The sequence below is a fragment of the Urocampus carinirostris genome, chromosome 19 (genome assembly GCF_059441175.1).
Source record: "Urocampus carinirostris isolate Australia breed hairy pipefish chromosome 19, RoL_Ucar_1.0, whole genome shotgun sequence".
Lineage (NCBI taxonomy): Eukaryota > Metazoa > Chordata > Actinopteri > Syngnathiformes > Syngnathidae > Urocampus > Urocampus carinirostris.
This window is the reverse complement of record NC_142367.1, coordinates 8,225,758-8,502,640: the sequence shown is the minus strand read 5'-3', so window position 1 is coordinate 8,502,640 and position 276,883 is coordinate 8,225,758. Positions and strand designations below refer to the sequence as shown.

The window sequence follows — 276,883 nt, the reverse complement described above, 5'->3', positions numbered from 1 at the left end:
GGACAATCTGTGCATAAAATAACCATTATTCATACTTTGGATAAATCTGCCCCTTTATAATAATAATAATAATAATAATTTCCTTTGTATTGTCATTCTTTGTAACAATGTACACAGAACGAAATGTCGATACACCTGACCCGTTGTAGCGAGCCGATGCAGCCGCAGCCAACAGAGGGCGCCACCATTTTACCAATTAGGTATGACTCGGCCGAGGCGCGAACCAGCGACCTCCCAGTCTCAAAGCGGGCACACTACCATCTAGGCTACTGAGCTGGTTTATGGAAGAATGGCAAGAAGAAAGCCATGTGCAAAAGTTTGCCGATGACACTGCGATCGTGGGATGTATCAGAAACGGGCAGGAGGAGGAGTACAGGAAATTGATTCAGGACTTTGTCCGATGGAGCGACGCAAACCACCTGCACCTAAACACCACCAAGACCAGAGAGATGGTGGTGGACTTCAGGAGAACCAGAACTCACCCGGTTCCTGTAACCATCAAGGGAGAATGTGTAGAATTTGTCCAGACTTACAAATACCTGGGTGTGCAGCTGGACAACAAACTGGACTGGACTGCCAACACAGAAGCTCTATGTAGGAAAGGGCAAAGCCGACTTTACTTCCTCAGAAGGCTGGCCTCCTTCAACATCTGCAAAAAGCTCCTGAAAATATTCTATGAGACAGTAGTGGCAAGCGCCCTCTTCTATGCGGCAGCGTGTTGGGGAGGCAGCGTCAAGAAGAAGGATGCCTCTCGTCTCAATAAACTGGCTAGGAAAGCGAGCTCTGTTGTGGGCAAAGAGCTGGACAGCCTAACAACAGTAGCTGAGAGACAGGCACTGAAAAAGCTGAGGTCAATCATGGACAATCCATCGCATCCGCTTCACAGCATTATCTCCGGACAGAAGAGCAGTTTCAGTGACAGACTGCTGTCACTGTCTTGTACTACGGACAGACTGAAGAGATCTTTTCTTCCTCATGCCATGAGGCTCTTTAACTCCACCCGGCAGAGTAAAGGCCCACATTAAACCACACCACCTACATTGGATATTACCGAATCTTACTGCATTATGTATTCTGTGTAGCACTATTTAGTTACTCTATATAACATGCTAAAGTGGGCATTTGCACGTCACACTGGGTATTTGTATATTGTATTCTTTTGGCTTTATTATTGTATTGTTCTCAGCTCAGGGATGCTGCTGGAAATGTGAATTTCCCTTAGGGGATGAATAAAGTATCTATCTATCTATCTATCTATCTATCTTAAAAGGCCAGTTTGATGTTCGCAAGAAGCCACATGGGAGACACAAATAACATGTGAAACAAGGTGCTCTGGTCAGATGAGACAAAATTGAACTTTTGGGGCTCAATGCCCAGCGTTACGTTTGCCGTAAGCATATCACTACACAGCACCCTGAAACACCATCCCCAGTGTCAAACATGGTGGTTGCAGCATCATCCTCTGGGGTTGCATTTTTTCAGCAGGGACTGGGAAAATAGTTGACAGGAAGATGGATGGAGCCAAATACTAAGCGGTTCTGGCAAAACTGCCTGAGTCTGCCAGAGACCTGAAAATGGGGTGCAGCTTCACCTTCCAACAGGACAACTTCTCTAAACATAAAGCAAAATTTAACAATGGAATGGTTTAAAACTAACAATATAAATGAAGTAGAATGGCCATGCCAAGTACAGATCACAATTCTATAGAGCAGGGGTCTCCAACCTGGTGCCCGCGTACACCAGTTCAGAGAATAGTGTAATAAATAGTCTGTACAGCCCCTTTGAGACTTCTTGTGATTAGGGGTTATACAAATAAACATGACATGACTTGACCAGGGTGCCCCTAAGGACAGCTGAGGTGCTCACGGACCTGTTCTGAAAATACCTCACCAGTCCTGGATTATTGTGATTTTCTAGTAAAATTATTTTTTTAGTGGTTGATTGAGTCTATTTATCCCTCCTTCTAAGAATTTGCCATGTAGTAACATAGTAACAACACAGTAATAGAGTATTTGGGGAAGGATCTAAAAAATGCTGTGCAAAAATGATCACCATCAAACCTTAAGGAACTTGAGCTGTTTTGCAAGGAAGAATGGGCAAATATTTATGTTTCAAGATGTGCAAAACGTAAAGACATTACCAAAAAGATTTGTGTCTGTGATTGCAGCAAAACGACCTTGTTCAAAGTATTAAATCAAAGGGGGCAAATAATTTTGCAACCCCTACTTTTGCAACTTTTGTATTTATTTGTTACCACAATATAAAATGTTAAACATATTTGGTTTCTTTTCACGATTGTGCCTCACATGTTGTTGAATCTTGGAAAATATTTAGATTTTTTTTCAATCAATGTTTGAAGCCTGAAATAGGGCAATATATAAAAAGGTTCTTTAGGGCAAATACTTTCCAAAGCACTGTATATAGTACTTTAACGAGGAGCCTCTAAAACCTAGCATTTTAAATTTTGTTACTAACATGTCATTCTTTTGTCTAAATAGTAATATACAAGTAACATGTAAGTGAATCCGATCCCCTTCATTAAAGAAACACCGTATTTATATTTTGTGTACTACAGGGATGTCAAACTCAGTTTGGCTCTGAGGCCGGCTCCAGACTTTCTGTTCTGAGGCCGGATCAGTAAACGAATATCAACCTCCGGATGATAAAGGATCTTTTCTGAACACAGCAAATTTATTCACAAACAATGAGGGGAAAAACATGTTCATATTTGGTATGTGTTAACTGGTATATCCGAAAAGGTGAGTGAATGCAGTTATACACCTGTAGCAACTCACCACGCTATGCAAACTCAATACTGCCTCGTAGCAGCCGGAGAGAGCATTTTTGGTATTCATTTATTTAAAAAAAACTTTGATAGAAATGATCCAGAGACTACTTCTTCCTTTTGACATTCTCAAAAATTAATGGCGGGTCAGAATGAATATCCGACGGGCCAGATCCGGCCCGCAGGCTGTAGGTTTGACCAGCCTGGTGTACACTTTTGTCGTGCCTTAATATTGTGAAAATAGAAATAATGGTTGGCTTTGTATTAACCGTTCAGTTTATTCAGGTACACCGAGGTTAACTAAGTTTCCAAATACATTTCAGTCAAAATGCTTTATACTTATTATTCATATGCATTATCTTCTTGTAAACCATGGGTCTCAATCTTACGGCCCGCAAACCATCTGCAGCCCTCGAGACGATAGTTTTGGGCCCTGCCGTAATTTGAAAACTTAATCCGGCCCGCACAAGCTTGAAATTGACTAGTTAGGCACAGTTTAAAAGGCTCAACCTCTTTCTAACCTTAGTTCCTGTGCCCCCCTCATGGCCAAATTCAAGCACTTTTTATGGACTTTAAAACCCAAATTTAATATTTCTCCAGTACCATTAAAGAAGAAATCCGGTGTGAATCATGTATTTTGCGGAACCACAAATATATCTGCAATTTACATTTGCGATTTTTCATCTTGTGTGTGCATTTATCAAGACATGATTTTTAGAACTTGCGTAAGTTGCTAAGATATTTGTGGACAGAACAGTACACGTGTAAATTTTTTTGAGACATACCCCATATAGGTGTTGGGTAAAAAAATTGGTAGCTTACATGTTTAGTTACAGGAAGTTCTTGCCATTACAAATTACCAATGGGAAATGCTACCATTGTTTTCTGCATAGCCCATAACTTTAGTCCATAATTGAGATGTAATCCTTGCACGTGATATACACATTTCATAGTGCCCTGTTTATGTGCAAGTTATGTCCCAGTCCTCCTGGGCTTGACCCGTAGGGGGCGATGATGCTTTATAGGACAATGCCATAAAAACTGATACCAGCTATCGTTAATCACGAGGGAAGAAGAAAAGCAATGGCAAAGCGAAGGCACCAGAGAGCCGTGTTGACAGCCTTTAAAGCAGACTACTTGAGAAACATGGCAACAAATTCAAGCGTTTACAAGCACTTCACCCTAGAGTCAAGCACTTTTAAATCCTTGAAATAACATTAAAAGTCAAGCATTTTAAGGATTTCAAGTCCCCATACCAACTCTTAAAATGAGTTTAAGATCCCTGTTTTTTGTAGCTCTTGACAAAACCTCATTACCAACGTAATTTATTGTATTTTAAAAGGCCCTCTCAATTTGAAAACAAAGATGCATTAATAAAATACACATTGGAATAAATTCAGGAGATACGGAGAGTGCGAGCACCCTCGGAAGGCGTCGCAACATAGAACGTCGCCTTTCTGTTGTATCGCACCTGGAGAAACACAAAGTACACGCACACCATTAGCACCGAACAACCACTGCCATAGTTATACACTTGGGCACATTATTACAATTCAGGATTCGTACATTTTTTTCATGGCCAAGTTATAGCACTTTTTAAGGATTTTCAAAGCCAAATTTCCAACCGAGAGTCATGTATTTTGCAGAACCATAAATATATCTGCAATCTACATATGCAGTTTTTAATCTTGCGTGTGCATTTCTCAAGACATATGAATTTTTTTTAGATCTTAAATCGCCAATATATTCGTTTTTGAGACATATCTCTTCCTATAGATGTTGGGTAAAACTGACTTATATGTATGTAATACATGCATGTATACTTATGTGTACCTCACATTTTCAGTTGCTGCAGGTTTTTCCGATTACAATTTACTACTGGGAAATACTACCTTAATTTTGAACATGTCCCATAATAAAAGTCCATAGTTGAAATGTAATCCTTGCACTAATACACATGTAATCATTTCATAAAACCCTTTTTAAGTCTAGCAAGTAACAAACAGTTAGAAAAAAAAAACATTGTTAAGCTAGTCATGTCATGTTTATTTAGATAGTCATCTCTGAATTACCTTTCATATGACTAGAAAGAGCTCACTGCCCCTTTCGGAAGAGTTGGGTCGATTTTTTTCCATACTTTTTAGTATGCTGTGTGAGGATTCTAGCCATTGTGTGTATTTTCCGTTTTCTAGCCATTATTTATTAAAACGACAGTCTCCTGGCATCTTTTAACTCTTGGGCACAATCTGTAGAAACTTCACACGACAACGCCAAATACAAACAAATGCCTGCTGCCGATGATCACAAGGGGAGAAGAAATTCAATGGATGAGTGAAACCACCAGCGCAGGTGTTTGCACGTCATTTTGAAGCAGACTTGTATTATTTTCTATAATTAATGCATTGTCAGAGAAACATGGCAAAAATTTCAAGCATTTACAAGCATTTCACCCAAAATTCAAGGCACTTTTCAAACCTTGAAAACGTTACGTTAAAATTATAGCATTTCAAACATTTCTAGCACACGTACGAACACTGACAATTCCAAACCATTGAATGTTTTGCCTTCTTGAAGTTGTGCAAGTTCCATGCATTCATCCATTATCTGCACCGCTTATCCTCAGTAGGGAAGCGGGGGCGCTGGAGCCCATCGCAGCTATCTTCGGGCAGTGGGCAGGGGACAGCCCGAACTGGTTTCCAGCCAGTCGCAGGGCACACAGAGACAGACAATTCACTTGCTCATTCACACCTAGGGACAATTTGAACCGGCCAATTAACCTGACATGCATGTTTTTGGAATGTGAGAGTGCCCAAAGAAAACCTACGCAGGCACATGGAGAACATGCAAACTCCACACGGGGAGGTCGCGGTAGCTGGACTTGAACCCTGAACCTCTGCACTGTGGGGTTGCGCGCTCACCACACTTCCGCCGTGGTACCCGTTGTGCAAGTTGTTGTTTGCATTTACCTGAAGGTGTCGGACCGTCTCGTCCACGGCTCGAGCCTCCAGCAGAGTGACCGTGCAACCGCCGAAGCCTCCGCCTGTCATCCTGCTGCCAAACACTCCCTCCACCTCCAAGGCTGCCTTCACCAGATCATCCAGTTCCTGACAGCTCACTTCGAACAGATCTCTGACCAAAAAGGAAAAAACGTTGGATTAAAGACAGAAGCAAATGAAAGGCAGCCAAACCTGCCAGACCTAAACCCTTTTCTGAGGACACACTTGACAGGAAGCTTAAAAAACTGCATGTGAAAAAAGAGCACCTGAGAGAAGTGTGGCTTTCCACCATGACTTTGCCAAACTCTCGGTAGGCGCCGCGCTTCAAGAACTCTGCCCCTCGCGCCGTCCTCTCAATCTCCTCAATAACATGACTCGCTCGGCGATAGGTCACGTCATCCAGTTGATCCTTTGACGCTGAAAATTGCCAAACGGATGAGGATCCCGAAGCCAAATTGGCCGTCTCACGTGTCATGACTCTGATAAGAAAAATCAACACAGCCCAGAAAATCATTGGCTGCTCTCTGCCCAGTATGGAGGACATTGCTGGCTTGCGATGCGGAAGGAGCCAACAACATTTAAAAGGGTGATAGCTTGAGGCCCCCAGCTTAATAAGAAAGTAAAAGGGAGTTTTTATTCTTTGACCACGAGATGTTGTAGTTTTATGTCGTGCAAAAACGAGTGGTAAGAATCGCAACTAAGAACACAAACTACGAAGCGACCAAAAATACATAACTTTTCTACCCGTTTTTTGCTTAGACTTTCTCCAGTTTTTTTGTTTTTTTTTGGTACCCGTATGAGCAAGATGGCATACAACTATTTTATCTCCCATTGTTCCTACAATGGATGACATTTTTTACAACTAAGAGGCTCTGAATTATACACGCTGTCCCGTGAGCAAAGCAAGGGTGGTGATAATGGTTTCATATAGGAGTTTAGATATGACCACCATATTTCACAGGTAGTCAGGTACGTTATCCTAGGTGTGAAAAATGCCCCAAAAAGCTGACTCAGCACTTTATTTGGGGGGGGGCTCATCTTCGGGTTTTTTTTTCGCAATAAAGACAAAGAAAGAGGGTGACTGAACAGCTGCTTTTTAACTTCCAGTATCCTTTTTTCTTTTGTTTTCTCCTTAATTATTTGCACTCTAGGTTATTTTCTTCCAAACAATATATATATATGTAGACAATCTTTGGGATTTCTTCCTGTTTGACAACTACACCTTGGATTACCTTCTATCCTATGGACATGGGCTTTAGCGCACGAAAATGCGTTTATTCGAGGAATCAACTCCTTGCCCTTAAGAATTCTCGTGCCGGCGTGATGAGGGGACCTATCGTGGAAGAAGAGCCGGAGCTAGCTAAGCGGCTAGCGGCGTTATAAGTCTTCGGTACCGTCCGTAATCATGGTAAATGTGAACTCACTACCAAATAAGACCAACGAGCTGGCTGTACTGGTGAAAAACATCGAAGCGCACAGGGAGTGCAGTTGCTGTGTTTTACGGAAACGTAGCTCACGTTTAGCATCCCGGACGCTAACGTGTAGCCACTATACAGAGACACGAAAGCCTGCGGGAATCGGAGAGGAGGTGGACTCGCTAACACGAGGTGGTGTATCCCTGGACAAGAAGATTTCCATCTACCGCAGGGATGTCGAACTTTTGGACAAGCGTGTGACGTCATCCACTCCGCTACAAGCACCCCTAGAGCATCATGTTAATCTGTTAATAAACAACAGGGTAGACTGCTGGAAGTGTGAATTTCCCTACGGGGATGAATAAAGTATCTATCTATCTATCTTTTTATGGATTAATTTAAAACTGATTGATGTCTTTTTATATGAGTCCTTACTGGGTTTTTTTTTACTTTGTGTAGGAAATTAAAAAATATATAATTGAAAAACAGATGTATGTTTTTTTCAGAACTCGATTTGGCTAAACCTCACCCAGTCCCTAGCACCGGCGGCCCCCAGGTAACCTTGAGTTTGAGAACCTTGCTCAATGTAAACAATGTTCACTGACAGTTTGAATTTTAATGAGCAGCTGACGAAAGGTTGGGAAACCTTGCAGGTCCTCCATGGTGGCATCTCTCAGACTTTCTTTCCCTAAGACGGCGGCAGCCTTTTCACACTGCGCTCGTCGCTTGGCGTACTCGCCGCTCGCCAGAGAATGTTTGACGTTTGAGTTGGCGATGAGGAAGACCAGGCTCGGATCGCTCAGCGGGACGGGAACGGACTCCAGTGACCTGTCGAGAAGGTACAAGGATTGCACTGGACAGTGTCGGAATATAAACGTACCGTATTTTACGCACCTGATTATAAGGCGGACTCCCGAAAATGTCTTTGGTCATTTTTTTTTAAATGTACAAGGTGCAACAGACTTAAGAAAAAGGCACACAATTAAATAAGTACCATATTTGTGCATTAATAATTCGGTCAAAATATACCCCTCATCATAATTGCAAATATTGAAAGCAATGAAAATTGAACCTCGATCACTGTGGAGAGATCGCCAGATCCTATCCACTGGACTACTAGGGATACAGACTACACACAAAATGCAATAGGTTTTTTGTCATCATCACGTTATTTTTAGTCATGGGACCACGCAGTCGATGTGATTATTGGGCCAGGTCGCAAGAAAATTGTCAGACTTTTTACAGTTCCATGGCACAGAAACGGTTGAGGACCACTTAAATACTGGTTTTTTTTATTGTACGGATTTTGTACACATTTACATAATTTTGTGTGACTCGGTATTAGCCTGTGTTAGCCTTGCACAAAATATTTCTGTAAACAGTAGTTGGCAAGCTATTGGCATTTTTTTTACTTTTGTTACAGTTTTAAAACAACCTTATAGGGGTAGTGGTCGATGCCATTGCCTGAATAAACAGCAGTCAAAAGCAAAGTCTGGTTATTCGGAACGTCGTTCGCTAGCTGTCTAGTTCGGCCAAATCGGTGAAACTCGGGAAAGAGGACAGCATAACTGTCATAATTCAAGTATTCCAAATAAAACATGTGTATGACATGATGTCATCAGTATTTTCCCCCAAAAATAATTATCGACCCAAGAGTGTATGAACTAGTACGTCATGCATTGAAGGGGTAAGTACTCACAAAAAAAGAAAAAAAAAACCTCAAAAAAAGAATATACCGTAAATTCCGGACTATAAGCCGCTACTTTTTTCCCCCCAAACATTCAACCCTGCGGCTTATTCAGTGATGCGGCCAAATTATGTAATTTTTCTAACAGCCGCCAGCGGCGCTCGAGTACAAAAGGTAAGATTTAGACCGGTGGAATATATGCGCCGAGGAAGACTGCAACTTCTTAGCTTGTGCACAATTTAAATTAGCGTAGACATATCCTCACTATGTAAATTGCAATAAGAAATGCACATGAGGCAGATTTCAAGTCCGATAAAGAAGGAAACAGTTATTGCACGAGGGTGTTACTTGCGTGTTTTTGAATAAGGGAGCTAGCGTGTTTTTGAATAAGGGAGCGTGGAACGACGTCCATATGGCGATATCTCTTTCCGACACTGAGGAAGACGACTTTGGTGACATCAGTTGCAAGAAAGAAGATGAGGACGGTAAACCTTGATTTCTACAAGCACCGTATATTTTTTTAACAGTCTCGTTCACTGTGTTGCGAGCGTGTTCTTAGTAGCGTTTTGCTACCCTTCACAGGCACGGTTTGGGATGAAAGTTATAATATTATTATTAAAGCTTTGAAAACTCTCTCGGTGTACCGTCTTTCTTTGTAAATATGTGTAACCATATATAATATGTATTTACAACTGTATATTTTTGTAATGTATTTATTTTAGAGACTTATTCTGATATGTTTTCCCACGGGGGCTGATGGGAAGTGGAGTAAAGGTGAGACGTGTTTGTGGACGCAGCAGACAATAGTGAATATATATTTTTCCCACCCTTACCTATGGAAATATACCGTATTTTCCGCACTATAAGGCGCACCTAAAAGCCTTTATTTTTTTCAAAAGCTGACCATGCGCCTTATAATACAGTGCGCCTTATTTATGGATCAACATTAAGTCGCAAAGTCTTCCAACTAACTTGCAGCCACCGACTAGATTTTCCCCTGAACGCCAAGTAGTCCGCGGTGTATGCTGGGATTTATTTACCGGCGTTTCATTGACTAACCAATGTGTCAATCATCATTTGAATCGATCACTATTGGCTAAAGTTATTTGGAGGTCAAGGGGCGGATCCTTTTTATCATTTACAGGCTGGCATAGGCTTAAACGGCAAAACAAAGCCTGCAATTGGCAAAAAAAGATGAATGTGTATAGCACGTGGTTGGCGGCATACAGAAAGCATTTTTTACTACTCTGTATTTGTAAATATTTTATTCTGCTGGATTTACTACACTCACGGATATAAGAGGCTGCACATTATTATGAACACAACGACTTCGGTGAGCTACTCCGGCTATATATTATCCCTGTATCTTGTTTCAGACTGAACTCGATGTTTCTGTGATAAGCGGTGCAGATAATGGATGGAATGGAGTGTCTATTTTTAAATTAAACTCAATTCCAAGTGTTTATTGTCATATGCACAGTAAAGTTGCGAGCGAAAAAGAAAATAGAAAATAAGGAATGGTTGGCATTTCTTGAATCCCAAGACTTTAACCTTCCGAATGATATTTGGAACGCTGCATTTGAGAGACATCGTACGGACACCGCATCCGCACGTGTTCTCGACACGTATTTGCGTCTTTGCAAGCTTTCGGAATGTTAAGGTCAAGTCAAGTCAAGTCAAATTTATTTATATAGCCCTTAATCACAAAAATGTCTCAAAGGACTGCACAGGATTACAGTTACAAAATTACACAATTACCTGATCTTAAACTAGCAAACCAGCATGCGGGCAAGGAAAAACTCAAAAACCTCAGTGTGAGGAGAAAAGAGAAACCTTGAGAAAGGACCTCACATGTGGTAATCCCCCTTCCAGGATTGAACAGGGTGAATTACAATTAGCATTACTGTACACAGAATAGTAAACACTAAGGGGTAATAAGTTTGACTGAACTATATGACTGTTTTGTCGACGTTCCCATTGTAGCGCCTTATAATCTGGTGTGTCTTATGTATGTCAAAAATAGGACCAAAAACTATTTTTTCGGGGTGCGCCCTATAACCTGGTGCGCCTTATAGTGTGGAAAATACGGTACTTTTTTTCTTCCCCTTGGATTATTTTTAACGGGACCCGGACTCTGCAGGTTTGCATTGAATCATAACTCCCGGTATCAATTTCTGTTTATTTTGACCGGCTGTAGCTTTTGAACTGTCTCGGCCTCTTGGCTTTGTAGTGTAATATGATTTGACCGATAATGGATAATTGATAAAGAATATAGAACAATAAACCTCTAAAAATCCCCCACTCAGATACAATTGCGGGTCGGGTTTGGGTTAATTTTGTGATTGTGTTACATGTTTTAATGTGGGCGCATGCAGCTTATGTACAGGTGCGGCTTGTGTAAGTACAAAAGCGGTTATTCCCTTAAAATGGGGTGGGTGCGGCTTATAATCAGGTGCGCTCTATAGTCCGGATTTGACGGTACATTTTCTTTTCAAATTACTATAGTATTCCTTAACTTAACTAAATGTACCTGTTTTTTGATTACATATTTTGTTCTGTAACTGTAACGGGATACAAGTACAATTTTTTGTATCTCGATTATGTAACGACGTTACATGTGTTCCAATACTCCCCAACCCTGCATTCATTCATTCATCCATCCATTCATCCATTATCTGCACCGCTTGTCCTCAGTAGGGTCACGGGGGTGCTGGAGCCCATCCCAGCCATCTTCAGGCAGTGGGCAGGGGACACCCCGAACAGGTTGCCAGTCACTCGCAGGGCACACAGAGACAGACAATTCAATCGCTCATTCATTCCTAGGGACAATTTGAACCGGCCAATTAACCTGACATGCCTGTTTTTGGAATGTGGGAGGAAACCGGAGTGCCCAGAGGAAACCCACGCAAGCACGGGGAGAACATGCAAACTCCACACAGGAAGATTCGATCTCATGACCTCAGAACTGTGCCGCACACACGCTAACCATTGCACCACCGTGCTGCCCTTCATTCATCCATCCATCATCTGCACCGCTTATCCTCAGTAGGGTTGCGGGGGTTCTGGAGCCCATCCCAGCCATCTCCAGGCAGTGGGCAGGGGACACCCTGAACTGGTTGCCAGCCAGTCGTAGGGAACACAGGGACAGACAATTCGCTCGCTCATTCACACCTAGGGACAATTTGGACCGGGCAATTAACATGACATGCATGTTTTTGCAATGTGGGAGGGAACCGGAGTGCCCGGAGGAAACCCACGCAAGCACGGGGAGAACATGCAAACTCCGCACAGGAAGGTAGGTAGCTGGATTTGGACCCATGACCTCAGAACTGTGCCACAGACGCGCTAACCATTGCGCCTCCGTGCTGCCCTTCATTCAATAATATGCAATTTTGAACAACAAACCATGTTCCTCGCAGCCTGGGAGTTAAAATTTGGCGATCTAACCATTGTCAAGTCAAGTCAAGTCATTTTTATTTGTATAGCCCTTAATCACAAAGAGTCTCAAAGGGCTGCACAGGTTATTACACAGACTATTTTTCAGATTATTATTACACCATCCCCTGATCTGGAACCAACATGAGGGCAAGGAAAAACTCAAAAACCTCAACATGAAAAAAATGAAGAAACCTTGAGAAGGGAGATATATTGCATACTATAGTGTGGATGCCACATCTTTTTTTACAATAAAAAACATAGCTTACCTGCAGTCGATGAGCAAAGCGTGGCCCTCCGTGCCGAGGACGGCTACGAGCTGGTCCATGATACCGCACGGCACTCGGGCATGCGTGTGTTCCGCCTGCTGGCACGCCAATGCTTTAGCCATTTCGTCTCCATCGTCTGGTAACAACACCAAATGGTATGTTCTTATCCAAATTTTTTTGAGGAAAACCCGATTTGGCCCAACCTCACCCAGACCCAAGGACCGGCGCCCCCCCCAGGTAAATGGAGTTTGCTCAATGTAAACAATGTTCAATACATTGTTATATAAAAGAAAAGACTCTACTAATTCAATGCTTGCCTAAAAACACTTTAGGTCCGAACTTCAAAATATCTTTAAAGTCGAAAGGCATTTTTGTATATTTTGACCAGCCTTCAAAGGTCACAGATGCTTGACTAAATTGATGCATGGACCTAAAGGAACAGTGTGTATTATCAAATGCCTCCCAGTGGTAAATAACAAAATCAATTTTCTATGAAAACTGCGAAAATTCTCTCAAAATATCGAACAGTGCTCATTTTTGTATCGACAATGACTTGACAATATTGATTGTTCCTCGGTTAATTATGGTGCATTAGTGCCATCTGCTGGACACATGCAATACTAACAGGTTTGATTTGCTGTTTGAGCTTTTCTAGAGGAACGTTATTATTTTGTGCCCCCTAGTGATATAAAATACATTCGTTTGAAAAAAAACAATATTGACATGAATAATAAGCAAAAATCATGAACGATCGTATAAACATGCATTTTGAAATAGTAGGATGCGTTGTTTGAGGTGTCCTTAAAAAGGTTGAATGTGGAATATTTTCCCTTTTAAGTTTGTGTTAACAATCCCCAACTGAGTTCAAAGAGCCTTTCAGCATTTTTCCACCACCCATTTTATTTTAGCTTACTTTTTAGCAAACCTGGCCGAATACATCAGGTAGAATGAATGAGGGGTGGGAGCGGCTGAAGAGTGACGCCATCCTCGTCCCCACAATCCCGATTTTGTTTTAATATGTTAGTTAGTGTAGCATAAAAATTGTGTAATTGAGAAAGGTCCTGTTTCGAATAAAGTCCACATGCCAATCCAAACTCCAAGTCAGGTGAAAAAAGAGGAGTTTATTCGAGGACATCTCTTAGATGCATGTACTTGCACATGCATCAACAAGCTGACTAAGGCTCCAATGATGACACAAGCTGGGAGATGGCGCCAGCGAGAAACAAAGTCCTGAATCCATACAGCTTTTAAATACTTGTAGTCAAGTCATGTTGACTTGAATAGCCCTTAATCACAAGGAGTCTCAAAGGGCTGAACAGAATACAGACTATTGCAAACTACAGACTATTATTACACCATCCCCTGATCTAAAACCTACATGAGGGCAAGGAACAACTCAAAAACCTCAACATGAAGTAAATGAAGAAACCTTGAGAAGGGACCGCACATGAGGTCATCCCCCTTCTAGGATGACCAGGCTGCAACGGATGTTGCAATAACAAATATTACACAGATATCGTCAACGTGAAATATAAGTCATTCATAAGCTTTAGAATAGAAGTTTGTTTTAAGCCTAGATCTAAACAGTTTGGTCGGATGTTAGTCATGAAATTTGTGTTAATTTGACATTAATGAAGCTCACCAAGAGGGAGCGGACATTATTGTCCACCATCATGCTGTTAAGGGTACGCCTAAAACCCCCAAAATGGCTGGGCAAAAAAAATGAGAAGAATTTCGATGCCGGTGAAGCTTGGTCAATTTGAGCCTCCATAGTTTGTATTCTTCTTTGTGCTTTGAAGCACCCGTTTCCAGTTGCACAACACAATAAAATGACATCAGAGGTCAAATACTTAACAGTGTCCCTCTTTAGAGATTGTAGGTTAGCACATACGCCTAACACGCGAAAGGTCCCAGGTTTGAGACCGGGTGGAATGGCTGGGATGGGCTCCAGCACCCCCGTGACCCTACTGAGGACAAGCGGTGCAGATAATGGATGAATGAATGGATGGATGAATGAATGAATGCAGGGTTGGGGAGTATTGGAACACATGTAACGTCGTTACATAATCGAGATACAAAAAATTGTACTTGTATTCTGTTACAGTTACAGAACAAAATATGTAATCAAAAAACAGGTACATTTAGTTAAGATAAGGAATACTATAGTAATTTGAAAAGAAAATGTACCGTAAAATCCGGACTATAGAGCGCACCAGATTATAAACCGCACCCACCCCATTTTAAGGGAATAACCGCTTTTGTTTGCCTGGAGATGGATGAGTGCTACCAGGCTGTACTTGCCCAAGACACACACAACAGGAAATGGTGCCCCTACGGCCCTAGTGGTTAAGGAATCCAACCAACCGACCAACCAGAGAAGAAAAATGAGGGAAAAATAAACCAAAGCAGATGCTAGTCTTGTGCCAATGTCTGAATGCGGGCAAGCCTGACCTGACTTAAGTTGTTGCAGGAAGGTGTAAAAGGCGACTTCCAAGGAGGCCGAGCTGGAAAGGCCAGCACCCAGGGGCACGCTGGAGACCACCGCGGCTCTAAAGGCTGGCAGCGGATGGGCTGAAGGGCAGATGAAGGTCAAGAGTTGTGTAGCACTAAACACAAAGCCTCCCCCTTGATTTTGATTATAGAGTTATATATAAATGGTGACGTCACGTATTTTCGGGTACCTCTGTAATGACGTAAGACGCCTCTGACGTAGTTGGCCCAGTGCGGCGAGGCCACAGGGGCCAGCGAGCATCCCTCGTCTCCCGCATCCCCGGACAGGCGCAAGTCGATCCGGCGGGGTTCGTCGGCGTCCTCGCTGGCGGTGACGACGCTCGCCACGGAACCGGGTGGACGAGCGCACCCGACCACCACCGTCAGCAGGGGCAGCGCCTGCAAACGCAAGCATCACAACGCTGAAAGTGTTTGGAGCAGAACTTTCAGCCGTTCTGCCCCGTAGCTCTGGAACTCATTAATTACTAACTGACTTCCACAATTCTACTACCCTGTCCATCTTCAAATCCGAATTTCAACCCATCCGTTCCGACTTGTCTAACTATAATAAACTGCCTCACATGCCATCCCCCTTTTTTCAACCATACTTTGTTTTTATTTTTCTATTTATTGCTTGTCCGTTTTAGTTTCCCCTGACTAATATTAATATAATTTCCCTGTAAGTACTTCCATCTAAAATGATGTATTGAAATCAGGGGTTAAGTTTATATTCACATACATGTCAAAATTAGCTTGGTGTGTTAAACAGGCAGCCCGCGGGCCGGATCAGGCCCGCTAGGGGATTGGATCCGGCCCGCGAGACAACGCTCAGAGAAGCGCAAGAGAAAGAGAGCTGTAGGTTGAAATAGGTCCACTTGATGTTGCCAAAGCCAGGAGCCTCTCACAGACGCTGCACTTGTATTTCTCTCTCTTCCTCCATTTTTCTTTCACTCTATCTCTCTCTTTCACTCTCTCTGTCTCTTTTACTCTTTCTTTGTTCTTTTTTTGTCTCTTTATCTCAGTCTTTTATCCTTCTTTTGCTCTCCCTTCAGTTTTTCCTTTACTCTCTTTCTCTCTCTCTATTGCTTTCTCCTTCTGTCTGTCCCCTTTCTCTCCTCTTTTTCTCTTTGGATTTCATTCTTTTTCTTTCCCCCTCTCTCTCACTATTTCTGTTTTTATCTCCTGTTTCTCTCTCTCTCTGTCTCTCTTTCTTTTTTTGTCCCACCCTCTCTACCTTTCTCTCCCTATCTTTCTCTTATAAACCGGCCCCCAAGAGAATGTTTGTTCTATCGGGTGGCCCCCCAGTTTAAATAAGTTTGACACCCCTGGCTTAAGGTATGCAGTCTTGGGGAGGGAGTGTGGCTTGTGCAGGAACAAAATCAATGGAGCAAAAGTGAGCAGAGAATTTACGGTGAAAAAAGAGATATTATTTTTTCCTTTTCTTTTAAAAAAGGTATTTTTGCAATACACTATGCCTGTAGAAAGAGGAAAAAATCTTGGACATTACCCAGAAATGGAGAAGGAAAACATTTAGTGGTTCGAAGACTCAATGGAAACGGAGCTCTCAAGATTGCACAATATGAAGGGTTCAAGACATCCACTGGCTGGTCTAACACATTTCTTCTAATTATTTTACTAATGTGGGGGAAGGGAAGGGCCGGCCTGTCTAGGTCGCTTGGGACAATGACGACCAACAAGGTTGAAAGCCACGAACTTGTCTCACCAGCCAGGGAACATAGCGGAACCAAGCCAGGGGTTCTCCTTTTCCTTATTCCTCGGCTGAGGGATGCGACCAAAGGGATGGAGAGACTTTTCCAAGGAAAGGGTAGTTTTCGGCATGCCGCCAGTTTATAAATGACCTATATTTCATGTCGACAATGTTTGTGCATTTTTTGTTAATGCTACATCTATTGCATACTTGGTCATCCTTATTTATTTTATTTCTCATTATATTTGATATTTTATCGTTTGTTAATAAAAAAAATCCATTGCAACCTGGTCATCCTGGAAGGGGGATTACCTTATGTGTGGCCCCTTCTCAAGGTTTCTTATCTTACTCATGCTTAGGCTTTTGAGTTTTTCTTTGCCCTCATGTAGGTTTTACATCAGGGGATGGTGTCATAATAGTCTGTAGTTTGCAATTATCTGTGGTCTGTGCAGTTCTTTGAGACTCCTTGTGATTAAGGGCTATACAAATAAACACAACTTGACTTTCTCACCCTCTTTCTTTTTCCCTCTTACTCTCATCTATTTCTCGCTTTGCCTTCCTCCCTCTCTCACACACACTCTCCCTTTCCGTCTTTCTCTCTTACAGTCGTTTTTTCTCCCCATCTCTATTTTTCTCCCTCTTTCTCTCACTCGTAATCGCTTGATCTCTCTATTTTACCCTTTCTTTCGTTTTTCTCATTTTCTTTCTCTATTTCAATCTCCCTCACTCTTTCTAACTCTGCCCAATCTTTTATGCTTACTTTCTCTGTGTATCTTAGTTTCTCTATCCCTTTTTCTCACTTTCTCTTTGTTCTCTATTTCTTCTCTATTTCTCTTTCTCTCCCCCCTTTAACTCTCTATCTTTCTCCCTTTTCTTCTGTTTTTTCTACCTCTTTTTTTCCCCTCTAACTCTCTTTCTCTCACTTGTCCTTTGTTTTTCTCTACTTTGTCTCATTATTTTACCTTTCTCTCTATTCCTCTGTTAATTTCACTCTCTCTCTCTCACTCTTCCTCGCCCTCCTTTCTTGATTTATTTTATCATTTTCAATCTACTAGTCCGGTGGGTTTTTTTACCATTCGGCCCCAGTTTTACACCCCTGGGTTAAGGGGTCCTGGTACTGAAATTTGGGGCGTAAGGCAATTAATTTTTCAATTAAGTAATTAGGAAAAGTAATTGATGACTTTTTTTCAGTAACGCTCTCAACACTGGACGACCCCCGGCCGCCAACTATTCCTCACCATGGGGAGCACGTAGCCTCCGTTGTAGTCGGTGTGCTCCCCTATCAGATTGACTCGTCCGGGGGCGCAAACGGCGATATTGGCGGCATCTTCCCCGAACTCTCGCTCGAATAAACGCGTCGCTTCCTGCACGAGCTGGCCACAACTCGGAGCCGGAACAGGAGCGGTCATTGAGCGTAAATTTGACCGAAGCAGCAAAACAACAAAGCGGCTTTGCACTTATGGCGAGGTCCAAAACCTACTTGGCGAAACCAGGAAGTCCACTGACAAGTCGTTGCGAAGCGTGATTTGCTGGAAGGGGCGTGACGTCACAAGGCGCCAGAATAAGTAAATTAATCCATCAAAGCCTCCGGGCTTTTTTTTTTTTGTTTGAACAATTTTATTGACACTATTAACAGCAAATAAATGTGAGGTTTGAACATTTTTTTCTTGACAATCTTAACAGCAATTAAGCATATTCACAATTTCGTTATATCTGGCAATATGACGTTTTAACAATTTTTCCGACATTTTTAACAGCAATTAAACCCACAATTTCATTATATCATATCCCAACAATATACGTTTTTATCGACACTTTTAACAGCAATTAAAAACATTCACAATTTCATTATATCATATTCTAACAATATGAGATTACGAGGTTGGGACAATTTTTATCGACACTTTTAACAGCAGTTAACCAATGTGTAAAGGGCAATACTATTGTGCAAGGGCATAGCTCTGTCTTCTCAAGTGGGATAAAATCCCACCCTCCCAAGCAGCATCCTCCGGTCTTCTGCCCGGGATGCTCAGTCCTCCCACTTCTTGCTTCTACCTTCCACCACCACACGAATAACCGGGCCGTTGCTGCCGGGACCCCCGGTTCCCTCCTCTGGGTGGGTGCAGACGATTCTTCTTTATGGTATCTGCAGCCATTCGGAGCACAAACCGTTGTAGGCTCGTCAAACGCAAGCCCCCGCACAGGACTCACTGTTGCTCGCTCCTGCACAAAAGCAATAAGGGCCCTGTGATTTTGTAAAGTGTGACATTCTTGTGTTTCTAAATCAAATTTCTTTAAAAAGTCCCGAATAAAAAGATGTGTTGGTGGCAAGTTAAAGGACACTGGTATCAAGTGATTTTTTGGTACAAGCTTTAGCTTCCGCAAGTACGAGCCCATCCAGAACCGGATCATCGCTTGACTTTTCGGGTTGTTGGGTGGGCCCACAGCGTTTTGGAAGTGGAGGGAGACATATTTGGAGGAAGAGCTGGAGGTCAGGCACCCCTTTCCCCCCTTTTTCCTTTTTCTTTTTCATTGTGTCTCTTTTTATCCTTTCCCTCTTTGAGCCCCAGATAAAGTGAAAGATGGCTCGGTCCTTTTGGGCATAAAAACTAAACGGATTGATAAAAGCAGTAGGAGGATGATCGCTTTGATAATTAGGACCTTCCCCTTTAATGTCAGTTTTTTTAGTGTCCAAAAACCAAGTCTGTGCTTAACTTTCCTTGTCACATCGTCCCAGCTGGTCTCGCCTCCTCCATTCTCATTTAATTTTATCCCTGGAATTTTCTGGTCTGTCTTTAACACCGTCAGTGGGAGTCCTGTCTTTTCTGTCTCTGTCCACAGTCCATAAAACTTTGCTTGTGACTTTTCTCTATTGAGTCTTGACCCAGATGCCCTACCACACAGGTCAGTCAAATGAAATGAAAGTCAAGGGCTCTTCTAACAAATAAGAGGTCAGTACATAAAATGTTAAAATCATCACAAAACACACTTAGTAATTTGTCCCCCACTTCCTGGGATATTGATCCTTTCGACAAATCTATCTTTTCTTAAAATTTGTGCCAAAGGTTCAATGCAAAGAACATAGAGAAGGGGAGATAAAGGGCAACCCTGACGTAAACCGCAGTTGATCTCTACTGCTTCCGATAAATTCCCGTTAATCATGAATTTGCTGTAGATGTCTCGATACAGCAGTCCCACCCACTTGATGTATTTTTGGGGAAAACCACATTCTTGCAGTACCCTGAAGAGGTATTGTTGCGAAACCCGATCAAAGGCTTTCTCAAAGTCTAGGTTTAGGACCACTAGTCGCATGTTTCTGTCTCTCGCATTACAGATGGTGTCACGGATCAGCATGAGACTGTCGCTGATCTTCCTTCCCACGATGGCACAGGTTTGGTCCGGATCAACCAAGTCTCCCAAGACCACAGACATTCGTGTTGCTAAAAGCTTGCTGAAGATTTTACAGTCAACGTTTAAAAGCGTTTAGGGGTCGCCAGTTTTTAAGTCCGTTTTGTCGCCTTTTTTGTGCAATAATAATAACAATAATAATAATAATAATTTCCTTTGTATTGTCATTCTTTTGTAAGAACGAAATGTCGATACACCTGACCCGTTGTAGCGAGCCGATGCAGCAGCAGCCAACAGAGGGCGCCGCCATTTTACCAATGTTATAAGTCTTAGGTATGACTCGGCCGAGGCGCGAACCAGCGACCTCCCAGTCTCAATAGAGTAACTATCCCTATTCTGAAACTGTCTGGCATGTTGTCTCGACTGGAAAAATTGTTAAAAATAGTAATCAGATCCGATGCTAAAATATCCCAAAAAGTCCGATAAAATTTGAGGCTGAGCCCGTCCTCCCCGGGTGATTTGCCTTTTTTAAAAGTCTTTATGCAATCATTCAGTTGGTCTTGGGTAAAGTCCGATGCTAAAAAGGGGTCTTGACGCATTGATCTCGAGATATGATCTAATACATGTACCATTTCATTCTCATGTGTTTCTTTCCTTTCATATAATTTTTTTGTAGTAGTATTCGACTAATTTGGTTATTTCACTACTTTCCTTTGTTATTAGCCCGTTTTCCTTTTGGAGTTTAAAAAGCCCCTCACTTTTGCTCGTAATTAAAAAAAAAAAAATAGCGCGTACATTTTTCCCCTTCTTCTATTTCTCTTTCTTTGCTTCATATTATGATGCCTTTGCTCTTTATTTCCGCCAAAGCGTTTAGTTCTTGTTTGATCTCTCTGATTTCATCATTAAAGTCCATCCCTTTTTGTGTTAGGGTAAAATAGCGTTGGAGTCTTCTTTGTAGTCCCGACGTGCGTTTCATCTCTTTAAGTTTCTTGTTTTTCCCTGCATTTTTAAAAAAAAATCTGCGTTCATTTCTTTGTCATCTCCCACCATTGTGCTCATGAATCATACAAGTCTTGAAGGGTCTGCCAGTCCTTGTACCGCTCCCTGTATTGTGCAGCTAAGGCCTCATCCTCCAGTAGGGAGCAGTTCAACTTCCACAGACCCCTCCCAACAGTCATACCTGAAGGAAATGAGAGAGAGCAGGACAGTAGCAAGTGATCTGAAAAAAAGGCTGTTATCTGGTATCACTCAGTGTTAAACCCCTTGTAAATATGTAGTCTATTCGAGAGGCTCTGGCATTGTCACTACTGAACCAGTTGAAGCCCTCCTCTCCTGGATGTATGGATTTGAAACAGTCTTCCAGTTTAAATGTCCGGCACATGTCCTGTAATAAAATCGATGTTTTATCTACTTTAAACTCCTCATCGGTCCCCTTTCTATCCTTTCTACTTGGGATGCAATTAAAATCTCCTCCCACGATTAGTGGTTGATGGCCAAGCATATGTGACTGGATGTCTTCTAAGAGTTCGTACCTGAGTTGTCTGTTGGCATGGCCATATATGTTAATGAGGTTAAAATCATTCCCTATATAAGAAAGTTTTGCTAAGATTGCGCGTCCGTCCCTCATCACAGTACTCCCCTTTATGATGAGTTGATGGTTGTTTATTAAAATGGCCACCCCATCGTTACTGTTTTCATTTGAGCCACTCCATAATGAAAGATATGGCCAAATCTCTTCCCATTGTTTATGATTCTTTAAAAAGGGGATGCAGCATTCTTGTAGTAAAACACATCCGTTCTAATGGTTTTTAAAAACGATAAAACGCTGTGAGCTTTAACCTTTGATCTCACACTTCTCACATTGATAGTAGAGAAGGTAATGTTCATAAGTGTTGTTAAAGTATACAAACTACTTAGACGAAACCGGGGGATCCGAGTCCATTCTCCGGTGGTCATTGAGAGTGTCACCTGTGTCGGATTTCTGATTGGGGCACAAAGCACCACTAAAGAACGGTACCTCATTTGGAGACCCACCAGGGAAAACTCTGGAATCCTCTGACTCTCTGTCTGTGGTTCCAGGTCTTCCCCTTTTTTCTGGGTTAGGGGGTGGGCCAGAGGACCCATCGGAGGGTCTCTTAATTCCCTGCGCACAAGGGATCAGATTTTTTTCTTCCTCGACTTCCTCCGGCTCAACTTCATACAGTTCCCTTGTGGGCGTTTTTATCGGCAATCGGCTTTCCTCTATATCTCTTATCTTTGTTTCCGGTGTTTTCACCACCCCCAATTTTGTTCTATTTTTACCCCTCTTTCCAGTGGCCGTATGGGTTTTGGGAGAGTCATTTGCCTTTTCGATTTGTTTGTCCTCTTCAAATTCCGATAGTGGAGTAAAGAACAATTTTTATTTTTTGGACTCTCTTCCAGGCCCTTCCTGATTAATATGGGTTTTGGGAGGGGGAGGGACAGTTGCCTTTTCTATTTGTTTGTCTTGTCTAAATTCAGGTATTGTATGAAAATTCAAATTTGAATTTTTGGCCTCTCCTCCAGGTCCTTCCTGACTCAAATTTGATTCTTTGGCCTCTCCCCCAGGTCATGGTGAAATAACCAAATTAGTCGAAGACTACTACAAAAAATTATATGAAAGGAAAGAAACACATGAGAATGAAATGGGCCATGTATTAGATCATATCTCGAGATCAGTGCGTCAAGACCCCTTTTTAGCATCTGACTTTACCCAAGACCAACTAAATGATTGCATAAAGACTTTTAAAAAAGGCAAATCACCCGGGGAGGACGGGCTCAGCCTCGAATTTTATCGGACTTTTTGGGATATTTTAGCATCGGATCTGATTACTGTTTTTAACGAGTTTTCAGCTCTGTCTTCTCAAGTGGGATTCCATCCCACCCTCCCAAGCAGCATCCTCCAGTCCTCTGCCCGGGATGCCCAGGTGGGTCCTCTCCCTTCTTGTTCATTTTCATTGGGTATTTCCATAACTTTATTCATTTCATTGTCTTTGTTATCTTTATTCATTTCATTGTCTTTGTTACATTTATTCATTTCATTGTCTATGTTGTCTGTAATCATTTCATTGTCTTTATTGTCTTTGTTAACTGCCTTCCTAGCTTTCAACTTGTCAGCAAACAATTTCGGGCAGTTCCTATAGAGGTGGTTTGTTTCTCCACAGAGGTTGCATTTTCTGCTATTGGTACACTCCTCAAAAGAATGTCCAATTGTCCTGCACTTTCCACAAATAATTCAATCACATACCTCAGCCAGATGCCCATGCTCACCACATTTGCGGCAGAGTTTTGGTTGTCCTTGATAGTGGATAAAGCCACGGTTTCCCCCCAGGACTATCGACGGGAGGTGTTTCAGTCCCTGAAAGCCCTGAGGGTCTTGCCATTGTTGGATAGGTATCCTCCAGGTACAACTCCAAATGCCGTTCTCATCCTTCACCTTCATAGCCTGGCCTTTTATCGAGCAGTATCTGCTCAACCAATAACAGATGTCGTCTGCATTCACCACTTCATTAAACATCCTGACAATGACTATCTTGCTAGCATTATCAGTCAGCTTCTCCACCATGAATCCAGAAAACTGGGGCCTCACCCCCACAAAGCGATCCCAAAACTCTTGCAAAAGAGCCGCCGTTACGAAACTTACATAAGCGATCCCAAAACTCTTGCAAAAGAGCTGCCGTTACGAAACTTACATCAAAGCCCTTGCCAAAAGGCAAGGTTATAATGCAATATGAGAAATGAGTTTAAGGAAGACTACGGGAACCGAATGTGTCTAAAAAGCAGCCTCTGTTGTCCATTTTTTTCCCAGCCTTTCTCAAAGAAAGACAAGAAGTAGGGAGACATTTTTTGGAATGATTAGTAACTAGGGAAGAAGAAATAAGAAAAAAAGGCAAAAAAGCAAAACGACAATACAAATAAGTGTCATGTCCAGCATGGTCGCCGTGGCGACCGGTTGGCCCCGCCCCCTGGGCACCGGCTGTAGCAGATCGTCTAATTTGCGTGTGTGCTTCTTAAGGGTGGTTTGGGGTATTGCCGGGGGATGGTTCATTGCGTTTTCTGTTCTGCATTAATCTGTTCTGTTTGACCTGAGGAAACCTGTGTTTGCCCGTTCTGAGTAAAAGCCTGTTTTGTGAGTATTCCTAGTCTGAGTTCCTGTTTGCCTGTAAGCCTGTTTTTGTTTTGTTTTGTCCCTGAGTGTTGGACAACTTTTATTTTGCTAAATAAAAGTAACTGGTCGTTACGCGATTGAGTTCATCCTTCCTGCCTCCTGCCTCCGATCTGGTCCGGTCCCGTGACAAAAAGTAGGGGAACAGAGAGCAAAAAAGGAACATTTAGAAAAAAGGAAAGAAATACTAAAGAGGAAAAAAAAGACAAAAACGAAAAATGTGGAATTTTTCTTTTTTCCTTTCATTTTTTCTTCTTCTTGTCTTTTGTTTCTTTTTTCTTGAGTTCTACATTTTCTTATTTCTTATTATTTTCTCTTTACTTTTTCCCCCTTTTATTGTCTCTTTTTATTTTATTTTTTGTTTATTTTTTTCTTAAGTTCTAGATTTCCATTTTTCTTTACTTTTTCCCCTTTATTTATTTTCTCTTTTGTTTCTTTGTTTTTTTTTAATTTTCTATTCTTTTCCAAATTAATAAGGTGCGTTTTGGTCGGTTTGAGTTTCCGTTTTTTGTCTTGTTCTGTTGTGCTTTTAGCATGACAGAAAACAGCGACATCTGTGGGGAAATAATAAAATAATATCACACACCGTCCCTTTAACTTTCACATTAAGGCAGGGGCCTCAAACGATCACTCTAGGGGCCACAATCGGCCCCGGGGCCGCAAGTTTGAGACATATGTTATAAGGTATTTGAAAGCATCGGAACTATTTATAGTTCGACAAATATAATCTTTTCCTGTCATACTCAAGGAGGGGAAACTGCTCATCGGCGTATTCTATAGCAGTGATGTAATTGTATTTTTTTTTAAATGCTGTACCTTTAAGGAACTCACAACATGTATGATGGGAGAGAGATCCCAGGAGAAAAAAAGGAAAAACTGCAGATGCAACTGATCCGGTTGATTAATGAAAAGTTGCCCAAAAAGAAGCTGTATGTGATCCCTGCAAATGAACACTTAGCTGAGACACTCCATATCCATTTTGCCCCTGGGTTTCAAGCCAAGATTTCCTTCTCCATTTCTTGGCACTGTCTAAGACCTTTTCCATTCCTTCCTGGAATGGTGTATATCACATTTACGCTTAATTCTGTGCCCACCTTTCCCCCATTGATTTCGTTGTTTCCCTCCCCCACGCGGTGGCTACCATTCGCTACCCTAACTTTATTTAGTTTTGCTAGGTTTACCATTCGTAACTTTGCTAACAAAGTGAAGTTTGCTTGTTACATAGGGAGCAAAGGAGGAACACTTACCAATCAGAGGACATTGTAATTTATGACCTACTTTTTTGGTAGTAGCAATAAGAAAAGGAGACATTATAACACATGATTTGCTTTTAAAAATCAGCAGAGTAATGCAGCATGCTGTAACGACAGCTGAATTACAAAACTGTATCAATAACGCGTTACATGGAGAAAAGTATTTATGTTCAAGGTACGCATTGTCACGGTTGCCCATTGCCCTCACTTGGCCCCGCCCGTTTGGCACCAGCTGCAGCTCGTTACCTGATTGGCTTCCCTCCTATTTAAGCTCAGTGCTCTCACTCACCCCTTGTCAGTCCGTCAACCAACCTCTGCACCCGCAAGACGTTTGTTTAGACTCTGTCTGGTATCCTGCTTGTGTGTCCTGTCCGGTATTGATCCCGTCTATCTCGTCCTGTTTGATATCTTGCGCCAGTCTCCCGTATCCATCGTGTCTGTCTTGTCCTGTCTGATATCTGACTTCAGTCTCCGATATCCGGTATCGATCCTGTCTGTCTTGTCTTGTCTGATATGTGACTTCAGTCTCCAGTATCCGGTATTGATCCCGTCTGTCTGGTCCTGTCTGATATCTGACTCCAGTCTCCAGTATCGATCCTGTCTGTCTCGTCCTGTCTGATTTCTGACTCCAGTCTCCAGTATCGATCCTGTCTGTCCTTTCCTGTCCGATATCGATCCCGTCTGTCCGGTATCTGCTTGTGTATCTGGTATCGATCCCGTCTGTCCGGTATCAGCTCGTGTATCTGGTATCAATCCTGTCCGTTATCGACCCAGTCTGTCCCGTATCTGCTCGTGTACCTGATATTTATCTCGTTTGCCTCAGGCTTCTTGTTTTTCCATGCTGGACTTCTGTCTTACTTCTTCTGCCTAGCGATCACCGAATCACTGGCGTTTGTGTTCAAGCGCATGACTGCCTCATTCCCTTAAAATAAAGCTGGTGTGGAAACGTTACGCATTTGGGTCCTCCTCCTGTTCTGGTTCTGACACGCATTTCTTTATAACGCTATAGTCCCAACACTGTTCTTGAGTCAATAAATATCATTAATGGCTTCAGCATTCTGATAAAATGGAGGAAGGGGAGTCACACAAACAGGAAGAATGGAATCAATCATGTTTCCACGCTTGATTATAGATCCATATAAATATCTTCCGGTAATACTCTACAACATTTAGTATTTGAAAAACATGCAAAACATTTGGAGGACTCCCGGGCCTGAGAGCATTTTTTTACAAACGGCAACTCATAAACAAGAAATATAACACGTCATTCACAAAAAGTCAGAATAACTTAGAGATACATACGTTTGAAAAACGGTTCCAAAGAAAGTGAAAATTGCTTTTGGACATTAATTTACTGTCTTTGTGGATACGTATCAATAAATATGCATCGATAGGTGCGCGAGTGTTGGCATTTGTCATCCTTCCAAGCCAACGAAAATACAATAATTATATAGAAGTTCTCTGCTGGGCGTATCCAGTCAAATCGATATGGTCCACCACCATCCTCCAGAGGGCGTCAGCTGAGAAGTTGAATGGAGAATCACCACAGCGGGATCAAATCCCCCAAACCTGCGACTTATTAACAGCCCTGCATGTAATGACTGTGCCGACAGCAGAAGCTATTGGATCGTTGCTTTCCATGTTGATGTCCTGCCTGTATTTGTTTCCCTACCTTTTAGTGCCTGTTATTCCAGATTTTTGTGCCCTGCCAGTTCTGAGTTGTTCTGGACTGTGTTTTCTGTTTGTCGCCCCTCCTTCCCATATGCAGAACACTTTTTGTTAATTCCCTTTGCCCCCCAATGAACTTGTCAACTCAGCTCTGTAGCTGCGCCTGGGCCCGCCTTCGTAAAACAACCAATACAAAGTTTTGGGATTGGCCATTTTCATCCAAGGCAAAAAAAAAATCTAGTAGTTGACCATTTGCCTTCCTGAAACAAACGTTGCCGTGCATACGGACGTGTTGGTGTTCATGTTGTCCTTCTTGGGCAAAAGTGGACAATTTTCGCTGGCTTTGCCGTTCGCTTTGCCATCTTAGTGATCGGATATCTCCAGGTGGATGAAGAGCGAAGACGGCGAAAGGCTGGAGCCGTCCTGCTTGAGGAGTCGCACGTGGCGATAACCTGCCAAGACCACATTAGATCAAAATCTGGAAAGGTTCCCGTGCCAACGAGGGCTGTGGGCACATACCTGTACGCAGACTGACGAAGGGCAACGTGGATTGTCCCAGGACGCTGTTGCTAGACGTGTAGTCATGATCTTCCACCACAAAGCGAACTAACGCCAGGGCGGGAACGTGCACGCGGAAGTGGAAGGTGACATCCCACTGTGGGTTGAAACCTGTCGGCAGTGGGAACCCACGCTGAGCTCACTTCAGACCGTCCTACAGGTCAGCTGGGGTCTTTCCTACCGTTATTTTCAATGCGGTGCGTTTTCTTTCTGTCGTTATCGATGGGAACGCCATGCACCTCCACCCAAACGTGGGGGTCCACCACAGCTGTGGGCTTGGTCCCTTCTTGCTTAGGGAGCTGCTGCGCTGAAATCACCTGAAAGAGGTGTGGCCCCTGTCAATCAAACCCTACTGAATTCTCTCGTTGGGCCTTACCCTGACAGTGAGCAGGACAGGGGTGTGTCCAGGACCCCCGCCTACGTTCTCCGGATCGAAGGTGGATCCCGGCTGGCACATAAACGCCGGCTTGAGGACGTAGCCGCATTGGCCGTTTCGCAGGAACTTGCCACGGTTCAGGTCCATGGCTTCCCCGGGAGTTTGGAAATTCAGAGCCACTGGCAAAAACAATCAAAATAAGTCTGTGTTGCAACAAATCTTGGGACTGTTTTAGCTTTTGACCGAATTCAAAGACGAGCGAGCGGACAAAGATCAGGTTTGCGGCGGTTACCGAGTTGGCAGCCGGCGTTCCACATGGCCTGCGGGTTGTAGTTGGAGGACTGCAGCCGCTGCCCTGACGGGTAGACCCGGCTAAGATGGCGGCTGTTGTGGCGCACAAAAGACGGGCCTGTGGGCGACAATCATGAAGGCCACTTAATGCTCTGTTCCCGTCCCATGAAAATCTGCCCACACTGCATTCCGAGGCGGACAGTACCTGCGTCTTTGGCATAGGCGAGGGCTTCGCTTTCTGAGAAGGACGACATGTGGCTGGGTGGCGTTTGAACGGCCCGTTGAAAGCCTTCGAAAGGCACGCTACGGGTGTAGACTACCAGCTCTGACAGACCGCCGCCCGCCTGGGAACGGGACAAGATCTCAGTGGCCCCGTTTGAACGAGTTGTTTTGATGAAAACGCCGTTACCTGCTGGTGACCTTCCACCGGACTCTCCTTCTTGGCCTTCACCAGGATTTTGCCCGAAAGATCCTGCAAGGGGCAAACACAAGCACAGTTGAGCCGTGCTAACCAAGCCATCATTTTGCCCTCTGGTGGCAGTTCTGATAGTGTTCTGAGCTATCGCACCAGCAACTGATGCATGCCCTCATCTAGAACAGGGGTCTCTAACGTGGTGCCCGGGGCACCAGGGTGCCCACTAAGAACAGCTGAGGTGCCCGCAGACTAGTGGTGAAAATAGTTCGTCAGAGCTAAGTCATTGTGATTTTCAACCACTAAAATTAATAATTTTACTAGAATATCACAATGATCCAGCACTGTAAATGGTCTGCATTTCTATAGGGCATTCCAAGTCACTGAAGACCTCCCAAAGCGCTTTACAATGTGCCTCACACTTACCCATTCACACACACACTCGCAAACCGATAGCAGCGTCAGCCATGCAAAGAAACTACCTGCTTATCGAGGGCGTTAGAGATTCAATGTCTTGCCCAAGGACACTTAGACATATAACTAATAAGCTATTTTCTAAACAGGTCTGCGGGAACCTCAGCTGTCCTTAGGGGGCACTTGGGTGCTTGCGAGCACCAAGTTGAAGACCCTCGGTTACGATACACAATACTTTTATTGCACTACTATTATAACTTAGGCCGGTCTCTAAGCACTGAGTTGTGAATATTTTTCTGCATTTTCTCTTTAAGTTTTATTATGTGTTTACCGGGAGTGTCATGTCTAACGTTGTTGCATACAGGGTTTTCATGGCCAAATTCAAGCACTTTTTAAGGACTTTAGAATAAAATAGAATATACCTTTATTGTCATTGTTACAAAATGGGTTTACATATGGTGACAACGAAATTGGGCATGACACTCCAGTTTTACACATTCACAGTGAGGTATGAGCCAAGAAGATAGAGGAACAGAGAAGATAAGGTTATAAAACAAGGGGAATAAGGCTATAGTTATAATTTACATGGTATTTACACAAGAGATGTCGGCATGTGGGATGTTACATACAGTTGTTATCGTGAATTTCAAAGCCAATTCTGCAACTTCTCCAGTACCATTTAAAGAAGAAATTCAATGTAAGTCATTTCCACAGCCCTGTTGTTTGAATTTACTGAGTGACAAAAGAACTAGAAAAATATATAAATCCTAAGCCAAATATTAAGAAGCCTTCACTGAATAGGGTATAGAAAAAGACTGAGTTTCTGTGCCCGATTTCATTAGTCTTTGCTGCCCACTGTTTGGTCTATATTTGAATCAAACCTTCTTGTTCTTCTCCTCACTGACAACACTCAACAAAATGTCCAAAAAGAAACGTCAATTATTCTGAAGTTTAATCTATGTGTGAACTGAGGCGTGTCACTGTCATTTTTAAGCAGACTTGTTTCATTTTTCTTCATTTTCAATACGTGGTCTATCAAGCCAGTTTGCCGAGACACATGGTAACAATTGATTTACAAGCACTTCACCCACAATTCAACATTAAAATTAAATAATTTTCAAGGATTTTAAGCACCCATACGAACCCTGAACGTTTCACCACATTGTTATCGACGACAATAAAGACAATTCAATTAATTCGTGCAGGTTCTTGTGCAGGAACCTTTGTAGTCATGCGCCCGCGTTTGTTTTTGGGTGTGGAGCGACTCCACCGTCCTACCTCCGGTGACGGTAGGGCGTCAGGAGGGAGGTCGCGGAGAGGCCGGGTCAGCAGCCGATCGCCCAGAATGCCGCGCAGTTGTCGGGCCAGAGTCGCTTCTTGCTCTGGTGAGCAATGGTTCTCCAAGGAGAGGATCAGCGGGTACGGCGAGGCCTGAAGCACCGAGGACGTCAAGAATCGCCGTTTCGTGATGACAGGTGAGAGGCACCACCCACCTTGAAGGCGTATTCCTGGATGGTGTTCAGAACTTGGACCAGGGACACTTTGGTGGTGAGCGTGTAGCCGTGGTAGATGACGGGCTCGCCGTTGTCGCCGTCCCAGCAGTCCAACTCCACGCAGCGACAACCGGCGTTCAAGGCCCTCCGAGAAAAAAAAGGAGAAAAAAAACATTGTGACATTCCTACAGGCCCCTAGAACGATGACTAACTAAGACATGTTCCTCCCCAGGGCCATCACCACCCTAAACAAGCACACATGACTAGGAAAAATCCATAGCCCATGTATAAAAAGGAAAATGGGTATTCATTTATTTTTCATAAACTTTTACAATTTGGGCCAGTTTTCTTGTAAATAATAGATTTGTATCTTGTTTTTCTCTTTTAAAAGGGACAGTGGGTAATATCTAGCGCCTCCTGGTGGTAAAAAAACATATTGGTTTAAATGAGCAAAAGTAAATGAACCATCATAGAAAAATGATTTTATGAAATAACCGCGGGTCAAGGGATTTGCATGTATTTGACGTAACTGCTGACACAATCTTGCTGCTCGGAAAAAAAGATTTTGTTTTATTTATTTATTTTCCTTTTTCCCCTTTCCAGCTTTCTTCTTTTTATCTTATTTTCACGTTTTCTTGTTTTTTTTTCCTTTTTTCTTTCTTTTATTTATTTTATCACTATTTTCTTTTATTTCATTTATACAGTGGGACCTCGCTACTTCGCGGTTCGACGTTCGCGGCTTCAGAGCTTTGCTCTGTAATGGTTAAAAAAATATATTATTTTTTTTTGAAGGGGCGTCGCTACTTCACAGATTTTCACTTTTTGCGGGTGGTTTTCGTCCCCATTAACTGGGTCTAAAAAATAATAATAAAAAAAAAAAAATTAATCATTAAAAACTCCAAATGTTATTTGTTAAAAACGTTTGATTTCAAATTTTTTTAAATTTTTATTTTTTTGAAGGTGCGCCGCTACTTCGCGGATTTTCACTTATCGCGGGTGGTTTTGGTCCCCATTAACCTCGATAACCGAGGTCTTACTGTACTTCTTGTTTTTTTCTTTTTTTGAGTTTGTCCCTTGTTTTTCTTTCTTTCTTTTTTTCTTTTTTCCCTAGTATTTTTGAGGGTTTTTTTTCTGTCATTTCTTTCTAATTTTTCTTGGTTTTTCCAAATTTTTTATTTTCTATGCAAAAGGCTGGGGGGTAAATGTGAATGAAAATGGTGCTTTTTGGTCACCTTGAGTCTCCAAAATGATATTTGTTTCTGCTCTAATATTGCTCTTCAAACATTTTGAGTTGCCAACCCCTTGGTTAAACGTTCCCTCACCGGATGTAGGGCTCCACGCTGCTCTCGCCGGTAAGCTGATCCTTGCTGAGGTACGTGTTGTGCGAAGACGAGATGAAGTAGTGCGCCAGCGGCCGCGTCATGTCCTGGTAGATACGAGCGTGATCCGGATCCAAAGCGAAGTTCTCCTTAGACAGCATGTACATGGTGAAGCCGTTGGCCGTCATCAGATGGTTCTTCTGAGCTGCGGAGGTTTAGACAAACGTTCAGGATTTTGGCGCTGCCTCCAAACCAAGGCTGCAATGATTACTCGACGTTGCTGAGAAAACCGACGAAATTATTATTTTTTGTTGACTATTGTTGCCAGAATTGTTTTTCCTCAGAGAGAGGGGCATCTCTACATGGATGCAATCTCTGCTGAGAGTTACACATGCACAATAGCCAGTAACGTCTCTGGAGTGAAACATGAACCTATAGAAATGGCAGCATCAACGTGTACCAAATCTTTGGATACAGCCAATAAAAATACTCTAAGATAAGTTTACGAACCAGGTCTTGCGTATCATGGCGCTAGATCTGTGACAGATGAACATTTGAAAAGCACGTTGGACATTTAAACAAAACGGAGTCTGACACACCTCGGTAGTAACGTTCAAGCCAATACGGTTTGATGACATGTATTGTACATTTTATACATGTACATTTCGCTATAAAAGAGAGCTTAAGCTGTTATGCCAGACTGTGCCCGACAAACATATTAGAAATTAAATGCATGCAGTACAAGAGAACAAATACCAGTTGTTAAATCATTAAAAACTACAAATGTTATTTGTTATAAACGTTTGATTTCAAACTGTTGAGAATCGTTAAGTACTTTTGTTAGATTTTGCGGTTGACCACTGAATTTCTTAACAAATGCCAACAGTTGCGGTTTTATGCACGGGCGAGGCAGGGGGCGGCATTTTTACCATAACGCAAGGGGTGCGGCACGAGATCTACCCCAAAAAAATTAAAAAACATGACAGTAGGCGTTCGCCGAAAAACCATTTTGATTTATATAACAACATATGACTCTGCCTATTGTCAAACGGGCACCCTTTTGTTGCAGCTTTGACGCCTCTGCTTGCTGGGAAGGTTTACAAACAAAGCAGTACTTGTCATTTTCCCAAAATACCATGTGACTTGTTACTTTTATTAGGTCTCGGATGTGAATATGGAGCAGGTGTGTTCAATTTGTAGTACAGCTCTCACGGTCTGTCATACTGGCCACTGAAACTCCCAAAATGGCACACCATGGTAGGGAACTTCCTGTGCATCTTAAAAAACAATTATGGCACTACATAAGGCTGGCCAAGGCTACAAAAAGATTGCAAACACCTTGAAGTTGAGCTGCAGTACAGTGGCCAAGGTCCTTCAGAGTTTTAAAAAATCAGGATGTATTCACAACAGGGCTAGTGTTGGACACCCCAAGAAGCTGAATGAATGTGCACAGCGTCACATCGAAAAGAGATAGGCGCAGGAGTGCAGGAGTCATTTAGTGTCAGTTTGAATGCACCTGCTCTGTACTGGGTTCAGAGGTGAGTGAAAGGAGGCACTGGGAAACAGACAGCATTATAAAAGTCATAAAACACACCAGGCACGTCTACAATATAGTTATGGGAAGATTCAAATAGGATACAAGAAGATTTTGCAACATTTACACAACTCCTGGAGCACTGTACAAGCAACAATATCAAAGAGCATAAAACCATTACAAACCCACAAAGACCATGCTCTTCCTCTAAACTTTCAGCCCAAACAAGGAAAAAACTAATCAGAAGAGGAACCAAGAGGCCCATGAACACATGTAGGCATTCACAACAGAGCTGGGACAGTCTGTGCATAAGTCAGCTATTGGTCATACTCTGAATACATCTGACTTTTATGGATGAGCGGCAAGAAGAAAGCGCCTTCAGAAAGAATACTATTCAAAAATTGGCCTGTTTGGCATTTGCAAGAAGCCACAAAGGAAACAAAAATAACATGTGAAACAAGGTGCTCTGGTCAGACGAGACCAAGAGGGAACTTTTTGGGCTGCATGCAAGGATTTACGATTGGTGTAAGAGTAAGACTGCACAGCAGCTTGAAAACACCATCCCCCCTGTCAAACATGGTGCTGGTAGCATCATGCGCTGGGGGTTGCTTTTCTTCAGTAGGGACTGGAAAATTAGAGGTGGTGGGTATATGGATGGGGCTCAGGTCCACCTTCCAACAGGAAAACAACCCTAAACACAATGGAAGAATTTAAAACCAACAATATAAAGGTGTTACAATGGCCATGCCGAAGTCCAGACCTCAATTCTATTGAGCATTTATGAAAGATCTGAAAGATGCTGTGCAAAAACGATTGCCATCAAACTTTAAGGAAGCAGTTTTGAGTAAGGAAGAATGGGCAAATATTTTAAAACTCATCGAGACTTACCCAAAAAGACTAGTGGCTGTGATCGCAGCAAAAGGAGGTTGGTCAAAGTATTAAATCAAAGGGGGCCAATATTAATGCAACGTCTACTTTTCTTTTTTTGTTAGTACGTTGATTTTTATAAAATATTTTGAGTTTTTTATACAAAATGTCTGAAAGATGATATGAATTCTTGTGAGGCCAATACTTTTGCAAGGCACAGTATTAGTGGTTAGTTGCTCGCAGAGGCGGCTGCACGTACCCCAAGGGTTGAGTTCATAGGTGAGGACGAGGCTGCGGGCGTGCGAGAGCGAGGCGTCCTCTCCCTGCTCGGCCAGGAAAGCTCGGAGATCTTCGGCGGTGAGGACGGCCCCGTTGGCCGAGTAGCGGGCAAAGACGGCGTCGAGCTCGGGCCGGCGCAGAAGTTCCCTGCAGAAGGACTCGATTTCGCCGTGCTCCAGGCGCCCGTCTGCCGAACGGTCGCACTTCTGTTGCCGGGGAAACGGGTGCCGTCTTAGCCCGAATTTATATATGATGCTATGAAAAAGTATTTGCCCCCTTCCTGATTTCTGTCATTTTGGCATATAATCACTCACAAATGTTTCAGATCATCAAACCAATTTTAATTATCACAGAAGTTCTATCTATCTACTATCTACCTTGGTCATATCCCTCAAGAGGGGTGAACGACAGCAAGACAAACACATACGATAACAAAGAAAATAAAAAGGAAAAAAATAGCAAAAAACACACAAACATTTTTGAACCATGGCCAAGCCAAATGCCCAAACACCCAAACAAGTTAGGCACCTAAGTCGGTCATGCTTTCGTCCCTCTTGATGAAACGGGACACAAGAAAGCAGCCATGTCACTCGGGTCAGGGTGACACAACATACTCTTTTTTTCAGCAACAGGGCCCGACAGCTTTCGCTGGTTTACCCCAGCCGCATCATACAGGTGCCCTGGCCATCCCTTAGAACGCGCCCAAACATCCCACTATCCTTTTACAACACCTCTCCACTCATTCCTATCACCAACAAGAGCTCAAGCTTTCACTAGTAAACCAAGAAAATACAAAATGCAGTTTTTAAATGATGATTTCATCTATTAAGTCACAAAAAATTAAAGCCTATCTAGCCCTATGTGACAACGTAATTGCCCCTTGAACCTAATTGTAAGATAAATCCAGACTTTGACTGGGCCACTCTAGAACCTCCATTTCGTTTTGTTTTTTAGCCATTCGAGTCATGATTTCTGATTCAGGGCCCCTATGAATGCGCAATTGGCGCCAACAGCCCTGAGCACTGATTGGTCCATGGACTCTTTTTAAACCCCCGGCTTCCAAGAGGAAGCCGTCAGACGGTTTGCGAACCTATGCTCCCAGCTAGGCAAGCTCATACCTTCCGACATTTTCCTGCCCTGTTTTCTCCTCCCTGATACCTGCTGCCAACCTGTTTCTGGACCTGTTTCTGCCCTGATCGGGCATCCTGACCACCGACCTGTTTTGCCCTATTTCCTGCCTGATACCTGTTGCCGACCTCTTTTCTGAAATCGATACCGCCCTTGCTCTCCCGTCCCGGCTAGTAACCAGTATCCCTGCTGCCTACGATTATCCTTGCTTGACACAGAAGTGCCACTTCCGCCTTTCCAGCCACCTGCTACCCGTGTCCGTCAACCATCGGTTCGTGGAAGCAAGCCCTGCTCTCCCTCTTTATCAATAAAACTGAGTAAACGAACGCTACTGGGTCCTGTCTCCGTTTCTGGCCTGTGACAATTCGGGTGAACTTGCTGGTGTGTTTTGGATCATTCTCCTGCAGCATGATGCAAGAGAGTTTGAGGGCATGAACTGCTGGCCGGACGATCTTCTGGTAAACACCTGAATTCCGTCAACTACAGTAAGTTGTCCTGGTCCTGAGGCAGCAAAGCAGCCCCAGACCATCACACCACCATGCTTTACGGTTGGCATTATGTTTTTGTCAAATGCTGTGCCATTTTTCCATCAAATGTAACGTGCTGCACACCTTCCAAAAACTTCAATTTTTGACTCATCAGTCCACAGAATGTTTCTCCAAGAATCTTGAGGATAATCAAGATGCTTTTTGACAAATGTGAGACAACTTTTGGTGTTCTTTTGTGACAGCAGTGTTTTTCGCCTGGGAACTCTCCCGTGGATGTCATTTTTGGCCAGGGCCTTTCTTATAATGGAGTCGCGAACAGTAAATAGTATGGGGCAGCTTTTCGGCCTCGGGACCATCCCGACTTGCTGTGGTAATGAATTCTGGTGTTTACGAGAAGATTCTCAAGGAGAATGTCCAGCCATCCGTTCGTGCCTTCAAACTCAAACGCTCTTGGATCATGCAGCACAGCAACGATTCGAAACACACCAGCAAGTCCACCTCTGAATAGCTCCAAAAAATTTTTTGGAAGGTTCGGGAGTGGCCAAGGCAAAGTCCAGATTTAAAATCCTTTTGCAAATAAGAGTGGGCCAAAATTCCTCCATAGCATTATGAAAGACTCATTACCAAATATTGAATACGTTAGAGTACTGCAATCTCGCTATTAGGTTCAGTGGGCAATCCCTTTTTCACATAGGGCCAGATAGGTTTTTGTCACGGTTGCCATGGCGCCCAATTGGCCCCGCCCGTGTGGCGCCAGCTGCGGCTCGTTGACAGATTGGCTTCCCTTCTATTTAAGCTCAACGCGCTCACTCACCCTTTGTCAGTCCCTCAACGAACCTCTGCACCCGCAAGACGTGGGTTTTGACTCCGTCCGGTTCCTTGCTCGTGTTTCCGTCCGGTATCGTTCCCGTCTATTTTTGTCCTGTTCAATATTGTTCTTTAGTTTCGTTCCCGTCGTCCCGTTTGTCCTGTTTAATTTCGATATCTAGTTTTGATATTAATCCTGTCTGTCCCGTCCTGTATCAATCCCATCTGTCCGATATCTGCTCGTGCAATTGGTATCGATCTTGTCGGCCGCTGGCTTCCTGTCATTCCACGCCAGACTGCCACCATACGTCTTCCGCCCAACGATCGCGATTCACTGGCGTTTAGGTTATCGTGCATGACTGCCCCATTTCCCGTAAAATAAAAGCTTGTGTGAGAAACGTCACGCATTTGGGTTCTAATCCTGTTCCAGTTCATGACAGGTTTTGATTTTTTTTGTGTGTGTGTCTTAGTAAATGGAATCAAAATTTCAAAACTGCCATTTTGTATTTTTTTGCTTTACTTCTGTGTAATATTAAAATTGGTTTGATGATCTGAGACATTCGTGAGTGATAAAATGAAAGAAATCGCAGAAATTGGGAAAGGGGTAAATACTTTTTCACGGCACTGTACGTGTTAGCGTGTTAGCATGTTTAGCGTTGGCACCTGAAAGAGTTCTCGAGCGTATTGCTCGCTCATGTCGATGTTGATCATGTGGAGCAACGTCCTCACTTCGTCGTAACTCATCTTGTCGTCGTGGTTGCTGTCGGCGCGACTCAGGTAAGCCTGGATCCAGGTGAGGCGCGTCGTCAAGGGAACTCATGCGTGACTAAAAACCCTCCCTCAAAAGCGGATTTCAGAATGGATAGTAGATCATTTTCACATATGGATTTTTCTTTTCTGAGCAGCACTTGAAAGGGCCATTTTGAGCTTGACAGTGCTTCTTTAACAATGTTAGTGGAGGATGGGGGTAGAAAATGAAGGATAATAATAAAAAAAAGGATAAAAAGGCGGGAAAGTAAAAAAATGAAAAAGTGGAAAAATACAAAAGGAGATAAATAATATAAAAAAGGAAAACAAAAAACATTATAGAATACAAGGGGAAAAAGAAAACTAGAGTAAAAAATTGTAAAAGGGGAAACACAAAAGAGGAGGAAAAGGAAACCTAAGAAGTAAAACAGTTAAAAAGTTGAAAAAAAAACAGAACAACGAGTAACAAGGACAAAAGAACAAAGGAAAAAGAAAAAAGCAAAAGAATAAAGGAGAAAAAAAAGAAAATAATGAATATAGGGAAAAAAGAGGAAAAACAGGACATTGAGAAAAAAGAGACAAAGGGGGAAATAAATGGAGGAAGAAAAAGGGTAATATGTAAAAAAGGAAAACAACGGGAAAAAAATAAAACAAAAAAGAGAAATAGGAGAAAAAAGATAAAAATGGAATAAGGAGAATATGGAATACAAGGACAAAAACAGTAAAAAACGGGGGGAGATAAATTTAGTGGAAACAAAAGAAAAATATAGTGGAATTGGGAAAAGGCAGTACAGAGAAGGGAGAGAAAGAGGGAAAAAATACTAAAAGGGAGAAAATGGGAAAAGGCCAAAGGATGAGTGGAAAATGAAAGGGCAAAAGTAGAAAAAAAGAATTAAGGAATAAACTAAAAGAATGAAAAAGGGAAAAAAAATAAAAAAGGGAAAAGGCACAAAAGGGAAAACGGAGAAGACAGTTGGTACAGGTAAAGGGGAAAATGGAAAAAAAGACAAAGGTTTAAAAAAGGAAATAAGGAGAAAAACAAAAGGAGGGGGAGAAAAAGGTAAACGATAAAGGGAAAAATTGAGGCGTAAATGAAGAAATGGAAAGATGTGTTTTCGCATTTAAGAGCACTTTCATAGAAATGGGTTCTCGAACAATGTCAAATCACTCATTAAACCTGCTATTACTGTAATTGTCCAGCAGATGGTACTAATGCAATACAAACAACCAATGAAGAATCAGCATTTCATCAAAACAGTTTCCAATTTCCAAGGATATTGATCCAGCTTTTCCTTGTGGCTCATGTTCTGGACGGTCTCCTGTAGGGTTCGGATGCCTCGGCCCCAGCGAGCGGCCTCCTCGGAGGTGGAGCACAACAGGTCCAGGTTCTTGCGGGGCCCTCGGAAGACCAAAGTCAGGAAGCGACCTGCCGGCAGCTTCGCCAGCAGGGGGCGCAAACTCTCCGACGGGCAGCCCTCGCGCACGCACTCCACTTCCGCCACCAAGACTGCGAAATGACACACAAGAACAAAAAGTCAGCAAAAACGAAACAAAAGCAAGCTTCCTGACATTCCACTTCAATAACAACATTCCTCTTAGATTGGTTGTTAGGTACAAAAATCACTTTCATACCTGTCAAACTCAGCCTAATGCTCGCCTTATTAAAGGGACAGTGTGTTATATTAAGTGCTTCCCTATTGCACAAATGACAAGGGAACAGAAAGTGCTGCGGAAAAAACAGAGGAGAAAACAGAAAATAAATAGTGTAAAGAAGAAAATTGTAATGATGACATGTTTACTTCAACACAAGGGGCGACTCTTAAAGGGGCAGTATGTAAAATCTAGTGCCTCCCAGTCGTACCAATTTTCAAGGGAACAGAAAGTGTTGTAGAAAAACAAAGGAGAAAATAATAGAGTAAAAAAGAAAAATAATAATTATGACATGTTGAATGCAACACAAGGGGCAGATTCTTAAAGGGGCAGTGTGTAAAACCTAGTGCCTCCTAGTTGTAAAAATCTCAAGGGAACCAAAAGTGTTGTGGAAATACAGAGGAGAAAACAAAAAATAAATAAAGTAAAAACAGAAAAATAATGATTAAGACATGTTGGATTCAACACAAGGGGCAGATTCTTAAAGGGACAGTGTGAGATATTAGTGCCTTCTAGTTGTATCAATTTCAAGGGAACAGAAAGTGTTGTAGAAAAACAAATGAGAGAACAGAAAATAAATAGAGAAAAAAAGAAAAACAATAATTATGACATGTTGGATTCAACACAAGGGGTCGATTCTTAAAGGGACAGTGTGTAAAATCTAGTGCCTCCCAGTTGTAAAAAATTCAAGGGAACAGAAAGTGTTGTGGAAATACAGAGGAGAAAACAAAAAATAAATAAAGTAAAAAAAGAAAAATAATAATTAAGACATGTTGGATTCAACACAAGGGGCAGATTCTTAAAGGGACAGTGTATAATATTAGTGCCTTCTAGTTGTATCAATTTCAAGGGAACAGAAAGTGTTGTAGAAAAACAAAGGAGAAAACAGAAAATAAATAGAGTAAAAAAGAAAATTGTAATGATGACATGTTTACTTCAACACAAGGGGCGACTCTTAAAGGGGCAGTATGTAAAATCTAGTGCCTCCCAGTCGTACCAATTTTCAAGGGAACAGAAAGTGTTGTAGAAAAACAAAGGAGAAAATAATAGAGTAAAAAAGAAAAATAATAATTATGACATGTTGAATGCAACACAAGGGGTCGATTCTTAAAGGGACAGTGTGTAAAACCTAGTGCCTCCTAGTTGTAAAAATCTCAAGGGAACCGAAAGTGTTGTGGAAAAACAAAGGAGAAAACAGAAAATAAATAGAGTAAAAAAGAAAATAGTAATGATGACATGTTTACTTCAACACAAGAGGCAGATTCTTAAAGGGGCAGTGTGTAATAATTCGTTCCCCCCAGTTGTACTAATTTCAAGGGAATAGAAAGTGTTGCAGAAAACAGAGGAGAAAACAGAAAATAAAGTGAAAAAGAAAAATAACAATTGGGACAAGTTGGATTCAACACAAGTGGCAGATTCTTAAAGGGACAATGTGTAATAATTAGTGCCCCCCAGTCGTACTAGTTTCAAGGGAATAGAAAGTGTTGCAGAAAAACTGAGGAGAAAACAAAAAATAAATAAAGTAAAAAAGAAAAACAATAATTATGACATGTTGGATTCAACACAAGGGGCAGATTCTTAAAGGGACAGTGTGTAATATTTAACGGTACAAAAAAAAATACTAGGCAAAAATACATCAACTATCATACGAACGTTATTTTTGATAGAAAATCATAGGTGGGCACAACATTCAGTTAGAAGGGTCGACTGCATTTTTGGTCTCGCTCCTTTTGCTCTCCCAAAATAGTTCGCCCACCCCAGTGATAGCGGACGGACACGAGGAATGATGGCGGCAAGAGAAAAAACAAAAAGGAGATCTGTGTTTTTCACGTGACGGCAACAATATTATGAAAGGCCAGTGAGCACCAAAGGCCGGCTGCTTTCCCGAATTTGCCGCCTGCCCTCTAATCATAATGTTTGAAGATTTTTCATGCGGGGCAACAGGGAGCAGCTGCAGGCTTCCATTCAACATTTTAAGTACAAGTTAGAGAGCTGAGGAGAAGGCCTCCGCCCGACCGAGAGCAAGGAGGAAAGCGGCAATTACAAGGCGGGCCCCCGAAAAAAAAAAACACAACCCTTTTAAGAGCCGGAAGCAGACACGTGGCAGGACTTGCGTTTCCAATCCGGCTGCGAGACAACGCCGAGAGAAGCGCACGAGAAAAATGAGCTGCAGTTTTAAATAGGGTCCACCAGGTGTCACCAGAAACAATCATCACTCCCAAAGCGATCTTAGATGCGTTTCTTTCTCTGTCATTTTCTCTTTTTCACTCTGTCTTTCTTTCGTTTTCCTCTTTTTCTCCCTTCTGCTTTTCTCTCTCTCCTTTTTCCCCTCTCTTTTATCCTCTCTGACACTTCTCAATTTATATTTATTTATTTCTATCAGGTCTCTCTTTATGTCACACCTTTCATCCCTATTTTTCTTTTCTTTCACACTTTTCATCCCTATTTTTCTTTTCTTTTTCTCTCCCTCTCTCTCTTTTTCTCTTGTTCTCTTTCACTCTATTTCTTTTATCCCTTTTATTTTTCTTTCTTTCTCTATTTTTCACTCTTTTTGTCTCTCTCTTTCTCTCTCTCTTTATCTCTGTCTCCATTTAATATCCCCCTCCTTTCTCTCTCTCTTTTCTAGTTTTCTCTCTCTGTCTTCTCTCTCTCTTTATGTCTCTTTAATTTTTCTCCCCTTCTCTCCTGTTTTTCTCCCTTTCTCTCTCTCTCATTGTCTTTCTTTTTCTCTCTCTCTCTCTCTCTATATATATATACTTTCTCCATTGCCCTTTCTTTCTCTCTTTCTGTCTCTCTCTTTCATACACTTTTTATTTCTCACTCTTTCTCTACTCTCTTCATCGCTCTCTTTCTCTCTTTATTTCTCTGTTTCCTTCTCCCTTTCTCCCTTTTGTTCTACACCTATCCATCTCTCTCACACCCTTTTATCCCTCTTGCTTTTTCTTTTTTCCTTTCTTTCTTTCTTTCTTTATTTATTTCTTTGTCTATAATTCAATCGTCTGGCCCCTGCGAGTGTGCTTTTTCTATGACGTGGGGCCCCCCAGCTAAAATGAGCTTGACACCCCTGCTTTAGAGTCTGGTCTGTAAGCCCAGCAAAAATCTGGACGAAGTGGCTGGGGAAGAGACGGGGACTCGGGCATTCGGTTCCAAGACCTCCCTGACATCATGTTTCAGGCACATCCTCCTGAAGGGAGGCTTGGGACGACCCAGAATATGTTTTTTCGTCTGTTTGTGAGCCCAGCAAAGATCTGGACGGAGTGGCTCGGCCGTTTGGTTCCAAGACCTCCTTGGTGACATATTTCAGGGAATTCATCAAAGTAGATCACACTAACAGCCATTAAACTTGGCTGCACAAAGAAATACAGAATACTGTGTTGCTTTAATGGCAAAAGGTTGGAGAATTTCGAAGCGTGCAAGTCCTGAGCCCAAGTCGGAACCGAATTTTGAGCTGGGTCGGTACAATGGGATCAGGCCGGGCTTCTCTGCAACTTCTTTTTCCACCAGTCATTGTTCATCGTCTTGGTTTGTACTGTATAGTCTTGTTTACCGTAGATTTCCTTACAAAAGACAGGCTCTATGTGTCGTGGGTCTCTTCCCCCTCTCTCACAGTCTGTGTTGCCAGCCCCATGACCACTGTCAGATCCAGAAAACCGGCAAGCGGCAAAGGCTGAGGTGGGCCAAAACCACCCCCCCTACCCCAGGTCCTTGAAAATGAAATAGGAAATGTCACCTCCATTTTCGACCCAAGCTCAAGCCCTGGCTTTTGATCAAACCCAGGGTGGCTTTTGACCCAAACCGGGTGACGCTTTTGACCTAAAGCAGGGTCACTTCTGACCACAACCGAGGTGGCTTTTAACCCAAAATGCGGTGGATTTTGACCCAAACTGTGCTGGCTTTTGAACCAAACTATGGTGGCTTTTAACCCAAAATGGTGTGACTTTTGACCCAAACTGGGGTCACTCTAGATGCAAACTTTAGTCGTTTTTTGACCTTAACTCAGGTTGTTTTTGGCGCAAACTCAAATTGATTTAACGCAAAATTGGGTTGTTTTTAACACAAAGTCAGACTGTTTTTGACCCAAACTCGGTATGTTTTTGACGCAAACTCTGTCGTGATTACCTAACTGGAGCCACCTGAGGTAATCAGCTGGTGTGCTGGAACGCGATTTCCTGATTGGTGGAAGCTTTCTACATAAGCTGTTAGCGTCCAGAGATGGACGTTCGAGTGTACTCCTCGTTTCCCTGAGTGAGCCTCCAACATTCAAGGTACCACGATCCCTTTGTGTATTCCAAGTCTGATTCTCGTTGCCTGACCCTTGTCTGTTAAAAGTTTACGATCTACTCTTCCGTCCCGGCCACCGACTTACCTGCTACGTTACTCGTCACGCGTTTTCACCACGGAGTTGCCATATCGTCCAAAGAGGCTGTCTGCTACCAAGAGACGACGTCCCAAGCCTGCTCCACCGAACCTTGTCCAAATAAATCCTTTAACTGACGCTATTGGATCCGAGTGCTTGTTCTGGTCCATGACAGAGTAAAGTTAAAGCGGGTGAAAAACAGGGCCCAACGTGACTGGCGAGGATTGAGCCGCTTGGCCGATCTAATATATTCTAAGTTCTTGTGGTCAGTCCAAACTATGAACGGCACCGTTACCCCCTCCAACCAATGCCGCCATTCCTCCAGGGCTAGCTTGACGGCCAACAACTCACGATCCCCCACGTCGTAGTTGCGGTGGGCCGGGGACAACCGCCGGGAAAAGAAGGCGCACGGGTGCATTTTCTGGTCCTTGTCCGACCGCTGGGACAGGACAGCACCCACTCCCACATCTGAGGCGTCCACCTCCACCACCAGTTGGCGCGCAGGGTCAGGCACCTGGAGTATGGGGGCCGTAGAAAAATGAGTTTTTAGACGGTTGAAAGCTGCATTAGCCTCGGAAGACCACCGAAATGGCTCTTTAGGGCTGGTAAGAAGCGTGAGAGGAGCTGCCACCGAACTGTAGTTCCTGATGAACCTCCGGTAGAAATTGGCAAAACCAAGGAATTGTTGGAGTTTTTTCCGAGACTCAGGAACAGGCCAAGAGGTGACTGCTGATACCTTCGCAGGATCCATCTGAAGGGTCCCCTCCGCCACGATGTAGCCCAGGAACGAGACTGTCTTGGCGTGAAACTCGCACTTCTCTGCTTTGACAAATAAAGAGTTCTCTAGGAGACGACGGAGAACCAGCTGGACATGTTTTCGGTGTTCATCGAGGGACTTTGAGAAAATTAAGATATCGTCCAGATACACAAAAACAAAACGATTAAGCACATCTCGTAAAATGTCATTTATCAAGGATTGGAAAACGGCTGGAGCATTGGTTAATCCGAACGGCATTACCAGGTACTCGTAGTGACCGGTGGGTGTGTTGAATGCTGTCTTCCACTCATCACCCTCCCGGATACGGACTAAGTGGTAGGCGTTGCGCAGATCAAGTTTAGTGAAGATCGTGGCCCCCTGTAGAAGCTCAAATGCAGAGGCAAGCAGAGGCAAGGGATAGCGATTTTTAACTGTGATTTCATTAAGGCCCCTATAATCTATACAGGGCCGGAGTGACCCGTCCTTCTTTCCCACAAAAAAGAACCCCGCCCCTGCAGGAGAAGAGGAGGGTCGAATGATACCAGCCGCCAAGGCATCGGAAATGTACTCCTCCATGGCCTTTCTCTCGGGAATGGACAGGGAGTAGAGGCGGCCCCGAGGAGGAGCAGACCCAGGCAGGAGATCAATCGCGCAGTCATAAGGTCTATGAGGGGGCAAGGAAGAGGCCTTAGCTTTACTGAAGACCTCCCGTAGGTGGTGGTAACAGGCTGGGACTTTGGACAAATTGGGTGGGGCCCTCGTGGAAACAGGATGATTTGGGTAAGGAGCGGCTCGCAGACAGGTTTGGTGACAGTCCATGCCCCATTCAAGTATCGACCCAGTGCGCCAGTCGAAATGGGGGTTGTGTTGCACCAACCAAGGATGACCCAGAACAAGGGGTTGGTTAGGGGAGTGAAGTAAATGAAATCGGATCTTCTCTCTGTGATTTCCAGACAACTGTAGTTCTATGGGTTCAGTTATTTGGGATACGGTGCCTAATAGGTGACCATCCAAAGCCCGAGCTGATACCGGGTTAGGAAGGTTTTTAACAGGTATCCCCATCTTGTGTGCGAGTGACAAATCCAGGATATTTGTTTCGGCGCCAGAATCGATCAGGGCATGGAAGGGCTGAGATGAACCGGAAATAATGAGATTTGCCCGGAGAACAGGTCTATCAGTCTTGGGGGACGATACTAAAGCAGAGCTCAATCGGACGTCCCCTATATCCGACGAGCGTTGGCTTTTAACGGGCAATTGACCACCCTATGTCCCTGGCCGCCGCAGTAAAAACATAACCGTTCGGAACGCCTTCGCTGGCGCTCTTCGACGGAGAGAAAGGTGCGGTCCACCTCCATCATCTCATGAGGTGCGGTAGAAGTGGTTGGGGGGTTCGGTATCCTACTCATGTCTTGACTTTGCCTGGTGATGGATTGGCTGGGATTTTCTCTCTCTCGGCGTCTTGCCTGGACCCTACGGTCGATCCGGGCGGTCAGTTCGATAGCGTTGTCAAGAGTTACCGGAGGAGCGTGGGATACCAATTCGTCTTTGAGATAACCGGACAAGCTATGGAGGTAGGCGTCGACCAGCGCCTCTTCGTTTCAGTGACTCTGGGCTGCTAGAGTGCGGAAGTCAATGGCATAGTCGGCAATGGAGCGTCTCCCCTGGCGGATGTTCAAGATGGAACGAGCAGCATCGACTGATGAGGAACCAGAATCAAATACTTTAATCATTTCCTGGCTTAGCAAACTAAAAGAGGTGCATGCTGTCGCCCCTCGTTCGTATTCTGCTGTTCCCCAAAGGCGGGCTCTGCCAGTCAAATGATTTATTACATAGGCCACCTTCGTCTTTTCGTTCACAAAGGCTCGCGGTTGTAGATCAAAAATTAATCGGCAATTTATGAGAAAGGGGCGGATCTGGGCGGGCTCTCCATTGAATCTCTCTGGCGAACCTACTCGTGGTTCAACACTGCCGACCTGATCAGAAAGAGGCGGAACCGGATCTTGTGGTCGTGTTGCCGGGGAAGCTTCGCACTGTTGCTCAAAAAATTGTTGGTGACGTTGTACTTGCCGGACCAGTGTGGATACGTCATGGGCGATCTGTTGTACCGCGCCTTCGGTATGTAGTAGGCGCTGTAGCGCGGATTCCTGCTCGGCATCTCCGCATTTCTCGGAGGTGGGAAAAAATGACGCTGGATCCATTTTTTGGTTCGAGTGTTCTGTCATGGACCAGAACAAGCACTCGGATCCAATAGCGTCAGTTAAAGGATTTATTTGGACAAGGTTCGGTGGAGCAGGCTTGGGACGTCGTCTCTTGGTAGCAGACAGCCTCTTTGGACGATATGGCAACTCCGTGGTGAAAACGCGTGACGAGTAACGTAGCAGGTAAGTCGGTGGCCGGGACGGAAGAGTAGATCGTAAACTTTTAACAGACAAGGGTCAGGCAACGAGAATCAGACTTGGAATACACAAAGGGATCGTGGTACCTTGAATGTTGGAGGCTCACTCAGGGAAACGAGGAGTACACTCGAACGTCCATCTCTGGACGCTAACAGCTTATGTAGAAAGCTTCCACCAATCAGGAAATCGCGTTCCAGCACACCAGCTGATTACCTCAGGTGGCTCCAGTTAGGTAATCACGACAAACTCGATTTGTTTATGACACAAATTTGGGTTGTTATCAACACGAACTTGGACTGTTTTTGATGCAAACTGAGATTGTTTATAACGCAAACTTGAGTTGTTTTTAATACAAACTCGGACTGTTTTTGACGCAAAATCGTTTTGTTTTTAACGCAAACTCAGTTTTTTTTGGACACAAACTTGGGTTGTTATCAACACAAACTTGGGCTGTTATTGACGCAAACTCAGATTGTTTATAACGCAAACCTGGGTTGTTTTTAACACAAACCCGAACTGTTTTTCACACAAAATCGGTTTGTTTTTGATGCAAACTCGTTTTTTTTTGTCCCAAACTTGGGTTGTTATAAACACGAACTTGGGCTGTTTTCGATGCAAACTCGGTTTGTTTTTGACGCAAACTCGGTTTGTTTTTGACGCAAACTCGGGTTGTTATTAACACAAACTTGGGTTGTTATTAACACAAACTTGGGTCGTTTTTGAGACCGACTTGGCTTGTTTTTAAAACAAACTCGGACTATCTTAACTGCAAACTTGGGTCGTTTTTAACACAAACTCGGACTGTTTTCGACGCAAACTCGTTTGTTTGTTTTTACACAAACTTGGGTTGTTATCAACACAAACTTCGGCTGTTATTGACGCAAACTCAGATTGTTTATAACGCAAACCTGGGTTGTTTTTAACACAAACCCGAACTGTTTTTCACACAAAATCGGTTTGTTTTTGATGCAAACTCGTTTTTTTTTGTCCCAAACTTGGGTTGTTATAAACACGAACTTGGGCTGTTTTCGATGCAAACTCGGTTTGTTTTTGACGCAAACTCGGTTTGTTTTTGACGCAAACTCGGGTTGTTATTAACACAAACTTGGGTTGTTATTAACACAAACTTGGGTCGTTTTTGAGACCGACTTGGCTTGTTTTTAAAACAAACTCGGACTATCTTAACTGCAAACTTGGGTCGTTTTTAACACAAACTCGGACTGTTTTCGACGCAAACTCGTTTGTTTGTTTTTACACAAACTTGGGTTGTTATCAACACAAACTTCGGCTGTTATTGACGCAAACTCAGATTGTTTATAACGCAAACCTGGGTTGTTTTTAACACAAACCCGAACTGTTTTTCACACAAAATCGGTTTGTTTTTGATGCAAACTCGTTTTTTTTTGTCCCAAACTTGGGTTGTTATAAACACGAACTTGGGCTGTTTTCGATGCAAACTCGGTTTGTTTTTGACGCAAACTCGGTTTGTTTTTGACGCAAACTCGGGTTGTTATTAACACAAACTTGGGTTGTTATTAACACAAACTTGGGTCGTTTTTGAGACCGACTTGGCTTGTTTTTAAAACAAACTCGGACTATCTTAACTGCAAACTTGGGTCGTTTTTAACACAAACTCGGACTGTTTTCGACGCAAACTCGTTTGTTTGTTTTTACACAAACTTGGGTTGTTATCAACACAAACTTCGGCTGTTATTGACGCAAACTCAGATTGTTTATAACGCAAACCTGGGTTGTTTTTAACACAAACCCGAACTGTTTTTCACACAAAATCGGTTTGTTTTTGATGCAAACTCGTTTTTTTTTGTCCCAAACTTGGGTTGTTATAAACACGAACTTGGGCTGTTTTCGATGCAAACTCGGTTTGTTTTTGACGCAAACTCGGTTTGTTTTTGACGCAAACTCGGGTTGTTATTAACACAAACTTGGGTTGTTATTAACACAAACTTGGGTCGTTTTTGAGACCGACTTGGCTTGTTTTTAAAACAAACTCGGACTATCTTAACTGCAAACTTGGGTCGTTTTTAACACAAACTCGGACTGTTTTCGACGCAAACTCGTTTGTTTGTTTTTACACAAACTTGGGTTGTTATCAACACAAACTTCGGCTGTTATTGACGCAAACTCAGATTGTTTATAACGCAAACCTGGGTTGTTTTTAACACAAACCCGAACTGTTTTTCACACAAAATCGGTTTGTTTTTGATGCAAACTCGTTTTTTTTTGTCCCAAACTTGGGTTGTTATAAACACGAACTTGGGCTGTTTTCGATGCAAACTCGGTTTGTTTTTGACGCAAACTCGGTTTGTTTTTGACGCAAACTCGGGTTGTTATTAACACAAACTTGGGTTGTTATTAACACAAACTTGGGTCGTTTTTGAGACCGACTTGGCTTGTTTTTAAAACAAACTCGGACTATCTTAACTGCAAACTTGGGTCGTTTTTAACACAAACTCGGACTGTTTTCGACGCAAACTCGTTTGTTTGTTTTTACACAAACTTGGGTTGTTATCAACACAAACTTCGGCTGTTATTGACGCAAACTCAGATTGTTTATAACGCAAACCTGGGTTGTTTTTAACACAAACCCGAACTGTTTTTCACACAAAATCGGTTTGTTTTTGATGCAAACTCGTTTTTTTTTGTCCCAAACTTGGGTTGTTATAAACACGAACTTGGGCTGTTTTCGATGCAAACTCGGTTTGTTTTTGACGCAAACTCGGTTTGTTTTTGACGCAAACTCGGGTTGTTATTAACACAAACTTGGGTTGTTATTAACACAAACTTGGGTCGTTTTTGAGACCGACTTGGCTTGTTTTTAAAACAAACTCGGACTATCTTAACTGCAAACTTGGGTCGTTTTTAACACAAACTCGGACTGTTTTCGACGCAAACTCGTTTGTTTGTTTTTACACAAACTTGGGTTGTTATCAACACAAACTTCGGCAGTTTTTGACACAAACTCAGTTTGTTTTTGACACAAACTTGGGTTGTTTTTGAGACAGACTCGGCTTGTGTTTAACACAAACTCGCTTTGTTTTTGACACAAAATTGGGTTGTTTTTGAGCCACCTGAGTAGACAAGAAGCCAAATGAGGTGCAACTCACAGGATTGCTGCTCCTTAGCCCGCCGGAACGTTTTGCGGGACTGGCACCAAACCGTGACACCGTCCTCCAGCAACTTGAGAGAGCGTCGCTTTTGCCAGCGAGGCGATCGCACCTGAACACAAAATAACAGGCAGCCATAACTGTTTTTTTACTTATTATCCATGAATTAATTATTATTAATGAAACTCTTCCATATGAAAAGTCAGTCCAGGAAGTCCTACCGACCTTCACCATGTTGGAGCCCTTCATCATCCATTGGATGTCTTCATTATCCTGCAAACCTTCAAGAAAAAAAGAAGAAACGTTAGCAAGAACAGAAATGGGCTAACTTTTTGAGTCACCGGCCAAATTTGGTTTAAAAATTTGGCAGAAGGGCTCAGCGAGGGGTACAAAAAAAATGATTGACTGGTTGATTTTTTTCTAAAACTTCAGAAATACATAGGTGGAGGGAAATGTAGACCTATCCAATTTTTCTGATTTGCGTTTCTGAACAAATATACATGCAGACATTTACATGTCATTATTAATTTCTGTCACGTTTGCCATGGCGCCCAATTGGCCCCGCCCGTGTGGCGCCAGCTGCAGCTCATTAACAGATTGGCTTTCCGTATTTTTAAGCTCAGTGCGCTCTCTCTTACTTTGTCAGTCCGTCAACGAACCTCTGCCCCGTCCTCGGTCCTGTTATCCTGTTGGTATTTTCAGTCCGATATTGTTCCTGTTTATTTTTGTGCTGGTTAATATCGGTTTCCAGTTTCGTTCCCATCTATTTTTGTCCTGTTTATTATTCTCTCCTGTTTTCGTTCCCGTCTAGTTTGTCCTGCTTTATTTCGATATCCTGTTTCTTTATCAATCTTATTTGTCCCGTCCTGTCCGGTATCGACACCATCTGTCCGATATCAACTCGAGTAATTGGAATCAATCTCGTCTGTCTCTGGCTTCCTGCCTTTTCACACCAGACCGCTGTCTACCGTGCATGACTCACCATTTCCCGTAAAATAAAAGGCTTGTGTGAGAACGTCACGCTTTTGGGTCCTGATGCTGTTCTGGTTCCTGACAATTTCATGGCTTAACTCCATCAAGTTTGTTTAGATCACTCAGAATAAAAGCCGTTAATTAGGCCCCAGATTTTTAGCACTAAATGTGATAATATGCATGGAAAAATTGAAATAGGGCTAGCTCAGAAAGGGCTTTTTTTTAACGGCGTGATTTTAAAATAATTTACAAGATTTTAAAAATCGCAAATACAAGGTTTTGCACAAAAGATCCAGCAGGGGGCAAACACAGGCACAATTTAGTTGCACCAGCCCAGACATCGTTTGACACTCTGGAGCTTGGGTCTCCAACGTTGTGGCCGCGGGCACCAGCGTTCCCCCTAAGGACAGCGGATCTGTTCTGAAAATAGCTCACCAGTGCTGGGTCATTGTAATTTTCTAGTAAAGTAAGTCTTTTAGTGGTTGACCGAGTCTATTCAACCCTGGTTTCGGTAATGAACCTGGCAATAAGACAGTAATAACATAGTAATAACATTGTAAGTTGTTATTTTAGAAACGCATATAAACATGGGTGCCCTTTAAACTAAAAAGTGACGCAAAGTAGCTCTCAGCTTGAAAAAGGTTTGAGATCCCTGCTCTGGAGGCTTTCAGTTCTGGTGGGTTTCTGAGCCATCGGCCCGGCACCTGATGCACATACTCATCTAAATCCTGCTGCATCAGTCGAGATTTTGATACAGGAAGCTTGCTGTCAATCGGACTTTGTGCACAATTTCTGGTACTTTGGTTTATTGCTGATGTTGAGTGTAGGATGTCGCAAAGGGGCACTACTCTTCACCATGGAGAATTTGTGATTAAGGGCTATACCAATTAACCTTACTTGATTCGACCTTCAGTTGGCCTGTTTTACGCCTTTCCCAAGGTTAATGGAATCTTTAAGTTTGCAGGGGTGAAAGCCAACCTTTACTGTTTAGCAGCACTTCCAGCATCATGTTCATTTAGTCACGTGTCAGATTTTTGTACAGAAAACTTTGAAGGCCACGCCTGCATTTGTTTCCAGGTGGGAAGCGGATTTCCCAGCACACAATAATGTAGCCATTTATTTGAATGTTGGTCTTGAATGCAGGTTACAATAATGCTTAAAAAAATGGATGGGGGGGGAGAAGACACACGAAGGGACACTGGAATCAAAACAACAATCCTTTTTAAGTGGAACTGTACTGGTTTTAAAAAACATTTTGGTAACGCCAGCCTGAAAAAAAAGATCTCATATTTTCTGTACTATAAGGTGCACCTAAAAAAACCTAAATTGGGCCAACATATAATCCGGAGCACCTTATATCACCGAAAGTACTGTGGATAATATTCGAATAGTTGCATACAATACAACAGTGCATAGTTACAATCAAACTTGCATACGGTAACTGTTCTGCCTTTGAGAAGCAGTGGTCTTGGAGTGCTCTTTTGTGGTTTATATATATATATATATATATATATGTCATGATGACTGATTAGTTTCACCTGTGCCCGCTCGTTTGGCGCCAGCTGCTGCAGGCTTCCTGATTGGTTCCCCGTCCTATTTAAGCTCAGTCCTTTCACTCGCCTGTTGTCAGTCCGTCAGTGAACCTCTGTTTCTACAAGGCAAGCACTTTGACTCTGATTCCCCTCAGTCAGGTTTTTTGCACCCGTTTTCCACCCGTCTGTTCCTAATTTCCACGTTTATCTCCGGCTACGACCTGTTTTTTGACCCCGACCACGTTTTGCTCTCCCGTCCCAGCTTACGACTCGTTTTTGATCCCCACCACGTTTTGCTCTCCTGTCCCGGCTATCGACCTGTTTTTCCCGTCTTCGACACCCAGTCTCCCGCTCCGGAAGATCCCCTTCCGCATTCGGAACCCTGTTCAGATTCTGTGAGCGGCCTGCTTCCTGCGTCCAGCGACCACCAGATCGCGGGCGCTGCCTTTTCCTTTTTATCTCAATAAACTTGTGGTTAACGTTACGCGATTGGGTCCAACCTTTGTTCTGGTTGTGAAAATATATAAATATATATATACATACATACAGGAGCCATTGAGTCAAGAACACATTCACATTTTTCACTCCCTCAGGGAAATTTATACAGAGGAAAGAATTCCCAGCCCCCTTGTTCAACCCAACCGATGTGTTGCAACATCTCATTGGGAGTCAGTAGGTGGTTTGTTGATAATAACAAAAAAGAAGCACATCACCTGGATGGCAGCTTAAATTCCAACTCGAACGCTCATTTCAAATGTTTTTTTGTTGTTGTAAGTATGAAACATATTGTGATTACTCGAATGAAAATGTATGTATATAGTAATAATTTGTACAAAATACGTACTCTTGTTTAAATTGTTTTAAATCATGCTACATACGGTAACTGTTCTGTTTTTTAGAAACATATACAGTGGTTTTTGTAGTGCTCTATTGTGGATAACTGCTGTTTGTTGCTAAAAAATAATTTCAGACTCCAAACCAGATGTCATTATGTTAATTTTTGTTCTATAGAAATAAGTTATTTTCATTTAAACGTGTTTATTATTCATGCGATCCTCACTCTTACTGTAAAGTTTAGCTCTGTGCACCTTATAGTCTGGTGTGCCTTATTTATGAAAAATAGATCACAAAAGACTAGTTTGGGGGTGTGTCTTAAAGTTACGGTAATTTGAAGGAAACGTGCCATTGAAAACGACATAAGCAGCAATTTGGAAGCGTGGACATGTGTTGGAAATAAACTCAGAGACCACAAACGAGGACTGCGCCCTACTTGATTACCCCTTGACCAAATAAATGACAAGGAGACGTCTTCACGAGAAACACAGAGAGTAGGAGAAATATATTTTTTAATTTTTAATTTGAGAGCCTGACTCCGATTTCCCGAAGACTTTAGCTGACTTGAATGCAGTTTTTGTCTGTTTGCACGTAATTCCACTTTGCTGGTATTGGACATTTTAAGACTCTATTAGTCTGATTAAAAAGCGGGTGACCTGAATCCGGACGGTAATTACATGAACGCATCATTTCTGATGATTGCTTTTCTTCTCTTCGGCTCCAATCAATGGCGATTAGAGTGCATCGATCACGTCAGTTTTGGGTCATTTTTCATTTACAATAAGATGTCAACATTTTTGGATCTTACCGAGACTGGTCAGCGGGTGGATGGCCTTAGACCTGGACTCGGACGTCCCGCCGTCTCCATGACGCCGGGGGTTTGCTTTCCGTCTACTCGCCAACATCCTTTTAGGGATGAATTCGATTTTATGTGCACTGCAATCTCAGCTTCTTTCCTTCCCTCCACTTGAGGCTTGCAATGTGTGCAAGATTTGTCTTTATGGGGGGGACCTTGCGCGCGTCGTCCCAGACGTCCCTTCGCTGACGTCACAAAAACCGTTTCAGTAACAGTGATGTGTCGTTCGCGAGCGAAACGGCTTTTTAAGCAGACTCTTGGAAGTGATCGACGGGAGCCGATGTCAAGCCGAAAAATATCGACCCTGCGGAAATCCGAAGTTTTTGTACGCTTGTTTACATTTCCAACTAAATGCGACTTGTTTGCGGTCTTCTGGGACTTCTATATGCCCCTGTGTGAACAAGACAAGTGACGTCAGACACAAGACACAAATTGTTTGCAAAAGTACTCATGGATGCTGACGCCGTCACATATCTGGCCATTTCAAAGTTATAGTGCTACTAGAGGCTGAACATAGACCTCCCCCAAATATTCAATAAACCCAAAACCTCTCTTTCCCGCCTTTCAGTATTTTTGTCCACCATGGTGTGTTGAGTTCTGTGCTACACAGAAGAATATGTAAGTATCCCACTTGGTGCTACATCACTTTAAATACAGTGGCTTGCGAAACTATTTGGCCCCCTTGAGCTTTGTGACCTTTTGCCACATTTAAGACTTCAAACATAAAGATAAAAAACTATAATTTCTTGTGAGGCATCAACAATAGGTGGGACACAATCATGAAGTGGAACACAATTTATTGGATATTTTAAACTTTTTTAACATATACAAAAAAAAACAACGAAAAAGTGGGTGTGCCAAATTATTTAGCACAGCCCCATTGAGTTAATACTTTGTAGCGCCTTTTGCTGCGATTACAGCTGCAAGTCGCTTGGGGTATCTCTCTATCGGTTTTGCACATAGAGAAGTTGATATTTTTGCCCATTCCTCCTTGCAAAACAGCTCGAGCTCAGTGAGGTTGGATGGAAAGAGTTTGTAAACAGCAGTTTTCAGTTCTTTCCACAGATTCTCAATTGGATTGAGGTCTGGACTTTGACTTGGCCATTCTAACACCTTGATATGTTTTTAGTGAAGCATTCCATTGTAGCTTTTGCTTTATGTTTTGGAACATTGTCTTGTTCGAAGACAAATCTCCGTCCCAGTCTAAGGGCTTTTGCGGACTCCGTCAGGTTTTCTTCCAGAATGGTTCTGTATTTGGCTCCATACATCTTCCCATCAATTCTAACCATCTTCCCTGTCCCTGGTGAAGAAAAGCAGGCCCAAACAATGATGCTGCCACCACCATGTTTGACTGTGGGGATGGTGTGTTGAGGGTGACGGGCTGTGCTGCTTTTACGCCAAACATAACGTCTTGCATTACCAAAAAGCACCTTCTTCCACATGTTTGGTGTGTCTCCCAGGTGGCTTGTAGCAAACTTTAAACGACACTTTTTATGGATATCTTTAAGAAATGGCTTCCTTCTTGCCACTCTTCCATAAAGGACAGATTTGTGCAGTATACGACTGATTGTTGTCCTATGGACAGATTTTCCCACCTCAGCTGTAGACCTCTGCAGTTCATCCAGAGTGATCATCGCTTCTTGGCTGCATCTCTGATCAGTTTTCTCCTTGTATGAGCTGAAAGTTTAGGGGGACGGCCCGATCTTGGGAGATTTGCAGTGGTCTGATACTCCTTCCGTTTCAATATTATTGCTTGCACGTGCTCCTTGGCATGTTTAAAGCTTGGGAAATCTATTTGTATCCAAATCCAGCTTTAAACTTCTCCACAACAGTATCCCGGACCAGCCCGGTGTGTTCCTCATCCTCATGATGCTCTGCGCTTTAAACAGACCTCTGAGACTATCACAGAGCAGGTGCATTTATACAGACTCTTGATTACACAGAGGTGGATTCCATTTATCATCGTTAGTCATTTAGATAAACATTGAATCATTCGGAGATTCTCACTGAACTTCTGGACAGTTTGCTGCACTGAAAGTAAAGGGGCTGAATCATTTTGCACACCCACTTTTTCGTTTTTTATTTGTTGAAAAAGTTTGAAATATCCAATAGAGTCTCTTCCACTTCATGATTGTGTCCCAATTATTGTTGATGCTTCACAAGAAATTACAGTTTTATGTCTTTATGTTTGAAGTCTGAAATGTGGCAAAAGGTCACAAAGTTCAAGGGGGGCAAATAGTTTTGCAAGCCACTGTATTTAGTGAAAATCAACTACAGGCTGCTCTTGTAGTTGAATTTTGTATCGTTTGGATAATAAACCCTAAGTAAAACTTGCCTGGCTTCCCTTTGAGGTTTTATGTATTGATTCCTGTATGGCCAGACATATAAGTTGCTCACTTTGCCAAATATTAACTTTAAATAATGTTTTTTAAGCAAATTTGCAAATCTGTTGTCGACTTTTGTGGCTTTATTCGCTGTGGATTAAAATCTAACTATAAAAGAAACATCTCACATCTGGTATTTTAAGGGTATTCGTAATGACAGAATAGAACATGGAATGAGATATAGCAGATATGCAAATGATCAAGTAATGGGAGGGGCCACAAATCAAATTTTGCTTAGAGCCCCATGATGGATTGTGGATCAAATTTAATTTGGGGTCACACGTGTTAAAAACATAGTTGATTTCTGCGTAAAAACGCAGAGCACACTACAGTTTTCTAAATGTGTGAAATTCAGAAACTGAATTTTTGAATAGCTGGTTGAAAAATGCGGTGTCATCATTTCAACAAAGTAAATATTTCCCACCGGCTCAAAAATGATTTTTATACAAGGAGCAAATGCTCTTGTGTTCGAAAAAGTAATTTTGTGCATTGGGTTACGAAAGAATCAATAATATATGGATTTAAGAAACAAAAACAATCCTAAGAGCCGTTAGGGAACTGAAAGAGTCGGCTCTTTTTATTGGGCGAAGCCGAAAAAGCCGGTTCTCAAAATCAGAGACGGAGTTTCTATATGGAAACGCACGAACCAAACCGAGCGCCCCGAAAGCAACTGAATGTACCGATGCTATATTTGGCAAAAGTCAAGCTAACGTCAGTAAGGCCCCTCAGACAACCTTTCAAAACAAAATCATAATAAAACTACTAAAAGAGCGAATGTGCAAACTCTTCTAACCTTACCATCAGGAAGAATAAATGATGAAAACTGAAAAAAATCATGGCTCATCTTGACTGCAACAGCAAAAAGCCGACAACGTTTATGAAATGAAACAAATTTTACCCAGTTTCCGCTTTAGCCCGATACAACTACTCTAACTTGACCATACACGCAAACCCGCTAATCAGATTACTAAATATAGACGAGCGGCTGGGCAGTGGTAGTTCATAAAAGGAAACCAACACCTATTCTTTCGAATAGCTTTTGTTTTTTTTCCACCATCTACAAAAGTTTGTTCTTGAAAATTTGCTAATGGGGGGGGGGGGCGGCAGGGGGGGGTATTGGTGTCGACAACCATGTGTTTTTCTCCTACATTTTTTGCCAAACGATTAATTTGGGCGAATTTAAAGGAAAAGTGTGCGTTATTTGACCACTAGATGTCGCTGTATTGCGTAGTACAATTGAGGGTTTGAAAGCTACAGAGACTCAAAGTGAGCAAACCACAACATTTTTTCTACTCAATTTCTTCCCCAGTCGTTTACAAGGCTTTTACCCTCGGATTCAAGAAGGCTCCCTGTAGGTGAACATCATGTCATGTTAAAGGGACAGTGTGTATTATTCACACCCCCCGGTGGTTTAAAACTCCACTTGAAAAAGCAAACATATTATTTTAACGAATAGGCAAAAATTACATGAACTATCGTGTAAACATGATTTTTTTTAATACATGGCGGTTGAGAAATTAGCATTTATTTTACACAAAAGGATCCTCACCTAGAGGGAGCTGACATGATGGGCCGCCATCTTGCTGCCAAGGCTACTCCTAAAACCTGTTTTTTTTCTTTTTTTAAATTTTTGCGAATAACTGAGATTTTTCTAAAAAAAACTTGAAAAAATAGAACACAGTGTTCAACTATAAGATAATTTTTGATCATTTTAGATCTATTTTTTACTTGTTTCTTTTTTCACGTTTACTTATTTTTCTTATTTTTATTTGTTTCCCTTTTTTCTTCACCTTTTCTCTTTCTTTTTTTCTTTTTTCCCCATTTTTTCCTTTTTTCTCTTTTACATTTTATTTTTTTCATATTTTTCTTTTTTCCCACCCTTTTCGTATTTCCCTCTCTATTTTCTTTCCTTTTTAGTATTATTTTTTTCAGATTTTTCTCCCTTTTCCTATTTTTCTTTTTTTTCCTTTTTTAAATTTTTTTATTGTTTTTCGTTTTTTTTTTTTGCAAAAAGCTAGGCAAAGGAAAAATAATATTGTGTTTTGGTCACTTAGAGTCTCCATTGTTTGTATTCTTCCTTGTGCTTTATAGCTCTCGTTTTCAGTGGGACAACACCGTACGTGGTCAAATATTACAGACTGTACCTTCAACTAAATTAATATTTTTCCACCTACAAGTATTTTAAAAACTGTACGTTTACATGATAGTTCATGTGTTTTGTCTGATTATACAAAAAAAAATTTTTTGTATGTATGAAGTTATTTTCATCTGTAGGAGGGACTAAATAAAACTACTCACTGTCCCTTTAAAGAAGCTGGGTGCCAATCGGTGCGCTGTGGGCGGTACCGGAAGTGGCCGCCGAAGCCCTCCTTGCAGTAAGTGGACCTTACTTTAACACGCTAGCTTCCCCTTTTTGATCGCTCGAGACAAATGGGTCACGAAATGGGTCAACACTTGTCGCTTCCGTGGAAAGATTTGCATGATCTCATCAATTTTTGTATTTATTGACATCAAATCTTTTGTCCAAAGTCCAAAGTCAGCCGGACTCGGTCGATCGGAGGCTTGTGGAAAAAAGTAAGAATGGTAAACAAAACAACTATCAAAACTTTGATCGCTTTCATGATATTTGGGGAGGTATTTTTACTTCAGATAGCCGACCGTTATAGCTTAATCTACCCAAAAAGGTCATATTTAAGTGCGTGCATAAACTAACCACCGGATAGTGCTGTAACGGCAATCTAACGGTTCCTTTTCCGACTCCAACTCCTTTAAAGGGACAGTGTGTACTATTTAGCGCCTACCCGTGGTAAAAAACAAAATCATCCCTTAGAATAAACACAGTATTGATCTGAATGATAAGCAAAACTACATATATAAACGTATATTTCTAACAATACCTGTAGGTTGAGAAATTTGCATTTATTTTACATGACATAAGCCTCACCTGAAGGGAGTGATATATTTCTTTGCCGTCTTGCTGCTACGGGTACCCCCAAAAACTCAAAATATGTATGTAAAAAAAAAAAAAAAAAAAAAGGAAATGCATACCTGTCAACTTGTACGGTTTTGTCATACAAAGTACGTTTTTTATGCGTTTTAAGACGAGTACGACGTACAAGGAAATCTGTACGAAAAACACAAATTTGTCAATAATGGGTACCATTCGGGGCAGCACGGCGGCGCAGTGGTTAGCGCTTGTGCGGCACAGTTCATGTCATGGGAACCTCCTGCGTGTGTTCAAATCCAGCTCCAGACTTCCTGTGCGGAGTTTGTATGTTCTCCCCGTGCTCGCGTGGGTTTCCTCCGGGCACTCTGGTTTCCTCCCACATTCCAAAAACATACATTTCAAGTGAATTGTCCGTAGGTGTGAATGAGCGAGTGAGTTGTCTGTCCCCGTGTGCCCTGCGATTGGCTGGCAACCAGTTTAGGGTGTCCCCTGCCCACTGCCCGGGGATGGCTGGGATGGGCTCCAGCCCCCCCGCGACTCTAATGAGGATAAGCGGTACGGCTAATGAGATGGGAGAGATGAGATGGGTACCATTTGGTAAACACCGACTATCACGAAACGGCAAATCAATAAAGTCTAACGAGTTCGCCGCGGAAGCCTCTATCTCAGTATTGTTTTTTTCGTTGCAAACGAAGCTAGCGGTTTGATGCCAATGTGCGCATGCGTCTGCCGCCTGGGGATTTCCCATCATGCATCATTCCGAAAAAAAAAAAAATATATGGTGTACGATTATTTTGTAGTTTGTACGGAAAAATACGACAGTTTGTACGGGCATGGAGCCGTGGAGGTTGACAGGTATGAAAATGGTGCGTTTTGGTCACTGCGTTTGTATTCTTCCTGGTGCTTTTTAGCTGTCGTTTTTGGTTGCACTCCATCAGGAGTCTCCGATTGATACCCGCGGGCACCAGGGTGCCACCTAAGGACAGCTGAGGTGCCCGAGCATAGCTCGCCATTCTGATTTTCTTGCAAAATGAATGTTTTAGTAGTCTAGTTAACACTTCTGTACTTTTTAATCATTAACCTGATAATAACATAATAATAACATGATAAGTTATTTCTGATTGTATAACAAACTGGGTGCCCCTAGTGCTGATTAGTATCAAAAAGTAGATATCAGCTTGAAAAAGGTGGGAGAACCCTGCAGTACACCATACAATTGAAGATAGATAGATACTTTATTATAGGGAAATTCACACTTCCAGCAGTATCCTTTTGTTGTTTATTAACAGGATGGCCTCGGGGTGCTGTGTTGTAGTTTAACAACAGCAGAGTGGATGACGTCACACGCTAGGCCAAAAGTTCGACGTCCCTGCAGCAGATGGAAATCTTTGTGCCCAGTGTTACACCACCTCGTGTTCACGTAGATAGCGAGTGCACCTCCTCTCCGCTTCCCGCAGGCGTGTGTCTCTGTCTGCCCTAACAGCGCTGAAGCCGGGTAGCTCCACGTTAGCGTCAGGGATGCTAGACATGAGCCGTGTTTCCGTAAAGCACAGCAAACTGCACTCCTTGTACGCCTTGATGTTTTTCACCAGCACAGCCAGTTCGTCGGTCTTATTTGGTAGAGAGTTCACATTTACCATGATTACGGACAGTACTGAAGACTTATAACGCCGCTAGCCACTTAGCCTTAGCTCCGGCACTGCATCCACGATAGGGCCCCCTCATCACGCCGGCACGAGAATTCTTCAGGGCAAGTAGTTGATTCCTCGAATAAACGCATTTTTGTGCGTTAAAACCCATAACATTAGGATAGAAAGTAATCCAAAGGGTAGTTGTCAAACGGGACGAAAAACACCGAAGATAGAAGCAGACACTTAAAACAATAAATCACAAAAAGAGCAAAATAACATGGAGCTGCTGGAAAGGCTTCCGCTCGCGGCGGCGCCTATGATGTTATAATAATAATAATAATTTCCTTTGTATTGTCATTCTTTGTAACAATGTACACAGAACGAAATGTCGATACACCTGACCCGTTGTAGCGAGTCGATGCAGCCGCAGCCAGAGGGCGCCGCCATTATAGCAATTAGGTATGTCTCGGCCGAGGCGCGAACCAGCGACCTCCCAGTCTCAAAGCGGGCACACTACCATCTAGGCTACTGAGCTGGTATGTTGAAGTAATTGAAGTAAGATTGCGCTCGATAGCTAAACCCAACTCAGGCCCGAGCTGGACCCAATAACTTGATTTGGGGGACAGAGCCCGAAGCAAACCTGAAATTTGATATCTTATTTGGGAGAACTCGGAAAAGGATGGTTGCTTTTAGCCGACTACACGAATTTCGGCTAAGGCTTGGGCCGGTCTCAGGTTCATGCACTGAAATCTAGTGTTCAAATAATACACACTGTCCCTTTAAGATGATGGCTCTGTTCGCAGGCATCCTGACCCCCTCTGCCCCCCAACCCGATTCAAAGAATCATGAGTGTCCCGGCAAAGTCGGAGGGCGACCACCAGAAACGTTTTCAGGTCGCTGTCGATGTCATCCGGAATCTCCCCAAAGAAGGTCAGTTCACAAAACCTGGGACTCCAAAGTGGGGCCCGGGGGCCCCTTTTGGCCTGACGCATACACTTGAAGGGACGGTTGCCCGCAAAGTGTGTTTGTTTGCTTTGTGAAAAGTGAGGCGTGGGTGCTTTTGGTGTGAGCAGGCCCCTACCAGCCGTCCTACCAGCACATGCTGCGCTTCTACGGGCTCTACAAGCAGGCCGTTTCGGGCCCGTGTGCGGTGCCACAACCTGGCTTCTGGGACCCACTGGGGCGCTACAAATGGTGCGTATGGTGTCGGCAACACAAAGCCAAAGCGTTTTTTTGTCCGAATGTATTCTTGGAAGACAGTGGTCGTCAACCTTCGAGCCGTGGACCGGTACCGGGCTGTGGGTTGATTGGTACCAGGGCGCACAAAAAAATTATATTTTACCTATTGTTGTTTTACTGACACTGCTACGTTTTAGAATGAGCCTGAAACGGAGCTTTGAGGAGGTATGTTTGAATTATAAGGTGAGGAGCTCAGTCATCCGGGAGGGACTCTGTGTAGAGCCACTGCTCCTCCGCATTGAGAGGAGCCAGTTGAGGTGGCTCGGGCACCTGATAAGAATGCCCCCCGGACGCCTCCCCCGGGAGGTGTTCCGTGCATGTCCCACCGGCAGGAGGCCCCGGGGGCGACCCAGGACACGCTGGAGGGACCATGTCTCTCAGCTGGCTTGGGAACGCCTCGCGATCCCGTCGGATGAGCTGGAGGAGGTGGCTGGGGATAGGGACGCCTGGGCTTCCCTTTTAAGGCTGCTGCCCCCGCGACCCGACCCTGGATAAGTGGAAGATGATGGATGGATGGACGTTTGAATTAAAATGAGTGTGGTCTGCACCGGCGGGCGCAGTTGCCTGTCAGGCGGTGCAGCTGTAAAGTTGGAAATAAGGATTCCCGCCAGTCCCAGATACAGTGAAAGATGAATCCAACCAACTTTTTGCGTATATAGCTAATCATCTCAGAAAATTGTGTTTTTCGACCAGCGTGTCGTGGCACACTAGTTATTGTCAGGTGTGCTGTGGGAAATTATCCAATTTTGTACCTGTTCGGTCTAGCACCTGGCAGACTAATCAAGTAGCACTCTTTACTCTTCCATACCATAAGCAGAAGTAGCAGGTAGCTAAAGGTCTCGTGCTTAAAGACGAGCGAGTTAGTGACACACGGATGCAGCGACAGTTGGATAGCAGAACAACTGTGAAAGTAAGGAATCTGTTTTTGAAGAGGAAAAATGCTGATCCAGAACAGCGGGACAAAATCCGGACCCAGATGAGTCGAAGTCGAAAGAAAGCAAATATGTCCAACAAAGTTTCATTTTGATTTACTCTTACCAGATGTGCAATGACACCAACTCCAATATGCTTGGTAAAATACTTTATTCTTTGTGTTTGATTCCTGTTCAAGACGTTATAATATAATTTCAATTTCAATGTTGCGAAACGCTTATATTGGTAATATAAGCCTTTGTTTCACATTTTCAGCTGGTGGTGCTCCGCAGGACTTTTTCATTGAAAGAAATGTGCTTGGCTCAAAAAAGGTTGAAAACAGTGAACTATGTCATACTAGAACGATTGTAAACAAACCTGCTGCTATGGGAAAAACCTTTGGCAACAGAGTTGAAGGATGCATGGATCCCTAATTTAGGAAACAACACAAAGTCCATATAACACTAACAAGCTTTTCGCGTGGTTGGTTCATTCGATGAGTTTGTACTTGTAATGACTTGGCACACGGATCGACGTGAAATTTTGCGTCGATTGTTATTAACGACCACTGTGTGATGCGGTTTCCACGCTGTTCGGAGGTCCCTGGTTCAATTCCAGATTCTGGCCTCCTTGTGTGGAGTTTGCATGTACTCCCCTTACTCTCTGGCTCTCCATTTTCCTCCCACATTCTCAAATCATGGCTGGGATGGGCACAGCACTCTTGCGACCCTCGTTAGGATAGGCGGTTCGGAAAATGAATGAATGTGATTTCGGTGTGATGTTCCGAGGAGATCTAAGTGTTCTACAAGGCTTAATGTTGTTATTATTATAAATATTATAAGTGTTATTATTATTATCGGTATTATTGTAGAAAAGAAACAAACATATTTAATGCCGCTCTTGGGCCAGACCGTAAAAATATTGTCAGACAATAACCCGGTCCGTGGTACTGAAAAGGTTGCCGACCACTGCGGTAAGATATTCACAAAATATAAATCTCTGAATCGTGTCCGCCAGGGAGGCTTGGAGTCGGCTAAGAGACATGAGCAGCAGCGCCGCCATGGCAGCCTACGTGGAGCAGATGAAGCAAGTGGCGCAAGAGGTAAGCCGCGAGAGAATGGGAGCCCGGGCCTCGCTGATGGATGCCTGGTTGGCCATCCTTGCAGGTCATTGACACGGTGCCGATGGACGAGCACACAGCCTCCCTCTTCCGCCTCTTTGAACCGCTCTACACCGTCATCCACGACATGCCGCGGCCTCCGCGCACACTGACCTTGCTGGCGCCAGGTAAGCCGATCGCTTTCAAGTTTGAAGAGCATTTCAATGGGGCTGATTCCATTTTTGTTGTTCTAGAAGGCTTGGGAGCGCCTGAAGATCCACCAGCGGCTAATGAACGGGATGTTGAGGTAAGATTGGGTCCAAAAAAATCAAGGCCAACCTGACCGGGCCCGCGGTATTAAAGTCTGAACCAGCCTGCGCCCGACCAATGAACATGATTTGAAGGACCAAACCCGAATCAAACTGGATAATAAATTAAAGCCTATATGCAATGAAATCTAAGTTAAACAACACTGGATAAACATTGATATTTTTTACATTTCTGTGTCCATAAAGGTTACATTAATCGTCAGTTTTCCATCAATGGCGGATTTGTTTATGAGTTGACAAGATCATTTTCTGTCTGTTATTTTGATGAGTTGAAAATTCGGGCAGCAGTCTGTCCTTAAGAATCTAGCACAGCATTTTGAGAGAGTGAGAGAGGCAGATTGACAAAGAAGAACAATGAAGGGTGGATAATAGACAGAGAAGAGAAGTTCTTTTAAGGCAAGTTCTGTTTTTTGTGGACCACGGTCTCTCGTGGCCAAAACTATTCAGGGCCTCTAAACGCCTCAGCTGTTATGTTAGCGTAGCAAAATCACAGTGAGTTGGGACTGGATACTGATTTAATCAGTGTGTCTTGCACATCATGGCCAATCCAAGACTTTCCTTTTTTAGAATCTACACATCGTTTCAGTATACGTTTTCATAAATATATATTTATTTTTTTAAAAGTCAGCAAGAGAAGAGCTTGGCCTGACCCAAACATATTGATTGACACCTTTGACCAAACCCAGGCTGAAACTCAGTTTAAGAGCTTGCCTCTAACGAGAGGGCGAGAGCTTTGCCGATGGCGCAGAGGTCTGTTACTGACTCCACGTACGTCCTACCAGTCCGAAAGACGCTGCAAAAGGCCGCATATTAAACGTTGAATATGCAACCTCAGTGGAAATGTTTAAATCTAAGCTTAAAACTCACTTCTACTCTATAGCATACGAATAACCTAAACTTCTTATATCTTATATGTAGTAACTTGTGAAGCCCTTTGAGACTGATTGTGATTAAGGGCTATACAAATAAAAATGACTTGACTTGAATATATTTGTCTCCCAGAGTGCGGTGGCAGCGGCAGCCTCGAGTATTCTGGCGGACGACGCAGGAGAAGGTCCAGAGCGAGTTGGGGGTCTGAGTCTGCCAGGCAGGGAGCACCAAAGTCGGCAAGCGCACACCAACTCTGCTATTTCAGTCTCGTCAGCTGTGGTCAAACCGCGACGCAACGTGAAGAGTGAGGCCAAACAGCGCCGGCTGGAGCACCTCGTCCTAGCCGCCCTGATCCGCTTGCGAGACGACCTGAGGAACGTGACGGGAAGGCTGCGGGTCCTTGAGGGCACGTGTGCAGCGCTCGCCGCTCCATCGCAGCCAGTAAGCGGGGTAAGTTAGCACTTTGCCGATTGCCAGCGACACGCAGACCAGCGACTTCTTTGATTTCCAGGAAAGGCGGGCATGGTTGTTGGACCCATCGTCTTTGACCTTCCTCCTCTTGCTGCTGTGGCCATTAGCAGCGCAGGGTTTCCTTCACCTGTTGCGAAAGATCAAGAAGAGTCGGCGCCTGCTCACCTGAAGACGCGTCAAACTCGCCAGCAGAATCTCATAGGTCGTACCCCGACAATATCAAGGACTGGAAATTCCTGCCACAAAAGATGCGTTTGGAAGTGGACTCAGATTGGAGATCGATAAGACTCCGGCCTTGCTCCTGTGCCTTTTTTTGACTCCTTTGCAAAATAAATCAACTTTCCTGTCTTTCAAAAAAATTCAAACACCTTTCTCTGGTAACATTGTCATGAAATCATTTTATTCATTGCTGCCACAAACATGCTTTTTGGCAGCTGGCCCACGTGCCACAACTGGCACTCATCTTTGCGAACCGCTGACAGGTCAACAGTGGAAACAGAAAAATCAAGATTGCACTTTTGGATTGTCACTCGTTTTAAAAACCACATCAAGTGTGTTTTGGCATCCTGAAAACAGACAGCTGCCTTTGAAAAGACCAACTTGAAAATATTCTGAACAGAGGGTTGAATATTGAGGTTGTGTTGTAAAACTTTTGTCCTTTAAACCAGTAATGTGTGTCGACGGCAGGATCTGCTCCTGGGCCAGGCATCATCAACAGCTGCAGGAGACACCAACGGGTGTTGCTCCATTAGCCACCACGAAGAGCCTCTTTGCCAGACAGGACCAGGGAGGGGGCCTGTTTCCCAAGGATGCTGAGCAGCGCTTCTAAGCAGGTGCTCCCTTTCAGTTACTCCTACGTCAAAGTTCACAGAATAAAATGCCTCGCTCCGTCTGCCCACGGCTTTCTTGTTGACTAGGGCGGACGGGCGTCGGGAAGACTGGCAGAGGACCGGGAGTCCGGTTGGGAAAATCCACAAGGGCACTTGAGGCACGTTTCTCATAGAACGCAGGGGGCAGGTCATGCTGATAGTGCTGGGGTCCCTGTCCCGATGCCCTTGTTGGACAATTTGGCGCTCTTCACACGTGCGACGTTGTGCCGCTGGCAAAGGCTTGAGCAGAGTTTGTGCTGGCCTGCTTTTTCTGTTGCCAGTTTGCGAAAGAAGCGAAGACTGTTCTTCTGCAAGTGGCGGTACCTCGTCCACTTGTGGCGTGTTGTCCGGGGCCGTCCCACCGAGAATTGTTTTACGCTTTCGAGTCACCGTGGAGACGCCGGCGATGCTGGCCTCTTTCAGCAAGCTCCAAGAAAGCTGAAATCAGTGAAACGTCATAATTCGAATGGCGCCTGTACGCAAGCAGACACGTCTGTAGACTTACCTTGTGCTTAGCAGAGTCGCTGGTAGTGGAATCTGCAGATGGGCAAAAGCAAAAAGAATGAGATGCCACTTGGACGACATTTTGTATTTTACATTCAACTTTGAGAGACGTGGGAATGCCGCATGGGAGTTGAGGGACGGGGTTACGTAAATGCTGCAGCTACTAGCTAGCCCACCGCAACTGGCAAGTTTTGTGCTGTTGCCTTTGACAGAAGTAAATCCTAACCCCCTCTCCATCTACCTTCCTTTTAAAGACCTATACCAAAGCCTGGGGGCATTTCTGGTTGCATAAAAAAGACGAATGGAAAGCAAACACAGCAAACACAAACAAAAGGAAGGAAGGAAGCAAGGCCTGGTCCTACCCAAGAAGCGGATCCGCTGTTTCAGCTATGGGGTAGGGAGGGAAGCAGCAAAAGGAAAGCAGAATTTGGACACAAGTTTAGTTCCAACTGCAGCATTTCCCTCTCAGACTTTCCAACTTAATTCGTTGGTTCAAAAGGAGCAAACGTTCCTAGCAAGCCTCAAATGTTAGAATTTCTCCTTGTTAAAGAAAACTATTTGGACTGTATCAGGTCTACTTTCGTTTGGCCTTTCAAGTCGAATCATTGTGATGGATTTGATCAAACATGGACGGTCGTGTTTGTGGTCTGCAGCACTGTCTTCTGCTGGTACCCGAAGCGGAGGTCAAAGACTCTCACTCACCTGGGCTTTGTCCCGGCATCCCCGGCCTGCCGATGTTGCCTAGCAAGTGCCGTATGTCTGGCAGGCCCGGCGCTCCATTCTCTGGCGCTCGGTCCTGTTTGTCCAGCTCCCCACCAGAGAAGAACCAGTCGCACTAGGGCAAACCAAGACGAGAAGTGGGTTGGCGATTGAACACTGTACTGTACAAGAAAGTTTAACAACTTTAGCATATATTCATGTTTTTGTGAAAACTGCAAGAGCGCCTCATGTCAATACATCCAACCTGCAAAAGACCACAAGGGCTCCGAGGCGAGCTGTCAAAATGGCTGAAAGCAGGATATTGATAAACGACTAAAATCAATCCAGAACAGCTGTGATTTTGCAACATCTCAGGAAAAAAGTATAAAAGGTTTGCTTCAGATGTCACTTTCACACTCTTGTTAGAATGTAGCCTTTCTCTACATCACAATGGGATCCGATTTAAACTTCTTGAGAAAAAGTGGATCTCCAACATTTTCATCACCCGAAATTCAACAAACACGTGAAGGAAAAGAGGGAAAACTGTCTTCCAACATGACTTTCAAGCTGCTGTTTTCAAGCTTTTCTTTCTTACATGCAGGATGAGCGTCTCAACGATTTTGTATCGGTCAGGCATGTGGGTGACCATGTCCGCCATGCTGTCTTCAGACGTCCTCACCAGCGTGGGGCCAAAGACCAGCGCCAGGTTCCTGGCCTCCATCTGGATAGACACAAGGCGGCCAAATGCTCGACTTTACGTCTTCCAGATGCGACTCCATGGCTAAGCACACCTTGTTCTTTTCTGAGTGGTCGGCGACCCGTTTCAGGTGGCGCATCAAGTATTTGAGCGTGTGGTAGTAGTGATCCGGAAGCTCGTCAATCTGCAGGCAGATCAGGATATGACCAGTGCTGGCAACTAGACGGCACTTATACAAGTAGCTACCAGTTTTTTCATTGTCCTCAGACGCTCCTTGGCGTCCTCCAAGCGGTTGGCATCGATAAAGCGAAGGTACTTGTCTGCCAAAAAAAGAAGACAAGGTCAGGAAAGGCATTTATGACGGAGAGGACAATGAAGCGCTCCTACACACCGTCAGTGAAGAGCGGCTCAGGTAGTTTTCTGAAAAAGGCCTTCAACAGGCTGCTGATGACGTTCAGATCCCGCCAGCGCTGTGGGAGACAACGGGGAGAGAATTTTTCCCCCTTTGCAAAACCAGTGTCCTTCCAAAAACGCCACCGGCTTTACCTCCTCTGCCGTATGGAACTCCAAACCCTTGTTGAGATGCTCCTGCATGTTGGCCACCATCGCGTTGTTACCCGGAACACGGTAGATGCCTGTGTAGTCCAGACCACTAGCCTCTACCACGCTGCAGCACATCTCCACAATCTGGGGGACAAACTGGACACGGGCACCAAAGAGATGTCAGGCTGAGGGACTGGGACTGGGCATGATACGGATACCACTTACTTTGTGGTTGAGTGCAGGCTGGCACTTCTCTAAGCGCACGCCGAAAGCCTTGGGCTCCTCTGTTTTCTTGGACCTTTTTATCAAATGGAGGCCCCACGCCGTCTTTTTCTCAAGTGGAAACCTCAGCTGTGTTCTTCGGGTGGCGCTTTTGGAGTTATCCGATTCGGATCTGCGTTTTGTGTCTTCATCCAACTTGTCGTTGATCGCAGCTTGCCTGGAGTACGTCGTCTCCTATGTTGCAGGTGAAAAATCCACAAAAGGACTACAGCTTACCCATCCCCCCCTTGTGATTTAACCTGCTGGTGGATCTGGCCGTTTTGCTGGATGAGCCGGATCCAGGCCAGCATGTCTTCAGCGTTTTGGGCTTGCAGCAGGAACTCGCACAGGTCGCGCGTCATCAGCCGGAGGGTGTGCTTGCGCTTGGTGTGGCCTGTGGCCACGCCCACCAGGCATCCGCCCAGGCTGATTGGGGGGTGCTCGTCCAACCCGCCCAGGACTGCCTCTCGCTTGTCTTTGTAAAGGAAGAGGGCGTGGCCGCCCAACACTGCAAAGACGCGCTTCCAAGTCCGAAGACTGCTTCCCGCTTTCTAAAGGTACCAGCCAAAAATGAAAAAATAATTGTTGTCATTCAGGTCCTGGATTTTACCTTCCCCTCGTCGACGACAATGCGCTTGCAGTGCAGCCAGCCCTCCTTGCACACATCGCTGACAGTGCTGCTGCCCAGCTCCCAGGCTGAGTGGCGCTTGGACCGGGCCTCCTCTCGTCCTCGGAGATTCTCCACCGACTAGAACCCAAAAAAAGAATCCATCTTTTGGCAGACCAGAATTTAATAATGCAAACTCACCCCTTCAAGGAAAAAACTCTTTACTCTTTTTGGAAGTTTCCTGTGGGACACAAAGGACACAATCTCGGTCTTGTGCTTTGACCCATTTTCAAGACCAGAAATTAAACAACCAGACCAAGCAAAATTCCCCAAAAATATGGGCGCGACCTTACGTGAAAAGGTGGCCCTCCTCTCGGAAGTTGTTGAGACCTTCGTCGCATGACTTTGAGCGCTCGGTGGAAATGGCTAGCAGGTATGAAGAGCGCCGGACTTTGATATTTCCTGCTCACAACACAAACAAGGACAACACCGGTACAGGTGAAAAGTGAGTTCTCGCATCACATGCCAGGGTTAGTCAAAGCTTTCATCAGTGTCAGACTTAATGCGATTAGTGCAAGGAAGACCGACCTATGAAAGGGATGGAGGCCAGTGAGTTGTAGGCTTGCCGAGCCAGGCTGCTGTCGGCACTGCCAACAGACCTGGGAGAGGGTCTTGCAGTTGAGGACCCGGGCGATCCAGGGCTCATTCCAGTGGGAGAGGGACTTTTGTCGGGCTGTTTTCTAGAGATGGGGGTGATAAGTGCGCGGGCAGCAAAGCCCGTCTGGGTAACCACGTCTGACGCAGACAGGCCAATAGGCCGCGGCGTTAGGATCGGTGGTTCTTGACCAGCAGCAGAAGTGGGGGTTGGCGTAGGAGGCAGGAGCTGGCGCCTCTGTAAAGATGCAGGCGGGCTGTTGTTATCGTAAGACTGGGTGGCGGTGGGCTTGGTTTGGTGCTCGGCCAGCTGTTGAACCGTAGGAGGCGCTGCAAAGTCTAATTGGGTGTCATGATCTTGCGCTGCTTTGGGATGCTTTGGTGGACTACAGTGGGAAGACCCCTCAGAGCAGGGCGGCACCATGGCGGAGGCCTTTTCTAAAGTTTCAACAGAGCGGCCAAAGTTGTACTCGTACTTTGCGTACGCCGCCAGCAAACTCTTGGAGCGCCATGGGTCCCGCCCACATCGGCCCAGCAGATGCGAATGGTGTTGTTCTGAGGCCGTTTGATGATGACGCCAGAGGGTCTCCGATGGGACGGCAAAGCTCTGCCCCAAGCCTCGGTCGGACGAAGCCTGGCCCTGCAGGGGATCAGAGACTGTGGGTAGGTCGCTGAGGTGGGCTGGGGCAGCTGAGGCCACGGCGGCGTTGTGGTTGGCAAAGTGAAAGTCGAGGGCGCTGGCAGCCGAGGTGGGGCGGAAACGGCGAGACGGAACAAAATCGGCGTCCACTTCCTCGCAGGCTCGTCTCCAAGAGGGTGTTGGAGACAACTGGTGGCGGATGTCGGTCGGGCCGGGCCTGCACTGACAGTCGTCCAAAACGCTGACGGGTCGGTGACCTGCCCGAGACGCCAGTGAGATGGGATTGCCAGATGAACAGTAACGGAGGGGGGGCTCGACGAGGCCTCGTTCCTTCGCCCAAACGTCTTCTGACAAGTGGACCTCCTGGGAGGACGCCTGTCAGACACAGACAGAAGACATTCACACTTTGTACGGCACCTGACCAGGGTGCCGCAAGAACCTGTTTGAAAATTCAAACCGGTAAAATGGAAAGAAATGTGAAAACTCACACTTATCAACTGGAGCAAGTCTTGATCTTTGGCCATCACCGACAGCTCTAAATACCTTTCACTAGTAAAATAGCATACTTCACACAAAAGAACATTTTGACGTTTTTACGAATGCTGTCCTTTACCTGTTTTGGATGAGTCCAATCACCTGAGAGTAGCTCATTCCTAAAACGTTCTCACCATTCACTTGAACCAGACGGTCCCCTGACACACACAAACAACAAAAAAATTGCCCTCGATCATAGACCAAAGATATACTATATAAGGCGCACATAAGTCTCTGATTTCATTCAAAATGTAAGACGCACCCTATCGGGGAGTGCGAATCGGTGTGTGGCAACCAGATAGGTGATAGGGTTGGGAGCTCGCCCCAGAGAATGTCAGGTTACAGGTTCGAGCCCAAGCTGATTCATTCATTTTTGGGTAAAAACCCTATGATTTTTGAGATCAGTCACATTTCCAACTAATTGTGACTTTTATGTATCTTCTGTGACCTTCAATCTTCTCTTGTTATATTGCCATCACATCCGGCTTGCGGCAGACAACACGTGACGTCATACGCAATGCAACGTTAGCGGAAGTGCTCATGAATGCTAACACCATACGTTATCTAGCAATTTGAAAGTTATTGTGCTACCAGAGGCTAAAGAGAGTTGTCCCACCAAACATGAAAAAAACCTCCCTTTACCTCCATTGAATGCTCTCTGTGTTTTCGTCTGCCCTGGTGTGTTAATGTCTACGCGGAAGATCATGGAAATTGAGCAGCCGCAAGAGAATTTAATATGTTGTTGATAAATACAGCAATAGCTACGGAGAGTGCGCCTTTTAACACATGGGCATGAAAATACAAAACTTTTGGTTCCCATCAAGAAACCGAGATATTTTTTTTCATGAATATTCACCAATTACCACGTTTGGCCAGAAAAACAACCAGCCCCATTAAATAGAATTGTAGCGGATTACCGGTGCGCAGGCCAGCTTGATGGGCGGGGCTATTTTCTTTGACACTCTTGACAAAAATGGTGTCCACAGCCTCCAGATGAGCACCTGCGGCAAACAAACACACAGGTGAAGATCTACTTGGAAAGCATCCACGTGAACCAACTTTAACTAAAAAAGGGTTTTTAAAATGGCCTCACATTTTTGGACAGCATTTCCATTTTCTTCATCCTTTGAGAAGAACAGAACATGTTAGAGGGATTTTAAATCGTGGGGAAACATTGAAAGACTCAGCATATTTCCACTTGCTGTATGAATTGAAACCAACCGAGTTCATTCGAGGGAAAACAGGGCCATCAGGGAGTGGGGCAATGGGGGGGGGCGAAAGGACAGGGGTGAAAAAGTGCAAGCGGCTTACCTTGATGTCAGGCAGACAGGACACGGGAGGGTAAACGATAAAGTGGCGCAGGGTAAAACCGAAGCCTTGCGAGTTCTTCTGGAGAAAGACGGTTCGAAAGCCGCGCCGCCGCTCACCCTTCGCTTTGGTCCAGCGGCTGCTGTGGTGGGATCGCACCATGCTTGCGTTTGGTCCTTGAGCCTGTCAGGAGCAAATCGAGGGATCGTAAATCGATCAGGAATGCTGAGGTCCGAGATCGACCCCAAAGAACCGGTTTCAAATCGTCTGTTGTGATGGGTGGGACATGGCAACGGCATGACCCACGAATGACTCAGTACGCCATCGCTTAGTTGTGTTTGTGCTCAGCCATCTTACCAGAGAGGCAAGGGGGTGGCACCCGGGCGATATTGGCGCAGAAAGAACCTTAAGCGAGGCCAACCAAATGCAACGAGGCTCGGCGTGGCTGCAGTCCACCCCTAGCGAGCACAAGAAGCGCCAGATGTGTCCCGAGGGGGCCGGGGCCACGCCTGGCACCCTTGGCATTCCCGGGGAACAGCGGCAATGCCGAACCAAAACCGTCCACGAGGAGTGCGTCGAGTCGTGGCAGTGCTCGACGCTCGCCCTCTTGGAAGGCGCCAGTGCCACCGGACCGTGAATCAGGCGCTATATTTAGTCTTGCTCTCCGACCAGCCGCAAGCGCTCCTCGGTTTCGGTGTTTGGGGTGACGGCAACTGGAGGAGTCCTGGGTACCGATCGATCCACGTGACGTCGGTTATCATCGAAGCAACTGAGACGAAAATCTGAAGAAGAAACTCCACAAGAATATCTTGAAGATGAAGAGCATCCTGGCTTTTTGTCCTCCCTCTCTGGCACTTTCTCTCTCTGGCTTTGATTTTCCCTGTCACATTCCTTCACATTCCCGGCTCGCCTCCTTGGGCCGAGCGACTAGTCATCCTGAGAGTCGAATTTTTCTTGCCATCTCAATTTCCTGACAGGCCAGCACTCTTTTTTCTGCTCCTTTGACTTTGCAAATTGGGTTGCATCATTGCTGGTCACGTGACGTCCTAACCAAATTCATCTTGAGGCTATCTTAGAGCATTTCCTTGCTCTTTATTCGCAATCAAGATGAGGAAATCAGGACGGCGTCTTGTGAGTCACGTTTGGCCTCCGCCAGAGGCCGGCGGAGAACGTCACATGAGTGCTGCCCCCCCGAGCTTCAAAATGCTGCGGCACAACTTATACGACGCAAACAAGAACATCGTTCTCGTTTTTGCTAAATGCGGAGAAGGTGTGTATACAAATACATACACACACATGTCACTGATCATCGAGCATAATTGCAAACCTGTCAACGTATAAGTTTTCCCCAAATTTTATTGCTCATTTTTTGATCATTTCAAATTGTGTACACCGTATAACCATTTTGTATGGGAAATAAATACAATAAAATACACTGCTATATATAATAAGTGACACTGAATTTACTGCAAGTGGGGAAAAAACTAAGAAGGTTGGTGAAAGAATTGTCTCATCTCATCTCATTAGCTGTACCGCTTATCCTTATTAGGGTCGCGGGGGGCTGGAGCTAATCCCAGCCATCTCCGGGCAGTGGGCAGGGGACACCCTGAACTGGTTGCCAGCCAATCGCAGTGAAAGAATTGTGTTTTTTTGTTGATAAAACAAACTTGTTTATACAAAATGTCTTTGTTCTTCTCAATATAGTCTGTCTTGCTGTGAGTAAATAGATGTGATTTGTGTTTGTGAGATTTATTGTTCCCTTAAGAAGGGGAATTGCAATCATTGATAAGATGAGCAATCGGCAGAGGTCGACAGGTATGTAATTGCAAGCGTCAAACACGATTCCCGGATGGACAAAATAGAAGTGATGGGATGCACGTTGGCAAGCCTGGCCACGCCCATCTGTCGTTTTGCAGAAGCGCAAGGGGATTTGCTTTTAATCTGATCATCTAATCCTCGTCCGTGAGGCTGCAACCAAACAGAGCTACGAGCTCACATTGTTGCAGAACGCTCTTATTGACTCCCAAGGCTGAAGATTTTCCCAGTGTTCTAAATACATTTTGGATTCAGAAGCAAACGAAATATTGCCTCAATCAATAAAACCTCAAAGGGTTGTGTATAGCCACTCGAGAACCAGAAAACTTACAATGCGTTTGAACCATGAAAGCAGCAAAGAAATGCCGGCGCAGGAAGAGTAACTCCCCAGACCAATCCAGGTCAACAACTGGCGGCGTGACTCGGAGCCACGGTACACGTGTGCACCTTCATCACCTCCCAACCACCCCAAAGACCTGCAGGCCTTTACCCCGGGTTTGCAACATGGTTGGACGTCTCTTTTGGTCCAACACAAGGCCGTTCGTGTTGAAGAACTGACATTTGGACTGGGATTTCAGAGAGAGGCTATTGGGCGTGGTTAAGATCATGGAGAGTCTGCCAAAGGAACAGAATCCAATAACTCATCACCATAGCCTGTCTCCTACAGAAACAGATGTTCCTCAGAATAATCTAGGGCAACCATTGGACCCACAATACACGTGTGCACCTTCATCACCTTCCGACCACCCCACGTACCTGCAAGCATTCATTGACTTTTTCAGTCCGGGGTTTTTTTGCACAGTGGGGATTTCTATGGGTGCAAAACAAGATTGCTCGTGAAATTCTCAGAATGAGGCTGTCGGGGGCGGCCAAGATAGCCCAAGGATAGAAGTCCAAGAAAAGTCAAGGCCAATGACCAATCACTGAAGTCCGTTTTGTATTGCGACAGGTGTCCCTGCAGACGGTGATCTCAATGAGACGTTGAGACTTTGACAACCAAGAATCCGGGCCAGTTGATGTCAACGGAAAGTCAACAATCTGTCGCAGGGACTCGGCTTTTGCCGCAGGCTCCTTCAGGGCCAGAATCTACATCTTCCACTCGTTTGTCGGATTGCTTGATTGATTGATGCAATCGTGGTCAGCGTGAGTCGACTCGACCACGTCTGGATAATAGCCAGATGACGAAAAGACCACAGAGAGCCCTTGAGGGAGCGCTCAAAAGAAAACCTTTTGTCAGGTCGGGATGAAATGGCCTTGCACAAACACGTGAGCGCACACACACGGCCAGCTTTCATAATTCTATTTTAAGCGCGAATGAAGTTAAGTGAACTGGAGCGGAGGAAACAAATCCACGTTGGCACAAGCGCCCTAGCCCCGCCTCTCCACGCCGACCAGCAGTGAGCCCGACAGGGTAACACTACCGAATTGCTCCGCATCAAGCTTGCTTTCTATCTGACGTCCTCAATTTGCCGAATTTAAAAAAAAGCTTGGAGCGACTTAGCTGCCTTTTGCAAGATGATGATTGCTTCCTTTCGGTTTTTGTTTTTGTTGAGTTTACCTTTCAGCTGCGTTTCAACAATAAGTTTTCAGATCACCCTTTGTGATGTTTCCTCATTATGTAAAAGATTTACAAAATAAGTTTTCATTGGGTGCAAAAAAGCAGATTTTGCATGGATGGAGGTGACATGTCCTTACCCATATCGAGCAATCATTATTTTGTCATTAACAACGTTATGTAATCACTCAACATTTAAAAAAGATCGATCAATTAACATATTGTTCACTGGGCAGCGTACAAAGGGTTAAACCACGTTCTCTGCCGAAGTCCTGAGTCATAAAACTACAGGTATTGGCTGTGCCTTTCGATTATTCCACATGAGACTTAAATATGGTCCTGACAAACACCGATACCAAACCTACATCTTTGATTGTGTGCATATCCTAGAAAATCGCGCTCATTAGTGCTGAGCTATTTTTGTATTTGATCTGACAGAGGGAGGGATGGGTAAGGGGGGTGTTGCACCTGGGGCATGTGGGTTCCACCTTAAAGGCACCATCTCGTGCACAAGTTTATGAGATCTTTTTGAGAAGTTTATGCTCGGACTCAAACTTGTTGGTCCACTTGTGAAAAGAAAAATGTGAAAAGATTTGAATCGAGTGTGTAGAAGCAATGCTGAAGAACTTCGAGTGCAGTCCGAGGTTTTTCAATCACAGGCCACTAATTGTTGTTTTGGGGAGGCAGCTAAGCTAGTTGACAAAAGTGGCCGAAATTCTCATGGAAAGCGAAAGACATTTCCACAAAGTTGTTCAGCAGCATGCATTTGATGTCCCAGTGGTGCTTGAAAGCATCTTCTGGTCATTAAAACAACAATGACTTTGAACAATAAGCAATAAATACGTGAATTATCATATAAATGGGCATTATTAAAGTACTTGTAGGTGGAGAAATGTGTATTTATTTGACATTACATGAAGTTCCCACAGAGGCAACTGACATAACTGTCCGACATCTTGCTGCTAAGGGTACTCGTTAAAAATGTTTTCATTTTTCTCTCCTTTTTTTTTCTTGCTTTTTTTTCCCTATATATATATATATCTATTTATTTTTTTGCTTATTTTCCCTTTATGTCTTTTTGCTTGCTTTTTCTCATTCTTCTTTTATCTCGTTTTTCCCCTTTAGATTATTTTATGTTCCTCTTACTTTAATCTTTCTTAATCCTTTTTTTCTTATTTGTTTGCGAACAGAGCAGCCAAATAATAAGAAGAAAATGTTGCGTTTCTGGCTCAGGATTCAAGTCCAGATACCGCAGCCTCTCCGTGTGGAGTTTGCATGTTCTCTCCGTGCCTGTGACATTCCCAAAAACATGCATGTCAGGGTAATTGGTCTGTCCAAATTGTCCCTCAGTGTGAATGAGCGAGTGAGTTGTCTGTCCCTGTGTGCCCTGTGCCTGTCTGGCAACCGGTTCAGGGTGTCCCCTGCCTACTGCCCGAAGATGACTGGGATGGGCTCCAGCACCCTGCGACCCTACTGAGGATAAGCGGTGCAGGTAATGGATGGATAGATGTTGCGGTTCACTGGCCCCCTATCCAGCATGTAGGATATTGCCAGCTCTCGCTACCTTAGCAGAACCTAAACCTAGAGGACGCCTTAAACCTGCTTTTTGGAACTGTTACCATCAGGCCAATGGTTAAGATCCCACAAGGCCAGAACTAACAGACTAAGGGATAGCTTCTTCCCCAGAGCTATCAACACACTAAAGCACAGTTTTCGAATAGTGTTTTAAGTGTAATATCCCGGTTCTAAGTGCAATGTCCTGGTCTTAAGTGCAATATCCCAGTTGTGTTTAGTTTTTATTTTAGATCGGAACACAATATACTAGACGTGGTCATGTCCTATTTTCTATTTAGAATATTTTTATTATTTCATTTGTATTATTTTGCCAACTTGAGTGCAATCCTAATTTCGATGTAGCAAACGTAACATGGGCGTAACCAGTATGTGCTTGAGCACCCCCAAATTCAAGCTAAGCACCCCCAGAAATGATACTATGAAAAACGCTAGATAATATTTTTTTTCTTTAAAAAGTAAAAGAAAACAAAAATGTGAACAACGCATTGTCAGATACACTCCACTACCTTGAAATGGTACAGTCCATTTGATTCCTAGGACCGCTTTCGCCCCCTCCCTGCGGCATAGCGGCGCAGTTTGTGGAGGCTCCCACGTAAGTGTTGGGTGGAATTAGAAAGTGTTGAATAGAATGCATCATTGTCTAATAAGTTCCATGCTTCTTCTGTCTCTGTATTCTTTTAGAAATAAATAAGAAAAAATGTACATGGCATAGTAAGTGTTTCTGCTAACAACATAGTGAAATGTGATGTTCACAAAAGGGAAGTGACACTCCTAAAGAGTGTTGAATGAGACTAAATCACTTGAGAGAAATGAACCAGCCCGACATGCACTCCCAAACCTCTGAACCTAAAATCGCCCCTGCATTAAACCACATTTTGGAACACAGTTTTAAAAGCATTATCCCGGTTGTGTATAGTAGTTATTTTAGATCTGGGTACTTTGTATAAGAGGTGAATACTTTAATTTTTTTTCATTTGTTATATTTTTATTGTATATTTTACCAACTGGAATGTAACACAAATTTCTTTGTAGCAACACAATGATAATAAACATGATTGTCGCGGAAACGCGCATGCGTGGGTGAGGGCTCACCTGGTCCATGGTTCCAAAGTGTCCGATGTGTTTCAAACAGGACGAGGACCCAGAGGTCTTCAGCCACACGCACGCGCCTCAGGGCGAGGAAACAAACGAGATGTAAAGCGCGCCCATCACCTTTCTATCTCCTCACTTTTAGCACTTTTATGCTGTCCCAAATGTAAAGTCCGTCGTAGTAATTGCGCCAAAGCCGTCCATGTCTTCAGGTGGTCCAGTCCGGTCCGGCGTTGCTGGCTGGATGGCTGTCTCTTTGTGTGCGCGTACTGGAAGTTGTCCCCACGTCAAAATCCCTCCCCGAGCTCGTCCTTGTTGTTGTTTCTCGCCCCCCTTCCTCGCTGTGGAGCGCATTAACGAGAGGACGGGATGAGGGAGGGATCGAGAGGGAGGGCATGCGTGCGTGCGCGTCCCATGTGACTGCGTGCGGGCTCGCGCGCTCCGATGGGGGCTTCTTCCCAGCTGTCACCTCAAAGACAATAACAATGATATTAAAAGAAAAGTTGAAAAATCTTGATATTGTTTACTCTAGATTTATAGCTGCACAAATATATGTTGACAATATCTGTGTATTATTTGTTATTGCAACATCCATTGCAGCCTGGTCATCCTGGAAGGGGGATTACCACATGTGCAGTCCATTTTTCCTCATGTTGAGGTTTTTTTTTAAGTTTTTCCTTGCCCTCATGTAGGTTTTAGACTAGGGGATGGTGTAATAATAGTCTGTGGTTTGCAATAACCTGTGCAGCCCTTTGTGATTAAGTGCTATACCAGGGGTCGGGAACCTTTTTGACTCAAAGAGCCATAAAAGCAAAAAATATTAATTTTATTTTGGGAAAGAGCCACACCATATATTATGAGACAAATTTACTAAATTGCTAAACCGGCGCCCCAGACAAAAGCTTAGTCTTCAGCACATTTATTTTTGATGATTTGATAAAAATTATGAAAAGAGAATAATGCCAGAGCCCCTGTCCCAAATTCAACAAACAGACCACTTTAAAATTGTCTCTTTCTTGCAATTACTCAAGATCGGTTAAACTCCTTTTGACCTTTTTTTTCATACATATTGGTTTCAAAACCAGATGCAAGCAGTTATTGTGTAAAAACGTCACAACATTCTGAGAATAGGGAGCCTTATGTGCTTACCTTTGGCGAGAGATGGGAGGGAATGCTTGTACTTTTTGCATAGCTCCACACATCCCTCCCACTCACCCAATCAAATGACTAAGTTCACTTCCGGTGTTCTGGCGTATTTACAGTTCTGTGGATTCATCATAAAGTATCTGAACACTGAACACAGATTATATAGTGAACTTTTAAATAAAGGATTCTTTAGCGTTGTACAGCCAAAACGAGTTTTTTCCCCCCTTTTTTTGTGTGACACCTTGACTGTAAATTGTAGTGCAAAACGTGCCCTATATATACTGCGAAGTGTTTCCCCAAAATTAACTTTGGTTTGGCATTACGTGTATCTGAATAGGATAGACAATTCCGGTTTTGAACAAGATGGAGAAATTTTGCATGCAATCAAATTGGTCTCTGAGCCACAGATATTCATAGAAAGAGCTATACAGTATATGGCTCGCGAGCCATAGGTTCCCGACCCCTGTGCTATACAAATAAAAATGACTTGACTTGACTTGACAAATATAAATGGCCTTTATTTTGTTTCCAACTAGTGTTGGCAGTGACGCGGTTATACCTGTCAACCTGTACGTTTTTGCCGTACAAAGTAAGTTTATTATGCATTTTAAGGCGTGTGCGACGTACAAGAAAATCTGTACGGAAAAACACAAATTTGTCAATTATGAGTACCATCCTATCTATCACGAAACGGCAAATCAATCAAGTCAAACGAGTTCGCCACGGTAGCCTCTATCTCGGTATCGTTTTTTCGTTGCAAACGAAGCGAGGGGTTTGATGCTACTGTGAGCATGCGTCTGCCACCTGGGGATTTCCCATCATGCATCATTCCGATCACACGTGAACAAAGTGAAATCAGAGCAGTAGGCCTACATTACAACATAGTTTTTAATTTTCTTTGGATACAATCATCAGGTCGCAATGGCCGAACCTAAATAAAAATGCCGTAAGTCATTCTGATCTAAAAACAGCAGGCAGGGTTGATTGAGTAAACGGGAAATACATGTGGTATTAAAAAGATCGGATTTCATGTGGTAATTATGTAGTGAAAGGAAGTACGTCTCTTTTTCGGCTCAACTCATTAAAGAGAGCCGGCTCTCAAACGGCTCACTTGCTTTGATGCATTATATTACGAATTATTATGTTGTATAAAAAAGTTAAGAAAAAAAAGAAGTATAAAAGGAGAAAATGAAAAAAGACAGGTTTGTGGTTATCCCTTTAATCAGTATATTACCAACAATAATTTAATGCAGAAAATGAATTCATAATTTGAATAAGAAAATGTATTATTCTACTTAACTATATTTGCTTGTATTTTTTCCTTTTACAGTGAACGTCCAAGCTACTTCATTTTTGAACTTTTTTTATAATAAACCTCATTCATGTCGAGCAACTCAGGATCTCACAACAAAATGTTAATTAACAATATATATGATATAGCAAAACATATGCACAATATAACATATTAAACTACATAAATAAACACGTTTGGAAAAAAAATATGGTGTAAGATTATTTTGTATTTTGTAAGGGAAAATACGACAGTTTGTAGGGGCATGGAGCCGTGGAGGTTGACAGGTATGCATTTAATGCCAGACGTTTCTATCAAATGCGTCTGCCAGTCATTTTTGCCATTTTGGTTCATTCGGAAAATTACGTTCCGCAGCTATATAGGCATGGGCATGGGCATGGGCGTAACCAGCCTGTTTTGGGGGGTGCTCGAGCACCCCCAAATTTGACCTAGGCTCCTCCAAGAAGTATTTTTAAACTCTTTTCCATTATAAAGAACAGAGTAGGCTTATATATGATTATAAAAACGAGAAAATATTTTTAAAATTAAAGCAAAACAAAAATATGAACATGTGAAGAGTCGGAAATACTTAACTGCCTTGAAAATGGTTCAGTCCAATAGATTCCTAGCACCGCTACCGCCCCCCTTCCTCCCCTCGGTTAGAGTAACTTGCTTCATAGCGGCGGAGTCTGTGGACTCACGTGGAGGCTCCGGTTCAATGCCGGCATAAGCAAGCTAAGTGGCTGCTAAGGGCCCCACAACCACTAAGGGGCCCTCACGAGTGGTTAACTTTTTGGGTGCCAACATTGCCCCCTTGTCAATTTGTGTGCCCACACGAAAATACTTCTACAGAAATACAACAATAATACCACACAATAACTGCAAAACTAAATATCAAATATAGTGCTTAAAAAGAGGGACCCCAAATATTATCTTGCTTTCATTCTGAAAATAAAAAATAGTATAGAATGACTACAAAAATACTACTACAGTAATTCTACATTACAAAATAATACTACTGAATTACTCAAAAAAAAAAACTACAAAAAGACAACTAGAGAAAAAATACCAAAATGCTAGAGAAATATGACAAAAAAATACTACTATGGAAATACGACAATAAAATCTACAAAAGTACTGCTTTGGAAATACTGCAATTATACTTCTACTAAAATACTAAAAAATACCAATACATAATACTATGATATAAAAAAGTACTGAAGAAATATTACTACAAAAATACTACTACAAGAAGTTTATAACAGAAATACTGCAAATTACACCTATAGCGATACTACAAAAAATCCCCAATGGAAATATCTCAAAAATACTACAAAAGTAAAACTACAGTAACACTGCACTACAAAAACACTACAGAAATACTGCAGATATACAACAACCATTCTAATATGGAAATACTACAGAAAATGTACCAAAATACAAAACAAATAATACTACGGTAATACTAGAAAACACTAAAATCACAAAACTACTGCAATAATACAAAAATACTATGAAAACACTACAGATATACAACAATCTACTTTTGAAATACAACAAACGTACTACAGATATACTAAAAAATACTCCGATGGAAATACTACAGAAAAATTACTTCCATCATGCTTTAAGATTGCCACCATCATCCCAGTGCCAAAGAAACCCCAGATCTTATCATTCAACGATTACCGGCCCGTTGCACTGACTCCCATCATAATGAAGTGCTTTGAGAGACTGGTTAAAGAGCACATCACCTCCAGTCTCCCCTCCTCACTCGACCCCTTTCAGTTTGCCTACCGGACAAACCGCTCCACCGGGGATGCCATCTCCTCTGCGCTTCACCTGAGCCTGACACACCTAGAGGAGAAGAACACCCATGTGCGGATGCTGTTCCTGGACTTCAGTTCAGCATTCAACACCATCATCCCACAACACCTGGTAGACAAAATGAGACTCCTGGGTTTCAACACCCCCCTGCGGAACTGGCTGCTGGACTTCCTCACTGACAGACCCCAGTCAGTGCGGATTGGTCAGAACATCTCCGATGTCATCACCCTCAGCACGGGCTCCCCCCAAGGCTGTGTCCTGAGCCCCTTGCTGTTCACCCTGATGACACACGACTGCGTCCCTAGGTCCGCCACAAACCACATCGTGAAGTTTGCGGACGACACAACAGTGGTGGGCCTCATCAGGGATGACAACGACCTGGCCTACAGAGAGGAGGTGGAGCAGTTGGTGGGCTGGTGCAGGGACAACAGCCTGGTCCTGAATGTTGACAAAACTAAAGAGATCATTGTCGACTTCAGGAAACACCAGCCCAACCATGCCCCACTTTTCATCAACAAAAAGGCTGTGGAGGTTGTCAGCAGCATCAAGTTCCTAGGTATGCACATCACAAACAAACTCACCTGGTCCGTGAACACTGCATCACTGGTTAAGAGGGCACAGCAGCGCCTGTACTTCCTGCGGAGGATGAGGAGAGCCCACCTGCCCCCACCCTCCCTCATCACATTCTACAGGGGCACCATAGAGAGTATCCTGACCAGCTGTATCTCTGTGTGGTGTGGAGGCTGCAGCGCTTCCGACTGGGGTAGTGTGAGGAGGGTGACGAGGACAGCAGATAAAATCATCGGAACTTCTCTCCCCTCCATTCAGGACATTGGCCAGAAGCGCTGCCTATCCCAAGCTAAGAACATTATCAGGGACCCCTCTCACCCCCATCATGGACTGTTCACTCTGCTAGCCTCTGGGAAGAGGTACTGCAGTGTCCGGTGCAGGACCACCAGGTTCCACAATAGTCTTGTCCCCCTGGCCATTAGACTGTTAAACGGTCAATCAAACACATAGTAAATCTAAACTGCTGCTAATCTGTACATCTGTTGGGTTTGTTTGACTTTTTGCACTACTGGCAGTTCTTTATAGCTAGCCACTCCTTGCACATCTGTTTCTCTGCACTATTGTACTTACAGCGTTATTGTTACAGTGTTATTGTTACTGTTTACCTGGCTTGTTTACCTGACTGCCCATTTTGCACATCTGGTTAGCTGCTCCTCTTGCACTATTTGCGCGACTGTAAAATACTATACATAGCCATAATTACTTAGTATATTATTAGTACTCAATACTCCAACTCAATACAACATTTTATTTATATATGTACATTCAAGGAAACTGTGCGGGTCAGATGTATCGACATTTCGTTCTGTATACACGTGTACTAGAATGACAATAAAGTAGATCTGAATCTGAATCTGAATCTAAGCCGTATTCAGTTTATATGCGCATATTTGATTGTGTGTCTGTCACCAGTAGAGTAAGGTAGGCCACAAGTGGGGAGGGGCGTGGCTTATGCAGGAAGAACGATTTCAACGAGGGAAATGTCAGCACAGAATTTGAGAAAAAAGAGACTGCTGCCTAACGTGCCTGACTCCCCATTTCCCGTAAAACAAAAGGCTTGTGTGAGAAACGTCACGCATTTGGGTCCTAATCCGGTTCCGGTTCTTGGCAATCATTCCTGGAGGAAAAAGAGAATGACCTGGACAGTACCCAGAAATGGAGAGGGAAAACTCTTGAGGGCTTTGAGGACATAAGACAAAATGGATATAGAGTGTTTGTCTCTCAAGTTTGCAAAAAAATCCAATATGGAGGGTTCTTTTTTTATAATGTGATTTTTTTAAAGGAGTTTTGGGGGGTTGGGTTTAATATGAGTATAATTTGTAACGGATATTTACTTTCCTAGTAACGTGTTACTTTTGAGTGTCAGTAATCTGGAGGGGGTAGTGAAATAACTAGACACTGTAGTTAATTACTTTTTTTGGTAACACATCTTCAATTTGAAGGCCCTTCAATTTTAATGCTTCGTTTGCAGGAAAGTCCTGGCTATAATGCAGAGTTTGCAGGGCCTAAACAAAGTGAATTTAGTTCCAGTAGGAATGTGGAGGAAATCGGAAATCCTGTGGTGCTTCCCTTGAGCTGGGGAGCTGGGAAGTTCCCCCCCCCCCCCCAAAATTTTTTTTTTTTAAAATCGTCCCTCATCCAGGCCAAGAGCGGCAGGAAAAGACAGCAAGAGAAATGCTGCTATCTAGCGGTTGATAGAAAAAGCGCTGCTCGAAGTTTGAGACAAATGAGATTAATCCTCATGCTGCTTTGTCTAGTTTTTAATTTTTTTAAAATACTTTATCTTTAAATCAAAGGCAAAACATATTTTTTTAAGAAAAAGAAACACCAGAACGCTGTCCAAAAAACAAACAAAAAACCTGCTGACCATTCTAAGATATTGCAATGACAGTAGCATAGGCACCTATTACAATTCTTATGCACAGATTGTCCCGCATCAGCTGTATAAGCCTGCAGGCCATGCCATGTGATAATGGACCTCTTGGTTGGTTTCCTGATTAGTTTTCTACTTGTTTGACCTGAACGTTGAGAGGGACGACCAGGTCCTAGTGGGTTTGCAGTGGATTTATGCTTTCTTCATTCTGATATTATTGCTCGCATACAGGGATATGTGTAACTGTTGCAAAATCTCCTTATATCCCATTCCTGCTTTGGAATTTGCTACAATTTTCTCCCGGACCTGCCTGGTGTGGTCTTTGGTTTTCATATGCGGTCTGTTTTATTGTCTTTCCTGAGCCCATCCCAGAGCAGGTGCATTTCATCTCATCTCATTAGCTGCACCGCTTATCCTCAGTAGGGTCGCGGGGGTGCTGGAGCCAATCCCAGCAATCATCGGGCAGTGGGCAGGGGACACCCTGAACTGGTTGCCAGCCAATCGCAGGGCACACAGGGACAGACAACTCACTCGCTCATTCACACCTAGGGACAATTTGGACCGGCCAATTCACCTGAAATGCATGTTTTTTGGAATGTGGGAGGAAACCGGAGTGCCTGGAGGAAACCCACGCAAGCACGGGGACAACATACAAACTCCGCACAGGAAGTCTGGAGCTGGATTAGAACCCACGCAGGAGGTTCCCATGACTTGAACTGTGCCGCACCTGCGCTAACCACTGCGCCGTCGTGCTGCCAGGTGCATTTCAATTGAGACCTAATAACACATGAGTACACTCTGTTTTCCATTGTTAACCATCTAGGTCAACATTGGATTATTCAGAAGTCATCAAGAACTTCTGGTGTCAGTTGGCCGAGTTGAGAAAACAGGGGGGCAATATTTTTGCAACCTCTACTTCAGTTTTTTAAATGCAATGGAAAAACGTTTAAAATTGCTTGTATCCACTTCCCGCATTTACAACATCAAGTGGTTTATTTACGCTTGTACAGAGTGAACGCATGCCAAATTTTAGTGTTGAGAGCATTTACACCTTTTTAGTGTTAGGTAAAGCCAGTTGGCTCCAAAGTGATGCATAGTCGTCCAGAACAATTTTATTTGGGTATAGAAGGGCTTGGTGAAGACCTCCAGATTAAGTGATTAAGTTTTTAAAAATGTTTTATTTTGAAATAAAGTCTTATCTTTTGCTGTTTGTACATCTATGCATTTTGTGCAATAAGTATTTTTGTCACCATCTTTATTTCTTAGAGATTGGCTCAGAGTTATTTTTTTTAATCTCATCTGCTAAAAATTGCCATTGTTAAAAAAATCCTGTCGCTATAACTCTTTGACTTTTTCAAGGCTCTATGTGTGATTTCATTTTCCCATATCATTTTGTTTTACAAATATACAAATATATCAAACATAGTTTTGGTGGTGAGAAGGCCCTTCGGCCGCAACCTGGTTCCCTGTCCTAGCGGCATGAGAATGCCCCTCGGCCGCTCCCAGTTCTCTGTCTCGGCGGTGAGGGGCAAGGACTTTCAGCCAATGTTCTGTGCTGCAACCTCCAGTTTTTGCTTCCCCCACATGGGTCCATCACGCAAAAAAACCTTAACACAATGACCCAACGAAGAATGGTGTCCAAACTGTCATATGTAAAGGGCTAGGATGATTAGGGACAGGTGTGTAAATATTTGACACAGCTGTGCCCAGCTCCAAACCTGATTGGGGCCCTCTAGTGGAAGGAGGCTTACTCGATCTCTACAAAATGTCCACAATTGATTTGTTATCCTTCTACTAATACACATTTCATAGTGCCTTGTTTAGGTGTAGCATGCACAAGTCCTCTTGGGCGCGAACTGTAGGGGGTGATGACGCTTCATGGTACAATACCATACAAACTCATGCCAGCTGCTGTTAATCACAAGGAACGAAGAAATGTAACTGAAGAGCAATGGCGGTGTTATTTTTAAGCAGACTTATCTAGAATTTAAGCACTTTTCAATACTTGAAATCACAAAAATTAAATTCAAGCGTTTTCAAGGATTTACAGCACCTGTACGAACGCAGTATATTCTTCCTAGTCCTTTGCAACACACGTTCTCCAGTGCACCACACAACACGCCAATATCTAGTGGTTAAATAGCACACATTGTGTCTTTAACTTTCACAATAAAAGAAGGGCCTCAAAGTGTAATCCTAGGGGCCGTAAGCGTAATAAAATCCTTGATTTGGACAAGAAATGTCAAGGCTTTCTTTGGCATTTGCTTGGTGGCGCAACTGTCAACTGAGGTCATCATCATCCTCCTCCTCGCTGTGACGTCACAGGCTGCATCACGTCACGCCATCTCCACTGACCTGAATTCAGCCCAAGTCCAGAACCTCCACTTGCTGTTGTTTGTTTTCGTTTATTTTATTTTAAAGAGAATTTTCCTGCAAGTGCGTCGCTCGACTTCGGTGCGCCTCAACGCACGCATTTCTCGGTTCGGCCCACGGGCTGACGTCACACGGGACCGCTGAGTCCAGCTGAGACCGCTCGGATGGAGGAACCCGAAACTGCTCCTCAGAAGCGGTTCCGAAGAGGACATCTATGCCGACCACGCACAAAAACGGATTAAAGTGTGAAAAGTCCGATTGAAGGCGTCTCTTCTATTGTTTTTTTGCGTGGAGCCCAAAGTGGAAGTGGGGATCGGAGATTGAAGCAAATGGTGAGGCCTTCAACGACACTCATTCCTCATTTGCATGCTCGATTCAACTCCAAATAGATAAATCTTAAAAAAATACTTGCAAAAATGGTCTTGATGATGATGCAGCCCATGCGTGAAGTAGTGCACATTCAACTTTAAGAAGCGAGAAGAAATATTTTTCTTATTTACTGAACAGGCGTGAAAATTGGTCAGGGTTTGAAAACGGGAGAAGGGTTTCGAGGAAACCTTATATTTATAGTTGGGGTAGTTTTTTTTCAATTGAAAATCGGTATGAAATTGTGTTTGACTATTTTCATCTCAAACTAAACATTTAAAGTGACAAAGTTGATTGAATACATGCATCTACTTGATTCAAATCATTTATTGACATAAAATGTACAATGTCCTTCAAAGTCTGAAACATCATTAGATACATCAAAGAATTGTTACCTTCTTCATACTTGTTGTGTTTATTCACATGTTTCAAGACAACTTTCTGTTTTCTTCAATCTCTAACATTTGTATTAAAAAATAAAGCATATTGTCATAATGAGATCAAATCGAAAGCGCGTTACAGACGAATAAATACAGTACTCCTGCCTGTGTGAACTACACTGATTGTAATTCAAACACACCACCTTAAATGCCTAATTCACTCAGGGAAATCTCACAAAAACTCCCTCGACACCTCATCGGATCCATACAATTTATATACGTCACCCTTTTTGACTTCAAAATGGTGAATTTCACCTATCAATATGCATTTCTCGTTGCGGCCAAAAATACCAAATACATGAAACTAATAATGGCTTCTTTCTGCAGAACATTAAAAAAATGTTAATATATAAATTTGTCGCTAGCAGTACTACTGTCATATCAAAATATATTTCACGCAAGTCAGGAAGATGTTTTTATGTGAGGGCTCAATATTTCCTGAAGATGTGAACAGCAAGTGACAGAAGCTCACTGATACAGTTATTGTTTAGTAGACACTCAAAATAATGAGAGAAGACATTAATCAATTTCAAAGTTGTAAGAATAGGAGAGGGCCGTACAAAACTCTAAGGAATTTTTCAGTTTGTAGTTTAACAAACACTCAAAAATAGGAAGAGAAGACATCAATGTATTTTGAGCTTGCAAGGAGAACAAGAGAGGAGTGGCAAAATCAAGAACCTCAAACGCAAATATTCCGAATTGTTTTAAGAGTTCTTTATTTTTATTAAAATATTCTAGGTTACAAAAGGTAGACCAGTCCTAGAATTCAAAGAACAGCAACATGATTGGCCAATAGTGACAATGATGTAAACGGTGCCTCAATCTCCTTTGCAGGTGTTTGATGGTAAAAACCGATTTTAAAAAATCCCAATAAACATTGACTCATCAGCCCCGCTCCATTACGTCATAGAAACAAAAAAAATCCAAGCAGTCTTCATTGTCAGCAAGCAAAAAAAAACCCCATGCAAACATTAAATTATTTACACATCACTCACTCTTGCTTAATAAAAAGCATGCAGCAGAGCATCCATTTTTATTATTTTTGCTTCGACAAGAGCAGTTGCAAGAATAACTTTCATCTTATCGTATGATGAATTTTCTTGACTATTGCCAGGAGGTTCCTGTCCTTGGACGTTGGCTTCTCCCATGTTTTTTATTCATTTTTGTTGAAAATAGCGCCACGCTCATGTACATGGCTTTGTCTTTATTGTGCGCTGTGCAAAAGCTCCGAATCAGTCACGCTTTGTTTGGTCGGGGGCTCGCTCGCTGGAGCGTTATGAGGGCACGCGTGTTGCACACACAACCCCAAGGAGCGTGAAAACACGCCACTGGCAACCCAAAATAAAATTAAAATAAAAAACACTGAACGAGTCCTCAAAGCTCAATAGAGTCGGCCGCTCTGAAAGTTCAAAAGGTTTACTCTATTTTCCAGACAATAAGTCGCAGAATTTTTTTCATAGTTTGACCGGGTTGCTACTTATACTCCGATGAGACATATCTGTGAAATCATTGACACATAATTAGCGGGTATATAATTTCATGTTACTTTCACATTAAACTACAAGAGGGCGCTCTAGGCCTGTGTTGATCATTTCAAACACACCCCCTCACCCCCAGCAGTGTTTTTCAACCGCATCTGAGCTAAGGCACACATTTTTCATTAAAAAATCTCGATGCACACTGTCTGTAGATTTTTTTTTTAATTTGATTTTTTTAAGCTTAAACTGATTATAAAGTTTTTCTCATCGATTGTGGTCACCGTGGCTCAGGAAGTAACACAGGTTAGCCATTTTGCTGTAACAGATTTTTAACATTTTTTCTAAGTTTTATTGTAATTTTATTTAGGTTTTTTTTTCCAGGAAAATAACCCACCCATCCATCCATCCATCCATTATCTGCATTGCTTATCATCAGTAGGGTCACGGGGGGGCTGGAGCACATCCCAGCTATCTTCGGGCAGTGGCCAGCCGCAGGGCACAAAAAGACGGTCAACTCACTCGCTAATTCACACCTAGGGACGATTTGAAGCGGCCAATTCACCTGACATGCATGTTTTTAGAATGTGGGAGGAAAAAGGAGTGCCCTGAGGAAACCCAGGCAAGCACGGGGAGAACATGCAAACTCTGTACAGAAATACTGGTTACTGGATTTAATCCCATGACCTCCGAACTGTGCCGCAGACACGCTAACCACTCAGCCGCCATGCCACCCTTAACTTTATTCCATTTATTTTTCAGTGTTTTTTCCCTGGCAATCTCAAACAGAAACCATTATTGAATATGTGTCCCTGTACTACCCCCTTTAGCAGATAACTAGTATATAAAAGAAAAAAATGAGTTGCCACCTACTGATACGGATGAAAGTTTAAGTTACTTAGTTGATCACTAGAAAAAAAAGTTTTTTGTTTGTGAAGATAAAATTGGGCAATTTCCAGCAGCATACCAGAAAAGTTCTCCCGGCACATTTTGTTGGTAAACACTGCCCTAGCATATGTCACTCGCGCAAAAATCACGAATATGATTTATTATCTGTTTTTAGGGGGATATGTAATAGAAGAGTAAAGAACATAGCCAGTGTCTGAAATAACATCTGCCCGGACGCCCGGGATGTGCATTTTTGTACGTCGGGCATACAACTTACAAAACGTCTCCGGATGGGTGGCCGACAACTTTTTCAAGAAAAAAATATCATTAGACACACAGAGAACACAATACAAATGGATTAGTGGTAAGGAATAAAGCCAAAACCTCAGCCCCAGAAGAAATATTCAAAAGAAGCAAACAAAATTTATGACACTACAAAACGTAAACTTACATTAAAAGCATTGTGGAAAGAGGAGTTCATGTGGCTTGTGCAGACGACGCAATGCAAACATTGCATGAATGAAGATGAGTCAATACAGGTACATACGGATGGCAGATGGAAAACAGCGATGTCATACTGTATACATACAATGAATGTTATAAGTAGATTTATAATAAACTTAATTTTAAAGTGTTGTTCTGTTATATATTCTGATTATCAATCCTTAATACCTTGCAACAATGTTTTTTTTTGCGATGAGTCGTCTTATTGTGTTCCAAGTTGTGAAAAATGGGGCAGGCAACTTTATGGCTGGGCAGGCAACTTTTCAGAGTTGTCTGCCCTGGTATCCGCTAACTTTTTGTCATAAGTTTCAGACACTGACATAGCATTTGAACCTTGTATAGAAATATAGAAAATATTTACGTTGGCGAAATAACACCGCCTCCTTTTACTAATCTGGACATGAATGTTCAGAAGATAAGGCGTCATTTCACCAAAGTAAATATTTTCAACTTGCTCAAAAGGGATTTCTAATAGATAAAAACAAACTAAACAAAAATGGCACTGAAAAAAAATCACATTCTGCAGATTGCAAGCGGAAAATAGTCAAATATGCAGACAAAAAGCAGTCAGCGTAGGTGACAATGCGTCTAGTGTAAGCAACGTAGAAGCGGGAGACAATATATGGTTTGATCGTTTAGGTTGACAGTTACACAGAGGATGTAAATTTTATTGGATTTAGTGACTGTGAGCAAAAAATTGTTTTTGGTAAACATGTTATTCCTGCAAGAGTTATCGGAATAACTTTTAATGTGTTACGTCTTTACTGGAATTAACAGGCTTGTCAATCATGTAACCTGTATACCGTTTAAATTTATATGGCCTGTTGGTCTCTTTTTTTAAATTGCCTTTCAAGGTGACATGTATGTTTTTGGTGTTAAATTCCCCCCAAAATGTCACTTATATATGTTTTTTCCTTAATAATTATGCATGTTTTTGCATGGTGGAACTCATACTCCGGAGCGCCTTATAGTCTGGGAAAAAAAGCATAATTTCCTGCGGTGTGCAAAGGAAAAACTCGCTTCACCGTGGTTCCACCAAGGCTGAGAGGGAAGAAGCACAAGTTAGATAAGTTAAGGGAAGATCTAAAGTGGTGGTCGGCATTTTTCTTTGCGTCAACGGGTAAAAATTTGCTGTTGAACTGGGCTGTGTGCCGGTCCACAGGACCTGAAGAGAGTCCTGTCCTTCCCCCCCTACCCTGGGGACTACCTGCATCCAGTGGTCTACGCCTGCACGGCAGTCATGCTGCTATGCCTGCTGGTGTCCATTGGGACCTACCTGATCCATCACAGGTGATTCTTCAAGCACACACAATGTCTCTTCTGGTTTTGCTTCTACCTTTGGCATCTGCATTTTTTTTACCCCTCTCCAGCGTCATCCGTATCAGCAGGAACGGCTGGCACACGCTTCTCAACTTTTTGTTTCACACGGGCGTGACCTTTGGCGCCTTTGCGGGAGGGGTCAATCAAATTGACTCTCCTTTGGCCTGTCCAATTGTAAGTAGCTCTCCTTTCTCCTTCCAACACTAACATGCGTTGCTCAGTATTTGGCTGTAAACGGCAAAACTGCCGAATGAAATAAATATGATGAGTCATCAAATTTCGGTCGGATAAAGTGATCAATTTATAGTTTAGTAGACTCTAAAAATAGGGAAGACATTAATGTATTTCAAGGTCGCGCTAACAGGAAAAGACCATACAAAACCCACAAGATGTCTAGTATCCAGATTAAAGGACTAAATGATAAGTACATAGTTCAGTAGACACTCAATATGAGGAGAGAAGAATCAATGATTTTGAGCTTGTAAGGAGAACAGGAGAGGACTGTAGATCTCATTATCTCCAAGCTGTTTCTTTTTATTAAATCTAAGTTAAAAAAAAAAGTCCTAGTGTGTAATATATTTTGACACTAAATAATATAATATTGTCTATTGCGATGGAAAAACGGTGCTACGGAACACAGCGTAGCCAAACATGGTGGCTACCTTACATAGGGATTCCACTATGCAAAACTTTCTTGACCTATGATTTTCTATAAAAACTAACATTGGTATGACAGTTCAGGTATTTATGCTTAGTGTTCAAATCTGTTTTTTTTTTCAACTGGATGAAAGTTGTTTTTACCAGTACAAGGCACTAAATATTACACACTGTGCCTTTAAGAGCGTACAAATCCCAGAGCAGCAACATCATAGGCCAATATTGGCAATGATGTAAAACAGTGCATAATAGTCATAACAGCAATAAAACCCTGGTATCCTAAGCAATCTCCTTTGCAGGTGTCTAATAGTAAAAACAGAACAAAAACAAATCAGAAAAGTCAAATCAATGAACAACAGTGAGTCAAAATAATGAAAGACCCTGGCCTCCTAAGCAATCTATTTTGTATGCGTCCATCAGTAAAAAGAGAATTACCTTCATTATTGTAAGCAAGCAGAGTAACAACAAATCTGAAAAAAAAATGACATGATTTATTTATCATAAAGCCTTAAGTTGAGTCATCTTGGTCACTTGAAGCTCTCATTAAGTAGACAGTTCAGAATAGACAAAATAATGAGTTTTGTTATTGTAAATGTGTAGCACTGAAGACCATTCATCTGAATGCTTGACGAGGACGTGATTGCCAAGATTAGTCAGCCGCAGCGTGAGGGATGGTGCTGCTTATTACTTTAATGTCCAAGCAGCCATCTCATCTGCCTGCTTCTCCACTCTTAGAGACACAAGGACTTTTAAGCGAGTTGTTCCACAGAAAAAGCAAGGAACACGTTCATTAATCTTACCCCAGCTTACGTATCACAGAAAATACAGAGCTCATTTTAGAAATGACCAAACCTTGCCCAGAAAACGTTGACGGATTTAGGAGAAGTCATTGTCGTGTTGTCACGCTCTTCTCCATCAGGTCGGCATGGTGCTCCAGTATGCTTCTTTGAGCAGCATGCTGTGGCTGACGTTGATGGCCCGAAATATCTGTCATGATGTGTCCAAAGACCCACTCAAAGCATCAGATGTCCTGGTTGAAAGCAAAAGCGGCGTTCTCAGGTAAACTTCAAACAGTTCTCAACAGAGAGCAGCCCAATTTTTCTGGTCTTCCCTTGTAGATTCTATCTGGCGTGCAACGGAATTCCCCTCCTTATTGTGGGAACCACCGCAGCCTTCGGAACGGAAAACTTTGGCAGCAGGGACGGCGCACCCTAGTAAGTCGTCATTGTAAGCAAGCTAACTGACAAAAGCATCCTGATGTTTTTGCATGTCTGTTGCAGTTGCTGGATGGCATGGGAGGCCAGCTTGGGAGGCTTCTACACCCCGGTGTGTCTCCTGGTCTTGGTGATGTGTGTGTACTTCTTGTGCACTTACGTGCAGCTCAGGCGCCACCCGGAGAGGAAGTACGAGCTCCGAATGCTGAGCGAGGAGCAGCAGCAGTTGTCGTCTGCGGAGCAGCCTAACCAAGCGGACCTCGGGGGGGCTCCGGGATCGACTGGCGATCGCGCTGTGTCTGAGCTCTCAAACGAGCACTCTTTTCAGTCACAGTTGTGCACAGGGCTTTTCACCCTGTTTTTATTTGTGTCCACATGGGCCTTGGGAGCGCTGGCAGTATCTCTGGGCCGCTTTCTGGATATGATATTCAGTTGTCTGTATGGCGCGTTCTGCGTCACTCTTGGGCTTTTTCTTCTCATCCAGCACTGTGCCAAGCGTGATGACGTGTGGCACCGCTGGTGGGCTTGTTGCCCCAGCACAGCTAAACTGGCTGACGAAGATGGTCACAGACAAAACCAGAAACAGGAGGATCTCCATCAAGCGCACTGTCAACTCAACTCCTTCTGCTTGGGCAGGAAGCCGCTACTGTCGCCACAAATGGCTCCAAGTGTGTACCACCAAAATGCAGCCACTTCCCCAAATCTGGCCGCTAGTCACACCGCTTCTTGCTGCGTGGCAGCCATGAACCCCACGGCAGCTGCTGCCACCTCCCCTTTTGCAGAGCCTGCACTATCAGTGTGTCCGCCCGCCCTTTCAGACGAGCTTCCTCCTCCTCCAGTACCACTTCAGAGTTGCCTCATTGACAGAACCAAGTCCCGTTCTTTCAACCATCCACGTCCCTGTCTCCGCAACTACCGCACCCACGTGACCTCAAACAGTATGGATGGGAGTTCATGCAGCTCCCAGCCAGAAGTCCCTAACAATATGCACTACCTGGAAGGCTCACCTGTGCCAAATAGTCTACACCCGGACCTGCAAATTTCCCGCCCCAGCCCTCTCTTAGACCAGCACCAGAGCTCTTGTCACAACCTGCAGGACTCTTCTAGCCACAGCGTCCTTCTGCCTTCCCAAAGGCTCAATGCCTGCCAGTGGCACTCGTACAGTTCAGCAACCGCAAGCTGCTCTGAAACGTCAGATAGCAACACTTTGCTCTATCCGCAAGACCCTGAAACGTCCTGCTACACCTTGAAGATCCCAAAGAAGGACTGGGAAAGACAGTTGGAGTCAGAGAACGGCTACTGCCCGAGGAATACTTTGCCTCGACGACATGCCACGATCAACCGGCGAGTAACCATAGGCAGAAACCACAGCCTGCAGGAAGATAGCCTGTTTGTGACGGATGCGTCAGGGAGTATACGGACTGGACCTTGGAAGAATGAAACCACTGTCTAGTGAAAACGCCCAAACTCTTAGGTGGAATTTATGAATCAAGAGATTGAATTAATGCTATTTTTCTTTACGTTGCACTGTGATTTATGATCAACTGCAAATATTTTTTGTCTTTATCAAGTACAGATCCTCCTGAACTCCCAGTGCACTTTGCTATTATTGTCGTCTACTTCATGTAGCATAAAATATAGGGGAAAAAAATGTTTTTAATGACTCCTTCGAAATAATAAAAACATGGCAAATACGATCAACCGTTTTTAACTTTCCTCTAAATTCAAGCTTCATATTACATGATGAACAGTTTGTTGGGGGGCACTTTTGTGTGTGGCCAAGAATTGCTCTGCAAAGTTTGTCCTCTCAGATGTTAAAGTTATTGTGGTTTGAAAAAACAATTCATGAATCATTTTGTCTACGTCTTTTCTGGTTCGTTGAGGATGAAATGATTTTCTTTCGCAAAAAAAGATATTGGGGTGCCTGCATCACAATTTTAAAATGGTGTTGTGTATACCTGGGTGATTGTTGTGTCCCTACCTTGCCATATGCCAAAATACTCCATGTCTGCACTTCTAAATATGGACCGGAAGACGTCCTTTTTGAAACTGCATGACTTAACGGCCATGCATTTTGACTTGAAGATCTTTCAGAATTGTTCACAAAGAAATCAACTTGTTTGCGTAGGTCAGAGCACTTGAGATTTATTTTGGAGCTCCGTCAGAACTGTCAAGCAAGCTGGCTGGATCCACAAGGACTGGGAAGCTTGGCGCCAACAACACCGTGGTACAACAAAGGAAGCGTCACAAACGTTTACAGTGCGCAACTTTTGTGGATTGAACAAGAACCGTTGGGTCGACTGTTGGTAGATTAGGCTCTTTCTTGAAAGTCTTAACTTTTTGGACGATCTGAACTATGACGCGACACATTATCGTCCTCTTATTTTGTCTGCAAACAAAATAAAATGTCTTGTAATACACGGTCTTGCTTTTGCTTCTTTTTTATAAAAACAACATTAACAATGGTTAACCTTCTCATTAGCTATTAACACTGGGGAACAATACATAGGAGAAAGAGAACAACCAGTACCCACTGGGATGAGTTCCAGCACCCTCGGGACCCGGAGCGCTAGGAAAATCAATCAATCGGGAAAGCAATCAAGAAAAAAACAAAACATCTCTGCCAATGGTGATTAGCATTAATCCTCCCCCACACGGTCAGGCAGCGCTCTCCTCCAGCCACGGGCCACTGGCTCAAACCACTTCAGCAGCAGAGTCAGAAAAATTCATGCCGCCGTGCCTGATGTGAACGTGACCTATTTCAAAGCTTGCCGCCATGGCTTCCACTTTCAAAGATAAACTGGACCAGGCCAAGTGCCACACCCTAAACGGAGTTAACACCAAATGTTTGATCCATCTAAGTGGGCGGCACATTTCTCACCTTTACCGTGCACAAAGTGGGAATATTTTTTCCTCCTATTAACCAATTTTGAGAAATAAATGCCTTTTGTAGTGCCATGCAGCTGCCTAGAAAAATTTTAGCCCACCGAGAACTTCAGCACAAAAGGGTACATGTTACTTTTTGACTTGCATTGTGCCCAAAAACGTTTTGATTGTTCGCCTGCCTTCTAGAGACCCAGCCCAGCCATCCCTTACTGCTTTCAATTATTGATTAGTGTGTTGTGTGTGGCTGAAAGCACTCTCAAGATTCAGTAAAAACACCCTCTGCCGTTGATTTCATTTATAGTTACTAACATTATCCTTATACTTTTGTTGACCTCACTTGTCCCGTCAGTTGTACAAATCTATACACACAAAAATGGACATTGAGAATTGGATGAAACAGAAGCCTAACAGAACTAACTCGATGGACAGGTAGCGCCCCCTATTGACCAGGCATGGAAAGGAAGGGAAAATCTGTTGAAAATATGAAATGGAAGCCTCCTTTTGATTGTCTGGCTTCACTTGAATTCCAAGAGAACCCACACTAGGCCCTACAGTGAAAACATTGTTTATACCAGACAGACAAAATGCAGACCTGAGAAAAGAGTTAACTGTTGATACATTTTGCACATCCTCATACTTTTATTACAGTGTCACGTATTCACAGTTCGGAGACCAGCGCATGACTGAAATCACATCACATCCATTTCCAGACAGAAGCACCAACAAAATAGCTGTTAAAAATACATTTTTTTTGAAAAAGTGTTCCAGGGAATAAAAACCGCAAAGAGTTCCTTTCATAATAAAAAACTTGCCTAAAGTTGATTCCAGCCTCTAGTGGCCTCCATGAGATGTCGCTGGCCGTGGCTGATCCAAGGTTCCTGGCTGTTAAATGTACGACCACAGAACCAGCAGCGAAAGACAGTGGACTCCTGCCGGCTGCTGAGAGTTGGCCCCACTATCTCATACTTTTTGGTAGCCTTTTTTCTCAGCTTGAGTTTGAGAAGAAAACGCTCCCGGACCGAACTGTGAAGCGATCTCGGGCCAGGCCGCTGGCTCGACAACGGGACACAATGGGTCTTCTGTCCCGGGAAGCTGAGCTGAGCAAGTGCTCGGACGGTTGTCTGTGAGAGCGTGACATTGGCGACCGCGCCCCGATGCCGATAGATGACCTTCATGATGTTGGCCACTTCGGGAATATCGACGTCTGGATGATTGAGTACCACGACGGGTTGGTACCTACGGGGACATTTAATAGTCTGTAGACGGGTGTGTGGTGAAAGTCTCAAGGTTCTTTCCACCTCTTTTGCTACGGGACTCCAAAAGACAGTAGAGGCTTTTTCAGTCTGAACTTTGTTGCTGAGCTTTCTTGCTTTATGCGTCGTAACAGGAAGTTCATCAAACATTGCTTTCCTGCGCACTTTCCTTCCACTGGGAGGTCGAATGGGCCTGGGGGCCAGTTGAGGTTTGGCCGCGTCACTGGCTTTCATCTTTGGTGTGGATTCCCTGACAGTGACCATCTTCATATTGTTGCGAGTGTTGGCATCGGTTTTCTTAGAAGGCATGAGCAAACACTGGGATGGAGGAAAGCTGGCCAGAAGAGGTGCTTCACAACTTGGGGAAGGCGAGCCGCTTTGAAGCCGACTGGCGGCGGGGCTGACAATTTTCAAGACAACTTTGTTTCCTCGTTTGTCTTTGGTGTGGCAAGACTGAGCAGCGTTTTTTGTTTGGAGATGGTTGAGAAGCACATCGGACTTGGGTGGAGAAACGTACCGCAGCAAAAATCTCTGGCGACCAGTTGGTAGAGCGCTAGATTTGTCAGCAGAGCTGGCAGGCATTGCCAGAACAGTTCTTGAGTTCAGTTGGTGTTTTGCACTAGCTAGCTTGAGGCCTGAGCCGCTCCTGGAATGAACTGATCGCTTCAGCAAGTAGCAAGTTGGTTGGGTCTTAGTAATTTTGTCCGTACAGGTACTCTGAGACGCACTTGAAAGGAGCACATGACCTTTACCATTTGAGCTATTGATGAGAAAATGGCGCGTAGAGGCTCCGGTACCGCTTTGGAGGAGTGTCGGCACGTTATCGTGACCTTGATTGGCCAAATTGACGACTTTTTGAGGGCCTGAATCGGCAGCCGGATTGACTGAGGTTTCAAAGCCTTTTTTCATGTATGAGACATTAATTTGAGGATTTGTGCAATTTGTGATAAGCCGAAATCTTGGAGCAGGCTTGACCTGCGATGGAATGGCGCAATGATTCTCATTTATGTTTACGACAACTTGCTGCTGCTCATCGAGCGCTTCAAGTTGTTGATTTATCTTTGTTTGTCTACAAGAATTGGTGTTTTGCAAATATTCATTTTGTTCCTTATGGAGCTGCTGCAAAATGATTTCATTCGAGTGTTGTTCTACAAAACTGCCCAATTCAGAGAGATTTAGTTTATGTAAGACGTTTTCAGATACTGGAAGGAGCTCCTCCTCGATTTTGATTACGTTAAAATCTTTCAGCACAGACTCTGGGTTCTCGTCATCACTATCCTGGAAAGTTTTTGCAGACTCCGCCAATGGTGGCCTGGCCTCGACTTCTCGGTGATCAGACACCAGGTGTCCTTCTTGACACCCTCCAGGTGAAATGGCAAATGCTTCTTTGGAATAATTGTGGAAAGAAAACACTTCATGGTTGACACAAGTTTGCAATGTTGTGGCATTTTCTTGGAATGAAGTCACCTCTGTTGGAGGAGCAAAACGTGTCCATTTTTTTGAACAATTTTGGAAATCTATCAAGTTTGCTCCCGTGCTTGCTTGACTTTCGGGTTGGCTGATAGAAATAAATCCGCCATTTTCAGTAGGGTTACAAGAATTTTCTTTGTGCCCATCAACAAGCTTTCTTTTAGTGTTAAAAATTATGTTACTTTCATCCATCGAGCCACAACTCCCAACTTTGTCTTTACAGGATATTTTTTTAGGCCTTGTTTCATGGGAAAGATTTAATGTCATTTCAGATTCGTTTTCAGAATGTTCAAAGCCCGATCTGTTATCAAACAGGTTTATTTCTGAGCAGGCCATTTGACGAGGGCTATTTTGTCCCCTGACTACAATCGAATGGAGGGAATTTGTTGCAGCAGTTGATGGCCCATTTGTAGGACTATATAGAGCAGACTCTAGGGGGAAAATCGATGTTTCTTCCTCTTCAATCTTCACCTTCACCGCCATGATCTCTTCTGTTTCATTGCCAGATCCACTTTCCGGTGGAGTAGCAAAGTAATGTGGCGAGGCACTTTTCCTTACAGACGTGGCCCCGTTTTCAAGAGGCTTTTGAGACCTGGTGGCCAAAACATCTAAATCTTCTTGAGGCTTGGCTACAGGTATGACTTTGAGAACCAAATGTTTTTTCCCATCAACGGTCTTGAATCCCATCATTTTGGTTGTGCAGTTGGGTGGAAGCGAGATGTTATTTTTGACCATCAAAACCGTCAGCGCATTGGGATTGGTCTGTGAGCCGGAACCGTCGTTGTCCAGCAACATTTCCGATATTGATTGTTCCGCATTTAAGAAGTTGTTTTTTACCAGAGAACTGTCAGGAGTTTGGTGGCCTGCCTCCAAATATTTCTCAGACGTGATCCCACCGTTTTGGTTTGGTAAAGTCCCTGAAATACTTAGACCATTGGGTAAGGTAAGCGTTTCTTGCAGCTCAGAGATATCATCAAGAATATTTTGGCCTGGAGTATCTCCATCTGCTAAAACTTTTTCTTTTAGACGGACTTTTTTCTTGCATGGACATCCGCCCGCTTTGCTGGTGGCGAGAGCGTGTCTTCGGAGTTGCCTTGTGTTTTTTGCACAATAGCCACACGATTGACAAGTTAGGGAAACGGCGTGAGCTTTGAGATGTTTGTGGTGATCGGCTTTGTTCAAGCTGACGTGTTGACATTTGGAACATTTCCAAAGACTCTCGTTGTGATGATGAATGTGTTGAACGAATGTTCCCGCGTCCACTGTTGTGAAGTCACACCGGTCACAGTGAAACTTTCCGTTCTGACTGTGAAACATGATGTAATGTCTGGTCAGCAGAAGCAGAGAATATTTGATTCCGTCCGAGCACAGCTCGCACGTGACCAGAGTATTTTTGTGCCCGATCCGATGACACTGAAGGGCCGCAAATTCGTTTGTGACGAATGCGCACAAATCACAAGGGTAAGTAGGCAACGCTCCTTTGTGGGAGCATTGAAAATGTTTCAGGAGATCGTTGGGACTGTACGTGGAAGTGTCCTTGCAGACGGAGCAGCCGAAGCTCAGGATATTTCCGGAAAAATAAGCCCCTTGCCGAATTTTGCAATTGACTCTCTTGGTGGAAATGTTTCGCTTGACCGGCAATCCGTCTGGATCGCGGCGACTGCGTAAAGTTCTTTGGGGGCGACGCCGAGAGCCTTTGTCATCCTCTACAGCTAACGTGCTGTACTTCAAGGCAGGAGTGGGAGCTACTTGAAGGTCCTCTTCCATTTTTACAGACCTACAAGCGAGAAGAAAACAACTGTTGTAAGTCATGGAAACACAGAACCATCATCGGGTTATTTTTCTTATTTTTTTACTTATTTAGTTAATATATTTAAAATTGCCTTTTGTATTATTATTTAGGACCATTTGATACATTTTCTGGTTTTGTTCACATCACTTTTGTTTTAACTGTAACATTCCTGAACAATTCGCCGAAAATCCCAATCCAAGACATACATACCCAAAGTAGATTGAATGCTGTTCTTGAAATATTTGGAGAATATACAAGAATTGGTCTCTTTTGTAAGGCAAGACTCTGAAGTTTTGCCCCAAACTGAACGATCCCTGCAAGTGATACTAACATTGAGTAATCAGAGTCGGACCACACATGAATAGAAGGTTTTTATTCTCGCCTGATTTTGTATTTCTTTTTTGCAATCACATGCAAGATGAGTGTAACAGGGGCGACTTAGCTGTAAAACAGGTGACGCAATAACGTGAAACCTTACCTGGTATCCTGTCAAATTTGATCACAATCTGAAGAAGAAAACAATGTATTCTATGATTTTTCTAAGGCTGGCCATTTGGAGACTAATTTACTACACTAAAATGTTTGTAAATTTGTATTTTACTTTGGCCATTGTTTTGCCATTGTGAAAGATTTGTAAATGTTTGACTTATCTTAACGGAAATCAAATCAATGATTGTGCACACTTGCGTGTAATGATGTTGCGTAAAAATGAATCACGGATTGCCTTGCACACATAATTTTCTGCTGTTTTGAATACACCCCTGGAAAATGGCATAAAATTATGTTTGAAATTTAATTGGCTAACCAATGAGTCAATCATCATTATTCGATTTGGTTACTACTGGCTGAACATATTTGGACCTATTGGAGTCGATAACAGTTTTATTAAACAGGCCCATGTAGGCTAACGTGGGTTGTGGGTCGTGAAAAAAAGTCTTATATTTGCCGAGAAAAGATTGATTTAAAGTGGCGGGCAAACTACCATTTTTCGGAATAATTTTACGAGTCTGTTTATTTTCAAAGGGAGTTTTAGAGTGAAACGAACAAATTTCAAGAAGCGACGCCCAACAAAGCAAAAATGTTTTCAGGCCGATCTCCATTTAGCTGTAGGCATTATTGTGTGTTTTGGAGTACATATTTTACACAGTTAGAGTCGACGGACAGCCCTTGATGTGACGAAGCCATTTGCGCGGACATTCAAAGAATTTGAAAAAAGCCAGGAGAGTTAATGGTGAGTTACATCGGCTTTATAGTTTTTGGGTATCTCCTTTCAGACTGATCGTGATGTTTCTTTGATGAGTGCATTTTGAAATGGTTATAATATCTTGAATCTCAATAATTTTAAGCTTTCCGATGATATGTGACACGTTTTTTTTTATCAGAAGTCCGGTGGCCCACCAGTGGGGGGCAAGGGTTAAGGTACCGTATATTATTAAAACTCTTTCTGTGTACCGTCTTTCTTTGTAAATATCAAATCTTATGTTTCAATGTGGGCAGGAGGGGCTTGTATTCAGGTGCGGCTAATGTATGTATTTTCTTAAAATAGCACTTTGTTTTGAAACCATTTTTTATGAAAGAAATGAAGGTCAAAATGAGCCTCAACAATCTTAAGTAAATGTGTAAGGGAGACACATTTAAAGAGGTATATTTGTTGATATGGGACAAAGGCTCTGGCATTATTATTATTTCATAAATTTTAGCAACTTATCCAACGTCCCACAGAGAAATAAAATGCGCCGAAAAATTAGCTTTTGTCTGGAGAGCGGTTTTGCTGAATTTTGTCTTATAATATACGGTATTGCTCTCACAACATCAACAAAAATGCTAGTATGGCTCTTTGAGTCGAAAGGTTTAGCGACCCCCGACGTACTGCAACGACAAAGAACAAGATTTTGATAACCAATTACCAAGAGGTATATTTACTATTTTCTATGAGTTGGCATCAATGTGTTTTACACCATTACATACCCCACATCTTTTACCTATGAAATTAACTTTTAAATGGAAGAAAGTAAAAGTGTTTACCTTAAAAAGAATCCTTGCAGCTAAAGTTTCATTCGTGGTGGTTGAAAGAGCCGTTTAGATCCTTGATGGTGGGCAAGGCCAAAGTTAGTTGTCATGTCTCCTGGTGCTTCTTTTTTTCTGCTGGTGCTTTTCAAAAGAACAAAGAATTATTTCCCTGTACGTAAAATTATTTGCAAAGCAGATTAAAAAACCTTTGGTAACAAGCATTGTAGTTCGTTATATAACAAACTTTAAGACAGTTATGGGCAATTTTGGTTGTGTCAATTGCTGTTAGGGGCTTGCACTGGGCTAACTTATAAGGAAAGGGCCCATTTCAAAAGAAATGGAGCCATGCCCATGATAACGGAACAAAGTAATGAATGGCAGTCGGCACAAACTACTGAAAGTAATTATTTTCCCTCCGCAAATTAGTAAACATACAATGCTTTACTGAGACTCTTGCATTAGAAGAAGCCCCAGGCTTTATAAGAAAACGTTAGAAGAGAAAAATACAAAAGTAGACCAGGTGCATGCCACAATGTTGGAGAGACATTTGGATTGTGCATGTAATACTTCTGCTACTTTGTTGAGGCTTTTTTATTTCATTCAAATAAAGACAATTGTCGATACAGAATGGCAGAAATGCACGTCAAAATCTAATTAATTCAAGTTTCACTTACCCAATTTGAGGTAAGACAGGCACTCCCGGAGGTCAACTATTTGGAAATGGGAAAAATAAAAACTGAAATAAGTCTTAAGTGTTTTTTATTGTACATACTTCTTCGTCTCCAACATAACTTTAGCAAGTTTCATTTCAAAAGATTAGCTTGATTTGATGTTTACCGGTAAAACTAAACCCGTCAGTCAAGTCACATTTATTTGTACAACCCTTTATCAAGGCTACAATTACAACTTACCCTGATCTGAAACTTGCATGCAAGCGAGGAAAAAGTCAAAATGTTCAGCATGAAGAAATAAACCTTGAGATGGGCCACGCATGAGTTATATCCCCTACCTGTTATTTTTAATGACACTACTAGAAAATCTAACCAGTTACTAATAGAAGGAAGTAGCCTAAGCCAGATTGTGTGTTTATAATCACAGAAAACAAGAATATAGCACAAGCCTAATATTTTCATAGCACCGTATTACAATTTCTAATGGGGAAAACATTCTCATAACTGTCAACCTATACGTTTTCTCTTTATTTTAGACGTTATTTGATAATTTCAAATTGTGTACGCCAATTTTATCCTGCCTTTTCCTCTTATTCAAATTGCTGGTAAAAAATGATGTCAACGTAGATTGCTCATGAGGATGAAGTCAGCAAAATCCTGCAATGTGTAAAGAGCAACACTACATGTACTGCAATTTGGAAAGAACTAAGAAGGATGCTGAAGTAATTGTGTCGTTTATTTGGTAAATAAAATTAACTCGTTTATACAGATTATCTTTTTTTTTAAATAAACAAAGTCCATCTTGCTGTGAATAAATGGGTGCTGCATTTTAATTAATAAGGGAAGCTATTGACTGAGGTATGCTATCTGAATCAAATCTGATTCACTGATGAATCAGTTATATTTCAATTTCATCATTTTCATCTTTGTGACACAAGAGTTGGGACTAACATGTTTAAAAAGGAACTACATGGATCATTACTCTGCTACTCGTTAAAAACAGAATACGAAATGCAGTCTCCTTTGAATATTGAGTGCTCCTGCTCGCTTTAAGACGTCACACACAACCCTAGATCTGCTAAAAGCGAATTTAGTGGTGGTATTTGTATGTATCGACATTTCGTTCTGTATACACGTGTACTAGAATGACAATAAAGTAGATCTGAATCTGAATCTGAATTAAACTAAGTACAGTTATGGTGGTGCCATCTCAAGCATAGAGTAGAGGGCAACTTATTTCTCCCTACTGTTTATAGTTGCATCCAAGCCAAATTTAAAACTATAAAATAAAATACTGAAATCAGGGGTGGCAGCTTATTTGGTTGTGTATCACCGGTAGCGAACGGTAGGCAACACGTGGGTAAAAGGCGTGGCTTATACGGGAACAAACAAAACCTTTGGGGCAAATGTTAGCACAGAATTTATGGTAAAAATTTGAGTTTTCCTATATTTCTTTTATTATATGGTTACTTTAAAGCGGTTCCAGGGGCTCAATTTCTCTGCGAGTATATACACCGCAATTTGTAACTAGATAGTTACTTTGAGAGTCACGTGCTACTTTTGGGTGTCAGTAATCTGGAGAAATAATGAAATTACTAGTTACTTCATTTAAAAAGTAACTGTCACTATTCTTTTTCAGTAATGCGCCCAACACTGCAAATAACATCAATATCAAGGTTGCAACTATTTACCAAGTATGCTGAGTTACAAAGGCCGAATACCCTCAATGATAGATCTGATGAGGGAGATTCAAAAGTTAGCCAAAATACTTTATTACTGCTAATTCATTGAGTGCCATAACGTTTAAAAAAATTTTCAGAAGCATTGACCCAGAGTGCTAAAACATAATAGTTGTTGTTGTTTGGATTTCTAAAAGTGATTCTAAATGCTTTGGCGCCATTGATCAGTAAGTGTTGGAGGTATGATCTTGGGCCTGGAGCCTAAGGCCGACCAACCCGAAATTCGGGTCGGGCCTAAAATGTTGATCATTAAGTTCGGTTTTGGCCAGGTTTCTCTCTCAATGACTTATTCTTTAAAAGCATCCTTCCTGTGGTGTGATTAAATGTAAGTATTGTAACCGCCCCTAAATGCTTAAGGAATGAGCTGATTGTCTTTGGCAGTAACAAAGTGTTTTTGAAATCCAGTTGTATGAGATTAAATGTTGGCTGTTCTGTAAGTTCCAAAATAAACCATTGTTCATCTTCCATTAATCAGTGAATTCATAACACGCTTCTCATAGTTTTTTGTTTTCATTTGTGGCTCTCGCAGCCCAAGTGCAATTGCCACAGAGGCAGGGGGAAAGGGGCGGCTGGGGTTGGGTGGCATACTTGGCAAAATTGGCAGCGGCCATGGAGGGGGCTGGGGGGATGGCTTTAGTCAACTAAAATCACACTCCTCCAGATTGCTCACAAATAAAATATGAAAATTCGGCTATGCTTCGGGTTTGGTCACTCAAATAACGTTAATTTGTCAAGCTCGGGCTGGGCCTTAACGAACACTCACGGGCCTGGTAGGGTTGGGCTTGATTTTTTTTTTTTAGGCACGATCTTGCCTCTAGTAAGTATCAATCCTCTGGGAAGGGTTTCAGTATCAGAAATCCCCACTAGATGGCAGGAAGGGCGTTGATCTGATCTTGTCCACACATACGTGTAGCTTTTCTTCCTCTATCCAGTGATTGAGAGTCACAGGAAACATCGGGCGTTGAAATGTTCTAGCAAAGGTTCAGTGTTCTTGCATAAAATGTTGTTTTGCAAAAAAAAAAAAAAAGGCCTTTGCATTTGGGAAAATAATTGTTTAGATATTGGAGGTATCACAAATACAAAAATAAAAAGCACTGAAGTTAAAGTTCTGCTTGAAATGCATCCTTTGACTAAAGGCTGTTTCTCTCATTTTTCCTGGAAACTATTATTTTTAAGAAACCTAGCAAGCCAAACACCACCCCAGTGCAGAACACTAGCATGGACTTTCTGAATGACCTCAACAATTTCTTTGGTAGGTTCGAGGCACAAAACAGCACCCCTGCAGTGAAAGCGGCTCCAAATCAGGACGAAAGAGCACTCCACCTGGACTCATCTGACGTGAGGAAGACCCTGAGAAGGGTCAACACAAGGAAGGCTCCAGGCCCGGACAACATTCCGGGGCGGGTACTTAGGGAGTGCGCCGATCAGCTGGCTTGTGTACTAACAGACATTTTCAACACCTCGCTAGACCAAGCCAAAGTACCATCATGCTTCAAATTTGCCAACATCATCCCAGTGCCAAAGAAAACCCAGATCTTATCACTCAACGATTACCGGCCCGTTGCACTGACTCCTATCATAATGAAGTGCTTCGAGAGACTGGTTAAAGAGCACATCACCTCCAGTCTCCCCTCTTCATTCGACCCCTTTCAGTTTGCCTACAGGACAAACCGCTCCACCAGGGATGCCATCTCCTCTGCGCTTCACCTGAGCCTGACACACCTAGAGGAGAAGAACACCCATGTGCGGATGCTGTTCCTGGACTTCAGTTCAGCATTCAACACCATCATCCCACAACATCTGGTAGACAAAATGGGGCTTCTGGGTTTCAACACCCCCCTGCGGAACTGGCTGCTGGACTTCCTCTGTGACAGACCCCAATCTGTGCGGATAGGTCAGAACAGTTCAGATGTCATCTACCTCAGCACGGGCTCCCCCCAAGGCTGCGTCCTAAGCCCCTTGCTGTTCACCTTGATGACACACGACTGCGCCCCTAGGTCCGCCACAAACCACATCGTGAAGTATGCTGACGACACAACGGTGGTGGGCCTCATCAGGGATGACAACGACCTGGCCTACAGAGAGGAAGTGGAGCAGATGGTGGGCTGGTGCAAGGACAACAGCCTGGTCCTGAATGTTGACAAGACTAAAGAGATCATTGTCGACTTTAGGAAAAACCAGCCCAACCATGCCCCACTTTGCATCAACAACAAGGCTGTGGAGGTTGTCAGCAGTATCAAGTTCCTAGGGGTGCACATCACAAACAAACTCACCTGGTCCGTGAACACTGCATCTCTGGTTAAGAGGGCACAGCAGCGCCTGTACTTCCTGCGGAGGATGAGGAGAGCCCACCTGCCCCCACCATCCCTCATCACATTCTACAGGGGCACCATAGAGAGTATCCTGACCAGCTGTATCTCTGTGTGGTGTGGAGGCTGCAGCGCTACCGACTGGGGTAGTGTGAGGAGGGTAACGAGGACAGCGGAGAAAATAATCGGGACTACACTTCCCTCCATTCAGGACATTGGCCAGAAGCGCTGCTTATCCCATGCTAAGAACATTACCGGGGACCCCTCTCACCCCCATCATGGACTATTCACTCTGCTAGCCTCTGGGAAGAGGTACTGCAGTGTGCGGTGCAGGACCACCAGGCTCCGCAATAGTCTAGTCCCCCTGGCCATTAGACTGTTAAATGGTCAATCTAACATATAGTTAACTTAAATCTAAACGGCTGCTAATTTGACTTTTGCACTAGTGGCAGTTTTTTTTATAGCTTCACTCCTTGCACATTTGATCTCTGCACTATTGTTACTTACAGTGTTATTACTTACAGTGTTATTGTTTACAATATAATGGTACTGTGTACCTGACTTGTTAACCTGACTGCCCATCTTGCACATCTGGTTAGCGTCTCTTCTTGCACTATCGGCACTATGGTAAATAACACAATACAGCTTTATTTATATCTGTACACTGAAGGACACTGAGGGAAACTGTGGGAGTCAGATCCATCGACATTTCGTTCTGTATACACGTGTACTAGAATGACAATAAAGTAGATCTGAATCTGAATCTGAATCTGAATGCTCAACTGTTGTCTACTAAACAATGGTAAAAGCTAGAAACTTGAATGAACGATGAGGGTTGAAGCCATCTTTTGATAAGTCCTATGCCTATATAGCTACAGGACTCAATTGTCTGTAGGCCAAAATGAGTCAAAATGGCAAAAATTGGCTGGAAAAGTCTCTTCCCATTTGAGAGAAAGGTCTGGCATTTGATGAGTTAAGTGCAGGGGGGAAAACACTTTGACGACAATGGCTTGCTTGACTTTAGGTAGTGAGTGTCGACCAAGTTTCAAGGGTGGCCTTTGAAGTGCAATTCATCACTACAACGAGAGATAAATGCACAAGAAACTAATGGCACGATATTTTGAGGGTCATAAATAGACGCTCTCACGACGCCTGGAGTTTATTGACGACTTACTTGAGATGTAAATAAAGCGGCCACCCCTCACCAAGATACACAAAGTTGGGAAGAAAATGAAAATGTTCTTACTGTAGACTTGAGTCAAGTAGAGGCTCACCCCCCATCACCAAGCAAAGTGGTTTGTCGCTTTGTGGCTTTTTTTTAAAAATCGGCGTCCTTTTCAGCTCTTGTCTGTTTCTGTAAAGCCACAGCGACGGCGGCCATGACACTACATCCGGGTGATTGGCTTGACGACGCTCAACTAGGAGCGGATGGATATGACTTCTTGATCACAAACTCAAGTAGTGCTAAGCAGGTGGACTGTTCCTTTTTGTTCTCGAAACTTTGTCACAAAGTGGAGGAAATGGCCACGCCAAATTATTCTAAGGGGGAACAAAGCAGGTCTGCAAGCAACTTCACGATTGAGTGGCTCGCGTGCTTGTTAGTGCTTAGTGGAAGGCGAACCAATGGCGGAAGCAATGGCGGAAGGACGCCATTTCCCTTGCAGATTCGTCAATGTCGTTCTTGTTTTAAACACCGACTCACCTTGCAAAAAAATATACATTTTTATTTTATATGAGCATAACAAATTTGGCCTATGCATCTATATTTTCTTACCTTTGCAGTAATTATCTACAGTAAAGTTGATCCAGGAAGGACACTGACGTCACCGAGTCCAAGCGGCCATTTGACTGACGTCATCAACTATGCGTCAACGTGGTTATATTTGTGTTAAATGTTCTGATATTTTAAAGCAATTTGTCTCTATAACAGCTTAAGTTCTGGAATATCAATATAATTATCCGCACATACTTTCACATTTTTTACAGGGAAAATCACAGCACAAGTAATAATAACTTCATATGACAGGAGTGGCTAACTACAGCCCATGGGCCACATGCACCCTGGGAGGCTTTTTCATCAAGCCCTCCCAAACGAAAATGGTCAAAATATAATGAATATATATATATATATATATATATATATATATATATATATATATATATATATATATGTATATATTATACTTTAAGAGTGCTGCAAAATTAAGTATTTAATTCAGTGCTTAATAACAAGGACCTAATAATATGTTATCCTGCTTTCATTCTGAAAATAAATAAAACATATTAGAAATACAACACAAATACTACTACAGTAATACTCTAATACAAAATACTATTGCAGAAATATTACAACAGAAATACTACAAAAAAACAACTGGAGGGATCTTACAAAAGCACTACAGAAATATTACGAAACTACTACTATGGAAATACTGCAAAAATACTACAGAAATACAGTACTACACAAATTTTGTTTGTCTGACTGTCTGTTCTGTCTAGGGCCCTTAACCACACGGGTCGTAAGGACACCAATTCCTGTGGTGTATCTTGGGCAAGTACAGCCTGGTGATGTCTATCCCTCTCCAGGCCAACTTGTGTTTCCACTCGGTGTCGAACATGACCTTTTACTTGACACTACTATGGAAATATTAAAAACACTACTACACTTCAGTAATACTATAATACAAAAATACTACTAAAGAAATCTTACAACAGATATACAACAAAAATACTCCAGATATACTACAAAAATCTGATCGCAGAAACACTACCAAAATACTTTAAAAACTACAACTGAAAATATAAAATTTAGTGCTTAAAACAGGTACCTAATATATTATTTTGCTTCAACTGTGAGGGTTTCAAAACCAAGTTGATACTAATCCAATTAAACAGAAATATAACACGCTGATGTCTTAATGTGTATTTTTTCATAAATTGAAAATGTGATGGCTCCCCTTGGCCAAATTTCAAACTCCAAATAGTTGCCCACCTCTTTCATAAGACAATAGACAACAAAATCACATTTCCTGAGAAACAAAAAATAATATAATTCATAATAAAACTTTATGACGCTGTGATAAGTAGATTAAGAACCGTGTACAGTGAAGAAAATAAGTATTTGAACACCCTGCTATTTCTACCATTTTGAAATCATGGAGGGGTCTGAAACTTTCATCGTAGGTGCATGTCCTCTGTGAGAGAGATAAACTAAAAAGAAAAATCCAGAAATCACAATGCATGCTTTTTTAACGATTTATTTGTGTGATACAGCTGCAAATAAGTTGCAAATAAGTTTTTGAACAACTTTGTATCATTTAGAATTCTGACCCTGAAAGACCTGTTCGTCCGCCCATTAGAAGTTCGCCTGCACACCATGTATTATTTTGAATCTGATGCACCTGTTTGAGGTCGCTCGCTGCATAAAGACACCTGTCTATCCCTTACAATCAGTAAGACTTTAGCTTGGAACATGGCGAAGACCAAAGAGCTGTCCAAAGACACCAGACACAAAATTGTGCACTTCCACAGGGCTGGAAAGGGCTACGGAGCAATTGCCAAGCAGTCTGGTGAAAAAAGGTCCACTGTTGGTTGGAGCAATCATTAGAAAATGGAAGAAGCTTAACATGACAGTCAATCTCAATCAGAGTGGAGCCTCATGCAAGATATCACCTCATGGGGTCTTTGATTCTCAGAAAGGTGAGGAATCAGCCCTGAACTACACGACAGGATTTGGTCAATGTCCTGAAAAAAGCTAGGAGCACCGTTTCCAAGGTTACTGTAGGTAATACACTAAGACGTCATGGTTTGAAATCACGTATGGCACGAAAATTTCCCCTGCTTAAACCAGCACATGTCACGGACAGTCTTAAGTTTGCATATGACCATTTGGATGATACTGAGGAGTCATGGGAGCAAGATTTGTGGTCAGATGAGACAAAAATAGAACTTTTTGGTCATAATTCCACGAAGCGTGTTTGGAGGAAAAAGAATGAAGAGTACAATCCGAAGAACACCATCCCTACTATGAAGAATGGGGGTGTTTCTCTGCACATGGGACAGAACGAGTGCACTGCATAAAAGAAAGGAGGACTGGGTCCGTGTATTGTGAGATTTTGGAGAACTACCTCCTTCCCTCAGTCCGAGCGTTGAAGATAGGTCATGGCTAGGTCTTCCAACACGACCACAACCCGAAGCACACAGTCAGGAAAACCAAGGAGTGGCTCAGTAAGAAGCATATCAAGGTTCTAGCATGGCCCAGCCAGTCTTCAGACTTGAACCCAATCGAAAATCTTCGGAGGGAGCTCAAACTCTGTGTTTCTCAGCAAAAGCCCAGAAACCTGACTGATCTAGAGAAGATCTGTGTGGAGGAGTTGGCCAAGAGACCTCCTGCAGTGTGTGCAAACCTGGTGAAAGACTACAGGAAACGTTTGACCTCTGTAATAGCAAACAAAGGATACTGTACCAAATATTAACATTCATTTTCTCAGGTGTTAAAATACTTATTTGCCTTATATCACTCACATTAAAAATAGAATCTGCTCATTTTGTAATCATTATATTCTAATCACCATTGATTATTCTCATGTCAAATTACACAAAAACTTTGGCAACTTTGGGTCACTCCTGTAACTTCTACTTTTCTTACCACCTTATCCAGAAATCATATTACATTTGGAATTGTCCTTTCAAACAAGAATGATAAAAGGTCAGAAAAAAAACTAGTTTTATATATGTCAAAATTAATCCACAAAACAATACAAAAAATGTAAACCCACTTTTCAAAATTGTGTCAACGAATTTGGTTTTTGGGTTAAATCTTTCAACATGATAAACATTCCCGATGATCAATGTAATATAAAATATGCTTAAAAATCACCCCCTTGTGTCGAAATAAACATGTCATCGTTATTGTTTTTCTTTTTAATTCATTTATTTTATTAATTTATTTTCCTTTTTTTCCCCTCTGTATTTCTGCATCACTTTCTGTTCCCTGAAAGTTATTAAATATTTTGTTTTACAAATACAGCTTAAGTTTTATCACAGCATCCAGTGTTTGCTTGACTTGCATAATAGTAATTTTTTTTCCCATGTATATGTTTTTTTCACCAACTGTAAATAAAACTAATACAATCAGTAAAATTTACTTCTAAACTGAGTGTTCCAAGTAAAACCGAAATACAGAAAAGTTCAATATTTTCGGGATTGTTCTCATTAAAACAATATTACTTTTTTTGGGAATATGTTTCTAAAACGGTTATTCTATATGCATACATGCCAACCTAGGGTAAGATCTTAAGCCCGACGGAAGCCCGAATGGAAATTCAGGTCGGGTTTAAAATATAAACCATTATGTTTGGGTTTGAGGAGGTCTGGCCTTCTCTCTAGCTTTTTTTTGTTTAAAAATATCCACCCGTCATTGTTCTTTTTTTTCCTTCTATTTGTGGAGGATCCGCGCGGTGGAATCCGTGCGTCCGTTTGTTGGCACACTTGTCGCTCTGTTGTACTCAGGGAAGTGGGTGCGCAGTAAGCAGGTGAAATCAGCCAAAATCACACCTCCTCTTCCCGAGTCCTCACATATAAAATATGGGAATTCGTGTTTGCTTCTGGCTCAGTCCTTCAAATCAAGTTATTTAGTCTAGCTCGGGCTGTAATACCCGCCGGTCTGGCCTGGGCTGTATTTTTTTCGGCTTGATCTTAGCTCTCATGCCAAACGTTAAAAAGCGCACCCTATTTTTACATGCGAAACACATTTCGTCTTCAAAATATTGGCCAAAAAAACGAACAACATGAGTTTGTTTAAAACCTGAAGTGGCTAACTGTTACCGAAACTGAAATCTAATTATTAAATTGTATCGTTTACCAAATTTTTCGAATTAGTTATCTGACTCCATTAACCAAACCGAACCTACATTCACCTAACAATGCGCGATCGTTTCTTGATGGAAAAGATGGACAAGAGACCGGCATTTCCACAGGGGGCATATTTAATTTCTTTAACAAATTAACTCAATGAACTCCATCGAATATGGCCGAATTAGCCGAATTAGTGTCGCTCGAGTCTCTGTCAAGCCTCCTCTCTCTCGTTCTTTAGCTTCTCTTCTCGGCCCACGTTTTTCCGCAAGCTGCTGTGCCGGCTCCTCCCATGGGCGTGCCAGGGAAGCCCCCACGTGGGCTCCACCCCCTCGCCTCGATGTCTGGAAAAACTCAAAACAGCAGAGCGTTTATCAAAACAATCCCTGCCGTCCTTCGTCAGAGTCCTGTTATCAACAGAACTAGACAAAATATTCTGCATTCGGATCAGCGTGACCTGTCATTGAACTTAAGCCTACTCGGTGAAAATCTTCATTGCACTCAATAAATGTAACTTGTATTTAACCGTATAAAATCCTTTATAGTCAAATGTATAAAATCTTTCAACGCACAAAGACCAAGTCTTGCTACAAAATTAAGCGTCGTAAACTAAAACATTAGTCTTGAGTCATGGCCTCTTTTTTTTAAAAGCGATATATTCTATAAAAATCAGTAGATGTTGTTAAAGGGATTCCAAAGGACCATTTTTTTTCAATTAGGCACAGAACGTGCAATGTTCCTCCCCAAAATCGTGCAGAGATGTTGCGATACATTCTGAGCACCAGGGGACTCAAGAAATGTAATCTCATAACTGATTAATTTGACTCATATCCTTTAAAACAAAGTTCTTAACAATTGATGGTTGGTCCAGTTGAAAAACAGGCGGTGATTGTTGTGAATAGCGATTGCATACAACTCATTAGTGCTTGGAGATATTGGAACTTTGCTCACCGTGTCGCTGGGGGCCTTGCGACTGTTTTGTCTGAGTTGTGTGCTTTGATCATCAAAAGCTTCATTGGGTAAGTTCACCTGCTGCCATTATAGTCCGTGTTCCTTTTTTGCCTTGGTCTTCCATTAGAAAGTTGATTGTGGCTTTTCCTTTGTGTTTTTCGCCACGTGTCTCACTGTTGGTATAATATTGTCCGGTAAGCTCACCGTTAGCTTTGAAGCTGACGAGAAGGCTTCCATTTTTGTTGTTTTTGTTTTTGGCTTCTAGTTAGCCTGGCTGCTTACTTCATATTTTTGGTAGGCCATTTTTGCTCCGATCAGTCCCGGTTAGCCCTCTTTTGCAGCCATCTAGCCAGCCGTGTCCATTGGTTTATTGATGACTGGATTAGCCCCCATTAGCTCTCTGTGAGTTATTCTCCCAGTTAGACACATTTTAGCTGGTCGCCGTTTGGTGTACCATTACTGCCTCGACCTGCGACACAACGCCTATATGCATTCTCCCAAAACTACCACTCGTAACCTCTTTGACTAATTTTCATGTAAACCAATATGATGGCTGGCTTGTGAGGGTGCCAGTGTTACTCTGATCTCGTCACAACTCAGCAAGTCAAAAACGAGACAGGCAAAAATGCATTTTCTCAGGAAATAAATGGAATATAACGACAAAATCTAAATAGATATGCAAAAAAACCTGTTTTAGAATTTCGGGTATACCTTTAAGGGGAGACAAGTGCTAGTCTAACAGGGAAACGGGTCGTGTTGATGAGTATGCATGTGTGTCTTAAAAAAGCATGTGTATGAATGTGCCTGGATTTGTTGCCATTCAGTTTTAGTACCAATTTCAAATGACAAATCACATTGTGTTAGCCCATCAAAGAATTAGCTCATCGAGCATTTAATATTACATTTCAACACAACAATATTCAGCATTGACGTGGACATTGTTACTGTTACAAACATCTTCACTTAAGCTGTGGTGGGCATGAAAGTCTGCAAGTCATCCTTCTGCGTTTGGAAATTCTTTTCCTGCCCAGAAAAGCCGCAGACCGAATATTTCTGTCCATGTTATATGACGTAGAACAACAAGAGATCAGCGCATCTGGTGTGATCCTCGTCTATAACAGCAGCAAGTTCATTGTTGAAAATGATTTCGCCAGCAGATCTCAAAGTCCTGCCGTCATTTTTCAAACCAGTCCTCATTGCTCCAAGTCAAGCGAGTCAAATCTTCATGCCAAGTTTGGCTTTCTGCGGAAGAAAAACAGTAGTCAGCGTCTAAGTTGCAACTTTTTCAATCAAGTGTTAGTGCGGTAATGATGTCAACTTACGATCCCTGCGGCGTGTTTTGGTTTGACGCTGTAGGAGGCTCGCTCTTTGGCTTGCCGGAAACATTCCTCCGCTACTTTTAACCTGTGGAGGCAGATTAAGAATTGGCATCAATGAGAACCATAGTGGAAGGAACAATGGTAGCCGTGTTTACCTCTCCTTTAGAATGCATTTGTTTTCCTTCTTCCAGAGGTCCTTAAAGTCGGAGGAAAACTCGTACCAGATGGAGAAGATGGTGCTGGGGGAAACTTCCTTCTCCCCAGCCTTTGCCTTCACTGAGTAGTAGACGGTGATCTCCAGGAATCTACGGAAATGCAATCGACAAACATTTCAGCTTTTGATGGAATGATGATTTTGCTTTCACAGGTTCCATCAGCTTCTTCTGTTCACTCCCTTTTGTCGTACATTTTTCAAATTCTCGATTTTTGCGCAACATCAAGGACATCCGTCAGAGTTCTGATGTCAAAACTTTGACATGCAAAATCCAAGGATAGCGTCATTTTAATGCAGGCAATTTGATGGTTTGATGGTACTTACAATTTGTGTGTGCTGCTGAGATGACTTTCCAATGCCTCCAGTTCAAGTTTGGCTATGGAAGAGGAATGAACAAAACTAACTGTACTTCACAAAAGACAGTTTTTATGTGAGATTCATAGGGTTTTCAGTATTACCGCAAATATCATTAATTCAATAATTATCATGGGATTTTCATTCCAGACCACGCTCCCAAATACAAAGCGTGGCGAGCGATACAGTTTATCAACCCCAAGACCGCCTGTCTTTTTCTCAATACCTTGGGAAACAAAGTCTTCCATCTTGTCTTTGAAAGGTTGCAGGTTGTCTTCAACCGAAGCTTTGCACACTCGCTCCACCTCCGAGGTGCAAGCTGAAATAAAGGAAATTAAATTGGCCTCAGGAAAGGTACAAGGGCTTAATCCTCCTCCCACGTGTTATGAGCGATTGGAAATTACATCGGAGATCTTTTCGGAGTCGCGTCAGATCTTTGTGAAAGTCTTCAAATTTCATATGTGAAGCCTGGAAGAGCTCGTGTGGCTCGGGTAGAGGATAGACACAAGTGTCTTTTCCAGCGTCCTGCAAAGTCATGTGGAATGTCATCATCAGAGGACACAATCCAGACAATCATATACATTGTAGACTAGGAGACAGCTGTGTTTAAGAATATGTCAAGTGTAACTACTTAAACAGTAAATTGGCATTTGGTTGGCATTATAACATTAAGAGTTAAAAAAGGAAGGATACTGTATCACCTCATCAAAATTCCTCAAGTAGTAGGCAACAATGTAACACAGCAGACTTTTCATGCTGTCCTGTATGAGAGGGGAAAACTTGATGTTCACCTCTTCTTTTTGAATAACTTTACTATTTTTAAATTTTGATTTGAAGCAATTTCCTCACACTGCTCTTGACGTCTTTGAGTTTGGGAAGGATGTCCAGACTGAAGCCATCCGCCTGACCTCTCGTGCGATTTCCTCCATTCATAAAGTTGCCGAAAGCCAGCACCAGACCCAGAACACGCTTCACCTTCTGGCTGTCCTGTAAGAGCTACCAAAGGGGGAACATGTTAGCTTTGCTCATTTTCATTTTGATTTACATTGAATCACTTTGGATTTATTGCAAGCCTGATTTAATGTGTGACCACAACTGCTAACCGATAACTCCAACTCATTGAGCGAAACTAATTCAAATCTGTCAGGAATGGGGTCCTTCACACGACACGAATTTGCTGCATTTTGATAAGCAATGATTGAACTCCTTTGTTGGAGTCGGGCAGGTAACAATTCACCTTGCATACACTCAGCAGCGTATCAAGTTTCTTCATTAAGGATGACATGCACTCAGAAAAGCTGGACTGGAAGAGGATGCAGAAGACTCGACCGGAAAAGCTGGGGATCTGGGAGAGCTGGTAGAGAAACCTGAAGGTGGTTCCAAAAAGGACCAACTCAAAGTCAGTGACAGTTTGGCAATAACCGGTAAGCAAAACAGCATCGACTCACTGTTCTGGTTTGTCCAGAGGTTTGGCATTCTCCTTGTCTTTTGTAGATTTCACATGTTTTTCAATCTTGTCCAGTTCCTCTGGTAGCGCCCTCTGAAAAGTCAACATCATCGAGGTGCTTTGTTAGAACTCCATGACTATTTGAAGCACAAAAGCTTTCCAAACTTACATTCTCGTAAAGTGCCTGAAGGGTCTCCAGGTCAACGACAGAATTGTCCAGGTTCAAGACGGCTACAAGAGGAAAAAAAGGTCAGCTGGCAAGTCAAGGCCAAAATACATAGGCACTCACCGTGCTGGATGTCTTTCATGTCCAGATGCAGCGACGACATCAGGATTCCCACAGCTTGAGAACGTTTGTTGCTCAGAAGCTTGACCACCTAAGCGGGAATTGAAAATGTTGACTTTGAAAACCATCTATATTTTCAAAGTAAAGAATAATAGCGCTCCTGCCCAAGAAGTACTGCTTTTTAGCAAGCAGCAAGATAGAACTTTTTTCTTGTTTTGTAAATGCAAATACTGTGACTATCTCTGTGATCGAGTACTCTATCCACTACTCGACCACCTTCGGAGAAGAACCTATAAGTGTGGCGTCAGTGTAGCTCACCTGTTTCGCCTTGGACTTGGAGATGGTGTCCGAGAGCGGCTTCTTTTTCTCCTTTACAGCGGTTTTGGAAAATAATTCTACAAACTCTTCAAAGTCCACATCAGGCTCCTCGATGGTCTCCCAAACGGATTCAGACGATATGTCCCCTCTGGTCAAAAAGAATAAGCATCAATAAATGTTCTGATTATCTTTATGGCAGCGTAACTTTCAAAGCAATAAATGGCTTAAACTGATCTTTCCTATATAGAGGGAGGCAATATTCCCTAAATTATCTTTAGGTGTCCAAAACTGTTTGGGCCTTGATCAAATAGGTTAGTATTAAAATACAGCATTTTCAATTGTAAACTCAGAACGAAATCTTTCAGATAGAAGTGAGTGCTCCGCATTGTTGGTTATTTGTAGCCATTGACAGAATAGCCATTTACTTTTTAGTGTGCAACTGGATTCTTGTCCAATAGAGTGGCTTCATAGGCCTGGGAGGCTCCACTGCCGCTTTCCTGGGGGGCTTCTCCTGTCCGAGGCCCAAAGTATACAGCCCCAAGGGCAGAGGAGGCGGCAAGGAGCCTGCAGGGGCCAAAATAAGACCAGGTGCGGGAGGGGGCGGGGCTTGAGGAGGCCTTTGAGATAGAGTTGAGCTGCTCCCTGCAGGGAAAGGAGGAGCCGGTGGTGGCCCAAAACCACTGGGCAGGGGAGGGGGTGGGGGTGCAGATAGTCCGCCAGGTAAAGGAGGAGGTGGAGGTGGAGCATGTCCACCAGGCAGTGAAGGCGGTGGAGGGGGTGGAGGAATGCCACCCGGAAGAGGAGGAGGAGGTGGTGGTGGGGGTAGAGGTCCACCAGGAAGAGGAGGTGGAAGTGGTTGAGGTGAAGCAACACCCGCTGGAAGTGGAGGTGGTGGTGGTGGTGGTGGGGGTAGTGGTCCACCAGGAAGAGGAGGTCGAGGAGGTGGATGAGCAGATCCACCTGGGTCTGGAGGTGGCGGTTCCGTTATCAGCGGAAGAGGCTGGCCCCCAACAAGCACAGGTGGGGGTTGCTGCTGGCACAAGCAGGTGGCTGTAGGAGGCAGCGGGGAAGCGGCGAGCCCACCGAAAGGCACTTTCAACTTCAAGCTGTCATCCATAGGGGATGTTTGCACCGATTTGGCCTCCAGGGAACAGAGAAAGTCTGCGGGCTCTGTCTGAAAATGAGCATCACACACTTCCCTGGCGAGGCCTTCCTCCCTGTCATGGGCCTTCTCACCCTGCAGGTCTCTGTCCAGCAGGGGGGGCTGCCGCTCTAACTCAGCAATCTTGCTCCTGAGATCTTCGATGGTTTGCTCCAGTTGTTGGATCACGTTCACATGCTTTTCTTTCAGTTTTGTGCCTCTCAGAAAAACCTCCTCCTGGAAAAAAAGAAGGAAAAAATCATGGTCACTCAACTTCTGAGGACAAATTGACAGCAGCTTCAGTGTGACTCACTGGACAATTTTGGCTCTCTTTCGCTGTTTGCCTCAATGCCATGATACCGCTGGGTGGTTCTAGAAAAAAATCCTTTAAATTATCACGATTCAGTCCATTAAACAAGCAAACGTTTGGTTAATCATGATGATTCTGAAGAACAATTTCTCTTTTTACCCGTGTTATCGGCAGCCTTGACCGCAAGGCGGTCTCCACTCGCCCTGAAGTCTTTTAGCTGGGCCGGTTGCTTGGCTTCGATGGGATCAAGGGAGATGCTGGGCTGGTTGACAGTGGCCCACGTGTACAGCTGGTCATGCTGTGGAAACAGTCATGTCCATTTTTCAGGTGCTTAAAAGAAAAATCTCCAGTTGGGCCGGCGGAAGTTGCCTACTTTGAACTCGGATGATCTGGCGGGCTTGCCACGTGCGGGGCTGGCTCCCAGCTGCTGCCTGAAGCAGTCAGTGAAAGGCAGGAGAAGGCCCATGGCCAATATCCGGGAGCACAGCCTCTCCGCCTCCTCTGGTTCTTCCTGTTGTTGTTGAAGGAACAGTTTCTCCAGGAGAGTTCGACCTGGGCATTCGGAAAAAAGTCACAAAACGGAAAAATGACCAGAAAACAACAGACTGTAATTTCTGTTTGCTTTTCTTTGTCAAAACATCTGGTTTACCTAATGGCTCATACATTTTGAAAAGCACTCACCTGTAAAGACATCTTGGAAAGAGCAGGCAGCCATTGGGGCGCTGACAGCACACAGAGGTTGGCTTCCTCCCCCTCGGTCCCGGTAGTCTTCCAAATACTCGGCATCGTGGCTGAAAAGCTTGCGCCTGGTTCTCCTCTCGAGCTCGTCCGTCCAATCGGCCGAGCGACTTAAAACACCTGCTTCGCCACGGCTGCATTGGCTGACCGCTTGCTGCTCGCCGCCCATCATCCTGACCACAAAAACGTACAATAGCTTGTATTGATGGCTCTGTCTCACAAAATTATTTCAAAAGTCATCAGTCCAGAGCAAGAAGAACTCCCTTCATAGATGCAAATATCTCAGGTTATGTTTTAAAGCTAAGAAAATGTGTGAGCTTTATTATGATGACAAAATTTTGTCTGAAATCTTTACCTTTGGAAATGTTGTTGCACTCTTCGTGGCGATATTGGGCTGTGAGAAGGGGACAGACCTGGCGAATGCCCTGGGGAGCTCAGCTGTCTGGTGGTTGTTTTGATGTAGGAAGGAAAGACGGGAGGATAGGGTTTGACAGCAGAGTTGGAGGGAGAAGCCGCTCGGGTAAATTGGTGAAGGTGTTTAGCCAAGGTGGGGCTCCCTTGGTATGGTGGAACACAAGCACCAAAGGCATAGTCTATAGTTGAGCAGTTGCCTTCCGACAAAATAGCGGAGCAGTTAATGAGTGATTCAGCACTGGCGTTTCCTTCAAATGTGATCTCTACCCCTATGTGGGTGTCCGCCACAGAGTGAGCGCTAAGGTCACTGACCCCAGACTCAGTCTGCTCCTCCATGAGGTCTTTGGCTGCTGCTCCTTCCAACATGAGGTCAGGAAAGCTGCTGGTGCTGGTTGTCATCGTAACTGAGTTGACTGCCGCTGCCCTTTCGGTTGCCAGGAAGGTGGGAACGGACTCTTTTGTAACTTGGGTCTCATAAACCGAGGGTGACTCGGTGGCTTTCTCACTATCCCTGCTGATGCCCCCCACACCTTCCATCTCCTTCTGCACATCTGGGCTCCTCTTGGCTTCCTCTCTGAGTGAAAACAACTGTAACACACTCTCTTTGTCAGGACTCCAGACCATATCAGAAGAAGGAGCGAGCTCCAGGAAAGACAGTGCATCTGATCCAACCTCCAAGTCTGGCATGGGGGCAAGAACTTGGGCCAGGGGCAGTGTGGCAGTACTCTTGCTGCTCTGTGTTCCGGTTGCTTCTCGTCCCAAAAGAGCTTCACTTCTGCCTTGTGCTCGTGAGCACGGAACGGAGTCAAGCCCATCATGCTGTCGTTGAAGTTTGATGGCCATCTGGATGTCGGCAAGCAAATCATCATGATCTGCTGCTGAGTGAAAGCTGTAAATGTCCGTGTCAGAGCCAGAACTACCGCCTTTCTGCCCCCCGTTCTCCACGTGTGGGACTGCCGACCCTACCCTGGCGTCTTCCTCCTTCCGCAGCTTCTGCTCATGTTTGCCCGGTTCCGAGTAACCAGGCTCAGCGTCCGAATGGCCAAGCTCGTCAGCAGACAGATCGGGGGTTCTGGAGTTGGTCGACGCCAATGCATCCTCACTGGAACCTGCCACAGAGTCTTTACCTCTAAGGTGAGTCTTTTTCTTCCTAATGGAAAAAACAGACGACTTGGATTCGCATTTGGCTTTCTTCTTGCCTGGAGCTGTGCCATGTGTTCTTCCTCCTTTTCCTTCATTCTTTGCAGGATACTTCTTTGCAGCCCGCCTTGTCGCTTCCCCTCCTCCCTCGCTCCATCCCTCTTCCAGGGAAGGGTAACCACCATTACCGGATGCCGCTGCAGATCTTTTTTGTTTAGCTTCCTGGTTGCCCATGTTGCCAGAGATGCTCGAATGCTACATTTGTCCTCTTGCCCCTGGTACTCCCCAGGACAGGTTGAGCACTTTACCCTCTGGTTAATGGTGCGCAACCAAAGATAGTCATCTTAGATATGCAAATCTGGCTTGTTACAGACTAAATCTCGTTTGTGGTTGCTGTGGCTCGATGTTGATGCTGATTCAGAGGAGGCAGAGCTTTGCCCCCCACCCGTTACCACCCCCTCCGCTCGCCTTTATTTCCCTGTCAGACGTACCCTCCCCCGTCTCTCCATCTGCTTCCAAAGTGTGACGCAAGCGAGTGAGCGAGCACAGTAACGCTCAGGCAGGAAAGCTGATGAAAAAGATGTTTGCCTCATTCCGTGAAAGAAGAAAGTCGGAGCCCATAAAAATACCGATTGGCTGCTGTGAGTTTGACAAAAGGCTCATTGAGTGCCTCCTTTGTGGCGGTTCCTCACTACATTACCCAGGATTCTCCCCATCTTCTTGATTTGGACCAATGTGCCGATAGCTAAGATTTCTCTTTAAAGGGACAGTGTGTAATATTTAGTGCCTCCTAGTGGTACAAAAAAACTTTCATTAATGCAATAAAAACATTTATTTGATTACCAGGCAAAAATACATGAACTATCATACCAATGTTAATTTTTCTAAAAAAGTCATAGGTTGAGAAATTTGTATTTTGTTTGCATAGTGGAATCCCAACATAAGTCGCCGCCATATTTTTCTGTCATTGCTGGCTTGCTGTGACACTGTTTTTTTTCCCATTAAAAGACAGTGCCATTGATTGTTCAGATATTACACACTGTCGCTTTAAAGTACCATCACTTCCAAAATCAGGATCATGGAAAGCTGCAATCAGACACATTCAGGGCACACAGCGGATTTGAAGAACGTTCAAAAACAGGTCACTGGAAATAAAATAAAAAACACATCGGATGCAATGTCTAGTCAACAAAGCAGCAAGTTAGCCGAGAGCGAACATTTTTTCAAAAGGAAACTGTTTATTCAACTTTACTATCATTTCAAACAAACCAAAAGAAAAGCACAAAACACATATGTATTAAACGGATATGGCTAAATGCTGATAATGCTAACAACACAGTTGCAATGTGAAGACACTTTATGCGAGAAACATTTCTACACAAAGGGTGAGCAATACAATAAAACCAGATTTCAATGGAAACATACAATACAAATGGTTTTACCCGGCGCGCCTGAAGAATCCTCCAATTGCAAATGCCACGACTGACTTGCAATTTTAGAGCTTTCCCTCCACTAACACACCTGCATCCATTGAGGTGGATTGCTACTAGCTGACTACAGGTGGTGCAGTCGAGCTCAACTTCGACAAAGCGACATTTCCGTGCCACATCCTCACCACCGGGTCAAGAATGGTTGGAAAGGCTATTCCGCTGTTACACGGGATCTTTCTTTTTCCCGGCCGCCGCGTTGCTCTTGTTGAAACGAGGCTTGCTTTTGTTGGCGTGCCAGCGGCAGGTGAGGATATCGTGGAAGGTGTTGCGGAAGGTTTTGTTACAGAGGGCATAGCACATGGGGTTGATGGTGCTGTTGACATAGCAGAGCCAGTAGCCAAGCGCCCACAACGTGCCCGGGATGCAATCTTGGCAAAAGGTGTTGACCAGCACCATGATATTGTACGGCAGCCAGGTAGTGATGAAGGCCAGCAGGATGGCGCTCAGCGTCTTTGCCGCCTTTTTGTCGTTGGTCTTTTTGTCGTTGGCCTTTTTGTCTGTTTTGCGTTTGCTGCCCTCTGTCTTGCCTTTCTTTGCCTCTTTAACTGATACGTTTTCTGGGGATGTGTCGTCAGGCACTTGAGATTTTCCGTCTGTGCCGCTTTTCCCTGTCTTTCCATCTGTAAGAAACAAACCAGAGAATTAGAGAGTACGCAAGCTCCTGCATTCCATGTTCTCAAGTGCTGCGTTGGTCGGACCTGCCGCAAGCCTCGTTTGCTCGGCACGGTCCACTTCGTCCTCCGAAGCGTCTCCCTCCCGTTTGAGGGCTGCGTCAACAGCTTGGGTCCGGCGTGCCCTCCGGAAAGCAAAGCACAAAAGGAAGGCCCCGAGCTTGCCTGTTCCTTTCGCCCCCATCCGGTTGCTCTCTGACATGTCAGAAGGTGACCTGTTCTGCTCGTTGTCGCTTTGTTCCTGGTCTGGTTTTCCCTTTTGGCTTTGGCTGTTGCCGGCCCCTGAGCCTTTCAGTCCCTGGATGTCCTTGGCTCGTTTCTCAGTTTCCTGATAGATCTTCCAGAACAATGTGGTCATGATGGTCACCGGCAGATAGAAGGCTGCGATAGCCGTGCAGAAGGTGATGATGGGCTCAGACAGAAACTGGATGAAACATTCGTTTGCTGGCACGGTCCGTTCTCCCACAATGTACTGCCAGAACAAGATGGCGGGGGCCCAGAGGATAAACGATATAGACCAAGCTAAGCAAATCATAGTCATGGCCCGCTTGGTTGTGCGCTTGGCCCGATAGGTCAGAGGCCTGGTCACTGAGAAATATCTGGACAAGGGAACAAAAAGGACGAAAATCAGAAGACAGTTTTGAAACGTGCCCATGTGACCGACTCGAGATTTTCTGCAACAACGAGTTCTCCTCAGATGGTTTGACCCACTTGACCATCTGGAATGAAATAGTTTCTAGGGAACAGGAATTGAGTTATCTGAAACTCTCTCGGGATCTGGCGAAGGACAACCATGACTCACCTGTCAAAACTGATGACAAGAAGGTTCATGACAGAGGCGTTGCTGGCCACGTAGTCGATGGCCAACCAAAGGTCGCAGATGAGTGGTCCCAGGGCCCACTGGTTCATAATGATGTAGGTGGTGTACAAGTTCATGGACAAGGTGCCGATGGTCAGGTCGGCAAAGGCCAAGCTAAGCAAGTAGTAGTTGTTGACCGTCTTCAGTGCCTTGTTGATCTTGAAGGACAGCAGGACCAAGATGTTCCCAACCACTGTCACCAGCGACAATGAGCCGGTCAGGAACACGATGATGAGGACCTAAAGGCAGAGAAAAGAAAAACTTGTGAGACAGCCAAATAAGTCTCTGTTCACACGCATGTCGCTTTTCAAGTCAAACTCTGATTGGCTTTGTCTGGTGTGTTTGCAAGCTAGCACAATGTACGACCGATAAGAAAAGAAAATTGCAAGGGTAAAAAAAAAAAATAAAAATTCTCCATCGTGTCACCTGCAAGACCGTGTGTCCTCCTAAAGGGTCAAATGTGTCTGCTGCCTGGAGGATGCTCTCGTTGGCCGGCCGTTCTGTGAAATTAGCCCCCTGCCAAATAACGGCCAAGCTGCCGGACAAGATTGGCACTTCAGGGTAGGAGCCGTCTGAAATGCAAATGTTGGACGTTAACTTGTATGGAAGGAAAGCTTAATTTAAAGGGAAATTGCGTAATAGTTGTCCACAAGGTGCCATTGTATTGTGCAGAGAGACCTAAATAAAGTGCTTCAAAGCACAGGGAGGAATACAAGCAACAAAGACTCAAAGAAACCAAACTGCAGTTTTTCCTCTAATTTTTTGTCAGGCCTTTTGTGAAGAATGAAAGAAGAGGGAAAAGGGATAATAAAGAAAAAAAGATAATAATTGAGACAAAAAGAAAAAACAAAAAGAAAATTAATTGAAAAACGAGAGGAAAAAGCAACATATAAAACAGAAAAAACAAAAAGAACTAAGAAAATGAAAAAGAGAAAAATGTAAGGAAAAAAACAAGAAATAAGAAAGAAAAAAAGAAGAAAAAGAGGACAAAAAGAAAAGAAAAAGAAAATAAAAGGAAAAAAAGATAAAACAGGAAAAAAAGACAAAAATAAAAATTCAAACAAAAAACAAAATCAAGAAAAGAAAAAAAGGGGTGAAGAAAGGAAAAGAAGAAAGTTGCATAAAAAGGAGAGGAAAAGGAAAAAAAATCTGAAGACTACCAATATGGTCCGGGCTGGACGTGTGAGCCGACAGGGCGTTTTCATCCATTATGACCAAACCGCATCCCAAGAAATCTATAAGAAAGTGTGAAAAACATCAAAATGGGAAGAAGGTGGCTGCATTTATTGCCTTGAAAATGCAATGTCAGACTTCTGATCAGAATATTTTTTGTCAGGAGAAGAAAAACTTTGTAAAAATACAGTGATACCTTTACATATGAGAATAATTCCTTCCCGGATTGTGCTCGTATCTAGAATTGATTGTATCTGAGTTATGCAAAATAACTGAAAACCAAATGATCCATTGCCGGCCTCCCAAAAGCATCCAGGTTAACCCTAAAGAGCTACAGTGCCTTGCAAAAGTATTGCCCCCCAAGAACGTTTTGACACATTGCCATATTTCAGGCTTTAAACTTATAGATATTGAGAAAAGAATTTTTTTTAAGAATCAACAAAATGTGAGACACAAAAGAAACCGAATTTATCAAACATTTCATATTGTGCTGAAAACTAAAAAAACTAAAAGTGGGTGTTGCAAAGATATTGGCCCCTTTGAGTTAATAATTTGTACAATGTCCTTTTGCTGCACTAGTAACCACAAGTCTTTTTGCTATTTGTATCTATGAAACAGAAATATTTGGCCATTCTTCCTTACAAAACAGCTCAAGTTCCTTAAGTTTTGATGGTGATCGCTTGGACACAACATTTTTTAGATATTTCCACAAATGCTCTATAGGTTTGAGGTATAAACTTTGGCTTGGCCATTCTAACATCTTTATATTGTTAATTTTAAACCAGGGTGGTTAGCCTGGTGAATCTGGTTTCCCATTCTAAGGTCTCTTGCAGATTCCAACAGATTTTCTGCCAGAATCGCCCCATATTTGGCTTCATCTGTCTTCCTATTCAACTTAAATGATCTTCCCAGTCCTTGTTGAAGAAAAGCAACCCCAGAGCAGGATACAACCACCACCATGTTTGACAGTGGGGATGGTGTTTACAAGGTGATGTGTATTGTTACTCTTACACCAATTGTAACAATTGTAATCAGCCTAAAAATGTCAATTTTGGTCTCATCTGACCAGAGCACCTTGTTTCACGGGTTATTTGTTTCTCCCATGTGGATTGTTGCAAATGCCAAACATGCCTTTTCATAGTATTCTTCAGAAGGAACTTTTATCTTGCCACTCTTCCACAAAGGGCAAAAATATGCAGAGTATTACTAATAGTTGTCCGCTGCACAGATTGGTTATGTGAAGTGATCATGGACCTCTCCTTGTTTGCTCTCTTCATTTTAAAATTACTCCTCACACAGTGCTCTGGGACATGTGAAAATGTTGCGAAATATTCTTGTATCCCATTCCAGCTTTGAACCTTTCCACAACTTTATCACAGACCTGCCGGAGTGTTCTTTGGTCTCCTCAACGCTATCCGTTCACCTCTGAGCCCAGAGCAGGTACATTTAAACTGAGACTTAAAAACACGCATTTGCCAACTGTTTGTCCTTGATAGTCACTTAGTTAGACATTGGATCATTCAGAAGTCGTCAGGGAACTTCTGGAGTCAGTTAGCATAGCTGAGAGAACAGGGGGCCAATATTTTTGCAAAACCTACCTTTTAGTTTTCTTTGTTGTAGATATGATATAAAATGTTGAAATAATTTGGTTCCACTCTACGATTGTGTCTATATTGTTGTTGATTCTTAGAAAATATTTCAGTTTTTTTAACTTTCAAAGTTTGGCTGAGTCGTTTGAGGTGTCCTTAAAAAGTTGAAAATCGAATGTTTTCTCTATTAAGTATGTTTTAACAATGTCCAACTGAGTTTAGAGAGCCTTCATATTATCTTTTTCCACCTGGCCTATCTGCTATTCACTTACTTTTACCCTTGATGTTCTGGCCACGGAACTAATTACGCTGGAGGAAAGGGGGAAGGGCGTTATTTTATGCGCATGCTCGCGGTTTTCTTTTGTTTCAGGATGAAAGTGGTGAAAGTAAGAAAAGGACTGTTTCAAATACAGTCCAAATGCTAACCTCCAAAAAGATAAAAAATGAAGAGTGCGCATCCAAGAATTTCACATACTCGCACGTGCAACTTGACAGAGGCTACAATGATACTTTAAGCCAGAGGCGTGTTCAGGAGAGTGAGTGATTGCTATCGCGAGCTATCGCTAGCTTCTGAACGGCCAGTGATTATTGAGCGCTCGCGTGCCCGAGTAATCACGGGAGAAAGACCGCTTACTTTGATTTCCAACATGGCGTCGACAGTGCAGAAGATGGAGGATCTCACCCTGACGAGTGCTGTTGGCGATGTAATATATCGTCTTACATTGCCTGGTAATGTTTGTGAACAATGCAAGACAGGTATGACCCTTCCACTGCGTTTAGGATAACCTTAACTGTGTCAATCTGCGAACTGTCGCTCATATCAGCCAACTTGCTCAAAGCAAGCTGTAGAACGAAATCCATTGTACTGTCGTCGGCCATTTTGGATCAGTAAGGCAATCACAGTGAGCGATTACAACCGTTTAGCAGTGCGCGGCAAGCGATTAACAAGAGACTACATGTCTGATCACTCTCCTGAACACGCCTCAGAAGAAGGCCTCAGCAAGTAGAATATTTTGAAGTTTGAAGCCTGATGTGGCAATACAACAAAAAGTTCTTGGGGGCCATTACTTTCGCCAGGCACATATCTTGAGCAGTTTTAATAGAGGTAGAAAGCATGGAAATTGATGGTTAAAAATATAGGTTCTAAACAGGCAGGCAGCCAAGTCATCTTAAGTTGTTTTGGTGATTATGGTATAGATTAGCATAGCCTGTAAAGAAAATATAAGTGCACTAATACAGGCTGTACTAATTAACGCCAGAACCATCATTGACATTGACTTCAAAATCCTGGAGTGACCTATGAAGTCCTTCTTTTAGATTCACGACAAACATGTGAGGGAACAAACGTAACGACAGCAATTGGAAAGGGAGACGAAACGTACCCAGAAGCTCAAGCAGAAAGACACGAATTGAGACGGGAGGCTGAAAAGCGTCGCCGATCGCGCTTCTGTGTTGAGGCCGTCACAGAACACCGACTGTGAAAACAGGAAAGAAAACAGCAGATTTTAGAGTAAAGTGAAAAACATCAAAGAAATGGCAATATTTTCAGCATTTCAAACACTGTTAAGTACAGGGGTAACCAACCAAATGGTAAATGGACTGCATTTATATGGCATTTTAACCGTTCACTGAGGCCCTCCGAAGCACTTTACAATGCACTTCACACATTCACCATTCACACACACACTGGTTGCTAGCCAGTCGCAGGGCACACAGGGACAGACAATTCACTCGCTCATTCATTCCTAGGGATAATTTGGACCGGCCAATTAACCTGACATGCATGTTTTTGGAATGTGGGCGAAAACCGGAGTGCCCGGAGGAGACCCAAGCAAGGACGGGGAGAACATGCAAACTCCACACAGGAGGTTTGATCTCATTTTTTTGCCAATAAGTACTGTACAGAATTCAGGACCGGCCCAAGCCTTGATGGGGCCCCAAGAAAAATTAGATTCGGGGCACCCTATTACTTGTTCATCTGCATACCTATTAGAACTTATTCAATGTTCTACTTCAGGGGTGGGCAACTATTTGGATTCGGGGCCCGCATGAGACATGATATACTTCTTTTTAAATTGATTAGTTTCATCTAATTGGTTTTGAGATGACCACGATTAGAGCAAAAGATACATTAGGTCCCTGTTTCAAGCACTCTATTTGTTATTTAGTTTCGAAGTATTACTATAGATTTTTTTTAGGGTTTTTGTAGTATTTCTGGTCAGATTTTTATTGAAGTTCTGTAGTTTTTTGCAGTGTTACTGTAGTTTTATTTTTGCACAATTTTTGTAGTATTTCTGAAGTATTTTTTATGAAGTATTTCCATAGAACTTTCCATTAGAACTTTTGTTGTATATTTGTAGTATTTCTTTAGTATTTTTGTAGAACAGTTTTCCTGTAGTTTTAATTTTGTGGTATTTTTGTGATATTTCCGTAGGATAATTTTTGTACTATCGCTATTGGTTTAATCAGCAGTATTTCTGTTGTAATCCTCCTGTAGTAGTATTTTTGTAGTTATATTCCTCTAGTAGTTTTTTTTTATATCATAGTATTATGTATTTGTATTTTGTAGTATTTTAGTAGAAGTATAATTGAAGTATTTCCGAAGCAGTAATTTTGTAGATTTTTTATAGTATTTCCATATATTTTTGTAATCTTACTGTAGTTGTCCTTTTGTAGTATTTTTAAAGTAAAGAATTCAGTCGTAGTATTTTGTAATATATTATTACTGTAGTAGGATTTTTGTAGTAATTCTATACTATTTTTTATTTTCAGAATTAAATTAAAATAATATATGGGGTGCCTGTTTTTAAGCACTATATTTGATATTTAGTTTTGTAGTTACTGTGTAGTACTTTTGTTGTATTTCTGTAGAATTATTTTTGAGTGGGCACACTAATTGACAATGTTGGCACCCAAAAAGTTAACTACTCTTTAGGGCCACCTAGTGGTTGCAGGGCCCGAAGCAACCGCTTAGCTCGCTTATGCTTTGGGTCGGCTCTTACAGGGGATTGTCTGGGAAAATATATAATCATAACTTAGAGCGGTCTCTAAAAACTACATTTTAAAAAGTTTGTTTTTTATCCTGACAGTCTTTCAACTTATATTTCTCTTTAAAGCCCTTATGGCATGTTTTACCCAGGAGTGCCATGTCTAATCTCATCGCATGCAATGTTTCACCACATTGTTATCAAGTACCATGAAGACAAAATTTGAATCCAATTCAAAATGAGAATATTGCGTTCAATTGCTTTTTTTCCAGTCATGCATCAAAAAGAGAGAGACGCCTGAATTGATTACTGATTGATTATTAATTGAAGAAAGAAAGAATGAAAAAAAAAACAGAAAAAAGAAAGAAGAAACAAACAAGGGAGAAAGCGAGATAGAAAGCAAGAAAGCAAATAAGCAAAAATGAAAGAAAGCAATCAAGAAAGGAGGGAAAAAAGTAAACAAAAAGCAAGAAAGAAAGAAACAAAAAAGAAAGTCAGGAAGAGAGCAGAAAAAAGAAAGTTAGATAGAAACCAAGAATGTGAGATATAAATCAATGGTCTGCAATTTATACAATTTATACAATATGAGTTAAATCAAGAAAGCAAAAAACAAGAAAGCAAAAAAGTGAGATAGAAAGCAAGAAAGTAAGAAAGCAAGTGAGTTAGAGAGCGACAGAGCAAGAAAGCAAGGTGGCAAGAAGGCAAGAAAGCAAAAAGCAAGAAAGAAAGGAAGCAAGAATGCGATCAAGAAAGCAAACAAGAAAGAGGGATATAAAGAAACAAAGAAAGACAGAAAGAAAGCAGAAAAAGAAAGAAAGTGAGATAAAAAGCAAGAATGTGAGATATAAAGCAAAAAGCAAGAAAGCAAAAAAAGTGAGATAGAAAGCAAGAAAGCAAGAACGCAAGGAAGCAAAAAGCAAAAAGCAAAAAGCAAAAAGCAAGTAAGCAACTAAGCAAGTAAGCAAGTAAGCAAGTAAGCAAGAAAGCAAGAGAGCAAAAGAGCAAAGGAGAAAAAGAGAAAAAGAGCAAGAAAGCCACAAAGCCACAAAGCAAGTAAGATAGAAAGCAAAACGCAAAAAGCAAAAAAGTGAGATAGAAAGCAAGAAAGCAAGAACGCAAGGAAGCAAAAAGCAACTAAGCAATTAAGCAAGTAAGCAAGAGAGCAAGAGAGCAAGAGAGCAAGAGAACAAGAGAGCAAGAGAGCAAGAGAGCAAGAAAGGAAGGAAGCAAGAAGCAAAGAAAGAAAGGAAGCAAGAAAGCAATCAAGAAAGCAATCAAGGAAGATGGAGAGAAAGAAAGCAAACCATAAAGAATAAAACAAAGCAAGAAAGAAACAAAGAATGAAAGAAAGAAAGAAAAAAAAGAAAGTTGGTGAGACCAAGAAAGGGAGATAGAAAGAAAGCAAGAAATCAAACAAGAAACAAAACAAGACAAGACAGGAAGAAAGAAAGCAAGAAAACAAGAAAGTGAGAAAGAAAATAAGAAAAAAACAAGGAAGTAAGAAAGAAAAAGGAAAGCAAACTAGAAAGAAAAAAGCAATAAAAAGAACAAGAAAGAAAGAAAGAAAGCGAGAACAAAAGGAAGAAAGCAAAATAGAAAGACTTACCCATTAGACAGGGGCATCATCAGAGCTCTGCTGGAGGAAAGTGAGCTCGTGTAGATGTTTCTTCTGGATCTTGGTTGTGCAAGCTCCTCCTCCTCCTCCTAAGCTGTTGGGGCCACACAGAAGAAGCTCCGCCTTCTCAAATGACATGACCACGACTAATCGAATGGTCGGAGTTTGTGCAGAATTTGCAATAACCAAAACAAAACACGAAACATGTTACTGATTTTATAAATATAATACAGACGACTTTACTATTAAACATATGCGTACCCAACCCTTTTTTGGTTGGGCTTAAACACCCCCAATTCAGGGGTGTCAAACCCACTCTAACTCGGGGGCCACACGATAGACAACGCATTCTCTCGGAGCCCAGACTAGTAGATTAGAGAGAAAGAAAAAAAAGAGAAATAAATAAGAGAAAGAGAGGGAGAGAAAGAGGAGAGGGTTGGACAAAGAAAGAGATAAAGGGAGAAGAGAGAGAGAGGGAGAGAGAGAGAGAGAGAGAGAGAGAGATAGAGAGAGAGAGAGAAAGAAAACATGAGAAACAAAAGAGACTAAAAGATAGTGAGAGAGGGGGAAAAGATAGAGAAAGAATGAAATCCAATGAGAAATAGAAAGAGAGAATGAGAGAAAAGAGGAGGAGAGAAAAAGAGAAGGGGAGAAAGAGAGAAGGGGAAAGCAAGATTGACAGAGAGAAAGAGAAAAAAGAGAGAGAAAAAGACCGTAAAAAGACATTGAGAGAGAAAGAGGCAAAGAGGAACAAAAAAGACTAATAAAGAGAGTGAAAGAGAGAGAGAGAGAGAGAGAAAGAGAGAGAGAAAGAGAGAGAGAGAGTGAGAGAGATACAACTACAGCATCTTTTTGAGAGGCACCTGGCGCTTCTCTCAGCGTTGCCGGATTCAATCCCTTAAGGGGCTTGATGCGGCACCGCAGGCCGCCCGTATGACACCCCTTCCCTAATTCAACCAAAGCATCCCCAAAAATTACATTTTTTTTCCCCAAAACTCTCTTTCCTTAATGCCTCCTAGTGGTACAAAAACACTTCCATTGAGTAAAAATAAATAAATAAATAAATTGAATCTAGGGAAAAATACATGAACTATCATACAGCTGCACAAATAATGTTGTGATTGTGCTATCGCAAGGCACTGCGGTTTTTCAAGGATTTATAGTTCCATGTTCGTGGGTCATGGAGTGCTTGGCTAACCGGAATTGTCACAGTTTTAACAACATAAGCCATTAAAGGCGAGGCATAGTTTGCAATCAGTGTTTGCGTGATTGTGATAGGCTGGGGTATGCTGTCAGTCAAGCAGCGGACATTTTACACAGTTGGCCACCAAAACCAATGACAACGCGACAGCGAGTAGACCTAGTGGCTCGTTACATTGAAAAGAAATTCATTAATTGACACAAACTGAGGAAAGTCTGAAGAGCAAATAAATGGTGATCACCAGCGTGTGCTCAGTGCATTGTTATCGCGTTTGGGAATCGACTGATGTGGCCGCGGGAGAGATTTGTCTGGCCTACGGTTAGGCTAACAATACTCTCTTAAAACACCCCTGCTGAACTGTATTTCACCAACGCCATATCTATTACCCATGACACGAATGACCTGCAGCTACAACTCATGGTAAACAGCTCCATTCGTGACTCTTGTATTTTAATCATAGTAGAGACTTGGCTGAAGTCGCAGTTCTGTGTTGTGTCTTTGTAGAGCTATAGTGGTTATTTTGTTACGTATACTCTCAGTAATGTCATCTCAAGGTAAGTTTGCATGTCACTAGGATTAGGTTCTTACAAAAAAAAAACAAGTACAGAATAGCAGTTTTCCTTTAAAATAGAAAATCGCGTCGAAATTGCAACAGAGGTATAAACAATCGCAATCAGGTTTTTTTCCAAATAGTATGTGGTCTAACGCCTTGCAGAGTAATCATATTATATTATTTTTGTACTATTAGCAGCAGTAGCAGAAGCTATTTGCCAATTCAAAATGAATGAATGTTGACATAACATGTTGTCAGGGTTGAGATTGTGATAAGGTAAAGAAAGAAACACACTCTGAGTCAGGTATTGATGTTGAGTAGAAACGAATCTGATTGGTTTAAACAATGTCACATGATTACATGGAGTGGTATACTGTTGGTCGCTAGATGGCGTGCGAGCACGAAAAAATGAACAGTAAAAAAGTGAAAGTTTTGTAACATAAAAGAACGATGAGTTACTGTAAAATCAAGCGAGTATATCCGGGGGAGGCAAGCTTGTGATCAGACTTCCCGGCACTAAAGTGAAGAAGTTTTGACTAATAGTTAGCGGGCCCCAAGATGGTACAATTGTTGTGAGTATACAAATAACACCTGGCTTAGGCTGGCTTGAAAACACTTGTAGTATAGAATCAAAACACTTTTGAGTATGGAATCATAAAAAGGCACAATTTGTCATGATTTGCCATTTGCCCTCACCTGTGCCCGCTCGTTTAGCTCGAGCTGCTGCTCGTTTCCTGATTGGTTCCCCTCCTATTGAAACTGACTACTCTAATTCACTCTTTGTCAGTCCGTCAGCGAACCTCCGCACTTGTAAGGCAAGCATTTTTTTACTCTATCTCCTGTTTTGTTCCCAACCTGCCTTGTATCCTGTATCCTGTTCCCTGATTCTGTTTCCTGTATTAATCCCTGATCCAAGCCCAGTTCTCCTGTCCCAGCTACCCGTATCCTGATTCTGTTTCCTGTATCAATCCCTTGATAAAGCATTGGGTCCCCTGCTTGTACCCGTCGAGACACAATTACACCATAATTTTCCTTGCATATGTTCGAAAAGGAATAGGAAGAAGTATATGCTTTTTTAATTCTACCCCTTCGACTTAATTGATAATTGTGTAGATCTCCTGTGTATTCACACAGAACAAACCTTCACGAATATACATACATCGGTTCTGTGGATGCACAGTCACTTCATCATCATCATCATCACCACAACTAATTTCACTGTCATCATCATCATCATTGCAGTCTCCATATATTTTAGTATACTATATAATGAGAGTATCTATTTTAACAACAATAACTCTCATTGGTGCTCATTGTCACAACCGACCGTTTTGTGGTGTGTGTTGTCCATCATCGAGGTATCTTTGACCTGCTGTTAGAGGGGGGCCGCCCCCAAGCAGCAGGATCACACATAGCTAAGTGTCCAGATCTGTGCACTAAAAATACAAGACATGGGAGCTTGAGCCAGATACAGGCGCTCCCCTACTTACGAACATTTGAGTTACAGAAAATGGTTCATACTACCACTTTTGCCGGGATGTTAAAAAATATCCGGACATTGCTGTAAGTTGGATTTTGTATTGTGTGTTTTTCCGAGTACAGGACATTACTGTAGTGCTTCTTTCCGCCACTACCGGCATGTGGCGCTGTGAGAGCTCACCCAGCATCCACCCTAAAGAAGAAATCCGGCTTCCTCCTTCTGTCACAGTCACAGTTCGTTTGTAAACATACCGCACTGTACCTTCAGCGCCTTAAGAACTTTGATATTATTATTGTTTAATAACTCATGCATCAATATGGTTGGTGTAAAGTGTAACGAAGAGGTTACGCCGTTTCATTTGAAATGAAATTGGAATATGGAAGCTTATTGCTGTTGAGAAAAAGGTTGAATCACTTTTTTTCAGCCACTTTTTACCAAGGAGGAGGAAATCACCTAACTCTTGAAGCCCATCTTCCAAAAGTAAGCTGAACTTAACTTAAATTATCTTGATAGGGCATATTATTTTAATAAATGTTCATTTTTCAGTACAAAACAATACAGGTTACTTATACAACCCTAAACATACTTATATGAACCTTAAACATACTAATATAAACCTTAAACATACTTATACAAACCTTAAACATACTTGTAAAGACCTTAAACTGTCAAGAGCAGAACAGAAGGAAGACCCAGATGAGTAACGTTTCTCACAAGTTTATTGAAATATAGAGGAAAGTCAGCATCAACGATCCGGGAAGCAAGCCACTCACGGGATCGGACCGTGTAATGAATGCAGAAGTGGATCTTCCGGAGCGGGAGATCGTAGCGTAGTTAGACGAAAAAAACAGGTCGCTAGCCTAGACGGGAGATCAGAACGTGGTCAGGGTAAAAAAAAACAGGTCGTTAGCCGGGACGGGAGATCAAAACGTGGTCTGGGTCAAAAATGGGTCGTTGCAGGAGACAAACGGGGAAATCAGGAACGGACGAGTGAAAAACGTGTGACAAAATGGGACCGACTAAAAAATGCCTGCCTTGTGAAAACAGAGGTTTGTTGACGGACTGACAAGAGGCGAGTGAAAGGACTGAGCTTAAATAGGACGGGGAACCAATCAGGTAACCAGCAGCAGCTGGCGCCAAACGAGCGGGCACAGCGAGTGTAATGAGTAATCATGACTTAAACATGCTTATATAAACATTAAACATACTTATATAAACCTTAAACATACATTCCATTCAAACTATAGCACTGAAGCAACTTAGGAATGATTGTCCAGAACCTATCTCGTTCATAAGTAGGGGAGCGTCTGTACTCCCAATTGTCTGCCCTAACTAAGCGTTGTGCAGATATTTCTGTTTTATGATCTTATTAAAAGTTATCTCTATGATGTGTTAATACTATAACATAACTTCATTCCTCAATGTAAAAAACACCTATATAGTTAATATAAGATTTTTTTTTTACATTTTCAGTTGGTGGTGTCCTGCTGGATTTTTTTTGCAATGGAAGAAATGTGCCTTTGCTCAAAAAAGGGTGAAAAACACCAGTGTAAGCTATGTTTGGTTATCCGCCCAGCACCAGCATGGACATTCGCAGTTTTTTTCTGTAAAAAAGTACCATGTTCAGGTGAGAGTCTATTGCACACACACACACTCACAGAGAAGCAAATCTGAAGAGTGGGTGAAGTTAAAAACATCCTATCCAGAATAAAATGTAAGATGTATCCTGATAATTATGCATTTTCTTCGCAACAGTTGACCACATAATAACCACATTTTGTTGGATTACCTATAAACCATTTACTATTAATAAAATGTTATGAATTGACACAGATTTTTATGATACTGAGTAAAACAGACTCCAGCACCTGGGTGTGAAATAGATGTGCTTCAACAAGTGTATCTCCACAAATTTATTGACAAGTTTGCTACCCTCAAGGTCAGGCGACACAGCTTGAAGCCCCAGTGTGTGATATTTGACCACTAAACGGCACTGTTATCTAATGTGAAACAAAAACCAGTGCCATTGGTATGACAGTTCAGGTATTTTTGCCTATTATTCAAATCAATGTTTTTTTTTACTGAATAAAAGTTTTTTTGTACTCCTAGGAGGGACTAAATATTACACACTGTCCCTTTAATCCGTAAAGTGTAGATTGGAATTATAACGTTTTGAATAGAATGCATCATGGTCTAATGAGTTCCATGCTTCTTCTATACGTAAATGGCTGTGTGTGTGTGTGCACTCTATTAGAAATAAATGAGTAAAAACTGGGCATTGGGTAGTAATAGTGTATTTGCTAACCACAAAGTGTCAGGTGATGCTCACAGATAGGAAGTAACACTGGGTGTCAGAACCCGAACAGATGGTGGACCCAGACATGTCACGTTTTCACACAAGCTTTATTTTACGGGAACGGGGCAGTCATGCGATCGCTGGGCAGAAGAGATCGAAACGGGACAGGACAGATAGGATCAATACCAGATACAGGATACACAAGCAGATACCAGACAGGATGGGACATACGGGATCAATAACGAGCAAGATACCGGACAAGACGAGACAGATGGGATCAATACCAGATACTGAAGCAAGATACCGGACAGGACGGGACAGACAGAATCGATACCGGATAATGGTTACACGAGCAAGATACCGGACAGGGTAGGACAGACAGAATCGATACCGGATACTGGATACTGGAGCAAGATACCAGACAGAGTCAAAATACAAGTCTTGCAAGTGCAGAGGTTCGTTGACGGACTGACAAGGAATGAATTAGAGCTCTGAGTTTAAATAGGAGGGAAGCCAATCAGGCAATGAGCAGCAGCTGACGCCAAATGGGCGGGCCCAAATGAGGGGAATGGGCAACCATGACACTCCTAAAAAGTGTTGAATGATACAAAATTACTTTAATTAAAAAACGAAACATAATCAGCTACACACTCACCAAATCTCTGAACCTAAAATCACTCCTGCTTTAAAATAGTGATGTGCACTCGGGGGAGGCAAATGAGGCAGTGCCTCACCTGACACCAGGCAAATATGAAATACGGTACCGTATATTAAATGGTTACATGCTTTCATTTTCTTCTCATTGGCATTTTCCTTTTTCAAAATAGCTGATTTTCATGATATTGTGGATACATTCATTGGATTAGTATATAACTTGTCACTATGCTGCCATGAGGAAAGAGAATTGCATGCCTCACTTTGCATCTTTAGATACTCTGAGACAGCTATGTCAAACTCAGTTTGGCTCTGGGGCTGGATCCAGACTTTTTGTTCCGAGGTGGGACGAATAGCAACTCCAAATTCTTAGCTTCGTTTTAAGTATTATGCTTTATCGTTCAGCCCACATTAGTCACCTGCCCTACATAATATAATCACGGCTGACAAGGGATATTTTCTAAACATAGCACATTTATTCACAAACAATAAAGAAAACATATGTTTATGTTTAGCATTGAATGTGTTGATTGGTTTATTTTAACAGTTGAAAAAATTTAGTTTTACTCCTGAACAAACTCACCACGCTATACAAACTCAAAACTGCCCTCTAGCGGCCAGAGAGAGCGCTTGGTCTACATCTATTTAAACGAAAATCATAACTTTTGACAGACATGACCTGGAGACTTGCTTCTGAACACCGTCCATGACTTTACACATTTGCGCATTACTGGCCACTTTACCTATTTTGCACACCTGCTATTGGAAATATTCTTTTTTTTTTATTTTTTATTTTTTATACTATTGATATTCTTAGCTGTTATTCATTGTCTTACTGCTGTAACAAAATACATTTCCCCATTGTGTGACAAATAAAGGATTATCTTATCTTATCTTTTTAAATACTGTACTCAGAAATGTTTTGCGCACCGGATTCAATCATCAAATGGGCAGGATCCGGCTCGCTGGCCGTATGTTTCATACATAGTGCTGAGCTGTAATACATCATCAATATTCCACCACATATTACCTATTGTAAAGGCAATAGATAGGCAGTTCAAAAGGGAGAGGATGAATAACGTAGCCTTGAGGAGGTGGAGTTGTCAAGACCAGAACTGAAGGAGGACCCAGATGCGTAACGTTACTCACAAGTCTATTGAGATATAGAGGAAAAATCAGCGCCAGCAATCCGGTGCTCGCTGGACGAGAGAAGCAAGCCGCTCACGGGATCGGAGTGAGTTCTGAATGCGGAAGTGCATCTTCCAGAGCGGTAGATCGTAGCGTGGTTAGACGGGGAAAACATGTCGTCAGCCGGGAATGGAGATAAGAACGTGGTCAGGGTCAAAATACGGGTCGATAGCTGGGACGGGAGATCAGAATGTGGTCGGGGTCAAAAAACAGATCGTAGCTGGAGACAAATGGGGAAATCAGGAACGGACGAGTGGAAAACGGGTGACAAAACGGGACCGACGGGAGTCAGAGTCAAAAATGCTTGCCTTGTGTAAACAGAGGTTCGCTGACGGACTGACACCAGCGAGTGAAAGCACTGAGCTTAAATAGGAATGGGGACCAATCAGGTAACCAGAGGCTGCTGGCGCCAAACGAGTAGGCACAGGTATGTACAATGAGTAATCATGACAGGAGTATAATAAAGAGTTTAGAAATACACTAGCTGACCATGAGGAACAACCTGAAAGAAGGAGAACTTAACACTTGAAATTGTGTGGCAACTGCTATTTGTGTCAACACACGCAACATTGACTTATTTGGCACTAAACAAATTCAAATCACACTTTTTACCGGTGATGCGCAGTCAGGGAAGGCTGTGCTTTACCTTTCATTCATTCTTTCATTATCTGCTTATCTTAAGTAGGGTCGCAGGGGTGCTGGAGCCCATCCCAGCTGTCATTAGGCAGTGGGCAGGGGACACCCTGAACTGGTTGCCAGGCAGTCGCCAAGCAGTGCTTTTTTAATGATGCAAAGATACAAATTTAAATATGTAAAATGGCTATATGTATTCAGGATTTAAAGTTTTTTTTCTCATTTAACTTAAGCATTTTTACATTTTATTTTCTAAAATTGATGAATTAAAACATAATGTTATGGATATTATCGATGCAATTAGTATGTAATGTATTACTGTGTTGAGGGCCTGCAGATGCATAGTGAGGCACACAATTCTCTTGGTTCACGACAGAGGGCGATAGTGAGAGAAAGGATTGTGATTTGGCGCTCCAGATGAAGAATGAAGAATTAGTCATAGTATTGGCAAGCTAAAAGCAAGTCAAACTATCCACTTTTTTTTCTATTTTCTATCAATGCTTTAATTCCAAAGGAGCAGTTCATAGACTTTAGTTATAAGTTAAGTCTTCTTGGCTACAATTTCTTTTTTGCTTTTTTGCTCTGCCAATCAAATGATGAATATGATTTCTTTATTTGAAAATCAGATTGGGCCCCACTAGACCATGAATTAAAATAATTTTACACTAACAATCATATCAATTGTCTTTTACCATTCAATGCTTTCACAACTTCGTAAGCAGGTCCTTTTCAAAAGTAGCAAAGCATCACGGTTATAATAGGTTCCTAGCTGTTCCTCGCACTCACCTCATCTTGTTTTTATTTCCTGTGGAAATCCTTTTAAGGGTGGTCGTTCAAGCATGGCGTCTTCGCCACCATTGGGCAGAGGAAAACTTCCAGTTAAATTTGTTGGAGAAAAAAAACAATCAGAGCACATAAACAAATACTTGAAGCTGCCTGGGAACCAGTTCAGGATTTGGCAGCCATGTTGGAGGTGAGTGGCTGCGAATCTTCTACTAACTGTGGTCATTTTGATAGTTAACAGCTGCAATATTGTAGTGATTTTCTTGTGAGAGGACCTTTCCTCGCTCGGAAAATTCCAACATCGAATGTGATCTCAGAATCTTAACAACCTCACTAATACGTGGATTCTTGTTGTCTGAGTATAAGGTGAAATGTAATGAATATGGATTAATCAACCTGACTTGACACTTTCCCCTTTTCCCCTTATCTGGGTCGGGTCACAGGGGCAGAAGCCTCAGCAGGGAAGCCCAGACCTTCCCATCCCCAGCCTCTACTTCCAGCTCATCTGTAAGGAACCCAAGGCCTTCCCAGGCCAGCCTAGAGACGTAATCTCTCCAGCATGTCCTGGGTCATCCCTGAGCCTTCTGCCAGAGGGACATTCCTGTAAAACCTCCCAAAGGAAGCATCCTTATCAGATGCCTAGGACACCTTAGTTGGCTCCTCTCAACTCAGAGGAGCAGCGTCTCTTCACAGAGTTCCTCCCAGTTGACCAAGCTTCTCACCCTATCTTTAGGAAAGAGCCCAGCCACTCTGCGGAGGAAACTCATTCACGCCGCTTGTATCCTAGTCCTGTTTTTTCGATCATGACCCACAGTTCATGACCATAGGTGAGAGTAAGAACGTAGATCAAAGGTTAGGGGATGGTATAATTGTAACCTGTGCAGTACTTTGAGACATTTTGTGATTAGGGGTTATACAAACAAATGTGACTTAACTTGACTAGATCGACCGGTAAATCGAAAGCTTTGCCTTTCAGCTCAGCTCCTTCTTCACCCTGACAGACCTGTATAAGGTCCGAACGACGGTAGATGCTGCACTGATCCTTCTCCCGTTCCTTAATATTCTCGCTCGTGAACAAGTCCCATGGATACTTAAACAGGATTTCATCCCTAACCCAGAAACAGTATGTCACCATGCTCCTGGAGAAAACCATGATCTTCTTAGAGGTGCTGATCTTCATCTCGGCCACTTCACATTCGGCTGTGAACTGCTCCAGGGAGAGCTAAAGATCACATCAATGAGTTTCCTCCACAGTGATGCAATGCTGAGGCTATCAAACCAAACCCCTTCCCCGACAAAGCTGCACCTAAAAATTCTGTCCATAAAAGTTATGTGCAGAATAAGTGACAAAGGGCAGCCTTGGCAGAGACTAAACCCCCACTGGAAACTGATCAGACCTACTGCCGGCAATAAGGACTAAACTCTGACTAGAAATAAAATCCTTTTCCATTCCTTTCGAGCTGAGTCAATGAGACCTTCTTTCCTTTCCAACTGACAAGTCGCTTTCCACCTGGAGGCCTTCTGTTTAGTTATTTTTAATGCCAACGTTTGGAATTGAAATCAAGTGAATCTCAGCAGTCCACCCCATACAGTAAGAATGTAGGTCAAAGTTGGATGAAGTGTTCAACGAGTATCATAATAAAGGATTCAACCGTCACAATGTGTTGATTTCGTAATGAATTTATTGGCGAAGCCTTCAAAAGTGGCAAATGAAAGCGCAAGCATAAAACTCTTCATTCAGCTTCAAGTGGCAGGCAAGCCTCATTTCTCAAAAGCGTCAAATGTGCAAATTTGTGACGCTGCGACAGGATCTAAAAGTTCCTTAAATCGCACATGAATGTTTACAAAATGATTTATCTTCAGGCACGTCATTTTGGACTGCATTGCAGGCAAAATTCAATACGGTTGCACTTTGTTTTTTGTCTTTTTTTCACAGCCGCCTTCCAATCATTTATTTAATTATTTTTTATTTAACGCTCGTTACCGTAACGCCAACGCGAGAAAAGAAAAAGTCATGATCGGACGAAGCTGTGAGTTTCATGCCAAGAGTTTGATGTGATGCCAAACATTCCCGAAAACACGAGTGCTGCAGTCTGAGGCAGACCATAGATCTGCGGAAGAGCTCGGATACATGAAGGTCACTCCAATGTCGGAGGCGGCGCCGTGACGAGATGCCAGCCACCTTTCAGTTGAGTTGATCTTCGTACTGTTTGCGAAAGCAATCGCCGGCGGGGAAGAACTCCCAGCAACGTTCCTGGTACATCTTCCACACGTAAGATTCCTTTGGCACAAGACAAACGAAGCAACGGATGCTGAAAATGGAAGGCCAGAAATCGAGATTGAGGTGCTTTTACCTGGCCCGTGTGCTCTGTTTCGTCTTTGTTGATCAGGTACATCACAAAAAACCTGAGGAGAAACAAAAGACACGTCACAGACAGTGGAGTTGTGTACACTCCAGTGTTTCTCAACCCTTTTCTCGAGGCACAATATCCACCAAAAATTCTTTAAAAAAATTATTACCCAGCACTAGTTTCAATTGTTTCTTTCTTCTTCTTTTTTTTAAACCTTCAAATTATAGCATTTCCTATTTTTTTTAACATCTTTGGTCACCCTGGCTCAGGAGTTAATACAGGTTATTTATTTTGGTTATTAATTTGCTTTCACTTTGGATTTTATGATATTTTTAGCCTGTCTTCCTTTCTGCCTGATGAAGCTTTGTACCTTTAAGCTCAAAGAAAGTTTCAAGAGCCGTTGGTTGAGGAAGCGACATGCCTACTCACAGGTAGTTGGCCAAGTTGTGCTCCTGCAACGTGTGCGTTTCAAAACCGTGTGGCACAGTGTCGAAGTAGTCGTTGCCGATCCCGCAGATGAAACATTTGGTCTGGAAGACAAGACGATCCGATCATTGCCAACACCCATACCGGGCCTCGTCACCAAGAGGAACGCCTTTTACCTCCATGTCCTCCTTGACTTGCTCTTGCTGATCTCTCAGTTCTCCAAAAGCGTCAATGATCAAACCTACCACAAAGCCAAAGTGCTCCATTTTTGACATGTAGTTCCTACCAGAGACGCAAGGTTCCCCTCACTCACCTTGGATGATGGCCAAAAGGATGACGATAACGAAGAAGAAGAAAGTGATGTCGAATATGATGCGATAGATCTCGTATTCGTCTCCTGCCGGGTCCTCAATCTGGTCGCCGATGCCACCACCTGCTCGCACCCCCACGTACATGTGGAACATGTAGCACTGGCCGAGACATAAAAAAAATCATACTTTTCAAGTGATTTTAAACAGCAAGAGGCAGATTTTTCATATGTTTACTAAGTGGGAGCAGGTCTATATTGTGGCACAGTTATCGGAGTTCAGCTTTTACATTTTAAATTGTTTAACATTTCTAAAAATGGCACCGCTTTAAAGTTTTTGTGTTTGGAGCGTCCCTAAATTGAGCAGGAGAAAACTAATGAAAGGAATATCCTTACAGGTGTGTCAAAATCTGCCAGCGCAGACCATTGAAAACCTTTTATGAAAATGAAAAAGGCTATCCTCATGTGTCCACTTCTTTATGCTGGCCTTCGTGCGGAAAATAAGCAGCTCCGAAAAAAAATCCTTAATAGGAATAAATGAAGCTCTTGCTAGGGAATGCTATGGGTGGTTGCCTTGCGGGATTAACTTGGAAATTTGCGGGTGACGGGAGCCCGTCACTTCCAAACCATAAATGGACACTTTCCTCTCTTATGAGTGGCCCCAAAGCTTTCGCGGGTCACAACAGCTGTGAACGACTGTTGGGGCGTGACCAGAGGAAAAGCAAACATTTTCATTTCTGGCCATAATCGTATCAGTAGATAGATAGAACGGCCCAAGCTAGGTTTTTTGTCACCCTTCCAAGTCAAACGTTTGCCAAACTCACCGTCAACATGTCATCACACTTCATGTCCGGTAGCTGTCCATCTTCACTCTTGTTATAGAACTTGCGGAAGAAATTGAAGGCCACCACCGTGTACAGGTAGACCACCACTGCTAGCAGGCCCACTGTCAACACCAACTGTCCAACAAAGAGGACAAAGAGTGCTAGTGTCGTTCGGCCTGCCAGAATAAGACAAGCAGATGGGGTCACACCTGTTTGCCGTTGTGTGTGACGGAAGACAGGATAGTTCGCAGGGTCTTGAAGCCCATGGCGATGTCCAGCAGGTGGGCGGCAAAGAAGAAGTTGTTGTAGTGGCCCAGGACAGACACGCTCATGTACCAGGCCAGGTACAGAAATGACTGGCGGGTTAACAAACTAATAAGCCGGGTTGGACCTGTAAGCCCCGCCCACCCAACTCAAAAGTCATGCTTACATTGTCAGTGAAGACCACACCCAGCTTCCAGATCTGGTATTTAACATCCATTGAGTTCAGCCTGTTGAAAAAAACAAATACCATTGTCAGAGCCATGCAGACTTTTTCCCATCTCGTAGGAACGCAAGTCAAGTCAAGTCAAGTCACATTTATTGTATAGCCCTTAATCACAAAAATGTCTCAAAGGACTGTACGGGATTACAATTACACCATCGCCAGATCTTAAAACCGACATGCGGGCAAGGAAAAACTCAAAACCTCAGGGTGAGGAAAAAAGAAACAAAGGCTCTTTGGGCTTTTTTTGGTTACAATCGGCTGAATGAGAACGTTGCTTGGACCATTACGCGGTCACACTAAGAAGAATAAGGAGAAAACAAAAGAGCAGAAGAAGGAGCGCCTGTTGGACTCACGCGGCAGCCAAATAGCTGTCCTTCCTGGGCCTCCTTTTTTTATGAGCATCACTGAAGTCCAGAGCTGCTTTGTCCAATCCCAGAAGTTCACTGATCCGGTCGTGACCATAAAATTCGCCATATTTATCCATGACCTGTGGAAAAGCAGAGTTCCTGTCAATGGAAACCGTTGGAGGTGGAGTGTTTCTATTTCAAGCGGGGCCTACCTTCCTCTTGACAAACTTATCCCAGTAGTTGTTTGGGAAGGATCTAAAAATGAAGAAGCAAAATTTCAGCATCAGTAAAGGTCTTTTGGGTTCTTCTGGATTCCCCTAAAGGCAGTGGAGGTCTCTGTGTGTCCCACTGATCTTAGAAGCTTAGCTGACCATAGCACTGGCAAGCTACAAGCTTAGACAGGATGAGGGAGGTTTCTCACATCACATCTTACCAAGGAACAGATGTTTAGAACCTTAAAACTCTTCTGCACAAAGTTCCTTACTGTGTGTTTATCAGCAGTCGGTCCCACTGGCCTTTAATGTCGTCCTCGGATGGCTGCTCAGTGATGTAAAGACCGTCGAACTCCAGCTTCCTGGCCACCTCCTTTTCGCGCTTAAATATCACCAACGGAACCTATATTGGGATCGAATATAAATTGTGAAGAAAAAACGTCAGCGTTCTCCTTGTGCTCCATTACAAGCCACCTCAGAGGACATGAAGGTACCTTGAGGCAGTAATAACCGATGATGCAGAAGAAAGCCACGACAGTGTGCAGGACGGCCAAGATTCGCAAGGTTGGCTCCATGTAGCCGCTGCCCTCCTCCAAGACGAAACGGACTCGGTTTGACGAGGAGCGCGCTGCTACTTGGTCCGGCGACCCATCCGTGTCGTTGTCTGGCAAGTCCCACTGAATCCCGCCAGAGAGCGGGGCTTCCTCGGGGGTTTTCTCCGGGGCTTCCTCGGACAAGGACGAGGAAGCAGAGACCTGAGAGCAATCACGATGTTAGAATTTATGCTGACCAAGAAAAAGAACAAGTGCTCGGGCTGAAGACCATGGACAATCGTCTGCAGATCTGCATTTGTTTGCCAATGTGTCAGTAAGCACCTTACACCTCACTAGTCACTATTTAGGCAAGTTTAAACTCTGTTTAGTTTAGAAGACCATATCACCATATTCTTAAGACAGTGTAGATGAATTATATCAGCTTTAGACATATAAGGATATTTTTTGTGCAAACTGCAAATTTACAAGTTCAACCTCATGTCAAGAAGTGATCAACCAAAAGACCATAGTGGCACAGTGGTTGGAGGCTAACTGTCAAAACGGCTAGGATAAGCAAGAAACTGGGCAAGGTGCAAGGAAGTCCAAAAAAGGTAGAGGCCCAGAGCTGGCAGCAATTTTTGAGTCAGCCCTGTACAGCCTTCGTAATAAGTTAAAGCTTGCTTTAAATTTTGCTTAGACACACTATTGCCAAAATGCAGCCTTCTCTTTATTACTAAGGTGTCCAGAATATTCTGCCCTTAAAACTTCTCAAGAAGCATCGCCAGCCTATGATTTTACCAAAACTAACGACCTTTAACAATTTCCAATGCAAATGTCCTGGCTGACCTTGTAGAAGAGAAGAATGAAGTTAATGGCAAAGGCTACAAAGAGGGCCATCATCCTCAGGTTGTAAAAGTTCCTTGCAAAATAGTTCTGTGGGGAAAAAACACAAAAAATGGCTTAAAACTGACGGATAAACATAAACCAAAAGAGAATAGTTGGAGGTACCAAAACTTTGCGCTGGTAAGCAACGATCTTTTTTGAGAAAGCCGACTCCTGAGAATCGGGTTCGTCTTTGGAGAATCTGCGACGTTTTGCTTTGGGCTTTGTCTTCTTCTTCTCCTTCTCTTCATGTTCACTCCTGAAATATTGGTAAAACATTTAATTGGCACATCATCACCAGTAACACTATTTTGTCAAAAGTGTATTACGTCTGTTTGTCCTCGGATGGCTTCTCCAGTGCTGCTTCTTTCTTCTAAAACAAAGGAGATATCTAGTTTAAACCAAGGGTGGGGGTGGTGGTTGGTGGGTGTTGTGTTTGTGGAGGTTATAAGTGGCCAACATTTCTGATCATCTTGCTATTTGGCTTCCCTCACCTGAGGCGTCGGAGGATCCGGGGGTGGTGAATTGAGGATTTCAGTGAGGCTGGCACGGGGGTCGTGGGCTCGAATCTGATACTGTCCTCCCTCCCTCCGCAAATCTAGTCCAAATATGTCTGACAGCAACTCTGTGTCAGCCGTGTTAACAGCCAAGTACGCCAAGTCCTCCTTCTGCCAGCTACCGCCCAAGCCTTTGCTCTCTCGCCTCTCCCCATCCGGAAAGGGCTCCGGCAGGTGGGACAGTAACTCGGACACCTAGATAGATAGATAGATAGATAGATAGATAGATAGATAGATAGATAGATAGATAGATAGATAGATAGATAGATAGATAGATAGATAGATAGATAGATAGATAGATAGATAGATAGATAGATAGATAGATAGATAGATAGATACTTTATTCATCCCCGAAGGGAAATTCACACCTGATGGCAAAAGCAATGTCAACCGCTCAGGAATCTGATACGCATGTGGCCTGCACAGACCTTTAAGTTCTCGGCGCCACCCGGCGGATCGGATCCTGACAGGTTGTTGAGGAAAATCCTGCAAAAGCCGCGAAGCACACTGAAGGCCACGTGAAGGAGGCCCTGCAGCACACAGCAGTGGAGGGAAAGCAGCACGCTCAGCATGTCTTTAGACGTCATGGCCTTTATCTTCTTCATCTGCTTCTTCAAACGCTTTATGGACAGCACCTGCAAAAACGATTTTCATCCTGTTGATTTATGGGTAAAAAGCAAAGTACAACTTGTGAAATCAAGAACTGACCTTGATTAGGAGCAGCAGGTTAGACCTCAGGGCCACCAGCGCCGCTCGTGGCGTAGCCTGCGAAAAAAAGGCAGGGTGGGGCCGGGCAGCCTCATGCTTTTCGGGCTCGTCTTTGACGGATGAGCGCTCGCCAGCGTCTGACATTTGTGCCGCCAGCTGCATCTCGAAGATGGTGTCCTCGCAGAAGTTGACAAAGAGTTCCATTTTCTCCTTCTCGCCTCCTTCGTTCACAACGTCGAAGATGAACTGCCGCTTGGATTCTTTCACCTGAAACGGGCCAGAAGGAGGGAGAGCCGTCTGATAGGCGCCAGAACCGGAGGTCTGAGGTCCGCCTGACCTGAGGTTTCTCCCACTGAGTGCGGCTGGACTCGCTTATCTCAAAGTAGACACGCTCGATGCGCTTGGCACTGCCCATGATCTCGATGCGGCCCAGGTAAGGCTGGAAGTAGCTGAGCACGCTGTGGGCCAGTCGTAGGAAGCCCTGCAGACGTTTGTCGTGTGGCATGTGCTCCGACAGGTTGGTGAGCAGGACCGCCACGTTAAAGCCGATGTCCTGGGAACCAGAACCTTTGTTCATTCAGCGACAGGTAAAGCCGTCCAGGACAGCGACAAGCATACCTTGGCAGGCTCGTGGAAACGCCTGACAAACTCCTCGTAGTCCAGGAGTTCCTTCTCATCAGTTTCGGCGCAAGAGAGCAGGAAGTCAGTCTCGGATGGTGTGTAATGCTTATGGTTCTCCATGGCCTTCTGGAAGTCCCTCTTGGAGATCACACCTAGTGTGGCAAGGCTCGGTCAAGACCGTTGCATGGCTCGCTTGACGGAAGTGGAGACTTACCTTTTCCGTCCGGGTCGAACTCCTTGAAAGCATCAGAAGAGGTGACGTCTTTCAGCTTGAGGAACATGTCAAAGAACTTGAGGATCATTTCTACATTGTTAGATGATTCCACCAGCATGTCCACCATCTGCTTGCCGATGGTCCCATTGACCACGTTGCCTGTCCCAAGGAAAGAAAATGCTCTACTTGGCAACAGGCATCAAAATGAGAGACAAAAGCAAAATGGCCGTCATACCCTCCATCATGGAAAGTAACATGACCACCATGTCCTTCTGAAGATCCATCAGCTCCTTCAATAGCTCAATCTGGCTCCAGTCCTATATAGGGTGAATGGTTGATAAATGAGAAGATGAGCATGAATTAGAATGTGCTGATTTCTTTCCCTGACACACCTGAGACAATTTCATCTGCATGTGCGCAAAGACGTGAAGAAAGCCGACCACGGCGTCCCAAAGCCGACTGTGCGCCAAACTCTGCTGGTTGCCAGTGCACGGACCCTGCAAGGTGACCCGGGGCCAGCTTAGCTTTTTGGTACGCTGGAGTAGAAGATGTTGTCCTACCTGGATGTACTCGGTCAGGGTGTTGAAGACTTGCTTTGCCACGTGAATAGCCTTGGAGAAGTTCCTCTGGCCTTGTTCGTCGATGGCGTCCTTGCCAGAGTAATGCCAGTAGAAATCGCTGATGGACTCCTGTTAACACAGAGGCAAATACGGCATCAAAAGGCAGTCCTTCATCTGGGAGATAGTTTTGTCCCCTCAAAAACCTGCACTCTGAGAAGGTAGTCAACAGTGGAGATAATGATGTTGACCGTCGTATTATTCCCTGTTTGCGTCCTCAAGTAGTTCTGGAAATCTGAAAAAATTCACACCTCAATATGATGAAAAAAATGGGAAGTTGACCACATCCAAAGAAGAACCAACTCTACCTGTGTTGTGGCCTTCGCACAGAAGCTGAAGGAAGCGGAACAGGTCACATGTGAACTTATCATCCTGCATCACCTTCTCGCCTGTCCTTGAGACAAACGCAGTGAGCGATGTTGGAGAAAAAACAAAAAGCGAAGCTTTTCGTACCCGATCCCTCCTCCGCAATCATGCCCAGTCCCTCTGCTTTGTTCTGCCTCTCGTAGGCGTTCAGGTCCAGGACGCTGACCAAAGAAAACTGAGGTCAACACTGCACTTGTCCGAGGTGACGGTCTTGACTCGCTCACCTGCAGGACCGCATGAGGCCGGCCAGACTCTGGAAGAAGCCCACGTCTTTACGGTTCTTTAGGTAGTCCAGCATTTTCTGTACAATACATACACTCTAGATCAGAGGATTGCACACGATGACATTTCACTGCATTTTGGGCCAACAGTACCAGCTGCACGGTGGAGTTTCCTCCCTTGAGGATAGCGATGCCGAGTTTGAGAGTGGAGGCCACCATGGGGCCTGTCTCACCTGTTTCAGAGGAAAGAAGAAGAGCATAAATGCTCACCAGGAATTGTAATTTTGCAGGTGGGAACCAGAAAAACAAACCTTTGCTGGCGCTGACAGTCTGCAGCACCATTTCAGCAGCGCCGCGATGGTGCAGCCTCTCTTGCTGGTACAGCAGCTTCTGCTTTTCCATCTCTTTCTCCTGTGCAGGGAGGGGAGGGGGGTTATTAAAGGTGGAGAGGGTGCTTGGCATACACTGGCCAAAGCAGGAGCAACAACACCCACTTCAAAGCTTTTGACTTCTTCCCCGTCTTCGTCTTCTTCGTCATGGCAGCTCTGGGGGGGGGGAACAGAAAAGGGCCCAGGGCTATGTCAGAAAGTCGTACCCTGACGCCACCTCAAAAAAGATGGATGCTACCTTGGCCATAATATCTGCATAAGCCACGTAGAGCTGATCTTCGTCCAGTTTGCTACAAGAATCAAAAGCTGATTAGGCATGGACCCGGACTGATTGGCGGACCTCGGTTCCAATTGGCCGACCGACAACACCCACCACTTGTCCGTGAGGGCCGTTCGGCTGAAAAGCTGGATGAGCTGCTGGAGCGGGTCAGTGCCGTCACTTTCCTCTGCCTCTTCTGACGCCTCTTGGGGGCCCGATTTCTGACAGACAATTTCAGCAACTCAGCCACAAAGATGACTTTTACCAACGACATCAAAGAGTCGCTGCTGTGCTAGCGCCACATTACCGCCAGATCCTCAATGAGTCGATCTTCAAAAAAGTGTTCTTCTGCCTCGATCCAGGACTTCTCATAGCCCTGCAGGAACAAGTTGACTGCCCGATGCCTAGGATATCACAAACATTCATGTGTGACGCTGGCGCTGACCACTGAAGGTCTCGAAGTCGCACGGCGGAAATCACCTGGGCAGATTATAGAGGGGAGCCATGCGAAAACACGCAACCACAGCTCGCTTGCGCTGCTTGGACAGCAACTTGTGCCACACTGCCTTCTTGCTGCGTTGAGGATGCTCCACCTCAACAAACGAAAGTTAAAAAAAATTAGGCCGACGCAAAGAAATGTCAGTGAATGGTGCTGTAGGCGAGTGGGCACCTGGTCCAGGTGGAAGAGCACCTGCGCAATGTCCAGCACGTGTTCCACGCTCTTGTTGGGGTCGCGGGGGCTCCCGGGACCGTGAACCAGCTCTCGGTGCAGGGCCCTTTGCCAGCGGGTGGCGGGGTCTTGCAACTTGAAACAGGCCCAAGCCACCTTAACTGCTGCTCTACAGAGGATAACTCTCAAGAACTTTACCTTTCCTTGGAGATGGAGGTTGTCCCGAATGATTTGGCGCACTTCATCCTCGGTATCTTTCTGCAAAAAATAAAAAAATAAAAATGAATAAATACATTAAAAAAATATACAAAAAAAACCTTAGCATTTTCTGTTGAGGTCGATGTGTATATAGGTCTGATCCTGCCCTATGTATGAATAATTGAATAAATGAATACCTACAAATACAAGCCGTTTCAATAAATGAACAAAGGAATAGATTGTGTCATGCTTAAAAATATGAGATAAATGCAGTTTATTCATTTATTTATGAATTTTGACATTTATTTCTGTATTTATTTATTTTGGTATTTTTGCTGAGTATTTTGTCATGTATTCGTTTTGTTGTGTGTTTATTTCAAGAATTTTTTGTCTTGAATTATTTTGTTTATTTTTTCATTTATCTTGTCATGTATTTTGTTATTTATTTTGTTTTGTATTTCGTCGTATATGTTGTTCTGTATATTGTTAATTTTGTCATGTATTTTGTTGTGTATTTATTTTGGTATTTATTCTTACGTGTATTCATTTCAATATTAATTTGTCATGTATTTTATCATTTAGTTTATTGTTTATTTTGTGGTGTATTTTGTTTATTTCTGTATTTTTTTTGCCGTGAATTTCGTCAAATATTTAGTTTTTTTAGTCGTTTATTTTTGTGTTTATTTTGTCATGACAAAATATTCTTCAAATGAGGATGCAGTCCAGTTACCTGTGATTTTCACCTCTTGGTTGATAAGACATGAACGATAGGTGCGCCGGTCCATCAACCAAGAGGTGAAAAGCTCAGCCAGTGTGACCCGCCCCTTCATTTAAATAACACAAAAAATACAAGAAAAAATACACGCATACATAAATTAATAAATTCTATTAATGTCATATATTTAAGTATTATTGTAATTATTGATGTGTTCATTCATTTCTATGGCATATACTTGTAGCAATGTATTGTTACATTTATTTCTACATATGTCAAGATAGCTCCTTCGTAGGCCTTTACCTGGCAGAATCGGTTCTTGGCAAGAGCGATGAGCTCTTGTTCTCCAGGAAGGCAAACATTGAGGCCCACGGGCAGCAGGCGCTTGAGCGCCGCCACAATTAAGCTAGTCTGCGGCGAGTAGCGCTCGCCCTTCCGCCTTAACTTTTTTCTCTCCTGGTAGGAAATAGTCCCCTGAAAAGTATTTAAAGGCACCGTCACATCTCACAAGCAAACATTTGGCTTTTTGTAGTTGTACCTGTGCCGTCTTGCCCCTGGAATCGGAGATGAGGAAGGACATGTTGTTGATTTCATTCTGAACTACGAAATTCTGCTCCTCTCTCTTGAAGTTCTGCATGAGGGGGCAAGAGCACAGTTGCGTGAGAGGCGAGTAGAGGGTGCCCGGTCCGTTCTCGTTCGCCGGCCTTACGTGAGATTTAGCCCAAAACATGAAAACTTCGGCCACCATGTGGAAAAGCGCTTCCGCCTCAGGGTCAGACTCCTTTAGCCACAAAGCCCTGCCCAGTCACAGAGGAGAAAATTCCGTTCCAAGTTCAGAATAGACCTGACAACGCTGTGGTCCAGAGGTAAGATTTTAAGACCAAGTCCAAGCTTGACCTGGCCTAAAATTCAGGTCAGTCCTAAAATGTCAATCATTAAGTTCGGGTCAGGCCGGGTGCTGACTTTTTTATTCTTTATTATCCATCTGTCATTTTTTTGTCTTTGTCTCTCTGCCTCTCTCTCTACAAAAGTGCCAAGCTAGATTTCTAAGGACGTACTGCTTCTGTGGTTTATGGCCTAATTTTCAAAATGACAAACAGCCTTAAAATGTTCACGTCATCTCTTAAAAAAATCTGCCAATGATAGAAAATTGTTGGTTCAGGTAACCAATGCAGACACAGAAATATAAAAAATGTACCGTATTTTCGAACTATAAGTCGCCCAGTTTTCCAGAAATTTGTAAGTGTGCCTCATAACCCACACTGGTGCACCTTATATATCGCAGAATCCGGCAGATAAGATTGGAAAGGCATACAGTAATTATAGGTATACGCTACTGTTCAAAGGTATAAGGTATATTACCATACATGAGCAATGATAATGTAATAATTGATCTAATCGCTCTCACACTAACACTTTACCACCAGTGGCATGTGTTACATGCGACAAGGAAGTAGACCCTATCTCATTTTCACACTATTTTTCCTCATGGTGTCAGGAAAATGATTTGCATAGTGTACTCTGATAGATTAAACAGTTTTTCCACTTCTTCGCCAACAAATTTTAGAGAATGGAGAAAACAAAAACTTTCAACAAAATATCATACAATTTATTATAAATATCTAACTGTGAAAAGACTGTTTAACCTGTTAGAATGCATTATGCAAATCAGTGTTGTGAAACCATAAAAATAGTGTGATAATGGGATGATCTCCAATGCCTTTTTGTATGTCAACCATGACACTAGTGTTAAAATGTCAGTGCTTTTACTGTCAATATTTCGGTTAGATTCCCATTAAAAATAAAATTACTACAGTTTTGACGAGCAGCATATATTAATGTAATGCAATAATATGCACCCTGACACACAGAACTTCTTACTTTTAGTCTCAATATCATGCGTCCGGTATGCCTTGTGTATAAAACATATTTGATAAAAGAGTATTTTTGGTGGTGTGCCTTATAATCCAGCTCCCTTATATTGCGGATAATACGTTAACTGTTTTTACAGTCTTGTTTAACTTACACTTCGTCACGGAAGACAGGCTTTAATTTGTTATCATAAATCACTACTTCTCCTCTTCAGTCCTCACAAATAAAAGATGAAAGTTCATCGATCGTGCTGGGGTAGGGTTCGGGCTCTAATACCCTTGGGCCTGGCTGGATTTTCTAGCCCCGATCTTACCTCTGCCATTGACAGAACAAGGAGAAAAGCCGACCTGTTGTTGTCCACAAATCGTATGAGCAGCGGGTAGAAGGCGTAGAGGTCTCGGACCAGGAGCGCCAACTGGTCCATGATGAGGAGCTCCGTTTCGGAAATCTCAGACCTGCCCTCCGCCCTACTTTGCTCTTCGTCCGCAAAGACCACCGCCGCCTTCTGCGCCGTAAAAAAAAGCACGGTAAGAAGGCAACTGGTTTGGGAATTCTTTTTCCGAAGCCGACTCACTTTTCGTAGTTTCTTCATCAGAGGCAGAAAGTGCGTCTTGAGCAATTCCGATTTGGCCTTGCTGATGATTGGCTGAGAAAACACTGGAGGGGACAAGAGCGAGTAAAGAAAAGGTTCTAATAAAATCTTGACCCTTGGGAAGACAAGCGATGTGAGGAGCGGTCCGACTGTACCGGCGAGTCTTTTCATCCAGGCCCCCTGGTGGACGCCCAAATTGTTGTAGATGATTTTGAGGATGTTGCCGAGCAACACGTTGATATGTTGGGAGGTTACGCGAGTGCAGCAGCTGTCGGCTTCAGGCTTGTTTTCCGGTCCGTCTTCCCACCATTGAGACACGTAGCTGCACAGGAGCGGCAGCAGCACCTGCGCAGGTGTCCGGCACCATCCATCAGAGGCGCTCGACGTTGATGGTGGAGGTGTGGCGTGCCGCCTACCTCCATGACGTGAGGAGCCTGTGTGTATTTGGTGGCCGCCTCTGCCGCCTCCATGATTTCTTCCAAGGAGCGCTCCAAGTCGGGAATGGCAGGACACACCTCCACTGCTTCCTCCGGGAGGCCAAGCACTAGCGTCGGAAATGCGCACAAAAGGCACAAAGGTGCTACACGACATGCCAACGGACGATTGCAAGTAGAAAAATGTCTGAAGCCTCAAACACAGGGTTCGTACACCTTTTTCACGGGCAAATTCAATTAAAAACTAAATTAAATTTTACTAAATAATTATCTGAAAATAGATAGCAAATTGCAAAATAAATACAAATAAACGTATACTAAAACTATAATCAAATTCATTTAAAAAAAAAAAAGCAGAAGGCAACCTTTTCTCTCCTGAGGTGTTTTGGTGTTGTAGATGGAGTAGCTGTTGAAGTTGTCCTCTTGCCGCTCCAGGAAGGCCACCGGGAAGGCGCTGGCGAAGGCTGCCAGACATTTGCCCAACGCTGGACGATGCCTGTTCCAAAACAAATCAATTTTGCTCTCCCAAATCAATAAAGGAAAGGCAAAGTACCAAGCTTGTACCTCTCCACATAGATGCTTTGATGAGTACCCAGAAGGTAGAGGCTCTTGAGGATGCGGTAGCACGAAACCTGCACCTCGTCCACTAGGGGGCAAACAATCACCAAGCATTCACCAGATGGCAATCCAAAGAAGAATGCTACGATTTCTTTGGAACGCACGCATGAGGTCCTGCCCGAAGCGATTCTTGCCCACGTGCTGAAAAAAGGAGGACAGGACAGGCAGCAAGCCCACGGTAGCATAGTTGACCATCTGCGGGACACCAGACTGCCGCTCCAGGTGGTGCGTGAAGCGGCCCAGTTTCAGGTTCTCCTCTGTCTTCTCCAGTGCTTCGGCGGCGCTGTCCAAGTAGGAGCGCAGCGCCGTCCTCACGCATTCTGGGCCTGTTTTCATCACCGTCCTGTAGACCCAAAACTGTTTTAGTGCTTCTCAGAGAGCCACAAACTTTGGCTTGTTTGTACCTGGCATCCAAACTTTGGCCCAGGATCTGCAAACAGTTGACTACTGATGTGGCGTGATGACCTAGGAGAGGAAAGGAGAAATTGGAAAAAGGAAATTACCAGACTTCAAATACTTTGAAATGGTGGCCATGGCACAAAACCAGAAATAAAAGCTAAGGTAGATGCTCTCCTTGCTAGGACTCTGGTCCCACACTTACATCTTTAGACAGATTTTGTGACCATCCCCAGTATGATCCACAAACCAACCAGGACTTTCCTCCAGAACTGCCTGAGATTTTTAGACCTTCTCCAGGAGTTATCAACTAGCCTGATCTCAGGACCCACCACCGCATCCTAATTGTAGGCTGTGACCAAGATCAAGAAAATACTTTTCCCTTTCAAATTTGTTGAATGAAAAGATTTTGCAATTTGAACCGGGGGCCAGCAGACATTTAAAAAAAGACCCTCTAAACAAAAATGACTTCAAATAAGGATATTCCCTTTAATGCTTAATTAGCTCATTCATTATGAAATCCAAACACTCGTCTTCGAGATAATTAAATCAATGTATCATATATTCTGGACAGTATTTGCAACATGTGCAAACAAACTTTATTTGTATTTTTCTGACGTGTGATATTGGGGTTGTCAAGTAGTATACGCAGGAAGTAATCGCCATCTACAGTTGAGGAGCTTAAATGATCAGTAGTTTATTTCTTTTCTTAGAATTATTTTGCCAAGCCAAAGGTCAGCGACCCATTGAAAATGGTTGTGCCACTAACTAGTTGAGAAACACTGATCTAGTCCAACCAGGACTTTCCCCCAGAACATCCTAGGATTTTTAGACCTTCTTCAGAATGATCTGCAGTCCAACCAAGACTCTCCTTCAAATGTGCTTGAAAGAAAAGACAAAAGAAAACTTCCTGCTATTTGTTCTTGCTGCTATTGGTTGTTTGTATTGGGCCTTATCTATTGCATCTTTGCATGCAAGGAAAAAGAATAAGCAATTTTATCAGTGCTGTATGTTGTGCAGATGGCGTATTTGACAATAAAGTTGAAGTTGAGTTGAGTTGTGAGAGACGTGGGCAAAAAACCTTAGCCAGGAGCTGTAAAGAAGCTCATTGGTTTCTTCCTGTGCTTCACTAGATCTCCTTGAAAGGTTTTTGGACGACGTCATGTGCTGTGTGTTCACTCAACTTTAGTGGTGCGCTGGACGGAGCTCCTGCTCCGTTCCCCTCTCTCCAAAGATTGATAAACAATTAGTAAACTGTTTCCTAAGGTCAATAATGATCGACAGGGAGCAAGATTCATCAAAAAACAGATGCTGTTTCAGGATATTTTTTTAAAGCAAAGTGAGGTGGGCAGGCAAGGCAACAATTAGTGATCAGAACAGCAAGAAAGAGACATAAAGCATTCTTACCAAATAAGGATATTCTATTTCTGACAAGAATTTCCAGTTTGCAGAAAAGACTAAAGAAGGACAAGGAAGAGGCAGGGAGTGTAGAAAAAAATAACACAAAAGAATCATGAGACACCTGGCAGGAGAAACTCTACATCCAGACCAGGCTGGGCTAAAGGATTCTGGCAAAGTGTGGCGTTCTTCACCTTGTGACCATCTCCTTCTCTTTGTTGGAAGCGTGGCCGCCGCTGCCAAGGGCTTGCGTGGACAGAAAATACAGACGGTGGTTTTTGAAGTAGGACTCCAGCAAGGGCAAAACCACCTGGGGAGGAAGGAGAGAAAACCATCAAAACAAGCCCAAGTCAGATCTATCACCAGCCTAGTTTACTCCAGCCCACCTTGACAAAAAACTTGGTTTCCCGCTCCCGAGGACTCTCAACTCCCTCTGCTCTCGAGTCTTGGGAAAGTCAAAAACGCAAAGCTGCAAAATGTCTGACTTCTTTAAAGAGCGACAAGAGAGCATCAGGTGGCCCTCGGAGTAAGGATGTGTCGCCTGCACAGGTGGCGGTGAAAGTTGGGATGTTTTGCATGCCCCTGGTGGCGGTGGAGGTTTGAATGTGACGCTTGCACCAGGTGGCAGTGGAAATATGGATGTGTTGGCTGCACTAGGTCGCAATATAAATTGAAATGTGTCGCCTGCTTGGTCTCACCTAATGTCATCATGTGCTCGAGGGCTCGATCGACACATTTGATGAGCTGCTGGAGGAAGGCAAAGGCAAATCTTTTCTCTGTGGCGGGTGAGTCTGGCGCAGATGACGTCACACCTCTGCAAACAAAACAATCCACACAACATTGATCCCAGCTTCTCTATTGAGATGAGAATTGATCTACTGTCCAAAAAGATGGCACAAGACCACAGTAAATGTTTGCTTTTGACTGAATGATGATGCATACCTGGACACAGCGTAGCCGTTGATTTGTAGGAACTTGAGGATGTCTTGTGCTTTTTGCCTGTCTTGGAATTTCTCTTTGGCCGTCAGAGTATCGAAGGGGACCAGCAAAGGGTGACTTCCTCCTCCTAGTGAGCAAATGTGGAATGTCAGACAAGAGGCACACAAAGGAAAGTCCTGGTGCTTATTAAAATAGTGCAAGTCCTTTTATTGCTTCGTCCACCTTTCGCTTGAAGATCCAGTTTCTTTTTTCTGGCCCATATGTTATGATCGTTCTCTGCAAGACGCTCTGCCATGGACTACAACACCAAAGATAGGAGAACACTCTTCCGTGGTCATTGGCACTCATTTAGGAGCTGGCTGTCTACTGGCTAGCACTTGACATATGAGGCCTACCTGTGCCTCCTTGGACAGTGTGACGTTACTCATGTCGACAGGTCTGGGGTCAAAAGCCTGAGCTCCTTCCAGAGATGGCTGGGAAACAAAACATTGAAATTGGATCGTTGTTACTGCGCCCGTCAAAGGTGCGTGTACCTGGCTGACAAGCGACATCCTCTGAGATGTGCGGCGGAGGCCGACGGCAGCGGCACTCTCCGTCGTTCTGTGGATGCTCCACCCCCAAGCCAGCATGGTCTTGACGCACTCTCGCACGGGTCGACAGTACAATTCTTTCTCCTTTAGCAAAGGAAGGAAGGACATCTGAGCGAATCAGCTTGGTCTCCTACATGGATGTGGCCTTTCAGATGACATCAGGATGTTCCATTAAGTCTAGACAAATTTGAGTATCTTACCTTCTCCGAAAGTGCCTTAAAGGGCTTTAATAAATGATGTCTCCTGGATATTTCACATGCATTGTCTCCGTACAACCAACCAATGGAAAGCTGAGAAGATCAAAAGGTCAAAACCTTCCCACAAGTCTTGAACCCAACGGCTGATTCTGGTTCCACGTTACCTTTTCGAAACACCACTTGTCATGGTTGTGTTCTGCATATCTGGCGATGAAAAGCTCCAGTTTCTCAGGAATGCTCACGCTAAAAAAGAAAACAACGGCACATTTAGTCGGACGAACTGTTTCACTTATGAAATTATGTGGTCACGAAGACCGGGCAAAACATTTACTTGGCGGTTTCGGCAGGCTCTGGACTGAAGTTCCCGTCAGAGTCTGTTGAGGGTTGTTTGTCCACCGTGACTGTGTGGTCTGACTCTAAAAAATCTGGGGGCAGAGCCCCACTCACAGCGCTGAGGCACGACAGCGCCACCCTGAATAGCTCCTGCTCATATGGCTGAAAAGAAAAATCTGACTCGTAAGTACAACCTTTGAAAATTTTGAGACGAGTGTGTTCCGACAGACACAATTCAGAGCTGTTTTGGAGCTTTTTTACCAATTTGTTTATCGGCCAGAACAACGTAATCTGACAGAACACGGAACACTACGCCTACCCTCTGAGAGAGAGCGTGGAAAATCCCCCAAAAGAGTTTCCCAGAGAGCTGCAGCTCCTCGTGAGACGAGGCACCGAAAGCGCCCCAGCCTCCGGGCAGGCAATAGTACTTCCAGCAGCGCTCAAAGTGCGCCGTCAACAGCTGCAAAGGAGGGAAAAATCATTATTAGACCTATTCCTTTTGGGCGGGGCGACTCACTTTCAAGGGCATCTTGGCGTGCAGGCTAAGCGAGGGCACGTCCACTGCCAGCCGGCGGAGCAGATGCTGCATCATGGCGGGTGTCATTTGACTGGGAGAAACACAAAGGGACCTTCACAAATGACGTGGCGACGAACGGCGTGGCCACAAACAGCGCCCTCTCACCTGCACACTGCCAGCAGGCACTCAGCAATGGCATCGCGCTGGGCTTTGGTCAGGCAGCGGCCTTTGGACAGCCGGTAAAGCGTGTGCAGGAACGAATCCATCAGAGAGGCCAGTGGCTCTGTTCCAGCCAGAAGCGGTGCTTGTTTCGTCAGGAGCGGCAGGACAGCTGAGCACACGTAGCGATTTAGGGCTAGTGCCATGTCTGTGGCGCTCAGCGCTGCCTAACAGTCAACACACAGAAATGTTTAAAAAATCCCTTTCATAACCTTGTGGTCTCGCTTTAGGTACTGTCTAATATCTTCAGGTACCACACCACGTTCAAAAAAAGGTAAAGTCACACTAGCCCAACTTACAGTGTCGAGGGACGCCGCCGCCCGGAGGTCCGGTAGGAAGCCCACTTCCAGAAGCTGGATGAGGAAGTTCTGCTCTTGCACGCCGTAGACCCGGTCCAAAAACAGCACCATGGCTGCTTTGTGGTCCGGACAGAAACCGGCCGACATGTCCGGCTCCTGCACCGCACCGTCTGCGGATGGTGAGAGTGTGCTATTGTGTGGGAGAGGAGCAAGGTAAGCCCCTCCATCTTACCTTTGGTCAGACTTGGCATGGAGAAGGGGATGCAGATAACGCCCACAAGATCTTCCATAGCGATCAGAGACCTCAGAATAGCTCGGATGCGAACAGGTTCGCCCTTGCCCGCATTGAGCAACTGACACAAGAGTGTGCGAGTCATAAACGAGCGCCCCGTCGCACACACACCTTTCTAGATGACATACATGCATCTCTGGGCCGCAACGTCCCAGCAGGTCGATGAGAGCCGCGTAGAAGGTCATGATGGCATTGCCCAGGTGGATGGTGTCCTCTTCCTCCAATCCGTCATGTCTACGCAGGTTTTGGGTAACAATGGTACATCTTCAAGAAAAATAGGTGGAGTGTTTTTGTAAAAGGTGAATTCCTTACCCCAAATTGCTGCTAGTCGATGGTGAAGAAGGTCCATCTCTTTCGGGGTCGAGGGAAATCTTTACGGCTTCTTCCATTGTGGCCAACAATCCGTCGCCGCCTTCGCCCCGGAGCGCCGGACCAAAACATTCTGGTCGCCGGATGAGAAGTCTCACCACCACGTTGGCATTCTCCTCCACGCTCTCGCCTGGGACACACGAGCAGGTCTCAAGCTTCCCGCCGAGCTGGAGGGGTGTAAGGCTTACCGTTGCAGAAGACAGCAAAGCGCAAAAAATCCAGGTAGCGTTCGCCTTCCACGGGGTTCCAGCCAATGTCTGGGTAGCCTTTCCGCAGCAGTGTGGGGCAGCTCTGCAGGCCGCAGCCGGCCAGGTACTCCACCACCTCACCGCGTAAAGTGGAAGAGAAAAACCATGAATGTTGTGCGGGCAGTTTGAGGGAAGAGCGGGTTCGAAACAAGCTCAGGACAGGGCTGACCTTCTCTAAATCGGGCTCCGTCAAGGCCAGGGCCAGCTCATTGTTGTCCATGACCGATGCCGCTGCCACGTCCAAGGGCGTGGCCCCTCGCATCGACGGCGAGGCTGAGGACACAAGAAGACTATAAATCAAAATAAGCCACAGGGGTTCCTGTGGGCCTCTCAATGCCAGGCAAAGGAAGCCAACAGTCAGCTTCTTTGGCTTGTCTGCTTGTGCACCGGCTTATTAACATCTTGTCGTTTGTCAGAATCGTTCTCCTGAACTGGATCAGAGCGTCGGAGGACCACTCACCGAGGCCGACGCTGCTGTTCTCCAGCAAGTAGCCCAGATGGTCAAACATGGCCTTCTGATTCTGACGGCTGATTCGACAGAAGTAACAAAGGAAACGACAACAGTTGGCCACCATTTTCGGGAAAGTTATTTCCTACAACACAAAAGGAGATTTGCAGAATCAATAAATCCATGCCTGCACCTGGAACAGCAACCACATATCAGAGATATGGTGCCTGATCACTTTGAATGCCTTGAAAGTACGTACTTTAGAAAGTCCTCCACTAAGTACGTTGACCATGACCTCCATCACTGTCTCATGCATGCCGAGAGCTCTCATCAAGTTTGGATGCTGGTAAAACACTTTATTGTTCATGATGTCACTGTGGAATATTAAGACAATGTGGATTCTGACAAATTTTGACAACTCTACTTTAGTTTTAAGGAGATCTGCTGACCCGAGTCCACGGATCATCAGCTTCTCCTCCTCTCGTCCCATTCGCACACTCAGAAGCAATCGGATCTGGCCAAGAGCCGCCAGCAGGTTGATGGTCTCCTCGATGGAGACACTGTTGATGGTATACGTCTTGGGAAGAGCGCGGACCTTAAGACACACAAAAAATCCTCTTGATGCTTGAAGGTATTTCATGTCCCTTGCCCAACTTTTCTAACAAGATGACCAAAACCTGTCCACCGATTCCATCATACTGGCGGTGCAGGAGGGCAAACATTGCCCTGACCAGCTCGGGATCTTCAATAAGTGACTCCTGAGCCCAGCGCACCATGGTGTCTGAAATCAGCTGCTGCAATGTACCTGCCGGGAGAAGCTCGTTTGCGCTCATCTGGTTTAGCAACTTAGTGTTCGATTTCAAATGGACAAATGTTGCCAAATTTCAGCGACAGAAAACTCACAGGCCTTGCGATCATTTTTTTCCTGTACTGGGTTGACAATCTTGTTCTTTAGGTGGGACACCTTTTCCACCAAGGACATGAGTTGTCCCCGGAAGGTAAAGTGAGCATGTCCATCTGAGGTGCCCTCCTCCATTGATTCGATACCTGCAGGCACCCGCACAAGGTGGGGATCGACATGTTTTTTGGTCAATAGTTATGGTTGTGTCGTTAATATCAGTGGGACACGAAAAGGAATTGATGGCTTTTGTGCCTCTCTTTTTCCTTATATTTACCACAGTGTTGCATGAGGTCGTCGTGGAAGTCGAGGAGTTGCTCTTGTATGGTCGGTGGGCAGGGGCTCTCCTCTGTCTGCTTTTTGAAGTTCAGTAGCATGTTGATCTGTTGGCGAGACACTTGAATGACGACCCAGCTTAACCCCCAAATTTCAGACATTCCTTTCTGAAAAATGTCTTAGACATAACGTTGAACACTGTACTTATCTTTAGCAATAAGATCTTGAATATTGTATAATAGCATTATAATTATCATAACTTAACTATTTTTAGCTTAGTTTATCTGAGCCTAGCTTGTTTTAAAATAGCAAGGTGCTAGAGCGAGTAAAGGAACAGGGAAGTCGGCGCGCCAACAAGCCTGTTCTTGCGGTGGAGATCGGAACTCTTTGGTCTTCTTGGCGGTAAGGGCGGCGGACATGTTCAAGGCTAGCATGACTTGGTTGTAGCGAAAGTGCTGGTTGTCTTGGAGGCTGGCCACAAAATCGTCGGAGAAGGCCACCACTGCCTCGATACGGTGCCGCAGCTGACAGTCGCACAGGTACTGGAGAACGCGGCACATCTGCGTCACACAAAAACGGTTGGCCTCCTTTCCCATGTGGGACCCTTGCAACAGCCAGCATACCTGAAGTTTGACCGGCTCAGGCAACCTCATCTGTAACAATCCCTCCTGAGGAACAGCGACTTCCTCAGCTTCCTTCACTGCTTCTTCTGGTGTCCCTTCAGAAAAAACAGTCGGCTCGATGAGGCGCAAGATGCTCTTCAGGTCTCCGTTTTGGAAGAGGCCCATGATGAGCATGGCATAGAAAAGCTTAATGAGGGGCACAAAGAGGAACTCGGCGCTGCCTCCGACGGGATCTCGGGCGTGACGGTTGCCCTCGCGCACAGCCTCATTTAGCATGGCTAGAGTTTTGCTCTTCAGGACATCCAAAGCAAATTCGGGGCCATCAAGGTAGGAAGACGAAGCTGCCAATGAGCCACCAGCGTGGACAAAGCCGGGGGAGGAAAAGTGCATCCTAGGTCTGAGGGATGTACTGAGGCCGATGCCGGGCAGGCCAGGCCGCTTCTCCTCGGTGGGGAAGAGCGTGATGCTCTTGGTTTCGCTCGTCATAGGGACAATGTACTCGTTGTTCATCATTAGACGAGCGCTGGCATACGGGCTCAGGTGCACGGCAATCAGGAGCTCATAGAAGCCAGCGCGCAGCAGACCTAGAGAAAAAAGAAGGTGTGCTTGTCAGTTTCCAAACTTTTAGTTCATCCTGCAAAGCAGAGCTGCTGCTGACAGAATCCATCTAAACGAAAACATTTAGCATTTTCCTCCAAAATGGCCGTTAGGATTAGCGTTCATGGCCCACCTGGCATGTATTTATCCTCAATGGCGTGCAGAAGCTGTGCCTGGTCCACGTGCGAGCAGAGGACGTGAGCCACACGATTGTTTCCCAAGGCGCACATTGCAGTATACAGTCTGAGGGTGTGGTAGTGAAAGTGCAACAAGTCGTTCTTCTCCGTCAACTCTAGCACATCCAGCGACCTGAGCAAATGACTCGATGAGAGAGAGGTGAAGGAAGAGCTGGAAGACCACACCCATCCCACCTGTTCTCCTCTGGGATGTGCAGGGACAAAAACTGTGAGGCTTCGTCGCATTGGACTAGCCAGCCGCGCCGCTCGTTCACTCGTGACACCAAGACCTGCAGCCGTTATTTGTTAGAAGACGGCGGAACGACGAGCGCACCATCCAATGACAAGCGTTACCTCGGGATAGCGATTGGGAACGCGGCTCCACAGGACGGGAGCCAGGACCTGCACGTGCAGCCGGGGAGGACACTGGCCCACCCAGTTCTTCCGCTCGCTCCGAAATAAACCAGCTGACAATGGCATGGCGTTCTAGCACAAGATCAACAAATGCTTTTCAAGTACGACACATTTACAATTGGATGTGTCATCACATAGATTATTTCACCTTTATCTGGCCCAATTCAAACTGGAAGACATTTGGACTGGTCGCTCTGGCAAAAACAGCTGGAAAGAGTTTGGTACTAGGCTCCACCTGAAAATCCAACCAAAAAAATTTGGTTCTGCAGTTATCACGGAAAATTAAATTAAGTCTGCTGGCGTGGATGGCGACCTGGTAGAAGGTGCCAAGCTCTTTGCCGTTGGCTCTAAAGGACAGAAGGCCACTGGCAGTGTCCAGCAGGCAAGTGATCTCCAAGCCGTTGTTGCTCCTCCCTTCCGGAGCACCGTTCTCGCCGGCCCATACCATGTAGCAGTTGCTGCGCTTGATGCTGTAGCAGACAGGAACAGTTTGTGTCCTGGCCACGACTAACCATATTCGACATTGTCGGCTGACTGACCTCTGGTGCACTTTGCCTTTCTCGTCCCCCAAAGTGACAGTGACAGTCTGCACCTTGTCCAGGCCGAAGCTAGCCCGGTACTGATGAAAATCGGAGGTGACCCAGCCCACCCACACGCCACCGGGCTCCTGGCCTGGGAAGATCCGGACGCTGTAGCATAGCTGCGGTTGCACAGCAAAAACATGTTTCAGTTGGCGCTCCTTTCGAAAACATCAAATTTTTCTATCCAGAAGATACAGATAAGGTCTTACGGTAAAGGCTTGCGGGAGTATCTCGTATAGGGTCTCGTCCTCAAGTATCTGTTCCTCCAAGGGACATGGGTTGTTACCTTTTTTCTTCTTTGTTAAGCACCTGGAATGCAAACAAAAAAAACATCAAGAACACAAAAATCTTTGGTTTTCAACAACTCATCAACCTTTGACTGAGCTTGGAGCTTTTCTCTTGCTTGTAATCTTTGTGGTTGTTGAACTCGGCTCGGTCGTCCGCATTCAGCCCATTGTGGACGTGAGCGCTTTTCCCAAGGACCTCAAAGTCGCCTTCAAAGTCTTCCAGATCCTGCAAACATCAGTGAGCGAATGAACATGTGCTTTTAGCAAACAAGTTCTTGCTGGAAGACGCCGAGTTCTTACGGTCTTCCCATGGGTGGTGGGCCTGGAGAAGGACTGGTTACATTCGATAGGCATGCTCAGCCTGTAGAAATTCACGTTGCTGGTGCCACTTTGAGTACTGAAAGACTTTTGGGTAACCTTCAGACACGGACAAGATTCGAAGCTCCCGTTTGTTCGTGTCACCTGGAAGACGGAAAAAATATTTGGACGGATCAAATTTTTTTCATAGCAGGCGTCAAAAATCCTTGACGTCAACAAGGCAACAAGTCGAGGGACCCATCCCCAAAGGTGACAGCTTTTTACAGCCAACATATTGTCGCCTTTCTTCCGGAGTGTCACTAGAAAAGACGCTTCTCACACTTGGAATTTTTCCTTCTTTACTCCCTAGTGCTATCGCTTTGGGATTTTTTTTGCAGCTGAAGTTTTTATTAAAAAAAACTACATTTCAACTGAATAAAGAAAATGTCAAAAGATGACGACATGGACTTGATCAAATTAACTATGGAGAGATGGAGAGAATTACTGGATGAAAACAGAGAAACAGGGAATGAAATTTAAAAAAAGATTTCAAAAGACGACTACTACTACTACTATATGGGGAAAATTCTGAACAAAACCATGAAAACAAAAAATTATCTGGAAGATGTGTGGAAATAAAGAATTGATGAGACTGAAGAACAACGCAGTGAGAATGGAGCAACAATTTGAGAAAATCACAAAGGAAATTGAGCTATATGAAAGATCGTCAAAGATAATCAAGAGCAACACAAAGAAATGGAAAATAATAAAACTCTTAGGCAGATAATTTGGAGAAATGTGCTCGTCTTAATGATTCGATCATTACAAGAATACAATTTCAGCTGTTCGCAAGAAGTGCCAACCCAAACCAAAATACGGAGACAGTGGCTCAACAGGTAATATCTCAACGCAGAAATTTAAACATAAGTGTGAATGAAGACCTTGTTGAGTTCTGCTATTAACTCCCATCTGGAGGTACGAAACCACCATCTGTTTTGCTATGGGTTTCCAAGCAATTGGAGAAGCCTGATTTTTTGAAGCAAGGACCAAATTTAAAGGGTCAAAAAGTAAATATAAACAAAAATCTCACCAAAACGCCTAATGAAAAAAAGGGATTGATAGACAGCACCTGGATGGCAAATTGTAAAGGTTTTGTTGAAATGATAGGAAGTTTTCCAGATTAATTTAAAACACAGATGATCAGGAGGATTGAAGACCCTGACACACACGTGGACAACTTAACACACATCATGTTAGATTATCTCAATTTGTATTTCTTTTTTTGTCTTATTAAATTATTTTTATCTTTGGGGGTGGGACTGATTATATTAATCGTCCAAAATTTAAACACAGACTTTTCACAGACTATTCCCCTTTCTTCACAAATGGCACAACACCGGATTAAAATGACAAATAAAAGTAAAAGAAGAAAAATTTAAAAATATAAATAAAACCTACAGTGTAAGATATTTTTATTATTTCCATTACGATTTTGTAATGATGAAAGCTAATTGATGTATAATCAACAAATGAGTGTGATGATGAAATGAAATTAATGTAAATGTATGAGCCATATCCCAAAACAAATAAGTGAAATGAATCTTTTTAACATTTAATATCCAAGTCGGAATGAACCTCACTTGTGCCTAACAAGGTAGCTTCTTTATAAACACGAAGGAGGAGGCGTAATACGTCACCGCCGATCAAGAAACCTGTGGGCTTTGAGAAAAACAAATACCCTTATAAGCCTTCACCTGTATCTGCGGGTGGTCCGAGGGGACGGGCACAAACTGAGGCAGCCTTTTGCTGAGCCAGATGGTGACGTCCCGAGTCATGTTGACAGCGAAGGGTTCGTAGCCTTCCTGAAGCCCGCAAATGGTGAAGAACTTGAGAGTGGCCACGTCTTTACCGAAATTCATCATCGCAGCCTGGCACACGCCCAAACTGCACACCGGGATGAAACCTTGGCAAACAAACACCTCGTTGAGTAGAGCCTTTAGACCTCAAAGACCCTTAAATATTTGCCAAAATGGCGAGCCTGAGTGTGAAGGAGAGCAAAAGAAGACCTTGTCCAAGCTCAAAGTCTTTGAAGGCCAGTTCGGAGCCTGAGTCATCTAACAGGACTTCCCCATTGAGAGTGAACATCATGGTACATTCATTCAGGTCCAGCATGCATCCCACCACATCGCCCGCCTGCCAGCCGCGCCCAAAGTGCTCATTGCCCTGGTGCCAGCGTTGTACCTGCCCGCAAAAAAAACAAAAACACTGAGCAGGTTTTGCCACTCACTCAGCAACCCAGAAACGTTTAGCAGCCTTGGAAAAAGTCCCACAAATGTGAGTGAGATAGACCTTGAATCCGTCAAAGACAAAGGCCTGCTGATCAGAACCCAGTTCCAGATCGGGTCGGCATCCTGGTCTGGCCCAGCCCACACGCATTTCTCCTCCTGTTATTACCTGAGGAAGGGGAAACTTCACTCATTTGTGCGGCACTGGAGCAAAGGAAGGTGTCGAGTGGCCATCCTTACCTGGATCTCAAAGTACCACTTTCCTGCATTGACGCAGTATGACCTTTCAGCTCTGAAGATCCGAAACCTCTCAACGGACGTCTGGCTGTGTTCCACATGCACTAAGCCACCCAAGAGACCAAACGCTCAAACGAAATGTCAGACAACCATGTGGTAGCAAAGCCAAACATTTTCGGTACCGTGGTCCTGATCAGGAGCTTCCAGCGTATAACCGTATCCAAGCAGAGTTCTGACAGCTTCTCGCAGGCTGTCTTTATTGGACTTTTTGGTCCTCTCGTCCAAGAGAGCGTAGGGGACCAGACGGGGATTTCGCCGATTCTTCACATCCTGCAGGGCAAATAGGAGGGATAGTTGCTGTGAAAAAGAACCCGGGACTCTCTGTCTGCATCTTTCAACTTAAAGGCATTCTGAGTGGACCAGGCCCACATGTCTGTACCTGCTGGATGCCGTAGGTCCAACCCTGCCGGATGCGGTCCCTGGCCCACACATCATGTGCGTTTTCCGCGAGTTTGTCCACCATGGCTTCCTGGGTGGAGGTCAGCTTGACGTGGCGCAGGTCCAATGGAGCCGGTTTGTAACCCCCGCGCAGCTCGTAGCTGGACACACACACCAGCGCCCGGGCCGCCACCGGTACTGGTATCAGTCTGCTGCCAAGCCAGCACCAAATGGAAGAAGGTGACTCACTTGGACGGCAGTTGGACACTGCTAACTTTGTCCACGGCACTTTCGTTGACAAGACCCACGTGGCAGCCCAAAGCTAGGAGGGTCCTGATACGGACACGCAATCCAAGCGATGATCAAAGACATGTTGAGAATCATGTAGAAAAAACATGTTTTCATTGATAAGCAACTCAAGTGCCTTATAGTCATAATTCATCATATGTGTGAATTTAAAAGTGCAGCGATAATTTACTTGAGTGTTTCCACAGACATCTGCAAGTTGTAATTTCGTTCCTGTTCGGGCAGCTGGCCAAACTCTACCAGGCACGGGTGCTGGCGCTTGGCGTCGTCTCGCACCTGCAAAACACACCGAGGGCCTTGTTCACCCAATGGGACATGGGAAATGTTTCATTCATCAGCTGACTTGGATAGAAATTAAAGGCAGACCGTTTTAATCATTGTCTGACCAGATTCCATCAGGCAACAGTCGGATGTGGAATACTTACAGCACCGTAAGTCCAGCCAAATTCAATCTTGTTCATCACCCAGAGTTCGTGGATGTTTTCTGCCAGTTTCTCCTTGATCCTCTCCAAGTGAAAGGGCAAAACGATCTGAGCACATCAAACCAATTGGTAAGCGCCAGAACTTGGTCAAGACTTAGGCTGGGGTATTATGCGATAGAAGATGAGTTCCCTCCTGGCATCAACAGAACCTTCATGTCACTGGTTATTTCTCAGTACTTACCTGGCCGGTGTTGACAGGCGTGGGCGTGAACGCTGCCTGGCTCATGGCAAGGGCAGGACCCAAAAGCTCGCCGGCTGCAGTTTGGTGTTGAGTGGGCTCCAACTTGAGTTTCTCTCTGGGCAGCACCGCCTCGAAGCATGGCGCGTAGCCGGCTGGTGGCAGGAACTTGAACTCTCCGTGGCGACCTCCCAGCAGAAAACGAAACCTGCGTCCAAACCAGAAGCCATTAACCATCGTCAGCTGGGTGGACATCGGCCTTGGCGCCCACTCACTTGATGCCTGCTGAGAAGCTGGCCACGGGGAAAAAGAGCCCGTCGACATTGAAGTTCTCGAACATGCCCTGGACGGGTTGGCCATTGATCCGAAAGGAGATGCTGGGGGCGCCTAGATCAAGGCAGCAGCTCACTACATCCCCAGCTTGCAGAAGGCGCTGGGTGGGTGAGCTCACCGTCTTTGACACGCAGCCTGCAAAAAAAGTTGACCACATCGTGACTCAGTAATGGGGCACACGAGTTTGCAGTCCGCACCTGACCAGAGGCGGAGCCCATCGTAGCCAAAGGAGGCCAGGTCATCACCCACACCGTTTCCTCCCCAGCCCTCGCCTCCGCCGGGGTGGGGCGCGTAGCTGTCGGCATTGGCCCAGCCCACCCTCAGTTGAGACGCCTCGGCTGTGACAAACGGCAACGCCTGCTCCACGAGCAGTTCATAGTACCACTTCTTGTACTGGGCCGAACCTTCGCCCACGCCCAAGAAAATGTTTGGGCTCATGCTGGGAAGGGGGCAGGAGAAGGCTGTGAGCAGCTACCGGCAGGGTAGGGCCAGGGGGCGCTACCTGCTGACGTCGTTGACAAGACGCGTCTGGAGCAACAGGTCTCTTCCTGGAAGCAGGTGGTCGCAGATGAGATTCTGGTTGGAGCGCACCGCAACACCGTCACAGACACACAGTGAGCACAACACGTCCAGGACCTGCACCACGTACATGGAAAATATGTCTGATGCTGATTGGGATTTTTTAAAGAAAGCCTAGATTCTTCTTTCACACTCACCTTGTGATTGCGTCCGTGTTTGTCCAGGAGAGAAATGATGGATTTGATGTGTCTCTCCTTGACCAGGTGGAGCGCTTCCGGACTCTCCACCAGCACACAGTGAAGGACCTCCAGGATACCTGAAGGAACATTCATCCCTGAGTTCTTTGCACGGACTGGATTTTTTTTTCCAGCTTCCTCTCAACAAAACAATTGTATTTACTTTACTTGAAAGCAAACTTCAAACATCAACTAGAAAAAGACACTTCAATGAATCAACATTTTCAGAAGATCTCAGTTGGCATTACTAAAACAGATAACCCATTTGGTATCGTCGCACACGTGGTCAAATCCGGCCCACTAACCCGAGGAGGCTTCCAATCTTTCCAGCCTGCTGATGAGCCAGTCCAAGGAAGCTGAAAACTGGGCGCAGTTCTTCCTGTTGCCCCTGATGAGTGCGGCTGAAAGGGACCAAGCAGGCCAGTCTGGTTATTGGCATCCGCCGGTTGATGTTCGCTGCCTCCTTACCGAGGAGTTGGTAGAGAGAATTTAGGCTGGAGCTCCAGGCCTCTCCCGCCTCCCTCCCGGCTGCTTCCGCCAAATGGGCCGCGCTGCCATAGACGTGCAGTCTATCGATACACTCCAGGACCAAAGCCACCATTCCCTATGCCACAAACAGAAGCCAGCACTTGTTTTACGGGTCTTTCTCAGTAATGCAATGTCAGAAAACCTCTTTGAGCCTGGAGTCCCACACTTCACCTCTTCCTGGAAGAGGTTCTGTCTGTTCTTCAGAGCTCGTAGGAGATTCTGCTTGTCTTGATGCTGCAGGTGATCAGGGGGAGGCTGGAAGTAGCCAATTAGATCCTGAAGACTCTGGCCGATGGATTCTACAGGTATCTCCGAGCCGGCGCTCTTTCCTTTGGCTCGTAACGTGTCCAGACTCCTGCCAGTGGTCATTTGTGACATATTTTGTGGCGCAAGATGACAATTTCTTCTGGGTTCTGGAGAGCAAGTGAAAGTGTGTGGGCCACCCACCTGATGAAGACGTTAAATAAGAGGGCGGTGCTTCGGATGACTCGAGCCGTGTGACTTTCTTCGTGTTGCGAGCGGGACAAGGTCAACCCGTCGTCCATATGACCTTCGTGGTGCATGAGGGCCTGATATGGATCACAAAAAGATTAACACTGCAATCTGCCTTCAACAAAGTACATTTAAAAGAAACATTTTATGGCAAGGAGTTCAGGATTTAATAAAAGACAGTCTGCAACAACAGAAGTGGGCCAAAGGCAGAACCTTACCTTCCTCTGCATGTCGCCCAAACGTGAAGATTTGGCATCGGCCGTCTGGTATGTAAGCCATAAGCCGCTGTCCACATGCTGAACAAAGCACACAGAGTCGCCGTACTTTATTTCAGGGGTGCCCATTCCGTCTGCTTCCTTTTTGAGCGGCGGCTCCACCTTTTCCTGATGAGCAAACAAATTTGCCTAGCATCTGCCACTAGCGACAGCTGTAAAGACCTCACCTTGGAAGACCGCAAACAGAAGGCGGTGGACTGAACATGGGCATTTTCTTTGTCCGTCAGGAGCAACGCTTTCTCCTTGCCCAGGCTCAGGTACTTGCCACTGGTGACATGTCGGAGTCGGAAGGGCTGCCCCCAGCGGATGTGACCGCCACTCCACCTTGACCGCAAATGCAAGACAGCTAACATGGACACCCTTCCATTCCTTGATATTCTAAGGAACGCATCTATGACGAATAGCCGCTCGAGCTCTACTCTGGTTTTGGATCTTTGGTGACTTACAGAACTCGTAGTGTCTCCAGCCTCCACAGTGAGCGGGCATGGCTGGACACAGCTCCACCCTCGTAATGGACGCTTCTGCTGGGAGAAGGACAAAGCAAAAAATAACCTTATCAGAGCAAAACATAATAATATCAAACGGTGCAAAAATGATCAACATTGCCATACCTCTTGTGCTCCTCCCCCTGGTCTGCAGATGGAACTGTCAAACATTCGTCCATGTGACCGTGGAGAAGGCGTAATACGTCTCCGCCGATCAAGAAACCTGCGGGTGTTGAGAAAAACAAAGCAAGTGCCAATCAAGGAAGCCAAGTTCACGACTTGGCCCATACGTGGCATCAGAGAAGCTTCCTTATTTTGAATTTGTTTTAAGGAAATGCTCGAGCTGTTTGATCATTAGCTAAGAAGAATTCAAACAAAGCAACATATTTATCTTCTGGACTTTAATTCTTGCTCGGATACATACCACGGAGGTTCAAATTTGGGAATTTTGAAGGACGGTAGAAGTGGAAATGCCAGAAAGTGGCGCTGGAGATTGCTGTAGAGGGAATGGCCTACCTTGTGCCACTTCGGTGCCGGAGCAGATGGGAGTGACACTCCACAGCGTCTGTTGGAAGGCCGCGTCCACGTTGGGACGCTGCGTGCCGTAAGACACGTGCTGGGGGAGAAAAACGCCACAGTCACAAAAACGTTGCCTCAAAACTTGTTTCTAGTCCTTTGTGAAGATTTTGCTTGGCCCAGGTCAAAGGTTGTGTTAAGAAAGGTTGAGTCAGCGGCGCTTTGGGGGTTTTACCAGATATCTCTCGGAGGAGATGCTGACCAGGATCAGGTCGTCGCCCACCCGGACTTTCTCCCCCTCAGAACGTTGTTTGGAGGCCGGGTGAACGGTCCACCAGCAGGCTTCTCCTGAGCGCACACACCAAAACTTTATCTGTACCGCCCTTGGAAAACAGAAGGCAAACGCGTCCACACCTGCCGTATCTTCTTGCAGCCCAACGTCAAAGGCCAATTTGTCGGTGGACGATCGAGAGCTGGACAGACAGCAAAGGTACTGCATGCACACAAACACATTCAGCAGACGGCAAGAGCATTGACAGGAAAGGACGGACGGCTGTCTATGCACCATGGCGCTGTATGAGTGGCGCAGGAGCACGGCATGGCCATACAAGCATGTGCGGTGGCTGCCCCCTTGAAACATCTGCAGAAGGTCCACATGGATGGTCACAAATTCAAGAAGATACATATGGCTCCAATCCATCCATGGTCATTAGGACTCACTGGCGCAGTCTTGTCCGGTGTGCTGGCCAGCATCTCTTGAAGCGCACGAACCGACAGCGACTGCTCCAGAACAAAAGTGCAGATGGACAGATCCGGGGGGACTTTCTGGAAGCGGCACACCAGAAAATCAATGGAAAGTTTTGAGATTTCCATCGCGTCCATGGACAAACGGTAGCGGACCTTGGCTTCGGACACAGATTCCAGAAAGCACAGCCTGGTCCCAAAGCCTTCGGCGGCCAGGCAGACTTTTTGCTGCTCCTGGCGGATGGGGGCCGAGCACTGCAGGACCACTTCGTCATTCTGAGGACGACATTGAAACCTTTCTGAGATAGGTAAGAGCTAAAAAATTGTATTATCGTCGTTTGTCTGGAAAAAACGTGACAGAACAGACCTTTCCAGGCTCAAAAGTTTCAGGATCGGCTTAGATCTGAGAGAATCTGAGAAGCGGAATCTAGTTGTCTGGCACCATGACGAACAAAAGACCTTTAATATATTGTTGTGTAAAACAGATGTTTCCTTCTAAACATGGCCCTCAAGAGGGCCAAGACTTATTATCAATATATTTTCTGAGAAACTGGTGACCAGCAGGAGGGGACTACTTTATTGAGTCACGACTGTGCATTTATGTTAGCTCAATGTTGACTAGAAAACAAATCTCCTTCAACCTGCTTAAGCTTAGTAGAGCAAGCCTTCTTCATCTCAAGTCAGAGTGTCCCATTTCCGTCTGGAGCATAGCCGACCATACATCACCACTACACAATGACTGACATCACGTAATTCTGGTGAGAAAATGGCAAGACCTTTGAGGGCATTTTTGATGGCATTATGATTGTGACTTCATGTAGTCGTTCCAAACCGGATTTCAAAGACGGAAAATTGCTTTGGCAGCAGCAGAGGATTTGGATGGCGGCCAAAGTCGGTCAGTGTGGAGGATGATGATGTAATCAGAGATGATGCGAGGGTGTACTACATTCACCTCACGCCAGATACACAGCTCTTAAGTCAAGCTTTATTTATATTGACAACGCATCTCAAGATAAGTTGGAAAATTAAAAATAATGTAATTTTAAAGCCTTTTGAGTAAGAGCGTGAAAAGCAGGTTGTCCAAAAAGAAAAACAACGATTATAACACCATTCATTTGCACAACATGAAGCCTCAAACTTTATTTGTATTTTGTTTTCGGCCCCCTTAGGGAAATATTTACCGACTATACCAGGGGGAGTGGAGAAGGGGATGGGGTGTCTGTACAGTCAGTCCTGTCACAAGAGAGCGTGCGCCAAATGACCGATTTACAGCACCTGGTATTCCCATGTGGTCTCCTATCCAAGTACTAAACAGGCCTGACCTGCTTAGCTTCCTGAGATCGGGCATTCTCAGGGTGGTACGGCCGTGAACAGGTTTGGAGTTGGGAGGAGCGCTGTATCTTTATGCCTTTTTCAGAATGGTGAGTTGATGGGGACAAAATATTGCAGTACTGTCAAAATAACCCTTTGCCTTCTCTGGTTTATGTGACTGAGTCTGAAAAGACACAGGATTGGCCAAATTCTATCAAGATATATACAGAAAATGGGAGGCTTTTCTCCTCTGTGTGTTCAAACACAAATCTGGCTTGCGAGACTATAGACGAGTAAAATAAAACAGATCACTTGGAACAAAGTGGGGACTGTATAACGAGCGAGTGAAGCGTTAAGTTAACACAACAATAAGTCAATACTTTACTCAAATACATCGATAATCAGAACCAATGTTGGTACTAATCTTCCACTGGTCTGAACATTCACACAAAGTCTTTGAGCATCGCTTGAAACGACAGTGAGCAACATTAATTATGTGTGTGGCAGCCATCTCATCTCATTAGGTGTACCGCATATCCTTATTAGGGTCGCGGGGGGCTGGAGCCCATCCCAGCCATCTCCGGGCAGTGGGCAGGGGACACCCTGAACTGGTTGGTGTGGCAACCATATCATGATCAAATATGTCCAAAACCTGAATCAAGTTTCATTTTGTTGAGTTTCCGGAAATACTAAAAAATTGTTTGTATTTTAATGAATTCACAAATGTACTATTGGAAAGGGTGTACGGTGAAGGATTTTTTATTTTATTTAATTGACTATGAGGGATTTAATATAATATCAATTAAATTTTGTTGAATGCAGTGGGGATTTCTCACAGAAGGCTGAAGGTCACGCCGTTCGAAGTGTAGAGTGTTTTGGCTGTGGAATTTTGATAGCGGGGCGCTGACGAGGGAATTAGACCTTGTTTTGATAAACGCTTGGCATTGCTTTGAGCTGATAAGCTTTCTTGTTTTGAGCCCTTCAGACATGGCGGCGTCTTCCGGAGAGGAGAAGGTGAAGCTGGCACCCTGACCCACCCCATGGGGGGGGGGCCTTCGTGACGCACCGGTCAGACGAGGTGGGGAGTTCCTGGCCCGCCCAAGGGGAGGAGTCAGCACGCCCTATGGGGGGTGGCCGATGCCCCGACGTGTCAAAAAGAGACAAGACGGACAGACAGATCGGAGAACGAGAGATGGGAGGCTCGACAAGACTAATTAGACTAATTCGATAATAATTCGGCAAAATTCGAAGGAATTCACTTAATATTTTAAGAAAACAAATCTGCTACCGTGTGGAAAAGCCTGTCTCTTGTCAAAAAATTTGTGTTTGGTTAATGGATTCAGATAACTAATTTGAACAAGTTGGCAAACGCTATATTTGTAAATATAGTTTTTCCCCTAACAACGGCTTACAAATGTTGTTTTTCAAAAACTTTAACATAAGATTTTCCATTTTTGTTAAAGTATCTTTTGTTACAGAACACTGACATTTTGGAGAACCTTTAGTTGGTTGCACAATACTGTATTTAATCATGCTTTTTAGTGGAAGTACAACGTTGGCAAAAAGATTGACCTGATGTAAACTTCACTTGCCTTTTCATATTTTAATGTCTTAGCGCTAAAAAATAATGCCTCTCGCCGCCTCTCTAGTCACCTCCCCTCTTCTCCCTGATGGCACAAGAATTTACATGCACACTTACATTACTTTACTCAATTTTGTTCTGATATTGACTTTAAAGTACTTTAAAACACACTACCAAGGGAACAGAGTGATATAACGCATGTGGTTGTTATTTCCCTTAATCGTAGGATGAAAATAGTGAAAAGAACTGTTTTGAATACAGTCCAAATGCTAAACCAAACCCCTAAAAAGATAAAAAGGAAGAATTTATTTGGCACGTCTATGAATTTCACATACCTGAACGCACAACAATGGTGCCGCTATGTTGATTTCAGCCAGAAGATGGCATATGCAAGTAGAATAGTAGAAAGTACTTGAAAACTCATTAGATAATAACAATAGATGCTGTGACATATTTCATGTCCAAATGTACGCAGACACACGAAAAAACAAAGGATAAGCAATGATGCTATGAGAAACAATCACGGATTAGAAACAATAAGATCCTAGAAAAACAACATTTAAAACATCACTTGACACCTTTCTCAATTCAAGTTCCCAAAAGGTGTCAAGTCAAGATGCTGCCATTTCCCTCCCAAAAAAGAAATGTCCTTGAAAGAGAAAAGATGAGTGCCTGTGATTTTTTCCAGCGCCGCCCTTGTAAATATTTTCGGCGCACAAACATTCCCGTAAAAGGACTTTGATGGAGCCTCACGCACGCATGAAATTAAAGATACTTCTAATGTCAGCAATGACATTTTGGGAAAGGTCACAAACTTCCTTTTGAAAGGAAACTTGGGCATTCGCTACTGTTACGTTCGCAAAACCTGGGAAAAAGGATTTTTTTCGATGGTGTCAGGCCGACTTCCCGTGGTCTTCGAAAGCAGCATGACAACGCTGATACGCGTGGGGCGTTCACGTGAATCGTGCTGGGATGACAGACGTGACGTCATCTAAAGCAAAGTCAGCAATTTTTTCACGTTTCCCATGTCCGAATTTCAAACAACGACCAAAAACACGGATATTTGAAACAAAATCCCATCAGAAAAAAAGTGGCGGCATTTTTCGGTCTTTGGTCGAAAAAGCCTTTAGAATGATACATTTGTGCTGAAGTTGTTTATTTTCTGTAATCAGAGCCCAAGGCATAAGCGAGCTAAGCGGTTTTTGGTGCCAAGGTTGTCCCCAAATACTCTTTGTGTGTCCACTCAAAAATACTTCTAAAGAAATTCTAGAAAAATACTACACAATAACTAAAAAACTAAATATCGAATACCGTGCTTAAAAACGGACCTCATGCATTATTTTGATATAATTCTGAATATAAAAAATAGAATAGAATTACTACAAAAATACGACTGCAGTAAAACTATATCAAAGCATACTACTACAGAATGATTTACTCCAAAAATACTACCGGTACTATGAAAATACTACAAATATTCTACTAAAATACTAATAAAATACTGCCTTGGAAATACATCAATTATACTTCTACTAATATACTCAAAAACACCAATCCATAATACTATAATATAAAAAACTACTAGAGAAATATTACTACAAAAATACTACTACAAGAGATTTACAACAGAAATAACCATATAGCGATAGTCCAAAAATGCTCCTATGGAAATATCACAAAAATAAAACTACAGTAACACTGCACTACAAAAAGACTACAGATATACAACAAATACTATCATATGGAAATACTACAAAATACAACATAGTACAAAAACACACAAAAAATTATACTACGGATATACAGCAAAAATACTATAATCATAAACTACTGTAATAATAAAAAATACTACAAATTAAAACTACGGTAACACTGTACTACAAAAATACTACAGAAATACTACAGATATACAACAACCATTCTAATATGGAAATACTACAAAACACAACATAGTACAAAAATACTAAAAATAAATACTGCAAGTATACAACAAAAATACTATAATCATAAAACTACTGTAATAATACTTTAATATACTTTTGTATACTTTTGAATTGAAGTGGAATCGCATCCTGAATCAATAGTGTAATGAAGCAACAAGATCATTTTCAAAATTATAATTTTACTGAACAGAAGTTATTTGTACCAAAAAAACGTTTAAAAATACAGTAATTTTATGACTTAATGCTTGAGTCTGTGAATAGGGTTTGTTCTCTAGTTTTAATGTATATTAGAGTGGTGGTCGGCAACCTTTTCTGTACCACAGACCGGTTCATTATCTGACAATATTTTCACAGCCTGGCCCAAGGCGGCATTTTTTTTTAAATAGTAAAAAAGATAATAATAACAATCATAACATTTATAAAAATAACATTAGTGATAATAACAAGGGTAAATCCACAAGGTAGTCATGTGGAAAATGTAATTCATTTTCTGAACCGCTCATGCTAACACGGTGAGTGCTGAGCCCATCCCAAGAATGTTTTGAGAATGTGAGATAAAAGCAGATTGTTTGAGGGCAGAGGGAGAACCTGCAAACTCCACACAAGGAGGCCGGTAGCTGGAATTGAACCCGGGACCTCTGAACTGCGAGGCAAATATGCTGGCAACATCACACTCTGGTCGTTATTGTAGCGTTTAACTCAAAACGTAACATGGATCCGCGTGTCACTTATTAAAAAAACAAACTCATCAAATGAACCAACCCTGCGAAAAGCTTGTTGATTATTGTCATGTTCTCGGCGTAGGGATCCATTAGAGGTGGGACGTTAGTGCCTACAAGGCCTTCTCTGCTGGCCTAAAAATATCTGAATCATGTGATGTTCATGATATTTTGTCCATCAATACTTATTAAATAAATCTAAATCGTCTGTCAGCTTCCTTTCCTTGCTTTTCCTCTGGTAACACTGCTAACAAATGTGTACTTGCATATTTAAGCATTTAACCAATCACATTTCAGCCATTTGTTCTTGCAAGGCTCAAAAAATGTACCCAGAACCCTTCAAGACTTATGAAGGCCGTGAGATGTAAAACATCAGTTTTTGATAAAACGGAGGGTTTAGCTAATCAGATCGCAGATTGGTGTCTGAACACCTGCTAGCAAGCGTTGGGAAACGTCATGCCAACAGTGGTTAAACTTGGAGAAAATAAGCTGCACTAGGAAATATACTGTTTTGTTTATTTAATAGCGAAAGGTTGGACAACTCCGAAGCAGGAAAGCCTTTCAAAAGCAGGTATGTCCGCCACTTTCAGCCTAGAGGTATGATCTTAAACCTGGGCCCAAGCCCAACCCGAAGGTACAGATGATATACGGTTACAAATTATAGATGGTTTAAAAAAATGGTTGTTGGTTTCTTTTTTTAGCTTGTTACCAGTATATTAAAGGTGGTGTCCATAACTTCAAAGTTTTGTACTGGCTGGGGTCATCTTCTAGCTGAAATCTTCATTGCAGCTTCTTTTGTTGCACATTCAAATTTGTGAAATTCTTCGACACGCTCAAGCTTTTCCACTTTCATCTTTTTGGGTTTTGGGTTAGCATTCAAAATGTATTTACAACAGTCCTTTTCTTGCTTTCAAAATAAAAGAAAACCGCCAGCACGCACATCACTCTCCTCCCCCTATTCCTTAGCCTCTTTCCTCCAGCGTAATGCGCTCCGAGGGTAAAAGTAAGATAAAAGAAGATAGAAATGGTGGATATAAATATATGAAGGCTCATTGAACCCAATTGAGCATTGTTAACACATACTTAATGGAGAAAATATTTAATTGTAATGTTTTTAAGGAAACCTCAAACTACGCATCTCACTTTCAATATTTATTATCTATATAATCAAATATTATTGATGTTGAGGTGTATGTTTTATTGATATTTTGGGTACGAATATCTTTAAGTATGTGGCTATTTTAAAACATTTAGGGGATTTCTTATATACGATTTAGGCTTATATGAGGTGTAGGCTTATATGCGAGTATACATGGTACTTGAAGTCGTTGCTTTTGCTGGTCAGTTTGTTTTTATTTAGAAAAGGTGAATACTGTATACTCTACTATCTCTAATTTAAACGGCACAATACTTTCCTTCGATAAATTTAAAGCCCCAGTGTGTACTATATGACCAATAGATGGAACTGTATTGTCTAATGCAAACGAAAACCAGTTCCAAGAATACAGCGTAGCAGCAAGTGGCCAGACAAACGTGGTAGGGATTCCACTATGTATAAGAATTACCATGTTCTTGACCTATGATTTCTTTTATAAAGATTATCATTGGTATGACAGTTCAGTCATATGTTTGTTATATCATGATTACCGATGTGAATCACCTGTGCCCGCTCATTTGGCGCCAATTGCCGCAGGTTCTGATTGGCTCCCTGTCAGTATTTGTACCTAGTCCTGTCAATCCCCTGTTGTCAGTCCGTCTGCGAACCTCTTTTTTTCAAGGCAAGCCTTTTTTTGACCCCTGACTCCCGCCTGTCCCGTTTTTGCTCCCATTTGTCTCCGGCTTAGACTCGTTTTCGACCCCGACCACGTCTTGCTCTCCCAGTCCCGACTACCGACCAGTTTTCCGCCCCTGACACCGCCATCGCTCGCTACGGAAGATCCACTTCCGTGTTCGGATCACAACCCGAGTACGAGAACACCGGATCGTGGGCACAGCCCTTCCTCTCTCTTTCAATAAAACTTGTGAGAAATGTAACGCAAGGGATTTTATACATTTGACTATAAAGGATTTTATACAATTGAAACAAATTACATTTAATGCGAAAGATATTCACTGACTGGGCTGTAGTACAAGGTCAGGTCAGGCGGGTGGAAAATGTTGTTTACAGTAACGGCAGGAACGGGACGTACTGCTGATAAGATAATCAGCACATCGAGGCACTGTTGAAGCAGAAAGGCCCTGATGACGTCGAAACGCTCGGTGTTGTTTTGAGTACCCCAGACATCGGGATGCTCGTCTACGAGATGGTGAAGCCCAGGGGGCTTCTTTGGCACGCCCATGGGAGGAGCCGGCACACCATTATGCGGGGAGAAGATGGCCAATAAGAGAAAAGCTAAAGGACTAATTCGTAACGTCAATAATTCGGCCGTTTTCAATGGAGTACACTTAGTTAAATTGTTAGGGAAAATAAATCTGCCCCTGTGTGAAAATGTCAGCTTTCCTGTTCATTTTTCCCTCAAGAAACGAGCGTGCATAAATTGTTGGAGGAATGTAGGTTGTGTTTGGTTAATGGAGTCAGATAACTAATTTGAACAATTTGGTAAACGGTACATTTTGATATTTAATTCCCAAGACATGTAATGGTTTTTTTCACTGAATGAAAGTTTTTTTGTAACACTAGGAGGCATTAATGACTACACGCTGTCTCTTTAAGAAATTGAAATTTTCTCGATTTTATTTGGAGCTTGTAATTAGGGTGGAACGGTGGGTCTTCAAGTCAGACCAGTTGAGAGCCACTGTATTGGAGTATTTTTTTGCCTTGCAAATCCTGGCTGGGGGGTTTCTCTGCCGTTTGTTGCCCCCAGCTGGGTCCCCCCTTCTCGTGAGAAAAAAATGCAATGAGGAACTGAAGATTTCAGACAACAAGACATGAATGATTATTAAGAAGAAGAGCGGGCTTATTGTATTGGCAATAGGAAGTTGGCCAGCACTTAGTGAGTGACATCCTGTCTGGAGTACCGCACTGCGCCTTCCCCGGACTCGACCTATACGGAACCCCGCGAACTTTGCCTCTCGGACGTGCACCTGCCGAACCTGGTTCGATGCCAGCCCATCCATCCATCTCCGCGCAGCCGCAGAGCATCCGAGCGGCGCGGCGCTATCCTGCCTCCTAATGCGGTAAACTGGCTGCCCTTGCCGCATGCACGCACGCGCTCCCTTGCTCCCTCGCGCACGCACGCCCACACGTCCGGTACGGTGTCACGTCACGTGACGTCACACCTCGTCCACAGACTTACAGTTCGCAGAAACTGGATCTCATCGTCGCCGGCTTCCCCGTCGGCCATGGTGCCGCGCGCGCGGGAACTTGTAGTGTGGGTGTGCGCGTGCACGCACCCTTGCACGCCTCCGATCCGTCACACAGCCAGAACCGAGGGTGGGAGGAGCCAGAGCTACCGCGCCCTCTGTCGGCGAGAAACATCAACTACGTGTCCCCCCCCAAAAACATTCAAAGTGCAGGTGAAAGCATTTTAGCTTTTTAGCTTCGCATGGTCGAAAAGACGAGGCCCGCACTTATAGATTAAAGAGAAAAAAAGGGAAAGGGGGGAAGAAAAGTGTTGAGAAGGAAAGAGAAAGAAAGGGAGAAAGACAGAGAGGAGGAAGAAAGAGAAAAAAAGAAAAACAGAAAGAGGTAAAGAGAGCAAGAAAGATACACTGAGAGAGAGAGAGAGAGAGAAACAAAAAGATAAAGAGGGAAAGAGAGAGACAAATAGAGAAAGCAAAAAACACAAAGAAAAAAAATCTAAGTAAGAGACAGACAAAGAGATAAAAACCAGAAAAAAGAAAGATAGAAGAGTATACAGTGAGAAATACACAAAGAGAGAATAAAAAACAATGGGAAAGAAATGAAAATGGATGAGCGCCAAGGAGGATGAGGGAGAAAAAGAAAGAACAACGGGCAAAAGTTAAAGAGTGGGAGAAAGCAAGAAAAAGAAACGGAAAGGAAGAAATCAAAGAAAGAAACAGACGAAGAGAGAAAAACACAACGAAAGAAAAATGGAGGAGAGATAGATAAAAGGAGAAAGAAGGAGCAAAAGAAAAAGAGAAAGAAAGAAAAAAAGGAACGAGAGCCAAAGAAGGAGAGAAAGAAAGAATGAGAGACATAGAGAAAGAGAGAAGAGAAAATAGGGATAAGAGAAGAGAATGAGAGAAAGGGAGAGAGGGGGAAAGATAAAAAAGTAAGAGAGATACTGATGAGAGAGAGAGGGCACAAAGAGAGTCAGAAAGCTAAAGAGAAGAAGACAAGAGAAAGAGAGAGAGAAAGATAGATAAAAAGACAAGAAAGTGACAGACGGGGAGAGTGAAAAAAAAGAGAGTGATAGGGAATGAGAAAATAGAGCGAGGAAGACAAGGAGAACAAAAAAAGAGGGAGTAAGAAAAATACTGCGAAGGTTTCTTCGGAAGTGGCGCCAGACTTTGGCGACATTTAGTGGAGATATATAAAACTGCAGCTCATTCTTCTCTTGTGCTACTATTAGAGTATTCTTGGGCCTGGATTCAATCTGTTGGAAGGCCTGATTCTTTTTTTGGGGAGAGAGAGAGAGAGCCACACCATATATATAAAGGCAAAATTCAACAAAATCGTCAAAACCTCTTTCCAGACAAAAGCTAATTATTCGGCAGATTTTACTTTACCGTGTGATGTTTGATGATTATATAAAATCTATGAAATTATAATAATAATGCCAAAGCCTATTTCCCTGAATAAATATACCACTTAAAGTGTCATTTTTGAGCTGGATAATGGTTTTAAAACAAGATGCGAACAAAGTTCTTTTGTAAAAATGTCACAAAATACCAATGTATCTACCTCCGGTGCAGACGGCACCTGGCAAGGGGAAGAAGCAATGCACGTGGTGTGTGTAGCTCCGCCCATTCCTACCGCTCACCCAATCAAATTGCTCTAATTGCTTTGCTAGAGCTTCTGAGTTTTTGAAGTTTGTCCATGGCTTTGCATCGTAAAGTGTCTCAACATATATGATAATGATCTTACATATAAGGGATTGTTGAGCAATTTGCAGCAAAAACGGGGTTTGTTGTTGTGTTAACTTGACTGTAAATTGTAGTTAAAATTGTGGCATATATATATATATATATATATATATATATATATATATATATATACAGTGGCTTGCGAAACTATTTGGCCCCCTTGAACTTTGTGACCTTCTGCCACATTTCAGACTTAAAACATAGATATATAAAACTGTAATTTCTTGTGCTGCATCAACAATAAGTGTGACACAATCATGAAGTGGAACACACTTTATTGGATATTTTAAACTTCTTTAACAAATAAAAAACGAAAAAGTGGGTGTGCAAAATGATTCAGCCCCTTTACTTTCAGGGCAGCAAACTCTGTCCAGAAGTTCAGTGAGGACCTCTGAATGATTCAATGTTGATCTAAATGACTAATGATGATAAATGGAATCCACCTTTGTGTAATCAAGTCTCTGTATAAATGCACCAGCACTCTGATAGTCTCAGAGGTCTGTTTAAAGTGCAGAGAGCATCATGAGGAACAAGGAACCAACCAGGCAGGTCTGAGATACTGTTGTGGAGATGTTTAAAGCTGGATTTGGATACAAAAAGATTTCCCGAGCTTTAAACATCCCAAGGAGCACTGTTGCAATAATAATAATATTGAAACGGAAGGAGTATCAGATCACTGCAAATCTACCAAGATCCGGCCATCCCTCTAAACTTTCAGCTCATATAAGGAGAAAACGGATCAGAGATGCAGCCAAGAGGCTCATGATCACTCTGGATGAATTGCAGAGGTATACAGCTGAGGTGGGAGAATCTGTCCATAGGACAACAATCAGTCGTATACTGTACAAATCTGGCAAGGAGGAATCCATTTCTTAAAGATATACATAAAAAGTGTTGTTTAAAGTCTGTCACATGCCACCTGGGAGACACACCAAACACATGGAAGAAGGTGCTCTGGTCAGATGAGACCAAAATCAAACTTTTAATGCAAGACGTTATGTTTGGCGTAAAAGCAGCACAGCTCATCACCCTCAACACACCATCCCCACAGTCAAACATGGTGGTGGCAGCATCATGGTTTTGGCTTGCTTTTCTTCAGCAGGGACAGGGAAGAGGGTTACAATTGATGGGTAGATGGATGGAGTCAAATACAGGACCATTCTGGAAGAAAACCTGATGGAGTCCGCAAAAGACCTGAGACAGACGGAGATTTGTCTTCCAACAAGACAATGATCTAAAACATAAAGCTGGAGCTACAATGGAATGGTTCACCAAAATACATATCAAGGTGTTAGAGTGGCCAGGTCAAAGTCCAGACCTCAATCCAATTAAGAATCTATGGAAAGAACTGAAAACTGCTGTTCACAAACGCTTTCCGTCCAACCTCACTGAGCTCGAGCTGTTTTGCAAGGAGGAATGGGCTAAAATATCAGTTTCTTGATGTGCAAAACTGAAACAGACATACACCAAGCGACTTGCAGCAAAAAGTGGCGCTACAAAGTATTAACTCAATGGGGCTGAGTAATTTTGCACACCCACTTTTTCGTTTATTTGTTAAAAAAGTTTATATCCAATGAAGTGTGTTCCACTTCATGATTGTGTCCCACTTATTGATTCTTCACAATAAATTACAGTTTAATATCTTTATGTTCGAAGTCTGAAATGTGGCAAAAGGTCAAAGTTCAGGGGGCCAATTAGTTTTGCAAGCCACTGTATATGTCTTGCGAGCCATCGGTTCCCATCCCCTGCTTTTAGAGTATGCATTGTAGTTATTTAATAATAGTTTAACAATATTTTTAGTGCCAAAAGTCTTTGTGCTGTGTTTACTCTAGTGATAAAAATAACGGAAGAGGGTTCAATTATTCAATGATCATGACATTTCAAAGCAAAAAATATCAGTATCATAACGGTATCGATTCTTACCACCATGTATTTGCTTGAATTGGATCAATACCGAAATTCCAGATATTGCCCACACCAAATTCAAAGAGAGACATATGTATGTTAAAAAAGATTTATTTTTAAAAACAAGAGTGTTTGAAAATGTTCAGGCATCAAAACCAAAATGTCTGTTTTTTCTTTCTTCTTTGCTTTTCCTCATGCGGGATTTCATTCCTTGCGGCTGGGCAGAACTTTGAGACGAGTTTCTTCTAAAGCAAGTGGAAAATGGATCGGCCCGCTAGAGCAGACACACGCCACTCGCCGTATGCCGTGATGCCTTTGCTCCTACGCCGCCTCCGGTTCGTAAGCCAGGATGGGAGCCAGCCACTTCTCCGTCTCCGCCAGGCTCATCATTTTCCTTCTGGAATAATCCTCCACCTGAATGCAAATAGAAAAACGTCAGCAAATATTTGCTGCTGGACTTTGGAGTTTTTGCAAAACCTGCCTGCTCCTTGGTGATCTTTCCCACGGCAAAGTAGGAGGCCTGAGGGTTGGAGAAGTAAAGGCCAGAAACGGAGGCGGCGGGCGTCATTGCCAGCGACTCGGTCAAGCCGATGCCTGCAACACATCCACACTCGGAATGCAAACACATTCCTCGCAAGTAAACATCTTGGTGGGTCCGCAACGTGAGCTTGACCCGATTGCCGAACACCAGAAATATTTTCTATGATTTGTGGTGCAGCAGAGAAAGAAATTGCAAAAAGATAAACATGAATTGCTGCCTCCACCTTGTGGTGGAAGTCGGAAGCGCAACACCAAGATCACGGTGGGCCCACGATGTCAACTTGACCCGATTCCCCAAACAAAAAATATTTCCTATGATTTGTGGTGCAGCCGAGAAAAAAATTGCAAAAAGTTTGCATGAATTGCCGCCGCCATCTGGTGGTGGGAGTCCAAAGCGCAACACCAACATCTTGGTGGGCCCACAATGTCAACTTGACCCGATTCCCCAAAACGAAAAATATTTCCCATAATTTGTGGGGCAGCCAAAATAAGAAATGCTAAAACGCAAATGTAAATTGCTTCTGATTTTGAGTCTGAAGCGCAACCTAATTATCTTGGTGGGCCAGTGACGACACCTCGACCCAAATCCCAAACAGGAACAAAAAAAAAATCCATATTTAGTGGTGCCCTCAAGTGATTAAATACTAAAAAGCAAACACGAAGACAGGCATTCTGAATGACTGCCAAATTTGCCACCCCCACCTAATGGTAAGAGTCTGAAGCACAACCTGAATATCTTGGTGGGCCGGGGATTAGTAGCGCAGGTCAATTATTGGCACCGATATTTGGGAATTTGACAGATATCCGTATCTGTATTTCTATTTATTTGATGGGTCCATTATTTAGGCTCAGGTGCAACTGAGCCTCTTTTCTCCTCTCTTCCCTCCCTTTGTCCAAGATGCTACCCACCCCACGCCATCTGATTGGATAACGGACCGGGGACGTCACTGAAACAGGAAGAATAATGTTAGAGCGGAGTAAACCGCAGAAGCTCTGCTAACTTCTGAATCCCGACATGCTTGTAAATCAAGACCGCTGCCATTATTTATTGAGTCCATGGTAAAAAAAACAGTGTGTGTGTGTGTGTGTGATATAGTGATAGCGTAAAAAGTGTAGTGAACTTGTTTTAGGGAAGCACGCTCAGGTGGAGACTGATTTATTAGCTCTTATCATAACATCAGTTTGTCGATCAAGCGTGTGTGTTTGTGATTGAGAGAGAGCATAAAAGCACGCTTAAGTGAAAGGCTGAGTGATTAGATATTACCATAACATTAGTTAGTCAATCTGGGTCTAAAACAGGAGTGCTCACACTTTTTTATTCATGAGCTCCGTTGAAATTTTAATGCACTTTTATGTTTTAGGTTACTTTAAGTCTTGCTGGATGTATTGACATTTTTAATTATTTATTGTAAAAAAAAAATATCAGGGAGCCATTTCCGTTTTTATGTACCTTTTATAAGTTGCTGCTAAGCCCAAATGTATTTCTGTACTGTTAGTTTTTGGTTTAAGTGAAAGATAAGTCATGTTAGTTGTGTTGAAATTGATTCAACATCAATTCGGGGCGGCAGTAGCTCAGGAGGTAGAGCGCTCGTGTTGGGATCAAGGCAACTAAAACCTCTTAGTGGGCCCACAATGTCAACTTGAGCCGATTCCCATAGATGAAAAATATTTTCCATGATTTGTGGGGCAGTCAAGTTAGCAAATACTAGAAAGCAAACATGAAAACTGGACCTCTGAATGGCTGGGGAAATCTAGTGGTGGGAGTCTGAAGCACAACCGGACCTTGTCTCTCCAAAATCTTCCCTGTAAAAAACGTCTTACCAATGCTCTCTTGAATGTCCGCCAGCTTCCACATGGCGATCTTCTCGGTGTGATCGGGCTGGCTGGGGTAGCCGGCGGCCGGCCGGATGCCGCGGTAACGAAGCCGGTGGAGGTCTGAGGTCGGCATGGACTCGTCGGCGCAGTAGCCCCAAAGCTCCTTGCGGACGCGGAGGTGGAGCTCTTCCGCAAAGGCCTGCGGACGAAACAACCACCAACAACACGTGAGGAACCCTCAAAACGTGGCGGCAAACGCCGGGTCTCGCACCTCGGCCAGCCGGTCGGCCAACGCTTTGACCATAATGCTGCTGTAGTCGTCGCCCTGGTCCTGGAAGCGCTGACTCAGCTCCTCGGCGCCAAAGACGGCCACGGCAAAGACTCCCACGTAGTCGGTCACGCCGCTCTCTGCCGGCGCCACAAAGTCGGCCAAGCACAGGTGAGGCTCGCCGGGTGCGCCGTTCTTTTCCGCCTACAGAAGCACATGCAGGCATGAAAACGGTTCAGGCGTTGAAATGGTGGGAACAGTGTGACAGAAACATGTTCCGGTACCCTGTACAACCCAACAAAGTATTGAGGTCTGTCGACCCACACCGTCTTTCAGTGATCTACAGGAGGCACCACAGACTCAGTTGGGGTATTGCATGAAATCCACATAATGGATTAAGCCTGGATATATTTGCTGCTTTGGTTGAAGATAGCCTCAAATAGGTTGCATGAAAGCTGGTTAAATTTAGCTTGGCTAGGTTACAGCGCTGACTATCTCTAATGCTAGCGTGCTCCTGACCGGGCTAACTACCAGGGTAAGATTATCCCCAGATACCTCTGGGACAACAACTGTCAATCGTGCCACAAATTGATGGGTTTCATAGCATTTCCATGAACTTTCTTGATATGTTCCATTATTCTAACTAACCTGCATTACAATTTTACATGTAGGCTATATTAACACTTCAAAGTTTACGGCCGTTAGAGCTTTGGTGAATATGTATATTATTGCTGTTTTGAGATTCTGAAAGGGACACAAAAAAATTGTATCATTTAAGTCTTTGACAAGCATCATCGAGTATATATATATATATATATATATATATATATATATATATATATATGTATATATATATATATATAGGTCAAATTCCCTGTTTATCTGTTTCCTTGTCAAAGACAGAGAATTATGTTCTATACTAAGAATCAATGAAAAACACGACCCCAAAAATTGATATATAATTGTTTTTGACATAGATAACAATGTACTGAACATTGTTCCTAATAATATTAGACTTGACACACCAGGATAAACATGTAATAAAATGACTTTAAAGATATCATAAATCGGGTAAAAATGACAGTAATATGTAGCTTAAATTTTCAGTTGTCCCCATTACAATTTACCACCGGGAAATGCTACCTTTATTTGTATTGCAGGACCCATTGTAAAGAACCAGAACAGGATCAGGACCCAAATGCGTGACGTTTCTCACACAAGCCTTTTATTTTACGGGAAATGGGTTGTCATATATGTTAGGCAGCAGTCTGGTGTGGAATGACAGGAAGCCAGAGGCCGACGAGATCGATAGCGGACAGGACAAACTAGACGGGAACAAAACTGGAAACCGCTATTAAACAGGACAAAATAAACGGGAACAATACCAGACAGGAAATACCAGCAGTAAACAGGACCAAGTCAAAACCCACGTCTTGCGGGCCAGAGGTCCGTTGACGGACTGACAAAAGGTGAGTGAGAGCATTGAGCTTAAATAGAAAGAAAGCCAATCTATCAACGTGCGGCAGCTGGCGCCACACGGGCGGGGGCCAATTGGGCGCCATGGCAACCGTGACAGCCCATAATAAATATCCATAATTGAAACATAATCCTTGAATTAACAGATATTTCATAGTGCCGGTAGGTGTAGCAAGTAGCAAAATCATAGTTCAGTTGAATTCAAGCCTTTTTAATCCTTTTTTTAATGCCTTATAAAATCAAATCCAAGACCAAGTCGACAAAAAAAAGATCAAAACAAACAAAACAAAAAAACACAAATATGTCTTGCACACATACTACCGTGCCTCGTACACGTTACGTGGCACAGCTTTTCACCGTCGCAAAAATCTGTCGTCGGACAGCCACCTTCCATTATATTTACACATGTTTAAATGTTTCCATCATCCAAAGTAAACGTCTCTGTCCTAAGTTGATATGTGTATTGTGGGTAGACGTAAGACATGCGTCCGACTGAAACCACATCACCGTTTTGATAGTTCCGTTATTGTGGTCCCGTGGTGTTGGCACGAAAGCATATCAGTGAATTCTTAAAAAAGACAATAGATAAATGAGTCTAAATCTTTTTCATTCAAACAAATATAAATTTTGTCAATGTGATCACATTTTTAAACTTTCGATAATTGGATTTAGGACATTTTAACGCCGTTTAAGGCTTTATTTTGAAATAAAGAATTTACTGCCTTTTAAGACTTTTCAAGGATCCGCGAGAACCCTGTAGTACAGTGTTTTTCAACCTTTTTGGAGCCAGGGCGTGTTTTTTACACTGGAAAAATTTTGCAGCACACCACTAACCAAAAATGTTACAAAATGTCACTGAACATTAGGTTTAATTACAATATAATTTATAATACCCCCAGTTGTTACAGCACAGACACTTGACAATGACATGATATTTGCAGAAAATGATTCATGAATGTTTTAGAACATTTTAAATTTTATAAAGTGACATTGGATAATTTCTGACGATCATTTCACACCTGACGATCTCTCTCCGCGCACTAGTGTGTCACGGCACAGTGGTTGAAAATCACTGTTGTAGTCATCTCCATGAGTTATCTTTCATATCACTGTACAGTGCTGCCTCTCCACTGTAGGGAGATATATCTTGTTTGCACTCTTTGATGCACCTGTCTCGCTGCACTAATAAGAGGCGATGACGCCTTACATGACACCATGCAAGCGCAACTACCGTGTCGTGCCGACTTTATTGTTCTATTATTTTCTTCGTTTAATGCGTGGTCTGTCGAGTCAGACTGCCAAGAAACATGGCAAAGATTACAAGCATTTTCAAGCACTTCCACCAAATTTCACGCATTTGCCTGACCTTGAGAACACAAAGCTAAAATTCAAGCGTTTTTTTGGGATTTCAAGCACCCGTACGAACCCTGGATGGGCGAAGACTCATATCCGCTATGGCGTTTCCTCCGGCTCACCTGTTGCCGCAAACCATGCAGGACGCAAACGGATTCAGAATCGGATTCAGAATCTCCGTTACGGTACACGTGGATGTCGTCGCCGTGACTCTGGGCCCGCCAGAAGCCCACCAGGCCCCTACCCCTCACAACCGAACCCTCCGTCATTTGCTTGAGCAGCCGCTGGGCGTCCTCGAACACTTTGCGAGCCTCCGCTCCTGCCAGAGAACGCATTTTGAATTTTTTTTTATGGCAGATGCTCCAAAAAGTCCCATTCCTTACCGACGGTCTTGTCACGGAAGATCTTGGGAAAGCCTCGATTGGGGTATTTGCCTCTCAGCTGCCAGACGTCAAAAAATGGCTTCCAGTCGATAAAGTCCAGCAGGCTGCTAAGCGGGTACTCGTCAAAGACGCGCGTGCCCAAGAACTGAGGACGCACTGAAATAAACATAAAACATTACCTTTTATGTCAACATCCAATGCTTTTATTTCCTTAGCAGCAAGATGAAGGACAATCATGTCAGCACTTTTAGGTGAGGCTCATGTTATGCTTGACCTAAAAATATATACGTTTATAAGATAGTTACTGTACAGTATTTTTTCTCATTAAAATCAATATTGTTTTACTTTAATGAATGAAAAAAAAAACACCAGGAGGTAGTAAATAATAAACAATGTCGCTAACTATATTTTCCCTGTTTTACCAATTGTATTCTTTATTTCCATTTGTTTTGCAACCATTTCCTTTGAAATGTTATTTGTTTTGAATTATTAAAGCGGTCGGTCGGCCCACTTGACCCTTTTGATGGTTTCCTCCGCGGAAGCTCGCCATACCCCGCCAAGGCTCAAAGGGCCCTCCCTTCTTTTCTTTGGCCAAGCCCCCCCTTTGATATAAACCAGTTTGGGAGTGATGGAATAGGTGTAGCACACGCAGAAAATGTAATTCTATTTTGTTACAGTTACAAAAAAAAATACAAGTATATTTAGTTGAAATAAGGATTACAATTTATACAAACTATATTCATGATGCGCTAAAGGAAAAATTGTATCTATAATAATTTCTATCACTGACACGAGAGATGAGGAACGCACGCATCGTAGTAACGTCCATATCTGTTGGGCAGATTCTACAGATTAGATATAGACTAGATTCAGGTAATAGATTAAGCAAATTAACTTCCACCGACTGTACCGGGGAAAACAACAGTTATTACATTAAAAATAAACAGCAGAATGACACACATATATGACATTAGTACAATGAGGGAAGACTGATTTAATACGTTAGTAAGACCTGTTGTTTAAAATGTTAATGAGAAAGGGGATCAGGCCTTTACCGAGGCGGGCCTTCCTAAATGTTATCATTCTGTATCTGTGCCCTAATGGTAGTGGGATAAAGTATTGGTGAATTGAGTTACAGTTGGTGGCAATCTATTTTGGGTGTTGCCTGTGGAAACAATATGCAATAACACAGAATTCAGGAAGTGAACAAGTACTTTTTCATGGCACTGTATTTCCTGGACTATTGTGTTTGCCAGTCGGATGGTGGACCTGATATTCAAGTCTGAGAGGTTAGGTGTGGGAAGGCCTATGACGATCCATGGGCAGATCCTCCACAAAGAAAAAGAAACAAAGAGCAATGACGGGTGGATAATTTTTTGAAAAATTCAGCAAGAAAGAAGCCCTCCTTCACCAGAGTCCTCACAAATAAAATATGGAAATTCAAGTTAGCTTCGGGCTCGGTGGCTCAAATCAAGGTAATTTTTCGGTCCCGGGCTGAGTCGGACTTTAACAACCGCGTGCCCGATCTTACCTCTACTACACACTAAAGTAAAGAAAAAAAAATGTAAGAGCGCGTACCCGGCTTGTCGGTCGCCAACCAGTCGATCCGGAGAGCGTTTTGTCTGGCCTGAGCCAGCGACAAATATCGTCGATCCTGAAAGGACAAAATGCAACATCGCCATCATTAGGGTTGAAAAAGCGTGGCGCTCTCAGGCTGCACCTTCAAGGTGTCGTAATGCTCTTGTCGGATCTCTTCATAGTCTTCTTTCAGCTCTTCGAAGTAGTCGTCTCGGGAGCTGTCATCCAGTAACTGCGAACACTGTGGCGCCATTCCCCCCGCAAAAAACAAGTCTAATGTCAAGACACAAAAACTATGGAGGACCAATAATGTCAATTTATTTTGTGGTGTAGTTTAGACGTTTATTTATTGTGTTGTGTATTTTCTCATGTATTTTGTCAGGTAATTTGTCGAGAAAGTTGTCATTTATTTTATTGTGTATTTTTTCATTTCTAAGGTCATTTGTTTATTTTTTCGTGCAATGTTGCGTGTATTATGTCATTTATTTTGTTATGTATTTTGTCATTTATGATGGCATGTAGTTTGTCAAGTGATTTGTTGGGTATTTTGTAATGTCTTTATTTTGTCATGTAATTTGTCATTTATTTTGTTGTGTATTTAATCCTTTATTTTGTCATTTATTCATTCTTTTGTTTATTTTGTAATTCATATATTTTGTGGTATAATTTGGTGCGTATTTTGTAACTTTTTGTCTTGTAATTTTTTGAGTAATTTATTGTTTACTTTGTCGAGTAGTTTGTCATTTATTTATTTTAGCAAGTAATTTGTCATGTATTCCGCATTAAATTTTGGTGTACTTTGTAAAATACTGTAGTGTGTTTTATCATTTAGTTATTTTTTCATGCAATTTGGTGTGTATTGTGTAATTTCTTTATTTTGTCATGTAATTTGTCATTTATTTAGTTGTGTATTTAATCCTTTATTTTGTCATTTATTCTGTTGTGTATTTTGTTGTTTATTTTCTCATTTATATATTTTTTATGTAATCTGGTGTTTAGTGTGTGATTTATTTTTTATGTAATTTGTCTTTAATTTATCTTGTCCTTTTTTTGTTTATTTTGTTATGTAATATGTTGTATATTTTGTCATTTTTGGTGTGTAATGTGTCTTATATTTTTTGTGTATTTTGTCAATACAGAATGTTATTCAAATGAGGGAACAAGTCAAACTGGCTGAGCTTTTCACTTATTGGTAGTTTAACGAGTGCACCCATCAACTGCAAAGCTTTTCTTCCTTGAGGATGAGGGAGAAAAAAACATTAGTAACTGATTGGTTCATCACTGATCAACCAATAGGTGAAAAGCTCAGGCAAATGGACTGCCATTTCGTTGTGACACGACCAAATAAATACAAAAAAAAATAGATGACAAAATATATGATAAATATATGAATACATTGCATTTAAGTCATATATTTAGCTATAAGGTGATTTAATTCTGTGCTCATTTATTTGTATGGCATATATTTGAAGGTATTCATTTTAAATGCATTTCTACATATGGCAGGATTGCACCTTGAAGGATTTTTTAATTTTATTTATTGGACTATAAGGATTTAATATAATACAAATTACAGGTATTGAATGCAATTAAGATTTTTCATTGAGGCTTAAGGTCGGGTCGCGCCGTTCCGAACGCGAATGTTTTGTTTTGTTCTGTTGATAACAGAGTTTTTGACGCAGGTGGTAGGCGATGTTTGGAGTCCTGATGATGTGGAAGCGCGCGGGAATGTTTTGACCGGTCCAGACGAGGTGGCGACTAGGTGGAGGCCACGTGAGGAGTCTGCCACGGGGGGAACTCCTGGCCCGCCCATGGGGGGTGGCCGATGCCCCGACGTGTCAAAAAGACGGAAGGAGAGAGACGGGAGCAGAGACGAGAGATGGGAGGCTCGACGAAGACTAATTAGACTAATTCGACAATAATTCGGCTAAATTCGATGGAATTCACTTAATAAATACTTTGAGAAAATAAATCTGCCCCTGTGTGAAATTGCCGGCTATCTTTGTTCATGTTCCCATTAAGAAATGAGCATGCATTGTTAGGTGAATAAAGTTTGTGTTTGGTTAATGGAGTCAGATAACTAATTCGAACAATTTGGTAAACGCTACATTTGTAATATAGTTTTTTCCCTAACAACCTCCATAAAAAAACATGTTTTGTTGTTGTTTGCTCACCACCACCACGCTGCGTGAAGCGTCCAGGACATGAACCGCTGGCGAAGAATAACGCGGGGCGATCTTCACGGCCGTGTGAGTCCTAGCAAAGCGCGAAGGTTCAAAGAGCACAAATGCCGCAGATCTCGACTCTTAGGTTTTACTTGGAGGTGGTAGCCCCCCCGATCAGCAACGGCGTGGCCATCCCCAGCCTCTCCATCTCCTTTGCCACGTGGATCATCTCCTCCAGGGAAGGCGTGATCAGGCCTGATAAGCCGATGATGTCTGTGTCAAAAGGATGGGGCCAAATACAAAGCATATCACTTACACAACTCAAATAGTGACATGCCGCTCGGCGTACCTGCTTTGTGCTGAATGGCCTCCCGGAGAATCTTCTCGCAAGGGACCATCACACCCAAATCCACCACCCTGAAATTCAGATCAGCCGGTTATTAATTGCTCCTTAAACACAAACACAACCTGATTGAATACAAAATTATTAGTTATAATTGATTATGAAATTAAGCAATGAAAACATTTAAATGTGGAAAATGTTGCCTGTCATAAGTCTGTCCATTCCAGCAAAGCTACCATGGACTGTTATTGACACCAATGGTCCATTCCAGCTAAGCTACCATGGACTATTATTGACATCAATGGTCCATTCTAGCTAGGCTGGCCAAGGCGATTATGGCCGCAAAAAAATCCAGTCTTGCTAAGTTGCCTTAGACAGCTTTAGATGTCAATGGTCTTTTACAGCTAACCTGCCATGGACGGTTATAGGAGCCAAAAAGCTATTCCAGGTAAGCTACCATAGAATGTCATAGACGTCAATGGTCCATTCTAGCTAAGCTGTCATAGACGGCTATCGTTGCAAAAAATCCATTTCATCCAATCTACCACAGATGGCAATAGACGTCAACAGTCCATTATTGCTAGGCCGCCATAGACATCTATTGTTGCCAAAAATCAATTTTAGCTAAGATGCCAGAGACATCTATAGACATCAACAGTCCATTCCAGGTAGGCGACCATAGACTTTTATCAACATCAATTGTCCATTCTAGCAAAGCTGCCATAGACTGCTATAGTCTCCAAAAATCAATTTTACGCAAGGTACCATGGATGGCAATGGTCCATTTTAGCTAGGCTGCCATAGACGGATATAGCTGCCAAAAATCCATTATAGCTAAGTTGCAATTCACAGTTATAGATGTCAAGGGTCCATTACAGCTCAGCTGCCATAAACTGCTATAGCAGCCAAAAAGCCATCCCAGCTAAGGTGCCATAGACTGTTATAAACATCAACGGTCTATTCCAGCTAAGCTGCCATAGACAGGTATAGTTGCAAAAAAACATTTTTTTTAATTAAGCTGCCACAGAAAGGCTGACGGTTAGCTAGGCTCCCAATATATAAACCTTGTGCATAGAAGCATTAGCTAACTGGATGTTTATGAACAATAGCTTTTGTTTTATATTGCAAGATTCTTGCTAAAAATAAAATATATTAGAAATATTGTGGGATCTAGAAAAATGTTTATAAACCTTATTTTTGTTTGTCTGATATTTCATGATTCTTGCTAAATCTTAAGATACATATTACAAAAAATGTACTAATGCTCAATTTGGAATGCACACACTTTTGAGTTCCTCATGGAGGCTAAAAGATGTAAACACCTGAAATTGTTGCAGCCCAGCACCACGCCGACGATATTCTTGCCGATATCGTGGACGTCACCCTTAACTGTAGCGAGGAGGACAGTGCCTTGATAAGGATCCTGCAAATCCAGCAGACACAAAGAAGGCAAATACGAATAAAATATTACAATAAAATGGCTTTTCCTGAGCTGTTTTCGCTCACCGTGTCTTGAGGACCTGAGCCGGATGAAGCCAACCTCTGCTGCCTCTCTTCCTCCATGAAGGGAATGAGGTGGCCTACCGCTTTCTTCATCACGCGAGCCGACTTGATGACCTTCCCAGGTCCGACGGTCAAAAAAAAAAGGCAGGACAGTTAAGTTGTTGAGCGAAAGAAAAAAATCTTAGAGTGAGTCTTCCCACCTGCGGCAGGAACATCTTGCCGGCTCCAAAGAGATCTCCAACCGCCTTCATGCCATCCATGAGTGGGCCCTCGATGATGTGGAGGGGACGGCTGAATCTGGCGACGTTCCTCCGACATTCCTCCACGTCCTGGATCACATACGTGTCGATACCCTGATGGCGAAAATGCCGGTTGCACCAGAAAAGGAGAACAAAACAAAACATCTTCAATAAATTGTGGCCCAATTACAGCATTATTACATTCAATTCACATATTTTCCAGTGTGTGCTAACTCGTTGAAGCCTAATTGCTAATCCAAGCGAGTTTGAATGTGCTACGTTCAATATGGAGGCCAACAGTCCAACACTTATTGATAACAAGTTGCTAATCCAAGGAGGCCTGATTGTAACACATCTAAGATGGCGGCCAACATTTCTACTCTCATTGAACCCAAGTTGCTAATACAAGGAGGCTTGATCATGCAACATCCAAGATGGCGGCCAATAGATTTACTCTTATTGACAACAAGATTGTAATCCGAGAAGGCTTTAAGGTACCACATTCAAAATGGCAGTCAACAGTTCTACCCAAGTTGCCAAGGTCTAAAAGTGCCATATCCAAGGTCAGCCTACGGTTCTGCTTTAAATTAAAGCCAAGTTGCTAATCCAAAGAGGTTTGAATGTGCTAAATCCATGATGGCAGCCAAGAATTCTACTTTCATTGAACACAAATTTTTAATCCAATTAGGTTTGAATGTGCCACATCCACATCAAAGATGGCAGCCGGCTGCTCTACTCTCATTGAACCCGAGTCGCTATTCCAAAGAGGTTTAAATGTGCCACATTCAAGATGGCGGCTAACGGTCCGTTTTCAATTCATTTTGCAGGTTTCAGATTGGCTTCAATGAGTTAGCAAACAAATTGCTGATTCAATTCGCTTCTTCCACTTTCTGCTTTTCACCACTTTCAGCAAGTAATCTGCATATGATTTTATTTTTGGTGCAAATCATTTTTATTCATAAATTAGAAATCCATTTAGAGAACATTGAAAATATTTACTTTGGAGAAATGATGCCTTATCACCTGAACATTCATGTCCCGATTAGTGAGAAAAGGTGGTGTCATTTTGCCAAAGTAAACTTAAAATTGATTTCTAAGGAAGGTGTAAATTGTCTGTGCTTGATTGTTGTATTACATTTCCCCCCAAAAAGGTAAAAAGGTATCTTAGTGACATTTGAAACGATCAACACAGGCCTAGGTTTAGTGTGAAAATGTGAAACAATATCCCCGTAATAATGTGAGAATAATTTCACAGATGGTCGCATCCAGATAGTAAGTCACCCCCAGCCAAAGTATGAAAAAATACTATGACTTAAAGTCCGTAAAATACGGTAAATAAAATCGAAATTTCTTTTCTTCGACTGCCGGGCAGAGGTCTGGTTCCTCTTTTTCACCTTGATAAGGGCGTAGGCCAGCCTCTCCTCCACGTCTTTTTCCCGCCACTTATCAGTCTGAATTATTTTTTTCTCTCCCTTCACGTTGTTCTGAAACAGGAAGAACCATGTAACTCCGAAGTGGACCTCGGGCTAGACGGCTACATTTTGGGGGGGGATTGTCGGTACTTGTGCGTAAGCCAGCAGTTTCTCAGTGGCTTCGGCGTCTTTGTTCCAGATGAGGTTTTCGCACAGCAGCAGCAATTCTTTATCGATGTCGTCGTAGACGGGCAGATTGCCGGCGTTGACGATGCCCATGTCCATTCCGTCCTCGGGGGGAAAAAAACACAAGAAATGGAAATGATCAAAACTAAATGGAATATCAAGCATAGACGTGGCCATTAGATGGCTAGATCTGGTGCCAAGTAGCTCATTGATCTGGACAACAGAGATGCAAAAATTTGCAAATCATATTTCAGAATGGATGAAGAGAATTCTTAAATTGGGAAAATATTTAAGTGGAAAATGCTCTTTTTTGTAATCAACGTTATACTGGATTAGTAAACTAAGATTTGCAACATTTGGTAGCACTGTTGTCATTTAGTTGCACATCTTATTATTATTATTTTGGGTATTTATGATTGTTTAGGTACAGTATTTTCCAGAGTATAGGGCGCACTAGATTATAAGGCACTACCCCCCAAATATAGCATGATCATTTTTATATATAAGGCACACTGGACGAAAAGGTGCATTGAATTAAAACTACAGTATATTATATTTAAACTAAAATCATTTATTTCATAGATCATGAATTAACATTGTGACATCTGGTTTTACCACTAAAATTAATTTTAGCAACAAACAATTAAAATGTTAACAACTTATTAGAAAATATATTCTACTTTTAACTCTTAACACCTCAATAAAACGTGTACCTACATAACAATAAATACGCCAATTATTCATAAAATGTGTACCTAAATAACAATACTCTAAATATTTATAAAATGTGTACCTGTGTAACAATAAATACCCCAAATGTTCTTAATACGTGTACATACATAACAAAAAATATGCCAATTATCCATAAAATTTGTACCTACATAACAATAAATACCCTTAATGATTATAAAATGTGTATCTACATAACAATATATACCCCAAATATTCAGAAAACGTGTACCCACATAACAATAGCCCAAATATTAATAAAATGTGTACCTACTGAACAATAAATACCAAAATATTCATAAAAATGTACCTACATAACAGTAAATACCCCAAACATTCAATAAACGTGTTCCTACATAATAATAAATACCCTTAATGATTATAAAATGTGTGGCTACATAACAATACCCCAAATATTCATAAAACGTGTAGCTACATAACAATACCCCAAATATTTATAAAATGTGTACCTACATAACAGTAAATACCCCATTCAATAAATGTGTACCTACATTACAATAAATATTTAATATTTCATAACACAGCAGCATCACAGCTTATTACAGAGAACTGCCAAGCATTTCAAATCTTATTCCAGAATGGTTTAAAAGAATTTTCAGATTTTTTTTTAGTAGCACCATTAAAATGTTTGTAAGTCAAAAACAAACTGTACATAAGACCTGCTGTTACTGCAACTGTCCACCAGATGGCACTTATACAACATAAAAAGCCCAGGAACAAGCTAAATCACATTTGTAGACGTGTAAATAAGCTTATGATCCTTTCTATAACGGATATAAAATTGAACTGCAAAATTCTCATATTTAGGATCATTTTCATTAAAAAAAAAAAAAAAAAATAAATAAATAAATAAAAAGAAGAAAGACTTTTAACTCAGTAAATCAATCATTTAAATGGAGGGTTTGTATGTAGTGACATCTATTGTTCAAATATTACACACTGGGGCTTTAAATAAACTTGAGTGTAAATTAATTCCTTTTGTTGCTTTGCTTTTTTTTAAACAAATGCACAATTGATAAACAATACAAGAATTCAATCTTAGCGGACGAAAATAATATTAAAAGGAAAAAAATATTGAGTAGAGAAAAACTCTAACTCAAAACTTAATCATAATTTAATTGGGAGCCTCCAAAGAGATCCTCAGCCCCGAGCTAAGGCGTTAATTTAGTCTGGCACCATGTGAGAATGTTTTTCTACCACCTGCTAAAAAGAGTTTGATTTACCCCCACCCCCCCTCGATTTTTTTAGTTTTCAGACGCACTTGATTATAAAACACACCCTAAAAAAATATTTTATGAGATTTTTTTCATATATAAGGCGCACCGGACTATAAGGTGCATGAGATTAGAACTGCAGTAAGCGAGAGAGTTTCATTAAAACAAAACCTCAGAAAATGAAAAAAGCTTGTTTCATAGAAAATAAGAATTGGGAATTCTGATTTCACAACTAAATTCACTTGATTCAGACATAAGTTGTTCACGTATGTGAAAGCATTTAATTGTAATGATGTATTTCTGATTTTATTTGCTGTATTTCCAGTCTATAATGCGCACCTGATTGTAAGGCGCACTTTCCAATTTCTGGCAAACGTTTGTTTTTTTGGTGCACCTATGGAAGCTCATTAGCATTTGGTAGCAGTGGGAAAACAAAAGCCTTGAGTGGGCGGTCACAGGCCCCTAGGCCCTGTCCCCTACGCCACACCCACCACTATATGAAAAGGAAAGGCACCTTGATAGCGTGATAGAGAAAGGCCCCGTGCATGGCTTCCCGAATGGCCTCCATTCCGCGGAAAGAGAAGGAGAGGTTGGAGAGGCCGCCGCTGACCCGGGCTCTTGGCAGAGTCTCCTGCGGGCACAGTGGGGCGGGCGTCTTATAAGACATCCGGGTGGAGTGCCGGGACATCCGTCACCTACCTTGATCCTTTTGGTGGCCTCCATGAAGTGGACGGCATAGTGGTTGTGCTCCTCCATTCCGGTGCCGATGGTGAGGATGTTGGGGTCGAAGATGATGTCGTTGGGGTTGAATCCCACTTTGCCCACCAGAAGCTCGTACGCTCGGGTACAGATCTCCACTTTGCGAGCGGCGTCTGTGGCCTGAGCATTTCATTTGGTCAAAAATATAAATTTCATATTTCATCCTAATCTGTCTTTTCAGATACATGTGAAAAATATTATAGGAATAGCTTTTTCAACCTCCGTAATATAGCGAAGATTTCTCCTGATGCTGTCAAAATCAGATGCTGAGATTATAATTAATGCGTTTATTACTTCCCGAGATACGATCTGCAACCTCAAGTGTTTGAATCTAGACTCAAGACACATTTAATATCTTATGATTGATGCCGACCTCATATTTTTGTTTTCCAGCTGCCTGGTGGAGTGAGGTAGTAGGATGAACCTGGATAAATCAGCGAACCAGCACCCAGACCTGAGAAATATCATCATCAGCATTTACCAGCTGTCTGAGATGGAAAGCTGCGTCTTCGCTTTTTTGGAACAATTTCAGTAATTACCTAGGATTATTGTTGATATTGCTTATGTTTTGTGTATTGTTGCCCCAGCAACATCCATTGCAGCCTCGTCACCCTGGAAGGGAGATTACCTCTGGTCTGGCCCATTCTCAAGGTTTCCCATTTTCCACCCGCTGACTTTTTTGTATTTTCTTGCCTGCATGGATGCTTCAGTTTGGGGGGGTTTTAATCATGGCTTGTGCCGTCCTTTGTGACATTTAGTGTTTTTGGGCTATACAAATAAAAAGTGACCTGGCAATTCCGGAGCCATACCAAACGCCGTACAGTAGTACTTCTTTAAACGAGCATCTCTAAACACAAGAATTTCAGTATACAAGTTTTATTTGTACCTCTAAGTACGAGGTTCAATGTAAGCTACGACCAATGACAGAGGGTACCACTAAAGACCACTTGATTATATTACGTAGCAAGTTCGTTTTTCCTGTAGTGCATCTTTTTGTGGCGTTTTGTGACCCTAGCCCTGAGTTCTGGAAAGGAAAATGGTAAGGAGTTTTCGTAGTAAAAAAAGGAAATGGTGTCAATTGAAATGAAGCATGGGCAACTACTGTACAATTGCTGTGCGTTATAAGAGCATCACACACGTTGAGACACAAAATCACTTTGGGGTGACATTTCCCTTTTTAGAAGGGTTATTCACTTTAGCTAGGATATGGAAAAGCTTTAAAAGAAAAAGGACATAATCCCATTATGTGCGAGAAGGCCAGAGCGATCCAGGAGAATTTACAAAACGACCAGCCGGGAAAGATTTTTTCTGCCGGGGACACGATTGCTTGTAAATGATACTGGCTGGACTTTTTCTGGCCTGAGAGAGTAAAATGTGTTTCTGGGAAACCTGCTATGTCGGCAAAAAATTGCAGACTAAAGCTTTTTAGGGCTGTTTTCACATATGGGATATTCTACCTGAATGCATGCAATAGATTGTGTTGATGTTCAAAGTGAGTGTGCCTGGGAGAGTCAAATGACTTTCTGATAAAAATTGAGTCAACAAAACAGAAAGTGCTGAGTCAGCTTTGTTTGGCCTGTTTCACGTCTTTGGTAACCTACATTAATGCCTGTAACAGATGGTGTTCACATCTAAACTCCTTCCCTCTTTTATTGAGTGGACAGACACACAAACAAACAAACATACAAAAAAATGCTGATTCAACAAAACAGGAAGTTCTGAGTCAGCTTTGTTTGGCATGTTTCACATCTTCTGTAACCTACATGACTGCCTGTAAAAGATGGAGTTCACATCTAAAATCTTTCCCTCTTTTATTAAGTGGACAGACACACAAACAAATAAAAAATGCTGAGACAACAAACAAAAAAGTGCTGGGTCAGCTTTTGGGGAATTTTTCACATCTAGGGTAACCTATCTGACTGCCTGTGAAAGATGGTGGTTATATCTAGACTCTACTGCTTTTCTTGGGTGGACAGACACAAAAACAAGCAGACAATCAAAAACATGTAAAATATGGTGGTCATATCTTAGGGTCAGTTAGGTAGATTAGCTTGTTCCCTTTTTAGTTTATTAGGTTCTTTTGTTAGGCATATTTACACTAGTCCCTGAGCTTTGGCCTGAACAGTTTTTTTTTAAGTTCCTGTACTGCTATCCTATTTTTGTTGTTCAACATACCTACGTTACGTTGTGTTGACTCCAGTGCACTCTGGTTCACATTTTTCCCATTTAATTTATTTCTGTTAGTTTATATTATACCTTGGGTAGCCTAGACGGGTCGTATCAGGAATAAAATAAAAATAGTATGCTGTAAAAAAACATTTGTGTACGTTTATTTAAAGTTACAGTAACTAATTTTAAGTGTACAGTAAGTGCTTACGTATCATCAACAGTCCCTCGTGCCCCCTCTTCCAAAAACAACACCCAATCCGTTACGTTAGCCACAGCCAACTCCCTCTATGGTAAGTGTTCATAATAAACTTGGATTTTATTTAGTTAATATCATATAATTACTGTTTTTATGTTTAATAGCGATTTTAATTAGTTTTAAGTGATCAGGAAGATTTTTTACAGCTATTTATGGTTCAGTTTTATGCTTTTGGGAAGTCAGAAACGGGCCAATTATTTTTCAATTATTTCAGATCAGGGAAAAATGTACCCGGTAGATGAGCAATTCAAGCTACAAGAACAATACTGAAACAAATTGAGCTCTTATGAAGAGTTACCACTGTTTTTCTCACCTGTCCCTGCTCGTCAAAGGCCATGACCACCAGGGCAGCGCCATAGCGCTTGACAGTGGCCGCCCGCAGCAGGAAGTGGCGCTCGCCTTCCTTCAGGCTAACACTGTTAACGATGCATTTGCCCTGGCAGCATTTCAGTCCAGCTTCGATCACCGAAAAGTTGGACGAGTCTATACACAGGGGAACCTGTCCAAAACGAGAGCGACGTCCAATCGCTGGAGACGTTTGTGGTCTGGAGTGCAAGGCGTACCCGCGCCACATCCGGCTCCGAAGCGATTAGGTTACAAAACCGGGCCATGGCCGCCGGACCTTCTAGCATTCCTTCGTCCATGTTGAGGTCTAGCACTTGGGCTCCCATCTCCACTTGGGCCTTCGCCACGCTTAGAGCGTCCTGAAAAGGACACGTTGTTTCAGATGAGGTCCTTCAGTAACTTGTTTTTCATAAGCAGGTGTGAAAATATGGAGGAGCGATCTCATATGTAGAAATAAATGCATAGATAAATTCATGCAAATATATGCAATAAAATCAACACGTAATTAAATGATGTAATACCTTAATACATAAGAGTAATGCAATTTATTCATGCATTTTGTCAGAACAAAATGTTATTAAAATGAGGAGGCAGCCCAGCTGCCTAAGTTTTTAACCTTTTGGTTGATCAGTGATGAATGAATATGCTGTTGCACTGATCAACAAATAGGTGAAAAACTCAGCCGTTTCGACCCACCTTCTTACTTGAATAACATTTTGTTCTCACAAAAAACACGAAGAATTACATGACAAAGTACACACTAAAGTACACAACAAATCCAACCAAATAATACTCGACAAAATACACAACAATTTGGATAAATACACGACAAAGTACAAGGGAAAATAGCCCCCCAAAAAACAAAAAATACAAGACAAAGTACTCGACAAAATTAACAAAAACATGGCAAAATAAACATACCGGTAATAATTCATAACAAGATATATGGGAAATCACACAACAAAGTACACAACAAGATCTAAAATAAATATGCGACAAAAATAGACTGCAAAAAACTCTGCAAACTACACAACAAAATCCGTGACAATATACCCATCAAAATACACTGGAAAAATAATACGGCAGAATACACGACAAAATGCACAAAAACACAACAAAATACACGAAATAGTACACAACAAAGTACAAGACAAAGTACATGGAAAAATACCCCCCGAAACTAAAAATAGACAACAAAATACACTGCAAAATACAAGACAAAGTACTTGAAAAAATATATTTTATAAAATAGGCGACAAAAATATACAGCAAACCACTCAACAAAATATGTGACAATCTACGTATCAAAATACACTGCCAATCGTGCAGCAAAACACACAAACAATGCATAGCAAAGTACACAACAAAGTACACGACAAAACGCACGGAAAATGCATAGCAAAATACACAAAAAAGTACACATCAAAGTACACGACAAAACACATAAAAAATGCATCGCAAATTAACAACAAAGTACACGACAAAACGCACGAAAAATGCATAGCAAAATACACGAATAGTACACAACAACGTACACGACAAAACACACAAAATGCATAGCAAAGTACACAACAAAATACAAGGGAAAATACACGAAAAATTCATAACAAAGTACACGACATAGTACATGGAAAAAATACCCCGCCAAAAAACGAAAAAATGCACAACAAAATGCAAGCCGAAGTACACAACAAAATAAATGACAATTTACTTGACAAAATGAACAAAAAAGAACTACGACAAAATACATGTAAAAGTAAACAACAAAATACCGGGCATAATACACAACAAAATCCGAAAAAGGTATATGCCAAAGGAAAAGAGAAAATAGACGGCAGAATACGTGGCAAAATACACAACAAAGTACGTGATAAAATGAATGACAAAATACACGAAGAAATACATGGCAAAACACAAAAAATACAGTGCAACACAAGGAAGTACCGATCGTATATGACTATGTACACTACAAAACACATGACAAATTATGTGACAAAATACACAAAAAAATACATGACAAAAATGACGAAATGAATATATGAATGAATTGCATTTATGTCAAATATTTTGGTATTATGCAATTTATTTTCATGTTCATTTGGTACATTATTTGTACGAATTCATGTATTTTTTTTATTCTACGTACGGCAAGATCGTTACTCCATTTTTATGACTCCTATGTAGAAAGAATTTCACGCCTGCACAAGTCTTTGTCCCACCTCATAATCGCCGGCCATAATCATCCGGGCAAATTTTCTGGAGCCCGACACATTGCAGCGCTCGCCGATGTTGACAAAATTAGTGTAGGGCCCCATCTTGAAGACTTCCAGACCTCAAATCCGGAAAAAAAGACGTCAATAATCGCTCAGCCGGATCTTGGTGAAGACGACTCACCTGAGAGCAGCAAGTGGTCTCGAAGGACGTCAGCAGGGGGCGCTCGAGGGCGACAGTCTTTCACTGCTTCGCAAATGGCTCTGCCACAGGGGGGAAAAAAACAACAAAAAAAATGCTTTTGAAAGGAAAATTTGTCATCCTGTTATCATCTGGGATGGACGGCGGAGCATCAGACCTGATGTGCTCCGGGGTAGTGCCGCAACAGCCTCCAACCATGTTCACCAGGCCAGCCATCGCAAATTCCTGGGGAAGCCAAACATTTCATAACCAGATACGAGCCCAGATTGAAAATGATTACTGTCCGGTGGAACATCCAGTCAATGGGATGCGCATTTAAATGGTAAATGGACTGCATTTTATATAGCGCTTTACCAGTCACTGAGGGACCTCCAAAGCGCTTTACGATACACTTAACTCATTCACACACACACCGATAGTGGAGTCAGCCATGCAAGGCACCTACCTGTATATCGGAGGCATTAGTATCTTGCCAATAGCGGCATTGGGAAGACACATTCATAAGTAGAGGTACCATTGTATTTAACACCGACTTGTGGTAGAAAAAAAAAAAAACCCAAAAATATTAATTTAAATAATAAGCAAAAACACATATACTATCTTGCGAACGTTCATTTTTTAAATACTCGTAGGTCAAAAAAATTGCTTTTAGTTGACATAACAAGTGGAAGCTGACATTTGTTTGCCATCATGCTGCAAAGGGTACCGCTAAAAATCAAAACTTTTTTCCCCTTTTGCCTTTTTCCTCCTTATTTCTTGCTTTCTCTCTTTTTAATTTTGCCTTCTTATTTCTCTTTTTAATTTTTCCTTTCTTTTTTCCATATATTTTTCTCCATTTACCCTTTTTAACTTTTTTTTCCAGTTAAACTTTTTTATCTTCTTTTCCTTCTTTTTTTCTGATTTCATTTCCTCATGTTTCTTTTTCTGTGCCTCTTACCTTTTTACTTTTATAGTCTTTTCTTCTTACTTTTTTATTTTCTACTCGCCTTTCCCATTTTTTCTATTTGTCTTCTTTTTCTTTTTTCCTCTTTATTTTATCCTGACTCAACTTCTTATATTAATTTTTTCGACCTGTTTTTCCTAATTTTTAGTGCATTTCTTTTTATCTTTTCTTTTTCTCTATTTTTCCCCGATTACCTATTTCTTTTCTTCTTTTCTATTTTCCTATGTTTTTCCTTTCACTTTTCTTTTATCCATTGTATTTTCCTTTCTTTCCTCTTTTGTTCTTTTCTTTTGAGTGTTATTTGTATCCTTTTTCTTTCTTTCTTATTTTTCCCCTTTCCTTTTTCCTTGTTTTTTTCTCTTCGTATGCAGAAGATCCGGGAAAAAAATGAGAAGAACAATTATGTGGTTTGGTCACTTTAAGTCTATATAGTTTGTATTCTTTCTTGCGCTTTTAAGCACTCGTTGGAGACTTTGCAACAAAATACAATACATAGTATCTATTAGTTTAAATGAAAACAACGCTTTTTGGCCACTTTGAGTTTCTGTAGTGTGTATTCTTCCTTGTGCTTTGTAGATCTCATTAACGGTTTCACTACAAAATACATCGACATCTAGCATGCATGTATTATTACGCAGTGTCCTCTTAAAAAAATACTGAAGGACAGAAAACATAAAAAACATTTTCTCAGTTAGTTTGAATACCTTCAAATGTGAAGCCGTGACTGAAGGGGTTTCATCGTATGTCCCAAACGCGTTGGGAAGACCTAGGGGAGGAAAAAAAAAAGACACTCCAACAGGAATCAATCCACGTTGATTTTTCCATTGGTCTTGTCTGCCGACCTGCGTTTGGGTAGCAGATGATAAAAGCGGGGGTGTTCTTGCCCATGGCCTGGATGAAGGGTCTCATTTCCGTGGCCCCCAAAGCGCAGTTTAGGCCCACGCTGAACACAAAAGAGAAAATAGCCACTAGGTCGGAGGTTATTGCTGCACATAAAAATAACCTTAAATATCTGTTTGAGACCGTAGCGCGGAGGTCTCAAACCCACGGCTCGGAGGCCAATTGCGGCCCCCAAGAGGATAGTTTGAGGCCCCCGCCTTAATCTAAAAGTTAAAGAGAAAGTATGTGTGATTTTCCCACTATATGCCGTATTCTGTCGTGGAACTGTTTAAATATAGGCTTAAGACACACTTATATTCTATAGCTTATGAGTTATATTGACCTCATACTCTTGTTTTGTTGTACTTTATGAAGAAGGATGGGCCTGGCTGTCGCACAGTGCATGCATTTTGAGACATTACACCGGCACTTGGAACTGATATAAGCCCTCTAAAACCTGCTGCATTGGTCAAGATTTTGGGTCAGGAAGCTGCCAACTGGACACTCTGTCATTACCTATATTTTTCTGTGTATTGTCTGTTGATGCCCTTACAACATCCATTGCAGTTTGGTTATCCTGGAAGGGAAATTAGCTCATGTGCATCCCCTTCTCAAGGTTCCTCATCCTGAGTTTTTCCTTGCACTCATGTAGGTTTCAAATCAGGGGCTGTTGTTAACTTGGTCTGTGCAGCTTTTTGTGATTAAGTACAAATAAACAGGACTTGACAACTAACCAACTCTTCAAAATTCAAAATTAGTTCATTTTAATATTTGCAAACAATCACTCAGTGTTATCCAATGGAGGCAGTTACGACACCTCTTCTTTTTTAACAAATAGACCATTTTATCAAATTGTAATAGTTGACCACTATATGTCGCTATATTGTGCCGTACATCAGAAAACGAGTGTTACAATAGCACAAGGAAGAATACAAACTATGGAGACTAAAAGTGACCAAGTGACACAATTTTTTGCCTTCCAAGGGACTCTTAGCAGCAAGATGGCAAAGAAAGGGAAAGAAAATAAGAAGAAAGATTGGAAGAAAAAAAAAGATAAAAGAAAAATTAAGAAAAAAAAGGTAAGAAAGCAATAAGAAAAAGAGGACATTGGTAAGAAAAAAAGAAAGAAAAACAAAGAAAGAAGAAGGGAAAATAAAAATATATATTTAAAAAAAACAGTTAAAAAAACGAGCAATAATGTATGTATCTCAGATCAGATAAACTGAGCTTCAAAGGAAGAAATAGAAAAAAAAGAGAAAAAAAACAATAATAGAAAAAAAAAATGAAATTAAAAACAAAAAAGGTTATTTTTTGTAGGGTATTAAATCCATAGCAGCAAGGATGGCCAACAATGTCAACTCCCTCTCATGTTATGCCTCATTCTATGTCAAATGATTGCCAATTTTTCGACCTACGAGTATTAATTCTAAAACATGCACATCTATATGATAGTTCATGTATTTTTGCTTATTTTTCTAATAAAAATTGTTTATTTTAATGAATGAAGTTTAGCTTTTACAAAATGAATACACAATAAATACACTGAATACACAATGTCCCTTTAAGCACTAAATTTGATAATATGCATTAAAAGTCAACTAAAATAAGAAGATATGTCCCAAACTGAAATATTCCCTGCAAGTGCTACTAACATTGTGTAATCAGAGTTGGAACACCAGAAAAAAAGGATTTTATTCTCGCCTAAATTTATTTTTGCAATTCAATGCCTGCAGTGTAGCATGGGCATCTTAGCTGGAAAATAAGCGAGGCAATAGCTCGAAGTCTTACCTGGTAACTTGTTTGATCACAATCTGAAAAATTAAACATTGTATTTTACACATATTCCTAAGGGTAGGTTTAGGCGTTTCCAAAGGTGGCCATTTGGAGACAACCACTTTACTACAGTAAAAGCTTTGCAAATTTGTATTTTACTTTGTGCAAATTTTAGACATTGTAAAGGTGTCGTAAATGTTTGACTTCTCTTTCCTGGAGTCATATCAAAGATTGTGCACACTTGCGCGTAAATAAGTGTGCATTAAAATGAATCCCAGATTGCCTTGTGCACGTTATTTTAGGCTCCGTTTTGAATAGACTCCCGGAAAATGGCATAAAATCATGTTGGAAATTTTATTGGCTAACCAATGTGTCAATCTTTATTCAATTTGGTTACTACTGGCTGAAGATATCGGCCCTTTAGGAGCAGATATAAGTTTTATCAAACAGGCCCGTATAGGCTAACGTGGGCTGTGGAACGCGGTAAAAAAATGGTTATTGGCCAAGAAAGGTGTCAAAGGTGTCTGCATTATCGTGTGCTTTGGAGGAAATATTTTACACGTTTGGATTTTAAGGATTATTCTTCTTGTAACGAAGCCATTTTCGCTGACATTCGAAGAATTTGAAGACGGCCAGGGGAGGAATGGGAGTTACCTCGGCTTTATAGTTTTCGTGTATCTTTTTTCAGACTAATCATAATGTTTATCTGAGGATTATATTTTGAAATGGTCCCAATATCTTGAATCCCAACAGTTTAGGCTTTCTAATGATTGGTGGAATAACATATTTAAGTGACTGGTGACATCGTACAGACACGTATTTGTTTATCAAATGTATTTGTTAAGGGGTTAAAAGCCTGATGGACCCGGGCCGCAGTTTGCCCAACCCTCGCTTTTCGTTAAATGGAAACGTCTTGCTGGGGGCGCCACTCACCACAAGGCGTCGGCGTGTGCTACGCTAACGAGGAAGGCCTCCACTGTTTGTCCGGACAAAGTCCGCCCACTCCGGTCCACGATTGTCCCCGAGATCTGCGGTCAGAGGATGATGGAAGAGCACGCCACAAGATACATTTTTGCCACGTGGTGGCGACACTTACAAAGATCGGCTTCCTTGGATAGCCGTGCTCGAACAGGAGATCCACGGCGAACAGCGCCGCCTACAGGGGGAAAGCGACGTCACATAACAAAAACTTGGCCCACCATCTACAACAGGTTCCTCAACCATCGGACTTTGGTACGAGGCTGCGGCTGGTTTGGTACCGGGCCACACAGAAAGAAAAGTAAGTAATTATTTCCAATGGGCCGTTCGTCCTGACAATAAAGACAAAGGCCTTGTGAGTCCCCCCCCTCGTGGCCGTTTTGGGTATTACTCTGGCCCATTGTTTAATGGGTTGTTCGTTTTTGACGGAAAAGACAAAAGGCCTTGTAAGTTAAGCACGCCTGGTGGCAGTTTTGGGTGTTACATCGGTGGCCTTTTGGAAATGAATTGACTTATTCAGTGCCATAACATATAAAACGTTTTCAGAAGCATCATGCTTGGGTGACAAAACATAAAAAAATTGCTTTATTTTGTTTGGTTTTATTTTTAAAAACTGATATAAAGGCTTTGACACAGCTCATCAGTAAGCATCAAGTCTCAGTGTTCTTCATTAAGCAAGCAATGTGCCCTTGTGTTAATGGAAAGCATTATTTAGTAATGAGATATATCACAAATATTTTTTAAAAGCTATTAATGGCAACTTCTGCTTGAAATGCATCCTTTCACAAAAAACGAGGGTTTTCAAGACACTGAGCTACTGTTGTTTACTCAACATTGGTAAGAGTTAAAAACATACTTTTTTCTAATAAAAGATGAGCGTAGGTAAAAAATGTTGATGCTGATATCGCTAAAGAACTAAATTTTCTGGAGGCCTTCAAAAATGAGTAAAAATGGCAAAAATTGGCTGGCACTGGCTCTTTTCCATTCGAGAGTTGATGTAGTCCACTCTTTTTCAAGCGGCCATTCATTTTGATAAGTAGCGTATTATTGTTTTACTGACATCGCTTCATTCAGACTGAACGAGGACCAGGGTTTTTGAGGCGGTGTGTTTGTATTATGATCAATGCGGTTCGCACGGTTGGTGCAACTGTCACATCGCAAACGAGGAGCCCTGCCTAAGGAAAATATAGCAAAAGATGAATTAAACCAAATTTCTTGCCAATCAGCATGGAGAATGGTCAACAGCAGCCGACTACATCATGTTACAACGGGGTGTATGAACCATTTTAATGGCCAAATTTAAGCAATTTCTAAGGACTTTAAAGGAAATTTTTCCTATTTCTCCAATACCATTTAAAGTAAAAATAACACATTATTATATTCTTAATACAACTATTGTTCTTATCATTATTATGATTGCTCCCGCCAACACTATGTATTTAAGGTAGGTGCAAGCCAATAACAGCTAATTCCTGAAAGTTTAACTTATGTGTGAATTAAGCTACTGTAAATATGAACTGGTTACCTGAGCCATTACTTTTGTTCACAACTTACTGGCATAAAAAGTTACAAACAAAAGTGCCACAAAGTGTCTTTCACAATCTTTGTGTAGCGCCGATCAAAAGAACGTTTTTGTTGTTGTTGACTTGGATGAGTAAAATAAAGTCACTATCTCGTTATCTCGCTGCTCGCAAATACTTATCTGAGATGTTACGATCTTCTGTCAATCGGCTGGTCTAAACTGACATGAATTCTGCCATTCTGCCATAACGCTTCACATGACAACATTATACCAACTATTGCCAGCTGCTGTTAATCGTGAGGGACGAAGAAATACAATGGCAAAGCAAAAGCCACAAGAGAGCAGCGTCAGCTTCAAATTTGAGTTGTTTTAAAATTACTTGTCTTTTGTCTCATCTCATAAACAAGTTATTTTTTTCATCTTTCATTTTTAAGCGGTTTTATTTTTCTTCATTTAATGCGTAGTCTATCGAGTCAGACTGCCGAGAAACATAGTAACAATTTAAAGCACTTCACTCAAAATCCAGGCACTTTTCAAACACTGAAAACACAACATTAAAATTCAAGCATTTTCATGGATTTCAAGTATTTGTACGAAACAAACTTGTCGCTATGGAAACACTTTCGTTAATAGGGTTGGAGGAGGCATGGCTCCCTATGTCAAGAACACCACACAAAGACCACATGGCACCGACACACTTTTTGCCAGGGTTGCTTCATTTGGTGAGTTTGTATTTTTAACGATTGGCATGAAATCAACCTGATGTTTTGCATCAATGTTACCATAGCGACCAGATTTTCTGGCTATTAGCATGTCTGCCTCACAGTTCAGAAGTTGAGGATCACTGCTCCACAACTCCATTAAGTATTTAATCAGCATTGAGATTTGACTTGGGATCAATGTGGGAAGTCACATGAAAATCAAACTTTCTTTGATCTTTAAAACATTTTTACCGGACTAGCTGGAAACATGTGATTCTTGGTCTTACCTTGGCGTTGGCGGTATCAAAGATGGTTTCCACCAAAATGATGTCCACTCCCCCATCCAACAAACCTCGGACTTGCTCAGAATAGGCTTCCACCAGCTCGTCGAAGGCTGGGGGGGCGGGGAAAAAGACGCGTTAAAACTGAAGAAAATAAGCTGACGAAACCCAATTGGCCCTCCTCTTACTGATATTTCGAAAGTCGGGTCTCTCAACAGACGGTGATACGGACAGCGTTCGATTTGTTGGCCCGACGGCACCGGCAACGTAGCGCTTTCGTCCTGAATATCGAAAAAAAATTCTGCTTGACGTGTTGGCCCGGTTTGGCCTGACCGGACTGATGCAACTCACCAGTTTGCTTGGTGGCGTCGTCAGCGGCTCTTCTCGCTAGCTCTGCCGAAGCTCGATTAAGACGATATGCCTGAAAACAACATGAATCTTAAAGGCATTTAAAAAGACCAGTTTTTTTTTTTTCAATTACGCACAAAAGGTGTAGTGTTCCTTCCCACAACAAAGCAGATACATTGCAAAATATTCCTCACATAATGTCACAGCTCATAAAGTCAAAGTCACTCTCAGGAAATAATTGGAATATACGGATGAAATATATGTAGATTTTAGTCAAAAACCATGTACTATTTTCTAATATTGGCATGTTTTACAAGGTGGGAATACCTTTAAGTGTTCACTTTTATTGATTTGATTGTAACTTTCAAATGGAGGTTAAAAAAAGCGCAGAAACGTCCTGAGTAATAGAGTGGCCCTGCCCACTCAAAGTTTTGGTCATACCAAGTGGGCTAGCCCGTAATCGGCCTGCGCCACGGCTGTGCTGCTGAAGGTGTTGGTTTCGATGATATCGGAGCCGGCCTGCAGATATTCCTGCGGACGCAAATCAAATGTTTTTCATTTTGATATATATTTTTTTTTTTGCATGGGCGACACGGTGAAGCTGAGCAGCAAAACCTGGTGGATGTCGTAGATGATCTGGGGCCTGGTTATGCTGAGGAGATCGTTGTTGCCTTTGAGGGGGGAGGCGTGCTCAGCAAATTCCTCCCCCCGGAAATGTTCCTCCTGCAGCTCCCGCCGCTGGATCATGGTGCCCATGCCGCCGTCCAGGATCAGCAGCCTTTGCTGCAGTAGTGCCCGCAGTTCACCCTCCAGCGGGCATGATCGCCTTGCCGTCGCTGGCAAAACCCAGATAAAGGAGTACATTCTCTTTTTGATGGCTTTAGCAAAATCCAATTTCAGATCTAGGAATGGTAACTACTTAGTAGTGTCCCAAACATCTAAAATAGTTTTTCTCAACTGGTCTGACTTCAGGAGCCACCATCCCATCCTAATTGCACGCTGCGACTCAAATGAATAAAAAAATTCCCACTTCCTACATGTATTCACCTTTTTTTAAAAATGCACAATCTGGGTTTGTACACTTTTTTTCAAAAATGGCACAGATTACAAGTTGCAAATATATAATATATATGCTTTTATTGGAGCAGGTGCGACTTATACTCCAGAGCGACTTGGAGTCCGGAAAATATGGTAAAAAAATACTGTATTGTTAATATCTATTGTCACCATTTTTATCATTGATCCCACCGACACTAACAATGTAGTTCATGTGGGTGCAAGCCAAGCAAAGTTAATTATTCTAAGTTTAAAGGAGCTGTGCGGAGTTTAGAACTTTATTACTCTCTGCCTGCCATCTCTAAACTTATGTCATCATTGCAACCTCAATTAACTCATTCATGATAAATAAGTTCTATTTTTCGTCTTTAATTTTCAAGCAGTTTTATTTTTCTTCATTTAATACATTGCCGAGAAACATGACAACAATGTCAAGCATTTTCAAGCATTTCAACAAAATGTAAAGCGCTTTTCAAACTTTGAAAACGCAACATTAAAATTCAAGCATTTTCAAAGATTTGAAGCACCAGTATGAAACCTGCATAAGGAAAAGAATACAAACATTTTCAGGTTATAGTATTTTCTTTAAAAAGACATTGTGTATTATTCAGGGTTCGTACACCTTTTTCATGACCAAATTCAAGCACTTTCAAGGTCAAATTTTCCAGTATTCAAAGGAAGAAAACCAGTGCTGATCAAAAGAACGCTTTTTCGGTGACTTTGATGACTAAAATAAAGTCGCCATCTTGCTGCTAACACATATTTTGTGCTATTTTGAGATGTTCCTATCTATGAACTTTTTGTGTCAATGGGCTGCTATAAACTCACATGAATTGTCCCGTTCTGCTTCATCAGCAGCACGGCGCCGCAGTGGTTAGTGCGTGTGCGGCACAGTTCTGAGGTCATGAGATCGAACCTCCTGCGTGGGTTTCCTCCCACATTCCAAAGACATGCATGTCAGGTTAATTGGCCGGTCCAAATTGTCCCTAGGTGTGAATGAGTGAGTGAATTGTCTCTCCCTGAGTGCCCTGCGACTGTCTGGCGACCAGTTCAGGGTGTCCCCTGCCCACTGCCTGAAGATAGCTGTGATGGGCTCCAGCACCCCGCGACCCTACTGAGGATAAGCGGTGCAGATAATGGATGGATGGATGCTTCAGTGCACACGTAGCTCAGCTACGTCACACTTATTTACAAACAGAAAAGGCTCTAGAGGTGTTAGGTTATAATGGAGTTCAATACGGAGGACAAAAAACCCCAAAGAAATACTGTATGTATAAATAACAGAAACATGAGCCAAACCATGACTCCTTTTTCACGATATTGATGGCTCTGAAGCAGATTGCAAGCATCCAGATACTGTTGATCTTTAGTTTGGTATTCTTCCCTGTGCTTTTTATGACTCTTTTTCATTGCACTACACGCCACAGTGACACCTAGTGGTCAAATAATACACATGGTCCCTTTAAGAATACACCATAGCCATAAATGCAACTGAGGTTTGACATAAGCACAGCACAGAGCTATTGACTTCCAAGACGATCAGATATTAATTTTGATAAAAAACTGGAGAAGCACAGACACGACTGTGACAGTTATACGTGTGCAATTGAAATAATTTGAAAGAAGATTTGAGACTACAGAAGATAAACTAGACATAGTTTCATTGAAAAACAACACAGAGCCAACAACTTTTTTTTCCTTTCCCACGTGCCAAAGGCTCAGCGGCAGCTAACAGCTACTTATAGCCGAAGCGAGCTCGTCTCGTCGCAAGGCCGTTAAATTTACCTGCTTGGTCGGGCAACTCCTCAGCGCTCTTCGTCTTCACCATCTTGCACAAGATTTGCGCCGAAGACGACGCGAATTTTGTGAGTCAAATCGTTATTTATTTACGCCTGCGGACAAAACTTTCCGGTTTGGCAAATTTCAAAATAAAAGCTAGGCAACACGTTTAACCAGTGATGTGCAGCCAGTGGAGGAAAGTGAAGCAGTCTCTCACCTGTCATCATGGTAATAACATTTTTTAAATACATCACATGGTTGTATGTATTAGGTAAAGGTAAATAACTCAAATTCACAATTCTAGATTTTTATTTTTCAAAATGACTGATTTCTCTCATATTATTGATAGAATTAGTATGTACCCTATTACTGTGCTTATTGTCTGCAGATGCAGTGAGGCACACAATTCTCCTATCTCATGACAAAGAGCAGTAGTGAGACCGATGCTTCTGATGTGGTGCCCTAAATAATAGAATTAGTGATAGTGTTAGCAAGCTAAGTCATCCCGTCACTTTTTTCCATAATGGAGGCTTGCCTGTCTATGCTTTTATGCAAAATGAGCCGTGTAGACTTCCTTTTCAGGTTAAAGGTGGGGTGCATCGTTTAAGTTGAAAGTAGAATAATTTTTTTCAAGTGAGTGGCAATAATGCCCAACTGAGTTCAAATAGCGCTTTTGCTTTTAATCTTACTTTTAGCAAAGCTGCTTGGCCCATGGAATAGTAGGTGAGGGGTGGAGAGTGAGATTGTACTCGTGAGGTCACTCGTTTTTTGTTTGTGTAGCACGAAAATGGTGTAAGTAAGAAAAGGTCAGTTTTAAGTACAGACCAAACGCCAACTGAAGCACACCAGAGATGAAAAAAAAAGTTTATTCGATTATCTACAGCATGATATATTTGTTTTTGCATAAAATCTATACATGTCATAGGTATTTCCAATTATTTCCAAGATGATGCATTTTGAAGAGAGTCTGTCTCGTCTTTGACTAACTGAGCTCTGACGTCATGTGGAGCACACATCACAACAATACACTTTTTAAAAACTTTTGAAAAGCCGCGCATAGGAGCAGCCATTCATTTTCAGTGAAGAAAGTTTTTAGTCATCTTTCTTTGGTCCTCTGAGACTGGACTTTAGCTTTTTTTGCTCCCTCTGTCCTAACTTGCGGTAAATAATCTTGCGGGCTTCCTTCTGCCGCTTGAGTTTGGCTTCCTCCTCTTTGTTTTTGACCGCCAGGAACCGTTTCTGCTTGACACGCAGCGCCGCTTGCGCCTTGCGCTGCTTGTCGTTGTGGACCACGTTTAGGGCCTGCAGAAGCGCCGCCACCTGCAAAAAAAAAAAAAAAAAAAAAGATATTTTTACGAGCAATCCTAAGCAGGTGACTGTTTTTCTTCCCGCCACGACGTTTACTGGCCTTCCTTTCGTGAGGTTCCCTGATGACGCTGGGCCTGGTCATGTCTCTCGGCGTCTTGCCTTTGGCCGGCACGTGTTTGTGTTTACTCTTGAATGGCAGCGACTTGTGCAGCCCTTTGGGGATTTGGAGAGGGTTGAAATGGACTTCTCGCCTCACCACCGGCTGACCAGAACAAAAGCCACATGTTAAAACACGGCTGCAACAGTGAAATTAGGTATTTCTGAGTCATACGGACAGAGGGCCAAAACTCCAAAATTTTGATTTGATTAAAGTTAGCAGCATACCGCTAAAGTTAAATATGTGCTCAATGCTTAGAATAAGGAAAATGATTGATATATTTTTTTTTAACTGAGAAAAGACAGATGCCAATGCTACTTGCTAATACAGCTAGTGAGAGAGTCAGTGATCTCAGCTGCTTAAGCATAGCTAGTTGCCAATGTTGTGCTTTTTGCATGTAGCGCCTGCCCTTTCTTGTTACCTGTAGTGTTTCGCAGGGTTCAATACTTGGCCCCTTTCTTTTTAGCATTTACATGCTTCCATTAGGTGGTATTATTCGCACTACTCTCCAGTCTCCCAAAGTCCAAAATCAAGAGCCTTCAGCTGGTACAAAATGCTGCGCGAGGCTTTTAACTAAGACAAGAAAGTTTGATCACACTGTCCCGATTTTAGCTAACCTGCATTGGCTCCCTGATAGCTTAAGATGTGATTTTATGGTTTTGTTATACAAAATCATGCATGGACTTGCTCCCTCATATCTTTCAGATTTAATTTCCCCTATTTCCCCTATGCTCCGGTCTTCGCTCTGAGAATGCTGGTTTACTATTGATCCCAAAAGCCAAGAAGAGATCTGCAGGTTCGAGAGCGTTCTCCATTCGGGCCCAGGTTTTGAGGAATGCTCTACCCCCAGAAATTCGAGCTGCAACCTCAGTGGAACTGTTTAAATCTAAGCTTAAAACACATTTCTATTCTATAGTACATGAATATCCTATATTTTATGTTGACAATATCTGTGTATTGTTTGTTATTGCAACATCCATTGCAGCCTGGTCATCCTGGAAGGGGGATTACCTCAAAAGCAGTCCTTTCTCACGGTTTCTTCATTTTCCTCATGTTGAGGTTCTTGAGTTTTTCCTTGCCCTCATGTATGTTTTAGATCAGGGGATTGTGTAATAATAGTCTGAGGTTTGCAGTTGTCTGTGCAGCCTTTTGAGACTCTTTGTGATTAAGGGCTATACAAATAAACATGACTTGACTTGCTAAGGCAATGACAATATAGATACTAAAGCTAACAGTTTACCACTTAAGCTAAACATGTGGTCACTACTCAAAAATAATAAACAAATGATTATTTTTTCAGACCGATCATTTTAAATTTTCCAATACTTTTAAATAGGGCAACGCCAGATGCCAATGCTAGTTGCAAATGCTACTAAGGCTAGTGAGAGTCAACGTCAGCTGCTTAAGCAAAGACAGTTCCGGATGTTGTGCTAGTCGCAGCCTGAAACCCCTAAAGCAATGATATATACACTAAAACTAATCACTAAGGCTAAATAGGTGCTCACTACTATGATTACGAAAGTTATTATTATTGTTTATTTCAATTAAGAATAATGATGCTAAAAGCGATTATTAAGGCACAGTCAGCCGAAAGTTTCTATTTTGGAAAATGTGGGCTAAATTGACATCAAAGAAAACAAAATAATAGCAATTTTCTATCATTCAAAAAACTTTTTTTTAAAAATATAATTGGATTGAAATACAACAAAGTGAAAAAAATCTCTTCAGTTAAAAACAACACACTTTTTTAAGGACAAAGAAAAAATACATATGATATCAAGATCATCTCAGGGGGCTGAAAAACTATTTCTGGGCTAAATCAAGCATTAAATTTTGATTTTTTTTTTCCGGCCTACCTTGTAGAGCGAGTCCTGATCGGGTTTGTAGCGGATCCCCATGTCGTGTTTGAGCTGTCCGAGGGTTCGCATTCCCGCCCAGCTGTCCTTCTGCCCCACCGGCAACAGCAAGGACGTGACCGAGTTGTAGAGCTTTGGCACAGACACCGGGTACCAAGAGCGCAGAAACACGATGTCTGCAAGAGGTGGCCATCTTGACACAATTCTTTCCTCTGGGACAGTCTTTGCTGTCCCCTGCTGGTGCTCAAAACTCACCGCTCATGAGCAGCTTGTCCTCAAAGGTGGCCCTAAAAGATCCTGGAGGCGTGGACACCGCCTTCTTGATTTGTCCCCTGATGCCGGACACGGTTCGTAATGAAGCCCCTTCGAATTTGGCCACCTCTAGCACCGAATTAAACATGCCCTGCATTTATGGCAAACAAAAGAACAATCACGATAGGAGCCTTTGACCTTCATATGATAGCAAGACACAGGATTCGTTTGTACACCTTTTTCATGGCCAGATTCAAGCACTTTTTAAGGACTTTCAGAGCCAATTATTTAATTTCTCCAGTACCATTAAAAGAAATCCGGTGTTTATCATGTATTTTGCAGATTCACAAATATATCAGCGATTTACATACGGAATTTTAATTCTTGCATGTTCATTCACAATACATATGACTCTTAGAAATTGAGAAAATCGCGAATATGCTGTATTTGTGTATGTGGACAATACGTGTGTAAATAGTTTGAGACAAATTCCTCCCCATATTGGTGCTGGGGAAAATGACAGTAATATTTAGCTTACATTTTCATCGGCAAGAAGTTCTTCCCATTACAATTTAACACTGGTAAACACTACCTTTATGGCCCATAATAAGTGTCCATAATTGATACTTAATCTGTGCACTAATACACATTTAATACTACCCTGTTTAGGTGTAACATGCACCTCTTGGGCCAGACCCATAGGAGGGATGGCGCTTTAGGACAATGCCAGCTGCCGTTAATCACAATGGAAGACGAAATGCTATGGCAAAGCCATCAGAGAGCAGTGTCCGCGTCATTTATAGGCAGACTTATTGTGACACATGGCAACAATTTCAAGCATTTACAAGCACTCCACCCAAAATACAAAATCCTTTCAATCCTTGAAAACACGACAATAAAATTAAATGTTTTCAAGCACCCCCACCTTAATAAAACAGGTGTTCTTGAGAATCTTGTCCGGGTAGCCAATGAGCTTGAGCTTCTTGACAATGGTCACTGACTTATCCAGGTCCAGGACGACTCCCGTGGCTGCGATGCGGAAATTGGCCTGCGCAAAGATTGGCACTTCACTTGAGACTGAAGTATCAAGGCAAATTTTGCAGACGCGGCCTCTAAAGAACCTGACTTACGTGAACTTCCGATACTGATTGCAGAGCCAAAAAGCCCGAACCCTGTGGCGTGATGGGACCTGCACAACAAAGGAAGAAGCCGTCCGTCAATGGCTATTGCTCAACATTATTCCTGATGATGGTACCGCACCCCAGATGGAAGCGCCGCAGTGCATGTGCTGCGGTGTGTATTTGAGGAGGCGGTGGCGCCCGTTGTGGTCCTCGATGTGGTACAGTGGGATCGTCTGGAAGCGGCGCCAGCCCAGTGACAAGATGAGCGGGTCACGGGTCTTCAGGATGCGAGGGTACCAGCGGTGCTTCTTCATTCTCATCTGACAGACACACAAAAAAATAAATTTGAGAAGACTAAACGGGCTTGAACAGCTATGGAAGGCAAGTGACACTTAAGGACAAACCAGGAGCAGCTAAGAATAAAGGCTAGCAACAAGCCATAGCCTGCAGACAAGTGACTAAGATGAGTGGCTAAAGAAAGAAACAGTGGAGAAAACCGCAACAGATGCCCGAATCACACAATGCAGTAATGTTTGCTTGCATGGCAAGTGACACCTAAAGACGAAGCAGGAGCAGCTAACAAAAGGAGTAGCGGCTAGTATCAAGCCAAAGCCTGCAACAGTATAGCTAAAATGAGTGGCTAAAGAAGGAAACAGTGGGAAAAAAGTTGAAGATGCTTAATTGACAATGTGTGGAAGGTGAGCGACACAGAAGGACAAAGTAGGAGCAGTTAACAACAACGATAGCTTGGAGCGGCAAACAATAGCCTGCAACCAAGTGGCTAAAATGAATGGCTAGAGAAGGAAACAGTGGGGGAAAAGGTTGAGGATTCTTGTATGAGCATCTTTGGAAGGTGCATGACACTGAGAAGACAAAGCAGGAGCAGCAATAGAGAAACAATAGCGGCTAGCATAAAGCCATATCCTGGGGCCAAGTGGCTAACAAAGTGGTTTGGAAAGGAAACAGTGGGGAAAAGGTTAAGGATTCTTGCATGAGCATCCGTGGAAGTTAGACGAAACTAAGAGACAAAGCAGGAGGAGCTAGAGAGAATTAATAGTGGCTATCATTAAACCATATCCCATGGCTAAGTGTCTAGAGAAGGAAAACAAATATTCTAGACTCATGGAACTCAGCAACATTCAATTGTGTCACCAACTATGGAAGGCAAATGACACTTAAAGACGAAGCAGCTAACAATAACAATGGTGGGTAGCGGCAAGCCATAGTCTCTGGTCAAGTGGCTAACATGAGTGGCTAGAGAAGGAAACAGTGGGGATGAAAACAAATAAGATGGAATCATGGAACCCCACATCATTCACCTGTGTCACCAGCAATGGAAGGCAAATGACACAAGACAAAGCAGAAGCAGCTAACCATAAAACAGAGGCTAGCCATAGCCTGCGGTCAAAAGGCTAACACGAGTGGCTAGATAAGGAAACAACAGGAAAAAAAACAAAGAGATTAAGAGAAAAACCCGGTTTATAATCAGACCTGCACGTATCCGGCGCTCCCCTCGTTGGAGCCCAAGCCGCCGAGGATGATGGGATATCGAGGGTCAAAGTTGGTGATGAATTCGCAGGGAACAGAAGCGATCTCCACCCTCACGTACAATCCTGGCCGGAAACCTTCGTACTGCACTCGGCTATCGTCGTCCAAATTCTCAAACTCGGCTCGGTTCAGCTGCGCAAGCACACAGGCATGAAAATGGCTCAGTGGTTTAAAAGGTGAGACGGCTGTGAAAGAGAAATGCTCCAGTACACTGTAAAACCCCCAAAAAGAATTGATATGTTTATCGTCTTGGCTGATTAAATCCACAAGTCGCTTGCATTAAAGCAGGTTACATTTAGCTTGTCTCAGTTACTCTGGTGGTTTATGCCCATCAGCTAGCGTGCTCATGACCAGGCTGGCCTAAGATTATCCCCAGAGCTACAGCTGGTACTTCTATTGTTTCGATTATGAAAAATTAATAGGTCTATTAGCATTTCCCTTGACTTTCTTAATATGTCGTGTAAGTTTAACTACCCTACATAAACTTTTCCATTTACGATATCAGGTATTGTCATTTTATTAAACTCTGATGACAATCCATTTATAGCCATGTGTTTTACTGCTATGCCAATTAATAATGCTTGACGAATGGCTTGTTTTTGATGAATATGAACATTAAAGCTGTTTTTGAGATTCTACAAAGTGAACAAAAATCTTGCAAAAATGGTGTCAATTACGTTTTCGACAAGGGTCGTATAATATATGTTTCTGTAGCACAGTGGATAGCACATTCGTTTAACACGCTAAAAGGTCCCCGTACTTGCTTTAGACACACCACAGGAAATGGTGCCCCTATGACCCTACATAGTATATAAAGATTACCTTGTCAAAGAGAGAGAAGTTTGTTCTTTATGAAGGGCCAATACAATAAAACAAAAACGGAACTGAAATCAGAATTGCCAAACGTACAACCGATTAAACCAAAACGCTCCAGCCAGACTAGTTCAAGCTGCGCTTAATCAGTTAGCATGGATTTCATTATTCCACTGTCGTGTCGGATATTAATTCAACCTAGATCACAGCCTGTGCAGGTGTGCTTGGCGCTCAGGGTGTACACCACTAATAACAATTACAGGTGGATCATTTACAACTCAGCGTGAAAGAAGCCCTACTCCTTCTGACAAAGAACAAAAAGTCTTCACAAATAAAATATGAAAATTCGGGTATGCTTCAAGCTCAGTTCCTAAAATTATTTAGTTGTAAATTATTAAATTGTTCGGACTCGGGCTGGTTCGGGCTTCACTACCTGCGGGCTGGATTTTTTTAGGCCCGGTCTTCCGTTTGGTTCATACGCACCACCTCAAACACCCTACTCACTCTCTATGAAATCTCGCAGTACCCCTGCCCCCTCAAAAGATTTTCTCCTTGGATCTACACAATTCACATAGGTCACCCTTTTTGACTCCATAACAGTCTAGCTTCCCAAAAAATTAAAGATTTTCATGACTATATATATATCGTATTTTCTGAACTATAAGGCACACCCCCAAAATATTTTGGTCATTTTTTTCCATAGATAAGACGCTACAGTGGGAACATCAACAAAAACAGTTAAAAACTTCAGTCAAACTTATTAACCCTTTAACATTCCGAAGGTTCGCAAAGAAGCAAATACGTGTCAGTATGATGCCACCAATTACTGAAATACGTCATTCCACATATCATTAGGAAGATTAATCTCTTGGGATTCAAGATATGCCAACCATTTCTTAGTTTCCTTTTTTTTACGCTAACAACTTTATGGACAGCAAAGTAAGAATTTCATTGTGCAGGGAAAGGTAGTTCTTTACTGTGCATATAGCAATAAACACTTTGAAATGAATTGAAAAATAGACTCATCAAAGAAACATCAAGATCAGTCTGAAACGAGATACCGGAAAAATACAAAGCCGAGGTAGCGCACCAAAGTCATCTTGCAGACATCACATTCTATAATCATACGCACTCATGGTCCTCTTACATCGGTGAGTGTAGTAAATCCAACAGTTTAAAATATTTCCGTACTCCAAAACACGCAATAATGCAGACAAATAAAATAAAAAAATCCACTAAAAAGCATCTCTGCACAATGCTTGTTGCTAGCTGTCTGTTTAGCCCCATAATTCCTGTTTACAAATAATAATAATAATAATAATTTCCTTTGTATTGTCATTCTTTGTAACAATGTACACAGAACGAAATGTCGATACACCTGACCCGTTGTAGCGAGCCGATGCAGCCGCAGCCAACAAAGGGCGCCGCCATTTTTACCAATGTTATAAGTCTTAGGTATGACTCGGCCGAGGCGCGAACCAGCGACCTCCCAGTCTCAAAGCGGGCGCCCTACCATCTAAGCTACTGAGCTGGTACAGACTGGTAAAAAAATCTCCAGGCCATAGAGCAACCTAACTTCTGATTCACATATTTTTCGACCAATTGCAGTCTTTGTTTTACCCCGTTTTAGCATGAGCGTGTAAATGCTAAAAATGACCCGCCTCCTTTTTCTCTGAATAACTTTTGCCAATAGTGACCGATTCATATGATGATTGACACATTGGTTAGGAAATGAAACGCTGGCATATATACATCCTGGCATACACCGCGGACTACTTCGCCTACGGTGGGAAATCTAGTTGGCGGCTGCTTCTCTTAGTTGCGAGACCTTGCAATTCAATATTGATCCATATATAAGGCGCACCGTATTATAAGGCGCATGGTCAGCTGTTGAAAAAAATAAAACGCTTTTAGGTGCGCCTTATAACGCGGAAAATATGGTGATTAAAATTTTTTTTTAAAAATCAAATACCTCGGCCTGCTTCTGCATCTCCTCCTTGAGGTCGTCAAAGTAGGTGGCGTCGCCATCATCATACGCGGCGTCAAAGCGTTCTTTAAGACGTTGCTTTTTAGCCAAGCGCTTGCCGTTTTTGTCTTCTTGGTCGTCGTCCGGCTTCGCTGGTGTCTCGTCGTCTTCTTCGTCACTTCCGTTATCCTGTTGTCATTTCAGACAGTATGATACAATAATAAATTTTTTTGCAACATAGAAAAATCCATGTTAGCTCGTCAATCGCACCTCAGCTTCTTCGCCCTGAGCTTCGGTTTTGCCTTTGTGTACCTGGCCCGTTTCCAGGTCTTCAAAATCTCCGTACATCTCGTCTGCACAACATAAAACAAAATAATTTCAAGAACAACAGACAAGGTTTGTACACCTTTTTCATGCCCAAATTCAAGCACTTTATAAGGGCTATAAAATGCCTGATCGAGATACAGGATTTGTAGATCCTGAATAAATCGCAACTATATATATATATATGGACCGGACCAATACGTGTTAATATTTTTGAGACAAATCTCCCCCCATAAAAGTGTTTGGGGGGAAATGTCGGGAAGAAAATGGGGGGAAAGATTTTCATTTGCAGGAAGTTCTCCCCATTACTATTTACCATTGCGAAACGCTACCATAATTTTTTACATGGCACCTAATAAATATCCATAAGTGACACGAAATCCTTACACTAATATCGTACACATTTCATAGTGCCCTGTTTATGTGTAGCATGCACCTGTCCCATAATGAACAACGGCATGCCTTATTGCAAAGATATAATTGGGCAATTTCCCACAGCACACAAGACAAGGTCTCATGGCACCCTAGTTGGCCATGGCACCCTGCTTGAAAAACACTTCAATGGATGCATGTGCAAATTATTCTACAAAAAAATAAAAGCGAAGAAGAGAAGGATATATTTAATTTAATTTACCGTCCTGATTGAGGAGCGCGGCAGCGTCTTTGTCCTCCTCCCATTTTCCGGTGACAAAGCAATCTCGAATGGAGTCCATCACCTGGATAAAATGAAGGAAATGTTTCAGCCACATTTGCATGAAAAGACGATTCTGTTTGAGGGATCGCTACCTCCCCCAGGTCCCAGTTGTGGGAGGAGTCAGCCTCAAAACGTGAACAGTCCAAAGCGTTGGCTTGAAAGCTTCTGCTCTTCTGAGGGCGGTTGATGCGGAAAAGACCTGCCAACTCCTCTTCCTCCTCATGGTCGTCGTCTTTTGCCTCGGCCACTACATCAAAACAAAGCATTAAACCGTCCGATTTTGAGGGCACAGATCTCGAATTGATTATTCATCAGCCTTGACAAAAACATGACTACTGTTTTCAGGTTTTGGAATTTACTTGTAGCATTATTCAGGAGATTGTGTATTACATAGAACGCTTGTTACTTCTCGCTTTGGTTATTGCTGGTTCACTGCTTCGTGGATATTGATTTTAACTGTTTTTATTGTCATTGATATTAACATAACGTGCATTGTGTTCAAAGCAGAGGGTTTTGTGAGTTAGGTAGCCCTGACCGTGTGCGCGACTGTGATAGGCCGGTGTATGCCTTCAGTCAAACAGCGGAACGAGGTTACAAGTCAATGTATTGGTTTTTATTAATGGGTCCTATTTAATAACAGTTGTAAGGACGTCAAGTTTGATCCTTGGGGGCTTTTATGAACGTGCAACGCTACTTCGTGCATTGTCACGTTTCGCAGGTGGTTTCAGTCCTGAATAATTGCGATAACTGAGGGATTACTGTATTTAGCACCTCGTAGTGCAGAAGTCAGCAACCCAAAATGTTCAAAGAGCAGAGATGGATAAAAGAAAACAAAAACACGTGTCTGGACCTGCAAAAAATGTTATGCCTTTTAAAAACCTATTTTAAGTCAAAAAAGCGGGTTCATACATAAGTTACCCATTAAATATCTTTTATAGGATTAGAAAACATTAAGAATGTTTGCCTCATGTCTGTCCTCTTGTAGAAAATTAAAATGTAAAATTGTCTTCCCTCATCTTTTTCTATTTTAAAATGTTGCTGAAAAAAGCTCCAGGGAGCCAAATGCTACTCTAGAAACGCAGGTTTCTGACCCCCGTCTTTAGTTGAAAGAAAATAAAAATCCGTAAGAAAATTAATGATAAGAAAATTGAAAAGAAAGTCCTTAATCCAATCAGACACTAATGAAAGTCAAAAGAATGAAAAATAGTGAGCAACAGCAGGTGCTCTGTGGATTGTGATGGGGTCCAGAGGGCAACCGCGGTGGCGACTGGAGAGTCATTAGTCCGGCCTCCTGCTACGACTAAGCCTATTGCTAAGGCTAGGCTAACAACTCCCTTAACCCACCACTGCAAAGCCCTCTATCTCATCAACGGCAGAGCCGAAACCGATGACCTGGGACTTCAACTCGTGGGAAACTGTTAAATTTGGATTGGTTGTATTTTAATCTAAGTCGAGTTACGGATACCCAATGTTAGCATGCAGCTAGGCAGCCGCTCATTAAATCTGTCTTCACTAAAAGGAGAAGCCCTCCAATTTTGTTGTTCTTTTGTAACAACTAAAAAGGCAATTCATTTAACAGCAATTCTGTGTTGTGGGTTTTTAATCGTAGATCTATAGTTGTTATTTTGTTACATTGGTATACTCTTAGTCGGCAACAACGTCATCTCAGGGTAAGTTTGACCCTTAGGGACTTTTATGAAGGCACAAAGCTATTAAGTGGATTTTGGCTGTATTTGCTAGCACTGCCATTTTGATGTACCTGAGCCATAGACGAGTTTCCGCAGGTTGGGCGTGGATTGTTGGCGACGAACAAAAGCTTCCGATGCCAACTGTGGCAGGCGCTCCTTCCAACGCAAAGCTCCTGAAGACCACAGAAACAATAAACAAGCTACACATATCAGCTCTGAAAACTCAAAAATGTGCCAAAAATAAGGAGCTGTAGGCTCTTACCCGCTTCTTCTTCTTCCTCCTCTTCGCTTGCGGCCTCTTTCAATTCTGTCACGTCATCTTCGTCCGAGCAGTGTCCGGAGTCGGCTCCCCTGCCGGCCTCCTCCTCCTCCTCGCTCATTTCCAGGTCGTCGTCACTGTCAGCAAAAGCGGGCAGCTCCGACAATGCTCCTTCCACCTCTTTGTCACCCTCCAGCTTGCGTTTCTTCTGCGCCGGAGCGCCTCCATCTGGCATTTCTTGGAACTCCTCCTGCTCCTCCACGTCTTCGTCATCGCTGCCTTCGCTATCGCTCGGGTCGCTGATGTCGTCGCCTCCATCGCCACCTTCATCGTCACCTTCGTCCTCGCCTTCATCGTCGCCTCTGTCTTCGCTGTCCTCTTCATCGCCGAAGGTCACCTTTCTTCTTTCTCTTCTGTCCTCGTCCTTCATGTAATCCTCATTTTCGCTGGGTGCCGCACGCAAAAAAGGGGAAAAGCCTGTTATTTAAGTTTAAGAAACAGTGTGTAATATTTGATCACTAAATGTTGCGGTATTGTGTCATGCATCCTAAAACTAGTGCCGTAATCCCCTTGTGCATCGCGGTTTACTTAGCGCGGTTTTGCTACTTGGCAGGCTTTCATCGTGCATTGTGTTCTGCATTCTGATTGGCCAAACAGTTACCCGCCAATTTTCTGCTTGTCTGCCTGCACGTCAATAGCATTGCGGTCAGAGTAGTACACCTACATAAAAACCCTTCATGACTTGCACAAATCTTTTGATTTTTTAAGTTTCTCTAAAAGCCATCAACAAAATGCCACAAAAGAACCAAAAGGCAGAAGAACATGCTTTCTAACGCCATTAAACTTGGACTTCTAGACCCACTCAACTTGTTCTAGAGACACATGTGGGTCATTGGTGCTCCCACGTGACTCACTGGATTTTTTTTTAAGAATGTTTGATAATGGAAAAATATATACTTTCTGTAAGACAGAATCGAAAAATAAATGCAGTTTTCGGCCACATGATGGTGGCAAAGTATCATGTAAAGTAAAGTGGATCGTATCCTTAATCCATACAGATGTGAAATAAAATGAGATTATTTTTACAATTACAATGACAGTAAAGTAGCTATTTTTTATACATTTTTAAAATAAAGTACATACTTTTATTTGTTAAACTAACACTTGATCCTATAAATTGGGTTTGGTATTTATTACTCAAAAAGTAAATAAGTTTTCTACTTCGCAGGTTTTGACTCTCGCGGGACGTATATTGAACGCAACCCCGTGAAAAACTATGGGTTAATGTAATGCAAAGCACACTGAGAAATTTAGACTACAGAGACTTACAGTAACCAAATAGCCCCCTTTCTGTTCTCAATTTTTTGCCCAGCCTTTTGAGGAAGAGGAAAAGGGAAAATACGAAAAAAATAAAAGAAAAAGCCAAAAAGAAAAAAAGGAACAACAAAGTGAATAAAGAGAAAAGAAAAAAAGGGGAAAATGAAAAGAAAACAGGGAAGATGACAAAAAGAAAAAGGATATAGGGAAACATAAAAAAACACACAAAAAAAAAACAACATTAAAATAAAAAAGGGGAAAACAAAAAAAAGAGAAGATGTTGGGGGTACGTGTGGCAGTAAGACAGTCATGTCAGCCCCCTTTAGGTGAGTCTCAACTTATGTGAAATAAATACAAATTTCTCTACCTACCAGTTAAAAATACAGATGTTTATATGGCGGTTTGTGTACTTTTCCTTATTATCTAAATCAATGAATGAGTAAAGTTGTTTTTACTCTTAGGAGGTGCTAAATTATACACACAGTCCTTTAATTATCACAAAAATAAAAAAATACCTCTGCAGGTTTAAATATTAGGGAATTTATGATCATCAAATCTTGGGCATTAGACTGAAATCAATATCTTTTGTGTCACAGCGCATTGAATTTTAGTATCCGTGGTTCACCTGCTCTGTACTTTGACCTGGCTGGAGTCCAATGTGGCAGAACCGCTGAAAAGGGTCACCTTGCTGGCAGCCATCTTGGAATCCAGAGTGGTATGGGTCTCGATAAGGGACTGGACCAGCTCCGTGGTGGGTCTCGTCTCCTCCTGAGGCAACAATAAATTCGTAAATTCCGTAATACAGAGCGCAGGTGAGCGGAGCAGAGCGGACCAGACTCATTACATGGATTAATTCAAACCAGTCAAGAAAACTCGGATTGCAAGAAAGCATTTGGTTGATGATTTAAAAGGGGGAATATCGTTGAGTCGGTCAACGCTGTATAAACTTCTGAGGAAAACATCTGCAAGTTACGTAACTGCTTTTGAACCGATTATGTCACTCACAAAAATGGTCAAGATGCCTGATGTCCTTTTTTGGTGATCCATTTTTCCTTTACATTAAACTGTTAAGTTACCGACTGTTGTATTTATACGCCTTCTGTCAGTAAATGCTGCTTTTTTCCTGGCCAGATCATTCAAGAATACAATTGACTCAAGCATTCCTCTTTCAACAGCATCTAAGACAAATAATTCTGCAATAGGTTAACGAGTCAAGGTTTTTCCTTCTAAAAAATATGACTAAGCCCATTTGTCATTTTTCGGTCAGAGGGGTGTTGGAGCAAAACAGCATTGAATGATTTAAAATGTAGAAAAAAAGTAGTGGCTTGTGGTCCGCAATTTACGGTAAACACTTTGACTTCAGACAAGATCCAAAGGAAAAGCAGACCTGCTGCGTACGAAGGTGCTCCGCGGGCATGTCCACGTAGACGGCGTCCTTGTCGTACACTATGCCGCCCACGCCGGACATGGGCGCATAGAGCAAGCGCTCCTTCTCGTTCAGGGCTCTTTTCTTCTGAGCGTCCGGAAGCTGGCAAGGGTCCGGCAAAAAGTTGACGTCTGCCACGTGGAAGTCTCCGACGCCTGCCAAGAGGTGAATATTTATTCTTGTAACATTGAGAAAACAAAGCCTTTGGAGACATACCTGGAATGTGGACAAGGCTTTTGTTTTTTAAATGAGTGCCACGCAAGTAGCCGTAGAGAGACACCGTCCGATCGCATTTCTCGTTTTTTCGGAGCTCTTCTGGGTTGGTCAAATCCTCCATGCTATGCGGAGGCGAGAAAGGAAAGGAGCACAACTCAAAAATCTGTTTGCACATTTTCAGGGTTTTGTACCTTTTTTCATGACCAGAGTCAAAAACTTTTTAAGGACTTTCAAAGCCAATTTTTCAATACATGATCCCCCGGTTTCCGTGTTTAATGAGGACCAGAGCCCTCCGCGGGATCTGAAAATCTGCTAGGTAGCGTCGCACCTTAACAAAAACTCCCCAAGTGTCAAACTTACATCGAGATGACATCATTACCGACTGAGAGTATACAACTGTCACAAAATAATAACTATAGATCTACAAATAAAAAAACATAACACAGAATTGCAGTACAATTAATGATGTTTCTTGACATTAAACAAAAGTTCAACGAAATTGGAGGACTTGTCCTTTCCGTGCAAGAAAACGATTTAAAGAGCGGCTGGTTAGGTGCATGCTAGCAATTGGGGCTCCTTGTATTAATCAAAGTCTCTACAATAATTAAAACAAAATCACCCCTTATTTAGCCATTTCCCAGGAGTTGTAGCTCCAGGTCATCCATTTTATGGATAATGGATCTGGCGTTGCTATCATACAAGCTCCGCGGGGGTAGCTTGTGAGGGTTGCAACGTAGCTTAACTGTTAGCAGTTGGCCGGACCTGTCGATACTCAACCACGCCACAACAATCGTTTCCAGAACTCGATAATAATCCAGGAAGCACCCGCTGGTGATCATCGTAAATTTTTGCGCTCTTCTAACTTTCCTCAGAGTATGATTTAATTGAAGATTTTCTTTTTAACGTAATGAGCCGCTGAAATACTAGCTCAGGTTTAGCCATTCCATGCAAAGGAGTGAAACAGTGATAACCGAAGCGCAAAGTAGCGGGGGGTCTCCGTACTATTAAAAGCAGAAATCTGTTGTGAACCGTGTATTTTGCAGAGCCACAAATATATATGCGATTTACATATGCATTTTTTATCTTTATCAAGAAGTATATTTTTTAGATAATGTGTAAGATATATTTGTTTTTTTAGACAAATCTCTCCCCACATAGTTGTAGGGTAAAAGTGACGGTAATATTTTCGGTTGCAGGAAGTTCTTCCAATTTCAATTTACTACTGAAAAACGATACCTAATTTATTTGCATGGCCCATACAAAATGTTCATAATTGAGTAATAATCATTGCACTAATACACATTTTATAGTGACCTGTGTAGGTGTAGCATGGACCTATCCTCTTGAGTGGGACCCATCTGGGGCAATAAAGCTATGTAGGACAATGCCATACAAACTAATTCTAACTGCCAATAATTACTGGAGGAGAGAAAATACAATGGCAAAATGGAGCTACCAGAGTTTGCGACATTTTTAAGCATTTACAAGCCCTTCACCTCAAATCCAAGCATTTTTCAATCCTTGAAATAAACAACATTAAAAAAATTCAAGCATTTTTACAAGTCCTGCACTTTTTAGTGAAGCAAAGGCGGTCTCACCGGTCAACAAGCACGTAAGGATGCGACGTCTGCCAGACAAGAGGTCGAAATTTCATGACGGAGATGAAGCGGCCCAGGTTCTTTACTTCTTGCGTCTGATACTCTCCATACACCATGCCCGACAGATAAAACAGCTTGGCGCCCTGCAGAAGATTTACATCATAGTAGTGTTTTGCAATTATTATTATTTTTAGCCGAGGCACACTTTTTTGCTTAGAAGGAATCTCAGGGCACAACACACTGACAAAATGTCAAACAACTGATTCCTGAAACCAATTCTGTGGGGTTTTTTTTTAATTAAGAAAATGCTTAAATTATCGTGTTGCCCAACTTGACCGTAAAACGATTTTCGTGTCATTTGTAGGCACTGGGGCTCAGATGATTCATTTAATAATTTTCTTATAAATTTGGATTTTATTATATTTTATTTATCTTGTTTTTTTTCCACTTGACTGTATTTTCATCCTGTTCTGGATTAAGTTTTTTTTTGGGGGGCACGCCTAGAAGCAAAATGGTCGACAATCGTGGAAGCTCTCTCTCTTTAGGTGATCCTTATGTCAAATAAATACTTTTTTCTCAACCTACGGGTAGTTTATTCAAATCAAGTTTATTAAGGAGTTACATTTTTGTCACCACTAGGAAGCTAACACTTAACGTCCCTTTAAAATGACAAACTATCTGTCAGTGAAACAATAAATTTTACAATTTTGAAAATTATTATAATGTGTCAATGTAATAAGAAAATATTCAAATAAGCAGAGAAATTGTGCAAGATCTTTACTTTATTTTTTTTATGCAGTGAAATCATATCCAACGTCACAAAACGAAATAACTTATCAAATACATGTATCGGTACTACTTCTTGAGCATATTAGTATATAAAAAGAAAAATGAAATGTGACAGATACTCTTAGGGGTGAATGTTACAGTGACTCACCTCATCTCTAGAAGAAAGCATAGAAACTGAACTCTTTGGAAGATAAAATTGGCCATTTTCCTGCCAAACACTGCTCGAAAAATCCTTTTCTAAAGCATCTCCCTCAAGCAGTCAGGCGAGCCGTCAAAGAAGAGCAAACTTACCTGGTATACCTCGGTCCAAAAGCGATGCTTAAGAATTTTCTTGGTCCTCCTCAGGGTCTTGTTATTTTTGAAGTAATCTAGGTGAGTGAGCACTCCCATGATGCGAGGGAAACCGTGCACTTGGCAAATGTTGAGAAACTCAAACGTTTCCATTTCAAAGCCGAAGCTGGCGTCGATCAACATCAAAACCTGCAAAAAACAAACGTGTTTGTATTTTCATGCTCTGACACCAACTGATTATGATCCATTCCAGGTATTTCTCTGACCAGGTCGGCTACTTTTGCAAGATCGATCATCGTGTTGATGTCATTGTTGCACTCCATGAAAGTCAGACGACGCTTCTTGCCTGGAGAACATTTAAAATGAAAAGCACAAATAGCAATTTATCATATTTGCTGGACTATAAGTCACATTTTTTTTATAGGGTGGCCTGGGGTGTGACTTATCATATTCTTATTCTATGATGCTACTTCTGTGTGAAATTATCAACACTTTATTATAATCCGTTTACATGTTATTTACACACTAAACCTTATGTGTAAAATTATTAACACGTTATTAGATAATTTCAAATACAATGTTCACTCTAAACCTTATGAGTGAAGTTGTTAACACATTATTATATGATTTCAAGTGTAATTTTCACACTCAACTGCGAAAGGGCGCTCTACACCCGTGTTGATACTTTCAACAATGCTGGTAATTTATAAAGACAACTGAAAGTAGCTGAACAAAAATGGCACCAACAGAAAAACATATTCTGCAGATTACAAGCTGCAAATAGTTAAATATGCAGACGAAACCAGTACAGTTGTATACTGTTAGTCAGTTAGGATGTCAACTCGAGGTAAGTCTGACCCTAGAGGGCTTCAACGAAGGTGTGATTCTACTTCGCAAATTGTCACTTTTCGCAGGTGGTTGGGGTCCCCATTAACCACGATAACCGAGAGAACTCTGTACTGTTATACCTCCCGTTATGCTCCTGATGTGTATTATAAGAATAATATTGGCAAAAGTATCGACTTATTTTTCTTCAAAAAGCGTGTCATAGTCGTTTTCAGACGCCACTGCGGTGTTTTGTATTTAGAGCGCATGCGTTGTGGAAAAGAGTAGCAAGTTCTTTTCCTCGATGCTATCACTGAAAAAAATAAGCCGCACCGTATGAAAGCTGCAGTGTTTAAAATGTCGCAAAAAAAGTAGCAAGTTCACATGCAAAAAGGATCAATTATAATCTGGGGTTATATCCCTCTACCAGTAACAAAAATCACAAAGACTTAAGGCAAATATGTTGACTTCTTGCAGTTGAAATATATATATAAAAGATCCAAGCGCACCTGAGACGATGGTGACGGGCCCACATATATCGCCAAGCTTCTGTCGTGTGAAATTTTTAATGAGGCAACGGATGAGGGTTGACTTCCCCACCTTTGGAGGCCCCACAACCACCACCACAATTGGAGGTGGCTCCAGGGGTGTTCGGTCAACAAGGGGGATGTGGTGCTTTTTGGTTTTGATGTCTTGTGACCTGGAAGCGGACACATACAAACATAATCCTTTGAACAGCAGTGCAAAAGAGTTTGGCTTGCAGCTGGTGCTACCTGTGGAATGTCCTGGCCATGCGGACTGCCGACTTAACCCCGAAAGCTTTGGGGTTCCGTTGCCGTTCATCTTTGTCCGTAGCGTTTCCCTGCTTTTTCAATTTCTTTCTCTGCGCCTGCGGTCCGCTGTTCTTCTGATGATGTTTCTTCTGTTCTTTTACGTTTCCTTCCATTCTGTCTGCTGCAAAAAAAAAAATCACTAATTTGCTAAAATGACAAGCTGCATTGTGCAGTGCAACTGAAATATGACTGCTACAAAGCAAAAAGAATACCAACTATAGATACGAAAAGTGATCGAACTGCAACATTTATGTTTTAATTTTTTTCTCAGCCTTTAAAGAAAGGAAAAAGCAACTGAAAAAAAGCAGGAAAAGAAAAAAGAAGGGGAAAAAGGCAAGACAAAAAGAAAAAGCAAAAAAAAAAAATGCAAAAGGACAAAAAGAAAAAGTAAATAGTGAAAAAGAAAAAAAGCCCTAATGAAAATGAAAAATAAAGGAAGAAAAAAGGCAAAAGCTAGAAAAGAAAAGGGAGAGACAAAAAAGAAAAAAGAAAAAAAGAAGACAAAGAAAAAAGGCAAGAAAGAAATAGGGGGAAAGGAAGAAATAAAAAGAAATAAACAAACTACATAGACACAGAGTGACTCAAAGCAATTTGTCTTCTTCTAATTTTCTAGCCCAGCCTTTCAAAAAAGGGTTTGGGTTTTTGGGGGTTCCTGTAGCACCAAGATGTCACACAATCATGTCAGCTAGCTTTAGGTGATCCACATTTCATGTCAAATACTGTGGATTTAAATAAAGACACATATTTAAGCCTATGCCTGGTCATCCTGGAAGGGGGATTACCTCATGTGCGGTCCCTTTCAAAGTTTCTTCATTTTCCTCAAGTTGAGGTTTTTGAGTTTTTCCTTGCCCTCATGTAGGTTTTAGATCAGGGGATGGTGTAATAATAGTCTGTGCTTTGCAATAATATGTGGTCTGTGCAGCCCTTTAAGACTCTTTGTGATTAAGGGCTATACAAATAAACATGACTTGACTATTACTCTTTTAATGAATGAGCTTATTTTTATAACTTGACATCAATGAAAAGTCATAACATGTGCAATAATCCTAATATGGTAATAATAGATTTTATTTAAAGAGGCCTTTCAGGGCACCCAAGGTCGCTGTACAGGGAATATAAAACAGTGATACCAACAAAACAAAATTAAAAACAAAGTACTGCTATAAGGGGGGCCATGTGAAGCAGTTTGTCATGCATAGGCAAGTCTGGGGAAAATGGGTTTGAGTCTGCATTGGAATGCAAGTTCTGTTCACATACAATTAAGGTTTAATTGTAAGGAATAGAATCGAATCCATTTTGCGGGGTTCACACACAGATAAACATTGATATCCCGGTTGTTTACTCACCCAAGGGCGTCCAAAATATTCCAGCCCGAGAAGTTTAATTTTCGTTCCTTTGATGATTTTAGATACAATCTCAAAAAGATCTCTCTGTCTTTGGCAACCGATGTATCAAACGCAAGTGGCTAAATAACATTTTAAGGGCTAAAGTGGAGAGATGTAAAAATTCCGCATGAAATTGCTCTCCACATGTATTAGTGAACTTTCACCCGGAAGTGATCATTTTCATCTAAGCAAGTTCTTCCGTTTTTTTTTTTCATTGACAGCGGTTTGTAAGTACGCTGCATCCTGCTGGACAAAGAGTGTAATGCACAAGTCGGCCTCATACAAAACACGTTGCAAAAATTCAAGCTCAAATATTCATACCTGTCAACTTCCACGGCTCCAGCCTCCATGCCCTTACAAAATACAAAATAATCTTCACTATATATTTTTTTCAAACGTGTTTATTATGTAGTTTAACATGTTATATTGTACACGTGTTTTGCTATATCATATATATTGTTGATTAACATTTTGTTGTGAGATACTGAGTTGCTCGATCATAAAAAAAGTTGGACGTTCACTGTCGAAGGAAAAATACATGCAATTATAATTAAGTAGAATACTGTAATAGATTTTCTTATTTAAATTATGAATTCATTTTCTGGATTAAATTATTGTTTGTAATATAAACATATATATATATATATATATATATATATATATATATATACATCATATATATATATCATATATGTATATATAGATATAGATATACATATATCTATATAAAGTATGTATGATTCTATGGTTTATGGTGCTACGAATTTTTTTCATAAAATAATGTTTATAATTGCGGCCTAAGGAAACCAAATTTGTCTTTTTTAAAATGGCTGTCATGTCAAGCACTCTCCTCAGTTAAAGTTCCTTTAGAAATGAATTTCTTTGGCAGGAGCTTGTACATTTTGTTTGATGAAAAGTGTGACGCTGGAAAAAAAAGTGAAGGATGAAAAAGTGAGTTGATGAATTGCTCTATTTATTTGTTAGTGCCGTTTTGGGGAGATGATCCGTCATTTAGTAGCCATGTCCTCATGTTGTGAGCTGCAGCCGGCAGGAGACGAATGAAGTCCGCAGAAGCAATATTCGACCTCACGGAGTTGCTCTTCAGTGATTATTCTACAATGAACAGAGGAAATATTTTCATTAGTGTAGGATTGGTGATTACATTTTTACTGGTACGTGAACTCTGTCATAAAATTAACAATATGTAGCCCGCCAGTAATGTTGACCGTGGTATGAAATCAATTTCTACAAAGGAAACCACATGGTGGCAGTCGCTCTTTGGCCACCATAAAAAAAGGAAAGTTGACTGTGAGGGCTGCTGTTTCCAGGACAAGTGGAAGTTTTGAATTTTTTTTTTTTTCACTGAAATCCGAAACAACTGTGCATCGGGGGAATTTAAAACTGGAGTGCTTTCGTTAATGTGCATTGGAGCTCGAGTCAAGAGAACTTTATAGGCTAGAGTGCGTCAAGCGAAGCAAAACGCCACTACAAAGTCCTCCTTCATTTTACTCCATATCACTGTCTTTGTGATTGCTGTTTTAGTTGAGTTTTGCGGTTTGCAAATGTTAAGACACAGTCACATGAGGGCAATGTCACGAGTTGGAAGGGGTGACCGGACCAGAACGGAGGCAGGAAGGGAGAACTCAATTGCGTGACGATCGAAACTTTTATTTACCAAAATAAAAGTTGTCCAAAACTCGGGGACAAGACAGAACAAACAGGCTATAACAAAAAACGTGGAAACACAGGTTTCTTCCGATTCAACTAAACAGGACAAGGCATAACAGAACGGACAATGTGTATCAGAAAATACAATGACCCAGCAACCGCAAAACCCACAACCCACCCTTAAGTAGCACACACGCAATTAGCAGATCTGCTTCAGCTGGTGCCCAGGGGGCGGGGCAGACCGGTCGCCTCGGCGACCATGCTAGCCGTGACAGGCAATTCCACGGTGCGGTGACTTATGGGTATTGTAGTTGTTCTGTTAAAACCTTATGGAGAGTTTGGATAATAAATGTTGCTCTAAAATACATATGAAATGAAAGTAAAGTGATTTATAATACGCGGAAGGTCCCCGGTTCGAGCGGGTGGAACCATATGTTGGCCTGGAGAGCAATGGGCGCCACCAGTCGATATTTACCCAAAACGAACAACAGGAAATGGTGCCCCTACGTGTGGTTAAGGGATCCAACCAACCATCGTAGGTTTCCAACCTACCTGACTGTCTGAATGACTAAATGCTGTTGTTGAATCCAATTATGGAAATCAAATATACAGCAAAAGTTGTAACACTGATTTTGCTTCCTTTCCACGCCTTTCGGTGGCGAGAAACCAAAAAAACGAACACTGTGAGTCAAATGAAAATGCTACAAAGGCGAGCTACGAGGTGGCGACACTGGTTTTGACATAATGACCTAATATGAAGCCCACCTAGAGGGAGCTGACACCATTGTTCACCATCTTGCTGCGACTGGTACCCAAAACTTTTTTAATTATTAAAGCTTTTCTTTTTTTCCCCTTTCTTTATCTTTTGTTATTTTTTCTTCCTTTATCTCCTTTTGGTTTTCTTTTACCATTTTTTTCTTCATTTACCTTTGTTTTTACTTTTTCTTCATTTTTTTTCTTCTTTCTTTTTTTGATTTTCTTCCTTTAAATTGTGTTCTTTTTTATTACTCTTGTTTTCATTTCCCCCCTTTTTGCTTTCATGTTTTTCCTTTAATTTTTGGCCTTATTTCCTTTCTTTTCTTTCCTTTTTATCCTTTTTTCTTTTTTTTTCTCATTTTTAGTTTTAGCCTTTTCATTATTTCTTACTTTCTTTTTTCTCCTTTTTTCTTTTTTCTTACTATTTTTTTCCATTTCATTTTTTATTTTCTTTGTCTTTGCTCCTTCCCCCTTTTTTGCAAAGGCTGAGGAAAAAATGATGAGAAAAACATTGCAATTTGGTAATTTTGAGTCGCCAGAGCTTGCATTCTTCTTTCTGCTTGTAGCTTTAATCTTCGGTTGCCAACACATGTAGCGAAATCCAGCGGTCAAATACTACACACTGTCTCTTCAAGAACACCTTAAATATATCGCTATCCTCGGGTATTGTTCTGGTAGCCTTCAAGTCTGCTTTCATTGAACCCACGCTGAGGCGACCAAACCTTGACCCGGAAAGCCTCGGTAATTACAGGCCAGTGTCAAATTCACCACTTTTTGCAGAATTACTCGAAAAGGTCGTTGCACAGCAGCTGAATGACTTTATGTCGGAATGTAATCTCTTTGAAACAGTCCAGTCAGAATTGAGAGCAAATCACTCTATTGAGACAGCCCTGGCTAAAGTAACTAAGTATTGCTGCTGGATCTCAGTGCTGCTTTTGATACTGTGGACCAAAACATGTTACTTGTTCCTCTGGAAAAAGCATCGGTATCTCAGGAACCGTACTCTCGTGGTTTAGGTCCTACCTGTCAGACTGGACAAAATGTGTTAACTACAGCAATCTGACCTCTAAACTTTCTGATGTCCCTCATGGCAATCCACAGGGCTCTGCACTTGCCCCCCTTCTTTTTAGGATTTATATGTTTCCGATTGGTGATATTATCCGCAAGTATAATATTAGTTTCCATTGCTATACTGATGACACTCAACTGCATCTGCCACTTGAGACAACTGGTCAGTTAAGTTCTAGGGATTTGGAGGCCTGCCTTACTGCGATACAAAGTTTGATGTCACTTAACTTTTTTGCGCCTTAACTCAGAAAAAACTGAAACGTTGATTGTTGATCCAGCTCATTGTCGTGATTTGTTCTCAAACACTGCCCTGAACCTAGACAAATATACTTTTGCCCATAGTGACTCAGTCAAAAATCTAGGTGTTATATTTGACCCAAATCATTCGTTACAGTTACATGTGAAAAATATTACTAGAGTAGAATTCTTCCACCTATAATATTGTTAAGATTTCGAGTGATGCTGTCTCAATCAGATGCAGAGGTTATAATTCATGCGTTACTACTTCTCGGCTTGATTACTGTAATGTATTGCTTTCTGGTCTCCCGATGTGTAGTATCAAACGTTTGCAGCTGGTTCAGAATGCGGCAGGGAGACTTTTGACTAAGACAAAAAAGTTTGAGCATATTACTCCTGTATTGGCCAACTTACACTGGCTCCCAGTCCGCTTAAGATGTGACACTAAGGTTCTATTACCAACAAAAAAAATGTTTGCATGGACTTGCGCCCTCTTATCTCTCAAATTTGGTTCCCCCCTATATTCCTGCATGGAGCCTCAGCTCGGAAAATGCTGGTCTACTTGTGACTCCGAGAGTCAAGAAGAAATCTGCGGGCTCGAGAGAGTTCTCCATCCGGGCCCCTGTGCTGTGGAATACTCTGCTTCCAGAGATAAGATCTGCAACCTCAGTGGAAGTTTTTAAATCTAATCGTAAGACCCACTTTTATTCAATAGCTTATGATTGATGCCCACCACATATTTTGTATTGTACTGTCTTTTTCCGACTGCCTGCCTAGTGGTGATACGAGGGAGGACAATTTGAGATGAGTCAGCGGACCAGCATCTGGAACTGAAGCATGTCAACGCCTGCCTCAACCAGCCGTCAGAGATGGGAAGCTGCGTCGATGCTGTTATGGACTTTTTTACAGACTTGAGGTGTCGTTACTGTCATGCTCTATCCGGACAAATTTCAACATATTACCTATTGTTCTCTTTTATTGATGTTTACTATGTTTTGTGTACTGTTACCCAATGCTAAATCTATTGCACCCTTGTCACCCTGGTAGGGGGCTTACCACTTGTGAGGCCTCTTCTCATGCTGAGGTTTTTAGTTTTTCCATGCCCACATGTTGGATCCGGCGATAGTGTAATTCTAATCCTGTGCAGTCTTATAGGACATCTTGGGATGAAGGGATATACAAATAAATGTGACTTGATAATGAGCTTCCCCTGCAACCACACCCCCAATATGCAGATGTTAATGGATGGATATAAAAACTGAGCACGTGTTGTGTAAAACAAAGAAGCCAGGTGTTTTGGGTCCACCTGGAAGAGGCTCGGTTCCTGCCGCTCACATTCTAAGTCATCTGAGGAATGCGGGACAGGAAGCCAAGATGTTTTGGGCCTGTCATCCACCACGGCCGTCCCCACAAAATAACGCCTTTCGGTGTGTCACTCAGCCGTCAGCATCCGGCGGGTGGAGGCCGACCTTACGAGGGTCCTTCGACGGGCCCCGCAGTGCCTCGCCCGCCAGCCACGAGCCCAACAAAGTCCAGAGAGCAGGGGCCGTCCCATCCATCTCCATTATGGTGGCCAAGAGTCGCTCGGCTGTCGTCTTCATGGGCTCCTCCAAGGGAGACGCTGTCTCGTACATCATCGCCGAACAAAGGGTTGGGACGGGGGCTGTCGGGGGCTGCCGGGGGGGCCCAGGCCCTTCCTGCCGCGCATACTGTGGACCCGCCTACCCACACTTCCAAACACTCTGAGGTCCCGGGTTTTTACACAAATTGAAAGTTTTTTTTTATCTTAAATGCTTGCTACTGTATATACGAAGTAAGAACCCAGAGACTGAAGATTCTCGTTTAAAGGTATTCCCAAATTCTAAAATATGCCAACATGAGGAAATAGTACCCGTTTTTTTGCATAAAATCTATATATGTCATCATTATATTCCAATTATTTTCTGAGATAATGCATTTTGAAGATAACCTGTCCTTTCTTTGACGTCATGCGAGGAACACCTGAATACTAGCAATCATATTGGTTTATGTGTTAATTGGTCAAAAAGGTCACTTTTCTAAGCCAAGTTTGGGTAGTTTGTGTGCAGAATGCCTAGGGATAGAAGGTGTCACAGGTGGATGCAGTAATGGTACATCAAAGGGTGAGCAGCAAAAAACGGTCTTACTGGCAAAAATAACACATGGAGAGCTAGGGGGTTAACCGGTACTTGTCAATGAAAGGCTGCCATAGCCTTGGCCGAAAAAAACGAGGCTGGCCATAAAAAAAAATGCCGTTAGTAACCAGACCAACCATGGACCAACAAAGAAAAGTGGCAAAGGGTATGGCTACAGATGCAAAGCAGCTGGTAATAAACCAAGGGAAACACCAGGCGAGCCGGCCAAACAGCACACTGTGTGCAGCCACTGAGCGCCAACTGGGAGAAACAAAATGAGAAAGTCCTGAGCAGCTCCAACGCTAACGGGGAGCTTGCTGAACAAAATTATACTTACCGCAACACAAATGGCAAAAAAAACAAGTGATAAGTCCTAATTACCTACCTAAAGGAAGAGGAGCAAATGAGGAATGCACACTGTAAGGGTGGCGGGTAAACTTATTCCACGCAGCTATTGGAGGTCAAACCATCCAACTCTGATAAAACAGTCACAAGGGCCCAAGCGACAGGGTAAGTTCCAATTTCTCCAAGCAGAAATGAGAGGCATGCAATTACTGTTCACTACAATCGCTGATTGTTTCAGAGCTGCCTCACATGTTGTGTTAACAGATTTGCCAAATCAAAAGTGTTGTGTTCCTTCATTGTTGTCACCTCTCTAGAGGAGACAAGCCAAAATGGTAAACCTTGAGACGAAATTTCTCGAGTCCCCCAGCACGTGTAATATTTTGCAACAAACGTGTTCTGTGCCTGATAGGAAAATTTGGAATACATGTATCTATTTACAGAATGCCAAAAAGAATTCACTGCTGTGGAGCCTTTTTCAGGATGATGCAGAAGAAGTCTGTCTTGTCTAAGATAGTTCCTAGTCTTATAATGTCAAGCAGGGGGGAGGTGGACGACTAAACCTCACCCTTGTGCCAATGTGTAACCTAATGGTCTTAACTGGTTGTAATTGGATAATGTGTGCAAGAGTGCTTTTAGATAGGAATATGCCAAGCATGGAAGGTCATAGCAACCTAGCTAACCTCAGCTAAAGTATTTTAATATCTGAGAAGCCTAATCTAACTGAGGCTACACATTCCATTTGGAGTGATCTCCAAGTTCTTGGGCTCATTTTTCATTTCAGGTTTGGCGTTTGTGGCGTGATGTTTGATTTGGACGCCCATGTTGAAGAAAAATCAGGCCAAGCGGGAGCTTTAAACGGCCTACGCTAGACGCCAGCGGCAACGGTGACAAATGAGACGCTGGCGCCGCGGCGGTTTACACTTGAGTGCCGCACAAGTCTCTATTGTGGTCACTTGAATCGCTCATCAAGCTTGGATGAGACTTTTCACACTCCAAAGATCGTTGGCCTCCTCCATCCATTTTGTTTGATAGCGTTCGCCCTTGTTAGCGTCACGGCTCAGCTAAAGTCCACTTTGGTCGCTGCTGGAAAGAGTCGCGAACTGGTCAGGAAAACTAATGTATCTCAAGTCAAACATAAATGAGATGGAATACGTTGACTGAAGACAAATGTTGATGTTCGATGTGTTTGATGAGTTTCAGCAAACATTAGCATTTGCTGCTTCCTGTCCGCTCACGTCGGCCTTTGGCCAGAAAAGGGATAGACAAAAGAGGCGATTGGGTTCTTCTGCCCCAGAAAGGCTCTCAGATTGTCCGCTGTGCAAGATGAAAAAATGTTGATTGTGATCCCCAACAACAATTTGTGCATTGATGGAGCACAAAAGCCGTCTTGACTGGCCGTCTATAAACAGATGCTTGCTGGGCTTTGCTTGTCTTTTTATGCTAATTCCAGAAGCAGGAATGTTTATGGATGCGTGAGAGAGTCAATTGAAACGAGGTGGATGACCAAATATATCAGTTCCCACATGAGACTGTGATCATGGATGAGATTCACATGAATCACCTGGCTATGATTTGAGGAGCTCCTTTCTTGTTTTTGTAGAAGATTGCAGCACAATTGCAGAGTTCACTGGACTTCTTGACAATGCCACTCATGCACATTTTAAACAGCTGGAGAAGAATGTTGCCTTTATGCCCGCCGAGCCACATCAAATACAGAGCACATACTTTAAATTGCTGTTCAACAACAAACTACGTTTGTTTGGAACTGAAATTTATGGATGCTCAAAGAAGCCCCTTGGAAAGTGAAGCTGGGACTACAGTAACATTTGGATTTCTGTAGAAATATATTCTATAATGCTCGTCATTGGAAGAAGTAACAAACTTTCTGAAAGGACAAAGAACGTTTCTCCTGTAACAAGGGAACATTTGTCAGAATGGGAAGGTTCCTTGTCTGGTGGAGAAATCTTGATGCTTTGAGTTTGGAGCTGTCATAAAATACATTCGAAAATTGAGTGCATTTCATATCTTAACGGGGAAACTTACATACCTTAATAAAACAATTCATCTTGTTAAAAAGGAAAATGTATTGCCACAGAATTGGTAGTGGTTGGACAACTGTGCATCAAATGATAGTTCAATATATTATTTAATAAATGAAAGTCACATACCTGTCAACCTCAGCCAATGGGGTTTCATTATTAATGATTACAATTCCCCTCATTGAACCATATTAAACCTTTGCCGGCACCTTTTTACTCGCGGCAAGACAGACTATTATGTGAACTGCTACCAGTGACCATTCAGATTAGAGCCGAAATGGGCAAATCGATATCAGTCTTTTTTTTTTTTTTTTTTAAATCCTGTTTAAAAATTGTAATAGATAGATAGATAGATAAATACAGTAGAACCTGGGTTCTCGACCATAATCCGTTTCAGAACCCTGTTCGAAAACCGATTTGTTCAATCACCGAAATCGTTTTTCCCATTAAAAGTAATGTAAAATCGTTTTAATCCGTTCCGACACCCTGAATGTTTACCATGAACGTAAACATGAAGCTAACCCAGGCTAATTGTACGTTCACGTAATCTTCCGTACGAAAGATTACGGAAGCATGAACGTGTAAACATTTAAAAAAAAGGATTATGAATAGGATTTCTTACCTTTGTGGTGGACGGTGGGGAGAGAAAAATCATCAAAAGTTTTTCAACCTCTTCCAAAACTTGCGGCAGTTGCTTTCTTATAGCGCTAACTTCCTTAGCTGCATCACTGGATTTCACAGCCTCCTTATTCTTTACTATCGTACTGATAGTAGAATAGAATAGAATAGAATAGAATAGAATATGTAGATTTAGCCATGCTGTATTCACTAGCAAGATCGGAAATTCGTACACCTTTCATATTTAGCTATTATGTCTTTCTTAAAGGCAACAGTTTTACGAACAACTTGTCTTTTTTCACCTGTCCTGCTTGCACCGACCTTCTTCGGAGGCATAATTAGGGGCTAAAACACCCGTACGCCGTTCAGCATCGCACCCTAGCGTACCGGCGTTCAAACTCCGATTTTTTTGACCGAACAGCGAAGCAAGAATTTCTCAAAATTTTTGGTCGAACACCGATTTGTCCGAACTGAGAGGCGTTCGAAAACCGAGGTTTCACTGTAGACAGACAGACAGACAGACAGACAGATACTTTATTCATCCCCGCAGGGAAATTCACATGCCACAATCAAATTATATTGAAATGATAAAAAATTGATAATTAATTATATTGATAGGCAGGGTTGGGTTATTTGAAAAATGTAATTCAATACAGCTACTTGCTGAAAAATGTGAACAGCAACGTAATCCGGATATCTTAGAGTAATGTAACTTGATTACTTCTGGATAACTCCAATACCATTTGAGTGAAAAAAATATAAAATATAAATACAATTACAGTACTACATTTGGTTTAAGATAAATGAACAGTGTAACCTTGAAAAATAAATGGAGGAAACCAAGGAAACCACTAAGAGCCCAACATTGTTTTAAACACACAAAAAGTTCACTCTTTAAATTTCTTACAAACTCTGGGATGTCTTGTGTCCAAGTTCAAGTTTTACTTGTTTGAAGTGGGGATGCTAAACCTCTTGAAAATATTCAGGGTTACAAGGCTAAGCAGTATAACAATACAGTGATAGTAAATTGGTTTTGGACACAAATTTACTCCAAAATACAAAAAGAAGACAATCCTTCCTATTCACTAAATGTCCCTGAACGCATCAGTAGCGCCCAACTGCGCTGTCTTCAAGAAACTGCTTCCACACGCCAATTCAACAAAATGAGTGCTACATTGAAGGAGGAAAAAAAACAGACAAAAAGAGAAGTTTATAAGTTGACCTCCTGTACAATTTGTGTAACAACTACAGGCCTTTAATATCACGTGCGCTCCGCATCTCTCTCTGTCAGTCATTATTTAGTCTATCTGCGAATTATTTACAGACCCCTAACTACTTCGCTGTTATCGCTGGTTCACTGCTTTGCAGATTTTTAATCAAATTGATTTGTCTTTATTGTCATTGATATCAATTTATCTTGCAGTCCGTGCTGGACAGATTAAGGAGGGCACTCTGTATTGGTCACTCAAACATCAGGTTTGTGTATGCGTAGTCTCTGAATCAGAACAAACTGGGAATGGTAGCGGACGCTAGCTCTTAGGCGCTCGGTACATTGAAAAAAAAATTCATTAATTAAATGGAACTCTAAGGATAGTCAGAAAAACGAAAACAAATGGTGATCATCAGCGGGTGCTGCGTGGATTGTTATCACGTCCGGGAATCGACTGCGACTGCTCAGCTAGGCTCACACCCAAAGCTAGCGCGCAACTAGCCAGCCGCTTGGTGCCGTACCCACACAGGCGGAGGAGCTTCAAAGTCAATGAAGGTGTGGCGTAGGTCCAAGCATGAGCGTTGGGGGTGCTAGAGCCCGGCCCACACAAGTAAGTGGGGGCTCTTCCTCATACCTGAAGCTGCGCATGCTTTTGATAAATATCCTCCAATTTCATTTTAGTCTTGTATAATGAAAATAAAACCATTAATTCAACTGCAATTATGTTTTGTGTGTTAGTATTTGTTGATCTGTAGTTGTTATTTTGTAACAGTCGTATACTCTCAGTCGGTAATGAAGTAATCTCCAAGTAAGTTTAACCCCTTGGGGGCTTTTAGGAAGGTGCATACTGCATCGCGAATTTTTATCTTTTGCGGGTGGTTCTTGTCCCCATTAACCACGAAAATCTGTATGAGCAAATATAAATTTAAATAGACTTCCTGCAAATAATTCCGTTTTAATTAAATGTACCTGTAATTGTATTATGTGTTATTATATGTACCTGTAACAGACTACAATTACATTTTTGTATCAGAATTACGTAAGCCCTTTTTATGTTGAGAAAAGTTAACGCACAGATTTCTAAACTCACTTCCTGTCAGAGCCAACCGAAGCTCGACAATTTGTAAATTATTTGGGCACTAAAGCTTCACCTGTTAAAGTCCGTAGTAACAGTCCATCTATAAAAGGAAAAAAAAAACATGTTTTGTGCTAAAAGGGAAACTTTTCGAACCCAGTGGCAGCCTCAAGTGACCGGAAGTGGCTACGGCAGGCACGAGTTCAATGGCCGATCTGGCCTTCCACTTTCAACTCGCGCTCGTCTTCGTCGCTTGTGGGAAATGTAGTCCTATGTATTAGAGGGGTAAAGTTCCATCAAGTTTAAGCAATTATGTTTAGATTCAGAGGGTGGGAATGTACACGCTTTTGAAAAATAAGAATACAGTGGATAGCTTGAAATAGACTTCATTTTTAGGGTATGTGTCGCAAATCGAGTAGATGTAGTGAAACTCCACTTCCCGCTGTCCTTTGCGCTGGGTGCGCATGCTCGGTGCGCGCGAGAAGCTAAACAGTAGAGCGGCTCCAAACATGAGCGAAGGAAGAAAAAAGATGTGGAAATGACTTTTGACATCACACAAGCCACTTTTTGCTTGTGTTCATTTTTAGAAAAGGCTGCGCAACACACTCCGGGTAACCTTTCTTGACATTAACTCGCTCGCGCGTGACGTATACCGCGCACCTTCGACCGTTATTCTATCCCCCCTGTCCTCCCCTCCCATCGCCGAGAATGTCGCGAAACAACAACAAAAATGCTCTGATCCAGAAAATTGCCAAGCAGGCTTTCGCTACCTTTAAAGGCTTAAAACGTTCGCTAGATAGCAAAGTGTGCGCGGACAAACAAGCCAAACTGGTGACGCTGGTAACGGCGCTACGGGCCGCCGACCTCAAGATCGCGCCCCCCAAGAGAGAGGCCGGCGCCGGGGGGGCTTCGGAACCACCGGTCACTTATATGCACATCTGCGAGACGGACGTCTTCAGCATGGGCGTCTTCCTGCTGCCCGCCGGAGCCTCCATCCCGCTGCACGACCACCCAGGCATGAACGGGATGCTCAAGGTTGCAAACAGCAACATTCTTTGCTTTGTTTTGGACATTATGTCTTCACAAACTTCCCTGTCAATTTACTAGTGATAGGAGAACCCTCTCGAGACGTCATATCGTAGGCTTACCTGACAGCAGCAATTTGGTTTTCTTTATAACCAAGTCAAACCAGCAACACTGAAACAGAACTTTTATCGATTATATTAAACGAGGCTTAACATGCATACATACACTGCGTGATCCAGTGTTTTTCAACCTATGTTCAGTCGAGGCACGCTGTCAGTTGAAAATGTTGAATAATGATTCAGCTTTCATTTCATTTTAAGGCTTAAACTGACATGTATAGTTTTTCTTAAAGCCTGTGGTCACTGTAGCTCAGGAAGTAAAACAGGTTAATCTTTTTGGTTAATAATTTGACTCTAATATGGTATTTTACTATAATCTTGTCCCCCGAAAAATAACAAATACATAAACTGAGCAAAAATTGATATTAGCGCTTACTGATATGGATGAAAGTTACAGTTACTTGGTTGATCACTGTAAAAAAAACAATGGCATGTTATTTTATTCACAAGATAAAATTGGGCAATTTTCTACAACACACTAGATAAAATCTCATGGCGCAATAACTTGCTCTGGCACACTAGTTGAAAAACATCGCTGTAGTCAATAAACACCACGCTCTTTAAAACACAAAAAATATTCTCTTGTGAATATTAGCAATTAGGAACGCATGGCACTGATTTGGCTTCTTCTCTCAGGGATAGACAATGCACAATGTTTTGAACCATTAATATGAGTAATTTTCCTGTTTCGATTCAATTAAGGGGGTTTCTTTTTGTCTTCTGCTTAAACTTCAGGCAGCTGCCCCTCCAACTCTTCTCAGCGCACAAAATAGCGCAGCTATGGAGACGACACCCCGCATATTGAACAATCGTTCCGTTTTAAAAGAAAAAGCAAGTGAGAAAGACAAAAAAATAGTATTTTTAGGTGAGCCGGCTCCTGATTTTTTGGGAGCAAGCTCCGGTCGTTCACTTTAAAGAGCCGGCTTTTAGTGCTGTTCCGTTCACATATGTCACATCACTACAATTTACTTGTCCATGGGATGACATTTGGGTTGCAATGCACTTTTATGTAAACAGTTTTCTCTTTCTTTAACCAGGTCCTGTACGGAAAGGTGAGTGTGAGCTGCTTCGACAAGCTGGAGAGTGGGCCAACACCGCCGGGTTTCCAACCGCCTTTGGCGCCGTTTCAAAAGGCCTCCCTTCGCCGTTCCCTCCTGCGCTCGGTGGTGGAATACTCGGAGAGTAGCGGACCTTGCCTCCTCACCCCGCTGCGGGACAACCTGCACCAGATCCGTGCCGTGGACGGAGCCGCCGCCTTCCTGGACATCCTGGCGCCGCCCTACGACCCTGACGACGGGCGGGACTGTCACTACTACAAAGTCCTGCAAACTGTGGCCGAGCCTGGCGCCGAACGGCGCGATGAGGACCAGGGCAAAGAGAAGGAGATGTGGCTTTTAGAAATCCCTCAGCCCGAGGACTTTTGGTGCGGCGGGGAGCCCTACCCGGGTCCTACCGTTTCGCTGTGAACTCGGGGGCAAGTGTTGTTGCCTTCTGACTTGGAGACGCAGGTTTCTGCTGTACTCAACCGACACGAGCTCCGTTTTCACCTGCTTTGCTCGGCTCAAAAGCTACAAACCAAAAAAAGACATAATACCGTATTTCCTGCACCGGATTATAAGGTGCACCCCAATATGTTTTGTGATACACACTCATCTAGTAGAACACTAGGGATACAGACGACACATGAAAAGGCACTAGGTCCTATTATAACACTATTTTTAGTCACAGTACTAAATTGTTGATGTAATTCTTGGGCTGGGTCATGAGAATATTGTCAGACATTTAACCAGTTCGTGGTAACGCCAGCTCACAAAGAAGCGCACAAAATTTCTAAAGTGAATGAAGACAAAGGCATTGTTGAAAGTAATTCGGCCGTTCTGAACTGAATTAAGAGAACAGCATTGTGATAAGTAATTGAATCATGCTGAATTTTATTAATCAAGTTGTGGCAACACGTAATCATAATGTTTGTCACTTACAGTGCTTAGTTTGAGCTGAGAAAATATGAAAGAACAGTCTTTTTAGATATCTGGTGGGTTCGGTGTGGGTTGGTCTTATCCCTTAACCACTAGAGGCCACCATTTCCTGTGGTGTGTTTTAGGCAAGTACAGCCTGGTGGCGTCCATCCCTCAGCAGGTCAATAAATGTTTCCACCCTCTCGAACCTGAGACCTTTCGCATGTTAGGCGAATGTGCTAACCACTGCACTACTGAAACACAAAATATCTGGTACTGTGGCTAAAAATTGTGTGATAAAAAGATAAAACTAATACCTTTTCTTGCGTCGACTGTTTCCCTAGTGGTCTAGTTGATAGGATTCGTGTTCGATTCCTATTGCATTCAATGTTAAACAATTGCGAACAACCATCCATGTCTGCAGCGGCCTCGTAATTAGTGTTATGGATTCGTGCTCTTAACATTGCGTCCTGGTTCAGTCCCCATTGCAACTATTTTTATGCAATTGTGGTCAATGATAACATTTAGCATCTGAGCAATAATTACAAAAAATGGTCTTGCACTTCCAGTTTTTCCGCATATAAGGCGCACGTTAAAATTTCTAGCCACTTTGGGGGTTTTAAGTCCGCCTTATAGTGCAGAAAATTCGGTAAACAGACTCGTTACTGTAAAAATTTGGAGCAGGCACCAACTTCCTCCCGACGCAAATATTGATGGGAAATCCCACAAGTTTTTTATTGAGATGACCAACTCGAGTCAACGGGTCTTCAGGCTTTAGCAAGTAGATCACATCATTGCTGCTCTACTGATTCCCAAACCCTTACTTCAACACTTATTTGGGGCATCTGTTTATTATCATTGAAATACAGTAATCGGTTGGTTATATCAGTTAATGGTGACCAAACCCCGGAGAAAATCGCGAAGTAGTGTTGCACTTTCAGAAAAGCCCCCAAAGGTAAAACTTACCTCGGGCTGACGTCCTTTCCGACGGAGAGTATATGACTGTTTAAGAATATCATCTATAGATCTACAAATCATAACTCAGAATTGCAGTTGAATGAATGCTTTTTTGTCATTGTACAAAAGTTCAACGAAATTAGAGGGCTTGTATCAGAGTAAGAAAACGGATTAAAGAGCGGCTGGGCAATGTGGCCTAAGAGACTTGTTAGCTGTATCACTAGGCCAGACCTGCAGCCATGTGATTGCCTCCCCCAAAGCCGCATCACTCGCTTCTCATACCCGATAACAATCCACGGAGCACCCGCTGCTGATCACCATTTATTATTCTCTTATGACTTTCTTCAGGGTCAGATTTAATTGATGTATGTCTTTTCAATGTAACAAGCCCTAAAGCTTCTAGCTATTGCCATGCTTCCCAGTTTGTTTTAGGCGAACATGTTGACCTGTTGCACACATCCAACACACAAAACTTTCACTAACCTTTCCCTGTCGTAGCAATTGCTCAGTCCAAACACAATGCACGGTACCTTGATATTAAAGACAATTCAATTCAAAATCCACGAAGTAATAAACTAGCAGGGGTTCTCTATCTCAAATGCAGGATGAAATGAAACGGGGGTATCCTGATGGTGGTAAATCCCTTATCATAAAAATAAACACCGTGCTCAAGTGCTGAAGGCAGCTCAATGGCTGTGATGATAAATTAAAGGAATAAAGGTAGTAACATAAAAATTAATAATAACAAAGGACTGAATCATGATTGCACAATGCCCGTGCTGTGTACTGCATGATTAAGGGTGATTAATACCATTAGGTTGAAGCTAATTTAGAATCTCAGTTCTTGACTTGAAGCCCCAGTACAGGCAACTGTCCAAACACGGAATATCGGGGAAATAGAGTTACACAACTGGGCACCAAAATGATCCAGTAGGTGGCACCAGGTGTGTTGCAGGGCTGATACACCGGATGCTGTCCTTACAAGGTGATCTCTCGGGCTGCACAATTTTGGAAAATAACCTAATTTTTCAGACCTGTATTGCAATTTCTATGCGATTTTCGGTTTTAAAAGAAAAGTGCATTCCCTGTGCTACATTTCTTTTTTTGTGAGATCTTTATATTGGTTCCATACAAACTTACCACAAGATGAATTCATTCCCGACTGAGAGTATACGACTTAAAAAAAAATAACATCAATGGTCATTATACAAAAGTTTAACAAAATTGGAAGGCTTTTCCATTCGGAGTAATAAAGCAATTAAGAGAGTGGTGGGTTAGCTGCAGGGTAATATCAGATACCCGCAACATCAGCCAGGTCTCCACGTTGATTGAAATACAAGACTGCCAAATTTAACGGTTTCCCATGAGATGAAGTTCCAGGAAGTCTGTTTCATTGCGATTCCCTCTTATGACGCCGCACTATGAGCTTCTCAGACCCTATAACAATCCACGGAGCACCCGCTGGTGATCACAATTTCTTTGCACTCTTCTGAGTTTCATCAGACTCTAATTGATGAATTTCTTTTCAACTTAACGAGCCGCTAAAAGCTAGCTGTTGTGCCGTCGATTGTTTTGCTGGCCAATTGTGCCGGCTGTTTGGCTGACAGCGCACTGCTTGCAAACTATGCCTCGCTTTTACAGGCTAGTGTCATTAATTTTTGCCTCTTATTGGCCTGCACTGTTAAACCATGAACTGTAACAATTCTAGTTGGCCAAAAACTCCATCACTCACGAACATGGAACTAAAAGACCTTGAAATAAATGCAGCGTCTTGCGATTACACTACTGCACTTTGTCACATCACAATATTGATTAGATTTCGGTTAATTTTGCAGCTCTGGCAGATGCACCACCACCCTCTTAAGAAATTCTATCATGTTTTTTAAAATTAAATTCAAATATTTTGTCCAGAGCAAAATTAAGCTCTCTAAAGTCTTCGGATTTAAATAGAAATTGCGATTGTCTTATTATTATGAAGAAAAACAATGTTCACCAGCTGTCTCTTTAACCTCGCTCTCTTATTCTCTTATTCTTTCCGTTTTAAGTGTCTTCTGACATGTTTCTCCTGGAGTGCCATATTGTGTTGTCCGGTTGTAAACAATATTCAGTACATTGTTGTCAATGACAATAAACAGAAATTCTAATCCTAATTTATTTCAAATGTTTCTCAACTTTGCCAGCTGGACTCTGCTATTATTGACTGTATGTGAGGAAAATTAAACAATCTATATTCACACAAGTGTGCTTTTAAAGATTTTTTATGTATTTCGGGGTGTGAGTTTTAGGCCCCTGAGAGTTTAAAACAGTGTTTCCCAACTGGTGGGTCACCACATAATAGTGGCCAGCGTGCCTTTGCCTTGGCAAAATAATCCTAGAAAGAAAAGAAAAACGATGGGTCAATTACATTCCTTAACAGTAGTTGGCCATAATGCCCTGCTTGCTCTCTTTTAATTGATCAGTTTATCAGTGTGTATGAGAGGGACCTCATCTTGTTTTATTGTGATTTTGTTGAGTTTATTTCCTTTTTCTGCACATAATAATGGGTCCCAAAAATGTTAGTCATAAGGGGAAGCAAAAGTGGCAAACAGTGACAAGAAGGAAATGATTGCAAATTTTCTGCCATATGAACACTGCTGGAGGGTACAGTAAATAGTTTTAAAAAGGTTGTATTTTTAGATTTTTACCAGTATATTAATCTTTATTTAAGTACACGCTCTAATAATTATTTTAGAGTGTGGCTATTTTAAAGTAGTTTTAGCGTGTGATGTAGGATTATATACCAGTATATGAATACGGTTCTTGAAGTCAGATTTCAGATTCAGATCTACTTTATTGTCATTCTAGTACACGTGTATACAGAACGAAATGTCGATACATCTGACCCGCACAGTTTCCTTGAATGTACAGATATAAATAAAATGTTGTATTGAGTAGTAGTATTGAGTGCTAATATTATACTAAATAATTATGTTTTGTTTTCGTTTTGGTTTTGCTGGTCATTTTATTTTTTGAAAATAAGGTGAATGTATTCTACTATCTCTGATTTAAAGAGCACAATCCTTTCCTTGGATAAATTTGAGTAGTGGACATTTTTTCTTGATTTTGATCGCAGCTTGTCTTTCGGGTGGAATTCTTGGTCCTGAGGTCAGACCAGTTAGAAAGAGGTATTTTTAAGTGTCCTCTGGTGGTAAAAAAATTATTAAAAACAATGCTGATTTATAAAAAAGCAAGAACACATAAACTATGATATAAACGTGCATGTGTTGAAATACTCATAGGCCGATACATTTTATTGAACTTAGAATTAAACTCACCTAGAGAGAGCCGACGTAATTGTCTGACATCTTGCTGCTAAAGATGGCAATACATATTGTACAGTGTTTTACTCATTATTGCAGAATAAAATAGTTTTGCCCCAGTTTCAGTATAGTCAAATGCGGCTGACTTTCGGGTTATCTCTGAAGAGCAGGATGACGTTTTACACCCAAAAACAACAGCGGCCAGATGATGAAGCTGCTGTATCAGAGTCAGCTCAGGAGGCTTCCCCTGCTACTGGTATCCATGGAAACCATTTTTATCCGTTTCATGAGGGGGAGCAAACCCCTAGCCAAAAAACAGCTTGAAAAGGGATGGGTGCCACCAGGCTGTTCTTCCCCAAGATACACCACAGGAACTGGTGCCCCTACAATCATGGTGGTTAAGGGATCTGTGAACCATGAACATGAGGCCTACTAGAGGTAAGATTTTGGGCCCAAGCCTGGCCTGAAATTGTCAATTATTACGTTTGGGTTTAGGCTGGGCTGAGCATCTCAATGACTTAATCGTTCTTTACTGCCCTGCGAATGGCTGGCAACCAGTTCAGGGTATCCCCTGCCTACTGTCCGAAGACGGCCGGGATGGGCTCCGGCACCCCTGTGACCCTACTGAGGATAAGCGGTGCAGATGATAGATGGATGATGGAATTGTTCTTTACTTCCTTTTCTTTGTCGAGGATCCGCGCGATGGGGTCCGTCCCTCTTTTGTGCGGCACCGTCGAGCGGGTGCATGGCGGAGTGGAGGGGTGTCTTGGGGGGCTATGTCGGCCAAAAACACTCCTCCTCCTCCCAAGTCCTCACAAATAGAATATGAAAATTCGGCATTGCATCTGAACTTAGAATTAAACTCCTCCAATCAAATTAATTGGTCGGGCTCCGGCTGGTTCAGGATTTAATACCTGTGGACCCAGGTTGGGTCGGGCGAGATTTTTTTCGGCCTGATCTTACCTCTAATTGTTACCAAGAGGGAGATTACGTGTTTGTCCACCATCTGTGGCACCATAGAGGTTGTCAAAAACCTCAAAAAGGCTGGGCAGGAAAAAAATAAGGAAATTAAATCTATTTGGTTTGTATTCTTCTTTGTGCGTCGTAGCACTCGTTTTCGGGTGCACAGCAGCACCCAGTGGTCAAATATTACACGCTCTCCAAATAATTTGGCTAAAAAAATCTGAAAATATATATAGAGAGAAAAGGGGAGATCCCAAAAAGATTTTTAAACCCACTAAAAAAGAGAAAATAACAATCAGGATTTAAAGAGGCTCATTTGCTGGCGTTAGAATAACAGTTCCCTATTCAATCTCTATTTTGGAACAAAAACTGGAACCCCAAAGGTCAGCTTCTTAAAGGTCTTTGAATGACACGAGTAGGCGCGTGCGTGCGTGAGGACGTTGACTCACAAATGCCAAGAACGCACGTACATGAATTTATTTACAACATAAAACTTTTCCCTTCACGCCAAACTCCGCCAAGACGTGAACAAAAAAAGCAAAAAAAGGGTATCTTTTGCATCCATTTAATAAATAATACAACAAACATTTTCGTCATGACGCTATTAAAAACCACGTGTATTATATGTCACATTTGCACGACACAGCATGAGTACAAAAATAGAAAGTTGGTCTTCAAAAACAATTGACATTTTCTTTACTGGATCGGAACACACAACAAGGCACGATGGACGCCTGTTAGCAACATTTAGCAAAGGTTACTTATTGCAATTATCTCATCCAATTTCGCATCCTCCGCCTCCAAAGTCCGACGGAAAAGTTAAGGGACGTTGGTCAAGAAATTCCAAAAAGTCCCAAACAAAAATAAGTCCGTTCACCTATTTTATGAACAATTTTCATCCAGAGGGAGAATCTTCGGGTGACACACGAAAATAAAAGGTGTTAAATAATTCTCCACGCTGCAAAAAGAAAAATGTGAATATTGTAAAACAAGAACCATCAAAATAAGTTAAGTACGCTTATGTTGCTGTGTCATGTGGGTCGTATTTTATTTTCATTTTGAATAAGGAGGAGATGTGTATGAAACAAAACAATTGTTTTTAAATCCTTTGTTTTGCTTTTCTCCTATTTTTTACCTGACTTTTTGCAATAGGAGTCCTCAGCAAAAATATATACAAGGTGTTTCAAAAAATGATATCCTTTGAAGATTAATTATCAATTGTTATTATAAATATATGTTTTCCTTGTACTAATAAAGAGGAAAAAATCCATACAGTAGTTCTATGAATGTAAATGTAAATGTTTTGTATTTATATAGCGCTTTTCAAGTCAATGAAGACCTCCCAAAGCGCTTTACATTGTGCTTCACATTTTCCCTTTTACACACTAACTAACCGATAGCAGCGTCAGCCATGCCAGGCATTAGGGATTCCGTGTCTTGCCCAAGGACACTTCGACAAATAACACGGAGGAGCCTGGAATCGGACCTGCAACCTCTTGATCCTAAGACGAACGCTCTTTAGTGCTTTTGTGTCTTTGACAGGAGCTGGAATAGCGACTTGACAGACGGTGTGCTTAACTAACATTTGTGAAATCGTTCACATGCGTTAGAATTTCTCATTCGGATTTGGAAGAATGAAACTTTAGCTCTTCAATCTTATTAATTTATTATAATTTTCTTTAATCATAAACTTTCTGTGATATTTTCTTAAAACACCTTGCATATTTGCTGACAGAACTTGAATATTTCACATAAATAACGGTCCTTGTTTCTTTCTTTTTATTTGGGCAGTCCGAGGCGCGTTCATGCGCACACCCCACCGCCGGTGGATGAGGCGGCGGCGGCGGCAGCGGCCGTTTTACGCTCTTTCTGTCGCAAATGTATTTTGGTGTGTCGCTTTCTCTCGTCGCTCCGGGCGAACTTCCGCCCGCAGAAGTCACAGGCGAAGGGCTTCTCGCCCGTGTGCGTGCGGATGTGTGTGGTTAGGTGGTCGCTGCGGCTGAAGTTGCGCATGCAGATGCGGCACTGGAAGGGCTTATGGCCCGTGTGGATGCGGATGTGGCGCGTCAGCTCGTCGGAGCGCGAGAAGCGCCGGTCGCAGCCCTCAGCCGGGCACGGGTAGGGTCTTTCGTGGACAGGGGTCTTGCTGGGTCGGTTAGGGTACTTGCGCGGCCGCAGGATGGGCCGCAGCGGGAGCTGTTGCAGTGGACAGTAGGAGGAGGGTGGCGGACGCGCTGCGCCATCCGCGCCCTGCAACGTGTACTTGCGGATGGTGTTGAGCGGGGTGAGAGGAGGGGGCGCGCGGAAGGCGTCCAAGGAGCGCGGCCCGAACGGCTTCCGCTCGGGGAAGCTCGGAGCGCGCGTGTCTCGCTGGCAGCTGGGTTGGAAGAAGGCGCCGGAGGTGGCAGCGTAGTCGGGCGGGTCTTGCCCGCTGGGTGAGTAGGAGGGTGGCGGGGGTTGCGGGTATGAAGCTGCCAGGTGGCAGGTGGACGCAGACAGGAAGGCGGACGGGTCCTGGAAGAGCTCCCCGCAGGCAGCTGATGAGTAGGGCGGCGGGGGCGAGTAGAGCTGGAGCTGGTCTTGCGGGTCCACCTGCTGCGGCGGAGGTGCCACACCGCTTAAGTTTCTGCCGCCAAAGTGACCCCCGGGGGAAGCAGACGAGCCCGGGGATGACGTCGTGGGGGCCACGTTGAAGAGGCCCGACACGATGTTGATGACGCCTTCAGGGTTCCAGTTGGCCGGGTACTGCGAATCGATGGAGAACTTGCCCATGTAAGCCAAATTGCGCTGGGGGTGCGCCGGCGAGAAGGCACCCGAGTAGGGCGGCGGGAAGTCCACGCACCGCCTCTCTGCGTTCATCTCAGCGCTCATTAAAGGTTCTGCCGACGAAGGCGTCACGTCAGGAAAAACAATTGCAATCGAGACTAAATTGAAATCTCACCTGCGGCTCCATGGTCGTAATGCGCCCCCAAGTCCGAGTTGGGGAAAAAAGCCAGCGAGGTGCAGGGCAAGCCGCTGCTGACGTCATCCACCGAGTAAAGGTTCTCGAACCCCCCGAGAGGCATCGGAGCCTTCTCCAGGGTTTTGGCCGTCATCCTCCCTCGCGCGGCGTGGGTGGGTGTGGGGATCTTTTAAGGGGAAAAACCAGCAGAGACGCGCGCCATGGCGCACCGAACTTTTCAGTTGGAATTTGCCAAGGTTCGGGAGCAGTGGGCCCACACTTGAGGGAACCCTTTTCAATGGAGATGCTACGTCATTAACCAAATATGGAGTGGGCGAGGGGCGGAGCCCTCGGCTCTTATTGGCCGGGACGTTCCATGATGCTACAAGTCGATCTCGTGGAGAAAATAACACAGGGGAGATGCGTGAGACCCCTACACTCCTCATATAAAGGATTTACAAAAGCAATACAAGCGTATTGATTGTTTTGTGAATGTCTCCGACAAAGGAACTTCCGGTACAGGTTCCAGCCCATAAAGGGCCAATCCGGTAATTATGAATTCTCCCGATTGTTATCCCATTATTACTCCCTGTGTGTTCTTGACAGTGTTTAGCCCGTTACTTAACATAAGTAATTTATAACACTTACTCACTACTCCTTCCAAAAAGTAACTGAGTTAGTAACTGAATTACTCGATCGTAAAAATAACTAGTTACCAGGGAATGTAGCTTTTTCCGTTACTTTGAAAAGTTTCAGAATGTCAACGAATTGTAAATTTTCTGAGCAATACGAAACACTGCATATAGACGTCTCTAACCGGAGTTTACTTGTAGGGATGGGAATTCCGACTATTAATTATTAGAGAATCGTCTTTTTTAGCTCACTTAAAAGAGCCGGCTCTTTTTTGTCCCATCGGACTCTTTAGGTTGTTTTTTTCCCTACATTAGCAGTTATTATGTAACATTATGCACGGGATGACCTAATAAGAGCTAAAAATAAAGAAAAAAAGTGGGAAAAAGAAACAAAAGAAAAACAAGAACAAAAGGAAAAAGAGAGATCAAATAGAACAAAAGAAACTTTACATTTTTCTATAAACACAATAATAATAATTAAAATGTTGACAAAAAAGGATAAAATACAAAATAATTTAAACATTTTTCGGTACCGGTCATAACATTGTAACGGCAGAAAAAAATAATTAGTTCGATTGCCTCGTTACTGAAAAAGTAACGCTGTTACATAACGGCTATATTTGTAACGGCTTTATAACAACACTGGTGTTATTGCGCATATAATAACAATAAATATTCCTACGTATGCATCGGAAAAATTCGATTCAAGTCAAGCTATATACTGGGGCAGGAATTTATTCAAATAGACACAAAAAAGTTGCGATAATTTGTGAACCGGAAAAACACATAGATGTGATGACCTCTAGATGTCACTGTTGCGACCTAAACTCTTTCACCCGAATCTGTTACTATTATATAGGGCGTTCTAAAAGTCTAGTGAGCATTTTGACATTGAATAACTCAGAAATGATCAAGGATATAGATATATATGTAATTTACAAAAAAAAAAACTCGAAACACATTTTTTTCATGAAAATATGTTCCGTGTAAGCATCATTGGTCACGTGAAATGCATCAAGCTGATAGTCAAATTCTTGGCAAAAACATCCCAGCATTGCATTCTCAATAGCTGAAACAGCTTCTGTTTTTTGTGCCCTCAGCCCTTCTGTGTTGTAATAGGGGCACATAGACCAATCCTTTCACAAATCCTCACAAAAAAGAAATCACATAGTGTGAGATCTGGAGATCTGGGTGGCTAGAACATGAGATTGGGATCATTCTGCCTCAACCGTCCAATCCTTCTGTCTGGCAGTGTTGTGTTCAGAAACTGTCCAACCTTAAGACTCCAGTTTGTTGTTGTGCCGTCCAATTGCAAAATAAGGTCATCAGACTATATGAACCTGTTTTCCAGCATGTCGAGAAACGTCTCACCATTGACTGTTAAAGAATTGTCCGTAGACAGCTTTCTTTGAAAAAGCACAAAAGACAGTCACCTGATCCTTAAGAAGTTCATTTGGGTTCTGAGTACCCCATATGTGTCATGAGCTCTCTCTCTACTGGTAACCAGCACCAATCACCTTCCTGCTCTCTCGTTGCACCCTGATCTTTTCCACCTGTCTATTCTTGTTTACCACCAGCTGTTCTGAATTCCCTGCCAATCAAGCTCTGTATTTAAAGCCCTGCCTTACAGCCTACCTTTGTCAGATCGTCTGCGAAGCCTACACCCGGAAAAAGTTTGTCTGTGCGTCTGACTCTGAACCTGGACCTGTTTGATCCTTCTGCCTTCACTTCTGCCCTGGTCTTCCAGACTCGTGTTTTACCTAGTCCAAGACCTGCCACACCAACCATGTTGCTCGGTTTCCTCTTCGCTCCATCTTTCAAGCCATCTTCCTTAAAGGTAGTCACAAATCTCCACTTTAAGATTTCTCTTCACTCCAAGACCCTCTCTACCGTTCCCCCCATCCCTAAATAAACTTTCTTAACGTGACGCAGTTGTGGTTCTCGTCCGTCTGATCCCGGACAATATGCAAGTGTTATGCTTGGTATCTTTGCCATTTATGTGGAAAGTCGCCTAATCGCTAAGAAAAAGCTGGTCGTCAATGCAAAAGTCACGCCGAGCTGGTTTATCAGTGTCCTTCAAGTGTTGGGCGAACTGCAGCTTATATGGCGTCACGTGCAGTCTGTTGTTTTTTTGAGACACGTCAAACTGTTGTTGCAGGACAATGAAGTTCCTTGCTGGCTCTTCTGATCGAATTATGGTGACTCCGTTGAAAAACATTTCCAACTTGTTCAATCAAATCTCCTGAAGTTGAGGGGGGTCAAGTTGTTTTCGAAGGGCATAAGAAACAATCCGTTATTAATTTTCCATGACATCTCACTAAAAACTTTCTCTGTGGTGGAACCTTTTCAAATTTTCTGTGAAATGCATGTTGAACAAGTTGATGATTTTGTCTTTGCGCAGTCAGGCACACAAAACGGCTTTTCTGGTTATGAAAAGTAATCCAAAAATTCAATTTCCATACACAAAACTTCATGTAATTAGCTTTAAAACAGCAGAACTTTTATCTTAATACCATTCATGGATAAGGAGATACTTGGCCAAGACTTTGGGAACAAAGTGTACAGTGATAATTGATAGTTGACATATATTTTCGGGATCGGTGCTCTGCCACAGATTTGTTCGAATATCGAACCATTTTCCCCATACAAAGTCATGGGATTTACTTTATATGTTCCTACTAATTCCAAAAACCTCAAAATATAAATAAAATGTAAACCTAAACAACAAAAACTATGTAAACCGTTCATAAAAAACATTGAACACAAAAAATGAATAAGTGAAAGCAATTTATTGGATCTTTGAGGACACACTCAGAAACTGTACATATATATGCCAGTCATTTCTTTCAACTAAACGCTTATCCTCACTCTTTTCCATTGTTGGGACTCCTTATTGTCCATAAAATACAATAAATGACACAATTTCCAGCACTTCTTATCGGATTGACCATCTCCCTCCAAGTGATACTATACCCGACCAGTTAAGAAGAGCCAATACAGCTGCTCATCTCACTCGCCACGCATGTTTGAGTTCCTCTCGAACAGAGCAACAAAAATAACAAACTTTTGGACCCGATCAAGGTACTTTGCATCGTTGACAAAATATAAGAAAAATTCAACTTCAAATTCAAATGCCTTTCAATTTCTTTCTGAATTTCTGAATTCAAAATAAAGAATTCACATCCTGAAGAAAAGGGAGGATCAACACTAGTTTCTTGTGCTGCAAATGAGACAAAAATCCACATCTCAACCTGAAGATTTTCCCTTGACTGTGTTTTTTGTTCTCACGATGAAGCGGGTGACTCTCCCGACGTATCCCGTTTCCCGACCCCGGCGAGTGTGTTCAAACGGAAGGTCGCGTGGACCCCCGACGACTCCGACTTGACTGCCGGCCAAGCCGTAATTCTTCTTTCAAACGGCACCGGCGTTGACTCCGTGGCGCTTTCATGGTCATGAAAGCAAGACGGTGCCTTTGAGACGAGGCCAAGACGGACGGATTCACCATAAAAACCCGGGCTTTAGGTTTTTTTCAGTCATGTTCCGGGTGTTTGATGTCTTTTTTGAATTAGTTACAATTATCTTTATTGTCATTGATTTGTGTACATTGTAGCAGTAATATGTCAGAAAAAAAGATTAAGAGAATATTAAGCTAGGCTATATTTACAATGCAGTGCTTGCTTGTTGTAAGTGCATCAGAACTAGCAAAATCAGCAGAATTTCTTCCCAAAATATACAGGTAAATAAAGAAATAAAATACGAATATGCAATGCTCAATACATAAGTAAGATGTTTTTTTTTTTGTCTTGTGTGCCTGTTTAGGGTGGTGATGGCCCTGTGGATAAATAAATTGTCTCTAAGCTTGTTTGTCCTTATTTTAAAGGGACAATATGTATGATATGACCACTAGATGATGTTGCTATATTGTGTCATGCAACCAAGTGCTAAAAAGCAAGGATGAATACAAACTACATACCTAGACTCATTAGTTTTGCCCAGCCTTTCACCATGTTTTTGGTTGTAGGTAGAAAAAAAGATAGGCGACAATCATCTTAGCGCCCTCTAAATGAGCTTCATATTTTGTTAAATAAGTTCTTTGAATTATATACATATATATATATATATATATATATATATATATATATATATATATATATATATATATATATATATATATATATATATATATATATATATATATATAAAAGAACATTTACAAAGAGTTCATGTATTTTTTATTTATTATTCAACAAAATAATAAATAAAGTTTTCATCACTAGGGGGTGCTAATTATAACACACTGCCCTTTTAGGGGATCTGTTGTTTATTCCAGAGGGCAGCGGGTCAAAAAGTTGTAGCCAGGGTAAGAGAGAGGAGTCAGCAATAATGACAACTGCAATCTCTTCCAGATTGGGCAGAGAGCAGCCCATGATTTTCTGGGCTGTGTTGAGAACTTTGAAGTTTTTCTGTCTGCAGCCCTACTCCAGGCAAACAACACCGTGATTACGGATGGCATGTTGGACTTTTTCGAAGGCGCTTCAATAATTGTGAGCATGGCTGAGTAAACAAACTCCCAGGGAAATGTTCTATGAGATAGCAGGAGGCGTAATATTTTTGGCTGAGTGGAGCATAACCTCGCGATGACTGCGGTTTAATTTTAGCGACGAATTTGCATTTGAGAATTTCCCAAAGCTCCGTAAATTGGATTGAGCTTCCGAAGGTTCTGCTGAATACAAGCGATCTCCATTACATAGTGACCAGTCACGACTCCCAAGACAAGAAGTGAACGCATTGTTGTTCTTTGCTGCAAGTAGACGTTAAAAAGCGCGACATGTCGTCCCCGCACTTGCCGGTGTGAAGCGCAAACTTGGCCAACACCTCAGCCGGACATCACAGTTCGAACATTTACATTTCACACTAAACTTGTTTGGTCTTTTGTTGGCTTTATGATATTTTTTGGGTGCGAAGCGTCTTAACCGATTCAGCGCCGGCCCACTTTGAACAGACCTTCACCGTCCAGTTTTTGGTTTCCAGCTCAACTCAAAGAAAGTCACACAAAGTGTCTAATTGTGGAAGGAGCTTGTAGACAATAGGGGCAAAGTTTTTCCACAGCATTTGGAAATTCATGAAGCGCATCAGAATATTTGACATTTCCAAGGAGGTTTGTGGGCCGCCTCCAGTGAGTCCAATGAGGAAACGTTCGCTCGGTCTCACCCACGCCTGCAAAAATGTTTGCGCACGGTGTTCGAACAGTTCAGTTGAGAAAAAACATGAAGACAAAAAAATTGAGGCCTTTGTTCGGACTCTCTGGTTTACTGTCACTCTGAAACTTTTTCTTGACGGTGCCGAAATGAAGCCAACTTCCTTTAGTTGTGCTGGACCCTTTGTGGAATGCGTTTATGTGAAGTCCTTCATGATTCCTGACAAAAATTTGGGGAGCTCAGTGGTCTTTTTCCAGACTGGGGAAGGTCTCCAGGAGATTTCAATATAATTTTCGCTTTTCTTTTGAGTGTATTTTGGGGATTACACGGTCAACAACCTCCACTTGGCCTGACATTATTTGATATTTTTTAGACTGAAGCTCTAAGCCAGCATTGACTTCCATCCATCCATCCATCCATTATCTGCACCGCTTATCCTCAGTGGGGTCGCGGGGGTGTTGGAGCCCATACCAGCCATCTTCGGACAGTGGGCAGGGGACACCCTGAACTGGTTGCCAGCCAGTCGCAGGGCACACAGAAACAGACAACTCGCTCATTCACACCTTGGGACAATTTGGACCATCCAATTAACCTGACATGCATGTTTCTGGGAATGTGGGAGGCAACCGGAGTACCCGGAGGAAACCCACACGGGCACTAGGAGAACATGCAAACCCCACACGGGGAAGTTGCGGTAGCTGGACTTGAACCCTGAACCTCTGTGCCACGGGGCCACGCGCTAACCCCCCCCACCACCCCGCCCGTCTACTCTCAATATATTGAAAAAAAAACAAAGGAATATAACAGCCAATACAGAATGTGTGCAGGCACAAATGAAAAAACAAGAACAGGGGGAAAAATATGAGCAATGAAGTCATGGAAAGTGCACCAAGAAAACGCTTTTGAGTTGGGAATGGGGGGTCCCCTGTCTTTCCATATGGCCGTTCGCTCTGCAGGCTGGCATTCGGGTGGGCGGGAAGCATTGAGGGCCACGCCATGGACTCCCCACCCCCCTCAGATTTTCCTTCACAAGATCAATCAGCATTTGTGGCTCTGCCCCATACACAATCCCTCTTGTGTGCGTCCATCGGGCCCCCAAGACCGACGCTTCCACTTTCATCTGCTCAACTTTTTACAATCACAGATAAAAACATTCATTTGATTTGTTATCCAACAAGGAGCAGCAGGATATAAAAACAAAAGCAATCCAAAATGCTAAAAAATGTTTTTCCTGGTGAGAAGCAGTGTTGGGCAGTGTTGGTTACTTCATTTAAAAGTAAATCAGTTAACCCCCAGATTACCCCCAAGAAGTAGTCCAGCCCAGCCCGACCTGACAAATCAGCTTGATTTGAGAGACCGGGCTGAAGAAAAACACGAATTTATGTATTATTGTAAATTATATTTTATTTTATTTGAGAGCAATCGTGAATCGTCTTTTTGGCCGAATACGCCCCGCCCCTCTCTTCCCTCAAACACGCACAGCGAGAACCACGCAAAATCAATCACTTGGATCATTGGCAAAAAAAAGAATGGCAAAGATAAAGTCCAACACTCACGAAACAACCAACATGATTAACACTTTAGGCTCGACCTGACTAGAATTTCGGGCTGGGGTCGGCCGAGTTCTGACTGCGGGCCTAGAATCCTACCTCTAGAGTATGTGGTAGGGAGAATATCTCCATGAGGAGAAATGTATTGATTTCGTACTCTGTGTTTGAGACGGTGCCTCCCTTACTGTTTTAAGTTATACGTTTCAAGTCTGCTGAAAAGAGTCGCTAGTCGAGACGTTCATTTTTAGTTACAGACCGATAACTGAGGGAAAAAAAAGGAAAATTATTAAAAAAAGAAAAAAAATGTATACCGTACACTTTTTGTAATTTCGAAAGATATGACATTGGAAAACACTTACTAGTTTCATAATCCACATAAGTAGATAAAGTAACAAAAACAGTGATTAAATTTCAATTTTCTGATTTTAGAATGCGAAATTAGTTCTTTTTAAGCAGATTTACATAAATATATGCCAAGAATGTCTTTCAGTCTGGTCTAATTCTTTTTTTTTCTTTGTGTACAAATACTTTTATTAAAATCACAATTGAAAATCAAATGATATTATCCTTTAAACTGTAAACACATTTAAATGACATCACACTAAAAGAAGCAAAAGAAACGTTAAACATGATTTTATCGGGCTTTTGATCAGAAAAAGGTGTACGGAAGGCTGTAAATCAAATGGCTTTATCTTCAAGAGTTCATCATAAAGCATGGATATCATTTTAAAGCTCACGTCTTATACTTTCTTCCATTGATACCAAAAACCCACATTTGATATTTGCCTCACTGTGACTCATTCTGGTAGATCAGGTCACATGTGTAAGCATCCTTCAGAGGAAGTTTCTGGCTGATCAAGCTTGATATGAGGCAACACGAATGACGCAGGGTCCTTTAACAGTCAGAGGACTTTGAAATCCATCATCTGCATTTAATGAGTAGCGGAATAACATTGTAATGCTGTCAGAACCCGAACAGATGGAGGACCCAGACGCGTAACATTTTCAAACAAGCTTTATTTTACGGGAATGGGTCAGTCATGCGCGTGAACACGAACGCCAGGGATGCGACAATCGCTAGGTGGAGGAAGTGAGACAGAGAAGTCAGAGGCAGACAAGATCGAGGCCGGACAGAACAGATGGGATCGATACAGGACTCACGGGTAGATACCGGACGGGACAGACGGGATCGATATCGGATACTGGAGCAAGATACACGACAGGAAGAGACAAACGGGACTGATACCAAATACTGGAGACTGGAGCAAGATACCGGGCAGGAGGAGACAGACGAGCTCAATATCGGATACAGTGGAACCTCGGTTCTCGACCATAATCCGTTCCAGAGCCCTGTTCGAAAACTGATTTGTTCGATCACCGAAAATCGTTTTTCCCATTAAAAGTAATGTAAAATCGTTTTAATCCGTTCCAACACCCTGAATGCTTACCATGAACGTAAACATGAAGCTAACCCAGGCTAATCGTACGTTCGCGTTAGCGTAATCTTCTGTACGAAAGATTACGCTAACATGAACGTGTACAACTAAAAAAAAGCAGGTCGTTTACACGTCATTTAGCACCTGGGTCTTCGCAAAAAGTGGTGAGCGGTTAAAGGATAAAGAAAAGAATTATGAATAGGATTTGTTACCTTTGTGAAGGTCTGCAGAAGCCATGCTCTATTCGCTCGAAAGAAGGGAAACTCACACACCTTCTTCATATTTCGCTATTATTTTCTTTCTTAAATGCAATAGTTGTACGCACTACCCTTCTTTTTTCACCTGTAGCAACTTTGCTGCTTGCACCGACCTTCTTCCGAGGCATAATGTGGGGCTAAAACACTCCGTTCACTGATATCTAAAGCGAAAGCAAAAAGAAGTGCGCGCTCACGTCATAACAGTTCTTCACGAGGAGTGGGGGCAATCTACACCCGTACGCCGCTCAGCATCGCACCCTAGCGTACCGGTGTTCGAACTCCGATTTTTTGAACGAAAAGCGAAGCAAGAATTTCTCGAAATTTTTGCTGGAGATCCGATTTGTTCGAACTGAGAGGCGTTAGAAAACCGAGGTTCCACCGTACTGGAGACTGGAGCAAGATACTGGACAGGAGGAGACAGACGGGATCGGTAAAGGATACTGGAGAAGGGAGAAAGATACTGGACAGGACGAGACAGGCGGGTCGATGCCGGACACTGGAGCAAGATACCGGACAGGGTCAAAACACAAGTCTTGCAAGTGTAGAGGCTCGTTGACGGACTGACAAGGAGTGAATGAGAGCACTGAGTTTAAATAAAAGGGAAACCAATCAGGTAACGAGCCGCAACTGGTGCCCAACGGGCGGGGCCAAGTGAGGGCAATGGGCAAACGTGACAAATGCAGCATGTATTAACAGTAGAGTCATAAAATGTTGCGTTGCAGTACTCATTCCTGAAAAAATCTTAGCGCCCTCTAAATTTCCCAGCACTGTTGAGAAGTAAGGCTGCAACGATTAGTCAACGCTGTCGAAAAAAATCTATAATGACAATGAATTTAATGGCCGACTATTGTTGCCGGACATGTTTTTCCAACAGAGTTTGGCATCTGAACATAATCCCTGCTTGGATTCGCACATACGCAATTTCGCCTGTCTCGCGCGGTAACGTAAACATTCAGAAATGGCAGCATCAACATCACCTACGTGAAACAGACCTTGGCGGTAGATCGGTGACGTATGGACATTTAAAAAGCACATTGGACAGTTGAATGAAACGGTGTCTTGACTCGCCCCAGAAAGATTCAAGTAACATTCAAGCCAATATAATTTTAATGAGATGCATTTTACATTTTATATGCGTATATTTTGTTCTAAGAGAGAGTCTCAACATCATACTAGACTTTGCCGGACAAACGGATTTCAAATTAAATGCATGCAATCTGAAGAACAAACGTCTGTTTTAAAATGCTAAAAACGACAAACGTCAGTAGTTTGAAAAATTGGAGTTCAACCTGTTATCAAAACAAGAAAAGGAGGAGGACCCAGATGCGTAACGTTTTCACACAAGCTTTATCTTACGGGAATGGGGCAGTCATGCGCGTGAACACTAACGCAGCTGATACCGGACAGACGGGGTCGATACCGGACAGGACGGGACAGCCAGGATCGATACCAGATACTGGAGACTGGAGTCAGAAATCAGACAGGACGAGACAGACGGGATCAATACCGGATACTGGCGCAGGATATCGGACAGGATGAGACAGGCGGAATCAATATCGGATACCAGAGACTGGAGTCAGATATCAAACAGGACGAGATAAACGGGATCGATACCGGACAGGATTCACAAGCAGGACAAACAGAGTCAAAACACACGTGTTGCGGGAGCAGACGTTCGTCGACGGACTGACAAAGGGTGAGTGAGAGCACTGAGCTTAAACAGGAGGGAAGCCAATCAGGCAACGAGCCGCAGCTGGCGCCAAACGGGTGGGGACAATTGAGGGCGATGGGCAAACGTGACACCTGTTGAAAATTGTGAAGTACTTTAGTTACAGACTTTGCGGTTCACCACTGAATGTACTTCAGTAAATGGACATCATATTTGTTTTATTTATTGTTGATTTTAATTTATTATTTATTTTCCTGTCCCTAAAAAAGGACAGTATTTACTGTATGTATCTACTGACCGAGCACAGTGCCTAATTGGTTCTTATTTAATTTTTGGACTGATCCGAAGTATGTTCGATAAAAGATGTATTTTTCATTATACCCATTCGTCCTGTGTTTATTATCAGTTGCCACACAATTAAATCAACATTGTGCTAAACTTAAGAAAAAATTATTAATCACGCAGCTATTCGACTAATCAATAGTCTGTGACTTGTCGACTATTAAAATAGTAGTTAGTTGCTGCCCCAGCGAGAAGCTTCATGTCAAGTTGCTCTCTTTGTTCTTCTATCTTTGCTTATCCAAAAAAGAATGGAATAGCAAAATCCAATTGGATTCATTAAGTCTTATTAACACGGTTAGCATCTACAAGGAAAGATGCCAAGATGGAGATGCTGTCAAGCAAAAGGGAGGAAGGTCTTTCTCTTTTTTTGTTGGGCTGCTGTCTGTCAGCGTCCGCCCACCTGCCAGAGTTTTCCCTGTCAGCCCAAATTGGCAGGACCCACCCCCCCACTTGGCGCTCCGTTCGACAACCCCCATCCCCTTGTACATTGCCAGGTTGACCACCGTAGGGCCGGAGCTTTTTCTTCCTTGGGGTGCCGTGGGCGGCGCTTTCACTTTTTCTGGGCGGGGGGCTCCTTTCTCTGCTTTGCTGCCCATTTAAGATGCATCCGTGGAGGAGAACTCTCTCCGGCATGTGGATCGGCTTTTGCAAACGCGGGAAATTCCATCTCTTGGCGGGAAAGTCCGTCTCTTGGCGGGAAATCTTGAATCTGGTGACATCCTGGTAGCTGTTTCAAGCCATCATCCCAGCCCTTTGACCTTCATTTTTTTGAAGCAAGACCACACTGTAATAGAAGTTGGGTTAAAATAACCCAAGTAAGAATCAAAAATATATCAACCCAATACTCTGGTTGATTCGACCTGAATTTTGCAGATACAACCTCCATAAATAGGCAATCATGTTTTTGTTTTTAAAAGAGAATTCCGCAATTAAAGATATACCGTATTTTCCGGACTGAAAGGCAAACTCGATTTCAAAGTTCTGGAAAATTTGTTCTATTTGCGCCTTATAGTGCGGGAAATACGGTAAATATCTTCTAATGATCTTAATAGAATAGACACAAGTTGTCAGGGCGGACCAGAACAGAGCAGGAGACCCCAGAGCGTTCGTTACAAGTCTTTTATTTGGGGAAGCCTACAGGGTTAGCGGGAGACGCGATGACCGTCGAACGTCAGCAGCAACGCCGTGAAGACAACTTCGGGACACGTAGCCAATCGTAGTGTGGGACGGAAGCAGGTCGAGTTCACCGGGACTGGAGAGAAGATCGTAGCGTGGAACGGAAGCAGGTCGGATCGGAGGCAGGCAGAATCAGGTAAACAGGTCAAAAAGACACAGGAAAATCATGCGAGTCAAACAGGGTAAAAAGTAATCCTCAGACGAAGAGGTCTCCGCGTAGCATGCTTAAAAAGGGAACATAAACCAATCAAGAAGCGCATTCCAGCACGCCAGATGATTACCCCAGGTGGCTCCACTTGGGTAATCATGACACAAGTGTCAGGAAAATGAGAG

The 276,883-nt window shown here is 42.7% G+C and overlaps 13 protein-coding genes and 1 long non-coding RNA gene across 26 annotated transcripts; 3 read left to right on the top strand and 11 right to left on the bottom strand.

Moving 5' to 3' along the window:
• Positions 1 to 4,094: 4,094 nt before the first annotated feature.
• Positions 4,095 to 18,301, bottom strand: galk1 (galactokinase 1). 2 transcript variants are annotated; one of them, XM_088324148.1, is made up of 8 exons: positions 18,024 to 18,299; positions 15,269 to 15,476; positions 15,039 to 15,158; positions 12,588 to 12,723; positions 7,843 to 8,024; positions 6,048 to 6,198; positions 5,752 to 5,914; positions 4,095 to 4,256 (listed from the first exon to the last, which is right to left on the bottom strand). In XM_088324148.1, the coding sequence occupies exons 1-8, from the start codon at positions 18,192 to 18,194 to the stop codon at positions 4,182 to 4,184; spliced, it is 1,206 nt and encodes a 401-aa protein (XP_088180274.1). In that variant the 5' UTR covers positions 18,195 to 18,299; the 3' UTR covers positions 4,095 to 4,181. The 2 variants fall into 2 exon arrangements, with proteins under 2 accessions (XP_088180274.1, XP_088180275.1); XM_088324149.1 differs by lacking the exon at positions 7,843 to 8,024 and having other exon boundaries at positions 6,048 to 6,260; positions 18,024 to 18,301.
• An 8,364-nt stretch (positions 18,302 to 26,665) lies between these two features.
• On the bottom strand, positions 26,666 to 54,632 carry LOC148347081 (1-phosphatidylinositol 4,5-bisphosphate phosphodiesterase delta-3-A-like). The gene is made up of 16 exons (XM_088324257.1): positions 54,382 to 54,632; positions 50,461 to 50,516; positions 50,236 to 50,347; positions 39,229 to 39,457; positions 37,867 to 37,996; positions 34,761 to 34,986; positions 32,104 to 32,305; positions 30,782 to 30,926; positions 30,567 to 30,719; positions 28,872 to 28,934; positions 28,668 to 28,806; positions 28,464 to 28,580; positions 28,172 to 28,350; positions 27,977 to 28,112; positions 27,757 to 27,906; positions 26,666 to 27,689 (listed from the first exon to the last, which is right to left on the bottom strand). The coding sequence occupies exons 1-16, from the start codon at positions 54,476 to 54,478 to the stop codon at positions 27,601 to 27,603; spliced, it is 2,223 nt and encodes a 740-aa protein (XP_088180383.1). The 5' UTR covers positions 54,479 to 54,632; the 3' UTR covers positions 26,666 to 27,600.
• acbd4 (acyl-CoA binding domain containing 4) lies at positions 53,930 to 66,676 on the top strand. Of its 7 annotated transcripts, none has more exons than XM_088324261.1 (8): positions 53,930 to 54,067; positions 62,195 to 62,321; positions 62,465 to 62,585; positions 64,560 to 64,644; positions 64,709 to 64,829; positions 64,896 to 64,948; positions 65,973 to 66,290; positions 66,352 to 66,676. In XM_088324261.1, the coding sequence occupies exons 2-8, from the start codon at positions 62,237 to 62,239 to the stop codon at positions 66,478 to 66,480; spliced, it is 912 nt and encodes a 303-aa protein (XP_088180387.1). In that variant the 5' UTR covers positions 53,930 to 54,067; positions 62,195 to 62,236; the 3' UTR covers positions 66,481 to 66,676. The 7 variants fall into 7 exon arrangements, with proteins under 7 accessions (XP_088180387.1, XP_088180386.1, XP_088180389.1 ...); XM_088324260.1 differs by lacking the exon at positions 53,930 to 54,067 and adding an exon at positions 59,140 to 59,188; XM_088324263.1 differs by lacking the exon at positions 53,930 to 54,067 and adding an exon at positions 59,167 to 59,188 and having other exon boundaries at positions 62,436 to 62,585.
• Positions 66,677 to 66,689: 13 nt separating this feature from the next.
• LOC148347079 (rho GTPase-activating protein 23-like) lies at positions 66,690 to 79,997 on the bottom strand. 4 transcript variants are annotated; one of them, XM_088324256.1, is made up of 21 exons: positions 73,985 to 74,499; positions 73,631 to 73,810; positions 73,413 to 73,443; positions 73,237 to 73,320; positions 72,399 to 72,477; positions 72,274 to 72,334; positions 71,080 to 72,160; positions 70,845 to 70,953; positions 70,693 to 70,732; positions 70,495 to 70,632; positions 70,145 to 70,435; positions 69,849 to 70,079; positions 69,627 to 69,779; positions 69,472 to 69,550; positions 69,327 to 69,400; positions 69,175 to 69,264; positions 68,979 to 69,104; positions 68,387 to 68,519; positions 68,047 to 68,071; positions 67,686 to 67,717; positions 67,472 to 67,618 (listed from the first exon to the last, which is right to left on the bottom strand). In XM_088324256.1, exons 1-20 carry the CDS (start codon positions 74,150 to 74,152, stop codon positions 67,693 to 67,695), a joined length of 3,198 nt encoding a protein of 1,065 aa, XP_088180382.1. In that variant the 5' UTR covers positions 74,153 to 74,499; the 3' UTR covers positions 67,472 to 67,618; positions 67,686 to 67,692. The 4 variants fall into 4 exon arrangements, with proteins under 4 accessions (XP_088180381.1, XP_088180380.1, XP_088180379.1 ...); XM_088324255.1 differs by lacking the exons at positions 68,047 to 68,071; positions 73,985 to 74,499 and adding an exon at positions 79,665 to 79,997 and having other exon boundaries at positions 66,690 to 67,618; XM_088324254.1 differs by lacking the exon at positions 68,047 to 68,071 and having other exon boundaries at positions 66,690 to 67,618; positions 70,717 to 70,732.
• Positions 79,998 to 88,640: 8,643 nt separating this feature from the next.
• Positions 88,641 to 98,026, top strand: adgra1a (adhesion G protein-coupled receptor A1a). The gene is made up of 6 exons (XM_088323414.1): positions 88,641 to 89,073; positions 93,577 to 93,704; positions 93,785 to 93,908; positions 95,311 to 95,450; positions 95,510 to 95,605; positions 95,672 to 98,026. The coding sequence occupies exons 1-6, from the start codon at positions 89,071 to 89,073 to the stop codon at positions 97,056 to 97,058; spliced, it is 1,878 nt and encodes a 625-aa protein (XP_088179540.1). The 5' UTR covers positions 88,641 to 89,070; the 3' UTR covers positions 97,059 to 98,026.
• Positions 98,027 to 99,106: 1,080 nt separating this feature from the next.
• LOC148347077 (zinc finger protein 518A) lies at positions 99,107 to 105,822 on the bottom strand. Its single transcript, XM_088323413.1, has 3 exons — positions 105,691 to 105,822; positions 105,032 to 105,157; positions 99,107 to 102,991 (listed from the first exon to the last, which is right to left on the bottom strand). The coding sequence occupies exon 3, from the start codon at positions 102,979 to 102,981 to the stop codon at positions 99,304 to 99,306; it is 3,678 nt and encodes a 1,225-aa protein (XP_088179539.1). The 5' UTR covers positions 102,982 to 102,991; positions 105,032 to 105,157; positions 105,691 to 105,822; the 3' UTR covers positions 99,107 to 99,303.
• Positions 105,823 to 107,370: 1,548 nt separating this feature from the next.
• LOC148347076 (uncharacterized) lies at positions 107,371 to 111,752 on the bottom strand. Its single transcript, XR_015848128.1, has 3 exons — positions 111,510 to 111,752; positions 110,982 to 111,437; positions 107,371 to 107,422 (listed from the first exon to the last, which is right to left on the bottom strand). It is a non-coding gene; the product is annotated as an uncharacterized LOC148347076 (long non-coding RNA).
• A 5,648-nt stretch (positions 111,753 to 117,400) lies between these two features.
• Positions 117,401 to 124,652, bottom strand: fmn2b (formin 2b). The gene is made up of 19 exons (XM_088323928.1): positions 123,022 to 124,652; positions 122,610 to 122,839; positions 122,302 to 122,480; positions 122,088 to 122,226; positions 121,932 to 121,990; positions 120,903 to 121,855; positions 120,478 to 120,625; positions 120,163 to 120,250; positions 120,043 to 120,104; positions 119,875 to 119,966; positions 119,664 to 119,793; positions 119,276 to 119,422; positions 119,128 to 119,187; positions 118,831 to 118,951; positions 118,653 to 118,745; positions 118,397 to 118,448; positions 118,014 to 118,163; positions 117,862 to 117,943; positions 117,401 to 117,781 (listed from the first exon to the last, which is right to left on the bottom strand). The coding sequence occupies exons 1-19, from the start codon at positions 124,452 to 124,454 to the stop codon at positions 117,755 to 117,757; spliced, it is 4,245 nt and encodes a 1,414-aa protein (XP_088180054.1). The 5' UTR covers positions 124,455 to 124,652; the 3' UTR covers positions 117,401 to 117,754.
• A 784-nt stretch (positions 124,653 to 125,436) lies between these two features.
• On the bottom strand, positions 125,437 to 131,478 carry chrm3b (cholinergic receptor, muscarinic 3b). The gene is made up of 6 exons (XM_088323219.1): positions 131,385 to 131,478; positions 128,401 to 128,475; positions 127,667 to 127,812; positions 127,184 to 127,479; positions 126,409 to 126,980; positions 125,437 to 126,330 (listed from the first exon to the last, which is right to left on the bottom strand). Exons 2-6 carry the CDS (start codon positions 128,447 to 128,449, stop codon positions 125,873 to 125,875), a joined length of 1,521 nt encoding a protein of 506 aa, XP_088179345.1. The 5' UTR covers positions 128,450 to 128,475; positions 131,385 to 131,478; the 3' UTR covers positions 125,437 to 125,872.
• Positions 131,479 to 145,056: 13,578 nt separating this feature from the next.
• On the bottom strand, positions 145,057 to 186,165 carry ryr2a (ryanodine receptor 2a (cardiac)). 2 transcript variants are annotated; one of them, XM_088322903.1, is made up of 114 exons: positions 186,112 to 186,165; positions 177,417 to 177,536; positions 177,237 to 177,341; positions 177,082 to 177,156; positions 176,931 to 177,009; positions 176,752 to 176,864; positions 176,517 to 176,616; positions 176,127 to 176,223; positions 175,962 to 176,036; positions 175,683 to 175,839; positions 175,459 to 175,623; positions 175,196 to 175,317; positions 174,920 to 175,103; positions 174,689 to 174,824; positions 174,526 to 174,621; positions 174,182 to 174,300; positions 173,968 to 174,101; positions 173,663 to 173,904; positions 173,408 to 173,600; positions 173,136 to 173,340; positions 172,898 to 173,002; positions 172,645 to 172,748; positions 172,416 to 172,499; positions 172,168 to 172,327; positions 171,911 to 172,058; positions 171,732 to 171,832; positions 171,556 to 171,660; positions 171,273 to 171,447; positions 170,961 to 171,169; positions 169,210 to 169,371; positions 168,996 to 169,135; positions 168,832 to 168,931; positions 168,581 to 168,741; positions 168,355 to 168,511; positions 168,190 to 168,276; positions 167,982 to 168,113; positions 167,823 to 167,917; positions 167,585 to 167,760; positions 166,855 to 167,438; positions 166,591 to 166,791; positions 166,233 to 166,338; positions 165,961 to 166,104; positions 165,735 to 165,862; positions 165,507 to 165,652; positions 165,317 to 165,431; positions 165,070 to 165,202; positions 164,779 to 164,882; positions 164,550 to 164,685; positions 164,305 to 164,491; positions 164,121 to 164,226; positions 163,933 to 164,053; positions 163,701 to 163,870; positions 163,348 to 163,568; positions 163,183 to 163,273; positions 162,985 to 163,125; positions 162,664 to 162,827; positions 162,497 to 162,575; positions 162,336 to 162,425; positions 162,079 to 162,219; positions 161,941 to 162,018; positions 161,768 to 161,843; positions 161,549 to 161,672; positions 161,305 to 161,420; positions 160,993 to 161,051; positions 160,801 to 160,916; positions 160,616 to 160,665; positions 159,217 to 159,277; positions 158,917 to 159,155; positions 158,759 to 158,840; positions 158,560 to 158,690; positions 158,177 to 158,304; positions 157,916 to 158,105; positions 157,743 to 157,825; positions 157,516 to 157,673; positions 156,006 to 156,093; positions 155,835 to 155,927; positions 155,600 to 155,770; positions 154,582 to 154,641; positions 154,384 to 154,518; positions 154,194 to 154,306; positions 154,021 to 154,117; positions 153,828 to 153,934; positions 153,693 to 153,744; positions 153,560 to 153,610; positions 153,377 to 153,476; positions 153,219 to 153,298; positions 153,069 to 153,145; positions 152,932 to 153,005; positions 152,787 to 152,867; positions 152,625 to 152,713; positions 152,422 to 152,550; positions 152,254 to 152,358; positions 152,097 to 152,178; positions 151,862 to 152,020; positions 151,645 to 151,799; positions 151,364 to 151,579; positions 151,027 to 151,293; positions 150,747 to 150,953; positions 150,256 to 150,513; positions 150,091 to 150,134; positions 149,888 to 150,020; positions 149,726 to 149,812; positions 148,841 to 149,101; positions 148,619 to 148,749; positions 148,347 to 148,389; positions 148,141 to 148,274; positions 147,731 to 147,791; positions 147,510 to 147,656; positions 147,301 to 147,435; positions 146,483 to 146,639; positions 146,346 to 146,410; positions 146,173 to 146,273; positions 145,747 to 145,798; positions 145,057 to 145,673 (listed from the first exon to the last, which is right to left on the bottom strand). In XM_088322903.1, exons 1-114 carry the CDS (start codon positions 186,157 to 186,159, stop codon positions 145,578 to 145,580), a joined length of 14,658 nt encoding a protein of 4,885 aa, XP_088179029.1. In that variant the 5' UTR covers positions 186,160 to 186,165; the 3' UTR covers positions 145,057 to 145,577. The 2 variants fall into 2 exon arrangements, with proteins under 2 accessions (XP_088179029.1, XP_088179030.1); XM_088322904.1 differs by having other exon boundaries at positions 157,743 to 158,105.
• Positions 186,166 to 189,864: 3,699 nt separating this feature from the next.
• mtr (5-methyltetrahydrofolate-homocysteine methyltransferase) lies at positions 189,865 to 221,337 on the bottom strand. The gene is made up of 33 exons (XM_088323787.1): positions 221,202 to 221,337; positions 218,976 to 219,196; positions 218,802 to 218,891; positions 218,364 to 218,433; positions 218,201 to 218,293; positions 218,019 to 218,125; positions 215,627 to 215,686; positions 215,464 to 215,558; positions 212,721 to 212,821; positions 212,583 to 212,644; positions 211,093 to 211,160; positions 210,918 to 210,997; positions 210,743 to 210,855; positions 208,742 to 208,882; positions 208,492 to 208,677; positions 205,694 to 205,873; positions 205,509 to 205,625; positions 202,995 to 203,135; positions 202,827 to 202,916; positions 201,394 to 201,546; positions 201,197 to 201,307; positions 201,013 to 201,113; positions 199,697 to 199,764; positions 199,500 to 199,620; positions 199,357 to 199,438; positions 197,325 to 197,423; positions 197,183 to 197,258; positions 195,605 to 195,760; positions 195,344 to 195,540; positions 192,396 to 192,596; positions 192,131 to 192,323; positions 190,251 to 190,363; positions 189,865 to 190,183 (listed from the first exon to the last, which is right to left on the bottom strand). Exons 1-33 carry the CDS (start codon positions 221,242 to 221,244, stop codon positions 190,091 to 190,093), a joined length of 3,822 nt encoding a protein of 1,273 aa, XP_088179913.1. The 5' UTR covers positions 221,245 to 221,337; the 3' UTR covers positions 189,865 to 190,090.
• A 710-nt stretch (positions 221,338 to 222,047) lies between these two features.
• Positions 222,048 to 242,019, bottom strand: bms1 (BMS1 ribosome biogenesis factor). 2 transcript variants are annotated; one of them, XM_088324062.1, is made up of 23 exons: positions 241,823 to 242,019; positions 240,417 to 240,597; positions 240,153 to 240,343; positions 239,085 to 239,164; positions 238,819 to 239,007; positions 237,739 to 237,881; positions 236,141 to 236,262; positions 235,886 to 236,079; positions 235,124 to 235,266; positions 233,185 to 233,627; positions 232,994 to 233,095; positions 231,327 to 231,481; positions 231,175 to 231,256; positions 230,487 to 230,569; positions 230,223 to 230,405; positions 227,381 to 227,569; positions 226,029 to 226,209; positions 225,899 to 225,957; positions 225,694 to 225,816; positions 224,772 to 224,919; positions 224,517 to 224,692; positions 222,604 to 222,765; positions 222,048 to 222,515 (listed from the first exon to the last, which is right to left on the bottom strand). In XM_088324062.1, exons 2-23 carry the CDS (start codon positions 240,587 to 240,589, stop codon positions 222,288 to 222,290), a joined length of 3,549 nt encoding a protein of 1,182 aa, XP_088180188.1. In that variant the 5' UTR covers positions 240,590 to 240,597; positions 241,823 to 242,019; the 3' UTR covers positions 222,048 to 222,287. The 2 variants fall into 2 exon arrangements, with proteins under 2 accessions (XP_088180188.1, XP_088180189.1); XM_088324063.1 differs by having other exon boundaries at positions 240,417 to 240,594.
• Positions 242,020 to 253,493: 11,474 nt separating this feature from the next.
• On the top strand, positions 253,494 to 259,237 carry LOC148347070 (2-aminoethanethiol dioxygenase-like). Its single transcript, XM_088324051.1, has 2 exons — positions 253,494 to 254,065; positions 255,213 to 259,237. The coding sequence occupies exons 1-2, from the start codon at positions 253,739 to 253,741 to the stop codon at positions 255,639 to 255,641; spliced, it is 756 nt and encodes a 251-aa protein (XP_088180177.1). The 5' UTR covers positions 253,494 to 253,738; the 3' UTR covers positions 255,642 to 259,237.
• A 2,704-nt stretch (positions 259,238 to 261,941) lies between these two features.
• egr2b (early growth response 2b) lies at positions 261,942 to 264,538 on the bottom strand. The gene is made up of 2 exons (XM_088323504.1): positions 264,291 to 264,538; positions 261,942 to 264,228 (listed from the first exon to the last, which is right to left on the bottom strand). The coding sequence occupies exons 1-2, from the start codon at positions 264,442 to 264,444 to the stop codon at positions 263,153 to 263,155; spliced, it is 1,230 nt and encodes a 409-aa protein (XP_088179630.1). The 5' UTR covers positions 264,445 to 264,538; the 3' UTR covers positions 261,942 to 263,152.
• Between the last annotated feature and the right edge of the window lie 12,345 nt (positions 264,539 to 276,883).

Excerpts from the sequence above, each read along its gene's own strand:
- galk1 (XM_088324148.1), bottom strand. The coding sequence starts at position 18,194 with ATGACCGCTCCTGTTCCGGCTCCGAGTTGTGGCCAGCTCGTGCAGGAA. Across the intron at positions 15,477-18,023 it reads GAGGCTACGTGCTCCCCATG|GCGCTGCCCCTGCTGACGGT; the intron begins GTGAGGAATAGT and ends TTGCGTTTGCAG. Across the intron at positions 5,915-6,047 it reads GAAAGCCACACTTCTCTCAG|AGATCTGTTCGAAGTGAGCT; the intron begins GTGCTCTTTTTT and ends CTTTTTGGTCAG.
- LOC148347081 (XM_088324257.1), bottom strand. The coding sequence starts at position 54,478 with ATGTTGGCGAGTAGACGGAAAGCAAACCCCCGGCGTCATGGAGACGGC. Across the intron at positions 50,348-50,460 it reads AGGGCTCCAACATGGTGAAG|GTGCGATCGCCTCGCTGGCA; the intron begins GTCGGTAGGACT and ends TTTTGTGTTCAG. Across the intron at positions 32,306-34,760 it reads CTATGAACTCAACCCTTGGG|CTCAGAAGAACCATCTGATG; the intron begins GTACGTGCAGCC and ends AAACCTCCGCAG.
- acbd4 (XM_088324261.1), top strand. The coding sequence starts at position 62,237 with ATGAGTGTCCCGGCAAAGTCGGAGGGCGACCACCAGAAACGTTTTCAG. Across the intron at positions 62,586-64,559 it reads CCACTGGGGCGCTACAAATG|GGAGGCTTGGAGTCGGCTAA; the intron begins GTGCGTATGGTG and ends CGTGTCCGCCAG. Across the intron at positions 64,949-65,972 it reads CTAATGAACGGGATGTTGAG|AGTGCGGTGGCAGCGGCAGC; the intron begins GTAAGATTGGGT and ends TTTGTCTCCCAG.
- LOC148347079 (XM_088324253.1), bottom strand. The coding sequence starts at position 74,152 with ATGCCAAGGGTGCCAGGCGTGGCCCCGGCCCCCTCGGGACACATCTGG. Across the intron at positions 70,954-71,079 it reads GGCCTCCATCCCTTTCATAG|GAAATATCAAAGTCCGGCGC; the intron begins GTCGGTCTTCCT and ends TGTTGTGAGCAG. Across the intron at positions 70,436-70,494 it reads TTGTCGTCGACGAGGGGAAG|AAAGCGGGAAGCAGTCTTCG; the intron begins GTAAAATCCAGG and ends TGGTACCTTTAG.
- adgra1a (XM_088323414.1), top strand. Across the intron at positions 95,451-95,509 it reads AGCAAAAGCGGCGTTCTCAG|ATTCTATCTGGCGTGCAACG; the intron begins GTAAACTTCAAA and ends CTTCCCTTGTAG. Across the intron at positions 95,606-95,671 it reads AGCAGGGACGGCGCACCCTA|TTGCTGGATGGCATGGGAGG; the intron begins GTAAGTCGTCAT and ends TGTCTGTTGCAG.
- LOC148347077 (XM_088323413.1), bottom strand. The coding sequence starts at position 102,981 with ATGGAAGAGGACCTTCAAGTAGCTCCCACTCCTGCCTTGAAGTACAGC.
- fmn2b (XM_088323928.1), bottom strand. The coding sequence starts at position 124,454 with ATGGGCAACCAGGAAGCTAAACAAAAAAGATCTGCAGCGGCATCCGGT. Across the intron at positions 121,856-121,931 it reads AAGAGAGCCAAAATTGTCCA|GAGGAGGTTTTTCTGAGAGG; the intron begins GTGAGTCACACT and ends CTTTTTTTCCAG. Across the intron at positions 117,782-117,861 it reads CAAAACACGCCGCAGGGATC|AAAGCCAAACTTGGCATGAA; the intron begins GTAAGTTGACAT and ends TTTCTTCCGCAG.
- chrm3b (XM_088323219.1), bottom strand. The coding sequence starts at position 128,449 with ATGGATGAAAACGCCCTGTCGGCTCACACGTCCAGCCCGGACCATATT. Across the intron at positions 126,981-127,183 it reads CTTGTCATCAGTTTTGACAG|ATATTTCTCAGTGACCAGGC; the intron begins GTGAGTCATGGT and ends TCCCTTGTCCAG. Across the intron at positions 126,331-126,408 it reads GCAAACGAGGCTTGCGGCAG|ATGGAAAGACAGGGAAAAGC; the intron begins GTCCGACCAACG and ends TGTTTCTTACAG.
- ryr2a (XM_088322904.1), bottom strand. The coding sequence starts at position 186,159 with ATGGCCGACGGGGAAGCCGGCGACGATGAGATCCAGTTTCTGCGAACT. Across the intron at positions 176,224-176,516 it reads CGGCACCGAAGTGGCACAAG|GTTTCTTGATCGGCGGAGAC; the intron begins GTAGGCCATTCC and ends CAACACCCGCAG. Across the intron at positions 152,868-152,931 it reads GATTGCGGAGGAGGGATCGG|GCGAGAAGGTGATGCAGGAT; the intron begins GTACGAAAAGCT and ends TCTCAAGGACAG.
- mtr (XM_088323787.1), bottom strand. The coding sequence starts at position 221,244 with ATGGTGAAGACGAAGAGCGCTGAGGAGTTGCCCGACCAAGCAG. Across the intron at positions 218,294-218,363 it reads CGACGCCACCAAGCAAACTG|GACGAAAGCGCTACGTTGCC; the intron begins GTGAGTTGCATC and ends TTCGATATTCAG. Across the intron at positions 197,259-197,324 it reads AGCATTACGACACCTTGAAG|GATCGACGATATTTGTCGCT; the intron begins GTGCAGCCTGAG and ends TTGTCCTTTCAG.
- bms1 (XM_088324062.1), bottom strand. The coding sequence starts at position 240,589 with ATGGAAGGAAACGTAAAAGAACAGAAGAAACATCATCAGAAGAACAGC. Across the intron at positions 230,570-231,174 it reads CGCGCTCCTCAATCAGGACG|ACGAGATGTACGGAGATTTT; the intron begins GTAAATTAAATT and ends TATGTTGTGCAG. Across the intron at positions 230,406-230,486 it reads CTCAGGGCGAAGAAGCTGAG|GATAACGGAAGTGACGAAGA; the intron begins GTGCGATTGACG and ends AAATGACAACAG.
- LOC148347070 (XM_088324051.1), top strand. The coding sequence starts at position 253,739 with ATGTCGCGAAACAACAACAAAAATGCTCTGATCCAGAAAATTGCCAAG. Across the intron at positions 254,066-255,212 it reads GCATGAACGGGATGCTCAAG|GTCCTGTACGGAAAGGTGAG; the intron begins GTTGCAAACAGC and ends TTCTTTAACCAG.
- egr2b (XM_088323504.1), bottom strand. The coding sequence starts at position 264,444 with ATGACGGCCAAAACCCTGGAGAAGGCTCCGATGCCTCTCGGGGGGTTC. Across the intron at positions 264,229-264,290 it reads TTACGACCATGGAGCCGCAG|AACCTTTAATGAGCGCTGAG; the intron begins GTGAGATTTCAA and ends CTTCGTCGGCAG.